Here is a 288,358-nt window from a genome sequence, read left to right as displayed (position 1 = left end):
CTCTCCTGATAAGAAAAACACATCAATATTTGATACTTAATTCACTGGATAGCCTTTGCATGAGTTTCTCCATTAGTTTTGGACAACTACTTTTCTGACAGCAGAACTGGAACGTCTCTAGCCAAAATTACTTACAAAGGATGAGAGAAGAGATGATGATGGAAAGAGACAAGCTTGCTATTAAAGTACATTACACTCAATAACTGCTACTTTAAGGATGAGGGTGTTAAGCTGCTGCTCTGATGTGTCAACTTTTTAAAGTATAGCAGGAATGGAAATAAAACAATCATAGGATATGCTGAGTTGGAAGGGACCCATCAGGATCACTGAGTCCAACTCCTGGCCCTGCATGGGACATCCCAGGAATCCCACAGTGTGCCTGAGAGAGTTGTCCAAACTCTTCCTGGACTCTTGTCAGGCTGGCGCTGTCACCACTTCCCTGGGGGGTCTGTTCCAGTGCCCAACCATGCTCTGGGTGAAGAACCTTTACCTGATATCCAGCCTAAATCTCCCCTGATTCAGCTTCAGGCCATTCCCTCAGGTCCTGTCACTGCTCATGATAGTGAAGAGAATGAGGTTTACCAGCACTCCATGCAGTCATGGGAATGGATAATTGGGATCGAGGCTCTTGTTGACCTCAGAACAGTAATAATGGCACAGAACAACATACCAGGCACTAGGGGGCTTTCTTCCATAACCCTCATACTTTTTCAAAGCTAGATCTAAAAAATGTAGAATCATAGAATCAGTGACTTGGAGTGGAAGGCACCATAAAAACCATCTAATGCTGTAGGCAGGGACACATTTCACTATTTCACATTTCACTATTTCATGTTTCACATGTTGGTCAAAACCCCCCTTCCAGAGATGGGGCAACAACAGTTTCTTTGGACAACCTGTTCAAGCCCCTCGTCACTCTCACAATAAAGAATTTTCTTCCAATGTTTAATCTAAACCTGCACTTTTTCAGTTAGGAGCTGTTCCCCTTGTTTTGTCACTACAGACTCCTACAAATGTCTCTCCCCATCTTTCTTGCAGGCTGCCTTCAGGTACTGGAAGGCTGCAGTTAGGTCACCTCTTTACCAGGCTGAACAATCCCAATTGTTTTAACTTTTCCTTATAGGAGACGTGCTCCATCTCTCCACTCATCTTGGTGTATCCCTCTGGCTTTGCTCCAACAGGTCAATGTTGTTCCTGTGCTGGGCATTCCAGAGCTGGATGCTGAAGAATGACACAGGCACCTTGAGCTACCTAAAAACCCATTTCTTGTTCATGGAGTCTAAGGATTCTCATATGTAGGCCATTCATACCCTAAACCATGCAAACTTCATATCTCAGTGCTTTTTCCCTATACAGAACACTTTGCAACTGTGCAAGACAGCTGAAAGGCTTATTTCTCAAAAAGGATTTAAATCACACAGGCAAACCTCATTCCATCACCCAGGACAGCTGTGTTAGCCCTGATAACAGGACCACCTCCTGTTGGCTTACTTTAACAGAGAACCTCTGTGTCCTGAGCCATTCACATGAGGTATCCAGGATGTGTTGGCACATCCTTACCAGCCACAGGGCTCCTGATAATGACAGTACTACTAGATAGCATAAAAATACAGGAGCAAGTGGACCAGGTACTGTTCTTCATTTTACTTCTCATTAAATCATTATTGACACCCTTCAGCTTGGCACATATTAGGGTTGTGGAACTTTTGGACTTTTCTCCTCAGAATTATTCCCTTTCCATCAGCTTTTTCAAATGTGTCTTTCACTTTCACGTTCAAAGCTAACTGGTTTGCTGGATAGGCAAAATTGCAGCCATGCTGTTTCCTGAGCTGGCATGGCAGACCCTTGTTCACAGGAGAAGGTCCTGAGCTTTGGACCAGCTAGAAGCAGAGGGTGACTGCTTGCAGCCTTCAGTCAAGGATCAGACTTCTCTGCACACAACCCTATGCTCCTGTTTCTATCAGGTAGTTGTAAATGACCCACCTGCCACACAATGGCTTTAAATGTACTTCTTTCTCCCCAGATTTTCTATTGAAAAACTGCTTTCTGCTGTACTAAGACATTTCTGATTTCCACTTCAGGGAACAGGGAACCACTCTGGCATTTAGCTTGCAGACAATGAAACCTTTCACAGGGCCTACCTCTTTCCCTATAAATCTTGTCAGTGAAGGAGAGGAACTCACTTGTCAGTATCTAAGCCATCTACAGCTACTTATGGGTAAATCCGGGCAGGTGTGGTGCAGTTTTGGGTTTCCTCCTGAAGGCCTGCAGCCATATTATTCTGTGCAGGAGACAGACAGAAAATTTACAGCTATGCAATTAGTGAATAAGCAGCAATGAATTGTGGGGAAGCCTGTATGTAAAGGAATCCCTGCAGAAAGAGATTATTTCATCTTGTTTTTATGCTAGTCTTCTGGATTGATAATCAAAGCAATTATATCTACAGAAACATCCCAGTTATTAATTTACTTGAGAGTGTTCATTTTCCTGCCTTCAGTGGCGAACATCAAAACTCTGTTAAATCTGTTGATTCTCATTCATCTGCTTGACAAAGTAAATTCAGTTTCTACAGAATATTTCCTATCAAACTCAATTAACCCCCTTGTAAATAACTGAAACAGCTACAATCAGTTGTGATAATTAACATATTTTACTCTCTTCTTTCTCCACCTGGGGCAGCAAAAGCTGTTTGGTTCAAAGGACCAGGGCTGTGACTTCATGAGGCAATAAATCTATTTATAGCACTTTAATACATGATCAAAAATTCTGCAATCATATGAAGTAAAGCACTGATATAGTCTGTGTTTTGGGTTCACTCACTGCACTGTTCACTAATTTAAGCTTGTTCCTAAAAGTGTGACTGGCTAATTTAATTCCAGGGATTCAGCTGTTAGCTCTGCTCCTGCTGCTGGCATCCAAATGGAATTAGCTGCTACATGATTTCGTGTGCCTACCTGGCCTTATCCGTAATATCCTTGTGCCACCTACCTGCACTGGACTGGAGGAGTCAGCCAGAGCCAGGACATCACTGTGGCAGCAGCTTTCTGCACAGAGGGGCAGTGAATCTGGTCAATGACTTTTAATGGACCATTTTGGCCTTTTCTTATAGATGCAGAACCCACAAAAAGAAAATGTTTGTTGGTTTGGGGTTTTTTCATGATTGTGTACTTCAGAAAATGTCTCTCAGAAATTTTTTTAAACATTCTGTAACTTGAAAAAAAAAAAAGGTCTTAGAATAAATAACTTCTGGACTACAATTTCAGCTAGTAAAACAGATGGCGAAAAATTAGCATTGTAATCACATTACATATTTCTGATATTTTCAGAACGTTTCCACTTTCACAATTTGCATTTGTTTACTGGTATTAAAAGTTTGAGATTTGCTCTTTTCATCCTCATCTGTGAAAGGGGCTCCTTGATTTGTTTGCTTATCTTTTTTCAAAAGTCTAAATCTTGCAGTTTGAGAAAAACAGCTTCTCCCTCAGCATAACACTCCCCATCGACTTTAAAAGCCTGTCAAACATCTTTCTGTAGATCTGATTTATTGAAGCCATGCCAAAGGTGGACAGCGCAACTCTGTGCTTACTTGATCAATTCAAAGGGGGTGTTTGTGGGCAGACACTGTGGCCTAGAGGACGTTATCTCTTTCCCACCCCCTGCCAGGATGGAATCTGACACTTCTCACTTCGTTGATGTTTTCTTCTCCCTTGCCCCTGGCTGTGGCTAAGTGATTGTTTATGGCAGATACTTTAAATCATTATCACCTCCCGGGCCTTTGAGCACAGCGACATAATCTGCTGTTGCATCAAGGAAACTCTTCTTTCAGTACAAAACAAGGCCAAATGTTTATCTGGTGAGATGATAGTCAAAGTGTCTCCTCTAATATTTAAAAACAAACAGCAGTGTCCCTGCTCTGTCGCAATGAGCATCTGCTGGCTGAAGCTGAGCAGGATTCCTGACACTGCAGTGTATGATACAGGACTGCAAAGGACTCCTTGGATGTTTGGTTTTAAAACATTAATAAACACGCAGGAAACTTGGGGGATGGTAGAATATATGAATAAGCTCCACAAAATCTGTTTTGTTTATGGCACTGCCTGAGCACTTAGAAGCCTGGTTTGCAGTGTGGTGGTGCTGTCACAGCAAGGACAGATGTGCTGTGTCCAGCAGGGCAGCAGCCGACAGCTGGGCAGGGCAGAAGGAGGCGCTGGGAGCACCAGGAAGGCCATGACCTCTCTGCCCGACTTGGGAAACCAAAGCTGCTTGTTGCTCCCCGGGGGAAGATAGGAGTGCGAGGGCTGTGATTAGTGATTATCATCAGCCAGCCATATCCTGGGCTGCACCAAACGATGTTGCTCTCCCCCTCTACTCTGTTCTTGTGAGATCTCACCTGGAACACTGTGTCCAGCCCTCGGGCCCCAAATACAAGATGGAACTGCTGGAGTGAATCCAAAGGAGGCCACAAAGATGCTCTGGGGGCTGGAGCACCTCTCCTGGGAAGACAGGCTGAGAGCTGAGGTTGTTCAACCTGGAGAAGGGAAAGAGCTTAGGGCATTTTGCAGGGGCTACAAGAGAGCTGGAGAAAGACTTTTTACAAGGGCATGTGGTGATAGGAAAAGGGGTAATGACTTTAATCTGAAAGAGGGTAGGTTTAGATATATATAATGCAGAAATTCATCACTGTAAGGGTGTTAAGACATTGGCACAGTTGCTCAAAGTGACTGCCTCATCCCTGGAAGTGCTCAAAGCCAGGCTGGATGGGGCTTTGAGCACCCTGGTCTAGTGGAAGGTGTTCCTGCCTGTGACAGAGGGGTCAGAACGACATGGTCTGTGGATCCCTTCCAACCCAAATGATTCTGTGAATGGTTTTATTAAAACAGCCTCTCCTTGAACCCCAGTGACTACAGTTGTGACCCTCCCAGCTCCCTGAGAAACAGTGTTTTTTTCACAAACATACCCTGCTTCTTGCCTCCTTGATTGTGCCTCTCATCCTCTTAGTTCTCCGCATCAAGGCAGCAACATTCGGCTTTTTAAGGGGTTTAGAGACCTTCAGCAGGCTCAGGCAACTGCCACAGCAAACTTACAGTTTGCTAAGGGTTTGCTGTAGTTTTCAAGTAGTTTGTTGGCAGAGGGGAGTTCAAAGGAAGCAATGGAACGATCCCTGTCAGTCGGCTGGTAATAATTACATAGCTCCTCTTACACATTGAGGCCAGGGGTTTTTTCTGGGAAGCTTCTATTTCAGAAGGACTTTGAAAACAAAAGTCTCACCTATTGAAAGGGCTCAAGTGAGTGTTGAATATTTTCTGAATGGAAATTGGCCCAAAGTTTCAAGTCTTAGGTATCTTAGATCACTTGCTACTAAGTGAATGAGAAAAACACTGTCAAATATTACTATATAAAACCCTAAAATGAGAGTTTACTTTAGAATTCACGTGGAATTTCATATTGGAATTGAAGTTCAATGATTTACTTGGTAAGGAGCTGGTGTTAGAGTAGGAGTTGATGTATAGGCTTAAATTCTGGTTGAAATGACGTTCCTCAGGGCTTTGGCATGGACCAGAGCTTTTTGGAACCTTTTTTAAAGGAAGTGGATGGAGAGAGAGGGGAGGAGTGGAAGGGAGAGGGGACAGGGGACAGTGATTAGGAAAGAAATAAGCAGGTTTCATGAATTTTCCCATTCTTCAAAGGAAAGCTTGCTGTCCAAAAACATTAACATCAACAGAAATGTAATGGGTTTACATTTTTGGTTAACCATACAACCCAGCTGTTACCTCACTTCACTGTTCAATATATTGCAGGTTTAGTGCATGAAATCACTCTGACATCCAAACTAATCCAAAACATGGTAGCAGGAATAAACAAAACTAAATAAAGAAGTCCTGGTTGTGGCTTTGAAAGATTCCTACTGTTGCACTGCATTGAAAATGTCCAGAATTGTCAGCACAGCCAAGGCTGACTCTCAGCATGGGTGCCTAGGAAATGTTTTAAACAGCCAAAGGAGCTGCAGTTACAGATCGAGCCAGAGACACAGTAGTTGTTTTGTCCTTTCTACTATATTACCCCTTTCACAGTAATTGCCTGACAAAGGCAGTAGTGGGCAACAGCACAGGAGCATTTTTGTTGACTTAGCCCCTGTGAGCACGAATTAAAGAAAAATCTCCCTGTGCATAGGAGTAACTAAGAGGTAGCACTGTTTTCTAGCTTGGGATATCAAGGACCAGACATGGACTATAATGACCTAATGAGATTTACATTTTCAACACTGAAAGAGAGCTTGAGTCTGGTCCTTTCCTTATTCTTTTGGCTTTGCATTTAATAACCATATTGAATGTGTTACCTTTGCACTCATGTCTTTCAGCAAAATATTCCTGCTGTTGTAGCTATATCTCCAAAAGCTTTTTTTTTTATATCACCCAGCAAGCTAAGCCTGAAAGGACATTTATTCACCCAGATCCAAAACTTTGTGAATTGGACCTAAGCAATCACATTTTTTCTCTTTCAGCTGACTGATTTATTCCTGGATAGATTTCATTCTCCTTGCTGTGCCTAAACTTCCTAAGCATTACTTTGCATATTATTTTTCATGCTTTATAAATAAACTATTCCTTGCCTTACTGGAGTCTCTGACACAGCCTCACATCAGCCTTCTTCTTCCCTATTTTGACCTGTATTTTTCCTTCTGTCTAATCTTAACATTATTGACCCAGTTTTGCCTTCTCCTTCCACTGCCTCAAAATCTTATATAGTCCATTCCTTTTTGTCTTGCTTTGCATACCTCTCTCTTTAAAATGACCTCAGGATATGAATGATTCCCTTAAAGTGGATCAATCATACTCTTTTACCTCAGCAATTCCAGATCAGATAGTCAGTGTGGAGTTATTTGTCTAATATCCCCTTTTTGAAGTTCTAATGCCCATTTGAACTATAATATGTCTAAGGATAGAAGTACTAATTCCTCCTGGTATCTCTTCTGCTTGCTTTTCTCCACAGCTGTTGGAAGCTTCCCCTCTCCATGTTCACATTCTTGAAGTAGTTTGAGTTTGTCTTCTCCTTGTCTCCCATGCTTTCAGTCTTCCAGCAATTTTTATCATCTCCTTGTCCAATACTGTCGAACTTCTCTCTCTTCAAACTGTTGTTGTTCTGCTGTTAATCTGTCACACACTTGTGATATTTCTTGCTTCAGTTAAGGTAGGCTTTAGCTTTTCAGGTTTTTTATGAAGGTGTAGATACTGTGTTTGTCCATACCTTGCTCACAATGCCTCCTGGGGATCAAACAATTTTTTAACTATTAGTGTGTCAGTCACTGTCATGTTCTTGTCCAATTTATTTTTTAATTCCAGTGTATGAAACAAAAGGTTTAAAGAATGGCCTGGTAGTAATTTTTTAAAGCTTTTCTTACCCCCATGCTTTTCCCTCTGGGTATTAAAACGATATGAAAAAGGCTGATTCCACACTGAGGAGAGGTGATGTTACAACGTGTTCTTTGATGTATAAGCCAGTGTTATGTGGGACTTGAAACATCCTGAGTCAAATATTAAATCCCTGAAACAGAGCAACAGATTTAGAGTATTATTTTTTACCACCAGCTCCAGTTTGAGAATTTTCTTCCATAAACTCTTCAGTCTATGATTCCTTAATGTTGATATTTCCTCTGAAACCTGGTCTGTTCTTCAAAATACTGCAGTGCTCAAATGGAAAGAAATTAGGATCTGGAAATCCAAACTATTAGATTACAGAGTTTCTTTTCCTTAGTTCAATACTCCTCAGTATGACAGAGAGAATTTTCTCAAGGTATTTCAGATTACCCTGACCATTGAATTATAGGGAGCCAAGTGCTCTAGGGATGTCAAAATTAATTAACAGAAAAGGATTATGATTGAAACAACTTTTTTTTTTTTCTAAATTTGGCCATATTTTTGAAGTGACCAGAACACATTGTATATAGTGATTGATTTTTGAAACTCACACAGCTAATTCTTTCTATTAAGACTGAGATGCAATGTGCCTTTGGTGGCACTTTTTTTGTAGCAACATACCTTGATATATGTGAATCTAAAAGAACCAGAGGAAGAATATTGAATGGCATTATTGTCATTTTTATCCTGCTGTTGGATATCTAGCAGAGATTTGTATGTTTGGTTTGGTTTACTTCCCTACATAAGTAACATTATTTAACTGTAATAAGAGGGAAAGGGGCGGGGGACAAATAAAGGAAAACAAAACCCCATATTTGTAGATTATGAACACAAAGATATTGTGAATATAAATTCTGTTTCCAGCATGACAAAAACAATGAAACCCTTTAATTAACAAGAAGGATTTACAAAAATGTGTCCTCATTGGAACTTGGCCAATAGATGAGAGCTTTAATTGCCTTAAGGAGAGAGTTCTGCTGTACTCAAACTCTTATTTGAAATATAAATTGTTGTGAGTAGAAGGAAAGGGTTATCCTTTCAATTCTACCTTCTAGCTTGATGAGTATTTCTTTTCCACTGACTGTAGTCACAGCTACTTGTTAAAATAATACACAGTGCAATGTAAAGGAACATCATCTCTGGGGGTGCATCTCTGGGGAACACCATTCATACTGTCTTAGATCATAACCCAAAATGAGCTGTTGATCTCACCAGTTCTCATTTGTTTGCAGTATAAAACCACCACATGGTTTGGCACAAAGAGAATTCCCTATCCAGGGAAGGCTGTGGCTTTTGAAGGGTGTAGCAGGTTTAGTATATAATTGAACACAAGGAATACACGAATGGCAATGTAGTTTAATCACTGAACTAATTTGCACATGGAAAAAATATGTTATTTGTGTTTTCTAACACCAGATACCTTCCAGGCTTGATTTTTTTTTTCCTTCTCTTTAAATTCTGTGATCCTTTCCTACCAGTATTGTGGAAACAATCTAGTCAGAGTATCTATGAGTTCATTGTCTAGATGCTTGCATCATTTAGTAATAAACACAGCTGACACTGTTTTAGCTGATCAAGTCAAATTAAACCTTCCTTTCTCAGCAAACAAACCTGACCTGAAAGACAATAACACCTTGGTCTATAGCGTGGCCTCTCATTATTTTCTGAAATTAATGTTAAATGAATAGGATGTTGAAAAAGGTTGTTTTGGTTTTTGTGCACATGAAACTTGATTCTGCCCTGAACTGTTGCATGCTCATTAACTCTTCACTATTGGAAGTCAACACACAATTACATCTTCTATGTCAGTGTTCAGATTTTGAGGAGGAAGTATTCAATTAGCATTGTCAAGTGAAAATGTAGACATTTGCTATAGAGAAGGAACCTTTTGTTGATTTAGAGTCAAGCTGTGTCAAAGGCACAGCAGGAAATTGCCATTAGCCAATCTGGACTTTCTCAACATGCAGCTCTACATCCCATAATCATCAGCTTCTGAAGGAGAGCAATTTAGGTAGCAAGTCAATCAAATCTGTAACTTTGGCCAACCCATCCATGGCATGCATCCACAGATGGGATGAAGATTGCTTACACATTCCAGCTCCTGGACCTACTGCTTGACTCTTTTCTTTATCAGATGTTCCAAACACCATTGGGAGACTGTTGTTATTTGGAGGCAAGAGATAACTGGCTTATCTTTAAAGTTAAACCAGCTGTTTCATTTTATACAGCCTGTACTGCAAATATTCAAGGTTGCATTTGGTAATTTACATTTATTGCCATGTTCAGGAGGTGAAATTGTTGAAAATTTGGATTAATACTCAAATGGAAGACTGAGTCATATGGAATGTTTTTAAGCAAATTTAGAAAGATGTGCTGAGTATGAGTCCACAATTCATTTCCAGAACCAGTCAGTACTGGAGCCATGCATGTTTATGGCATCATTCCACCTCACAACTGAGGCTCTATGATGGGGTTGCATGCAACGATTGTGAAGTCATAAGCTCTGACTGACATTGTGCAGCAGCTGTACCATGAGGGAGGAATGGACTTCCAAATGTCCTGCTCACTCAGCTGTGTGGAAATTTAGTTCACAGAACCTTTCTGAAAGAAAAATCTTACAGAATTTAATGGAATGAAAATTTTAGAAGATGGTTATGAGGATAGATTGTGCCTTTGTTTATTAGAAACTGCTGTTATTCTAGTTTTAACTAAAAAATTATTAGACTCAACATTGAAATGTGCAATAAAGATTTATTTGGTTTCTCTTGGAGATTCAGGTTAGCTGCAAATTCAAGGATAAGAATTAAACAAATTAATTGGTTAAACACAGACAGGATGATATAAAGTATCTTTCTATTCTTACTTTTCTTTCATTTTCCTTTGTAAGCATGTGAAATGATTCAGCTCAGATATAATTTCTATAACTTTTAATTTGAATTGAATGATTGGAGAAAATAGTACAAATAGTAAATACTTTATTTTAAAAGGTACCTTATCTGGACAGGGAACTTTGCTGAAAATGAGTAGATAAGTATGGGTAGCAATAAATATCATGAGATAAATGTTAACTTAAAACATCACCCACAGTGTATTTATTGCCTAAAGAAGGCACATCAAGAGATAAAGCTAAATATTCCTTTAGGCTGTAGATAAAGAGTACCATAAAAGATTGAGTATGCTCCTTGCAATCAAATGCCTTAGAGGGATTCAACAAGGCTGCCAAATAAATTCCCTGATCTTAGCCTGACTTGCTATTTTTTTCTCATGAATTTGCCTTTACATCAGTTTGAATAACTGCTGAATCCAAAGCCAGGCTAATTTTGGCAAGAAATTCCAGAAATGCTGACAGGACTAATATATAGAGTGATAGAATCATAACTCAGCTGACAGATGGAACCAATTCTGATACACTGGTCTGTGCTTGTCCATTACAAAATCATCCCTGGCTCAAAAAAGTAGTTCAAATCATGGAGTACTTTTCAATTGGCACATAACACAAGATCATGTGTTCTTACCTTGAATAGCCATGAAAATTGAGTTTAAATGTTTGGAAGTTGCTGTTGAGTTATAAGTTAGGTTCAGCCTACTCCTGGTGATGCAGTTGCAAATCCACGATGACAGAGTAACTGATGGTATGTCACACCACTGAGGAGATAATGTTATTACTGATCTACATTTTAATAACACAGCAAACACCATGATTACTCCTCTACTGGTGACCTAATCTCCCACTTCTGAAAGAGTAATAAATATCTTGCCTTAGAGGATAAAACACATAAACCATTTTAAAGGAAGTTGAAACCATAATCTCCAAGTTTTATGTTATGAAACCTTTTGTTATGGTAAGAACAGTCATCAATTTTCCTAATAAGTAGAAATAAAACTATGTTTGCAGTACAGCAGAAAACTGATTATTTGATTTTTATAACCTTAAAAGAAGATTTTACTAGATATTAGGTGATCAGAATCCTAATAGAGATGTATTAGTATACTTTAAAAGGCTCAAGATCAAAAAGTCTGTTCTGTGGGAAAATCCAGTGCTTCAGGAGAAATCTTATCCCAAATCTGAACAAAACCCAGAAAGTCTGAATTTTCTCCTGGAAAACAAAATTCCTAAAAATTTTACCAAAGATTCTGGCATCAGAGGTTAAGCTGCTCTCCTGACTCAGGAAGCCCCTGATAGTGCTGAAGGACTAAGCATTGGTAGCATGGGGATAAGAAGCTGGATAAGAAGCTCAGAAGACTTAGGACAGCCAGAAGGCTCCCCCACAATCACACATCTGTGACAGACCTGGAAAGTTTTCCATCTATCTGCACAGAAGGATAGGTGCAGAATATAAGGTCTTGTGAACCCCAGAAATGTCTGAGTAAGTAGTCTTAGGACCACAAAAATACTCTACTGGTAAATTATCAAGCAAGTGCGATACACTTGTGATCAGGTTTTAGGTCATATGTCTTTCTAATCCAAGTCCCCCATTGACCAAAGAAAAAACTATATAGAGATAGATACATAGATTCATAATTCATAAACAACAATTCATAGAAATCTATATGATCTCCTGAAAAGAAAAAGTCTCTGCAGGAATCCAAATGGAAAAGTTTTACTGCAAGTTCTTCTTTTTCAGACCTTTTCTCTTCTTTTGTTTCCTTGACTCCTCCTAGCTGAGAACAAACCTTTAGAACTGAAGTTATGAATTTTTAATTTTTCTCTCTGCTGATGAAAAATAAATATATTATGCTGACTTTAGTATCATATGGAAAGTATACAAAAGCAGACAGGACAAAAATAATTCAAAGGCTTCTTACTTGTACAGGTGCTATTTGGTAGGGCTTGAGAATTAGAATGTGGCAGTGCTTTTCATGCTGATTTTTACAATGTGTTTGTGTGTCGCAGACATTTCTCCACAGAAATCCTTTCTTTTGGATTTCTGTGTCTTCGGGAGGCCAGAGGCCTCCGAAGACAAGGTAAACAATTATTATCAGTTGCTGGGGAATGCAACAGGGGCACCTATTTTGATTGGTGATTGGTTCATGTTTTATGTTTATAATTAAGGGCCAATCACCAGTGCAAGCCGGGGGACTGAGTCCTTGGCCACAGCTTTGTTGTGGATTCTTTTCTATCTCTTCCGAGCTAGCCTAGCTGCTCTGCAAACCTCTCTCCTTATTCTATTAGTATAACTATAATGTATTATATAATATCTTAATAAATCAAGCCTTCTGATTCAAGAAACAAGATTCACCGTCTCTCTCTCACCAGCTGCGCCCACTCAGGCGCGGTAATATTTGTGTAAAGGATGAGAAATGTTTTTCTGGCTATTTGCAGTAATGAGCTGGAGATCTCTACATCTGATGAAGTTCACCCCTCCATCATGTGAATAAATGGTGCCATAAGGTTTTTTTTTTTCAATTTATTGAAAATATAATTTTATATTAATGTACATTTAATTCCTGAGGTTTATTTCATCAGGGACGAGTAAGTATCAAAGAGTACAATTATCACTGCAACTGACTGAATGCCTTATCTATATTGTTTGTGGATTAGGAAACTGAATTAACTTTTGGCTCTTTCTGATCCAGTCTGGATATTCTTCTCCTGGAGAAACTTTTTTTCCTGAAAACCCCTGTACAAGCAAAAATATTTTTCAGGTCACTTTAGACTTTGTCAAATTATTAAAATATGAAGAAATACTTATGAGAATATGAAGAAATTAAAATTATTAGAATATGAAGAAAAGGTAATACATACAGGATAAGGAGCCAAAGTTAGAAGAGCAGAGGAAAAGCTTTGGTAGAGATGGTAACAGATCTGTCATTCTTGGCTATGCTGAGTGATTTCATTACTGAGAAATTAACACCCTCCTGAAGTTTAGCCTGAAAATACATGCAAAAAAGAAAACCTAAATATACTGTGGTCTCACTGTGACTTTTGGCATTAGGAATTCTATTACTGAATTACTTTTTAAAAATAATTTATTTTATTTTTTATTAGGTCTTCAGAATTTCAGACCATGTGACATTCCACTCAAACCAATTGAAAATATGTCACCAGCTGGCTCTTTGTCTTTGTTATGCCTGAGTTAAAAATGCCTTTTTCTTCACTGACACAATGTCATGAGGCATGAAATGAGTTTCCTTCCCCAGATTCTTGGTGCAGTCCACAAGAATGTAATTAGATCTTGGTCATGTAAGCTCAAAGATGAAAAATTCTGTGTTCAGAGGTTCACTGTTTTTAAGAGAGATACAAGTAATGAAGTGTGTCCTTCAGCAGTTTAAAATTGTCTGGAAAATAGTTAAGAATACAAATCAAACCTCCTAGTTGTTCAAATGTCTCTATTTGTCCCACTATTACCCTGTTTGTATCATTCTGCTTATAGGCTTGTTAAAATTCATTTAGGTGAAAACTGCTTCCAAAAGCTGCCTGAATCTGATCACTCCAGAATTGCTTAAGAAGAATTATCAGTCAGGAATAAGACATGGAAATTTTTTGATGGCATTATGTAAGATGAGTGCAAGATATTTTTGGGGTTGGGTCAGGAAGGGTGGAGTGACAGGGTGGGAATAAATAAGAAAGAATTAACCTTTCATGGCGCTTCCCTGTAAGGTTAAAATACAGAATATTTGTTGTACTAGGCTATTAGCAAAGTTCATTGCATATTTTTACTGATCCCTTAGGAAGCACTTATTAACATCACTCTTTAATAGAGATCCCAGTGATGGATGAAAAAAGTAATGGATAAAAAAATAAAATTTCTCTGCTTTTATGTTTTTTTTGTAACACTGGTTGTTGGAAATTATGCTTTAGATGATACAGGTTATAGTTCTGATTCAGATTTTTGTAAGCAAGTAAACCTGACATTTGGTGCATCAAAACCACTTCAGCTCAGATTCACAAAGGGCTGGGTGTGACCTTATAATGAAGAATAATTTTAATAGGATTCAGTTTCATAACCTGTGTTACCCTCTTTTCCCTCCAAGGCTGTGTCCTTCCACCCTCTCATCAAGTCAATGGGTTTGCAGGTGCAGTAAAATTCTTAGGAGTCAGACCATATTTAGTTTTATTTCAAATTAGGGCCATATTTAGTTTTATTTCAAATTAGGGAGTGGTAATTGTGGACCTGAAAAATCTTTTATTACCAGTAAGATTCCATGACATTTCATATTTCCATAATAAACCTGAAGACAGCAGCAAGTTTTCCTGCTGCTTCTGCTCATCCTCTCTGGCAGCAGCTGTACAGAACACAACACAGTTTTAAATTCTAACTCAGTTTGTGCTTTGCTGATGAAGGAAGCAGGAAGAAAGAGAAAGGACTTGGCTTCACACTTGGAGCAAATGTGCATTTTCTTCTGGATTTCAGTGTTCAACCTGTAAGGGATTTTCTTCAGTAAATCCAAGGGACAGTTGCCTACAGAAACCCTGATCTGACTCAAGAGCTCTTCTGACATCACAGGCACGCACTGACAGTTCTCTGGCTGGGATTCATTTTACTCAAAGCTGCTTTCTCTGAACATGCATCTGACACCAAGCCTCGCTCCATTCAGCCTTTGCTAAATCTTTATTTAACAAGGATTAATTAAAATTCTTATTTTAATTAAAATTGTTAAATTCTGCTCACCGAGAGGCACTCTGGGAAGGGTGCAGGGCAGGGCAGGTGAGTGACCTTGAGAATCAGTTGAGCATCGGTTTAGTGCTGGTGGGAAGCCGGGCAGTGATTGGCTGGGGAGATGTGAGGGCCATATGAACAGAGAGCTGATTGGATGCAGTTGAATGGCAGTTGAGTGCCGGTTGGAAGCAAGGCAGTGATTGGCCAGGGAGATGTGAGTGCCATATGAACAGAGAGCTGATTGGATGCAGTTGAATGGCAGTTTAGCGGCAGTTGGCAGAGAAGCAGTGATTGGCCAGGGAGATATGAGTGCCATATGAACACAGAGCTGATTAGATGCAGTTGATGTCAGTTTAGCACCGGTTGGAAGCAAGGCAGTGATTGGTTGGGGAGATGAGAGGGCCATATGAACAGAGAGATGATTGGATGCAGTTAATACCAACTAGACTTGCTCAGTTACCTCATCAGTGCTGCCTCCTGTTTTCAAGGCCTGAAAGAGCAGCTCTGCAACAGAAAAAACATCCAAATCATTTGCCTATGCTTGCTATTACTGAACATTGCTTTCAGTTTCCATCCTAGTGTTACTGCATACTACCCACCACTAAAAATCACCACCTCAGTTACACAACAGTGTTTCAGTGGCAACAGTGAACAGCTGTATGTTCCAGCCTTCCCCTCTCTCAGCATGTCCCTCACACAGACAGCAACAAAACTCACAGCCAGACCAGCAGATTGACCACCTGCAATAATCCTGGCCCTGGATGGACTGTGCAGCAGGAAGCCAAGGGGCCCGTGCTTCTCCCTGACTCCAAGCAGTGTTCCAGAGCCCACACAAGCTGTGTGGTCAGGCTGAATGACACACAGGGATCGAGGCCTTTCCACTGAGAGCATGTGTCCCTGTGGAAGCGACTGATGAGCACAGGAGCTGGGGCAAGGGAGAGGGGAGGTCTCTGCACCTGGGGGCAGAGCAGAGGGGAACAAAGTGGGTATGTGTTTTTGGAGGATCAGAGTGGGGAGGGTTTTCTCCTCCTTCCACAAGCAGGACGAAAGGGGCTGTGGTGGGGGCAGTTCTTGCCCAGCAAAGGAGACAAAAGGCAGGGACCTCTGCAAGCACAGTTCTCTCTCTATCAGTGGAGCAGCAAATTCTGCTGTTGGCAGGGATGCACCTTCAGCAGGTTCCTGCTTGCTCTGTACAGGGAGCTGCTTGTTCCTGTCCCCACAGCAGGCTTCCCTCTCTGATATGGGCCACAGAATCTCTCTTTTCCATGCCTTGAAAGAGAGGGAACTTTTATAAGGAGAGAGGGAGGATTGATTAATTAGTATTTTAGCAGTGTTGACCATCATGACTTCTGGCTGAATTCAAGAGGCAAAATTAATAGCCATGCTTTGAAGTGCTACAGAAGTTGAATACCAAGAAGTGACTGCTGAACATGAGCACCATTTGAGACACTGTCATTTTTTTCAGGCAGCAGCACTGGAGGGACATTCTTTAAGAAATGGTGGGTTAAATAAAAAGGAGGACACAATTCAGGCAATTTGAGAAACTTCTCTCCTTTTATTGCTTCTTTTCACATATATATGTAGATATTACAGAAGGGCAGCTATACCAGGGTAGCTCAATTTATTTGGACTGAATTGTTCCCCAGGAGCGTATAAAAGTGACCGTGTAAAGAAAACTTTTCCAAAGACTCCTAAAAATTTCAGGAGTACTATGCTGTACAATTTCAGGCACTTCAGAGCACTTACAATCTCTTCAATGCACTTCTATGGGAATGCTCGAGAGACAGCATACTTAGTATGTCCAACATCTCTGTTTGCAAAACATCTTTATTTCAGATAGGGGTGGAGGAAGGACATCCTCTAAGATACAGAGGGTTAAATACAAAAAATGACACATTTCAGGCAATTTGAGAAACTTATCTCCTTTTATTAATTTTACAAACGTTGATATTCAAACATTATTTAAAAGCACACAAATCAGTACAGTGGGGTCGTCACTAAACTAAGGGTAACTTTGCAAAGCTGTCAACAGTAAAGGGTTTCTAGAAGGAATGCTTATAAACAAGTCTATTTAAAGCTACAATTGCAACTACAAGTAAAGCTATACCTACAACGGAACTAAAGCTACAATATAACTACAACTACAACTAAAGGTATAGCTATGATTACAAGTACAACTTACAACTACAACTGCAGCTATAACTACAACTAAACAACTACATAAAGCCCCAAAAGGCTAGGTTGCTGTCTTCAAGCTGATCCAAGCAACCTCTATCAGTGTCACTGTCATGTTTAAAGATATACAGGTGGAGCAGGTTTCTGCCTCACAGACTTGGTCAGCAGCACTGTTGGAACTGGAAGGTGAAGGGCAAGGCCATCCAGAGATGTGTCTGCACAGCGAATCCGTGTGCTGCATCTTCCTTCCTCAGGAGCAGGAAAGCAGCTTCGGGATGCCAGTAGCAAATGTATCAGCTATGCAGAGTTCAGGTGGCTGCCATCGGGTGTGACACCCCAGCACAGCTCTGTGCAGGGAACTCCTCTCAGTGGCTGGAGAGCAGCACCCCGAGGCGAAATCGCAGCCGACCATAAGCTTGCCTTGCCTCTCTGTGGGCGGCCGGATCTCGGGCCAGGTGCTCAAAGAGGTTGGGCGGCACAACCCCTCGCATTGCTGGCGGCAAGCTGATCTCGGCAGGAAGCCTCTCATTGCCCAGCACAAAGTGCCTCAGGTGTGTCAGCTGCAGGCAGCGGTCCAGGTACGCCATGATGTCCCACAGCCGCCGTGCAAATGCTCTCCTGTGCCACCGGGACAGAGGTACTGTGGTCAGCACGTGCATGACCACAGTCTTCCAGGTAGAGCTGGAAAAACCTGTGTCCCTCAGGATGCAGGTGAAGAGCTGCAGGCATTTCAGGTGCAAGCTCTCACACGGCAGCTGCCTGGCGATGTGCCGGAAGAATTTTGCCTCTGCCACAGCGTACGTCTCTGCCCACGCTGTGCTTGCAGTGATGGTGGCCTTGGTGGGCTGGCTGCTCACAAAGATGTCAGAGTCCCCTCGGCGCACCCCAAAGAGCATCTCCACTGTCAGGCTGTCCCTGCCTTTGCATAGCTGCAATCGGCAGGACTGGCGGCAGGGGTGAAACACCACGTGCCATGAGTGCCACTGAGGCACTTGCAGCCACGAGCTTCTCACCAACTGGCAGAACCAGCGGGAGGTTTTTTCCACGTCCAGGTAGGAGCCGGTGCAGAGCGTCTCTAGGAGGCTGCGCTTCTGCTTCCGCCGCAGCTCCTCCCGCGAGTGGTGCAAGAAGCACAACGGCTTCTCTTCCACCTGCTCCTTCTCGCACGTGCACACCAGCTCCACACAGACGTTGAAGGTCCTGTCTGCCACCTGCCCTGCACTGTTCGGCTCCAGGTGGAAGGTGTGCCCTGGTGGGGGATTCAGTGGGACCAACACACGGTACACCCCATCCCAGTCACGGGGACTCCAACCCTCAAAGGCACTGCCCACCCCGATGGCTTCTTGAGGCACTGGGTAGGGGGTATTGCTCACGCTGTCCACAAAGACACGCGTCAAGCTCTCCATCAGCTCAGCTGTCACTGAGCAGCCTCTCTCCAGGTCCTCCACAGGCCACTCTATGCGGTCCACTAAAAGGATTCCTTGCTCATTCCCAGCATATCGGGTCTTTTCTCTGTCTTCCATTCCACCACTGCCACTTTCTCCCTTGCCACCATCATGGTCTTCTTTTTCTCTGCTTCTCTGTTCACTGGCATCGCTGCTTTCCTGCACCTTCACCTCCATACATTCTTCCCGTCCATCTACGCTGTCTTCACCTTCGTGTACATCATTGTTGCTGGCCTCATCGCTCCTTCTCCTGCAAGTAAACCACAGGGCCAAAAGGAGCAGGACTCCAGCAAGGACCCAAAATGGCCACTGCTGCAGGGCACCAGAGAGCACGGCTCCCCAGCCCTTGTCCTGCTCCTCCAGCTCCTGTAGCAGCCGAGCCATCTCGTGGTCCAGCAGCTCCTGACGCTCCTTCATTCGCCGGTGCGTGGCCTCATCCAGCCCATCCCCAGCTGGCTGGGGGTACTGGATCAGGCTTTGCACCAGCACGAAGATCATTGGCAGTAAAGCCATGGTCTGCAGGAGGACACACAGAAGGGGTTCAGTGGGGCCGGAATGGAGACAGACATGGGGCGCAGGAGCCGCAGGGATGTGGCAGAAGCAAGGACAGGGCCCCGGCAGCTGGCGGGCGGCCAGTCCTGCACCGCTGCCCCAGCAAGCACCGCGCCCTCAGCGAGGCGCTGCCGCTGGGGCCGGGCCCTGTGTGCGGGGGCAGAATGCACGGCCCGGTACCGGAGCTTCTGCCCCAGCCCTTCTGCAGCCCCTGCCCTCCCGCAGCCCTGTCTCCTCACTGCTGTGCGCTCACCGCTTGCCCAGGCTCTACTGGGGCAGCGGCACCCGCTGGGGCCTTTTATACCTGCCCCCATTGTGACACGGCCCCTGTGCTGTCACAGAACCCAGAGCGCATCACAGGCCTGCCCCGCCCGCCCTCCCCAGCCCGCTCAGGGAACTCATCATGGCCCTGGGCATCCAAAGCCCCAACAGACACCAAGTGCAGACCCATCACTTGGGAACCTGGCAACCCCACAGCTTCCCTTGACAAAGCAGCCACAAGGGCCCTGCCACGCAACTCTTGTCAAATATAAATTTGGGTGACATGTCCCACGGATGTTCTCGGTATACAAGTGTAGGCTTTTAGTTATTATTGGTGGGGGTCATTTTTTGTTAGTTGTATTTATAGTTATTCCTTTTGGGCCAGGATGTCACGTAGAGATTGCATACTTCATATATCCAACATCCCTGTTCGCAAAATGTCTTTATTTCATATATGGATTTAGGAAGGCCATTCTCTATGATACCAAGAGTTAAATAAAAAGAATGACGCACATCAGGCAATTTGTGAAATTTATCACTTTTTATTAATTTTTCAAACATTGATATCCAAATATTATTGAAAAGCAGACATGGCACTGTAGAACTGCAGTTCAATTTTCTAAACTAAGGGTAACTTGGCAAAACTAACAACACTAAGGGGCCTTTAGAAGGAATGCTAATAAACAAGTCTAATTAAAGCTACAACTACAACTACAATGAAATCTCCAGCTACAGTAACATGCGCAACTAATGCCACAGTACAGCTATAGTTAGAACTAAAACTAAAGCTACAGCTACAGTTACATGCACAACTACAACTAATGCTACAGCTAAAACAAATAAACTACATTAAGACCATAGCAGTCTAGGTTGCTGTCTTCAAGGTGTTCCAAGCAACTTCTATCTGCTTCAATGTCTTCTTTGAGGATGTACAGGTGGAGCAGGTTTCTGCCTCACAGACTAGGTCAGCAGCACTGTTGGAACTGGAAGGTGAAGGGCAAGGCCATCCAGAGATGCGCCTGCACAGCGAATCCATGTGCTGCATCTTCCTTCCTCAGGAGCAGGAAAGCAGCTTCGGGATGCCAGTAGCAAATGTATCAGCTATGCAGAGTTCAGGTGGCTGCTATCGGGTGTGACACCCCAGCACAGCTCTGTGCAGGGAACTCCTCTCAGTGGCTGGAGAGCAGCACCCCGAGGCGAAATCGCAGCCGACCATAAGCTTGCCTTGCCTCTCTGTGGGCGGCCGGATCTCGGGCCAGGTGCTCAAAGAGGTTGGGCGGCACAACCCCTCGCATTGCTGGCGGCAAGCTGATCTCGGCAGGAAGCCTCTCATTGCCCAGCACAAAGTGCCTCAGGTGTGTCAGCTGCAGGCAGTGGTCCAGGTACGCCATGATGTCCCACAGCCGCCATGCAAATGCTCTCCTGTGCCACCGGGACAGCGGTACTGTGGTCAGCACATGCATGACCACAATCTTCCAGGTAGAGCTGGAAAAACCTGTGTCCCTCAGGATGCAGGTGAAGAGCTGCAGGCATTTCAGGTGCAAGCTCTCACATGGCAGCTGCCTGGCGATGTGCCGGAAGAATTTTGCCTCTGCCACAGCGTACGTCTCTGCCCACGCTGTGCTTGCAGTGATGGTGGCCTTGGTGGGCTGGCTGCTCACAAAGATGTCAGACTCACTTCAGCGCACCCCAAAGAGCATCTCCACCGTCAAGCTCTCCCTGCTTTTGCTTAGCTGCAATCGGCAGGACCGGCGGCAGGGCTGAAACACCGCGTACCATGAGTGCCGCTGAGGCACTTGCAGCCACGAGCTTCTCACCAACTGGCAGAACCAGCGGGAGGTTTTTTCCACGTCCAGGTAGGAGCTGGTGCAGAGCGTCTCTAGGAGGCTGCGCTTCTGCTTCCGCCGCAGCTCCTCCCGCGAGTGGTGCAAGAAGCACAACGGCTTCTCTTCCACCTGCTCCTTCTCGCACGTGCACACCAGCTCCACACAGACGTTGAAGGTCCTGTCTGCCACCTGCCCTGCACTGTTCGGCTCCAGGTGGAAGGTGTGCCCTGGTGGGGGATTCAGTGGGACCAGCACATGGTACACCCCATCCCAGTCACGGGGACTCCAACCCTCAAAGGCACTGCCCACCCTGATGGCTTCTTGAGGCACTGGGTAGGGGGTATTGCTCACGCTGTCCACAAAGACACGTGTCAAGCTCTCCATCATCCCAGGTATTACTGAGCAAGCTCTCACCAGGGCCTCCACAGGCCACTCTATGCGGTCCATTAAAAGGATTCCTTGCTCATTCCCTACATCTTCTGTCTTTTCTCTGTGTTCCACACTGCTGCTTTCTCCCTTGCCAGCATCACTGTCTTCTTTTTCAATGGCAGCCACGTTACCTTGTTTGCCTTCTTTTCTATCCTCCTTTGTGTTTGCCGCCACATTCATATCACCCTGTTCTTCAACATTCACATCCATGTATGCTTTCTGTCTATGTACTCTTTCTTCACCTTCATTTACATCATTGTTGCTGGCCTGACGGCTGCTTCTCCTGCAGCTAAACCACAGGGCCAAAAGGAGCAGGACTCCAGCAAGGACCCAAAATGGCCACTGCTGCAGGGCACCAGAGAGCACAGCTCCCCAGCCCTTGTCCTGCTCCTCCAGCTCCTGTAGCAGCCGAGCCATCTCGTGGTCCAGCAGCTCCTGACGCTCCTTCATTCGCCGGTGCGTGGCCTCATCCAGCCCATCCCCAGCTGGCTGGGGGTACTGGATCAGGCTTTGCACCAGCACGAAGATCATTGGCAGTAAAGCCATGGTCTGCAGGAGGACACACAGAAGGGGTTCAGTGCTGTCACAGAACCCAGAGCGCATCACAGGCCAGCCACGCCCACCCTCCCCAGCCCGCTCAGGGATCTCATCATGGCCCTGGGCCCCCAAAGCCCCAACAGACACCAAGTGCAGACCCATCACTCGGGAACCTGGCAACCCCAGAGCTTCCCTTGACAAAGCGGCCACAAGGAGCCTCACACACAACTCTTGTCAAATATAAATTTGGGTGACATGATCCATGGATTTTCTCAGAATACTAAGTGTAGTCTTTGATTTAATACTACTGGGGGACATGTTTTTATTATTAAAATTGTCTTGGTTTGACGCTGGTGGAATGCCAGTGCCTTCATGAAAATAAATTCTCTCTGGTGTCTACTGTGAGATGTGAGTAGGAATAGATCAAAGCAGGCTCTTATTTAGGAATAAAGAAGGAAAACTTTATTAACTTACAACTATATTTTAAAAGCAACTCACACAGAACTCAGAATGAAAACCTTCTAAAAACATTCCTCCTCCCCCTACTAAATTTCTAATACATTACAGTAGTACAAAACCTTGGATTCTCAATTCAGTTACCAACCCTCAGATCACCAACTCTCAGTCTATTACCACCTTTCAGATAATCAGTTCTCAATTCATTAAGAAGAGAGTAGTCGTTCTTGTACCATAGGCTTCCCCTGGAAACACAGTTGATACTTCTTGTGTTTCCATGTCACATGTAGGACTGCCCAGAGAACATTTGCCATCGTGACTTCTTCCTTCCATGCCCAGTGCTCTCACCACTGCGCATGGACCAGAGCTACTTCTAGGGTTCTCTTTTTAAGGATGCTTTGCTCAGTTCTAAAAAAAGCAGTCTCTCACTTTTGGGACACATGTCCCCCTAAATTCATCCCCTTGGGCCGAGGGGTCTTGAGAACAGAGGTCTTCTTCTTCCCTGAAGACGGAGGGCACTTCTACTTTCCTCACTCATCATCTCTATTCACACACTCCTTCATATCACTGCACTCTCTTGGCTCTAAGCCACTGCCTCCCCCTAAATGCAGTCTTTGTGTCACAGGAAAATGGTTCTGCCCATGGCTATACAAGAAAAGTCCAGCCAAAGGCCACTCCATCATCTCCTCCCACCTAGGATTCTTGTCAACTTCACTCAGACATCTTTCACTTGCACAAACTTACATCACACCTGCCCATTTCCTCTTATTTCATTTCTAAAAAAAATAATCAACATTTGTAAAGTTTCCATCATCTAAAAAAGAAGTTAAAATCTCAAGCTCTACCTGTCCAAAACTCCCACAGCTGCCCTGCCAATCACCTTCTCACCACACCCCCCCACTTCTCCTCCTCAACCAACCGTACTATCAAATTTCAAAGTAGCACAAACACAAACAGCAGCTTTCTCTCTCTCCTAAAAAAAGAAGAATGTAACTGTCACTGACATCTTTTCATGAAAATCCTTTCTTTAGGATTTTTCCCTCTTCTGGGAAGCTGAGGCCCCAGAAAAGGAATGTAAACAGCGGTTATCTGCTGCTGTGGAATGCAACAGGTGCACCTGTGATTGGCCCATGTTGCATGTGTACAATTAAGGGCCAATCAGAGACCGAGCTCTCTCTGGGACAGAATCACAGAGAGCTTCTTTATGATTCATTCCTTTTTTATTCTTAGCTTAGCAAGCTTCTGAGACTTTTTCTCTCTATTCCTATTAGCATAGTAATAATGTAATATATATCATAAAATAATAAATCAAGCCTTCTGAACATGAGGTCAAGATTCTCGCCTCTCTCTTCACCCTGCAACCCTTGCAAGCCCTGTAACATGTAACTGCCTAATACCTCTCAGTACTCCTCAACCCTTCTGTCCTGCAAAAGCCTTCACCTCCCTTCTCTGTCCAAAGCCCCAACCTACCTCACCCAGCTGCATTTCTTCCCTTCCCCCACCCAGCTTGCAGATAAACAAAAAAAGTCTGACCTCTTTCACAAACAAAACCCAAAAAAACTTCTCCCTAAAAGTTCTCTGCTTTTAATCTCCTATTGAGGACATATCCATGTCCTCAATAGCCACACGAAGTGCCAATATTCAAATCTAAACACCTATTAATTTAACCAAAACAACACAAAAAACTCACTTCCTTGTCAAACCAAAACAGTATTTATACTTATTACTTTTGTGGCAGGAAGTCATGTAGGCTAATGCTCTGTTTCCGATTCAGTGAGAAATTTTTCTGAAAGAAATCCAGGTTGCTTGGATGGTGCACAGGAAGATTTAATACCAGGATAAAAAGGGCAAATAATTTAATTACAAAATTTTGGTGCCTTCAATATCCTCTTAGCTCTCAAACTCTATAGTTCAACACCATATTAAATTTCAGGCCCTTCAGGGCATCTTCAATTGATGCTTCAAGCATTTCTATGGGAATGCTAGAGAAACAGAATACTTAATATATCCAACATCTCTGTTTGCAAAACGTCTTTATTTCAGATAGGGGTAGAGGGAGGACATCCTCTAAGATACAGAGGGTTAAATACAAAGAATGGCACATTTCAGGCAATTTGAGAAATTTATCTCCTTTTATTAATATTATAAACAATATTCAAACATTATTTGAAAGAAGACAAGCAACTAGAGCAGGGAAGTTAAATTCTCTGAACTAAGGGTAACTGGGTAAATTTGCAAAACTGTCCACAATAAAGGGCCATGACATGGAATGCTACTAAACAAGTCTAATTAAAGCTACAATTACAACTACAACTAAAGCTATACCTACAGCTGCAGCTACAGCTACAACTGCAACTAAAGCTACAGCTACAAGTACAATTACAGCTACAACTAAAGCTACAGCTACATTTACAAGTACAACTACAATTACAATTACAGCTACAACTACAACTAAACAACTACATTAAGCCCCAAACGACTAGGTTGGTCTCTTCAAGGTGTTCCAAGCAACCTCTCTGAACTTCGCTGTCATCTTTGAAGATGTGCAGGTGGAGCAGGTTTCTGCTCACAGACTTGGTCAGCAGCACTGTTGGAACTGGAAGGTGAAGGGTAAGGCCACTCAGAGATGTGCCTGCACAGCGAATCCATGTGCTGCATCTTCCTTCTGCAGGAACAGGAAAGCAGCTTCGGGATTGCAAGTGACAAATGTACCAGCTATGCAGAGTTCAGGTGGCTGCCATCAGGTGTGACACCCCAGCACAGCTCTGTGCAGGGAACTCCTCTCAGTGGCTGGAGAGCAGCACCCCAAGGCGAAATCGTAGCCGACCATAAGCTTGCCTTGCCTCTCTGTGGGCGGCCGGATCTCGGGCCAGGTGCTCAAAGAGGTTTGGTGGCACAACCCCTCGCATTGCTGGCGGCAAGCTGATCTCGGCAGGAAGCCTCTCATTGCCCAGCACAAAGTGCCTCAGGTGTGTCAGCTGCAGGCAGCGGTCCAGGTACGCCATGATGTCCCACAGCCGCCGTGCAAATGCTCTCCTGTGCCACCGGGACAGAGGTACTGTGGTCAGCACGTGCATGACCACAGTCTTCCAGGTAGAGCTGGAAAAACCTGTGTCCCTCAGGATGCAGGTGAAGAGCTGCAGGCATTTCAGGTGCAAGCTCTCACACGGCAGCTGCCTGGCGATGTGCCGGAAGAATTTCGCCTCTGCCACAGCGTACGTCTCTGCCCACGCTGTGCTTGCAGTGATGGTGGCCTTGGTGGGCTGGCTGCTCACAAAGATGTCAGAGTCCCCTCGGCGCACCCCAAAGAGCATCTCCACCATCAGGCTGTCCCTGCCTTTGCTTAGCTCCAATCGGCAGGACCGGCGGCAGGGCTGAAACACCACGTGCCATGAGTGCCACTGAGGCACTTGCAGCCACGAGCTTCTCACCAACTGGCAGAACCAGCGGGAGGTTTTTTCCACGTCCAGGTAGGAGCTGGTGCAGAGCGTCTCTAGGAGGCTGCGCTTCTGCTTCCGCCGCAGCTCCTCCCGCGAGTGGTGCAAGAAGCACAACGGCTTCTCTTCCACCTGCTCCTTCTCGCACGTGCACACCAGCTCCACACAGACGTTGAAGGTCCTGTCTGCCACCTGCCCTGCACTGTTCGGCTCCAGGTGGAAGGTGTGCCCTGGTGGGGGATTCAGTGGGACCAGCACATGGTACACCCCATCCCAGTCACGGGGACTCCAACCCTCAAAGGCACTGCCCACCCCGATGGCTTCTTGAGGCACTGGGTAGGGGGTATTGCTCACGCTGTCCACAAAGACACGCGTCAAGCTCTCCATCAGCTCAGCTGTTACTGAGCAGCCTCTCTCCAGGTCCTCCACAGGCCACTCAATGCGGTCCACTAAAAGGATTCCTTGCTCATTCCCAGCATATCGGGTCTTTTCTCTGTCTTCCATTCCACCACTGCCACTTTCTCCCTTGCCACCATCATGGTCTTCTTTTTCTCTGCTTCTCTGTTCACTGGCATCGCTGCTTTCCTGCACCTTCACCTCCATGCATTCTTCCTGTCCATCTACGCTGTCTTCGCCTTCATGTACATCATTGTTGCTGGCCTCACCGCTCCTTCTGCTGCAGGTAAACCACAGGCCCAAGAGAAGCAGGACTCCAGCAACGACCCAAAATGGCCACTGCTGAAGGGCACCAGAGAGCACAGCTCCCCAGCCCTTGTCCTGCTGCTCCAGCTCCTGCAGCAGCCGAGCCATCTCGTGGTCCAGCAGCTCCTGACGCTCCTTCATTCGCCGGTGCGTGGCCTCATCCAGCCCATCCCCAGCTGGCTGGGGGTACTGGATCAGGCTTTGCACCAGCACGAAGATCATTGGTAGTAAAGCCATGGTCTGCAGGAGGACACACAGAAGGGGTTCAGTGGGGCCGGAATGGAGACAGACATGGGGCGCAGGAGCCGCAGGGATGTGGCAGAAGGAAGGACAGGGCCCCGGCAGCTGGCGGGCGGCCAGGCCTGCACCGCTGTCCCAGCAAGCACCGCGCCCTCAGCGAGGCGCTGCCGCTGGGGCCGGGCCTTGGGTGCGGGGGCAGAATGCACGGCCCGGTACCGGAGCTTCTGCCCCAGCCCTTCTGCAGCCCCTGCCCTCCCGCAGCCCTGTCTCCTCACTGCTGTGCGCTCACCGCTTGCCCAGGCTCTACTGGGGCAGCGGCACCCGCTGGGGCCTTTTATACCTGCCCCCATTGTGACAGCCTGGGCAGCGGCACACGCTGGGGCCTTTTATACCTGCCCCCATTGTGACACGGCCCCTGTGCTGTCACAGAACCCAGAGCGCATCACAGGCCTGCCCCGCCCGCCCTCCCCAGCCCGCTCAGGGAACTCATCATGGCCCTGGGCACCCAAAGCCACAACAGACACCAAGTGCAGACCCATCACTTGGGAACCTGGCAACCCCAGAACTTCCCTTGACAAAGGAGGCAAAAGGGCCCTGCCACGCAACTCTTTTCAAATGTAAATTTGGGTGACATGACCCATGGATGTTTTCAGTATACAAGTGTATGCTTTTAGTTAATACCAGTGGGGGATATTTTTTAATATTCGTATTTTTACTTATTAGTTTTGGGGGAGGATGTCATGTAGGCTAATGCTGTGTTCCAGATTTCGTGAGAAATCTTCCTGAAAGAAATCTAGGTTGCCTGGATGATGCACAGGAAGATTTAATACCATCCTAAAACGCCAAAAAACTTAATTACAAAATTCTGGTGCCTTCAATAGCCTCTTAGCTCTCAAACACTATAGTTCAACACCATATTAAATTTCAGCCATTTCATGGCATTTTCACTTCAGGATTCAAGGATATTTATGGGAATGCTTGAGAGGCAGCACAATATATCTAATATCTCTGTTTGCAAAAAGTCTTTATTTCAGATAGGGATATAGGAAGGATGCCCTCTAAGATACAGACATTTACATATGAAGAGTGACATTCCAGGCAATTTGAGAAACTTATCTCCTTTTATTAATTTTATAAACGTCGATACACAAACATTATTTAAAAGCACACTGACAAATACAGTAGGATATCTAAATTCTCTAAACTCAGAGTAACTGGGTAAATTTGCAAAACAGTCTAAACCAAAGGGTGTCTAGAAGGAAAACTAATAAACAAGTCTAATTAAATCTACAATTACAACTACAACTAAAGCTATGCCTACAGTTACACGTACCGCTACAACTACAACTAAAGCTACCGCTACAACTACAACTAAAGCTACAGCTACAAATACAGCTACAACTACAACTAAACAACTACATTAATCCCCAACAGGCTAGGTTGCTCTCTTCAAGGTGTTCCAAGCAACCTCTCTCCACTTCACTGGCATCTTTGAGGATGTACAGGTGGAGCCAGTTTCTGCCTCACAGACTAGGTCAGCAGCACTGTTGGAACTGGAAGGTGAAGGGCAAGGCCATCCAGAGATGTGTCTGCACAGCGAATCCATGTGCTGCATCTTCCTTCCTCAGGAGCAGGAAAGCAGCTTCAGCATGGCCAGTGGCAAATGTATCAGCTATGCAGAGTTCAGGTGGCTGCCATCGGGTGTGACACCCCAGCACAGCTCTGTGCAGGGAACTCCTCTCAGTGGCTGGAGAGCAGCACCCCGAGGCGAAATCGCAGCCGACCATAAGCTTGCCTTGCCTCTCTGTGGGCGGCCGGATCTCGGGCCAGGTGCTCAAAGAGGTTGGGCGGCACAACCCCTCGCATTGCTGGCGGCAAGCTGATCTCGGCAGGAAGCCTCTCATTGCCCAGCACAAAGTGCCTCAGGTGTGTCAGCTGCAGGCAGCGGTCCAGGTATGCCATGATGTCCCACAGCCGCCGTGCAAATGCTCTCCTGTGCCACCGGGACAGAGGTACTGTGGTCAGCACGTGCATGACCACAGTCTTCCAGGTAGAGCTGGAAAAACCTGTGTCCCTCAGGATGCAGGTGAAGAGCTGCAGGCATTTCAGGTGCAAGCTCTCACACGGCAGCTGCCTGGCGATGTGCCGGAAGAATTTCGCCTCTGCCACAGCGTACGTCTCTGCCCACGCTGTGCTTGCAGTGATGGTGGCCTTGGTGGGCTGGCTGCTCACAAAGATGTCAGAGTCCCCTCGGCGCACCCCAAAGAGCATCTCCACCATCAGGCTGTCCCTGCCTTTGCTTAGCTCCAATCGGCAGGACCGGCGGCAGGGCTGAAACACCACGTGCCATGAGTGCCACTGAGGCACTTGCAGCCACGAGCTTCTCACCAGCTGGCAGAACCAGCGGGAGGTTTTTTCCACGTCCAGGTAGGAGCTGGTGCAGAGCGTCTCTAGGAGGCTGCGCTTCTGCTTCCGCCGCAGCTCCTCCCGCGAGTGGTGCAAGAAGCACAACGGCTTCTCTTCCACCTGCTCCTTCTCGCATGTGCACACCAGCTCCACACAGACGTTGAAGGTCCTGTCTGCCACCTGCCCTGCACTGTTTGGCTCCAGGTGGAAGGTGTGCCCTGGTGGGGGATTCAGTGGGACCAACACACGGTACACCCCATCCCAGTCACGGGGACTCCAACCCTCAAAGGCACTGCCCACCCCGATGGCTTCTTGAGGCACTGGGTAGGGGGTATTGCTCACGCTGTCCACAAAGACATGCGTCAAGCTCTCCATCAGCTCAGCTATTACTGAGCAGCCTCTCTCCAGGTCCTCCACAGGCCACTCTATGCGGTCCACTAAAAGGATTCCTTGTTCATTCCCAGCATATCGGGTCTTTTCTCTGTCTTCCATTCCACCACTGCCACTTTCTCCCTTGCCACCATCATGGTCTTCTTTTTCTCTGCTTCTCTGTTCACTGGCATCGCTGCTTTCCTGCACCTTCACCTCCATGCATTCTTCCCGTCCATCTATGCTGTCTTCACCTTCATGTACATCATTGTTGCTGGCCTCACCGCTCCTTCTGCTGCAGGTAAACCACAGGGCCAAGAGAAGCAGGACTCCAGCAATGACCCAAAATGGCCACTGCTGAAGGGCACCAGAGAGCACAGCTCCCCAGCCCTTGTCCTGCTCCTCCAGCTCCTGCAGCAGCCGAGCCATCTCGTTGTTCAGCAGCTCCTGACGCTCCTTCATTCGCCGGTGCGTGGCCTCATCCAGCCCATCCCCAGCTGGCTGGGGGTACTGGATCAGGCTTTGCACCAGCACGAAGATCATTGGTAGTAAAGCCATGGTCTGCAGGAGGACACACAGAAGGGGTTCAGTGGGGCCGGAATGGAGACAGACATGGGGTGCAGGAGCCGCAGGGATGTGGCAGAAGGAAGGACAGGGCCCCGGCAGCTGGCGGGCGGCCAGGCCTGCACCGCTGCCCCAGCAAGCACCGTGCCCTCAGCGAGGCGCTGCCGCCGGGGCCGGGCCCTGGGTGTGGGCGCAGAATGCACGGCCCGGTACCGGAGCTCCTGCCCCAGCCCTTCTGCAGCCCCTGCCCTCCCGCAGCCCTGTCTCCTCACTGCTGTGCGCTCACCGCTTGCCCAGGCTCTACTGGGGCAGCGGCACCCGCTGGGGCCTTTTATACCTGCCCCCATTGTGACACGGCCCCTGTGCTGTCACAGAACCCAGAGCGCATCACAGGCCTGCCCCGCCCGCCCTCCCCAGCCCGCTCAGGGAACTCATCATGGCCCTGGGCATCCAAAGCCCCAACAGACACCAAGTGCAGACCCATCACTCGGGAACCTGGCAACCCCAGAGCTTCCCTTGACAGAGCAGGCACAAGGGCCCTGCCACACAACTCTTTTCAAATATAAATTTGGGTGACATGACCCAAGGATGTTCTCGGTATACAAGTGTAGGCTTTTAGTTATTATTCAATATGGAACTTTTTGTTATTAATATTCATATTTATTACTGTGGTGGTGCATCTCCCCTCTCTTGCTCCTTTCCAGGCCTTGGCCTTGACACACCACCTGGGATCAGATCCTACTTTTTTTGTGCGATCTCAAGCACACCCATTTGTGACAATTACTTTGGGGGCAACATGTCATATCAGTTGATATTATTTACTAATTTAGTGAGAAATAAAGAAATCCACACTGCTTGAATGATGTAGAGGAAGTTGTAATGCCATCCTGTGTTAAGGCCTACACTTACTTTACACCAGCACTGTCCTGTGTCACAGACCATTTGTGAAAACAAAGATGTGTCGGGGTTTCCCTACTGAATTAGGAACGCTTCCACAGATCTGTTTATTGACTGACAAAAGATCACACACACCAACTTATGGTTTGCACAGCAGTGTAAAAATCCTCAGGCCCCTACAAACTACTTCTTACACCAGAGATGGCTGATCAATAGTCTGGCTGAAGATTGGGCAAACCCACTGTAATCATGAAATACAACTTTTAAAATGGAAAAAGAAAAGTTCTTGAAATACAGAACTTTTGAAGCTTAGCTCATTCCACTCTAATGTGCCCTCCCCCAAAAGCACACAAAGATGTGCTCATCCTGACACTTGCTGCAAATGGCTACCCTAGCATGACAGCCATTCTGAGGGAAAATCTTTCTTGTATGGTACGTAGACATGTCTGCATTTGGATGCCATCCTGGATACAAACCTCTTTCCTTGCTATTTTTCTGCTTGGAGATCCTTGCTACTGCCTATGATGGAGCTGTTTCTTGGGAAGAGTTTCTCTGATGCTGATCACAGCACAGCAGGAGGTTTTTGCTCCCTTGGGCTTCTCAAAGTCTTTTTGGATGATCTCTTTATCAGCTGAGGGTCGACAGAGCACAGAATGTCTGAATAATTGCCTTTCTTTTCTCCACCCATGACACAAGAGTTGGCTGCACTCAGAAAACAGTTTTCTGAACCATCCTATATAATAACAAACAATGCCTTCTAAATTCTGCCATCTAAATAAGGTCACTATTGAACAGCTTCTAGTCCCAAGTGTTACTTAGCAGGGAGGGAAGAAGAGGAAGACAGGATAAGAGCAGTGACTGATCAGTCATTCACAGGCATCAACAGGAGGAAACAGGAGAGAGCCATGAATTTCACAGGCTACTGTGTTTCAGCAATCCATATCACCCTGCTCCTTTTAAATCTCTTCTGATGACAAGCTTTCAGTCTCATCACAGTTCTCACCCGAGGCACGGGAGTAACTAAGATGAAGAATACGGGGGATAATTTCTTCTGACCTCCAGTTACTTGAGCATCAAGTAGACAAGAGAAAACCTTTGCCCTACTCTGATGGAGATGGTTTAGACTCACCTATAGCTAAAGCTGTTCTGAAAGCCCACATTATTAGACCCAGAGTGATAAAGAGCCTATGAATTTGCTGGCCCTGGGAAAAAGGCAGCTTTAAATGAACTCTACTCCTCCTCCTCTCCCTAGAACTTCAGGTTGAGATGCTTAGGACTAACTAAAGAAAAAAGTAATTTCATGTCTTGCTCAACCATTTTTTAGTCTCGTCCCTCCCAATGCACCAGCCAATCAAACACAGAAAAAAACAAGATACCCATGGTAAGCTTCCAGTGGAAATACTGGCAAAATCCTCTTGGACTGCATTATTTGAAGGACCTGAGGTCAACTCACTGACTGTGAATCACTGTGAATCACTTCTACTGCTCTGCTTAGCCTACCAGCTCAGCTCAGCTCAGCTCAGCTCAGCTCAGCTTAGCAACCTCCCAGCTACCTGCAGCTGCATAAGCCCATGGCTTGCAATCAGAAAGGCATGAGTCTTACGAAAGAAAGCAAACATGGGGAATGAAGGGTGGAGATTAGTCCACGCTCTGAGGAACAGGCAGCACTACAAACAGTTGGGCAATAGGTTGTGTCTAGAAGCTGCGTACCTTCAAAACCACCTCAGGGGTTTGGGACTTGTGCTGATTTGCACAAAGGACCCCCCTCCACCCTGCAGCATTGGGCTCCTTCTTTCCAGCCTGGATGGAGACATGCCCTGCATTTTGCAAGCATGTCCAGGTGTTGAGAATGGAACATGCTGATCATATTTAGCACCTTAAGGCATACAGCTTTTCCTTTCTCAAAGTATGCTTTGTGAAATTATAGGTAGTGCTAGCCCTACCTTTCCAAACAAATTACCCTCATTATATTGAACTTGCCTTCAAAATTCTGCCACTCCTGTGTTTCAGACTTTGCTTCCTTCAGAAAGATGCACAAATAGTTGGAGTAGTTGCAAGCACCTGCACCTGCAATTTTCAACTAACTGCATCTCAGAAAGGGTTCTGACAACAATACATTCTCTGACATGAACACGGCATGCTGAGGCAAGACAGATGAGTTTGCTACATCTTCTAGCCCAGAGATCTCTGAGGCCAGAGCCACAGTCCTTGAGATAAAATGAAAAAAAAATCAGGAAATGTATTTTTGCCAAATGAAAATGAATTAAATCTATTGTGGGTTCTCATTCTGTTTAAGAGCAGAGTTCAATGTACCTGAAAAACAGGTTTGTAAAGGAAAGGCTTCCAGACACGACTTTATAAGAATGATAACAGGCACCACTGTGTTGAAGGCACAGATAACAGCCCAGTTAAGGAGGATTTTCTTTCACACACACACACACACACACAATTTAAAACCAGGTCCTTACTTGCTTTCTTTTGTCATATTCATTGTGAATTTTCCCTTCTAGGAAAATGTAAATCATTGTTTTCTATTTATGTTTCTCATGAATTTGCAGTTACTTTGTAACCATTGTTACTCTCAAATTAGTTTCCTTAACCATTGAAAAGATGAAGAACAGCATGGTATTGGCTGAAGAGAGTGATGTCAAGAATAAAAAAAGCATGGACTGTTTTTACTATTCTCATCTATTACTATTTTAGCAAATAAATTTTATTGTGGTTTGACTTGATATTTGATTTGAGTTGATATTGATTTATTTGAATTGGTATTAACTATAGGTTTCATAGGTCAGCATATTAATTTTTTTTTCTTTGGTTCTGCCAAGAAACCCACTCATTCTAATTCTTAATGACAACACCTTTCATCTTTATTTATGTCTTGTAAGTTATAAGCAGAAAACAAATTGTCAGTGAAAAATGTTACTCACTCTTCTCTAGTTTCTCCCATTCTCTCTTACTCAGCACAACTGAAACAGTTTACTTAGTTCAGTAGTCCTGGAAACAAAGATAAAATTTGTCTTAACAATTCTGATAGCCATCAGTTTTTCAGCAGATATTACAAGACTGTCTTATCTCCTAATTAATCAGGAAAGCACAAATTGCACTTGTGAATTTCTATTTTAGTTGTACATACATCTTTTGCTTCTAGAGAAGCAAGATGATGGTAAAAAGATCTTCCATGGAAACCACTATGCAGCTTCCTGACCAAGAGGTTTTGAAGTTTCTGATGCTGAAATCTGACTTCATTAAGGGTGAACACAAACAGCTACAGAGCTGCAATGAAGACAGTGAAGTTCTCCTTGAGTCTGTGCATTTTAATAGACGATGGTAATGGGAGAGCTAAAATAAAATGCTTGTAAACCCACAATATAAAATCAGCATATGAAAAGGAAAGACCTGAAAGATTTAAGAGTCCATAGGAACAAAACCTGATGGCAACTTTATTTCATCACTCTCAAAACCTACAATAAAATTTTAAAAATTGTTCTCATGAGGTAGTATGAAGGTGAAGGTTTAAATGTGTGAAGAGAAAGGAGGAGGTGTTAGGAATGGTATGAGTTTGCTGGATTAAGTGATTTGGCTCCTAGGAAGCTGTGTTGAGTGATGAGGAAGGGACAAGGAAAAATGAGGAATTCCATTCTAGCCAATAAAACATTAAGGAGAAGCATTACATGAAGAGTTCATTCTCTTGCAGCTTGATTCCTCCCTGCTGAATGTAAGGGCAATAAATACCTCATGGTTTTCAGGGGAGAATGCACCGAAAATTTTTCTTCCAGGAACTGTTCCATTCTTTTATCAGTGATGATGTGTGCTGCATGTAAACAGTTGCCAGGAAGGGTAAAGTGATAAGAAAAGGTTAAACTTACCGATGAAAAAATTGCACGGTTAAGGCTTAAAGAACTTCAAGTCTGAGACATTGTTTTGAGCTAATGCCAGCATGTTTCCTTCTTCTTAGTCTGAGAAGAGCCACCTTGTTGCTGTGCTCACATATTTTCAGCTTTTGAGATAGAAACCTGCTCCTTTAGAAAGGATCTAAAAGAGCGTCTACTAAACCTGAATATGGTGGGCTTTTGCTCTGCTATTGCTGAACAGCCCGTTCTTATGAGGAAAAGTTTTCCTCTGAAAGGAGCTCTAGGGAACTTCTAGGCCATAATGCAGACGGGAATGAAACAAGACTGAAGTATAGTAGGGAAAAATTATTTGCTGTATTCTTTATGCTCAGATCTTTCTGAACAAATATTTGTGTGTGCAGAAGCAGCCAAATTAACCATTTTGTCTTGACTTATTCCTTCCTCCTTACTTGGATAAGATGCACAACAATGAACATGAGGGAGGCCAGGAAATGACAGATGTAACAGGGAGTTGCTGTCATGCTTCCTATCCCTTGCAAAAGTGTGGCATAATAGTATCTGAAGGCCTCTGATTGTTGAGTTGAGATCTTCAACATGACTGTCTTGCCCTTATGACACTCACAGTTATGAAGGATGGGTATCCACATTGTCACAATGGCCCTTTCTCAGTGATTCTTCCTGCAGGGGAGTGTGACTCAGCCAGCCTGAACATTTTTCTGTGCATTTGCACCCATGAAACACAATGGAGCAGATGCAGCCTTTATGAGATTTGACCTGTGATTCATAAGAGGTGATCCTCACTTTCCAGTCTGCCCCTCTTCCTGAAGCCTTCCTGCTCAGATTTGATTGATCACTGAATGCATTTTCCAGATATGCTCTTTTGCTTTTATTTCCCCTCTCCCTTCTCCTTCCTCACTTCTGAAATGAAGCAATGAGGGGGAAGAAATGAACTGTAAAAGAAGCACAAAAGCAGAGATTTGCTGAATTACTACAGCAAACTCAAGGAGCCTTCAGGTAAGAATGGAGTAATTGGACAACAAAATATCATATGATTTCAGGACATGATGTAACAAGCATTCATATGACCTTGAATTATACATGTTCAAATACTTCTCTGTCTTCAACCACCATTCTTCTGGGACCTCTTTCTGTATCATTTAGCTCAAAATGAAAGATGCTTTGTTCCTTTAGGCATACATAGGGTTTCTCAGATATCTTTCAGCCTGTATTTAGAAGGAGGAGAGGACACACATTTGCAGCCTGTCCTGGCAAGTGTGGCAGGTCTGTGACTGCCCTCATAGCTGTTCAGTTTCCTCTTCCTCTCCTGTGGTTTTTATAGCTCTGCATCCAGTCCAGCTTTCCTCAGCTCACCAGTCTTCCTGAACACATATCCCATTGGGTCCTTGACTTTCAGTGCGTTCCAGGAAATGGTTTTGGTTTTAGAGTTGCTCTAAGTGAGTTTTCATCTTCTTGCAAAAATTTAGTCTAGCACAGTACTTCTCTGAAAATATAGACAAGTGAGAGGATTGGGAATAAGGCCTAAAGAATACAAGACCAGTGCCTGAGAGTTTTCCTGTATGTTGTACATTTCTTAACCTGGAGACATAGAACCTCTTCCTCTTTCTGAGTCATCTGTTTAGATTGAAAGAAATCTCTCTGCAACACAGTGTGGCACACAGTGTGAGAGTCTCAAAACTCTGTGACTAATGAAGATGCAGGGAATGGGAATTCCTTTCTAATCACAATGTGAAATCCACAGCAGCTTTTAAAAAAGCATTCTTAGAGCTAGGCTGATTAGTACTGCTCGGTTGTTCAGAAATGTCTGAGAAGCAGACTGTATCTAGATTATTTTAAAATGTGTTACTCTTTCAAACTGTGGGGAGTATCCAAAATGTGTTTCATATATGTGTAATTACAAATAACACCAAATAAGAGATGCATCATTTGGGTATCTCCACACTGGGTTGGTCACATAGGACATTAATTTTCTTAATGTTTCTTTTCTGCTGAAGAAGATTTTATTTTGCATACTGTGATGGATGAGTAATGCGATGGTTGACTCACAATTAAAAGGCAAATATATATGTTAAGAGAAGTTTTATAGACTTATGTTTTACCCTGCTTGCCTTGTTGTCAGTGGGGGGGCTGGGTTCTGGAGGGTTGGCTTGTTGCTATGACAACAAACAACTGACCTCCAATCAAGATTTAAGGAAGTAAACTCCACCACTGGACAGCGAAGAAGGAGTCGATGGACAGAACTTTGGGAGGGGCTAAAGGGTTATAAGGTGGAACATCCATTGTGTGGATGAGCACGTGGTGGGAAAGATCTTCTGCTCCCGGAGCCATAATATTTTCTCTGTTCAGTCTTCTGTTGTATTTTTGATAAGGTTTTAATCAACTTTCTTAAATTTTTGGAAATGAGTATCATTTCGCACAATACCTTTACAGAGCATTAAAAGAATAAATATTATATCTAATGAATATTAGATATAATATTTATTCTTTTAAAAATTAAATTTACAGAAATCTCCTGACATGCATACATCATGTCACATAAATCAATTTTGAATACACATCTTAAGACAAGTTTTGTCCAGATGTAGCTAATGTGGTGTAATTAGGAAAATTCTTCTGTGTCTTCAGGAAGGAAATCCCCCACCATTTATTCAAAACTATGGAATTCTGTTCCTTTTTCTGAGCAGCATATGTCATTAGTAAACTTAAAATATGCATTGGAAGTGCCTGCCTCAGGGCTATGTTGCTGTGTCCCTCTCCTGTCCCTGAGCATTGAAAGCGAGCTGGAGTCCTTTTAAGGTTTATACAAAGTGCGGTTGTAAAAGACTTTAAATCAGTGAAATTTGCAGCCACTTGAGCAAGCTTCATCTCTTCTTTCAGTGGCAGAGAAAAGAAAGGTGAATGTTGTCTTGATTAGAAGAACATGAATAGGGAAGATCTGCAGAAAGTCAATAGTGACTGTTGCCTCCATTCCTGTGACTTAAGTACCTTTAAAAGAGATTTGTTTGTATTCAATAAAACACAGAGTGTTACAGTCCTGCAAAACAGAGAAACATCCAGGGAACAACACTCACTCCTGCATCAGTATTGTTTGAACCTTTGGCGCAGGGAGGCTCCTCTCCCATCCAGGGGAGGTGGAAAAAGCACAACCTAGAATTTTTTATGCACACAGAAAGCAAGAAGGTCTCTTCTTCCTTTGGGTATCTCTCCAAAAGTCTTCTTTTGCATCACCTTTTCCTGTTGCAGAATCCTCATAGTGGGGTTGAGTGCAGTATGGAAATTAGCCTGCCTCACGTGCCAGCCATTGTACTAGCCCTTTTTTTCCTTTTTACTTACTTGTTTCATACTCATCTTTCTGTGGCTTTGACTCTGACATAAATATTTATAGGCTTTTGGATTTCTTTTTGCTGTAAGCGATTGTTTTTAATCAGTATAAGCTCCTGGGAAGTCACTGGTCCAGAAACCAAAATGTACTTTTTCCTATGTATGATAGCAGAAGAGGAACATAGGAATCTGTTCCCACTTCTCAACTAGGAGTCATTTCCTTTGCTCTCTGTACTAATGCTTCTCAAACCGAGGCCAAGAAAGTTGTGTAGATTTTATATCTGCACTTTTGACCCCCCTAAGATAAGTGAATATGTACAAAGATGTTCTATGTTTTATTCTAGTGAACAAGGAATAGAGAGGAAACTGGTGACTATTTTCAGAGTAGCTGCACTTTAAAATCACAGAATTGTTGAATGGTTTGGGCTGAAAGAGACATTTCAGATCACCTAGTTTCAATGCTCCTACCACACAAGGACACTTCCCACTGAATTGGGTTTCTCAAAACCCCATCTAGCCTAGCCTTGAACACTTCAGGGATGGGGCATCCTCAGCTTCTCTGGGCAACCTGTGCCAGTGCCAAACCACACTTGCAGAAAATACTGCCTTCCTTATATTCTATCTAAATCTACCCTCTTTCAGTTTAAAGCCGTCCCTCCTCTTGTCCTATCTCTACATCCTTGGAAAAAGTCCCTCTCCAGCTTTCTTGTAGACCCCCTTGATGCCCTGGAAGGCCACTGTAAGACCACTTTGAAGCCTTCTTTTCCCCAGAGTGAACAATCCCCTCAGTAATATTTCCTCATAGGAGAGGTATTCCACAAATCATCTTTGTGGCCTCTGGACTCCAGCAGAGGTTTTGTCCTTCCTCTGCAGCACCCCATCACTTTCATGATGCTGGTTCACTGCTGAGCAGGAGAATGTAGCCTCTATACACCATCAATTATCTTTTAAACTAAACATTTCCAAGTCTCAGGTGCCAGCTCCGTGCTCCATACCCACACTGTGGTTTAACCCCAGGTGTGCCTGTCCCATCACTGATCTGCTGGAAGCAGCATTTTGTTATTACTCTGTTCACAGTACCAACCACAGACATTTACAGACAGGGGTGTAAATATTGGAGTCTCATTTTCACCCCAGAGCATCCTAGTGAAAGGTGGGAGGAAGGTATGTTGTGGACAGTTGTTGTTCTTGGGAAAGAGGTGATGGTGTCGGAATGGAAAACCAGGGGTCATACACGTGCTGCTTTGGCCTGTCACAGGGCCAGTACTCTGGGCTTTTCTGAAAGGGTCTTGTGGACAGTCCTAGCACAGCAAATTAAACCTGGGATCCTTTCCCTAAAACTTTTCATCCCTCAGATACATCCATTTCCAACACATTCTTCATTACCCTGTAATAGTCCAAGAGAGATAGGATTCATATTGATAACAGCTGTCTGTTTCTTCAAGCTTCCAGAAGCCACACGTTCATCTCCAAAACAACACATCTGCCATGACATTATCATGGGAGTTTTCAGGGTATTTATATTGATCTGACTGAGGATGATAAGCCCTTTGCAGTGTTGTCTTCCTTCATGAAGGCCCTAAGTGTCTAGTGATGTTCTTGCAGCTAGGGTACACAATATCCACTGTGATGGCAGATCTTGAAAATCTGAGATCTGATCTAAAAGGCAGATCTGAATTTTTTCAAATGTATGAGTATCCCCATGGCATCGATTGAACCATTTAGGCATTTGGAGAAATCTCCCTTTGACAAGAGTGCACATCCTGTGTTGTCTAAAGCGTTTCAGTGTACATGGGTAAGGAGCTGTTTGAAGTCATCCTTACTCATATCTCTTGCTGCAGTTACCTCCATAGGTCAATTAATCTGTTAATTTACAAAAGGAAAAGAATGCTTCACACACTGGATTGTGGTGCTTTCTCCTCATCTCTCTGAGAAGCGTGATGATTTTGCTGTGAGTAATGTGAATGGTACAGTACAGTAAGTGTTAATTTGTAAAACTGTGTAGCTCCACCTGACCTAGATCCCCAGAATCCCTCCCCATGCATGTGCAAGTGCTCCTCATGCTAATGAGGAAAGCATGCTCCTTGGAGAGGAAATACACACATCATGCTTCACATCTTAAAGTACTCAAATGGTTTTTTGACATGCCAGAGATAAGTAGCACGAGACACAAACACATCCAATACTTGATGAGGTACCATACTACTTGATGAGATCGCAAAATATACACAAATCCATTATCACTCAGCTGTCTTCCACTACACATGCTGGGACTATCAATAATCACACTTGGTTTGGATTTCTGGGTAATATCCTGAGTTGAATTAAAATACAAGTATAACCTGGCACTAAGACTTTTTTCCTGCATTACAGGAAAAGCAGAGCTAATTCAAAAATGTGTTGGATTCACTGAGAATTTTGAAGCATGTATCTGCATTGCTTGCTGCAACTGTTTTTTTTTTAAGTTTTACATCCTTTTTCTTCTCAAATTTTCCAGCTTTGACTTAGGAAAGTACAGAATAAGAAGGTAATAATTTACTTTTCTTATATTTATGATAAAATTGAAAAAAAACCCCCAGCATAAATTCAATATTACTTTTTTTTTAAGAGGTCTGGCCTTGGTTAACTGCCTTTGAAAAACAAACCAACAGAAGCTTGATTAGACTCAAAGGTCATGCTGGATCAAGGATAATAGTTAAATTATTAAAATAAATATAGCCAGCCAAAAATATTATAAGCATTTTAATGAAGTCATACAATTCAAAAGAAAATAAATTATTGACTGTCTGACTGTCTGACTATCAGACTGAGCGTTTGGAAACTTGCAGCTGGCAAAGAAAAGAAGCAAATGTGTTCTTTGCAGTATTTTAAATTCACGGATTACTCCAGTAGTTTAGAAATAGGACCTGTAATAGGACCTGTAATACTTAGCCAGTGCCTAGCTGGTTGTGTTTTCCACATTGCCAGTGAATCAGAAAGCAAACACCTCAGCAGCACTGCAAATTCCTGTGGGGTTTTTACTCATATTATTATTTTTGCAAGGTCTGACTCATGATCTACCTGTGTGTAGAAAACTCTTATTCATGTCGATTGACACAAATGTAAGAAGAATGATGTATTTTACCTAATTTCTGTATTGAGTAAAACAGAAAAAAATTTGGGTATAAGATGTATGAAATAATCACTATAAGAAAACATCTCCATCTGGATGTGTATACTGCATTCAAAGAACTACTTATAATTACTTGGAAATGGACATTATTTGCAAGACAAATGGATAATATTGCAAAACCCTGTCATGGGCTGAGAGCAAAAATAATAAAGCAACCTAAGTACTATACTGCTCTGGGTTGTAGGCATGGCCAGAGAGAATAAAAGTATGAAATAACACAGTCCATCCCAAGTCCTCCTTGACATGTCGACAGGACTCAGAGTCAGATCATTACACGCCCCCTTGCACAATTGTATTGCAATCCTGTTTTAGTGTGTGAGCCCCTCTTTCCTGCAGTACAGCTGCATCCAGCAGAGCACAAGATACATTAATACAGGATGGTATTCCATGAGTGAGATTGAGACTCTTTTCCATTTCTTACTCTTCAGTATAGCACTATGCCTCATTTACTCCACACTATCTGAAGTTTCCACAGAGGAATCTTGTTTGTTGTTGCCCATCTGATTCTTACTGTAACAGTATTTGTGCACATCTTCAACAAGGACAAACTCCTTCTTAGCTCACAGTTTGGGGCAAAAAAGGGAGAGAAAGAAGAGATTTAGCCACTTTATTTGTATGATATAAGGAGCAAAAGCCAAGGGCTCAAAAATACCTGCCTCTCTCAGATTGAACTCTAGCACCCTAATTCAGTTCATCTCTTCTGTTCTTGCTGGTTTAAACCCCTATTCCTTGTGGTCTCTGCAATGAATGTGAGAGTTCCAAGACTAGCAAACATCATTGCAGGACAGTGCTAAGTTTGGCACTCCCTGCTCAGCAGGGAGCTGTCTGTGAGCACTGTGGAACTCAGTGGGTTCATGTAGCAAAAACCCAACAGCAGGGCTAGGATCACTTTGGGATTTAATGGCACTTTCCCAGGGTCACTGGGACAGACTCAGAAATGTTATGTTGTATTGTGCAGTGGTAGAGGAAAGAAGAAATTCCACTTTGTAGCTGTATTTTCTGGGCAAATATTGAACAGTCTGGGGAAAGGACAGCAGTGAAATGATAGAACTGAGTCTATGATTCAACAGTGAGATGGTGTCAACATGGGTGGAAGTGTCTTGTGGTACCAGATACTGCCTTTCACAGCCAAAGACTCTGCTTCCACTAGCCAGTCCTTCATGAAGGATATTTGGAAAAGGGGGTTTTACCACTTCTGGTATGTGCTGATTCCTAGCACTGGGATAGAGCAGCTGTCCCAGCCTTTCCCCCTAATGTTGCTCCATCCTCACAGTGCTCTAATTGCTCCATTTCCAATACAACTCTCATTCACAGGGGAGAATGGGCAGGCCTTTCCTCTTGCAGGTAATGCAAATTTTCTACAGAGAAATACGTTAACTTTCCTGCAGCATTGTTATGAAGAATTTCTCTGCAATATCTGACATCCTCCAGTATTGCTATCATTTGGCTTGACAGGCTTGATGTGGGCTGATGTGAAATATGTGAAGTTTGTACTTGTTTGCCAGTAAGTCTCTGACCTGCCTATTACATTTCAAGTGTCTGCCATCCAAATCCTTCAGTCATGATGTGTTTGGGATTCAGTGGTTATTACCGCGCCTGAGTGGGCGCAGCTGGTGAGAGAGAGACGGTGAATCTTGTTTCTTGAATCAGAAGGCTTGATTTATTAAGATATTATATAATACATTATAGTTATACTAAAAGGAATAAGGAGAGAGGTTTGCAGAGCAGCTAGGCTAGCTAGGAAGAGATAGAAAAGAATTCACAACAAAGCTGTGGCTGAGGACTCAGTCCCCTGGCTTGCACTGGTGATTGGCCCTTAATTATAAACATAAAACATGAACCAATCACCAATCAAAATAGGTGCCCCTGTTGCATTCCCCAGCAACTGATAATAATTGTTTACCTTGTCTTCGGAGGCCTCTGGCCTCCCGAAGACACAGAAATCCGAAAGAAAGGATTTCTGTGGAGAAATGTCTGCGACAAGTGGTAGCCCTCCTAATAATACAAAATGCCATCCCTTATTTTTGAAGATTGGATTTCTTAGGGGAAAAATCATTTTGGACTACTACTTGGACAGAGAAGAAACAAGATATTCCACATGGAAAAATTAAAGCAGAGAGGTAAATGGAACTGAAAGAGGTCTCAGAGTAATCTTTGTGTAGCTTTAGGGATAGGGATTGCATTAAACTCTGAATATAACAAAAATGCATTTCATTGCAGCTTTAACTCCAGCTGGGAGCCAGCTTTGCATGTTGTAAAGTAACACAGGGCGAAAGGACAGTTGTATGGTAAAAACAAAGCATCAGGATGGACTAGGCACTGAAATGAGCTGTTTGCTTCTCTCTCCATTTGAATAACTACTTGTAAAATTACTTTAGTACTTGCACACTCCTTGGAGGTGATGGATTGATAAGCTGATTTCATTGAGGGCTATTTTAGGTGGAATACAAGGTGCTGAAACATTATTTGAGACACTGAAAAGAGTATTCCCTGTCTGCCTTTAGCATAATTTTTAACCATTTAACTAAAAATGTTTCAGATTATGACAAGTTTTAGCCAGTATAATTGGTGTAATCAAAAGTGTTTAAATGTACTGTTTTGACCATGGATAGGCTTTTGGGTTTGGTTTTTAAATGCTTATTAGTTTATTTGATTGGTTTTATAGATATCCAAATAAAACAAAAATCTAAATATAACTTACCAACAGTCTTCCTGGGTCATCTGCATAACCCAGACAAGACTGTCATCCTCCAAACAGTCATTCTGAATCTTGAAATTAAATTTTCCTTTGAAACTGGCTTACCAAAGAGTATTTGCTGACTGTTCAGTGACTACAGGATAATTAAATAGTGGATGCAACTCACCAGGTTTCAGTGCCTGATAGGTACATCTTCACCTGAACTACTCCTTTAGGCTCAGTGGGGAGAAATACTTCAGAGTATAAAATACACATCTCTCACAAATCACACATTTGTCCAGGCAGCCATAAACAGAATTTATAGAGTGGCTATTAAGTAAATATTTCCATTGAAGAAGTCTCAAATTATATTCCTGATGTTAAAATACCTCTTTATTCTCTGTCCTCTACCTGTCCTGCTTTGAAACAGATGTCCTGATTATTCTTAGCATTTAAATAATAATACCTCGATTTTCCACACACCTTGAAATAAAGATTATTATCCCCAAAACCTAAGTATATAATTTGGTGTGTCTCTTACTGTGAAGTGACAAAACTTTTGTTGAACCAACTTCTCAGGTTCAGGATTTAATTTTTAGGAAGGAATGCAAAACCCAAAAAGGCCAGCACTTGGGGAAAGCTGCCCAATTTAGAAGAGGAACATGAGGCTTGGCTCTTTTCATGCCAGATGCAAAGCTTATCCTCCACAATGTTGGCAGTTCTACTCTAGGCCTCTCTTTTTCCTCTATCTCCCACACTCCTTGTTCCCTTCCTCCACCTCTGAAAAAGTTTTGCCAGGTTTGATTTCCCTTCCTTCGTCATCAGAAAGGAAACACTTTCTTTTATGTTTACAATATAAAATCTGTGAAAAAACACAAGATATTTTTTTCAGGTCAGTCTGCTTATAAGTATCCTCAGCATCAGCAGAGCAATATAATAGTTTTGTTTAAGTGGCCAGAAGCCTCTCTTTAGGAAGGGAAAAATATGCACTGCAGCAAGCATTAAATGAAAAAACCCCAAACCCCAGAAATACTTATGAAATGGAAATTAAGCTAGTGTTTCAAAACAACTTTAACAAAAAAAAAGTTTATTTCATTTTCTGGCTTCATTCAGTTTTCTGTTTCTATGTGTTCCAATTGTTTTTTTTTAAAGAGATGTATTATTGAATTCTTTTTGCTGAAGATACTGCTTTGTGGTAAACAAAATTTGATCCCTCTTTTTCCAATCCTTTTGTCAGGCTAAAGAAAATGATTCTGATGCTTTCTGATTTTTGTTTAATAAGAAGTTCACTCACATCTTCCAATTTTCTTTCTTTCAAAACATCAAGTAATGAAAAATTTCTCCTCTGAATGTTGTTTTCACCTTCATTTTTACTCCTTTTAAATATTACTCTCTCTGCTCTCATTAAAACAGTAGCACTATCTTGCCTTATGAACTGGCAGACTGTCACAGGAAAAATGGCTCCTACACAGATGACTTTGCTGACATAGGGTTACAAAAGATTTTTTTGTGAGACTCTAGCTGATAACAGATAAAGGACTCCGGTCCTGTTGTGAATATCCTAAAGTAGAAAAGCCCATCTTCATTTATCATGAAGGTTTTCTCCTTGCACTTGGCCATTCTTCATCTTTAGTCTTGCTGCTCACTGCCTGTTCCATGACCTTCTTATCACCTTTTTTCCTTCAGATTTCTTGATCTCCAGAAGCAAGGTGCTTCCAGAGCCTGTGTTAGAGTTAGGTAAATCAGTTGCTTGCTCACTCCAGGCCACTGCTATCCTCACAGGCACCTGAACACCCATGCTAGTACAGAGAGCAAAACTGATGCACTTAGAATCATAATCCTAGAATTGTTAAGGTTGGAACATTGTTAAGGTTGGAAAAGATCTCTGTGATTGAGTACAGCTCTTAATCCAGCACCACGCTGCTCACCACCAAACAGTGTCCCCAAGTGCCACATCCACATGCTTTTTTTGAACATTTTCACGAATGGCACTTCTGCCACTGCCCTGGGAATCTTGTTCCAAACCTGACCACCCTCTCAGTGAAGACTGTTTTCCTGATACATACTCTAAAACCTTCCTGTGAGCCAGGCTCTCAAACCAGAGGAAAGCCCAGGCAATTTTCAGACAAATGACCTCTGCTCTGTTCCTTGCACTAGAGTGATAGATATGTTGTGTCATTGTCTGCACAACAGACAGCAGCTAGTTCAGGATGTTTCTGCTCTTTCTTATTCTCTTCTGGGTGTTGATTGTGTGCCCAGTTTTGTATAATGCTTAAGAACATATTGTTCTCTTGCAGAAGGTCATTGCATACATATTGGATATACAATGCAATTCTAGACCTCAAAAAAGCTCTTTCAAAGTGATTTTCTTTCACTTGCTAGTAAAAAAGGTCAAGAAACCACTGCATTTTTCACTCTGAAGCAAATCAAAAGCAGAGTTGGATGCTCAGGAATTTGTTCTGCCAGAGATGATGTTATGCTTAGAGCACACGGGTCATTAAATATACCAGTATGCTCTGACAAGAAAAAGGCAGAAAGGCTTCAGCATTAGTGTCAGATACTAAGAGTGAGGCATACTTGAATCAGAACCATGCCATGACTTTTTAGGTCCATCTAATAAATATCCAGGAACCTCAATTTCTCAGTTCCTAACTATTGTCAACTATGTTTTAGAAATTGATTAAATGCCTCCTTTGTGAAACACTTTTTGTGAAGAAGGGTAAGTGAGGATGGTGAAGGGCCTGGAGGGGAAGCCATACAAGGAGCAGCTGAGGTCATTTGGCTTGTTCAGCCTGGAGGAGACTGAGGGCAGACCTCATGATGGTCTGTAAATTCTCATGAGGGGGAGCAGAGGGGCAGGCACTCATCTCTTTTCTCTGGTGCCCATTGGCAGGAGTGAGGGAATGGATGGAAGCTGTGTCAGGGGTGGTTTAGGTGGGATATCAGGAAAAGGTTCTTCACCCAGAGGGTGGCTGGGCACTGGAACAGGCTCCCCAGGGCAGTGGTCACAGCACCAAGCCTGGCAGAGTGCAGGAAGTGTTTGGACAATGCTCTCAGGCACAGGATGTGATTGGTGTGCAGGACCAAGAGCTGGACTTGATGATCCTTTTGAGTCCCTTCCAATTTAGGATATTCTATGATTTTATGGTTCCTCAGGAATGTCTGTTTTCTCCATTACCTTTCAAGTGACTTTGAGGTGGCCTTCATATCCTGACACTAGCTTGATGAAGTCTTTTCTCTCTATACATCTGCATTTTTAAAATCAGTCTTCATTTTCCAATTGCAATTGTACTTCCATTTCAGCGTTTGAATCCAGCTTCAAGGCTTCCCTGACAAATAAATCCCAGAGTGGTTTAGCATCTGTACAAATGACATACTGCAGACACAGTACACTGAAATATGTTGTAAAAATTCAGATTTTATATGGTAGTCTAGGATATTTGAGTGAAAGCACAAACTGTGCTATCCGAGAGCAGATGTTAATTAATAAGTCTTGTATCATACGTGTTCTTTGCTCTTTATTGTGCTGTTTCAGAAGTGTATTTCCAGACTACCTCAGTTATCTCCAAGACAGTTTGGATCTTCTATCATCTCCTCAGTCTAAGAGGGCAATCAAATTCTTACCTTTTGGAGAAGATATTTTGTCTGAGCAGTTCCATGTGTGCTGAAGCATATCCATCTGGCATCTGTGAGGGAAACTCAATGTGATAAATATTACTACAAATTAGCATAGTTTGAAACCTTGGCTCCAAAAGGATTTAATTAACTTTATTTACTGAATGGTCTTAGGATGTATTTTAAGACTACTCCCTGCAGAGAGATGAAGGTAAACACAGACTTTGACACTGCATGCTTGTGTTTGTATGTGCGGATGTCTGTTCTGAAACTCTCTCATCCAAAATACAGGTTTTGTTTTCTTGTTCCAAATGGAATATCCAACAACTTAGTCATTGGCAGTAAAACTTTTGGGTGCCTGAACTCTTCAAAATAAAATGTCAATAGCTGTTTTTTTTTTTTTTAATATATGACTCAGGGTAAAAGCGCTATTGCCAAGGTTTATCAGTCATTAAACTTTCACTCAGTGCAGATACAATCTGTGTGCCTGGGAGTTGAAACAAGAAAAAACACGTATTCCAAGGCATAAACAAAGATCTCATATGATTATAGTGCTGACCTATTATTGGTTAAAATACCTTCCAGAACAGCTGTGGATCACTAGGCACTTACGTATGGACAGGTATATTTCATTGGCAGATTGATGGAGGTTCTGCTTTTGGCAGCAGCAAGAATTAGGTGTGGGATGAACAGCAGTGGAGAAGCAGCCAGCTTTGTGAAGAAGTGTGAAAGTAGCAGCAGAAAATTAGGAAGGGCAACTGGAACCACTTCTAGATGGCTAGACAGATGGAAATGCATTCAGACACTTCGGAAAGTAAATTAAATTACAACTCAAGTATGTGCAAAAATTAAGAGACTGATAACAAAAGACATTAGGAAAACTTTAAAAATAAATAAAACATGATTCAGTAACTGCTCTGCTTCGCTGTGTTAACTGAAATAAAACTCAAGATGAACCAACATCAAGATATGTAAATATGGTGAGGATAGTTTAGATTGATATCTTGTAACTGGCATTGTACAGTAATAGACTGATCCACCTACAAAATATCACACATTCATAGTAAGGATTTCTGGAAGACAGAAAGAATATTACTTCACAGAGTGAGACTGGGTCAAGTCCTCAGCTGATGCAAATTGCCATAGTTACTTTGATTTCAGTGGAGTTATGCCAGTTAATTCTGGACTAAATCTTCAGCTGAAGATTTTACTTGTAAAAGTTTCAAATGTTTCATTAATACCTTCTGTGCTGAAGAAATTCTCTCTTCCTCGTTTCCTCTGTACTTCTGGGGTTTTTTTATTAAAAAAAAATTATTCAGCCTCTTTTATTAGTGATTAAGGCCTTTTTCTGAATTAATTAAATTAGAACAAATATTTTCCAGGAAGACATACTAGGAACGCATCACTTGGATTCATTTGCAAGGCAAAGCAATCCTAGTTGAAAATGATGTTTCAGTTATTCATTTTTGGAATCTAGAGTTACATTGGTATTTGTCTTTTATTTGTTGGAATCTGGAATTGACTTTCAACCTAATTTTGGTTTTTTTTTTTTTTATAGGACTCTTAACTCAGTACATGTGAGATTTGGTGTCAATGTAATATTCTTACATGTATATATATAAGTCAGTTTTCTTTTAGGTTTGTGTACTCAAAAGAAGTTTTAGATAATTTTAATATATAAGATATAATACATCAGGAGATTAGGACTGATAAGGCAAACCCCAAAATATTTCCCAAGGTCATAAGAAACATGCAGTTCCTAATTCTGAGATTTTCTATGCTATTTTTGAAAATGGCTCACTCTCTTTGTGTCAGTTCCCCTTTACCTGTTGTGGTTTAACCCCAGCTGCATCTAAGTCCCACACAGCCACTCAATTCCTACCCCACCAGCAGGATCAGAGAGAGAATTGGAAGGGCATAAAAGCCAGAAAACTCATGTGTTGAGATACAGACACTTTATAAAGGACACAAAAGCTGCACATGCAAGAAAAAAACAAGGAATTAAGTCCCCTCTTTCCATGTTCAGCCTTCTCCAGGGAGGGCAGGGCCCCATCACACAAAATGGTGAGGTGAGCTGGGAAGACAAATCACTGCAAATGTGTCCCTCCATTCCTCATATTTCCCCTTGCCTTATGAGCTGCCCACAATGTCCTGTGGTCTGGAACATCCCTCTGGTCAGTTTGGGTCACCTGTCCCAGCTGTGTCCTCCCAGCCTCCCACACACCCCCAGCCCCCTCGCCAGTACAAAAAGCAGAAAAGGCCTTGGCTCTAAGTCCTGCTCAGCAATAACAGAAACATCTCTGTGTCATCAACCCTGTGTCCAAGGCAAATCTGAAACACAGCCCTGTACCAGCCACAGTGAAGAAAATTAACTCAACCCCAGCCAAAACCTGCACATACTTCTGTTTAATGAGACATATTCTCATTCCTTATCAATAGATAGCGAGGATAAAACTGCTGGTACCTCATGTGCTGCCTTGACATGGCCAGGTGGAATCAGATTCATCCCACCCAACTTTGTCTTCTGTTCTATAATCTTTACCTTCACTGATAAAGGAGCAAAACCTGCTTCCAGAAGATGCTTGTTCTCATCCATCTTATATTCCTCTCATATGCCAAGGTGAATCCATCCCTGAGATGGATTTTTTCTCTTTGGGTTGGAAGGAGCATAGATTTCTAATCTTGAAATTGGTGAAATTAGAGAACCTAATCACACATTACTAATTGATGATTATTTACATGTACAGCCAAATAAACTTGCTTGAGAAGACTGAATTTTATAAATTGTGTTATACCTAAGATACTCACAGAATCACTGATGTTCATTGCTGCCTGGGGATTTCCCAACAATTCATAGCAGAAGTATCTGAAAGAGGAATTTTAGGGGGGAACAGATGATTGCAATATATTCAGGTCAGTCTTCAGGGACTATTTGGAAAAGATAATCATCAACTATATCTTTATTATAACCTCCCGGATATTAGACAAGCCATGTGTCAGTGCTTCTGAATTTGAACGGGGGGAAAATATTCATGGCTGGAAGCAAATCTATGTATGTGTTGATGGGTATCAAGCAGATATAAAATTAAATTTAGCCTGGTTTATGCTGGTTACAGAACCATTAGAGATCTATGTTGAAGCTTAAATGAGGTGTCACCCTTAAGATCTATAAAATTGCCTGTTCCATGGGCAACCTATTAAAGTGATCTCTTATGCCTAGAGGAGCTCAGGATTTTTTTTTACTTTTTCGGTGCTTTGGTTTTTGGGCAGGCCATAAACTCAAGACCTGTGCCTGGAAGGCAGAAGTGCTCTGTTTGACCTGGGATTGCTCTGTTTATGCCAAAGCAGAGGAACAACATACAATTAAGTCAGTCTTCTGTTAGTAGGACACATTTGCATGACCACAACTTCCTTTACTATTTCTCAAGCTTATAATTTATATATAATTATTTTTATATAATTTTTCTATAAGCCAAGATTGCCTTTAGCAAACACCACAGCTGAACTGAATTTCCTGCTCCACACTGAAAATTAGACTCCTTTTTGAAGCTCTGTTTGTGTCACCCATGATTTGTCCTTCAGTTTTCCCCTGCCTTCAGAGATACATTTGGTCTCTGATGCAGTTCTTCATGCAAGGCAATGGTCACTGACTGTGTCCTAAAATTGGAGGGGAAGTTATGTTAAGAATTTTGAAAATTTGTGTATAAAATGCACTTTATGAATAGTATAATGAATAATTTAAATTTCTTTTCTTTGTACCATATGCCACTATCCTTAGTGAATTGTTAGGTTTTATTAACTTTCCATGGAATCTCTTAGGTGTTTTCACTTGACAAATTCAGAATAAGTATCTGAAAAAATGTGTTAAATTTAATATACTGCAATATTTTAGATCATAACCTCTCTCTACACACTCAGACTAAATTATCACAGCTGTGTAATGCCCTTTTGACTGAAACTGGCAGCAACTCTAGACAAGAAACCTGTGCATTAACTTTTCTCTTACACACAGCTTCCACTTGGTTCTCACTCATTGTTGACTAATCAGCTCTCTGGCAGGGTCTAGTGTATAAAAAACACCAAAGTAACTTAAAGCCACTTTTGTTCTCCCATCACTGGTGTGAGGAGGTACAAAATACACAATTCAACTCATTGTGCTTTATACCACTTCATAACCAGCCCTCATCTAGTTTTCCTCTCACTAATGGCAGTAAAAGGATTCTGACTAACTTGGGAAAAGTATAGCTTTAAATAATTATGGTTTCCTGAACACGGCTCAGATGGTAGATACACTCAGCCTTTGTATTTCCTGGGATATTGGCCTAACCAACAACAAAAAAAATGCACAAAAACTTCATTCACATCTCTTTTTTTGGTAGCAGAAAGGGATATTATGTAACTTTGGAAATTCGATAAAGACGCAGCTTCAGAGATGGGTGAATTAATGGAAGCATTCTGGTTTCTTCAAAAGAATGATGTCTCTTTGTAACAATCATGGCTGAAGAGTCCCCCAGGGCTTGAAGTCCTCTTCTGTACTGCTGAAAGGATAATATTTAGAACAGAGACAATCAGCCACTCATCCCCTGCCCTGATTTATGCTGTACATTTTGGATAACACTCAGACAGTAGTGGAAATTGTCAAAGCTTTGCCTATCTTTTAATCCCTGGGCAAGGATGGAAGGAGAATAAGAAGCTTGAATGAAACACAGAATATAATAACACTCTGCTGCTGTTGATAGTGGTTATAGACACATTAAAATGCTTCTCTGGAAATACTTTTGACCTCTAGGTGGAATAAGAGCTTTTTACCTACAGAATCTATTCTGGGAGGCACCACAGAGAATGGCTACTACAGCTGATTTACAGTGTGACATGAGGCTTAAGGAAATGCCCAGAAATACACACCTGGAAGAGGAGAGAATGTCAGAAGACAAGGAAGACTGGATGTATCACAGGTGAATAAGAAAATACTCTGCTTAAAAGAAAGCCATGAGGTTTGGACATGTGTTCACTAAGACACATAACTGGTAATGGTGACAGGGAGAGAATTTTTGTTTGATGGCATAGATCACACTGGGATAAGAATGATGACTGGTAGGGGAGGTAACTTATTCACATATTGTTTAATAGTTTTGGCATAACTTAGAGAAAATATAATCCTCTTCTCTAGGCTTTCAGTAATTTATTAAGCTCTGGGCCACCCAGTTTCACCACAAGACAAGTTCCCTGGAGGCAGCAGTGGGGGGTACTGGAGGGATTATTCTTTAGGCAGCAGTAGCACAAATTTTTTTCCAGATAGGTCAGTGATTCTCAAACTAATTTTCCTTTGCTTCTCAATGGGGGGGCCTTGGGATAGGACACAGTAATAAATATTTGGCTCTATGGCTCCCAGGAACTATAGCCCCTGTTTTCTGCTTCTGCGTGTGCGGTCCATCTGTGCCCCTAATCAAAATTACTTCTAGGACAGATAGAAACTTTGTGACTCTTAACTGCCACTGCTTCTTGTGAGAATCTGCCTGGCAATATGCCTGATCTTCTTTTCCATTCTCTTTGTCTCTAGTTTGAGAACTCTGATCCTAAGACAGGTTTTGCTTATTTATATATATTTATATGTATTTTTTAAATTTAAATTTAAATTAATTGGTTTCCTGAAGCTTTCAACTTCCTTGAGGAGTTTGGAGTTGATTTAGTGAATCATTTCAACCTTTTTGCTTTGCTGGTGTCTTCTTTATTTCTCCCCTCTCCTTTTGTATTTTAAATTCTCCTCCCTTATCTTCATGATATTACATTGACAGCTTGGGAGGGTGGGGGAGGAAAGGAACAATCCCTTTTTATTTTCTCACTTCCCTGCATTACCTCTACTTCTCTTGTTTTAACATTGGGAGAAACCATCGCAGTGTTGTCATGCTTTTTCATTGGCACAGATTCAATGTTCTGGAAAGCAACTTCATGCTCTGAATGGCATCTCTGTTTGCCAGGAAATCACTTATTTACTCATGAATGGCTACACCCCCTGCTGAAGCTGTCAGGTGTTCTAAACGCATATGGAACTTCTTTGGAATATGGAGGTTTTGGCTTAGCTGGCATCTTAACTAAGAGGCAGTACATGCAATCAAAGTGGAAAGGATCTTCTTGAATTAAGTAGACATCTTTACAAAAAAGTTTAAAACAAGAGCTTAAAGAAAAAGGAGGGAAACTTACCAAAGATAATTTCATCTTTATTCTGTCTTGAAAAACAATTCTCAGTAAGTTAAATCAGGCAGTTACAGGGAGCCCTGCCTGTGACTGTTTTGGACTCAGAAAAGTTATTTTCTTAATGAATCCTCCACTTATCCAGGTGTTACTTTCTCCACATAGTTAACACTGTGGTGTGTTAATGCCATCCTAGACAGACCCAGTACAGAGAGAAATTAAACAAGTCCATCACCAAATAATTACAAAATTTTAAGCATTTGTACTGAGTGATCAAGTATTGTCAAGAAGTAGAAGCAACTGAAAAATGCTGCAGGATAAATATAGCAAAAAGTTTAAGGAAATAAATATGATTCTGTATTTATGAGATGTGCAAGTGCTTCCAAGAACTTCCCTGACATCCTTCCTGACAAAAGTAATGCTCTTGTAGACATTGGCTTGCCTGCTGCAGTGCCTGGCCAGAAAGCCTTCACATACAGAGAAGGGTGATAAGCAGGAATTTTGTAGAAGAGAAAATTCTCTGGAATTAATTACCTGATTGGCTGCAATAATTGGTGTCGACCAAGCAAGATTGTTCAGAGTGAAGCTGGTTTTCTGTTGTCTCTTCCCAGGCAAAGATTAGAATTAATTGAAATAGAAGGTAATATTTGAATGCTTATTTCCATATTCTGAAATTAAGATAATATCACCTGGCTTCTTAAATGATTTCTTGGTTCCAGCTGATTTATTTTAAGGTAGAATGACCATCTTATGAAAAGGATATTCAATTAAAATTCCTATGCTGAACAGACACATTCCCTGAAATTTAAGTACTAGCAAGTGCAGTACAACTAAAGACCTTAGATAATTTGATATTAATGATAACAAAACAAAAATATTGGTATTTTTTATCTATTTAAACTCTTAAAATTGTGAAAAATAAACTAATATTTCATCAATTTAATGTGATAAGGCAAAGAAAAAATGCTCTGCTAGGCAAATTCATACCTTTATCACAAAATTTAATATCTTTAAATAACATAAAATTTATATGCTGATCTTTCAAGAAGAAACCACTGGAAGATATTGGAATGCTTCATTGTGAGTGCTGTAATACTGAGACACATTCATATGCTTTTTTATAAAAGTACTCTTTTTAGATGACAATTTTAACCAGCCATAAAAATTACTGAGCTCAACTCCACCTTCTGTGTCTAACACTGAACAATTGTACTGTCAGTCATTACACACAATAGTGAGATTTTGGTATTTTCAATGTGACTGAAAGTTCTTGTATGACTAAATTAAGGTCATTAAAATACTGCCAACTTGAAATCTTCATGGACAAAAGGAGGAAATGTCTAATACAGATGCACTTAACCCAGTTTAACCCTCATTTTGCTTGTGAGAATAAATCTTTGGGGTTTATCACTGTAAAGAATAAATTTCTGTGTGTGTCATTGCTTTGAATAGGTTGGGTAAAAAACCCATTCAAACCAATTGAGCTCTCCCAACACTGACCATGCTTTAATCACACTCACAAGCACAGGCAAGAAAGGCCCTTAAATTTTCAGAGCATGTCCCAGTGGAAACATTAAAGATCTTGCTAGTGGAAATGGGCTATTTAATACCACAATAAATATAAATCTGCCTGGAAAGATCATGATTATCCTGGAAGTCTAACAAATTGAGACACTTGGTTTTGGTTAGCAGAAAGCTTTCAGGTTCCTCAAGTGTTATCTGCCCAATATTCATTTCATCTCATGCAACACTTCTAGATTTATGTTAAACCGAGGTGTACAAGCCCTTCTATATTTTTTTTTTAAGTTAAACAAAATGTTTTAGAGCTCCTATGGCTGAGGGTTGATGAATTAAAATGCAAGCTTTGGTGGGATATGTAATTAGTAAGGATGTTTGATCAACAAGAAGGAAATAAAAATAATAGTTAAACTGTTAGAGTCCTCCAGTTTTATATTGCTGTTGTCAGGTCTAGAAAGATGACAATGAACTGTGCTTAATATGCTTTTAAATTTGGCCAGTGTCTAACATGATGTATTACTTTAAATAAATGTTTTGAGTGAATTATATCTACAAGAAGACATTTGTTAAAGTCTTATGTTCATATAAATATACATCTCAGACCTTATAATTTCACTTATGAGCAAACAAATAAATGATTGTTTGAGAATAAAATATGGGATTTTTTATCCAAACCATTCATTTTTTCCCACTAGAGTAGACAATAAAGTTCTGAAATAATTTTCCACATGTCAGAAGAAAATGGACTTGTAGAAAAGAAATGGTTTTGTTCTTTGATGAAATAAGACTGTGTTTATTAGATGTTATTTGGGGATTTAAAACAATGGATCTTCTGAGGACACCCAGGAAATACTGTTCTGGTTGTGAAACTACCAAATTTGTAATATTTGGCTGATTATTCTGAGACTTTTTGTTCAAAATCTGGATCTTACACTGGATTGATACCACCGGTTACATTCATCAGTATTATTAATACCAGTGTGTTCTTGGTAACTTCTAATGCTTTGATCTCTTCTGGATACAGCCTAAAGTCATGGTTTACTTTGTGTTGCCTTTATATGTGTTAAGGATTCAAATTATTCATGCAGAATGTAAATGTATGCTATAACTGACAAAATCTCAACATCAAAACCTTGTGGCTGGTCACCTGAGACTCTCTTTGTACACAGCAGAGCTAGTTAGCAGAGATATATTTCATCACATCTTAAAATAAATGTCAAAAATAGGTCAAGTGTATCACACCCTGGAAGTCCTTAATTCTGCCTATTGACATTTGCAAACTCAGCTCTTGATGTCTGCTGCAGAAATCCGAGCACAAGTGTTTATACTTTCATTGTCAGATATGATTAGGAACTTGAAAATAGCACTGAAGTGATTGGAAAAACATTCCTGAAGCCTCTACTCCAAATCTGTCCAGCTATTGAAGAGATGTATTTGTTCCACAATGAGAATTAAAAAAAAAAAACAAACCAGTTTGGAGTTTTGATGATTTTATTTTCTCGGAGTTTAGGATTCCAGTGGCACACACAGGGGCACAGGTTTATGTGTGTTGATTGCAAAGTTCATGAGAAGGCAATGCAGCCTGGCATGACAGGTAATGACCACCAAGTTCACATTTTGTCACTAGTACAGGCAGGACTCAGCAGTGAAATAAATCTTACATGATAACAAGTATTCTGCCTGGCATGAAAAGTCATGAAAGAAAGAAAGAAAGCGATAGAAGGGCTCAAAAAGGATGGAACTCGTTAAAGTACTGAAAAAACCTCCTGATATTTAGAGCAGTTAAGCTGAAGACAAAGAGTTTTGATCAGAGAGGGTAGAGAAACTAATTGTTGCAGCAAAAAAACACAATAGGATGAGAGAAGATAAAAATCCCATGCAAAAGAGGGCCAAGTGGTTCTTTCTGTGCCTTTTGGAGTTGCTGATAATTGACAGTTCTTGGATTCAAACCAAAAGTCTTGCTGCATTTGATATAAAGATAACCCCAATAGCTTGGAGGGAGTTTCATGAGTGTATCTTATCTCACTTCATGAAAACAGTATGTATTTTTAACTGATGACAAGTTCATTTCTGCAGAGTAGGAAAGAAAGGTGTGGAAAAAATGACTGATTTCCAAATACGATAAGAAAATAAGGTAGTGTTTAGTTTAGAAGGTGTGTCTGACAGCAAGCTTTAATTTATATGCCCAAAAGCCTTGGAAAATCTGGGGTGGGGGAATAAACCTCAACAAAAATAGAACAATCATCATTCTGAGGTGTAATTTACCTGCATTAAGGAGGCAATACATATCATGCCTTGTTTTGAGCAAAGTCTCTGGATGTATAGAGATTAGATCCAGCAGCAATTAAACCATTGCCTCTGGAAAACTGCACATTTTCAGGTGTGTAACACAGGGTAAGAGGAAAATTGTATTTATTCAACCACATGAGAAAGAAAGAAAGAGAGAAAGACAGAGAGAAAGAAAAGAAAGAAAAAAGAGAGAGAGAGAAAGAGAGAAAGAAAGAAAGAAAGAAAGAAAGGAAAGAAAGAAAGGAAAGAAAGAAAGAAAGAAAGAAAGAAAGAAAGAAAGAAAGAAAGAAAGAAAGAAAGAAAGAAAGAAAGAAAGAAAGAAAGAAAGAAAGAAAGAAAGAAAGAAAAGAAATAGAAGTACATGTATGTTGTTTATCCACTATTCAAAATCATAGTATCAGTATATGGAATACAAACTGAATTATCATTGTTTAATTCATTACTGTCTGTCACTGTTTTCTGGAAATAATGGATATTTTTAGCGCACCACCAGTTGTGAGGTTATAAATTATTTGTGAGGTTTTTAAACTGATTCGTGTTGCCTCACGTGTGAAACAGGATGAGCTCAAATATGTAAACATATGAGCTCAAATATGAATGTGCAATAACATTGCTAAATCCTAATTAGGTTGTGTACTCAAGTCACTGAGCCATTGGATCTGCACTCAGTCACTCAGGAGCATGCAGTGGAAAAAAATAACCTTGATTTCACCCAGAAACAAATCTGTAAACTGTCTAGGACAGCTTTCCTATTCCAAATCAACATGATTTTTGAAGATGACAGCAAAGGAAATCTGCATTCATTAAAGGCAGACAGGCCAGTTTCTGAGAAGTTCTATTTTACTGCAGGAATGGATTTAACCAGGTCAAAATCACAGACTTCCAAAGTATCACGTGGATCAGAAATTTACAGTGTTCATTTCTAGATTTTTTTGTTTGGTTTTGGGTTTTTTTTTCTCCTTATTTACAAAATCTGTTGTACAGGGAAACAGGTCTTGAGGTTTCATTAAAACTAATTCTGGTGCACCTCTCTTCAAGAAAGACTGTCCCTAAAGACAAGAAAACCATAAAAAATGATGAAAAAACTGATTAAATTCAGACTCTTCTGGAAAACTGAGGTTCAGGGTCACCGGACTCCTCACTGTGATCCTAAAGGTTTAGCCCAGCTGAAGCTCTGGGACTTCATTGAATCAGGAATTGCAGTCTACCAGATGAATCACTCTTCCCAGGGAGACCATGGAAGCTGTGGCTTAACTGGTTTATTTTACATGGAAGGAGAGCTTAGGGAAAAATCCACTTAACCCTTTCTTGGAGTTAAGAGAATGGTCATCGAACTGGAAATGCTTCAAAATAATCTGAGTTCAATAAATCACTCCTGAATTAATGCTGTTAATTAAATTTTCCAACAAGTTTTAAAGAAAAACATTAAATATTTCCGTTTCTGGGTCTTTCAAATCATAGTCACTGAAAGGAAAACACATTTATGAATTTCTTTCCAATGTAAATTAACCAGGTTTTGTGTACACACAAGGGTCCATTTAGAAAGAGAAATGAGAAGGAGTTTTGACTGCTCAACAGCCAACAGACTTATCTGCTCCCAGCAGAGTCTCCTTGGTGTTGAAACACTGCTCTTGTGTCTAAATGGAAAGCAAAAAAATTATCTGTTTAAAGAAAATTCTGGTGTTGGTGTTGGGATCTCATGAAAGATGGGACGTTTTAAGGAAACATGCTAACTTCCTATAGGCAATTACCAGCATGCTGTTTTTTCCTTTAAATCTACAGTTAAACATGAGCCTGCTTGGCTGCCTATAGAAGCAGCATTAAAAGATGCAATCTGTTCCAGTTACAGTAACCTGCAGCAAATATTTCATAATTGAGAGCTGTGGAGGCGTTGAATCCATACCTGAAACATTAATATCCTTAAAGCACATAAACAACTTCAGTGTCAAAAATCTTTTCCCATGAAGTTTCATTATGCTATTAAAATTCACACCTGAAGCTGCAGGGTAGGCTTGTTAACAGCTGACTTGGAATAAAATATACTCTAGATAGGGTTTATTTTATTAAACTGACTTGTCAGTAGTTTCACTTTGTATTCTTTCCATAGAGCTTGATGTATGAAATGAATGTCTTAAATTAAGACAGTAAATGAAACTCGATACTTTGTGTTTTAAACATAGGTCTGTGTACAAATAATTGATGGTATGGCTGTATTTTTCATGATGCAATGACATTTTCCATAGTTGTCAGCCACTAATGAGGTTTTAAGAAACTGCATTTTTAACAGTCAGGCTATGTGTGCTCATGGAGTATGTCTGGCAGCCTCAGAGAAAGCCTGTCACACTAAACAAGTTATTTTTCTGTGAGTTATCTGATAAGTGGCCTGTATCCGTGCAGAGCTCTAATGTAAATCTTTAAAAAATGTAAGAAAGCCTCAATATGATCACAATATGGTCCTGGGTGTTTTGTAAAGCCAACAACTCTTCCAGCCAACTTAATATTCCAGCCCTGGGAGGGACTCCTCCCTGTGTTTTGGGAGCTCTACAAGTTGTTTCTGAAATTCCAATATAATTACTAGCTTTATACCAGAAATCCCATGGAAGAGGCCTGATTGGAATGTATGCATTTTCAAAAACTGTATGATGTTTTAAAGGCTTCTTTTTGTAGCTCTGTTTAATGGAACTGACTCCAACCTCAGCCTTACAAGAACAGAAATACTTTCCTTTCCAGCATGTCAAAATATGGTCACTTGCTTAGTTTGAGAAAGATTATATTCATATTCCTTTCCCTGCTGCTTCTCCTGTCACATCCACAGGGCTATCCCTTTAACTTTCAAAGCATTCCTTAAAATTGTTCCCTGGGCTGCTTACAAATAAGCAAGCTAACATCAAGATAAGACCTTTTACCACTATTAGTGATCACCAGATAGACCAATGTTATTTAATTTCCTTAAAAGCCCTTGGCTGCCTCTGCATAACAGTTTTACCTCCACATTTATTTTTCAGCCTTTGGTAATATGGGTTCAAGGTCCAGCAGGCCTCCTCCCTTCATTCAGTGTAGATGCTGTGGCATTTTATGAAAAACAGACTTGGCATGGCATTTAGATCAAGATTAACCGGTTTACAAGACATTTTCATGTGCTGTATTTAATATCCTTTCTTATTTATTAACAATGTAGTCAACAGCATCAATAGGATTTGAGGCCGTACAATTCACTTTTAAAGAGACAAAATAAATCCAGCTCAGTATCTCAGATTTAGGCACCTAATGCCATTTAGGATGCTTGAGAGTCTCAAGTATAGAGACAGAACTGACAGATCTGACACTCTACCAATGATCTTCTGAAGCAACACTTCAGGTCATTCCAAATTACACTGAAGATGTATTTGCATCCTTCTCCTGCAATGTAATTGCATCCTTACTCTGAATTCCACATTTTGCATGTCGAAGGTAATCTAGATTATGTACATTTATTTTGTTGTTAAGGAGAGATGAAGTGTTTAAAAAGTTTGGGAAATTTGTATGAGTGCTGAGCTCTATTCAGATGTATATCCAAAATTCTTCTTTTCAGTAAAAACCTTCCTAGGGTTTTGCATTTGTTCATTTGGTCTTCCCTAGTCTGGCAAACTCTTTATTTCTAAACCCATGCAATTCCTGTGATTAATGCCTGATGCCAAGACCAAGGCAAAAATACTTCTCAGAACTATTTCCCTCTAAAGCATTCAGTCTATGGTGTAGATAAAAGGTACCAGCTGGACAAATTGCTTGTATTTTTCCTTCCAGAAGAGAACATTTTCTGAAAGTCTTGTAAAGAAGATTTATTCTGATCTAGCTGGTGGTTAAACTGGTTCTGATCTGGTAATTGCTCTTTTAAAATACACTTTCTACAGGACTGTAGCCCAAATTTAGCATAGTGAATGTTTTTGTTCAAAGGCCACGCTAGTCAACAATTTCCAGTGCTGGAAAATATTATAAAAATTACTGGGAACAGCAGGCTGTCTGTTTTTCCAAAAGCATTAGAAATTACCAGCTCTGAAATGAGACCCAGGCTCCCGGCTAGCCTGGAAATGGAATAAGAACCACCTATTTCTCCAGTACAGTTCTTGAATTAATTCTGGCTTCTGGTTGGAAACATAATTAATTTTCCTTTCATTTTTATGTTCTTGAAAGTTTTTTTGAGTGAAACTGGGAGGTGACATGACAGGAGAATGCCAACTTGGTGCTGCTTGATTCTTGAGAGCAAGAAAACCAGTTCCCTGATGGAGACCTCATGGAAAAGTTCTGTAAGTCAGAGAGGAGGAATGGGCTGAAGGGGAGAGGGAGATGGGAAAACAGAAGAGATAAATGGAGATTAGTAAAAGAGAAAGCTGAAAACAGAAAGCTGCAAAGTAGAAACTGAAAAATTTTTGGGTTGCTGCATCCAGGAATTTGTTCTGACAGGGAGGACTTGCTCCTTTTATGAAAGGAGTAAGTTTGGGAAAGCAAGTAGAGGCAGAAATGGTTCCTGGCCTAACCTTTCACAACAGCTTGGCTGAGCTGTAGACAATTTTACAGTGGAGATGAAACAAGTTTGGAGACAGGCTTGAGCATGGAAAAGAGGTGAACTCCAAAAGCCCCAGGTTTTTAAAGAAAAACAAGAGGTTGTGTAAGGCTTTAAAGAGCATCTCAATTAGAGACCTTGGCTATGCTATTATGATTTGTAGATATACAAAGGGCCTTTGCTGTGAGCTGATAATCAATGTTTTCCAAAAATGAAAGTGAAAATCTTTCAGTGAAAGATTATCAGATTCATCTCTGTACAAATAGCAACTGTTATCTATCTCAGAGGCTTTAAGTAAATGTTAATATTTGCATAATTGCAGACAAACATTTTTAGCGAATAGGAAACTTTGACATGTTCTGAAAAAGCTTCTTAAAAGAAAAACAGCCCAAAACTCAAAACAAACACCAGAAAAACCAACTAAAATCCTGCATGGGAAGCATTTCATTTTAGTTTATTCCATCCTCGATTAGTTTAAAGGAAAATATTTCATTATAGAAACATGGTTTAAGAATAAATCTCTGTTCAAGTCAGCACTGGAGTAGTTACTTACTTTCCATTGGCACCTGTGGGATCTAAGCACATGATTCATATTAGACAGATTCTTAAGTGCTTCCCTGAATAGGACTGTGACACAGTGACCCAGCCCCAAAAGTGTATTAATGTATTATATGCAGTCTCTATAATATTCCAGTAAACCAGAAATAAAATGGCTGCTTGTGCCAAAAACATCTCATGACATGTAGTTTACAGAATGGTACATTGTAGGTTTACTACTGTAATTCATTTTTATCACTGCAGCTGAGCTGATTTCCTGACAGAAAAGGTAAACAGGACAGAAGAATCAGCACTCCACTATTCCTCTGTACCTAAAGAGATTTATTCTCAAATAAGCTTAGGGACATTCCTCCTGCATTCTGATAGACAGCGAGCAGACTGAAGCAAGGCCATGCTGTTCCTGGGGCTCTCAAACAGCAGAGAAAATAAAAGGATTCCTAAGACATAGATTGTAACTTTGTCAGCACTAAGTAGAATATCCTCAAATGTAAGTGAAAAGCAGAAACACAGTGGAAGAATAAATTAATTCAACAATTCCCCAGTTCACTAATTTAGAAATACCCTCCCATATGACAGCTAGGATAAGACACATTTTAAGATTGTTTCCTTATTTTTATAAATTTGTTGTGTAGATACTTCCAGTTATGTAATTAAGTATCTTACTCTTTTGCTTAGCTGGAATACAATTTGTCTTCCTATTAAATCCAGAGTTCAAAGTGATTAGATAAATCTGGGGGAGTACATAACACATGTTCAAGCAAAACCCCCAAATAAATCAGTGTTGCAAGGAAGTTCATTGCAGGGTCTATAATTTGAGAGGAGTTGGGGGATTGAAAGCAGTGGTATGCTCTTGATAAATTCCAATGCTTGGATCAAGGTCTGAAGGAAAAAGGAATTGCTGCTAGATGGTAATAGGCAATTCATGACTTAAAATTACACTGTCCCAGGAAAATAAACCCTGAACTGCTCATTGCATTGAAAAGTGCTGCAGCTGGAAGACTAGGATGGAAAAAACCCAGACAACTGGAGCTGGAGAAGTGACAGCATGTAGGTGAAGATGTGCATGAGATGAATTCAACAAGGTGAAGTCCATCCTGTGATACAAGAGCTCTTGGTGACTGAGTCCCAACAATGGCAACACGGGCACTGAGGAACAAAAATGCCCCAACTGGGAATTTCAAAAGTTTAGTGTTGAAGAAGATTTAAACAGCAAAGTTTAAGTTACTGTGTTTAAATTGATTACCACAGTTTCTGAATTGAAGCTGAATTTTGATACAATAAGTGAATTGTATTCTAACTGATGAAAAATATACATGACTGTTTCCCATGCTGCTGCCAAATAGTCACTGCTCTCATTGCATTTATACTTGCTACTTTTTCTAAATGGACTACAACATGCATTTGGTCTGACCTGATTTTTTGTTTTATTTTTTTTAATGGAAAATTATTCTATTTTATATATTGCTAAGATGGGCCTGCAGGCAAACTTTCTAAATCCTCTTATCTTCATTGAAATTGCCCCAAAGAAATGAAGGAAGTGAGATTGATTCCCACCTTACTCAATCCAGCCCTAGAGACTTGGGTTTGGTGGTGATTACCTTTTCTCAGAGGAATTACACAGAAAATGCCTGCTTTGAATTCCTGGGTTGATACAGATCTGAAATCATCACCCACCTCTCTCTTTTTTATCTTCAAAAGAATAAACAGAATTGCACACAACCATTTAAATGAGCTTAAAGTGCAATCTGTTAAAATATTTCCCACTAAAGTCTTATTGAGGAAAACCTGTTCTGTCATTCAAACATGTCCAAATCCACAGTAATCATGCATCTTCTGTTTTCACAAAAAAGCCCTGGTAGGAAATATTAAAAGAGAATACAAGGATTCTCTAAAAAAACCCTTACAAAATCTCTAGTTTGATTGCAGTTGCTTTTGAGTGCCTAAAGCACTGTGATGCTTTGTGAATCAAAGGTTTTTTTATTTTTAGATACTCTTTCAGCCATTGATGGAATTTCTAATCAACAGGAACATTTTCATCCTTTGTTATTTTGTATAAATTGTTTTAAAAGCTCCTATTTACATTGAGGGCACACAGAGCAAAATTTCACATCTTGCAGGAAAAGTAGGTTGTGAATGCCCACGATGTCTAATTTAAAATGTAATTTAAGGGTTTCTAGTGTAATGTGGGATTGAAGATGCTTTGTATTAAGAAAAAGGCAAATCATACCCATTGTCTCAGTGAATTTACTTGCAAATGCACATCTGCCCAGAAAGGTGTCCAGACACAGTAATGTATCCTAGACACATTACCTGTGTCTGAAAGTAGGAGAAAATGAGAGAAGTTTGTTCCTTTCTTACTTCATTTGGTCTTGCTTTGTCTTTCTTCATAAGCCAAACTAAATATCAAGTGTATAAAAACCACTTGGAAGTGGAAAAAACAACAAAATACCACATTGCATTTCTTGACTAGGGTGCTTCTCCCAAAGCAGAACTCTTTTGGGATGTGGTGTTGGCACTCTGAGCCTGCATCGAGGCAGGGACTGTGAGCTGTGGGTGATAAGGCACTTCCTCCAACCCAGACTTTCTCTCTTCCAGTCTGTCAGATGTTATTTGTCCATTTCCCTGCATCATTGTGAGTCTTAATCACTTAGGACAATGCTCATATAATCATCAGGGGAGAAAGGTTAAGGGTCTTAATGTGCCCCAAGCACTATAAAAGCCTCAGGGAAGAAGTTCAGTGACTGCACAATATTATCATAAAGGATAAAAATGCTTTTTTTCTCTTTAATGTATGCAACTAGATGTGCTTTTACTGTAATGAGCAGAAGTGATTATAAAGGTCACTGATAATACTCTGTATTTATAGAACCATTTAGAAATATTCCTATATCTTCTCAACATTGTGGAGGAATTTTACAATCCTTTCCTTTCACCAGGTTGGCCAATGACACAATTTCTTCTACAAAGTTTTTGGAACATGGGTAGAACTTGAAACAATAGTCAGGAATTTAGATGTACATGTTTAGGTTGTTACTAATTCTTCAGAATCATTAAAAACCTTTATCTACTCACGGACTTTAGTGAAACTTTCACAGTTCCATATATATAAATTCACTGATTTAGGTAAAAGATCTCTGAGATTGAGCACCTTCAAGAACTTACTGCCCTCTTATTATCAAAGTAACCATCACCTACCTAGCTGATATTTCAGGTTGTAGGTTTAGCAGCACTGACATCTCACACTCTCCTTGTGTCCCTATTTTAAAGCAGTGAAAATCAGATGCCCTACCACTGTTTTAGCAGCCATTTTAATGGGTCATGGAACTTTTTTCTCTGAAATGCCAATTTTGATACAACAACGCACACCCTAAATTGAATAGTTCCAGTAAAAGGATCAGTGCAGCCAACTTGGCTTCAAATTGATGCAAGTTGGCCTAGCACACTGAGTAAATCCTCAGGAGGATGGTGTTAAGATACCAGAGATACTCTACCATTGACATCCAGAGTACTTCCAGAAAGCAGTCCTACATTTCTGTTTCACCATAGGCACATGTGAGTATGTGAGAGAAGGGCTCAAGTCTGAGTCATGTGGCTGTGGAGGCCTGAGAAGCTTTTGTATACATTGTGTATAAAAGGGATATTTCAGGCTCTGGGATGTCCATTTGGCACTTCTTCAAGAATGTAAAAAGCAGGCTTAAATGAAAATTTCTAAGTTCTGTAATAGCTGATTCTTCCACATATTAAGGACAAAAAAATTCTTTACTGAAAGCAAAAAAATGTTTGTCCAATAAAATAATTCTAAAATAAACAAAATCTCTTTTTTTTTCCCCCCACATGATGTGATCAAGTACATTTGTCATGGGTAATTTGTAAAGTGCATGCTTTTAACACTGTGTTGGTCACAAGATTTGTGCATTGCAAAGACCCAGTAAAAGCTCAGAAAAAGCTTGGAAAACAGATCCTTGCTCATTGTAACTAGAGCATGGAACAGACTGATATCTGAGCAGTGAGCTAACAAATGACCCATTGCAGAGGTTATTTAAATGTTTGGAATAAAAATGGCAATGCTTCTTTAGGTACTTCCAATGGCAACACAGGAGTTTGAATTCTCTGTTGTAACAACAAAATGCTACACAATTTAATGAGAAGAGCCTGAACTATTAAACCCTACAAAGGTCACAATAATTGAAATCTATGTGTAAGGCATTTAACTGGAACTTGTTTTTTTTTAATCTGGAAGTTGATTTTTCCTCTTTTGTGGTTAGGGTCTATCATTACCTAAATGTTTACACAATAACATTGATACATTTTCTCATTTTTGAGTGAATGTGTAACCTACTTTTTGCAGATTGTGATGGCTATCACATTTCTGTATTTTTGTTTACCTTTACCTCAGTATTTTTAAATATTAAGCACTGGTAACATAGTCACTAGCAGTAGAACATTGCCTCCATGCACAGTCATGAGGGTATGGATCTGCACCACAAATCCACCCACAGTAAAAGTTTGGGTTTTTTTGAAAGAGTGTTTTTAGGGCATTTCAAGTGTGAAGGGCTTTCTTTAGAGCTGAGAGACCCTGAATTCCAGGCTGGAGGTGAGAAGATTTACTTTGTTCCCCTCACATACATAATGGATTTTGCAGGTGCTGTAGTCCTGACTCCCTCTGTGCAGTGACAGGTCCAGAAGATCACTCAAGTCACCCATTACAATATCATCCACTGAGTACAGTCTGTTACACATAAAGGGAGTTGAATTATGCTGCAACTGTCTTTGAAACATAAAATAAAGCATTTTTAATGATGGTTCTCTGAGTGTGGAGGCTCTGGAAAGCTTCAATTAATTTACTTTGTTATGAAATATTTTCTGTTCACAGAGAAATGTGTAGGGTTAATGAATACTGACACCTGAAAGTCTTGGAGATCTAAGTATTGGAAACACATCCTCTTACTGTACATCCCTAGAGTCAACCAATGCCCCTTATCAGTCACTGCATAAGCAGCTCCACTGTCTAGGACTTGTTTTCCTTAAATAAAGATTGTTTCATATGGTCCTCAGAAATGTAGCACAGCAAGCCAAGCTAATAGCTTTGTGCTTCATTTGCCTGAAACAATTATTATGGTCTTTTCACTTGGAGAATGTTTTTTACTCAGCGGTGATGATTAGAGTTTGGCTGACTTTTTTTCTGTCTGGACACTCTAAAGTTTTGTTATCTGGTACATGGATAAAACTCCATACAAACCAATCTAAGGTAAACAAAACAAAACTTTAGAAAAATGGAAACAAACAAATGGGAATTGGAGAAGTGCTCTATGGGATGTATAGCATCTGCAGGCTTGCTTGCTATGCTCAACATTTCAGATAAAGAGCTGAGAACTTTAGCCAATTGCTTTTCCTCTCATCTATAATTTAGTGTTCATTTTTGTATCATGGACATAAACCCATCTGCTGCAAAAACACATAGAAATTTTTTTCTATAAAGCTGAAATTGTTGTGGTAAACAACACTTTTACTTCATGCAAGTAGAAAAACTCAGAGCAGTTTTACAGAACCATAACCAGAAAGAGTTCTTTAGCAGAACACTTTGCTTTGTAACTAGAATGTATAAGGGAATAAGTGATGGAGCTGCAGCAAAGCAAAGAATATTCATAGCAAACATATGGCTGTACAGTAGGTTTATAGATAATATAGAATAATTTAAACTTAAATCACATTCTCTCTTGTAATTAGATAAAGTGATTCCAGACCATTCTGGCTTGTAGCCATTAAGACTACTAAATCCTTAGCAAACGTTCATGTTTTTAGATCTCTCTTTCCACTGGTGATGACCCTTTCAGGGAAACTATTAAACCAATATTCTTCATCATTTCAGAGACAAGCAGCACAATATTCTCTTTCATTCCTTTCCAGATCTCATTCTTCTCTTCGGCTAAATTCATAGGCCTGTGTATGAGGTCCACCACCTATCAATGATCACAATGTTTGCCCTTTCTTACTTATGAGCAATCTGTCAGCTGTCATCTGCCACATTTTACCATCATTCATTTTTAATTAGAATGTTGAATTATTATCTTGATATTATCTTTTCACTTTAGCACTTTAAAAATCATTCTATTACTTATATCCAGATGAAAAACTGGAGAAGAAAATATAGACCAATATAGAAGAAATTATTTTTAATAATTACTTTGAAGTAAAAAATTGGGGGGGGAACAATGACTGTTAGCACCTAGGCAGTTAGCAATTTGTAGGTCTCAAGTCTAAATCTGGACCCCTAAATTTAGGAGACTATGAAGAAATATCTTCAGGTGGTTGGGAGACTGAATTCTCTCATAAATCATTGGAGACCTAGCACAGGATTTAGTCTGGTTTGATGTCTTACAGCATTTCAGGTTCCTTGTGGCAGCTGCTTGGCCTCTCCCTGCCAATTGAGAAGGATGTGGCTCCCCTATAAGATTTTTGTTGTATCTCCTAGTGATGTTAAAATCTCAGACTCCCTACAGCATTTCATCTGGTGTCAGACAACTACATTTAGATAAATTAATTGAACACAGTAAAAACTAGAGGTCACAGCTGGCCAAAAGCCAGGTTGCTTAATCTAATCTAATCTAATCTAATCTAATCTAATCTAATCCCATTTGAAATATTTTATAGAATCTCAGCCAGGCTCCAGTTGGCACTGTCATACATCTCCCCATTGTTCTGTATCATCTGATAAGCAGCACATCTTGTGTGCCAGGAGATGCATATACATCATGCAAATGAGTCATGCCATAGATTTCTGCTCTCAGAGGAGCTGAATGCCTTTTTCATGTACTGTTAATTGTATTCTATCAAAATCTCTGTTGATAATGATGAGATCTTAGACACCTACTGAACATATAAAAGTCTGCATATATGTTCCTGAATTTAGACCCATTTTATACAACCAAAATCTGCACTACATTAAATTTCATTTATGCCAGTCTTTTGATAGTTATAAACAGCCCTGCAGAGGGACAGGCTTTCCACCTACCCTTGTCCAAATACACAGATCCAGGAGAATAGCTGGAGGTGTATCCATGTGAGTCAGCAGAGGACAGTGGTAGCTGGTAGCACTCCACACTCACACCCTTGAGAACAGCTGACCCGTGGTTTGGCTTTGTGCTCCACAGTCAGAAAACATCCCTGAAGGTGCTCAGTGCAAAAGTGCTGTGTTTTGTGCCTAAAGACTTGTTAGGCAGCAGTTCCAAGTGGAATGCTGTCCATGATGGGAGTCTGGACTTAGTCTGATGGAAGTAATAGCAGGTGTGGAGAGATCCCTTTGGAAACAAAATGGGCCAGCACAATTTCTGTGTTAATGCAACATGTGTTCTTAGTTTCATTTGCATGAAACCTTTTCTGTCCATGTGCATTTATGCAACTGAAGAGAAAAGCTAACATTATATAAAAGAACACAATGCAGCTTTTGGAAAGCAAAGTGTGTATTTGGGACACAACTGTTCACATCAAGGCCCAGTTGGATTTTTTATAATATGAAGGCAACTCAGTGAAACCAATGAACAATCTTGTTGTTGTAACTGAACCAGATTTATCCCTCGCTGTTTCAATTTTACAGCTGCATGGGGTGCTTATAAGGGTCAGGATTCTGTCCTTTTTTTTTTCTTTACCCTATTCCCCAAAATCTCAGCATTCAATCAGCAAGGTCACAGAATCCTTTGGGGGAAAATACAGAAATTGGCCAAGAATTCATTCTTGCTCCTCTGTTTTTTTTATATTTAGGAGGTACAAGCTTTCTTTGAGCAGCATGAGCACAGTGTTTTTACTTTCTGACACTGAGAGGTTTTTGGAAATGCTTGATGTGATTTGAGTTTACTCTGAGCCTTTCTGTCTGCCTTGAAAGAGTGCTCGATATTTCCAATGAATGTACTTCTGGTGTTTGAAAACTGAATAGTGATAAACACAAACAAGCAAAAAAACCCCCAAATAACCTACAAGCCAACAGTAGAACACATTCACAGAGAAGGAAAACAAAGCATGGAGAAACTCTCTTGGAATATAATGGTGAAGATGGGAACTACATTAACACCTCTGAGGAGAAACCTTGAATCTTGTTCAATTTGGATTTTTCTCGGGAATGTTTGGGAACATTTCTGTTTGAGTTAGCTTGTTGTAACCTGGAAGAAATCACAGCTTTAATAATATTCATCTGTGAAAATCTGAACAAACTAATTATGTTTGGGCATGTCTGGGCTGAGGTGTTGCCCCAATTTAAGGCAACATTTTGTGGCTTAGCAGTGCAATAGTCACAAACCATAAGGAAACATAGAGGAGACTATTAAGTCTCCTCCCACCAGGAAGAACTGTGTGTGGTCCTTCATCCTACAAATACTCTCAGTTATATGTAGAAATCACTGGAAAATAAAGATGATTGGTGGAGCAAGAGGACTCAGCACAGTGAATGGCAGCTCACATTTCTGGGTCAGCTGGATCTTAGATGTGCCCTTACTAAATTTCATGACTTGTCAAAGCCTTGGAAATTGTAAATTGTGAATGGAGCATTAATATAGAGTGTCTGGGAAGCAGCCAGTTGCCCATGCAGTTGCTTCCCAAGAAATTAAAGAAGACTTAAAATGTTTTCGGAAGTACTTTGGGCAAAGAATAACTTCTGATTGTATATAATGCTGGTTTTTATTGCTGTGCATTTCTAAGTCCACATCCAAAAAATGGTGTATTTGTCTCCTTGGTTGCAGGAGCACCTAGACAGTTCACTATACTTTTACCAAGATACTCATTGGGAGATATAATTTGTTTTTATTAGTGGTCCTAGAAACCTAACCTGGCCCATAAAACTGTCTAGCTGAAGGATTACACATATATAACTTTATTTACTCTTTTCAACTCTACCTGGCAAACATTTCACAACTGCACACCGTGTTTCAGTGGAAAGTAATCATTGTGCTGCCAATGGCTTAGAAGAGGGTCTCCATGCTCAGCTGTAAATTTACCCATCTCCAGTGAGCAGTTCTGATTAATCCCAGATGAGTACGTGATTCTCCAAAGCCGTGGTCACAGCGTTGCAGATCTGGGACGGAAAACCAGGGGTCACATTTCTGTTTGGAGTGGCACATTCACATCTCTGGCTGCCTTGTGCTTTGCATACCTTAAAATCAACAAATTACTTACCTAACCTGGAAGGAATAAAGCAAAACAAAACAATACCCCACAAAACACTCTTGTGAAATGAGGAAGATTAGAAGCTTGCCCGTATGGCCTTTATATCGGTCATATCTTGCTGACTATTTTGCATTCCTATGCTATTGCAGCAATTTCTAAATATCAAACTTCCTTTTCAGTGGTGTGTGTGGTGGGAAGTTATAAATTAGACCTATAGACAAATACAAATCTGAGGCAGAACGTTAGTGTGGATTATTCACAGCAAAAGAAGGAGCTGTCTTTACCAGAGCTGTCAGTGACTCTGCTATCCCACCCAAAATACTAGATAATGATCTGTAGGAAAGAGATCTGTGCTGGCAACCAGCAGAAGTAGCATTAATAGGTCTTTTTTACTTCCATATTTAAAAAAAATCTTTCAACACAAGCATGGTTTAGTGGATATCTGGGGACTTAACTGAAATATGTCCATTTCACTCACATTGTGGTAAAACCATGTACATCTAAGCATGATCTTTTTCCACCTTGTAGAAGGAAAAGGGCTTAGGAAGCAAAATTCTGCTTTAAGGAGTTAAACCTCTGATCAAATACTTTGTTCCCACTCTGTGTGACACTTTAAGCTGCCTTTTCAGTTTTCCTCTCATTTGAAAATTCTCTTGCAAGTGGGGAGATGGTGCTCTGGTGATTAAACACAGATTTTAGTGGCTTGCTTTATTAACAATGTCTCTGTTTCTGCCAAATGTTGTTGTTGCTTCGGGATTCTCTGGTGTGTACCAAGAGCTGGCACATCTTCCTGCATTTGTTCTGGCACTTTTCAGTCCCCACAGTGCAGCAGTTTGCTGGGGGAATAATCCAGCAAAACGCCCCAGGGGCAGAAATGCCAACCAAGCAAAGCCTGACTTGAGTAATGCAGCCAGCATACTTGAACGGTCCTGGAAAATGGGAACTGGAGTAATGGAATTGAATTTTACAAAAGATACTATTAAAGAAAAAAAAAGGTCTGAATTGAGTTCAGTTTTAAAGCCAATGTGAACCTGAGCAGGGAGCAGTGCAGAGCTGCTCCCAGGGCAGGGCAGGAACCAAACTGGCCCACATTTTCCCTGAGAGCATGAACATGATTGATGGCATCTTTCTCACAGGCATTGATCGCTTTCTGCTTAGCTCTGGCTAGTGGGGATGAGAGCTGCCTGCCATCCATTCCCACCCACCTGGGGATGAGGGAGGCAGATTTTGACCTTCCCTCACCACAAAGCCTGAACATCTTTCAGAAATGCAATTGTCCCCATGAGGGACACTGACCTGTGGAGAGCAGGAGGGGTCTGTGCCCATCACGAGTGAGGCAGGAGCACACAGAAGCTCAGGGATACAGACTCAGGTGTAAAGCTGAAAATGGAACAGCTCCGTGACCAAGAACCCAAATTTGCCCCAAACACTCCAAAGCAGCAGTGTGGGAAGAGCCATGGAGCACCAGGCTGGGATTTGACGCTTTTGTAGTTTTCCATGTGGAACCTGAGGTCTGTGCTGTGATCTGCAGTGCAATGGGGACATCTCCAACCTGCAAGGTGCCTCAACCCAGAGATGTCCCTGTCAGAGAACACACACCTGGGTGCACTGAAAGCAGCTTTGTCAAGCTAGCTTGGCCTCATTCTCCTGGAGAGACCAAACATGTTCCAGTTCTGCTCCCACCCTAATGCTGGACTTGCAGAGAAGTTTCAATGAGGTCAATTTTCCCCACCTGCAGTATGGGAATTATGGTTCCTGTGCAAAGTGCTCTGTGATCTGCAGCCAACTGTGAACTATTGATTTCTTTGTTCCCTGCTCAAGAGAGCCCTTGCCTCCATTTAAGAATAAAACATTTTTTCTCAGAACAGTAATTTTTTTGCTCTATCTCCAACAAAATTATTTTTTAAATATTATTATATTAATTTTAATTTAACATGTGAATTTTAATTTAATTTTAACATTAATTTAATTTTAATTTAACATGTGAATTTTAATTCAAACGTGAATCATCTTATTAAATTTTTTACAACGCTTTTGCAAAAGCTTTTAAAAGAAATGTAATTTATCTGAAGAGTCACTTTTTAACACAGTATTTCTATAAAATGTAATTTATTTCTTTAGATAAGACAGTTAATATTTTCTTTCTGGTATCCCACTGACATTTTGACACTCTTCTGCTTCCCTCTGTTCTTGGATAACAGAAAACAACACTTAAGAAATTACAGGGGATTTATTTACAGTGAGACATTCATCAGTGAGGTGGCAACAGCCACTCTGGTACTCATTGCAATCACATGAGTTAAATAAATTCCCAAACAGCTGTGATGCCTCCTCTCTCCAGCTGTGCTGCCCATTACTATTGTAAAGATCATTAACAATACTCATGTAACAGCAGACTTGCAATCACCATGCAATGTAAAGTTCCCGGACTAAACTAGCAATTTTCCATCACAATTTAAAATTGTTATTAATGGCAGGGTTTTGCATATCTTAAAATATAATTTTATGCCTAATTTGTCTTCTAATGGCTCCAAACATGCAGTGCTTCAGTAATGACCCTTTGGACCGTGTTCTGCTCTCTTTCTGAATTAATCCTGACAGCTTTCTCACTGTAAGAAATCATTGATTTCATAGTAGTGCGGCACAGATTTCAATCACAGCCTTGAATCTGCATTTAGTTGTCATGACTGCAGCTGAACACTCTTCAAGTGTTTAAGCCCTTCGGCTACCTCAACACCTTGTTAGAAAAGGGCCCACCAGGAATGAGCCATCAAAGCAAAGGCAGTTGCCATGGTCTGGGGAATCACTGAAGCATCAATCAGGAAGCCTTTTTTTCTCCTTTATTTGCTTGTTACCTAGGAAGAAACCCCACTGTTTTTATGTTATTGATTCTTCCTTGATTGCTGTCTCGATAAGCAGATTAAACATTAGCACTCTGCAGGGTCAGGCCACTCCTGCTGCTCATAATTTCCAGTTCTGTTACAAAGATACTGTCAGTTTGCCTCCAACTCCCCGGCACATGTGTTTCACTTTAAAACTGAAATCATCTCACACAGATGCAGATCGCCTTGTTGCCTCCCCAGGGACTGTGTGAATTGGCATCCCCCATCACAACCTCTCCAGCCTGTGTGTTCCCTGAGAGCAGCCACTCAAATTCCACCTTACACCTGCAATACTGCTCCCTTTAGAAAGAACTGCTCTCACTCCACAGGGATATGTCAGAATATAGCTGGTGGAAGCCAAAGGAGTCTTTGAAAAAAGACTTATTATATTTGGAGTTGAATAATAAAGGCTTCTCTGCAAGACTGCAGATTACCAAAAGTCCACTTAAACCAAAATCTCTTTAGCATTCAAATAATCATTTAGACAGGAACTCAGCCACCTAAAGAAACTCCTTTCCACTTCATCATCATTCTGGGAATCAAGCCTTGAGACTTTTCCAACAGTCTACTGGTATAAGACTGGTGTAAGAGGAAAATCAGACACAGAATTTTCAATTTTTTCCAGCTATTAAGTGCCTTTCAGTAATTTCCTTTTTTTGCCATTAATACCGAAGAATGCCACTTCCTCAACCTTTTTAATTCCCCCCTTTTCCATTTGGGTAATGAAAATAGAAGGTAAGACTTATGGCAGCATTACAGCAATGAAATCATATTATCACTGCCTTCAGTTTCCCCTTCCTGAGCACCATGCTTCCTACTGAGTTTGTATATATCTATTTTTTCTGAGCATGGAACATTTTTCTTTTTTTTTTCCCTATTTTTAAACATTAAATATTAAAGGTCTTTACTTTCAAAGTTACTTGCTGGATAGATCTCTTATTCATTAAAGTTCTTTAGCAGTTTAACTGACTGCCAGTAAATTAAGGAAGAATGATTCAGGATTGGGTCAGATCTAAACTTACTACAGTTTAGTTGACTTATAGCATGTTCTTTTCAAGATTATTTTTAAATTGCATTTTTACATCATATCTTTGCTGTTGATGATACGCTGTGGGAGCAGCACAGGTTTTGACTTCTGCTTCATTGACACACAAGAAGCATTTTCCACCTCCTCAGGCCAATTATCTCATGCACTTTCCATTTCAAAACCTACCAACTGAATTCATTTGCAAGGAAATAATCCTACATTAAAGGATGTCCCATGGGTAAAGGCTACTTAGTCTGTGTAAAGCAATGAAAAAATCACAGTCCTTAAATTATAATGTTGGCATTTCAGCTCTTTAGTTTCAGACTCCCAAGAGCTGTTTCCACCTTTTTGAGGTGGAAATAGTAATTTCTATTAAGATGTGACAGCATCTTTCCATAGACAGTGTATCTCAGAGAATTTTTGAGAAATTTGTGCCAAACCTCTTATTTGGTTCAGTTGGTATTGGGAGACTCTCTGATGGTCAATTCTCATGGTTGCTTGGAATCCTCTGTGATAAAGAGTTATATATTTATTTCTTATTGCAAACCCATCCTGATGGGTTTTGCAGTGCACTCTACCCAGAATTCTTGTGCCAATTTAAAATTCCCTGCTGCCATGTGAACAGAATAAACTGTAGCAATGGCATGCAGACAAACGCGTCCCTTTGTTTATTGCAATCGCATAAATCTGTGCGTATTGATACCGGTGCAAAGGTCCCTGATGATCCTGAAAGAGAGAATTTGGGCAGGATATCAATCTCTTATGATCCTGAAATAATGCCATGAGATCTTTAACTTCCACTTGAACAAGCACTAAAGGCAGAGAGATGGAAACTTGGATTAACTTCTTAGCCAAGTGACACCTCTCGCAATGTTTTTGACCCTTACTTTAAAGCTGTCACCGGTTGCCTTGATTTATGGAAACCCTATCCTTTTAAATCCTCCTCCCTCTTATCTCTGCAGGCAGTTTCCTGATTTGCTTTTCTTTCTCTTAGATCATCCATATTATTCCTTGACAGAGGCTGTGTGGAGAGCCACACTTTCGATGGTACTCAGAAAGAAAAATGATTCTCTGTTTTCCAGCCGAACAGAAAATATTACAGATGGTTTTAGTAGTTTCACTCAAAAGACTCCAAGACTTTTTGTTTCAGGTTACAGAAAGAAAAATAATAATTTTTCAAAAAATGCAGGAAAATATCACTGCAAAGTCGTTTTCATCTTACTCTAATTTCACAAGCTAAGTTTCCCAGGAAAATCTGAAGTGCACTGTAGTAACAGGATACCTTTTCCATCATTCCAAAGAGCTTTCGTCAGTAATAAAGAACCTGTTGGGCTAACTCTGATTCACCAACAAAAATAAAAGCAGGCCCCAGCCCCAGAGATTGTCTATACACTAGCAGTGTACAGAACCATGATGAGGGAACAGGTTGGATCATGAACACCCCAATATCTCTGTTATTTAACAGCTGCCATGATCCCTGTTTTGCCTTGTGCCATTTAGTGTTATCCAGACAATACCTGGGCGCAGTTCAAGGGACTGCACATGCCTGTTTCCCATGGGCAGTTGGGGCGTTTTCACCCTGGTGTGTTTTTGGAGAGAAGCAAGAGCCAGTGTCTGAAGTCAGGCCATGCCATATCATCAGGGGTGAGTGGCACAGAATGGTCTTTGTCCATTTTTACAACTCAGACACAGGAGGGAGTGTGCAGATGGAACACAAGGAAAGTGACAGAACAAGAAGACAGTGGAGTATCAGCCCAGGGGAAGGAAATTTTGTGAGGCATCACCTGGAGAAACATCATCTGTACTGGCATAGCCTCAACTGTACTTAAAAGGAGCTGTTGGTCTAGGTATAGAAATAAATAATGAAGTCTGGTTTAAATGCTGAGAATAGATAATACAGTAGGATTGTTAGGTTTTGCTTTTTAGGCAGAAATGCATATTAACTTTTAAAATTATATGAAACTACCATTGGCCACACAGTTATTATCCCCTGCCCATACTGGTGGCTTTCACAATTTCCTTTGGAGAGAGGATCAAGCTAATTTTGCTCTCATCCAAAAAAAAGAGTGATGAGGTGGGACACAAATGAAGCAGAGCACATTTCTGCTACTCCAGTGGTGGCTGATCTGCCTTGTGGAAGCCTGACCTTTCCCAGAGACTCATTGAAACACACCCCATAAAATGTTCAATACTCTCTATTATGTTCATTTTTCTGCCATGGGTTAGGAAAATCTAAAAAAAATGCCTAAAAGGTAATTTTGCAAAGATGACTACTGTTAAGTTAGTTACCATATAACAGCCCTACAGTTGAGATTGGTATCCCCTTTGGTATGTGAGAAACTGTAGAAATAGACTTATAAGAGTTTGAAAATATGGACAAGCAAGTTGTACTTGATGTCCTTCTGAAAAGGCATCCACAAAGGGAATAAAGCCAGAAAAAAAGAGTACAAAATAGAAAGTCAAATATGTCACTTGAATGTAGACAAGTGAGCTCAACAGAGTAATAACTTGAATGACAAAACCATTAAAGGATCAGATCTCCTCAATTTGAAAATAAATGTGAAATAAATCCACCTCCAGCAAAGTCACTTTCCTTGTGATATTAGTATTGCAATGTTTGACAAAGAGATCAAAACTGTCCCACCTTAATTATTTTATATGCAAAACAAACTGGGGAGTTGTGACCAAAAATCTCAAAGTGAACTCATACAGTTTTTAATCTTTCTCTTTCTCTTTTTCTTTCCCTTTTTCTTTTTTTTTTTTTTTTAACATGGACCTAAATTATATTTTCTTTCCTTTTTTTATTTTTTTAAGTTACTCTGGTGAAGAAGGCAGCTGTAACATGAATGCCAGAACTGTCTGCAGCACCATCTCCTGCTGCTCCAAACGAGCAGTGTGGGTAAGATCACAAACAAACAGCACAATCCCAGTTGGCTCCAAATATCCTGAACTTCCACTCATTAAAGTTGGGCCTTAAAACAATACAATATGGCTTCCCCTAGAGATACTTTTTCTGAGAAAAAAAGAATAATACACTGAATCTTTAAATTTTTTTGCTGTGTCTTGAGACTTCTGTGATGAAGCAGGGAAAGTACAGCATGATTTCATTATGTCTTGACTATATACATTGTGAATATTGACTTTTTTGTCAATTAAAATGTAAACATAGCTTGAAGATTCCATACAGCTTAATATACATGATCAGCACAGTTACTCAGACTGTGGGTATTTTAAGAACATGCCTAGATTTCAGCTATTAGAAGCAGATAATTTTATTTGATGTAATTATTGTGGCTTTCTTATGTGACTTAAAATGTGCAACGTTGAAGTTCTCTTTTTCCCAAACTCAATGACCACAAAGCTATGGGAGAAAAGCATTTTTTTCCACATGAAACCCAAGTTCTTAAGCTCTGTTCACACAGCTGGGCATGCAGAATCAGCAAAGCTCTTAAAAATTCCCCAGGGAATTAATGTGACTTAGTGGCAGGGTAACAATGGGATAGGACTTGTCACAGTCTTCCCAGAGACTTCCAAATAAAATAAAATGTAAAAAATAAATAAAATAAAAAAATAACCATTCAGCCTTCTCTGACAGAGATAGTTGCAATGGTATTAACCAGCAAATTTGTTCAGACTGAAACTGTGACCCTCACTGTGTTTATTGCAATGAGACAACTGCCACAGTCACTGGAAGTGTAGTATGTGAGAATTTTTCATTGTTTCTGCACTAGTTTGTTCTGCTACAGTAGCTGAGGTAATTTAAAGGCCAACTCATGGGAATTACTGCAGCATACATGTTAAATGTGAGCATTATGTTAATATCACAAGCCAGTCTGATTTAGCAGCTCCTTAAGGCACAGTACAAGATGGTCCCTTGTCTCCTTTGAACTGAATATATGTCTTTTCTTACCATGGGGATGGTTTTTAACTGATCACTGAGAGACATTTTGAGCATTTTACATAATTTTACGGTCCTTATAATCTTGATTCTTTTTTGATAGAGAAAAATTGGCTGGCCTTCTCACGTGAATCATTCTGGTGTTTGGAAAGGGAAAACAGCCAGTAAATGTTACATAAAAACAGGAGGGGAATTGAGTTACAGGCATAACCCCAAAGCATCCAAACCAGTAAAACACATCACATATTACTCTTGAACAGTGCAGCCTCTTCAGAGGTACTGGATTGCTTCTCCAAAGTCCTGTTTAATACATGATGGACAAGAAAATGACAATTCCTGTCTCGAAGCTGGCTTGACTGGCATCGGTGGAGGGGTCTCCTTTCATCCCACCAAGCCCGAGCACTGAGAGGTCATCCCATGCTTGGTATCTCTTTCCTGCTGTCACAGCATCAGCTTTGGGTTCCTGCAGCCTGTCACTGCAATCCTGAGTGACACAGCCCAGGGTGTTCTCTGTGCCACCCTTGTGTGCTGATGGACACAGCTAGTCCTTGTCCTCTCCTTCTTCCAGACTTTTCTGCAGTTGGCTCAAGTGTGAGGCCCACAAAAGGCTGATAGCAATTACTAAGCTTAGCAATTGCTAAGATTGTAAGGAGGCTGTGAAAAGAGTAGACCTGTAAATTTATTTGTTTTAGTTCCACAGCTGAATAAAAGGGAGAGAGGGAGAAAAAGAAGGTAGTGTTTGACAATGTGCAAATCCATTCAGGTCAAAAGGTTAAAAATTGAAAACCTATTCCTTTGTCCAGCAACCCAACCTAAAAGACAGCCCTGAAAAAAGCTGCTCCTGGAAAACAGCCTCATGTCATTCTGCCTCAATATCCTGTCAGAATAAGCAATCAAACCCTGGGCTGGATTCAAGGTATTTAGGACTTTACAGGATTTTAGAGTGAGGTTCAGTGCATTTCTCTCCTGAGGACATTTGAACCTACTTCGTCCCACTTACAGGAATGCCACAAGTGCAGCATTACTGTTCAACTCTTTCCATAGATTAATATTCAAAAAATTGGACCATAACTATCACTTCCCAAGTGAACACCTAAAAAAGTGTGTGGGATAACCAGTGCTGATGTTTTTATATGGAATGATGTATATTTAAATCAAAGTTCTTAAAGGAGAGACTGGAGGAACCTCCAACATTTCTGATATAAGATTGTCATACTCACTCGAAATCATACTTTGTTTTATTGAACAGTGATTAAGAGTGATGAGGGGATTGCTGTGGGAGGAGAGGGATTTAAATTATTTTTTGTTGGTAGAAACAAAATTTGATCCCATTTCCCAAATTCTGCATAAATTCTATTATTGCTAAGTAAAATGAAGACATTGTTTCTGTTTCTTTTTAAGGCAGACTTAAGAATCTAGCTTTTTTCCTTCCAAACTCATAGAATTTCCTGGACACAGAACTCAAGAGTGCTACCATTTTGCAGAAAAAAAGAAGGAAAAAAATACTCAAAATTACCCAGCTTTCAGAGTAAATCTTATTCTTAGATTTAATCTAAACCTAACCTAATCCAAGCTTCTCAATTTTCTCAGGTTCACCACACACTTCAGGGTCTTTTTACTGTGTTCACACATCAGTATTTTGCCATTTATTTATCCTGAAAATTGTCTTCATCTTCTAATTCTGATTGTATCTATTGATATATGGGCTTTCTGATACAGTGAGACAATAATTCCTATGGAAGGCACATGAGGATTTTTTGGGAACGCAAGAAGGGAGAAATCTGAGGAAGCCAAACCGGAGAGTGACAAAATAAATATTGGGTAGAAGATACTGTTTTTACTGCCTGGTGACATCACAGTCAGACTGTGTTCTGCACTGCATCTGCTGTGATATACTTTATTTGAAGAAATACAACTCCCATGGTACAGTGTTTCCTAAAGCCAAAATTGAATATACATGTAGAATTCACTAAAGAGAGAAGCTGAACAAAACAAATGACCTACAATAAGTAAGTGTTCCTAGACTAAATACTCGAACTGCTCATTTTGGAAATCACTTCTCAAACTAACAGAGACGCAGGTCATGTTTTCCAAAGAGAACAGTCTTGACCTCTCTTGGCTGGGCCATAAAATTGTTGTGGGATGCTATTGTGGAGCTCGTTCCTTAGGTGAGTGTGTTTCAGTTTAGGTCATTGGACTCTGAGATAAAACCTCTCCTTTGGCAGTTTGCAAAGGTTTGGGCTCTTCACAAAGTCCATGCAAGCCCAAAAAAAGACAAAAAAACCCCAAACCACAACCACAACAACAACAAAAAACCAAACCAAACAACAACAACAAAACCCAAACAAACAAACAAACAAACAACCCACAAAACAAAACAAAAACCCAACAAAACAAGCAAACGAACAAAAAAAACCTCACCCCAACCTGGGGAAAGGCATTGGCCAAGGTTTAATAATTTCTTTTCCAACTCTTTTCCAATAATTTCTTTTATGAGGGGTAGAAAGGAAGGCTGGAGGCAGAGAGAGAGGGAAGCTTACTTGGGAGGAAGGGAGGCAACAGAGCTAAATGATGACTTATGAATAATAATTTCTTTTGTTGTCATGACATTTTATTGCATTTGGCACCAAATGGCTGTGTCGTTATAGGAATTTATGTTCATGCCTCATACAAATGGAAAAAAAAAGGAATTAACAATTTGTTTCTAAAATAAAAAGAACATGCAGGAGCATCTGCAAGGAAAATGACCTCTTTCATTTAGTCCAGCTTTAATAATGTGTAAAAGTAGAAATTTACTGTCCAGCTGGTTTGGTCAAATTCTGTTTGGTTCCCCTGGGCCTTATGGTTAGTCAAGCAGAGGAAGAATCTGCTAGCCATGTTCAAAACTGAAAAAATATGGTTAAGATTTGAAAAGGTTGTTGTGCTTCCAGAGACTATCATTCAGGTTTTTGGTTCTGGTTCTTTATTAATTACAACAATTATCCATCCCTACCAGAATTCATCTAAGGACTCCCTGAGAGCTGAACACTGGGCAGGCTGTGTTAGGTCAGATACACTGATTTGAAGAGCTCCTCAAGTGAAACCAGTGTCTGTGGAGCCTGGGGTGAGAAAACAAGACACCCCACCTCTGTCTAAACTGCATGTTGTGTTTGCCTCTTTCCTGCCTCATCTCAGAGCTGGGCCTATGCAGTGCCTCCACATATTTCCTCCGAAGCTCCTAGGCTGCTCTCAAAGCTGAGTGACAGCAACATTGGCATAAAGAGAGCTGGAGCTGGGGTTTGCTGAAGCAGAGTTCAGTGTCTGTGGGTGTTCTCCCAGCTGGACACTTGTGTGCCCATGGCAACTGGCTCCTTGTGGTGTCCACTTTGTGGTGTTGCTCTTGGATGGCTGGAATAGAGAATGCTTTAACAGCTATTTGCTTCACTTGACTGAGGGTGGAACGGTTCCAGTTGTGTAAATAGCTCCTGGTGCTCTTCCAGTTTTTCTCCTCACTGCCCCATGGAGATGCTTTTGCTTAAGCAGGGCAGAGTAGGAGAAGAAGCTCTGCTGGATTTGTCCTCACAAACCTTCCAGCACATCTCAGGCCTGACCCACAGCATCCCTGTCAGAACAGCCTGTGCCCCCTCCTTGAGCAAAAAGAACCAATTTTACCACATTAGGTCATGGTTTTGTCTAACAGCAAATTAAGAGGGATAACTTAACCCATGTGACTCCTGGTAGGACTTGGGCCTCCAGAGACAATCGGTGAATATCCCAATCGACTGCACATTTGTCTACCCTTATATGAATCCCATGAGATAACAGTTGCACAAAAAAGGAATATTATCTAATTAACACATGCAGTTGGAATTTGATCTTCCGTTTTCCTTTGGAATATCCCAGCTGAAACTGCACTCACATCACTACAGGATTTATGAGGATTACACAAAGAGCTTTTTCCCATGCACATGGTGAGTATGAGTTTCATCCATCAATGCAAGCTTCCATAAGCCCTGTGAATGACTTTGAAATCCTATCTCAAGTGGATAGTGGAAAAAAATGGAAAGTGCACAGAATATAACATACAATGTGTGGATACGATTTTTTTTTCTCATGTATAGTTGTAATATGTAGTTTATGAGTGTTAAATTCAGGCTGGAAGGTATAACAACTTGTATAACAGTTTTCCTTTGTTTGCTTGATAACTAAACAGCATGGGAATTAAAAATAATCTTTTGATATTCTATGTTGTAGGAATAACATCTGAAAGTTACTGTTTTTAATCAAGTTAAAGGCTTGCTTGCCTCCAAATACCCACAGTTGCAGAGGAGAAGAGTGAAAATTAGTGTTTATAATCCCCTGGCTCCTAGTTTTATAGCCACATGCCTAGATGCTTCTGGGAAAAATGATGGAGAATGGAGGATGCCTGAATTCTGCTCTGATATAAATTCCTGAAGTTACATTTGTTCCTAGAGTTGTGTTAAAATATATTTACAAAAACATTGAAAGCAGTCACTGCTGACTCACAGCAATTGCTCTCCTTCTCCACAGGTCCTGGAGTTGGTACAGAGTGTTGGACAATGCAACCAGACAAAAAGTCCATCAGCCATTCCTGCCCAGGGACTATTGTCTGAAACACTTGGAAAAAACCTAAAAAATCACACAGAGAAACAGCACAAAAACAAAGTGGCTTTTGTCCTTTCATGGCCTTTTAGCTTTGCCAGGGTCTCATTCAGGCCTTTGAAAGAAGTGGAAAATACTCAAAGCTTTAGAGTAGAGACCATCTTTCCTTTTTCTTTCTTTCTCAGCATTAACTTTCCTCTCAAGCCCTTCAGTATCCTTAAACTTCCTTCCTCCAGGAAGTAGCATTGGGAACAGAGAAAGTGGAGGCAGAAAAAAGGAATATATTCCAGGGGCCACAGAGACAGGATAGGCAGTAGAAGAATAACAAATAGAAGACTATTCATGAAGAGCTGGTCTTTGGCATCCTCTGGCACATCCACAGAGGTGGAAATCACTCCAGTTCTTGGGTTCTGCTCACAACACTGCAAAAGAAAGGCCAGCAGCATCCTCACTATCTTTAGAGGAGCTATCCTAGGGCAGAGAAAGCTGCTAAAACCAAGATCACAAGAGAAGGAGGTTTTCAGTCCAGCTTGTGTCATTTTAATGGAGACATAATTTTAAGGAGTGGTGAGCACTGACCTGGAAAATCAGTTTCTAACTGAGATATCTGAGAGGTAGAACCAAAAATGTCCAGTTAGTTTTAGCAGCTGAGCCTACAAAATGCAAATTCAATTGCTCAGAGAATTCCTAATGGTTATAAAATATCTTGTCTTGTAGGCTAGATACTGATCAGGATGCTTTACTTGAGTAATTTCTGAAAAATAAGACCCTATAAAACATAATATATTTGCTGGTAAAGAGATATTAATTGCATTTGTACCTCATTCTGTCCAGCTGGATTAAGTTCTTGCTGAGCACATAAGACATCTTTTATTTGCTTCTTGTCATGGTAAGAAAGAAGGCATTTAATGCTAGAAAATAGCTTTAAAATTATATAAATCTTTGCAGCCGCAAAAGGACCCACTCAGACTGAAAATCCTTGCTTTTTAAAACAAACTCACTCTGTTAACATATTTCCAGTCCAAATATTCCAAGCAATATTTAACCCTTGTTGTCTTTTCTCCTCTCTTACATGATACCCTTGTTCACTTATTACAGTATCCTTGATTTAGATCACAGCTCTTCACTTTTGGCTCAATGCAATCTACATGTAAGCATGGTAAAGGCTCATTAAAGCAAATAAATGTAAACTTCAGGTCACTGTCTCAGTAACTTTGTATGGCAAGAGAACTGATGCATGTCTTTCATTACAGTGTGATGCATAATAATAAAAATCCCAGGAAAGTTAAATGGGCAAGCCTGGATCAGATATACCCTCAAAAATGTCATCATTCTGTAAACCTGAGAAGCTCAACAGGACACTCTGGATGCCAAAAAATTAATCATTTAAAAGTGGGAGCACAGCCTAGATTTAGCCAAGTCCAGGCTTTAGAATTTAGCAAAATATTCCAGGGCTTATGACAAGGTACCTGAAATATGGATTTTTATCTGTTCAGATTTGCCATATATAGATGTAGAGTCTATATTATATTTTCATAATTAAGTTTTTGCAATAAAAATGTTTCTGGATCATATGAGTCACCTAGTTCAAATATCCTCTTAAAGAAACGTAACACCTCAATTTAGAAAATATGGAATATTTTCGTGTCTAAAAAGCTCATTAGTGCTAGAAATTTTTTTAGACTATTCACAAATTGAATTACAGACTATATTTTGAAGAAAAAAAAATAATGAAATGCGATGGAAAAGGATTGGTTTAGCAATTCACTCATACATACCAAATGAAAAAAGACAGGAGAGTGCTGCACCTGGAAACCACGTGTGTTAGAAAAGGATGCTCATTCCAACTCTGGCCTCCGGCTTAGCCCTCTCTGCTTAGTTCTGCTCATCCTTGAGGTGTAACAGCTATAAGCTCCATTGTTAACTCTAAATTCAGACATTACCAGCACTTGTATGATGTGTGGGCAAATTCTATTACCAAATGAGTTGTTTGCTCCACTCCTAGAAAGGATTTGATTATCTGAGTCCTTGCATGCAGTGATTTCCCATTCTCTGTTAGCAGAGGTCCATGACTGCAGATTTTAAGTTGATTTTCAGCCATCAACCAGTTTTGCTCCTTGAAGTCACAAGTTAGTTTTTCTGATATTAATCTGGGTGATATTAATTAAACTTAAACCTTTTAAGTAGGAGCCAAGATAACACGACTACATTCATCTTTGAATGTGAATTTAAGGAACTGTTTGAAAGTACCTCACTAAAACAAAAAAGGAAACATATCATAGGCACCTATACGCAGACTGAAAATTAACTGCCCTGCCAGCTTCTTGTTGGATTGGCCTAAATATTCTTGTATCACCAATTGCTTTTAATATAAACAATTGGATTGCATTTGAGTGGTGTTGCAATGTCACCTGCATAAATCTTTTTTCAGACACTCTTCATGTAATGTGTGCTTTGCTCAGTCAAGGCCTAGAAACAAAGAAGGATTTTTTAAAAACAAACAGGAACAAATTCCAAGGTTGAGGAGATATCCCTCAGGAGTTTCAAAGGAACATATATTGAGTAATATTATCAGGAATTCTGTAGGCAACATTAATTGTTACCATTCCCAAACACGAGAAAAAACAGTCATTGGCTTACAAGAGACTCAAAATCTATAATATTATTCAAGCATGGTTTTCAGCTATCTCCTATTTTCTTTTTATTGCTGAAGTTGCTATGGTTTGAATTTCCAAGCTTTTCTCTGCCACATCCTGTAGGCTGATGTTTTATCCATGTTCAATGGAAACTGATCTTATATGAGCATACAGCTTGGAGCTGAATTTTCAGAAATCTGTCAGCTATTTCAAGCCCTAAAATAATATGATGAGTCTTGGAGTTACAGGGGCAGGTAAGAAACCACCTTATGGCATTTTGTTTCTGTGAGTTGGAGATCCCTTCAGAGGTTCCCTTCCCAAAAGGCCCAAATGTGTTACTGCAAAACCTAAGACCTATTTCATAAAAATCTTGCTCCAAAGAGAGACCCATCCCAGTTTGTCAGGGCCCAAGAATTCATCCCTTGGGATCTTTTCATCACACCTGGGCAATTCCTCACTGTGTGGTGCAGTGAATCTGATAGACAGCTCCCCTTGCTGTCTCTCTGTCAGAGAAGAAATAAACCCCAAATGTGTGAAATAAACCCCAGAGCACAGCACTGCAAGACTGATGTTTGAAAAGCTCATTATCCATTAAATGCATTGCATGTCTTTCACTGGATTGTAAGAATTGGGAATCTAGAGTAATTTCATGGTGTCTTCCTTATAACAGTTTCCAAGGAATTGGTGTTAGACTTTCCTATGAGCTGGGAGACAGGACACAGAGATAGATTACCTTGGACAAGCCTTCAAAAGAGCTGAACCTGGGCCATCACCAGACCACACACTTGTTCCTAACCCAAACAGGTGGAATTCACTCTTTGCTTCCCTTCCACAAAAACAGATCTCCTTATGGTTACACTTGGAGTTCAGCTGCACTGTTACCTCCTCCCAAGGAAGACAGAAGGGTTGTAGCAGATTAATCTGCCTTTTATTTCCATCAGACAAGTAGCTTGACTTTTCAACTGACCTGCTGTGATTTCTGAGTCTAGGAAAAACACAAAAGGTTTTTATTAAAAGCAAAATACTTAGCTTTTTTGAAACACCCTGCTTGGTATTTGCTTTCTACACACTAAACCTGTTTTTCTTTTATCCCTCCATAATGTTTTGATGAAACGGATCCTCAAGCCGTACTATTCAGAAATTGGGCCTTTAAAAACAAATTTTTGATAATATGAGTTTTTAGAACACATTTATATATTTATTTCTCGCATTAGTGTATTTAAGGGGGTGCTTTTTCTAAACCACATGGGGTTCTTTTGGCACCAGTGATGAAGCTGTTCTATGCCAGATAACTGAGGCTTATGAACAAAGCTACTCGATTTAAAAGTTCATGCACAGGTTACGGAAACACCGGTGGTGTGAGCAGGTTTTCTTCGCTTTTCTTTTAAACCTTTAAACACCTCTTTTCCCAGCTAGCTCCAGCTAAGGGGCTTACACATGCCTGGAGAAAGCAAAATGTCTGTGCTTCGGCTCCTCCAGCAGACCTGGCCACAGGTCCTGTGGCAAGCCCTCCTTTGCTACTTAATTCTTTTTACAGGCAGCAGGAATTGAAGGAAAGGAGCTCCTTGCAGCAGCTGTTCTGGGAAGCGCTGGCAGGGCTGTAATCCCCTGCTGAAAGGCTCCCAGGTATTCACTGACTCTGCTCAGCTGAGCAGCCTCCAGCCTCTGCAGCCACACTGAGTCTGCGCTCCTGGTGTTGGTAGCCAAATGCAAAAACAAATCAAAATATATGTCCAGGATCTGAGTGTTAGGCTAAGTAGGAAAAGCCCAGATCAAAAAACTCTACAGTGGGGCACCCAGGAAGGTTCTGTTCAGCTCTTGAGTCCTTTTCAAAACATGCTTGTTTTCTTTAAATTTAATTGCTCTTTTGAAATGTAGAATATAATTTCAAACTAGAATTAGAAACATATTTGCTTATGACTCAGATAGATAAATCAATGGGGTTTTTCCCCTCCAGTTTTTTGTTTAAGTTGAAATTACTTTTCAGCTTCTCTTTCCTAATTTGGTAGCTCTGAAGTTTGGGATTTTTAAAATTTTATTTATTTTTAAGCAATGTTAGAAATAAAGTATTTACTGAAAACCATCACCCAGCACTGGAAAATCACTTTGGAAGGAATTATAATGAAAAATGTTCTCAAAGAAAACACTGAAAAGGAACCAACAAACATCCTACTGCAAGATGAGCAGGAATATGAAAAAAAAATTACAGACTTCATTAGACAGATCAGTTCCTCATAATAGCCTAATCTAATAATCAGGCTGACTAAGGGCTTTGTGTCCTTTAGTGAAAAGAAGGTTGTAAGAAATGCTGAAGTCCTGGCTCACTGTATTCTCTCAGACACTTAAGTTCTATTTTACAGCCTCTGCTGTATTTTAGTATTGTTATTATTATCAATATTACTATTATTATTGTTATTTTTCATCCTAGGCTTCTTTAACTTCCTTATCCAGGGATGAGAGTTTTATGGATTGAGCAGACAGTGTACCAGCAGCTGAAGTTAAAATTATTCACTTCTTCTATTATAGAAAAAGCAGGTCATTTGGAATGGAAAGCTTTTACAGTCTCTGCAACTGAGATGGGCAAGGTGGCTCTCAACATTTTCCATCCACAGGATAACTAAGATGCTTGGATTTGTCTGTTTGGCTTGGGAATGAACTAGAAGCAGTTCTAATAGGGGCACAAAGATGGCTGAGCTTTCAGGCAATTCTGGAATGCACTGCTACCACATTAATTTACTCAATTTTATGGAGTCAGATCATAACAGAGCATGATGCTGTATATAGAAAACACACAGACACAATGAGGTTGTGAAGTAGCTTGTACAGAAAATATCCAGTCAAAGCTATTCAAACACTACCACTATTTTTTCAGCCTCCCCTGCTTGTTTTTCAGCACAATGTGAGATTTTGAAGAAATGTTCATGGTCAGGCTTTCTGTGCTATTGGAAGTGCTCTCACCTGGCCATGGCTCTGCAGAGGCAGCAAGGCTAAACCACAGGACAGCTCTGCCACAGTCAGTCACAACTGAGAACAAACCACAACTGTGTCCTTGTCAGGGGGGCTGGAGCTAGATGATCTTTAAGAAAAACCTTCCATCCCAAAGCTTTCTAAGATTCTATTATTCTATAATTAGTACCTATAAGTATTCAAATTACTTCCACATTATGGTGCTGCCTGGCATTTTCCCCAATTTAATCCCTCTTTCCAGTGTCTGAGTGTCAGAATGTGGGCACAGCACCAGATGAAGTCTGGCCATGACTTGCACCCAGGCACTTTCCCCCATTCCCTGTGGAGCCCCTGTGCCCTCACACAGCTCTGCAGCACCAGCAGCTCTCAGTCCTGCTGTGGGTCTGCTCTGCAGTCTGCTTCTCTTCCTTGCTGCTTTCAAACCCTCAGCATCCAACCCCTCCAGCAGAAAGTTTTATTGCTGCCTAAACCAGTCCTCTCACATTTCGTGGCATGGAATTTTCTCCCATTCCTATCTCTCCAACAAAAGGCTTTCCAATTCTTCCTTTATGGCATCCCCATCTTTCCCCACAGTGACAATGACTTCAAATGCTGTGTTGTCGTGTTTCATTAGCTCACTTCTGGGTTTCTGTGCCAGAGTCATAATGAAAACATTACATTAAGTTAGCCCAGGTTTGATCCTTGAGAAATCCCACTGCAATGTCCATGAGATCCAAGGCTTCTTGTTTAGGTACAGCTTGTCATCTTCCATCTAAACAATGCTTTAGCCAAGTTCCAGTTCTTGTATTAGTTGTCTCCAGCCCAAGAAATTTCCTGTGACCCAGTCCCAAATACTTTACTGAAGTCCAGATATTTACTGCATTTTTCCTCATGGGAAGTTGAAGTGTTTTATCAAAGGAGATTGAGTATTTTTAATAGAAACATGTGGGACAATCTGTGGTTTTATCATATTTTCATTTGACTTTTTTCATTATTTTTTTTAATTTATTACTCCTTTTCTACAAAATTTTCTTCAAGCCTTAAGAAATGCCATTACGATTATAATGGCCTTTTCTTCTCTTTCCTTTTTTCTTTTTTTTACAGTAGAGAATGACAGTATTCCCAGACAACTAGTTTGTTTTAAAAAGGAATCAATACAACAAAATCTTTATGTGAAACCTTGGTTTGTTGGAAAACAAACTCTTTTTGTGACTTAGATTCCATTAGCCTTGGTATATCTTTGTTAAAGGGCATTCCTGAATTTCCAATCCACATCTGGTATAAGTAAGACTAAAATGATATTATAAATTGACAAAAAGCAAAAGACTACAATTAGTGAATTGGAAGATGAAGGATTCCTGTCATAAGAAACTGGAAGTTGTGTAGTCAGCTACATCACAAAAGAGATCATTAGATCAGTGTCAGAAGTGATGCAAAAGATGGCATAAATTAGATGTGGGCATTGGTGAAAATGCAAGATAAGCAAGTTATATTCAGAAGAAGACCACAGATATTCTGTTTTTACAATACCCAGTATAAAGCCCACTTGTGATATTTTTACTTTTGTTTACACTGACAGACCTCTGATGATTTAGCTATGGAATTAATTTTGACCATCACCTCTGATGGATGCTCTAACCATGACAGGCTGCACTCTTCTCATCAGATACTTCACCCTCCTTACAAATACATTGCTGAAAATTATACATGTTCACAAGCATTTGGTATCAATATAGAGCCATTTTTTCCCCCTCAAAACATCCTAAATTATTTTCTTAGAAAATTTCTGATACAGTTCTTTGAGCCCACTCAAAACCTTGAGGAAGATACAGATAAAACAGACCAGGGAGGCACTTTCCAAGCCATCACAATAGGAACTTTGATTTATTCAGTTTGTTTTTCTCCTGATGAGGGCTCATCTCCTGATCTGCACATCTTCTTGCACTGGGGAATCAAGAACTGCCACATACTCCTGGCCATTTTAACTCCTGTTAAGTTGTTTGGATCCCAGAGCCAGATTGGATGGATATCATCTTTCATTTCTCATTCTAAACATTACTGTTCATATGGAATAAGATTTGTTATAGGAGTCCATTTTAGTGGAAGACAGGCAGGAATTAAGGACATCCCCCACCTTCCCTGCCCTTGAAATGTGTGTGATGCCCGGTATGAGGTCACCTGGGTGGAACACAGAGATCCTTGGTTTCATAGGAGCCACATACAAGAATTAAAATGTGAACAAAGCCAGTGCTGCAGTGAAAATGAAATAATTACATTAATCTGCTTCAGGGCAACTGGTGTTGGATTAGAGCTAATCAATTGGCCACGCAGAACACATAATAGCCACTATAATAGGACATCATACAGAGGCAGCAGATGGGTTTCTGAAGAGTAACAAAGAGACTTAGACACCAGATAGATTGACTTTCTTTATCTCTTCACACTTTTTATAAGCACAGAGCAACTCCCTTGGCTGGCATACACTCACTCGGATCAGCTGAGCTGAGTGGAACTAAAGAGATTTACAAGAGCTTACAGTCAATTCCTTACACCTCTTTTCCCCCTCATTCTGCTTGCACAACTTAGCTTTACTTGCAATTTCAGTCTTTTTGGGCAGCTTCCACAACTTATAAGAGGAAATCCTATGCAGAAGTAATTTATTAAAAATAAATCCTTCCACTGTAAAGGTTTTCTTGGTTGAACATCTCCTACCTCCCTTGCACCTACACTTGGTGATCTATAAATTTCTTCACATGTGAATATGTTGGGGAGGGGGCATTATTACTTCTCTATTTTCTTTTCACATCAAAATATGCCATTTTTTAACATTTTCTCTGGATGCTTGCACATATGAATAGTTCTGCTCACTCTGTTATTATGTGGAAGCAAGAAATGTTGGAGAGAACCAGTCCTATGTGAATAGTCAAAAATGCTTCAAAGTACATTACAGCCCCTAGACATTAGACTCAAATTTCTGAATGAGCCAGCTTGAAATCTAATGTGAACTCCCATAATTCTGCATCTAACTTTGATATTTTTAGCTGATGTTTCTACAGTGACAGTTTGCATATTCAAATACTTTCATTGCCCATGAAATTGTTTTGGGTTTTTTTCATGCTTTTTTAGGAAATCAGGCAGAGACAAAGAAAAAGGATTTTAAATTTGTGATTTTTTTAATCTTTCCCAGAAGTCCTTTGCTACTTCTTTGTATTTCAATCCATCACTAGGAATAGTGAGAAAAGGTTAAAACAATTGAATGTGATTAAAGTCTTCATGGTAATGTAGAAATCACTTTTTATAAAGCTGTCAAAAAAGTACTGACATGCAAAATTTCAGTATTAATATTACAGCCTAAATAATTTTATTTTTTATTTTAACTCAAGCACATTCTGGATATACATATCTACCAAAAGAAAGGGCATCTCTAATATGCATTATGAGCAACAATATAGAGTTGTATACATTTTTGTAAGTTGAAGGCATCTCATCCTCCAGTGTTTAAGGCAAGTAAGAAAACTATTGGACAGTGAAGGGTTAATTCTGAGGAGGACTGAATTCTTTGGACATTAAAGCTGCCACTGGCTTGTACAAAGTGGTTTGTTTTAATTGTTCTTAGCAAGTATGTCCTGGATTGCTAAACATGATTTTAATTTATAATGGTATTAACACAGCAGTTTGTTGCATTGTCACTTTTGGGAAGCATGAAATGAGACATGAGAGTTACCGGATTTGTCTGTGGGCACATGGGAAAGTTTCATCACAAAAATCATTCTCTTGGGACTGAGCAGTTCATACTTGGATTTTTTTTTAAGTAAAACAGGACAGACACTAAATATATCAGTAAAATTCTGGTTTTTATTGGAGCTTCTGTTGGAAGAAGAGCCTAGGGAGGGTGAATTTGAATTTAAGTTCTACGTTTGTTGTTTGTGTTGCTACAGAAAATCCCAAGTGTGCATTGGGATCCCAGTGACAAACCCATGTCCTCACAGCAATCATTCTGTCTGCAAAGCACTTCTCCTTATTTCTCCACCTGTGGGAACAGACTGAAGAATAAATCAGGGAATTGCTCTAACTGCATCAGGAGTGTTGTGTGGAAGTACAAATCCATGAGCAGCATTTCCTGCAGCACAGGGATGCACACCTTGGGTGGGTCTGACCCTGGGTTCTCGTTGCACCCTGGGCATGGTGACAGTGTCCCCACACCTGCACTGCTGCTGTGGGGTGCAGAACTGCTCCAGGTTCCCCTGGACAGCCTTTCCAACACCTCTGGGTGCATCTCATGTCACCAGGGGCTGTGGGAAGGGAGCAAAGCTTCAGGAAAGGCTGAGGGAACTGGGCTTGTCCAGGCTGGAGACACAACCTCATCAGTGTCTGTATCTGAAGGGATGAAGAGGATGGAGTCAGGCTCTCCTCAGTGGTTCCAAACAATGGGACAAGAGGCAACAGGCAGAAACTGGAACACAGAAAGTTCCACCTGAACATGACAAACTTGATTTGTCATGTTCAGGTGGAACCTTCTGTGTTCTTTACTATGACATCACTTACTATGATATCACTACTACTTCTTTACTTTCAAACTTCTTTACTATGATATCACTTTTCTGTGATAGAGACTTCCTAATAGAAACATGATTTTTATGATTTTTTTCCCATTTGTTTAATTCCTGTATATTTCATTTTGACATCCACCACAGCATGCCACAGTCTACACCACAGTTAAACTCATCATTGTGTGAGCAGATGCTTTCCTGTGACCTAACATTGGGTAATTTTTTTGACACTTCACTGTTTCTTGCATCACAGGAAAAAACAAACAGCTGTTTCCAATATGATGTGATCAGGAGTAGCAGAGATAAACTGCATGAAGTACAGATGTGATAAAGAACCTTAAGGACTACTACTATCACAAAAGTAGCTAACAAAGAACACAGGCTACCCCAACACTTTGTATCAGCAACCTCTCCCAGAAATACTCTTTGTTTAAACTAGTCAGGATCTTTTATTCATAACCTCCACTTCCAATTGCTCTGTGAGTGCTTTTACTTGTCAGGAAAAGTCTGTTCTTTAGCATCAGCACTCTGAAATCGCATCACAGGGGCCAAAAGAGCTGGAATATTGGATCTTCTGCGCACTGAGAAGGAAAAGTTCTGTAAAACACATGGAGTGATTTTGAGGTGTGTGGCAGAGAAAAGGCAGGTGGGTGTTTTGGCATCCCACCTGGATGGTGTCAGGGATAGGGCTTGGGTATCCCACTCCAGAAACCCATGCCAGCTGGGTCAGCATGGCAGGCAGAGCACTCGTTCCTGTGGATGTGCTCTCAGAATTGTTTCCAGATTGTCCAGCCTGGCAAAGTGATGCTGAGTAGCATTCAGGCACAGCAAACATCTCCCTGCAATTTTCATTCTGAGAGTTTTGTGTGCCTGACAACAGCCCTGCTGTTCTTCAGGTGGATGTGTCTCACAGGTTTCCTGTGACAAATCTGCACATATGTGAACAGTAGCATTGGCTTTCCCTGGAAATGTTCAATATGTATCTGTTAATAGGATCAGATTTTCTTCACACATTTTACAATCTGTTTATTATACACTGATCAGGCTACTTTGGCAACAGTGGTGTTCTTGCTAGCAAAACACCCTGCCATTGTGAAACGTGTAGAGATGCCAGTTTGCCATCAGAACGGTTACAAAATATTTTAATTAGGCATTATAGCCAAGAGCTAACCTATTATCTAAGCTGTTTCCCATTCCATGCTCTTGTTGAGTGCTGAGGAATCCACTGTTTTTTTCACTACAACTGAAAGTCTCCCCTTCTGTAGCAGAAAATTCAGTGGCAATTCTCTGTGATAAATAAAGAACATGACCACTTATGTGGTCTTATGTGCTGTCTGAACTGTTGTGATGCTTATTCAATATCCTTACTTCCTGTCCTATACTTAAGGGTTTAGGATAATTGGGTAATTATGTTTACAAGCTGGAAAACTTTGGATAAAATCGAGGCAAAGCTAATTGTTTTGTCTTTCAGAATGAGATTCAGCTCATGGACTAAACCTGAATTTGGACATCTCTGTGTATAACAATGTGCTGAGGTTGCCAGTGTAGTGGCAGCATATGCAGGTATGTATTAGAGCACCTCAAATAACACTTAAATTCCTACATTTGAGTTACTGCTTTGAGTCCAGAAAACTAAAAAAAAGAGAAATCCTAGAAAAGAGGCCTATATTTAATTGTACAAAACTAATACCATGAAACTTGTCAGTTCAAATGAGAAAGATTAGTAAGGTTAGCAGGAAGCATGAAAGCTCCCCAATTATAGCTTGTTTACAGCACAGTTTAAAAGAACATTCTAGGAAATAAGCATTGTTTCTCATTATTTTGATATTTCCTTTAGCATATCAAAATGCAAGTATGCCAGCACAGTGGTCCATTGGGACATAGCAACTCTTGGAGCATTTTAAGAATATTAAATCAAAAAAACACTAGGTTGAATAAGTAAAAACATGCCCTCCAATCTGTTTCAATGGTTTATTTTAAAGCACTGACAGACAGTACTAATTATAGACTTGAAACTTCTTGTGGAAAAAGTTAACAAAGGTATGTTCCTTTCATAAAAGGGCCCAGTTCCCTTTGCACATCAGTGTGCTCTCTGTCTGTGTGTGACACAGTGGGTTTGGACACACATAATCCTCTCCATGAAGATTTCAGGCTGTAGCAGTCATCCTCACTGAATTAGATAACCCTGCCATGCTGCAGCATGGCCCCTGCATTTCACAGCTTTATCTGCATTCTCCCTTTATCTGATGGAAGCAGGCATTTTTGCATAACAAAGCTGTTAATTAGTTCTTGAAGAGATTGATAGGGACTTATTTTGTAATAATTAGAGTTAATGCCATTACTCCTGAGGCTAAGGCTGTGCTGGAACAGAGATTGACAAGCTTTGTAGTTAAACAGAGATTCAAAGGCACTCCATAAACAAACCTGTTTTATGAAGGCTTAATAGACATCTGCATGCAAAAGCTGTGTATACCAAGTGTGTTTTGCAAGAACACATCATGTGAAGGAAAAACAAATTTTCAGATGATGTAATGGAATATAATACAGTAATGTAGTTGTATTTCTTACAGGCATGTGAATTTCTCAACTGCATTCTCTCTCTCTCTAATTTTGCATATCTAGTGCTAGAAATAAAACAATTTAGCTTTTCTGTGGAACTCCTAAAATAAACACATTTCTAAGGCTAAAACTCTGCCTTCAAACCCCTAGGTAAAACTGTCATTTGCTTCACTGGGTTATTTGGATGATGAGCACATAACAGGAGGCATCAATAGGTAAGTCAGAAAGAAGAATAATTATCCATACCCTTTAAAACACAAAAATAGTTGTTTAGAACTTCCAATTACTTTTTTCAAGAATAAATGCAAGGCAGGCTTTTATTTAGCACATTTTGAACCACTGCCTATTCACTGGAGAAAACAGGGACCTCAGAATCATGGAATAGTTTGGGTTGGAACTGACCTTAAAGATAATCTCATTCCAGCCCCCTGCCAGGGGCAGGGACACCTTTCACTAGACCAGGGTGCTCAAACCCTCATCCAACCTGGCCTCAGACACTTCCAGGATGATGCATCCACAACTTCTCCGGGCAACCTGTCACCACCCTCTCAGGAGATAATTTACTCTTAATATCTAGTCTATCATCTTAAAGCCATCTCCCCTTAACCTGTCAACACAGACCTGCACTAAGGTGTTCTCCTCCAGCTTTCTTCTCAGGAGAGGTGCTCCCTCCCTCTGACCATTCCATGGCTCTCCTCTGGACCATGTCTTGGTTGTACTGAGAGCCCCAGAGCTGGATGCAGCACTCCAGGTGGGGCCTCACAAGAGCACCCTAAGAGAACTGTGAATTAAATACAGAGAAATCATGGCCTCAGTACACACTGGATAGATTAAATTTGTATGACTTAAAAATAGATGTGGAGAGTAATAACCACTGTATCAGTTTAAATCTGATAAAAAATGTGCTCCTAAAATTTTATACTAGAAGAATAGATAATTAGGAATCTGGCCCAAACTTCTCTGACTTAAGAGAAATAAGCATCACTGAAAGTTTTACTGATATGACACTTTAATGTATTTCTTTACTATGTATGATTTGTTTTTTTAATATTTAAAAGTATCTCTGTCTTAAATCCATCTGCAAAGTGCACATTCTGCACATTTTAGATCCATTTGTAAACCTACCTTATCTGAAAAAAAATATTTTTAAGTGTTTTTTTAAGTTCCTTTTCCATGATCTCTGCTTACTTGCTCATAGTCTCTGATATATCATCTACTTGAAAATGGCTGAAACAATGCTTCATGTCTGTAAGGTGTAAATACCATAAAACCAAATTTTTTGGTGCTACACACCTGCTACTCATACAGTTAAAAACTGCAGAAAACCCCCAGAATAGAAGTAGTATGAGAAAAGGAGAACAGGGAGTGACTGCTGGCAAGTAATCACGATACATGAGCTTTGTGGGACATGGGCATCAAATACTGTGCAGGATAAGTGTTCCAGCAATCAAAGGGAGGTATCTATTAACATAAAATTAAACAATAGAACTCATGAAATGTTGTGGACAATCAGATCAAAAGGCACAACTGACCAATTCATGAAAGGAAGGGACTATGGGAGATTTTCTCACATGAAGACACCACCTCAAACTTGAGTAAGCCATTTTAGCTTCAAAGGAAGTCTTTGGCAAGGTTTGTTCAAGTGTGTTCCTGCATAAAAATACCACTTGCCTGCACTTATTTTGCTGTGATCACCACTGCTGGAGACCAGGCACTGATGCAGAAGGGCCCTTGGGCTGTTCCAGGACTGTTTGTGCTGAGGTCCTGTGTCACAGGCATCTTTTATGAAAAATCCTTTCCTTAGGATTTTTCCTCCTGAGAAGCTGAGAGGCCTCAGAAACAAAATGTAAACATTGATTATCTGCTGCTGTGGAATGCAACAGATGGATCTGTAATTGGTCTCATAGAGTTGTTTCTAATTAGTGGCCAATCACAGCCCAGCTGGCTTGGACTCTCTGTCTGAGACAGAAGCTTTTGTTATCATTCTTTCTTATTCTATTCTTAGCTAGCCTTCTGATGAAATCCTTTCTTCTATTCTTTTAGTATAGTTTTAATGTACTATATATAATAAAATAATTAATCAAGCCTTCTGAAACATGGAGTCAAATCCTCATCTCTTCCCTAAACCTGGGACCCCTGTGAACACCATCACAGTCCTGTAAAGTTGTTTTTTAAATTTGGATGTGGTTTTCAATGTCTCAAACCAGAAGGTGCCTTCCTGTTCAGATGAGGTATGAAGGATGAAACTTAAGCAGGAAAAATTCAAAAGCAGACTCCAAATGCTGACTCCCTGGTAGTTTGCATGGTGGTTTAAGCCAGCCTGTGAATTCACAGAGCTGTGGCTGTGGGTGCTTTGGGCAGGCTGCACAGATGGCCACTGAGCACTGGTGCCAGTGCAGGAAGCTGCTCATTTAGAAAAGTTTCCTCCTCTCCTTCCCAAACTGGCTAGCATGTGTCACAGGGAGCAGCCTTCTGAAGTCCCATTTTTGCATCCCTGGAACAACTGGCTTGCCCCGACCACTGAGCTATAATAGCTTATGGATCCAGTGCTCCAGCATGAGCCACCTCAAATCTGGTGTTTGAATCTTGGTGCTGGAACAGTGCTTTCAGCTTTGAAGGCAAGAACAAAAGAAAGAGTCTTGAGAGTGTGGAGCTATGAAGTACCCACATGTAACATTTCTGAAGTTAAGCACATTTGTAAAGCTGATCTGTTGCTCAAAGCAGATTGCATTCTTGTACAAGCAGCATTCCCTTCTCCTTTAACTTGAGTACAGCTGCCCCAGGTTTGACCTAATCCAGCTCTCTGGGAAGTTTTCTGTGTGATAAATATGACTTAATTTCAGATGTTAATAATTTCTTCTCTATTTTTTTCCAAGTCTTATTTCTAAGCAAATAATGAACCATTTAAGCTTCAAAATTTTATACCAAAATTCTAGGACCAGGTCATTTTATCATTAAATGAATATAAGGAAGCACATACTCAGATTGAAAAGCTGTGCCAGGAAAGTTCCTATGCCACTTGAAACAGGAAGAGTTTGCCTTAAATTAGTATTCACAGCTACAAAGAGATGGCAGGGATCTGCATTAGGGAACCCAAGCCATCTTTTAGGTGCCACTGACATTCATCAAAATGCCACCAAACCCTGTAGGTGATTTAAATGCCTAGATTAACAGATTAAGGTGTCAGTGACAAAATTACAGCATCATGCTGATTCTTCTGTTATTCATGGACAGAAAATAACTCCAGGCTGAGTCCAAGTGGCTGCATCAGGCTTTCGCTCTGCAATGCCCTTCAGGGCAGATCCTTTTTTTCAGCAGGGAATAAAAAGATGGACATTAGTCTCCCACATGTTATCCTTTGTGATTACTCCACATAACTCCCCATGTGACATCTGAACTGAGAAACTCCAGAGAAGAAGGTTCCTGAACTGAATGTAAATCTTGGCCTGTCCTAGCTCCACGTGAGTGAGAGTGGGATTTCAGCGCCCCCCAGACATCTCCCAAATCTTGTTTACTGGGGAGAGATAACTGGGGCCAGGCTGACTGTCATCCATGGTGAGCTGCTCAGGGGTCTTTGTTTGAAACACTGCAGCGTCCTCTGTGCTGCAGAGCCACAGGTCAGCCCAGGAGCAGCCCGAGAATCTGCATTCTGTGTCAGGAGATGTCTGCTTTGAGGATGTCCAGGAGCAAGGTGCTGAACTCAGGCTTCACCCTCCAGCATGACTTCATCCTCTGCCTTTGGCTGCCTCACCTGCATGGTCTGACCCCGCAGATTTGCTTTCAGCTTCTCTAACTCCATAACACATCCATAAGTGCAATACTGCTGCCTGCCCACACACTCCATATTTCCCAGGTGCAAATTCCCTTCTTCTGTGATTAAAACTGATTTTGTATGAAATACAGCACTATTCATTTGAGGAGCAAGTGGAATGTAATTTTCTGTACAACCTGTTCTTGTTTTTGTTATAATTATCTATAAGGTTAATTAAATCATGGGGAGATGAATGCTAGAGGCTTTTCTTAAAGAAAATCTGTTATCTTTCTAAATCAAATGGAAAGATTTCTTTTCAAAACTTCCTGCCAATTGGGAACATGGAGAAAGTTTTACTAAAATTATTTGCAACAAAACCTAGCGTCTTTTTAATTATTTTCTTCCCAAAACAGAGAAAGTCTCCTGAAATCCTGAAACTACAATAAGAAATTAGAAGGAGCAAAACTAGCAGCCAACTCTCTCCCTTCCTTCACACTTTCTGGATGCCAGAGCTATTCCCACTACCCTCAAACCTCTCCCAAACACTTTCTCACAGAAATACTCCAATCTTAACCTGTTACTCCATCCAGAGACAACTCAGCTCCTGCTGTTACCAAGTGCAAACCTGGTGAGAAAAGAACTGAGCAACACCACAAACACTGCTCGTTCTGAAAACGAAAACATTTTATTTACCTATTCAGCAAACAGAACAAGCAAAATCAATCCAAGAAATCACTTTGCAAAACATTGCACAGGGCAATTCATTCTCCTCCTTGACAGAAGAAAATGATGGAGATGATTTGAATATGAGAGCTGTTCATCATGTGTAGAAATGGTTATAAAAAATGTTGTCAGCACCCTTTCATCTGAAAAAGGCTGTTTAGCAACAGTGATATATTTAAATACCATGTTGTGTTGCTTCCAGCAGGAGATTCTTTGATCTAAAGAAATTAACATTTCATTTATCAATGCATTAAAAAATGTCCTCTGTAAGCCGCTATGATTTTTCATCTTGCATGTTAGTTTTGGCACAGCATTTCAGAGAATTTTGTAACTAGCACATATGTAATCACATAAAAAGTAATAATAAAAATGCAAGGAATCTGGAGACTGAATTCAGGGCTGCTCAAAGTTCTGTTCAGGTCCGACAACACCTTTAGCACATTTAGGGCATGGTTACCTCATAACTGTACCTATATGCAGGTAGATATACAGCTATCCTTACAATGATAGCCAAGCCTTCTACCATGGATTTTTCACCTTTCATTTATTGCTTGAACCTTAAAAACTTCAATTGAATTCATTTATATCAGGTTTCAGTCTTAAAAACAAACTTCCTGAAGAAGTTTATTCCATAGGACATCAACTCCTGTAATTATAGTGATTTAAACTCTATCTTTTATAGTTTTGTATATACAAAACTTCCTGCCTGATTTGCTCAGTTTCCCAAAGGCTGAAGAGCTTGCTTTGTCTTTTATCCCATCATTTTCCTATGGTTTATTTTAATGTAGTTGATATACTCAACAACTCATGCCCTAGAGTAAAATCCCTTCACAGATTCCTTTTCATATGGAGGAATTACATGTTTTTTATGTACATACATTTAAGATATTCAAAAATCATCTTTCTTACAGGCTTACATTGAGAAATAGTAGTCTTTTCTTTTTCCCTTTCAAGGTAAAAAATAAACTTATCTTTTATTAGCAGCGAGCCAAGAACTTGTCCTGTTCTCATTGTGCTCACACATAATGAATATTTTCAATAATAATCTTAATGAACAAGTCAGGGAATTAGTTGGCTGCATAAGTGATTACGATCAGGTCACTTAAAGGGTAAGACAATCTTAAAATTAGTGAGGCACTGGGGAGGGCTATTTAGAACATTTCAAAATGTATATGTTGAGATATTCAAGAAACCTTTTTAACTCCATTTTTTGCTATAAAGAAAAGATCTCCCACTGGCTGAAAAATGACAAACCATCCATATGTAATTTAATTTGTTTTGTATAATTTTACCCATTATTTTATTTGGAATGAAAGACACGAGTTTCCAAGGGTTCTCAGCAAGTTTCTACTTGAATTTCTGCGTTTTGCTAGTGCACAGCAGGATAAATATATGCAGTGTTTCTTTCTCCCTTTAAGTAATGGAGGCAAACAGTGGAATGGAAACATATCCATCTATGAAAAGGGCTTGGTGCAATTCCTTTAGTCAGGCAGGTCAGCAGTTGATAATCCCATTGTGGTTGTGATGACCACAATGTGCAATTTGTGTTGTGTGTGTCCTTCCCTCCCACAGCTGCTTGTCCAATCAGGATTATCAATCAGGACTGTGGTTTAAGTGCCATAAAATATTTTAGAAAATTTTTATATGTTACACAGAATTTTATTCTCATTAATTATCTCTTTCTATGTGACAACGTACAGCAGAAATTCTGAGCCTTACATGTGAGTGTTTGATAGTAGAAAAATAACGTGACAAAAGGCAAAACTGAGATGATGGTGTGGGTTTGTCTGACAAACCCAGAGGATCAAACTGGTATGGAACAAAAAAACATGATGCCTGTGAACACTTCAGAAATGCTTTTATAGGGAGAAGTAATATGTTGTAAATACTGCTGATATTTCACAATTGACTTTCTCTGCTCATAGCTCCGTGAGGGTCTGTGTAGAATTCCAATTCAATAATGAGGATGAAAAGCCAAAGGCAAAAAAATCATCCTGGGGAAATTAATGTTTGTCAAGGTAAAAATGCTTTTGAAGTTCGTGTTTTAATTTATTCTGAAGGCAGACCCCAAATGAACTCCAGCCAAAACCTCTCTCATTGCAAAATGTTGACACTTTTAAAGGATTTTTCTGCTTTCACTTGATATGTCAAGTGGGGTCTGCCCACACCTAGCACAAATTAACCAATCTGTATTGAAACCAAGTTTCTGAAGTTATGGCTGCTATACATGGAAGACCAACACGTATAATATACTTCAGCTCTAACCCACTCCTCCAATGGGAAATGAGTAATTTATAATTTTATTTTAATAAATTATTTCACCACTTGTCCCTTTTTGAGAAAACAGGCTGTATTACTTGGCCTAAGTGGGAGGATATTGTGCAATTCACAACAGAGTTCATATTTTCAGTCCATATTTGCAATGTTTCAGCACAGCTTCACCGAGGTCCGTGCTGCTGCATCAGCCAAGGATCTGCTATTGAGCTGAGCTGCAAATTTAGTGTGTAACACACAGAGACACGGAAAAAAAGCCCAATTCATAAAGAAAAAGCGGGAATAAAGGCTTGAGTCCTTAGTCAAAAAAACATCTCATAACCAAAAAATTTTACAGTTATTGTTAATTTCAATGGCTCACAATTCACTCTTCACTAAGCCACACCAGTGTTTGTTTTGGAGTATTTTGCTATACCAGATATAGAAAATAACACAGCTTAAGAGTCATGGGCAGGGCAAAGTGACACAATGAAACACAGACATAGAGAAATCAGCAGAACTACCTGGCATACCAAAAATACAACAAAAAACTATTGTGTATGTCAGCAGAAAGATTTGAGATGAAAAAAGAGGGACAAATTGCAAATATTTGCCTTTTTAAATTAAAAAGTATATTTGCTTTAATCAAATATGAGAATCTAAAGCACCCACTTAAAATCCCTCTTTCTGATTCCAGAAATGAAAAAAGAGCACAACCATTTAAAGCAAAATGAAATATTTTCCTTTTCTCCTCCTTGCTCCTGCAAATGCCACTTTTTTTCAAGTATTGAAGGAAGGTGCAAAGATTCCTCTAAAAGATACATGCAAAATAATCTGCTAGAAGAAGGGAAGACCTGCTTTGAGAAATATATGCCATTTTTGAATGGTGCTCTCCTTGAAAAATGGTAGAACTGAACCTTAAGTCTACTTTCACCCATTATCTTTCAATATATTTATATTATATATATATATATATATGCACCTCTCATATACATCATATTATGAAAAATGTACGTGCCATTGTGGGGTATCAGTTAAGAAAAATAGGGGAGGTTTTTGTATCACAGTTTCCTTCACAAATTGGTGAGTTTATGTCTGCCAGAAGATTATCTGTTCTTTGGAGAACATATGTAATATGACAGTAGTAAATTCTATCACATTTTTCTTCTTGAGTGTTCATGGACAGGATGCTGCACTTTAAAGGAATTCTGTGGGACTAAAAATTTGAGGTCAGTGGGTCTGGATGTCTGTAACTGAGTAGATATTCTGTATTTAATTAAGTGGCTGATCCTGAGAAAAGAATCTGCTGTTCCTCCTAACCTGAAGATGTGAATACTCAAAACTTTGGGAGTCATTCCCCAAAGCTGAGATTAACAGCTGAAGAACCCATCCTGTGACTCATGGGATCTGAGATTCACAAGTCAAACCTCCCTTGTTTTGCAGGGGAGTAGTGGAATTTGGCTGGCCCTGGGGATTCTCCCTGGTGGTTTCTATCTTGCCTTAATTGCTTTGCAGATTTCTAACCTGCCCACGTCCCCCTTTGGGCTGCACAGGAATGACAGTGACACTCTGGGGCTTAAAAAAATATAAAATCTTGAGGCTTTTTGGTGAGTGAGTGCCATGTAGAGGGGCTGACACAGACAGATTTCTGCAGCAGCCCTGAGAGGTGCTCATGGTGGTGATTGCAGGCAGGAATTCCCACCTTCATCTCTGTCCAGCTGCTCCTTGCCACAGCTGGGCTCTTCAGCTACTCCTGAATGTGGCTGAGGTGTTTGTGCATCCCCAGCTTACCTCCTGTCCACTCAGTTTGTTCTCCCACACGTCCTCCTTCCTCACCTTCACTGCTATTTGTCACTTTTCCAGTTGCAGCCCCTGCTGCAGCATAAATCTTTCAGAAATTGAGTTAAGGAAAAAAAAAAACCTATGTCCTAGATTGAAAAAACTACAGATTGCTGAAGATTGCATCTCTGTAATTGTTCTGGCTTTCTGGTGGTTTTTCCTGTGGATTAGAATGAAAATCTGGATCTCCTGATTGTCTCCAGATGAAAGTAAAACATAAAATTCTGTTTCCAGAGTGATCTTCCTTTGATATTTTTGTGCATGTTTGCTTTTGCATTGAAATATCATTATAATAACTTCTGCTGCTATTTTTTTTTTTGTGTGTGTAGGGTTTGCAAAACCTCTCATTGTTCTATCCCAGAAATAAGTCTGACGTGCATGAGCTGCTTCTCTTGATGCACAGGACTTGATTCTGATGGCCACACATGAAAGGAGCAGAACTAATGGGCATTGTCCATTACAAAAATACCATTTTGATTCATGGTTTGCATTTTGCCTCGTCACTGGTGTGGTATCACAAAACAAGGCTTAGATATTTTTCAGTGAATTACAAGCCAACAGTTTTGGAATATGAAGAATGTGTGCTTGCATAAGCATCCAAAGATCTGCATAAAGCCATGAGCACAGAACCCATTCCTGCCACAAGCACCACAAAAACCGGGACTGAGTTGCTCCAAATCACTCCAAAAACCACCCAGATCCTTGCCAAGTCTGTTTGCCTTCATAGTTTAATTCTAGGGTCAATAAACACAAAGGAAAGGCCATCAAATGAACAGCATGCATGTAATTTACAATTAGAGCATGCAACTGGTATATCATCAAAATATGGATACAGTTATATCTCTGGGCTGGATGGAAAGAACCACAAGTTTTGACAACTTGCACCTGCAATATAAATTTGCTGGGTTTTTAGAAAAGTAAAATACTGCATTACATGTACACAAAGTACATATTCCTTAGCTATGGTCCTCTTTTGAAACTGAGATCCTGAACAATGTTGCCAAAAGAAACAGCTTTTGTGCTTTCAGACAGCCAACATCTTATAAAACCAGGCAGATGAATGATGTTATGTGTAAGGGATGAATAAAAATATCAAAGACTGAAGTTCCAAACAGGCTTTGCAGGCCAAGAAAATGGTATTAAAATTCATTCCATAGAAAATAAAAGCAAATAACATCGGGACCAACCTGGGCATTTAGTTCTGCTCCAGAAGTAAAGGCCTGTGAATATTCCTGAGGCAGATTCATCCCTCTTTTTGAGGTGAAACTTCCTAAAGTTTTAGACACAAAACTGCTCTGGGTTTGTTCATTGATAATAAAGGTGTGAGCCTATGGTTTATGAAAGTTTTTTGGTGAGTGGGTATCCTTATTGCTCTTTGATGTTGGTAGTATTCAGAGTCATGCTGTTGTATTCTGGCTTTTGAATTTGGGATGAATCTTTTGCCATCAATGTCAGAAGACTGGATTTCATTCTGACTAAAACCAGAAGAAAGATTTTGATAAGTTAGACTGACAGCCTTCACAATTTAAATGATAGAATTGCATTAACCCCCCTCAACTTATGCTTGAGTTACCACCTAATAATGAAACAGCATGAATGTAATTCCTTAGTGATCTCCAAAGTTATATATTAGTGTACCATTTAAATAAAAAAAATTCCTGATTTATGTTAATGAAAGAATTGAACACAATATTCATCAACAAAGGCAGACACTGCTTTTTAACTTTCTCATGCCAGTAAAATATGCAGGTGAAAATTTCCTCTCTGTTCAGTTATCTATACAAAAAATGAATATTGGTAAAACATTAATATGGTACCATAACTAAAGACTTCAGAAAGAGCTAGATCTATTTATCAGATACTATACAAAAGCACAGAAAAACCCATTCTTTTCCTAGGCTACACCAGATTTTAATCAGAAACTATCAACTGACCACCAAAGGTGCTAAGAGGAATGGCACTACACAGACAGACATCCCCTGTGGGTCAGTTATGGGTGAGAGTCACCTCACCTGGCTTGACACATCTGCAGATTAAAGTTCAGACAATGAGCTGGCACACCATGCTCTGCCTCTGGGGGCTTCCCCAGAGGAGAAGCCATCTGACCTTCCCAGAGCAGGATCACGTATCCTTTGGAGGTGCCTGCTTCCCTTCTTGGACTAATTGGGAGCCTCAGGTGACTGGATCATAATTAATGTCTTACTTTTGGCTTGTACTTGCATGGCTGATCTTTCTGCATGACCAAGGCATATCCCAAAGAGAGGAACAGAAGGGGTCACAAGCTGAAAAATAGGAAGCAAGGAAACAAAAGTGTACTTTTACCAGTATTTTTTTAAATGCCTCATTTAATGAAAATATTCCTCCTTTATCTTATTTTTGGTCTTCTCTAGAAGAGGGCTGCTGTAATACAGAGGGATTCTGGCAGCAATCCTCAGTGTTACAAGATACATCTTGGAAGAATGTAGGAAGCTGGATCAGCCTCTGTCCCTTGGTCACATAAGTTACAGCTCAGTTGTATATTTGAGCTTTTTATGGCCTTGCAGATGCTTCTATTGTGACCAGTCACTTCATTTGTCTCCCTCATTCTATTTTATTGGTGTTTTATTATTTTCTATTGAAATAAATGTTTAATCATGGGGTTTTTTTTTAATTTCTCAACCAAGAGCTTCACAAACACAACAGTGTGATTCTTTGATCCCTTATGACATCCAAATATAGAATAGATGTAAGTACTCCCATGTAATTAGTCCCAGGTAAACTCCAAAGTTATCAGGTATTTTTAGCCTGTTTAGACATAACCCAGAAATCCCTAACATACATCTGGATCTGTTCTGCTTTTCAGTTTTGCCAACAATACATTTATGTCTGGTAAATGGTCTATTGGGTCTTATGTACTTCAAGTACCAAAATAATTTGCTGTTGAACCTTTGCCTTCCAAAAATCAGGATGATGAAACATACTGCTACAAAGGGATTTGCTCTAACACTACCTAAAAATCAGTTATCTTGATAATGATCATGGTTTTTAGCTATGGGAATGGTTTCTCCTGAGATTTATCTTCTTTCTAGTTACTTGGCTATTTCTCTTCCTCCCAGTTACTCAGCTCAGGACTGGCACTTTTTCTTATGTATCTGTTCTAGCTCAGCCTGAGGTTGAAGGTTGAACTTGGGGATCATTCACTGAAATTCCTGAGTCAAGTCAGAGATAAGTGATCAAATCACTGTTTTGGCCTTAAAGTACTTCTCTACATAAATGAAGCCTTCTCATCAAACCGACATTATTGTGTAGCTGCCAAGTATCTGAGACTGAAATAATTAATAAATAAATGAATTTCCTTTTTTTTTCTACTTCCAACATAATTATTTAGCTAGGAAAAAAATAAGCTGATAATATATTTCTGTGCTGAACAAAACTGTTGAAAAGTACCCAATTTGTAGAAATTGCAGTCTTCCTTTTTAATATAAAGCTCTGGTTTATTTAAGTTTGTCAGTAACCTGAAAGCACCTGGAGCTTTGTACTGACTTGGTACATGCAGCATCTTTCTCATGTAAACACCCTTGCTGTAAATGAATGTTTCCAAAAGTGTTTTGGGAGTGCAACAATTGCAGTGCAGCTTCTTTTCTATGGCCTCAGGTTCTGTTTCCATTGCAATCAATGTCCCAAGTCTTCATTTACTAAAAGAAGAAAATTTGAAAGAGATAGTGCTAAAATCCAGCAAACCAAACCAATTCCACATTGCAGTTCTTGTCTGTAGCTTGCTAAGACAGAAGTTATCTCTCCAAACCAAAGTATCAAATGCTGGCTCTTGAATGCATTGGGATCCTTCCCATTTTGGGTCATGTTACAGTCTTCTCAGCTGATAGAGCCACAGAATATATCAGCATTTTATATAGATGCACATGGTTTCAATGATGCTAAACTTTTAAGATATTTTTTGGTTGTTGTTGTTATTTTATTTTTTTAAACCCTAGCCCTGAAGACTGAATGGCAGCCAGGCACAGCCACATCTAGAAATGCTGCTGATGTAAACTGAATAAAATCTAGTATAAAGCTGTATCAATGGTTCATCCTGAAAGTAGAAATATACAAAATCAATTAACAATCTGTGAGTTCAGTTTGAATAAAATAACTTTCCATCAGACTCTGACGGCAATTTCGTTCAACGAGGAGCACCAACATGTGGCAGGTCTGTTTCCAGGTTGTAATGCTCAGATGAATAGCACCTTTCATAACAGAGTCCTCAATAACCTCTGGACTTGATCCTAAAAACACTTTGTATGTAATTATGTTGGCTTCAGCTGCACTACTTCAGGGTGGGTTTCACTCATTTAACATCAGACATTTAGAAGCAGACATGGAGGCTCCCTCTGCAGTCAAGGGAGAGATATGGAAAACACTGAGGAACAGGTTGTGCTCCTTGCCTGAAGTATTTTTAATTATTTTTTTAAATGATTGGGTAGCTCATCACAGAGGGAGATTGGCACCAACTTCTGTTGACTACATAAAGAACAGCTACAATTCAAAATCTCATTTTTATTTAATAAGCTTATCTGAAAATTTCAGTGCATTTGTTTTTGGTGAGGAAGTCTGGGGTCCTTATAGCAATCAGCTGAGCTACACATGAAGACACCCAATCAGTGCAACATTTATCACTGCATTTAGTGCAAACCTTGTTGGTGATGACTGATGTCTCCTGTGGCAGGAAAGTGCCACTCTGCAGGCTGTAGATGCTGCAGGACAATCAGACCTGGATGAGGTTGTAACGCAAATGGGAGTAGCGTGCAAGAAGAATAACCAGCTCATCAAATGGACCAGAAGCACAGCTGATGGGGTGATGGGCTCATGTGCTATAAATCCACATCTGGACATGTGGGAAGAATGGGAGCTGCTCATGTAAAAAGTTCTATTGAATTGTAAATAAATTAAAAATAAAAGCAAAAAAAAAAAATTAGTAGTGGTGTTTTTCCCAACAGCTCCCCACAAAATACTTTTCTAATTCAAAATGTAGCTTGCTGTGGATGGTTGAGATACTCAAAATACGATGATGCAGGGATTTTGCTAAGCTTTTGGGATTTGGCTTCCATTCACTGGGATTCAGATGTTTCACTAACCTCCTTTGGCTAGGCTAGGTTTCTTACACAGAGAAACACAAACTTAAACCTTTGAAATTCTCTTCTAGATCTCTCAAAATCCACAACTTCTATAAATATAGGCCTGCCTACATTAGAAGTGGTGATCTTCAAGTTAAGAGTCCTTTCCTTCAAACTTGTTGAAGATATTGAATAAAAGGATTTAAACAAAATACCAACATAGAACAGAGGAAGCATAGAAACAAACCTGCTATACCAACTTACTGTTTTCACCCTTCTGAAAGTGCTGAAAATTCCCATCTTCCAGACAAATTTCATATTGACTTGGCCAGTAGCATACTGTCTTCAGCTACTGACAGCAATCTGTTCTCACTGAGGAGGCTGTAACAAATTCAATGTTTAAGAGTTTAAGGGAGGTGATCTTATAATACAATCAAAATAGTTATTTATTGAGGACAGTGAACATGAGCCCACATAATGTATGCTGCAAATCACTAAGGCATGTGGTTCCATTTAACACTATTTTGCTTGAAAAGTGATCACTCAGAGGTAAGGTTTGCCCTAAGTTGGGTAGGAAACAAAAATATTCAAGAATAAGTAATAAATAGGGTGTGTTTTGGACAAAGCTATCTTTTAGAGCCATTCAGAGGAAAGAACATTTCTATCTATAGAACCATTGCTTGGATGTTTGTCTTCTGTTAACCACAAGTACATATTTTCACTGGAAAAATGCGACTTTCAGGCATTCACAAAGATTTGTTCATGCTAAGGATAAACAGAACTAGATATCCTGTGTTCTGAGATAAGAAAATGCATGGTACTATTTCATGTCATAGCACTCATGTTTTATTAAAATGAGGGTTTTATAATTCCTATTTCTACAGCCACCACTGAGGGGAAGTGGAGTTCTCTGGACACGGCTCAGAGCTGATTTTATTCTTACCCTCCCCTGCTTGGTGCTGAAGCCCGTAAATCAGTACAGCAGTCATTGCCATTTAGGGAGACCAGGATAATGCCTTAAACCAATTAGTTCAACAGCTGATTTCATTGGAAGTAGAAATACAGAAGTTTAATTTATACAAAGCAGAAAAATGAGCTTCAGTTAATTTTTTTTTCATAGAACTGTGGGCTCTCAGAAGCTGATTTTCTTTCTTATCCTAGACATAAGTGAAAATGCAACAAACTTTATTCTTGACATACTATTTGTGATCTATACTAGAAATTTTTATTCTTCTCACCATATTTGGGACAGATCCCACATGCACCTCATGCTTGTCAAGGTCCTGGCTAAGACAGGGTTAATTTTTGCAGCAGTCAGGAAGGACATGGCCAGGACCCTGGGACTATTGATACCACCTCTTTAATGAAGTTGATTAAAGTCACATACTTTTCTTGTGCCATAGGCCTTTCATTATAAAATGGGCTACTATTCCCTTACTTGACATCTCTGCATCTCTCAAGACAGATATCCATTCCTGACTGAAAAGAGGAAGCCCTGCGAGCATCCACTTGTATAATGAGGCAGGTTATTTTTCAAGGTACAAATTTATCAAAAAGCTGCAACAGTGGGAATTCCATTCTCTTCTCTGGGGCAATTTTAGAAGCTGTTTCTTATATTAAAATTAGAGTCCAAAAATAACTAATGCTTCATTATGGATGATTAGGGATAGGGTAGGGTGTTTTCCAGGTTGTTTTTTTTTTTTTTTTCCCAGAGACACAAAATCAGCATTACTGTGCAGGTGTTACATTATGATTACCAACACTGCAGTAAAGCAGATTCTCCTCTTCCCAAAGTGGTGGAACAGGAAGAGAGTAAAGCCCTTTGTCTTTCTTTGGAGACCCTCAAGTGTCAGCCTAGCTGCATCAGCAAAGGGCAATGGACAAACTCTGGCTATTCCTGTGGAGAAAGAGTGCAGAAAAAGAGCCTTTATCCCTGATAGACTGCAAGGTGGAAATTCAATACCTTACTATTCTTTTTCTTACTTACCCTCTTTAAAACACCTGCCTTCTAGTAACTCTCTGGTATGCGTGTGTGTGTATATATATATATATATATATATGTGTGTGTGTATATATATAGTCTTCTCTATACAGTCCATTAATCAATGTAGGTGCCATTATTGGAAGTGGAAATACGACTTATTGTCTTCAGAGAATATTGATCCAGGTTCTTGGACAGCATTTGATTTGAATTTGACTTTATTGCAAGTATGCAACTCCGTCTGCCAATGTGCTTGCACAGTAACCATAGGAATCTAGTGACCCAAGCCTCCCCAGGGAAGCAGATTTGGTGGCTGAGTCACAAACAGACACTTGAGGCTGACTGGATGAGGTGATTTCTGTATTTCTGTGCCCAGCTGATTGCTCCCTCTTCATCCTTGCAAAGGCTGCTCCACCTCTGGATCCTTCCCCGCTCATCTGGCTTTCCAGCAGATGAAGGTAAATCAGTTCTGGTCTTTAGTGGCTTTATCTGCCACGTTTAACATTTTCTTGTTTTGCTGGAAGCAAATGCAGGGATGGATGGATGGCTGGGAACAAGCAGTGTAAATTGACATTTTATTCCTTGGGCTTGTAAAGAGTGGGAGGTTCCTTGGAAAATTTTCATAGTTGGACACGAATGATGGGACCTTCTCATGAAGGACCTCAGAGTCACCAAATGCAGAGTAGTTCCACTTGAAGTGATTCAGTAGGCACAATTTAGCCCAACATTTTGGAAAACAACCCCTCTCCTTCAGAGATTTAGGCAACACCATTGTATCATGCTGCAGGCATTTCTGTCACTGCTTACAGAAGGAATAATAGTACTCAGCATAAGGATAAACACTTAGAGTGTGGCAGCAGGCTGCTGTCTCGTGTTTCTCACAGTCTTTACTAAAGGACTGTCTACTTTACCATGACAATTAATTTCACATGAAAATGGTTTTGCCTGACATAAGCCAGTTTGGCATTGCAATGTCTGGACATTGTTCAGATTAATGACTGAGCACAAAATTAAGCAAATGGGAAGTAACAAAAATAGCTGACCTCTCTTCCTCATTTTAGTTATTTATGAAATATCTGCTTGGCCATTTATTTAATTCATGCTTGTATTATTGCCTGATGAGAAAACAAAAATGCAGGTATCTGATGTTCAGCTTCTGGTCTTTCATGCACCAGGTAATTTGAACAGTTGCTCTGGGCACTGGGTGTGGAATTTGACCTAAGGGAAGCCCCAAATTAGCTACTAAAGAAAAAAAAAAATAAAGAGAGAGAAAACCCCCTCACTTTTTAAATTCATGTTTAAAATGAGCTGTATAATGCTTCTTCCATCCAATAGTCAGTGTCCTTTCTGCACAAAAAATAATGGCATCATCCTCACCGTCATTATAATCATCACATCTTCAAAGCATGAGAAGGAACCTTTCTCTTCCTATGGAAACTTTAGACCATTTCTGTAAATTTGGCAGAAATTCCTATTTCAGGAGGCATTTCTAACACCCTGTTAAGAGCAAATGCAGTCCTGACCAAAAAGATCACTCAGAGGGGTGGCAATAACACAGATGCTGAGAAAGGTAAAATTCCCTCTGAGTCTCCCAGTAAAGCTGCGCTTATCTGCTCTGGGAATTTCTGAGCAGTGGTTTAAAATACAATGCCAAGGAATGCATGGAGTGATCATTTATAATGATGTTGTGCAGATGGGGAATGCCTGCTCAGCCTGTGTCCATGGCATGACCTCGTGTAACCTTGTCTCAGAGCTCACAAAAGCGCTCCTTCCCCGCTGTCTGCAGAGAAAAGTTATTTTATCGGCTTTCCTTTAGCCAGCGGCCACAAGAGGGCGGATTTTTTCCTGCTTTCATCCACTTCAGGAAGAGCTTCTATTTAACAAATTCGGTTTTATAACTCTTGAAAGATAAATATTCTCCTATTTATTACACCCCCCCAACTGCTAAAATAAAACCATTTCCAAAACATTTCTTTTTCTCCCCTACATTCACAGAGTCTGTAGACCTGTTCCACAAATGAGAAAAGGAAACATTCATGCTGATTGATTTCTTTTTCACAGGAGTCTGAAACATCTCCAGAACACGAAAAAAAACAAAATTTTGCAGCATATTTTCTTTTTATCAGGATTCATGTTCTTAGAGGACCTCCAACCCCTATTCTGTAGTTCTAATGTTTGAAAAACACCAAAAAGCCCACAAAGATTTTTCTTCCACCAACCTGCTCCTCATTTTCTATTTGTTGAGCTTCTACACTTGCAGAAGGGGGTTATCAGCAGAGTGCCTGTGATCTTCAGTGAATGGGAACAAGGTAAAGCGCAAGAATTATTCTGCAGAAATTCAAAACACAAACTGGGCTCAAATCTGCATCATACTCATCCCAATTATGTTTGTACTAAGCAGTGCCATGTGGAGATTCAAGCAATGGAAACTTTTACCAGTGATAATGATGCAAATGTGGAAATTCAGTATAAAATCTCCTTTCACTTTTTCTTAAGGCCTTAAACAGCAGAAGCCAACAGTAAACCTATCTCCAAATTCCTCCCTTTGTCTTTTTGGAACATAAAACTCATGTAGGTAAGTACAGTCTGTATTTGCAGGGGTAGAATTTATAAAAAACAACGTCAGTTTGGTACTGTAGTAACAAACTGTTTAAAAAACGTAGGTAAAAAAGGTGTGAAGTGGACTTTTGGTGAACCTGAAAACCTCTTATTTAGCTCCTGTCCCTGTACACCCAGACCACCCATCTGACTTGTGTGTGAATGGTGGGTGAGGATGAAGTTCTGCTGAGGTGAGTTACGCGATGGAAACTCCAATATGTTTCTCTGGGCTCCCTCGGTTATTTCACGGGAGCAACAGTCGGGGTCTGTTCCACAGCTGAGCTGCCAGCTGAAGCCTTTCAATCTGAGCCCTTCACCGAGGGAAACGCAGCTCTTGAAAGGAGCCCAGTGTGTGTTGTCTGGAAGGGTCTGACACTGCCTGTGCCATGTGTGCAGCGGCGCTCGGCCTGCGGGCAGCACGGCTCTTCCTCGGGCAGCCACAGGAGGAAATGCGCTGGAGAGAATGGTTTGGTGTGGGAGTGGGCTGGTCCAGCAGAGAAATCCTCTCTTAGGAAGTGGTCTGCAGCCTGCGAAAGCTGGAGAACCACCAGTGTAGCACATTCCGGGGGCAAAGCAAATAAATGCGAATGCAGATGTGCCCCTGGCAGCCACAGTTTTGCACACGGGCAAACTCTTAAACGCGCACCAGCCCTGAGCTCCGGGCCACTTATCGTGAGTGTGGCGAGCTGGCTTTGTTTACTCAAAGCCAGTCCCGTCCTGGAGGGAATGTGTCATGGGAACACCGTGAGCGGACCTGGGGCTGCTCCATCCACGTGGGTGAGGAGCAGCAGCCGCGCACGGCGATCCCAGAGACAGCTCGGGATGCTCCTGTGCAGGTGTGTGATCCGGAGCGGGCTGTGGCCCAGGGAAAGCACACGGGCTGGGGGTCCCCGGGTGGGCACAAGGCTGCCAGGATCGGTGTCGGGGCGCTCACCTCGGCGCTGCTCGGGAGCCCCGTCCGGCGGGCCGGGAGCGGGACCTGCGGCGATCGGGGGGTGTGCCTGCGGCGGCTGACAGACACCCGGACACACAGGCGCACTCCCAGGCGGCAGCCCATTTGCTGGAGGGGTGTGCATGTGCGTGCGAGGGAGTGGAAAGGGGTGGCGGGATGGAGGGAGGGCGGCCGAGGGAAAGTCTGACACTCGGCGCAGAAGGAGCGAGACCCTCCGCTGCCGCCGCCGCCGCCGCCGGGGAGGAGCTGCCGCGCTCGCAACGCCTCCGACACCCGGCCCCGGCCCCGGCCCCGCCGCTGTCCGGCCCCGGCAGGTACCGGCCGACCCGCGGCTCCGCGGCCGCTGGGGCACTTTCCGCGCCGCGGGGAACGGGAGGAGGGCGGTGTGGGAAGGTGCCTGCGCTCCCCCTGCCTGTCCCGGACGCTCCGCTCGGCTCTGTCCCGGGGCTGCCCCGGCAGGAGCGGAGCGGTGCCGGCACCTGGCGGTCCCCGGGCCACCTGCCCCGCTGTCAGCGGGAGATGGGGCTGGCTTAGGAAAGGGCTAGGCTCTGCCGGGGTGGGCTTGGGGGTGAAGGGAGAGAAGGAGTTAGTTTTGGGAAGCGGGTGAGGCTGCGAGATGGGAGAGGAGTTGGTGCGCTCAGCCCGGCACCCCTGCTCCTGCTCCGCAGCGGTGGCTCCGGGCTCTGGGAAGGCAGCAGGGCATGCTCAGCCCATGCTCCTCAGCAGAACTGTTGCTTGCTGGAGCGGTGGCAGAATTCTTTCCTTTCTGCACTGTCCTCCAGCATCGCCGTGAGCGCGGCTGCTGAGCGCGCCCATGCCCGGAGCGCAGAGCACCTGGCTGGCCGGTACAGCCCAAAGGAGAACATTCCCCTGCTCACAGGGACCACCTCCGCTTCACTTTGGGAGTGAGGGAACTCCCAGGGTGGGGAAGCTCCTTGTTTTGCAGCAAATATTGCAAAATGAAAGCTGTTGCTTGTAGAAGGGAAACATTCCTGAGCGCGTTAGGTAATCGGTGACTGTGCTGGTGGAGCGCAGAGCAGCCACCTATGTTTCCTCAAAGAGAGCTTCACTTTGATTTGAACTGGCGCAGCTTGTCCAAGAATAATAGAGATAAATGGGACCAGAAGCTGAGAGAGCAGCAGTTCACACTGTGTCTGTCTTTGACAGACCCAGGAAGATGCAGGCAAGCACTTGAAGAATTGTAGCATGTCACTTTCTCTCTTTTACTTGCAAATCTGGGGCACAAGTAAAGAGACTTGATTTTGCTGTTCACCATTTGGAGGTGTTTAATGCTAATGACACGCCGCCTCTCTACCGTTTTTCAAGTCCTCATTAGTTTAATTGATGTGACTTTTCATCTTTGCCTTTTAATTAGTTTATTTAGGTTATTATGGGCTTGATCCAGAAAAGCACATCATCTCCTGCAAAGTGTAAGGGCCAAAGTCTTCTGTCAAAGTTGGGTGTCTAAATAGTCTTTTAAAGAGAAACTGGGGTATTTTAGTCCATAATTGTAAACCTGCTGCCAAACAGAGATACCCAAATTCTGCAGGTGCCACACCTCTTTTTCTTAAAATTTCCAAGACAAGTCCTGCTCTGAGATATCTCATAAATTGAAGCATTTTCGCCTTGATCAGGCTGAGCAGCTTGGCTTCACTTTTAGTTGAACTTTATTTTGGCTTAGACATCCAGACTAGCCTGAGATCCAGGAACTGAATTTGCTTTCCCTCTCCTTAGGACTGGATTGATCCAGCAGGGATTCTCAGGGTGTGGGCAGCAGAACAGGCTCCCATTAGGTGCAGTGCTGAAGCACTGAGAGTTGTGCTCTAGACCAGTGCTGTGATTCCAAGTCTCCTACAGTCAGTGTGTGGGCTCTGCCCGTTGAGTGCTTTAACCAGAAATGGAAATAGCAGCTTCACCAGTCTCTGGTGCGTCTGAAGATACAAGAATGGCTTCTATTACAAAGGCTGGTAGGTGCTTTCAGGACAATAATGCCAAGAAGCGAGAAGTGCCACTCAGTAGTACTGAGTAAGGTGACTGATATGAGAAAGATATAATTTCAAGTTATATTCCTGCCCTCATCTTTGTCTTGGTGAGTGGCTACAGTCAGATCCCCAGAATACTGATTCATCTTTTTGACCCCACTCCCAAGTACTGGCCTCTGCCTGCTTCTTTCCCAGCTGCAGGTTATGCCATCAACCAACCTTCCAAAACACTGTAATTGCTCTGATTTTACTCTGCTTTCCAAGGTTTTGGGTTTTTTTCTTGTTTTCTGAGAGGTGATGTTTTTACTGCAGATACCGCTGTGTTCATTACGCAGATTGTGCTGCTGCCTGGACATTCTGCTCATTCTGCTGGGATTTTGCAATTGAATTAAATGAAACAAGGCCCTGGGGGGGACAAAGTTTTAATTAAGCTTGAGTGTTAAATGGAAATAGATGCTGTTCATTGGGAAAGAGTCCTTTAAATTGTTTGAGGATGTTGCATCTTTATTACTCAGAGATTAAGCTGTGATAATTAAGCAGCTAACCATGTAAACAGCAAGATATTGAAAAGCAAAGGCAAAGGATGAAATGCTCCCAGCAGCACCTGTCCTTATTTTGATCCTAGCAGAAGGGATGTATATGCTCAGCCTTTTTTCCATGTCACAAAACAAGCAGAGGAGTGAATGTCCCACACAGTCAGGATCTTTACAGTTTGACTGGCAGAAAGCCATAAACATTGGAGTCACCCTGCGAGCCTGCTGTTAGCTCAGGGTGGCCAAAATAATGATGTCTTTCTGAATTCTTTTTTAATCCCTGCTCTGCTTTCCCTCTCATTCTTTTTTGCTGTTAAAAGTCCAGCAGCTGTAATCTCAGATGTCGCATCGCTGTGTGCCGCTGACACACCGGTCACCTGTGGATGCAGAGAGCCTGATTCATCAGCTGGGAATCAGCTGAATTCCCAGCACATGCCAGGATTTCTTTGGCTGAAACCCCTGGAGCTGGGATTGGCCAGTGAGCCACCTCTGTGCTCTTTGAGGTTTCCTCCACGAGGGAATCCTTTGGGGCTAGTTAAGCAGGCTTTCCCACCGCGCTCTCTTGGCAGGGCAGCCTGCGGGACTGCCGGAGCTGTGCTTGGCCCTTTGTCTTTTTAACCCCTGCAAAGAGCCAAAGGTGTGTGCTGAATGCCGCTGAATGAGATGGATGCAGGGAACGTGCCCTGTGTTTGTTTTCCTTGCTTTCTGGATTCCCTCCAGCTGCAAACAAGCAACAGAGAGGCTCACAGTACAGCCATGTGCATGAGACGTGAAGTGTAGTGGCTGTACTTAGGTGTGAAGGAAATTTTGCTCTGTGGGTGTGCTATTTTTAACTTTTTTATAGTCCTGCACCTCTGTCACACTTCTCAACAGCTTCCCCCTGCCCCAACATTTCTGTCTGGGTTTTATGTATTTTATAAACTTAGCAATGGCAGTGAGTCATTATTTAAATAATCCCTATGTATAAATCTTTAGTCCTTTTATCTTATTCTTTATATCCTTATGTATTCAGAAAGGCCCCTCTCTGGTATTGTTGGTCTTTTTCCACGTTCTGGAGACACACTGCGAGAACATGCACATGTTATCTGACAGTGGGTGATAGAAAAAAAGAAAAAATCAAAAAGAAAAAAAAAAAGCACAGCCCTTCTATTCTGCTCTCAGTTTAGATGGATCCAACGTCACATGGAGGGGATCCAGGATGAGTCAGGAAACAGCACTGTGGTCCAAAATTCCACTTTGCATTGCAGCTGGGAGGCAGCGTTTAGCATCATGTGGATTTATTTTCTTTTGACGGGAACTGCAAAATAACTCATGGAAGTCACATAACCTAATGGGCAGAAGAGATAACAGTAAGCCAAGAAGAACCTGGATTCCCATCTGGGTTGAATCATTGACTCAATTGACTATCAGTGTGATGGGTGTGGTAGTTTAAGCTGGGACATTTTACTGGCCTTAACTAAGTCATTGCACTTCCCCACAACGTAACTGGAAAATGTGATTAATGTTCAGAGCTCTGTTGGTACCTGAGTTTCCCTAACAGTTTCCCTGGTCACACTCAGCACAGGACACCGTAGACATTTATTTTCAAACCTAATTTTTCAGGACAAATCCTAAATAGCTCAGAACATATGTGACTAAAGACAATTCATGCTTTAGAGCTTATATGTGCATGGAGACCTGTAATTCTGCACTGCATGAATTTCACACTGTGTTTGTTACTCAGCTTTCAGTAACACTTATCCTTTTTTGTACATCTTTGCATATTTTTCTTCCTGTGCTACTATAAACAGAAGAGTTGCGTGAGCTTTGTCTTATAATGTGGTCAGTTTAAAAGCAAAATAAATAACCATAATTAAACTGTTTCCAATTTAGATGGTCAGAGAATCAGGAGACTTGCAGGAAGCAGATGTTATGCAGCAGAAGAGAGGCTGAAACCTCTGTAACATCTAAACATACTCCAGTGACGTGCTGAGGTGTTGTTGCTTTCTTATTTTTTTTTTCTCCAAGGGGGTGGACAGAAGAGAAGTTACCAATTTTCCTGGAACATCCTCTTCCAAAAATTCCTGAAGACACTGCAGCACCAAGTCTGATCTCATCTTGTGTCAGCATAACTCATGCCTAAATGCACTGGGAACAGAAAGCCCAGGATTAACTAAAATTATACAAATGTGAGGCTGTCACAAAATGAAAGACTTGGGCCTGTTCTCAGTCTGTCTGTACTTAGGGACTTCAAGAGACTTAAGCACATGTTTAAAGATAGGCTGCTGTGTAAAATGCTCTCTTGAAAGAGTTACTTGCTTAAAGCCTAAGCCTAGAGTGAGATCAAGCCTTTTAAAAATTAAGTGCAGTCTTGAGGGCTGGTGTGGTCAAATAGTCCAGCTTAATCTTGGCTAGAATTTTAAGATTTTGAACAGCTAGATCTAATGGTATGTGGCTACCTAGCCTGTTGTATTCCCCTGGAATTTATCAATGACACACTCCATATAATTGTGGTTACTTTTTGTCTGTCTAAAATCCTTTTTTGGTTTTGCAAGGGGCAGACTGCAAAGAGGGAGTATGTAAAAAATTCTTTCTTAAACAAAAGCAAAAAGTAGATTTTTTTCCCCTTCCACAATGAAGAATTAAAACAATGTCTGTTGCTCTCATGCTTAATGTCAGAATCTCTGCTAAAAAATAGAAAGAAGAAATATGATGAATTTTTCATATGGAACTTATTCCCTGTAATTTTATAATGCATATATGTGAGGTTTTATGAAGGCTTATACTAAAAGGGTTTAGAACAGTGCAATAAAGGAAAAATGCTCATAACGTTCTTGGGTACCTAGAGAGCTCCACTTTGAGAGAGGGAAATAAAGGGCAATGACAAGTAGTAATAGGCTGCTGCAAGTGCAGTTCCTTTTCTCCAAGATTTACAGTAAGAACAGCTCTAACTGTAAAATTCTCTGTACTGTCATAATCTGTAGCTTTGCAGAATGTAGCATTCTCATATCCATTCTCTCACCTTGTGAAAGAAAGGTTCCACCTGCATATAAATCACCCTTAAATAAATCCTTTACTTAATTTCAGGCGTTATTTCCTTTTTTTTAAGCGGGTGCTTGAAAACCTTTATTAAGAACATAAATAAATCTTCAAAGCTGGTACTATATTGTGTCCTAGTAATAGAGTGATCATTTGTTATATCTCTCTGAAGGTCCATTTTTGTTCAATGGAAATCATAGAAGACACAGGAACAAATTGGGTGCTTGTGTTCATTAGTTACAAGCAGTGGGCCTTTACTCATTCAGAGGAGCTTTTATTAATTTATTAGCTATGTTTTAATAGCATTGGGAGGGGCCTGTGAGACATAATAGTATCATAAAGTGGTTTGGGTTGTAAGGAACCTTGAAGATCATCAATTTCCAAGCCCCTTTCCATGGGACTCCTTTGGGATCCTCAGCAATGAGCTCTCACAGCAGACTGGTATGAGTAAGGGCCAGTCTTTTACTTCTGCCAATATTTAAAATAAGAACTAAACTGTAAAAGGGTATTCCAGTGGCTCAGGTGCTGAGGTGGCCTGGCAGGGGAGTTTCCAGGTGTGGATCAGAGCAGTGGTGCTGCTGGTGTTCTGGAGCTGGGCTTTCTCAGCCACCTCAGTTCCATTTTTGCGGCGCTCCCTTGCCAGGCCCAGCTGAAGGAGTCTGGCTTTGCGCAGCTGCTGCACCATCTTCAGGGATGAGACTTCTTTTTCTGGATCTGCCCCAGTTATTGTTTTGCTATCAGTGTTGGTGTTTCTTGCCTGGTACTGAGCTACACCATGGAATGAATCAGGAGGAGACCAATCCTGCCTGTTCGCAGAGGAGCGTGCCAACCCCGGAGCTGCTGGCTGAAGGGTGTGGGAGAGGTGGATCTGCTCCTTTCAGTATGTGGGGAGAGCTGGGCACACCTGGAGCCCACCCCAGCTCTGCAGGTGTTTCTGAGCCTGTTTTTGAGCTCCTTTGCCTGTTTTTGAGCACCACAGGCACCGAGCACACACAACTCTCTTGTGTGTGCACCTTGTGGCCCAGGTGGTGTGGGCAGGGGTGGCTGCATGTAAAAGCTGAAAACAACAAAAGACAGTTCTATCCTGATCTGTAAGGGTGAACTTGGCTGGCTGAATAGTCAGGTAATATAATAAATCTCTGTTATTAATCTGATTTTTCCCTAAAACTATTTTAATAGGCAAGGATGCTTTACATAACTACAGTCTGAATCACTGTGGTCAGTTGATGTGATGTTTTGTACAAGCTGTAATCTTGTCAGAAGTGAGGTCTTCTCAGACCTCGTGAAATCCAAGGTGTTTATTTTAATTTTGCAAATTGAACTCAAAGCTTTGAAGGCTTTAAGGACAAGCTGACTTGATGTAATTTTTGGAATGTCACCCCCACCTAACTGAGGGGAAAAAAGTAAGAGAATGGGTGCATCTAAGGAAGTTATACTAACATTATTCAGACCCAAGGATCTCTTAGGTGCTCTTTCTAGGAAAAAAAAAAAAAGGTGCATTTAGCTGTGCTCCTCTGTGCTGTCTATCTTTCTAAGATGAATGTCCTGGGTAATACTGTTTGCAGTGTACAGGTTTGTTTTGGAGTTACGATTCGGTGTTTAGAGTCCTCTAGTGACATCTACAAAAAGCAGATTTATTTCATCTCATAAAGCTACCTCAGCTTGAAAAAAAAGTAAAAATTGGATTTATGGCAAAGAAATACCTTCCCCAGTATAACATCCAAACAACCTGTGCAGCTTCCAGTGAAGTTAAGGGAGTTTTCACATGGAAAGATTTTCCATCCTTAGATAAAATAATTATAAACTGCCTAGGCTGAAGATTGAATAAACTTACATAATAAAATTTAAATTTATGTGAAGAGGGAGATGGGCTGATTTTCTTAAGGTGTCTGTCTACAAATTCATGTCTGTTATTTGGATTTTAGGTGGGTGAGGGTTTTTTTTTTTTAATCCTATTATTTCCCTAAAGAGTTTTACATGTCTAGGTACAGATAATTTGCTGTGCTGTCCTCAGGAGACTGAAGCTGCTGTGTCCTTTGCTTCCTGTGACTTTGCTACAGCTCATTACTTTCCTAAATGGCAACACGAGCACCATTATGGAGCTCGTAACACAGACAGTTATCTCCTCAATGGTACTTAAAATCAAATCCTTCCTACTTGGTGAGAGATGAGTTACTGTGCTTTGGCTCCTTAACTGATGCAATGATGGAAGGATTGGTTTTTTTCTCTATTTGTTGCTGTTGTACATTGATGTGTAAGGATGAAGAATGAGTACTAAGGCACAATACTGAAAGCTCCAGTGCCAATTTCTCTGGTTTTTCACAGCCTGACAGAAAAGCAGAAGGTGTGTGCAGCAAACAGTGCAGGGAGTTCATCTCAATTCAAACATCTGCTTTCAAAGCAAGAGGAAAAAAAAAAAAAAAGCAGAATGCAATTGTTGTCTTTCATTTAAAAGCCAAGGTGAGATTCTGTGGGGTTTATCCTATTTTCCATTTAAAAGCCAAGGTGAGATTCTGTAGGGTTTATCCTTTTTTTTTTTCCCTACTGTTCTGTATCTGTGGTACTGCCAGCATGTCCTGTGGCCCAAGGGCCTGGTCTTTCCTAAGAGGAATTGTCCATCCTTACCTTTTAGAGGCAGCAGTTCTCCAGGTGGTTTCAAGTCACAGGACAATCTGCTCCTGCTTCCAAACTCCCCTCTGAAATTTAATCTCAGTTAAACTTTCTCTTGTGCTTTTGGAAAAGCTTCAGGCATGGTTTTCCTGTATCGTGTCAATTCCCAGAAATGGCCCTGACACGATGAAAATCTCTCACTCCCCAGGGGTACTCTGCTCTAGCAATCTGACATGTGGGGTGTTAAACTGTTAAAGGGAGAGAATTCAGACAGATTTCGGGTCTTGTGCCAGGTTTTCAAGACAATGGTAGAAATTCCTTTGTGATAACACTGATATCACAGTCACAGCTGTTCTGCAGTTGGTCAGTGATGAAATATAGATAGCCATTTTCTTAGTGAAGACAGGCTTTACTTCTATTTTTATCTTAGGTTACCACCGTTATTTATGGCTAATAAAATCTGTTCTAGTAAATGGTGTTAAAAAAAAAAAAAGTACTTTCCATCCTTTCTGTGCTTCCTTCCTTTCCCTACAAACAAGGTAAATGCCACTGAAGTGGTGTGAGAAAAGCATTTTGGAATGTGTGTGGATTTGTTGTGTTTTATTTTCCATCCAGGAATTCAACATGACACAATGGAAAGTGGGATTTGACATCTCCAAGATAAACTATTAGACAGTCTATAAAGTGCTGCACTCATCTTTATAAGATAAATAGTGTGTAAGGCCAGAATAACTGGGACACAGTGGCTTTGATAACAGGCAGCATTGTTATCTTCAGTGCAAGCATCAGCAGAGATTACAGTGGTCTGTTGTGGTGGCCCTGGGGGAATCTCACAAGGCCTTGCAGTAGGCAGTGTACAATTTGTTTTCATTCATTTCTCAGCAAAATACTGGTTTGATGCTTGGAAAGCATGACCCTGTTTAAATTGTGCTGACTCTCCTCATTCTGGTTTGAGCCACATGGGAGGGGAGGTGTGAGCACAGGCAGTTAGAAAAGGTGAAAAGGTGCTGATGGAGGATGGATAAATTAGCGATTGACAGTGAGCAGACAGTTTGTTCTGAAGAGCCCAGACTCTCTGAGCCTTGTGCTCAGGATTCAGGATCCTCAGTCCGTGTTTCCAGTTTTCTCTCCTAGATCAGTAGCTTTTGTCCAGCTTGTTTTACTAAATCTCACTGATGGGATCTGGTCTGAGCTGCCCTGACATTATATTATGGAAATAGCACATTATATTATGGCTTAGCCTGTGTGTGCCACTGCTCAGCAGGAAAACCCAGGTATGCTGTAGAGGCTGCAGCAATTGCTCAGAGCTCTTTTTGGACATCTCGTGTTGAAGATGTGACCTCAGTCCCATGGGTGTCTTTTCTTGTCTAGCAGTCATTTCCACCTCCTGCTTTTCTGTTAGCCTGGGAGAAGGTTCCAAAATAGGCATGTGAGATTTTGGCAGTGTTTGCTGCCTAAGCTCTTACCCTTCATTCCCCTACAGATATGGTGCTGTGTGGGATTCTCTGGTGTGTGTAAAACTCTGAAGTAATTTGTTCTTCTGGTGGTTTGCAAGACAGGTTGGAAACCCTGACACAGAACAAACATGTTTCCTTGTTCTGAAGCTGGCTGATTGGGCAGAACTTTCTCATATTGGTGTAGGAGATTTAAATTTTTCTGTTTCAGAAGATGGACAAGGCAGTCCCATGCAAAGGATGTTGCAGAATCTTGTTTTCTTGATATCCCCAGAAACTGAATCTTTTTAGATAATAAGAGCTAGTCCACAAACAAGCTACTCGATTCAATCTAGGGGTAACTGTGTAAGGCTTTGGGGGTCTGGTTAATACCGGAGATGATCAAATATCCCTCTAATAATCAGAAGTCTGAAAAACCTTTTATAATTATTTCAATATCTTTGAATTAATACCTTATTATCTTTCTTGAAAGATGGATGATACTTTACCTGTGTTTCCCACAAGCTGCCCATACTCTGTGCTCATGGTTTCTGAAAACAGAACATGGTTAGACTTTGATAATTCAGGGTTGATACAGGATTGTTTTGATTAGTTAGGGATCAAGGCAGCTATCCTAGAAGGGGGGAACTGCACTTGTATAGTACCAGAAACTGTTTTTATCTTGTCATTTGCTTGAATAATACAGGGCTGACATCTCTTTCTCTACAGAAACTGGCTTTTCTGTTTCACTTTAATGAGATAATTGCCAAAAAAGTCTTTCCAGATGAAAGGAACAGAGTCTGTTTTATAAATTGACCCATATTACAGGCCCGGTGCAAGTTCTGGGCAAGTCAGAGGACATGCTCAGCATCCAGCAGTTCTCCCCAAGATTATTCTGAGAAGCACGTATCACCCAGGGCTGGAGCCTGCTCTGGGCTGATAAAGGTTGTCTGCATGTGGGAGTCAGCTACTGCTCCACTGGAATAACAGTGTGCACAGTGGTATCTGCCCCACACTGACTCTGCATGGCCTGTCTGCCCTAAGGCTGTTGTTCAAATTGAGTAAGTTGCTTCCAAATTAAGTAAGTTGCTTCCTTCTAATACACACTTCTGTGTGATGTGATTGCAGAGCAGCCAGTGTGCTGCTAATTCACATCTTACTGTGTCTGGACTCTCATGTTGACATGCTCCAAATATTTAAATTTTAAGATCTTGGTCATTTGCTTCTCTAAGTGCAAGAGACGTGGTGTCAGTGCTCTGTGCTGTGATGCAGAGTGCTCAGAAGCTGCATACCAGACCAGAACTGTGAAATGAATGTTGCATTTTTACTGATTTTAGTGCAAGATCCGACTCTGTGCTGGTGTTCCTGTGTTTAGTTCACAGTAACACCTGAGAAATCCTGGAATTTTGGTCTCACTGTGCTCTTACTGCTAAGTTAAGATCTATGGATAGCTTAGGGAAGATCAGTTAAGGTGAGAAGGGAGTCTTGGAGTCAGGTTTGATTTATGAGGAAGAATGAAAGGCTTTGAGTGTGCATAACTTGTTAGAGTTTGACAAAGAAGAAGACATGACTGTAAATACTTCAAAAGTTTTATTCAAAAAACAGCAGAGGATTTGCTTGATGTTAAGGACATTCCAGAGGTTAGGACAGCAGCTCAGGAGACCTGGGGTTAATTCCATGACATATGTCCTTAAGGCAAGTCAATTCTGCTTACATCCCAGCAAATTCCTGAGGGCACCCAACTGCCTCTGCTTTGTCTACATCACTGAGTATTTGTCAGCTGATTGAAAAACACCTAATTTAGACAATTAACTTGGTAAATACCTTTGCAGGGTTAGAACTTGGCCTCTACCTGCCTCAGCTGTATGTGTAAATGAGTCAGAGTTACCATTTATCATAGAAAAAGTGTGAGAATTACAGGTTTGGAAAATATGGATGTTCAGATATTGTGACAATGCAAGTACAGTGAGTGGAAAAGCTAATTAAGATGGGATTTATTTCAGTTGTCTGAAGTGTGAGGTGGTCACCTAATCTTCTTCTGTTTTCTGTATGGGATGAGGTGCTCCCAGGGGCAAAGCAGTGTCTGAGCCAGGGGATGAATTAACTTGGCAGTGCCTGTCTCTACCCTCCCTGGAGGGAGCCAAGACAATGCCTGAATTTTAGATGGTTGGAATTAGGCAAGATGAATGTTATCTTAAGAATATAAAGATCAAATAAAATCAACTCAGCTTGATTTTAAGTGTGTTTGCTGAAATGTTCTTTTAAAACAATTATATAAACCACCTCAAAGAACTTGTGATTTCTTCCTTTTATTTCTTGTGAAACATTCAGGAAATGCTTTTATTAATATCTAATTACACGATAGAGCTCCCATTTCTCCTGTTTCCTTGAAGCAGTCCTTACACACACTAGCAACATCTCAAGAAGTGCTAGTGTGCTATGCATTGCTAAAAATGTTGTATTAATTACAGCCTATGTGTCCCATGTTACCTAACACTACACCTGGAAATCCAGGCATTAATAACTAAATGAGAGCTGAGCTCTTTTGGCAACCCACTTCTGATGGCTCTTGCAGCCTAAGTGGTTGGAGATACTGTGTTAGCTCTGGGTGGTTGCTGTCTCCTTGAAAAGGACTGATCCTCAGAAGAAATGCAGTTATGGACATTGTGAATTTAAAAAAAAAAAAGTTGGAAAATTGAAGTTGCTCAGAGAAGAGTTACAATAATTTTGAGAGCTCCTATGGGCACCACTGGAGGCCCCTGTGTAAAGCAGCTGTAGGATGCCAGGCATCTGAGGGAAAGTTAGGAAAGTCAGATTCATGAGAAAGACCAGCATGACCTATCTGAGGTCTCTGCTGACCCATGCAGTGGCACAAGTTCTCATTTCAAAGAAAGAGGACCTTAATTAGTTTATCTTGTTTGTGTGACTCGATGTCAGAATCCTTCCCCCCTCTTCGATCACATTCATTATTACCCTGCAGTGACTTTGTGAGTAGTTTACTCTTTTTGATTTGCACTCCTGAAAGAAGAGGGCTGCTGTCAGGCTTTGTCCCTCTTGCTGTGGGATCTCCCACGTCCAGCCTCTCCGGAGCTCACCTTCACAGAGCTGGATTCTGACTTCCCTCACAGCTGCTGGTCACTGGGATGTGTGAGCAATCAGTCACTTCAGGGACAGGGACCTGGTGTCAGAGAGCCCGTGGATTTCCAGTATGGTCCTGGACCAGACTTACACATGGGAATGTCTAAATGTGCTCAATTCGGAAGTGTTTGCAGGAATTTGTATTTATTGTTTTTGCTTGACCTTGCAGACCCAACACTATTGCTTTGGAAATCAGAGCTGAGCAGTCCTAAGAACATAGAGGGACATTCAGGGTTTGCACAGAGGACCTAAACACAGTGGGGATTTTATCTGTGTATAAAGCAGTTGTGACTCTGATCAGGAGGTGAAATAAGTACTCCCTAATGTAAGAAATGCATTTGGGTCTCAAGACTATGAGCTTAAAAGCCCATGTTCAACTGAAGTGAGACTTAGTGAGTTAGGTGGGAGGTGCACCCATTGGTGGCTCCCCAGACAGCCTGGGCTTGAATTAAGACTTGTGTTCCTGGACACCATAAGGACTCAGGCAATGTGTAAGGGAATAAACACACAGATTATGTGAATTGCACTGAGATCAGCTGCCTTCTGGGCTCCCTTGACAGCTCAAAGCCATAATCCTCCTGTGGGTCACTCCAAACCTGTGATTTCACATCACCCACTCTGTGCCCTTATTCAGCGGGCAGTGAAAGATGTTTTCAAGTGCCCAGAGCTTCAGAGATGCAGGGGACGAGTCTGTATGTGAGTGTTTTTCCACAGGTCACTGCAGGTTGTAAAACATGGTACCAAGCACAGAAAGAAACAACAGTGACAGGAGCTGTACATTGCCTGTATATTGCCAAGTAGCTGTTGAGCTCTGCCTGCCACTCTTACTAAGAACTGCCTCACTTTTTCCTCCCTCTGACTGTTTTCTCCATCTGGTCTCATTCAGGATGTATTTAGACTCCAGGCTGCAAGGAGGAGAGGCCCTTGCATCCTACTTGATAGTATGTGCAGCATTATGGGGTCCTGGCCTGGCTGGGGCCTCCAGGCACTGTCCCAGTGTAAATAATGCATAAAAATAGATCAGCAGTGAAACATCGATCAAGGAAACCGTACAGAGACTTAACAGTGATTTAGTATTGAATTGCTCTACTGTCTGCCATAGCATTCCTTCACTAACTTGCTGTAGTTTTCTGAATTAAATGACAGACAATACAAAGCCTTGTATCTGTGGGCAGTGTGCAGGGAGCTGGGGGAACCTGTAATTGCTAAAATCAGGAAGTGGGCCAAAGATGATCTACAGGTATGTGGAAGAACACATCTTTTGTGATGTTCAGGGTTTTATCATTTTTGTTTTGGAGGCTTTCCAAGATTTAATAGCAAAAAAGCAACCAAAAATTTGGAAGTGAAGCAATCAGAACAACTTTCAGCTGCAGCAATAACTGCGGTAGCCTGAGCCTTTGCAGAAATTTCTTCTCTTGGGAACAGCACCAACTGCTCATGTTGCACCAAGTGAGATTACATTAAGCAAAACAACTAAGTGATGCAGGCAGCTTTTGAGGTGATCAAGTGTAATACACAACAAAAGTAACTATTATTATCACCTGCTAAAGTTAATCTACACTCAGAGCTAGACTATTTGCTATGTATAAAGAACATGAGTTGAAACTGATGAATGAAATTAGGAAGTATGTTAGAGACCAAAGGTATACGTCAGAAATGAGGTAGAACTGTTTCCATTCATTCATGAAGGTGCAGTGATTTGCTCTTGCACAGTTAGAGGTAAATAACAGTTCCTTGCAATCAGTTTGATGGGATTGCAGAGAGGGGTTTGGAAGGAGGGAAGTGACAAGTCCATGGCTACTGAGGATATGTTTCTTGTGAGAGCAAAGCACTGGACCTGTAGCAAGAATTCTCAGATGCTTTTTAAGAGGAATGGAAAGCATTTTCAAACTGTTGATCCACTTAAATTTGATAGATCATTTTGTGTAAGTCCTTTTCTATTTAAAGCATCCTGGAGGTGCAAGCGCCAAGAACTGTGCGAGATTCCCGATTCTTTCTGTATCAGACAAACTGGTGGCTCCTGATTTCAGTTTCTGCATACTAAATAAAGTCCTTCTGTTCTGCAGAAGTCTTTATAAATACATGTAGGGAGGCTGAGTCTTTGGTTTCCACATAAACCCATGGAAAAGTTTCTGCCATTGCTTTTAGGAAGAGTTAGGCAAACAGCAAGTAGCAGTAGAAGTTGTGTATTTTCTATTCCTATCATTCACACTCACACATTGGGAAAAGAATTCCCAGCTCATAAGTGGACTGAAAATTAGAAGAGAAACATCCCCAAGGTATCTGGAGTAGAAAAAAGAAAAGAAGCTGTAGAAGCTCCACTCTAAAAATTTGTTAAAAAAACCCCAACAGCTGGTTGGCAGAAGGGCTTTTCTTTGACATAAAATGCTTCCTGAAATTCTTTCTTCCAAGATCTATACTGATTCTTTTTTTGTTTTAGTTTTTCGTTCACATGAATTAATAAAAAAAAAATTAGCCATCTCATCTGAATGTGACAGGAGATGCTGGCAGTAATTTTGCTAGTTTCTCAACTGATCAATTATTAATCCCTTCTTCTGTGCATGTGGTGGAAGAGAACAGGAGACTCATGATGCACCTTTCTTTGTCTGTAAGCTGCCATCTTAAAAGGTTATTTCCCATTTCCACTCTCATTTCATCATAAGCCTTCTGTCCTCAGTCCTGCAGATCCATTTCCAGCAGGCACAGCAGCACTGAATGCCAGGTGTTTATAATATATAAGCCAGTGCTGACTGGCTTATATATATTATAAAGCTGAGACAGTGTCCATGAATGGGTTCTCTGGCAAAGGAAGAGGTGGTGACGTGTGGCATGAGGGCTGTGACAAAAGCACTGGAGATCAGCAGTGTCCCCCTGTCACAGTCCTGTCTGCAGGGCTTTTATCCCCTCTCTTTGAGGCTGGTATCTCGTGGGAGGTGAGCTAAGCACAGCTGTGAGGAAGTCAGTGAAGTTCTGCTCTAAAGCCAGCAGCACCTTGTGGGATGACACTTGTGTGCACTGTAGTGGGTATCAGCTCTCTGCTGGTTCTTTCCAGTTTTGTCAAAGATTTTCTGAAAATGCCTTCAGTGATCATTAAAAACCAGCTGATATTTTAGCCTAGCACTGCCTTTAAAAAAAAAAAAGTTACATTTTCAAAGAGTTCACCTGTAATTTATCTGTCCACACACTAATAAAACCTAGAACCTTCTTCCTTTTTTTATTCCTACCTGATGGCTGTGTTAACCTCATTCTGATGTGTATTCACACTGTTGGAGTATTTTGCAAGGTTTTGCCACGTCTTGTATTTTCCACAGGAATTGCACAATGAAAGGCAGTATTTTCTAGGTGCCAAAACTCGATGGGATGTTTTTCTGGCTGTGTCACTGGCTGATGGCTTTAGTGGCACATTTCCCTTGTGAGTACAGGGACTCTGAAGGCGATCACAGGGGAGGCAGATGAGTTACATCTGTATTTGCAAGTTAAACAAGGTCAGGAGACTGTGCTGGCCTGCTCTGGCCTGTGGTGTCTGTCAGTGTGCTCACTGGACTGGTTTTTGCTCTTGTCAGCTTGCACATTTCCAAACTGCCTGGCTGTGAGCTGGGGGATGCAGGGCTCCCAGGAGACAATAAGGATAAGCCCACTTGGTTTTGAAGGGATGAGTGCTTAGCTGTATAGACAGAGGCTGTGCCAGGCTGCTTTGTCTCAGAGTCTGCAAATAGTGTCTGGCCCATTTTATTTATTGCTTCAAACTTAGACTTGGGGTCTGGAAGCTCAAGTCCGAGCAGCTCTAGGGGTGATTGTACCATATTCCTGTAATTGGACAGACTTTTCCTCTACTCCTCTTCTGTTTGTTTTATCTTCCTAGATGTAAGCTCATCAGGGAAGGTATTGATACTTGCTCTTTATTTGTAGAGTATTTAGTGCCATGTGGTCCTGACCTGCACAGATTTCAGTTCAAATAAAGGCAGTTGAATCTGCTCTTGCCTGTTTGCTTTCAGCTTGGAAAGTTTTCCCTGGCTATAATGTACTGTTAAGGAAGGAACAAAGGATAGCCTCTTAAGAACTGTAAAACCTGCCTCACTTTAGTCCTGGCTATTTAATTTTGTAGGCTTATGTCAGACCCTTAAGGTTAAAAATGTTTCTTTTCTTGTCTTGGCTTGAAAAGCAAATGGAATGTTTCAAAGGAAAAAAAAAAAAAAGAGTCCATATGAGGCAGGCCAGAGTGATGCAGCCTTGCCTGTTTTTCTTGATCTGAAATACTGTATTAGCTGGAGCACAAAATGGTCTGGCTACCTCAGTTTCCATCCCATTTTTGGATGGAAAGTTGCTCACCAAACAAGAGCAGAAGCAGTCATTTACTTCTGAAAGGGAAGGTTTTTGCTCATTTTCTTTGCAGGATAAAGTTTTCTTGGTTAGACTTTTCTTCGTCTCTTCCTTCGCCATGAACGCCCCCGAAGCAGCAGAGTAAATAATTTTGGCTTACAATGAACAAGTCCCTGAGATGATAATGAGAAGTGGTGGATAAACTTTCCCTGTCTTGCACGGGGCAGACTTGAACTCTGCTGAGGGGGCCGCATGCAGCAAGGTCAGGACTGTGATGAAGTATAAGTTTGGAAGGGGAATCTGCTGGAAAGATAGAATAACCCACTGAGTGATAAGTGCTGACAGACTGGCACCCTGGTGTTTGAAGTGCTTTTCCTTGCGGAGAAGTATGTCTCTGATCCTGTTGTGTTATGGCCAGGCTCAGTCTGTTTTGAAAGCCTATCCTTTCTTCACACGGAGACTCAGAAAGATTCAGGCTGAATGTGTTTAACAGAACTCTGAATTTTGGGCCATGGTTAAAGCCTGGTTTTATAAATTTGATATGGCTTTCCCAAAAGGTATTTATAACAATAATCATAAGCACATGTCAGTACATTTACATTATTATTATATGTTTACAATAATGTTTTTCTAATACTTCACCATTAAGTAACTGTGTTTAGTGTACTAGTTCACAGAGAATAAAAGTATTAAGTTATGATTTCAAAGGAATGATAAAACAATAACACTGGGGAAGTTCAGTCATCTTAACAAATTGGGAGCATTATTCAATCTGTCCAGGCAGGCTCTTGCATGGTTCCTGTTCTTCTCTGTTTCTTTCCTGTGGGTTTAGCTTGAGAATTCTCGCAGTATGGCCACACAGGGAGATAAACTGAAATATGTGAGTGAGACCCAGGGTGGGAGGCAGAAGATTAAGTGAAATGTCCTGGGACCTTCCAGGAGAAAGCTGCTCTGCTCTTTACCCAAACCACAGTGACAGAAGCAGTATCACAAGCTAGTCGGATGGTTTGACTAATATGAGCTTTAAAAAAAACAGTAGTGATGTGTTTTCAGTTCCTTGAATCAGTTCATGTCAGTTACATTTGCAAATGTATGTATATAAAAAGAACAGAATTACAAATTTTGTAAATTAAAAAGGTTGGGAGAAAGAAAAAGTGAGATTTTTCTTTTTTTTACCTTCTTTTTTTAATTTAGGAGTGGGGCATGATCCCCATCCCATTTCCTGTATATCCAGGACAGCAATATTCTGCCACTTTTCAGAAGACTTCTGGTACCTAACACGTTCTGTTCTCTAGTCTGATTCTTTGACAAGCACTGCTTAGAACACTTGGATGCTTTGGAAGACAAGAGCAGGCAGGGGTGGAACCCTCAATAATATACAGGACTAATCAAGCCTCTTTTAACTACTTGAGCACAGAGGGTATATCTATATAGATAATGGAATAAAACTGTTAATATTTTCAACAGTAATAATAATAAATCACTAGACTTGTAGATCTATCATGTTTCAGTGATTTGCAGCCATTCTCCCCTCCATTGGAAACAATCAGATATAATTTATAATTTACAAGTGCTTTTATTATTAGCATCCCAGAAGATCAGTGTCTGCACTTCCATCCCTTCACACTCTCTGGTGTATATGCACTGGGCTGTACTTTTGGATCATGCAATCATGCAAATCAGAAAGCTTGTGTTCCTCAGGACTCCTGAGTTATTCCTGCAGAGGGTGGGCACTGATGAAGAAAGACACCAAGGAAGGAGAAATATTGTCTTGTTATTTTTAGATGAGCTGAGCTAAACATTGTCTTTATTTTTTCTCTGCTTCACAGTTTTACTGTAAGAGGCAGGATCACTTTGTTTTCCATCACATTCATTCCAGCTGTAATTTTTGCAGCTTCTCAGTTCTTCGCCATGTGATCTTCTCAATTCATTTGTGATAGAATCCCTGTTGTGCAAACTGACTTTTTTGTTCATTTCCTCTCTAGTGAGAATACAGGAAGGACATGAACACTAACATCACTGACATAATTTTCTGACAGAGTAGCAGGAGGATAAGAACCTATTACACAACTATTGGAGGGATTCTTTACCTCCTGCAGCAGAGGACCATGCTCAGATATGTCAGAAGTGTTTGTGATTGTTCAGCAAATGGCATTATGTAGTAACGAAGTGACTACATGTAGATTTGGAACTGGAGAAACAAAAGAAATTGTTCTAGTAATGTTTTTATTGACTTAGGAAGCATTTATTTGGTCTGGATATTAAAATATATAACAAGTGTCAGCATAGACCTACATTTTTTTTTGCTGTATAGAATCTGAACCTTAATAGATTAATGAGAAGGTTCTGCCCAGCTCAGGTTGGTAGTTTCACTTCCAGTGGTTACTGTTCCTCTCTGTTGGTTATGTGTGTAGCTTCAAGTTACCAGGCTGCCACCTTCTATTTTTCAGGTACCTGAATTGAATGGAGGTGAGTCTGAGCCTTTGTGATATTATCAAATATTTTTACACTAAAGTAACTAAAGACAAACTCTACTTTGATTCAAATTATCTGAATGAATGTGCTCGCTAATTGTTCTGTCAAAAGAATTTACAACTGGAACTAAGATAAGAAGTGGACCATTTGTGTACTAGTGACCACAAATGTCACCGGTATTAAAGGGTCATCATGGTCATGATCCTTTTCTATCTAATTTAGTGCAGCTTCAGTGAAATCAGTGGACACACACGAACACACACCTTATTGATTCCTTTCTGCATTGCTCTGATAGGGCTCCATAGTGGAGACCTTGTTATGAATATTTATTGTAAATCACTTCTGCTTTCATTAAAAGTATGAAGGTATTCACAAAGTTAATTCCTGGGAAAAGAAGAAGGAAAATGAGAATGAGTAATTGGATAATTGCTGTTTGTAACTGTAAGCTTTGTAAAGTATTGAACATCATTACTGATGCAAAATTATTGCATTTTCATTTTATCATGTTTAGAAATTGCATGATCTTAAGAGGCTTGAAAACCTTCAAAGATACTGAACATGGTCAATATTATTACCATGGGTAATAGTACTCATACCATTCATACCATTTATATATATATGATCTAAGTAGGCATCTCACTTGGAGAAGATAAATTAGTCTTCATTTTTAATGTCATGTGTGGGTCTTCAGAATTTATTTATCTAAATTAGATTCAGTACAAAGCTTTCATGTTTACTTCTGCAACTCATTTGCTCATGAGAATCAGTTTACCTGATGGACACCTCTGGTGTGATGCCACAGCTCTGTGCCTTTGTGGAGATCCAGTTCATCTTTGTAAAAACAGTGAGGCTGTCAGCGTGTAGTTGTTTAAAATAAGCTCCACACTTCACCGATGTGGTGGGTAAGATCATAGTTTACAGATCCACACTGGATTTTAGACGGAATTCATAGGGATTCCTATGGGGCCTGACCTTGGTGACAGTGTTATTGACATAACTCATTTTCTTCTCTGTTGCATAACGGAAATATAAATTACAGCCCTACTAAATAGTCTTTAATGAGGCTAAACAGTCATTGTTAAGTTGTCAACTGTAACTACTACTTTCAAACTTTTTTTAAAATTTACATGCCATTTATTAACAAAATTCCTATTAGGGTAATTTTCCGTGCAAAGAAATGAAACAACTACCATCATGTGCAATTAAGAAATATTTCTAACAGGAGATTATGGAATAAATTTCCAACTTTTGCTTGATGAGGAGTGTGAAAAGGGGAAAAGTAATGTGGGGGAAATTCTGTTTTTTATTCAGACACTTCTGCTTTCACAATTGATATAAAAATTATAAAAAGCTCTATAGAAACTGGAAACTACAATGTGGTTTTGCATTGTGACTCATGTTTTCTCAGTATTACACAGCACAAATTTAGGCATCATTTAAACAACAAATAGATTGCTAGTTAGTGACACTGCTTTTGTTTTTCTATTCTTGTAATTCTGAAGAATCACTAACTATTATGGACATTATTTTGCAACAAACTTTGCAGGTTTCTAATTGATCACTATTTTGCTGACTTCTTCCTTTTACACCAAAAAAAAGAGCCATGAACTTTCATTAAAAAAAAAAAAGGAAAGAAAAAATACATAGCATGTTCTATTGGCTGATTGTATTGAATGTGTTCCCAGAGATATGTCCAAGAATTCATGTTATTGTACAGTGATAGTTTATAATTAAACTTCTCGTTCCCTGGAGGGCCCTAGTTTTGGCTTCTGCAGAGGAAAAATGCAACGTGATAGATGTGTCGCTTTTTTTCACTTCAGATGAGTGAACAAATGTCCAGATTTGCCTAAATTACTGCCCACATGTAGTCTTTAAAAATCAAAAAACTCAAAACAAACAAAAAACCTGGCAGCTTGTTTATTTGAAGGAATTCTGCCAGTATTTGAAAGCAACATAAATGCAAGAACAAATGGTTCTTTAATTATTTTAAAGCACTAATGTTGTATTTATTGGCCTATTGTTTGTGCTAAATTCAGCTGTTTTCATGATGTTTAGTCTTCTTAATACAAAACATAAATACACAGTTAATATCCTGAGGATTTTTAAAATAGATGTTGCCTTGTCAGATGTCTTTCAGAACTGACTTTGTTTTGACAGTTGTGTCACACTGTCTTTTGTTTGGGTATTGTTCCTTAGTTCACACAGGGCAATCACCTCAGCTCTTTCCAACTCTAATAACCTATTTTACCCAGCCCAAAGTGTTCCTCCCTTCCCCTCCTTCTGCAGGTGCTTCTTGCAGGGATGCTCTGCAAAGCCCAGCCCATTAGGGCAGAACGGAGCTGCCAGATGGGTAAATCAAGATCCACAGCTTGGCTGATGGGGTCACTTCTTGGTTTTTGGAGACACGTTAGCTTAGTACCTCAGTCACACATGAGCTCCCAGCCTGGGCTGTGGCTGACAGCACATCTCTGTCAGAAAGGCAGTGCTGCCTTTTGGTCCCCCTCAGAAAGCTCTGCTTTTATTTTGAATGCTCTAATTTGTGGGATTAGTGCAAAAGCATTTTATAGGCAACATCCTGCTTGGAACCACATGTTGGACAAGGCTGAGCTCAGAGATACACTCTGGGTCGGGGTTAGTCTGACACACAGGAAAGAAGAGAAGGGTTGTTGCAGTTTTGAAATTTTCTGTCCTCCAGCTTGGAAATGAGGCCAAGCCAGCTCCCAGTGAATGTACCCGTCAGTTCATTACTTGCTCCTAGAATAGGCTCTTTGAGAGTTCAGGTGACTTTTTTTTGGTTGTTCTTTTGCTTTTTGGGGTTTTTTTCCCCCCCCTCTGTCTTTGGGTACACCAGGGAGTCATAACTAGCTACCTCACTTTCTAAATTCAATCACTTTAGAATTAGGTGCTTAACATGAGCACAGAGGTTTTGGCTCTCCTGTGACAGAGTCTGGTAGTGTCCTTGGTTAAGGCAGTGTGCCAGCTGCAGGTATGCCTAGTCCCATTCAGCTCTGGCTTTCTAAATTCAACATCACTTTAGAATTAGGTGCTTAACATGAGCACAGAGGTTTTGGCTCTCCTGTGACAGAGTTTGGTGATGTCCATGGGTAAGGCAGGCTGCCAGCTGCAGGTATGCCTATTCCCATTCAACTCTGGCTGTTTAGATAATGAATAATTGCAGTGTAATCGAAGTGTTCCTCCAGTTTTGAGGAAGACCCATCCCAATCTCTGTGGTATCCCCATCTTAGTCTTGCACCAGCCCATCTGGCCACAGCTGAACACAGACACAGTGATGGTTTGGGGCAGCTCTTGCAGGAGCAGGTGCTGGCCTCGTTTGCTCAGGAGCCATCATCCTTCCTTGGTGTCACCTGCCCTTCCTGTCCCTATTCTCAGCCCCAGCCGTCCCCCAGACCAGGGCTCAGCCTTGCAGTGGCTCGCTGCAGCTTCCGGGCAGCCCCTGTCCTTGCTGCCTGCCTCTCGCTGTCGGGGGTGCTCGTGACAGATGACAGCATTGTTTCCTAGCCTGTTTTCTGGGATTCCTGGCCCTGATCCTGCCCCAGAGTTTGGCAGTTGCCCTTGCTCAGCGTGCTGAACTCTCCATGACCAGCGCGAGGTTTCTGGGCTGCGGCGTTCCCGTGGCACGGCACAGGGATCTGCCTCCAATTAGCACAGCTCCAGACACATGTGCTGGGTTCAGCAAATGCTGTCTGTTTGCTGGGTGATGATGTTTTTCTAGGCTTATGCTTTATTCATAGCATGAGTGACATTTCTGCAAGAGGTGGTGATGTGTCTCTGGGTCTTAGTTGTGTTCTGGTTTTGGCGATACACTTCAAACAGCTATAGCAGTGCACATAAGATAACCTACATATGAGTAAAATTAGAGTGATAACCAGGGACTTTTGTATTAAATTAAATAAATATAGACACTAGGTTTTAAAAACAACAGGGGTTTACTGTGATGAAAGGAATAATTTCCATTCAAAGATGGAATTGATCTTGTTTTTAATTATAATTATATGTTACAGTTTTGCAATTACCATTGTTGGATTACTCATGGGATTAAAATGCACACCTTTTAAAATGAAAGGTAGAAATACAGCTTTTTAAACATTTCATTTCAAGATCATTAGGTATATTATTGCCTCAGCTACAAGACAATTTCATATTTGCTCTGATCCTCTTTGATCTCTAACAGATAGGAAACAGCCTTTAGTAGTCTCTCTTCATAATGTTTCTTTTTCAATATTCCCATATCTTGGACTAAATTGCTTCTGTGGAAGATCTGCAATGGCCCAAATGACCATATTTGAGCTCTGAATTTGTTGTATCTCTCTTCCTGTTTTTTCTTTTGGCCTGTTTTCAGATTAATAATGTGGGACTAGATAAGCTTCATGGAAAAAAAAAAAGAAAGTTTATTTCAACATGTTAACCCAATAATACTATCAGGCAGCATCAAACAAAAAAACTGTGTGTTTCTCCAGAGCCTTGAGACATTCGTCCTTTTTTGAAACCTGGAGATTTATATTCCTGTGGGAATGTAAGTGATATGAAGGTCAGCAGATTTTGAGTGCAGCTGTAGTTATCATTAACAGGGGTAAGTATTTGAAGGAATTTTGATATTTCAGCCATGATTTATTACCAAGGGTCTCTTGTGTGAAATATGCCAACCAGAACACAGATGATCATTGATTACTACTTTTGGCAAAAGAGAAGAGAAGAGAAGAGAAGAGAAGAGAAGAGAAAAAAGAAAAGAAAAGAAAAGAAAAGAAAAGAAAAGAAAAGAAAAGAAAAGAAAAGAAAAGAAAAGAAAAGAAAAGAAAAGAAAAGAAAAGAAAAGAAAAGAGAAAAGGAAAAGAAAAAAAGAAAAGAAAAGAAAAGAAAAGAAAAGAAAAGAAAAGAAAAGAAAAGAAAAGAAAAGAAAAGAGAAAAGAAGAGAAAAGAAAAGAAAAGAAAAGAAAAGAGAAGAGAAAAGAAGAGGAAAAGAAAAAAGAAAAGAAAAAAAGAAAAGAAAAGAAAAGAAAAGAAAAGAAAAGAAAAGAAAAGAAAAGAGAAAAGAAAAGAGAAAAGAAAAGAAAAGAAAAGAAAAGAAAAAAGAAAAGAAAAGAAAAGAAAAGAAAAGGAAGAAGAATTCTTAAATGCATTATGTTTTTAATATATAGGAAATAAGTTCATAGAAACCTAGAAACTCATACTCAGGTGCTGTGAATCGTAAGAGTTTCTTGTGGAACAAAGCACAGCTATCTATACTGTGTATGTATCTGAGTGTGCATGGGTTGCTTTTCTATGAATCATGCATATTTTATATCTTTAGATTGTTATGAATAGAAGAACATTAAAACCATTTTAAAATTCCTTTACATTGACAACTAGAGGATCAAATACATAGAAAGAAATATAGAAGTGTGGGCACTTTGAGATTCTAGAGTTCTCCATATTACCAAGCACTAGAGTTTATAATCTCTGTGTTTTAACTTTCCTTGTCCAGTAATACGGACTAGAAAAATAAAATTTTTATGTAGTGTCTAAAAGTGTAGAAAATTAACAGTTTGAAGTACTGCCTTCAGCTTTCACAAATTTCATGGAGAAGTGAAGATTAAGGACATTGAAGGACAGGTGTTCAATAGCTGTGTGTGATTGACCAAAGCAGTTCCATTAGATTTTCTTTTTCCTCTCTCTTTTTTTTTTTTTTTTAATAATTTAAGCTGTGCTTTTGCCAAATACCAGTCTCAGAACTTTGCACCCTACACTCTGACAAGAGGCAGCAGTAAAAAAGTGGTGGGAAGAGAGCCTTTAGTAATATATTTTCTTCTTTTGCTGTTCTCCCAAGGCAAAACTTGGAGTCTCTCTGAAACCATTTGCCAGCATTTACTATTCATCTCCAGCCTACATATACATATTAAAATTCTTTTTGAATTGTATTCAATGGGTCATGTAAATAAGTCTGCTGTCCAGCCATTATTCATGCAAGACTCAATGCAACCAAATTGTATTGTGGTTTTCCTATTGCAAAATCTCTTCCTTTTTTTTTTTTTTTTTTAATTTACTAATATTGTATTTTTCTGAAGGCAGAGTGGATGCAGACAATGTACCTGCCAAAGTCAGAGAGGCTGCAGACAGAGGTTCCAGTTTTAAGTTTTCAGGGCTTTGTGTATTCAGATTCAGGCATTCCAACTTTGAATATGCAGATATATTACAGCCTTTAATCTTGCAAAGACAAAGGTTGTATTGGCATGGAAGAAAATACAGAAATGCACTCTGTAAGGCCATGAAAGAATGTCACTGCATTACAGCAGCCTAACAATTTATCATACATCAGCTGAAGCATTGTAATTGTCTGTCTATGCATTTGAGCTTGCCCAGAGTGAGGTAAACATCCATATGCTCCAGGGATTACTCATTAAATGAAGCATTATGGTTTAGTAATGAGAAATCTCTGCTATCCTTCCATTATTTTCTACTTAAATTACAAATTTCTTCTTCATAAAAATCTTAATTATGTGATTTGTTGTGTGTGTATGTTGGATGTTTTTCAATTGCTCATGCAGACTGTGGACAAACACATACATGTGTGCACACACAACATTTTCCCTGCTATAATTTGGTATTTCTGGCGCTTTTCAACAGTAGGGTCAAAGCCAAACTGTAGCTACCTCTGGAAAATCTTAAAATAGCTGTAATTGAAAAAGGCAGTGTAACTTTTTTGTATTAAAACCTAGTGAAGACTTTTTTTCAGAAAGTGTAATACTTTTCATCATTGCTTCAACATTAGTTTTTGATAAAGTCATGCAACTTTAGAATGTGTGTATTTTTAGAAACAATTCTGAAACTCATTAGGCAGTAACAGAAATGCCTTTGCATTATTGTGATCCACTGCAGACACTAACTTAACTTGAAATTTGACTTTTGACAGATGTAGTAAAAAGAATGAAATTATTCTGAATTCTAAGTAAGTAAATATAACTAATTTGATCCTCCAGAATAATTACAGTTTAAAATACTGACTTGAAAAGTTTGTTGTTGTAAAATGAAAGGAAGTTTTTCTGATAGCGCTTACTGTTCTAGTTCTGTGAGATGTAACCCTTTTGCACATTTCCTACCCCTCATGATTCACTCTGTTGCTAATGAAGTTATGTTCTGACAGGCCTTTAAATTAATGCCTATGCCTGTATGAAGCACAAGTATGGAGTACGTAAAATACAGTTTTAAGTTTTTATAGTATTAAGTTTTTTAAAATTTGTTTTAAGTATTTATATTTGTCTACTGTTGCACTAGAATCTAACAAACTCAAAGGATGAATCCCTTTTGTGAGCTGTAAATTTCAAAAGTTCTGACCTATTCACTTCATGAGAGTAAAAATTCTCCAGTGGGAGTAAGATGTTCATCATGGCTTACCATAAAGTCCAGGAGTCAGGGAAGTGCCTGGCTGGAATAAACAAGCAGCTCATCCCGTCTGGCATTCTGGCACCAAGGGTGGGTAAGACCAGATGTTTCAGCAGAAGGCATAAATCTTCACAATTTTACCGGTCTGTATTGCAAGGTGGTGTCTCTTACATCACTCACACCCTAAAACATGAAGATTAATGGAGCTTATAGCTCTATTTCCTCATAGTCAGTTTATAGCATAAATCTTAAAGCACATTTCTTAAATTATTCAGTAATTTTGAAAGCAGAAGGTTTTAAAGATACATCATCAACTGGTGCAAAAGCAAAACCCTTCACGCCCATGCCGCCTTTATCAAAGTAAAAGATGTGAATATGAGAAAACCTGGCTGTTTCAGTAAAGTAGAAGTGAATTTTACTGCAGTGTGAGAGAGGCAGAGTGCTTTGTCAAGGAGAGGTGTGACAGATCTCCCCAGCTGCTGGGTGCTGGGGTGCCTTTTCCATCCTACCTGCTGCAGGTATTCACCAGTTCCTGTGTGGGATCCCTGCTGCTGCCCGTGTGGAGCCACTGGTGGCTGTGGAACTGAAGGGTTTGTCTTTCACTGATCTCAGCTCTGGTTTTGCCCCCCCCCACATATTTGCCAACCTTGGCAAATGCCTACTCTGTTGAATTGAACTTTGTTCAAAGCTGATCCTGGATTCTCACCAAAGGTTTCGTTGTGAAATGTTATATCTCATCTTGTGCAGTGTCCATAGCAAGATATTTTTCTTTGGCAGCGAACACTTGTTAGAGCTGATGACTGCTATCACCTTCTTAACTTTCTCTTGACCAATTTTCACTTAATTTCCCACTCAATTTGTGAAACAATTATACAAAATAAAGAGGTAGCATGTGTAATGCAACTATATTGAAACTGTTGGATGATCATCACAACTAAATCAGACCTTTCTTTTATTTTTATTACCCAGTGAGATCTACTTTCTTGCTAATATGAAGGTGGTGGTGTATGAGGTGAAATTAATACATTATCACATTGCACTGTTGGTATTGGAAGTAGTTCTTCACACTTTGGGCAGCAGACATATAAATTTGCTTGCCAGATGGTGTTGCAGATGCAAGAATTTTACAAGGGCTCAGAGGGATACTGGACAAGTACTTGAAAGTGATATCTACTTGGGGGTTGCAAAATAGACAGGCCACAATAGGCTCAGGAAATCTCCTGGGCTGAAAATAGATGGAGAGGAGGGGGAGCACTAAGGGTGGGGAAATATCGTGTATAAATGTTCTGTAATTATTCCTCTTGCTGTTGGAAAGAGACTACTAGACTGGATGAGCCTTCAGTCTTGCCATTACAAACATTTTTATATTCTTATTTAAGTAACAAGTTGTTGTGTGAGAGGATTTTTCTGGAACAGGAAATGGATGTTGAAGGTGGAGAAAACCCAGAACCGCTTAAATGTAGAAAATTAGTGATATGTTTCATGATCCATATTGCTAAGGAAAGAAAATTGAGAGACGACTTTAATGCTGAAAGAAGATCAAATGTGATTACTTTCTCAGTTACTGACTGCATAGGTTTTGCCTTTTTAGCTTTTATGTTTCACCTTACATTACCACGAGGAATAGATCTTCATTGTTTTGTAGTGATTTTTACTGGTAGTTCTCCAGGTACATCAAGAAGGCATTTTCTGGTCTAGCTGCATATCTCCTACATCCTACCTGCTTCTTTCTGTAGCAGAACTTCAGTTCCAAAACTTGCACTACAGTACACATATACTATTAATAAAGGAAAAAAAGGCTGTAGCTCTATGTCTGCTGAAGATACTCTTCTTTTTCAGAGAGTGAATCCTTATGTGGAACAATTAAAAGAGGCATGGTCAAGTTATAGTTCCTGGGTCAGTTTAGTGACTCATAATATTGAAATTTATTATGCATGTAAGGCATTTATTTTAATCTTGTTTTTTGTCTCATCCTTCGCTGGGGTTGGCCTTGCCTGCTGGATTCTTATCTTTTTATTGTTTTGTGGTTTTTAATGTTTACTCAAGCACTTCTGAAAAACAAGAGTGTGGCTGAGGTGCCTCTAAAGAAACAGAGATGCCAGGGCTTGAGTGGGCTTTTTGAATTCACTCACTCTGCATGTCCTGACTACCAGAACTGAGTTATAACTTGTAAAACTCACCAGAAACAGCTGAATTCCTTATCATCCATAAAATTTAAATTTGCATCTGGCAGATTTTTTGTTGCCAAAAAAGTTTAGGAAAAAAAGTTACGGTTATCATTGTTAGTATTGCTGTTCTTAATATTAATAGGATTAATTAAGAAGATGAAAACTCTGCTGCAGTGGTTTCTTTTGCATATTTTAATGTTTTCATAGATAATATCAGCTCCAGAATTTTATCAGCTGTCTGAAGTTACTGCTTGCTGATCATTAGCATGACTACAACTCATGAGCTTGGAGATACTCTAAAACTACTTAAGAATAAGTTCTGTGAGAAGGCATTTTTCCAGAAAGTCTATCAGTAAAAAAACCTGCTTTTTACATCCTCCCAGCATATTAGTGGTGTGAGACAATAGCAATTTAACAATCATTTTCTTGGTACAAGTTATTAGTCATCTTTGTTCTTTTGAGGAGTTTTTTTCAGGGTTTTTTTTAATTTTTTTTTGGCATTAATGGCACTTCTGTCACCATCTGGCTTAGTCAATTACAGATCTCCAGAATAACACAACTCACAGTTTGCATGTATGTCTCTGTGTTTTTCTAGGGGTGCAGAGAAATGTGACTTCTGTTTCCTAGAAAGGGAGCTGTGAGCCCTCAGCCTGCATTGCACACTACACAGGGAGAATCTGTAATGAGGTTTTTCTGTGCCTCAGGAGGAGCACAAAGCAGCTGGAGTGGGACTAAGGGTCCAGACAGCTGAGCTCAGTGGCGATGGAGGATGGTCAGCACTACATAGAAAATGTTCGATAGCTTGTCAATTCATGACCCTGAGGTCTGAGAGGCTTCCATTGCCTCAGACAAATGCTGATCCCCATTAATATGAATGGTTGAACTTCATTTGACATCAGTCAGTCCAGGGTCTGAGTGCAAGTACATTATTCCCCGTGCCATTAATGCAAGTCACATACCCCAGCAAGGCAGACAAGGGAAATAGAATTTTCAGTGGTCATTGTTGTTTTGCTTTGCAGTACTGTGTGGAGGTGGTCAATTCCTCATGCTTGATTATCTTCAAGATATTTGTTGCATTTTATAAAGTTCATCTGCAAACTTGTGCTTGTTTCTTAAAAGTGGTGTGCTGTATCATGTAGCCTGTTTGACTGGGTAGAAAGAAGCATGTCATGTTTAAGATAGTGACAGCGATAATCAGCTGTTAGTATCTAATTCCACTTCTTTTTTCATTTCAGTTCATCCCAGAATATCTAGTGAGTACATTTAGCATCAGCTTCCCCAGCAGAAATAGTAGGGACACATTTCCTTTGCAATGACTCAATGTATGTACTAGTTACTGTATATTCTAAGTTGAATGTATGAAAGGTATTATATAAGTTCTGAAAACTACCTTAGTAGTGTTTTATTCTTCTCTAGACACAGGAATTTTGATTTTGTATTGTGATTTAAATAGACAATAACTAAAAATCAAGGCTCTAGTTGCTTAATTGGTTGTCACATATCTCATTTTAGGGGTGGTCACCATTTAGTTTGCTAAAGGACCCAAAGACTCAGATTCCTTTTGAACAGCCAATATCTAGTTTTTCTGATGATTTATTCATAGCAGTTTGGTTTTTGCAATTCCTTGTGAGGAAATTACCCTTCATAAGATCTGTCTATGTAAGGTTGTTGTATAATGCGTGCTCATTTGCTTAGTTATATTTGTAAGCTCCAGCTGTGCCCATCACTTGCTAAATCTGTCATTGAAGGATTTTGTTTTAAAGTCTGCCTGGCTTTGTTTTCAGATGTCTCTGAATTCCTTCCTGTGTTGAGTCACAGCTGTGAAAAGAGAAATCTCCCTCTTTAATTCAAGGGGTCAGTGGTTTAAAAGCACTAAAGCCTGGTAGGGAATGGCTTAAGGAACGTACTCAATCATTATGATCCTGAGGCTTCATAAACTTACACAAGGCTCATCTGACAGGAAGAGTCCTGGATCTCTTCAAGCCCTGGTTTCTTTGAGGAGTAGCTATTTTACCAGGGAGTGGAATCCTCTGTGGAACAAGCACCTGTGGTGGGACTTTGCCACCTGCTCAGCCATGGCTATAGAAACACAACTTAATCTTCTCCACCACATTTCTTTTTCTAGCTAAGCCAGCGTGGAGCCCAATTCCTTTCTAGTCATTTTTTCCCCCCCCTCAACTTAGAGAAATATTTAATGTGGTGTAACTACAATGGCTTCCATTTCTTGGTGCCACTGGGAGATAATAGACTGGCAGGAAGGAGTTCTGGTGTGGATAGAAAAGAGAGGTCAGCCTGGAACGTGCAGATGCTCTTGTGTGCTGGCTGAGCCAAAGTCATTGGCATGGTTTGGGTGTCAGTAGTTCATCCAGTGGCATTTTTCACACATCTTGTTCAGACTCCAGTGGGGGAGTCCTGGAATAAATCCCCTTCTTGTCTCACCAGTGCAGCCAAAAGCCTTATTTCACATACTGTGTTAATAATTTTGACACTCAGTTCCGTGCTTAGTTTTCAAACCAGGACCTTGTGGGTGAACTGTACCTGGAAGCTGTGAGATACTGAATTAAGTGGTACAGCTAATGCAATACCTGAGCTTTGCTGTGTGTACTCCACTTGCCCTATGCACACATTGCTATTCTTGATACAGGGCTTTTATCAGTTCTTTTATCAGGGCTGTGAATCAGTTCTTGAATTGCTTCAGCTTTTGGACAGTTTCATAAAAGAAAAGTCATATCGTTTTCAATCAGATTTTAATAGTGTGGTAGTTACTTCATAAGCAGTTCAGGTAGATATTGCCCTTACCAGAAGAGTCTTTGGGAAGATAAGATCATTAGAGAATAGAAAAAGTCAGTTGATGGCTTTCAGAAATCCAAGTATAGGCAGAAGGGTGTTGGATGTTGAGCAAGACCTTCAGTGTGTGATTCAAAGTTCGATTTTTTATTTGTCCATTAACTGCTAAAGGAAGTAGTAGAAAAATTAGGGTTGAAGGAGACATGAGGAAGTGATATGGTTTAGTTTGTATTTCAAAGGATGGATAACTCCAGCTTTGGATTAGATTGCTTAATAGCTATGTCCAGCCAAGCTTCAAATATCTGCAAAGATGGAGAATCCATGACTTCTCTGAGTTCCTGTTCCAGTGCTGACAATCCTTTTAGGGAATAAAACCTCAGAACTCCCTCGAGATTGAGACTGCCTCATAATCTTAGGGGACAAATGACTGCTGGGGAAAAGGAAATGAGAAGTGGTGTTTTACATCCTGCCATTTTAATATTGGTCTTCTGGTTATGGAAACTAATTGGTTAACCATCTAAAAATCATTCCTTTTTTCAGTTAAATACTGATTCAGCCTTGCACACTGTGTCCTCACTTTGTCTTCACAAGACAAAGGAAAATTATTGTGATTTTAAACTAAAGTGGAAGTATTTCTGTGTTGAATGGGTTAGGTGATGCCTGAATTCTTGGTTTCTTTTTTAATATGGCTGTTTCAGATTCCAGGAACTGTCATGATAACACCCTTCACAAAGCTGCTTAAAAATAGACCAGCAAAACAACTATTGCACCAAATATAAATTGATTTCTGCTGTGACACAAACAGAAAGTTTTTTGAGGGTCTGAATAGATAGCAGCATGTTGTAACCCTTGAAAATGGTAAAACTGATGATCAGAGAACACAGGACTGTTAAAGCTTTGATAACCTGCTGTCTGAACCCACACTGGCAGTGTGTTTTTCCTTACACAGCTCTGTGAAGTTCTTTATAGAAAATGAAACTGTGATTGCTTGTAATTTTCTGCAGTTTGCACAGGCACTTAAATTTAACAAATAAAGCGCTGGAAGAAGTGATGTGTGAGCCATGGATCTCACTGGGGAGCTACAGGTCTGGTGTCCCTGTGGAGAAGGTTGGCTGTGTCACTAGGGGCATGTGGGTACTGGTCCTGCTAGTGTGACCTTATCCAAGGGATGTCATCTCCTTTGGCAGCATTAAAGGAAATCCAGCTAACTCCTAATGACAAGGATAGAAGGTAGAGGATAGAGACATTAAAGCTTTCAAAATGTTTGGATGCTGTGATGGTGAGTACCTGAGAAAAACCCATCAAGAGGAACAGGTCCCCATTGAGTCAGTGACTTGTGTAAGCTCACAAGTGGGATTTTTTATAGAGATTCTGCTGATTCTATCACATATACTCCAAATTTAAATGAAATCAAATCTTAAAAAAAAAAAACAGGAAGAAAGCAAATGTGTTCAGTCTAACAATAAAATAACTGGGTTATTGGGCCAACAGAGATCACTGCTCTGCAGTGTACACATTCATAATTGTATCACTTTACACTTTGGCTGTACAAAATGTTGATCCAAAATCAGTTGGACAATGGAGTAAAAAAACCCTTCTCCAATAGACTGCAGGCATGTAGTCATGAATTATTAAATCAATTTGTTGGAAGTGGAAATTAAAATCCTTCCGGCATGTCTTTCCCTGTAGTGCAGTTTATACATTAAATTCTGCAGACTGTGCTGTACAGAGTTCACTGACAGTGCATCAAGTAATGAGGCCATACATTGATGAAAGGAATTTTAGGGAAATATGCCATTGGATATACAGCAAACAGATTTGATCAAAGCCCAGCTGCCATATGAAGTACACATTTTTTAACCATTGCTAAACTGTATTAGCCTGAATTCTTTTGAAAATTATGATTTGACTTTTACACAGCTGACAATAAACTAAATAATACTGGCAGTTAAGGAAACATCCTATCAGGATTTGTAAAATAGAAATAATAAAAAAAATGTTTCATTATATTAAGATGGGAACTACAACATGCAGTTGCCTCTGCTTAACATTTGTAACATTCTGTTTTTATCTGAGTGTCTCACAGACTTTAGATACAGCTGTGAGTGCCTGCAAGCATTTACACAAAATTACAAACTATTTGGCAATACATTAATGCTTACAACAGATAATCTAACTAGAAATTTTAGTACAATAAAGCATTGGCTGTGAAATGAAATTTACATTTTAAATATTTATGTAAACGTAAATCTTTGTTCCTTTATTTCTTTCTGCTTTGGGGAGGGTTTGTTTTGGTTGAGTTTTTGATTTAGTAGTGTCTGCTGGGCTGTGATTGTGTGCATGATCTGCAGGCTGTGTTCCTGCACACAGAGTTGGCTGCCTGGGGATGCCTCAGATGTATGTATGGCTGAAATATGTAACATATTGCTGTACAGTGTGCAATAATGGAGCCATACAGCACTGGGAGCTGGCTGAGGTCTGGACTGCTTGGATCAAGGACATGGGAGCCTCACCTACTCCCATCTGTAGATGAATCCATGCAGACGCTCGCTGGCTGTTCCTTTCGGAGTGTGCGCTGTTATCCACCTTGCTGCTGTGTCCTGCAGAGCTGAAAGTCTGGATTTGATTTATCACAGATTTCACCAGAGTGCTGCACTGCCTTCCCGTCAAGCTGGGTTTTTCACAAATCTACAAAAGTCATGGCAGGTCAAGTTCTAGTAACTAACCTGTAGAATACCCCATTGCCACTAGTTACTGGTAATGCCCCAAAAAATCAGCCAGTTCAGACTTCTGGTCCCTGCTAGAGGACTGGTGCTTCACTCCTGCATATGTTGGAAGGTCTCCTATGAAAGGAAATAACAGAGAACGGTTTTTCCATAGCAAAACACTGGCAAGAATTCCTGGAGGTGAAAATGAGACTGTAATCCTTCCTTTGTGTTGGCCAATGTAGGTTTATGTTTCTTCCAGCAGCAGAATGGTGGTTGCAGGGTCAGTGGTTTAGGTGGCTTGACAATGCTGCCTGGGGTTAGTTGAGGCTGCAGCAGCACAAATGCAATCTGCTAGAGTTCAAATGCTCAGGTCTCCCCAAAATGAGCATTTATTTTCTCTGATGGCCATCGTGACATTTTTCTGGCTTTCCAGTGTTTTCTCAAGAGCAGGCCAAGGCTGTTCCACAGGCAGAGCTTCCTGCAAGTGTTGTCTCCCTGTCTCCTTCACTCAAAGCTGAGCCAAACCACCCCAAGTGCTGCAGGTGGTGACAGACATTTCAGAGGAAAATTCTCTGTCTCTCTTTGAAACCCTTCAGACGTCACAGTACTTGGCAGAAAGTGGTTTTCCATCTAGTCTACCTTTTCATTAATGTCTCTAGGAATTTTCATGCTACTGCCTTTTTCTTTTCTTGGATACCAGAGTTACAAAACTCATCATAGAATCACTTTTCATAGCGTTAGTGGTTTTTTTGGTCTGCTGGGGAAACATGCTGTACTTAAAATAATGTAACACTGAGGTTTGGCTTAGGGCTCCTTTTGATTCTTATGTGTTGCTAAATCGTGCCTTACACTGCTTTCTTCTTTGGCTTGTGTTTGGGTTTTGTTGTTTGGGGTTTTTTTTGGGTTTGTTTTTTTATTTTTTGGATGATCAGACTTGTAGGACATTCTCATGTCCTTCTTAATAAAGAGCCTATGGAAAGCTGTTATTATGGACTTAATACCTGAAGTCATAGTTCCTACCCCAAAGAAAACAAGAGGAAACAAGAGGAAAAAGAACCCATAAGAGACACATATATACACCTAACTTTAGAATTAAAGGAATGTTGATATTTCTGTGCGAATATCCCAGCTTCACATCTGACTGGTGGGGCATTTTATTTATGTGCCTACCTCCTTTTGGAAATATCATTTTCAGATGACAAATTGCTTTCCATCCCATCCTTTTTCTTGAACAATAGATAGTGTTTTTGAGAAAAAGACTACAGAATGTAAAAAGCTATGAGTCTGGGGTTTTTAGGGGGGGGTGTTTGGGTGGTTTTGTTTTTTTTTTGGTTTTTTTTTTTGTTTTGTTTTGTTTTGTTTTGTTTGTTTTTTTGGGTTTTTTTGTTTTTGTTTTTGTTTTGTTTTTTTTGGAGGAGACACAATCTACAAATAATTAGTGTTAGAGAATAGCATTTGATTTATCATCAGTCTTGGATTTATGTGTTACATGTCTGAAAAATACAATGCCACAGATAAAATTTCTCAGAATCAGTGTTTGTAATGATAGATAACATGTCTGTGTGCGTGGCTGTCTATTTGCCACCTTCTGACAAGATTACTTCTGTGTCTGTGTGAAATCTTTGGGTGTAATCCTGACCTCACTGATATTGACCTGAAAAATATCCTGATATCTTTTGAGGATGAAGTGCTCATTTCCCATGAGTATAATATTAGGTGCCCAACAGTAAATTTAATGGTCAGATAAGTTCTTCAGAGCAATGTGGCACAGACCATTCTGTAAAGATTCTACCATTTCTACCAGTGTTTATCTCCAAACAGACCACATGCCTGTTAGGAATGATTTCACCAGTACATTCCCTTCAGAAAGATGCTGAAAAGTATGAAAAAGCTGACAAAATAAGGGAATACCTTCCTTCTTCTCTCTTTTCACTTCGTTAGTCACCATTTTTACTTGAGCTTGAGTTCATCTCAACAAAACATCCAGTGTAATCCTCAAATGTATTTTTTCTCTCTATTGGAGAGCTTTATTTATTATCAGATGGTTCTCTACAATAAGATTTTTTGCTGACTCTGTTCCCTCAATTACATCCTCATTGTCTCTCAGACCCTTCATTTTTCTTTGCTCTATTTGGTTCTTCTCGAGTGGGAATCACAGTAGTGATTTTTCTTGCTAAGTTATTGGTGTTGAATGGATGGTGTGTAAATCCTATGAGGAGCTCAGTAAAAGTTAAAGCCTTTATAGTTTTGCAAACCTCATTGTAAGCTGGGTTATGCTTCTTAGGAGTCTTTGCTAATTGCTTGGGTAATTAACAATCGCGAAGACTCCTCTATGGCAAAACCTCATCTAAACCAGGTACTCTAAGCCCAGTGATTTATGCAACACAAAATGAAAAAAAAAATCACTTACTGCAGGCTCACATAATGTTTTTTGATTGTACCGTTTTCTTTTTGTCCATTAATTTCTCCTGGTGTTGGGAAGTGAGGTAATGCTGATCTGGGGTTTGTGTAAAAAGCAGTATTTTTCTGAATCCTGAAAGAGAACATTTTCTGGACTATAAACAGCACAAAACCTACTTAATAAGTAGGAGAATAGTGATGAATAATACTGTTTACCAGTTCTTGGATGGAGTTATCTTTAACTGAGATTTCACAATGAAGAGAAAAGCATCTTCTGCCAAATAACAAACAGACCATCTAAAGGGTACAAGAACATAGTTTCATTGTGCTCTGGATAAATGTCATCTTTGTTATTGCAGAACTAAGTTAAGAATGTTAACTAAGTCTAAAGATGTAATTTTATTTTTAGTCTATTTGTTTTTCTAAGTTACTAATCTGAGCCATGTATGTTACAGTTTTCCCTCTTATTAACAAAGACAATTCAGTGTCCAGTTTATGATTATATTACAGTTTTGAACCACACAGTAGACAACTGCAGTAATTTTTCTTTTGGAATCTTTTGGAATTTGTATGATCATTTCAAGGTGAAATATATACATAATGCATTGGACACACATATCTGTATACTTGTGGTTAAAATAATGTGCTTTAAATTTCTGTGCATATAGATTTTCCACTTATAATAGTGGAAAATAATCTATTGAAATAAATAGATATTTATCTCTTAAAAAAGAGATGATAAAGCCATAATGTACCTTTCAATAAATATGAATCATAGGTGGGGTGATTTTTGTTTATTCTTGTAGCTGATTAGTTTAAATCTTTTAAAGCAATATATTTTTCTGAAAGGCCATTCATGCTATTTTGTTGATGTCTGGAAGGGACATAATGAACATCTTTATCTCTCTTCTGACTCCATAGACCAAAATAAAATAAAACCTCAAGATGTCAAACAAGAGTAGATGAGGACAAGAAAGAAAAACTCTTTCATCAGTGATAGAAAATTACACATTGAAGCTACATGGCCTAGGCAAATTACTCATTAGGTTTATAATGAATTTATAAGCTGATAGTGACTAGGTTGTTCTAGATTTTCAGTTGTCACAATCTGCAACATTGCTATTAGATTCACTAACACCGAGCCATAACTCTTTATTGGAATATAAAATTCTGAATTTTAAAATGGCTGTGGAAAGCTAGTGCTGGAAACAGGTTTTAAATTATCCTCCAATTCCATAAAGCCTTTTTTAATAGAATTAATTGAGATTTTCATGAATACAGTTTAAAAAGTGTGTGTTTGCAGATGGGTCACAGTCATTTCAGCTCTGGACTTCGTGACGCCAGGAGAAGTGGGAAACTACACAGTATTTGTGCATGCAAGATTTTGCATTTAGATAGGTTTGAGCTGAACGATCTGAAAAAGCTCCCATAAGCACAGAGCTCCTCACTGTCTGTGTGTTTGAGAAGGCTGAAGAGCTCTGTTTATTGCCACAAAGGGCCTGGAATAAATTATGTTTAGCAAATTGGCTCCAGGTTTTCTTGTTTCAGACAGTAGCTTTGGAGCAATCTGCTTTATGGGCTCCACTAGATGTGACCGATTGCGGGGAGGTGACACCTCGTTTTTGGGACGTTTTTGGGACGTGACATGGCACGTGTGCCAGGCAGGTCTGGCCCTTCTCTCCGTCAGGATGGCAGCACACTTGCAGCTCCACTTTGTGTCTTCTGGCACTTTAACCCACTGCCCAGTCCCAATTTATGGGCCCCGCTGGGAGGTCCGAGCAGGATGGAGCCAGGCTGCTCAGCCCCTCCCAGCCTTGTGCCTCCCGCCCCTACATGGGGCAAATAAAAGCTCCTTTATTCCGCTGGAAGTGCCCCCGTTTCAGCGAGGTGTGTGCATGGCTTCCTTCCCTGCCAGGTCTTGCAGGTGATAATTAACACAGTGCAGTGCCATTTCCTAGCTGAAGCCAAGGTGGGGAAGCAGCTTTAGCCTCAGTATTTTTCTTTTCAGAGTCTTTTTCCTCATTTATTTTGGATCCGTTCATGGTGAGGAAGTTTTAGAAGGTGTTGGTCCTTAGCTGAAGTATCAAAGAATTAAACAAACCAGTAATTTTTTCCTTCTCTGACCAAATTTGTCTTACTTTTGAGGGGAGGAAGGAATAGGGGAGTCAAATTTGCTTTTAGGTTTTATGTTTTATTTCTGCTCATGGGACTGTTTGCTTCTGCTCTGTGTGACTGTGGGTCTTTTCAGCACAGGACCCTGATTGACATTGCATGTGTTACAGAGAGGAAGGATATTTCGTCAAGATTAATGGCAAGTGAGTTGGCCTCAAGTTCATTAACCTGAGCTAGATTGTTGGAAGGACTCTGTGTGGAAGCTGGAATTGTATTAGAGGATCATCATAAACTAAAAATATATGTGACAATCTGGCCAGATTGCAATGAATCTAAAGACAGGACAGGGTTGGCTCGAGCTCACAGACCAGCTGCCTCCAGTGTAAACTAACTGCCTTGTGAAAGCAAATGGTTTTTCACAGACATTATTCAAATAAAAGGGAAAAGGGAAAAAAGAAAAAAACCCAACCAAAAAACCCCAAAGGTTCGCATTAGCAAAAAATGCCTAATTGAAAAAGTGAGGTTGTGAGCTGGGGCCAAAGGCCCGAGTTTGGTGCTGATTCTCAATCAGTTCAGCAAATGACAGTGCATTGACACAACTGGTTTTTTAGTCAAATTTAGTCTTGATTCTTCACAATAATTTGCCTCAAGTAAATGAGCCCCAAATCCTTTGGTGAATTCCCTGTTGGCTGAGGCCCAGACCTTCAGGCCATGACTTCTCAACATACTTGCAGTGAGACTGGCTCCCACTTAATTGCTTCTTTTTGAAGTATGGTTTGTCACTATCATCCTGCTGAAGATGAACAGGACTGGTGTCTCATCTTCATATATTCTTTCCCCTCCTCCCCTCCCCTTCTTTTCCCCTTCTTCCCCCTAAATAGATTTCTTAAAGGCAGTTTAACCCTACGATAGTCTAATCCACATCAGTTCCTTCGTGGTCCACGCTCAAATAGATGTGTTGGCACAGAAGTAAAGGCCTTCTCTTTGGATCTCATACTGTAATAAAGGGAAGGGAAAGATGAAACAGGCATTTCATATTTGTCTGTTTTCTCTCCATGTCATCTCATGAACATGCACTCCCCTTGGCCAAGACCAGTGCATTCAGACACAATGTGAGTGTTGAAGAGGGGACTGGGAAGAAAGAAGCTCAGTGTTCTGCAATAGGAGCTATGCTTTGGGCATTTTACAAATTATTTCCCTTTTTCACCATCATGCTCTTGCACACTTCCTTGTCTTTTACTATTGACAGGTCTGGAGGCTCAGAAAGCCCAAGTTTCATCTGAGACAGATTTCCTCTGTCAGAGCTGTTTCCATCCTTTCATGCCAGGAAGGATGAGCTGCGTGCATCAGGAGGTGTTGAATTGGTTCTGGGTGCTGCTGTGGCTCAGAGTTGCCTGACCCAGAGCTGCAGGAGCTTGAATGCCAGACCAGGGGCCCAAAGCTGTGCTGCATCTCTCATGGGCTTGTAAGGAACCTCTCCTTTGATGTCCGTGCAAGTGCTGGCTGATGTGGGCACTAGGATTGCTCTTTTAATCAGGCAGTTCCAGTACCTTTCAGAAAAGAATTTTCATGGCAAGTCATGAGCCATTAATCTCTTGACTAACCATAACATTTCTTTACTCCTTGGTTTTACAGCATTACTCAAACACTGATATTTGTCATTTCACCAGCTGTCCCCCTTGACCTCTAGCATCATGCACTTGCAGGAGGAAGTATCTGGTCTTACAAGTATTTTCATACTCTGACGTCTGTGATTTATTAACCATCAAGTTTTGCCTTCAGAACTCAAGATGCTGTTTAAAATAATTTCATGTGCAAAAGTGGAGTTATTGGGCAAAAGGGATCCTTGATAGCTGGGTACAAAGGACACCAGGATTGCTGTTGCTGTTTTCTTTTCAACTACTGTGCTATATGGCCTTGAGGAAATAGGTTCACTGCAGTTTTATGGTTCTGTTTTTGCATAGGGAAAATAAGGACAGTGATAATTGCTTTCATTTGTAAAACACTTCAAGATTTATGGAATAAGAATGACACTTACTAAGTGAAAAGTGCTGCAAAGCTGGCTTAGTTGCACAGTGTGCTAACAAAATCTCATATCAGCCTATTGACCCAGCCTGAAACACTCATTAAAGTTTATAGGACATTTTGGTGGATGAGTTGCAGTTATTCTGCTGGAAATATCATACTGAAAGCACTTTTAAATACATCATCTGCATTGACTGTTTTTTTCTATTAAAACTAAACACAGCTGCCTGTTCCATCCAGTTTTCTTAGTTTATTTATGAAAATTTTGATGGGTATGTACTCACTGTTAACTCTGCTTGTACCCCCATGGCATCTGAGACATTACAGTTCATTCTAGTCACAGCATAAACATAAAATAGCTGTTGTACTGAGATAAAAAGAGTTATAGAACATTAAGATATCCAGTGGACTGGTATGAACTAAGTTGTGTGGTCACTTTAGAATGGCAAATGTTCTTTTTGTGGATACTGTGTTGATTTAATTTGTGCTTGAACTTCAGCTGTGCTAGACGCTGGTGTTTTAAAAGTTTGCATATTTTTCCAATGTCAAAATGTGTAAATTTAGTATTAAAGAAACAAAACATTTTTACTTGTACTGGAGAAAAAAATACTTTTGTAGCAAAGAAATTAAATTAACTGCTCTTTAAAGATAGATCTGGCTTGCTTACAGAATTATTATTTATGCAGTAATGCAGGTCTACAGATGTTTTCCTTTTTTTCTTTCAGATAAAACTTGGGTTGTTTGAAAATTGGAGAGATATTTCACCGTGGTGAAAAAGAAGATACAGAAGAGGAGAGCAGAATGAGAGCTTTGCAAGTGCCACATGCCTGCAGCTTGCTGTCTTTAGTGATGCTGTTCCTTCCAGTCACTGGAACGTCAAAACAAAATATCCCAAGACTGAAGCTTTCCTATAAAGGTAAACTTTTCAGCATTTTTTTCTGATTCTGCTGCTTTTGTTTTGATGTGATATTGCCAGCAGTTCATTTGTATTACTTACCAGGAAAGCAAAACACAGTCCCAGAAATACATAATAGAAGCCTTAAGGATGGATGAATTCTGCCTAGTGATGGTATTAAATTCTGGGGGGGTTTTTCATGTTGAGGCCCATGTTTCTGAAATATAATTTTCTTTTTAAACTATTATTTCTGTTTGGTCCAAGAGGATATTAACAGACTAAATAAACTAGAGGGGAGTGGTACTTGAAACACTCTGTGGTCCATTGGAGACATTTCCATGTGGCTGATGGGAGATTTGTGAGACATGGAGGACATTCACACCTTCCTAGAGTATTAGAGAAAGTCGAGAGCTGCCTCAAGTGTTTCAAGGGGGCTGACATTTATTTTTGTAATTCTTTTTCTATCACTACATTGGTATGTTAAACTCGGCATATGTGGTTTTCTTTGTCCTTGCCTCTTTGGATCACAAAAGCATGTTTTCTCTGTGGAATTTCTTAGTCTTGTGTGTAGTTCTTGTTGAGAATGGTACCATCTGGGGAGTTTCAACACAGACATATTTATGTATTAATGGACAATTTTTAAAAGAAGGTGGATTTCTCATTCCTTTGAATGCAGAGTACACCTCCATAGGCACAGAGATGTGTCAGTGATGCTGTCTTCTTTAGCTAAAGCAAATGCTCTCCAGTTAGTTATGTTTCAACTATGTCAGCACCCTGCCCTTATGGGAGCTATTTCTGCTCTGTTTTTCAAACTTATGTCTTCCTATGCCTTGCAGAATTGCACTCAGGATGGTGTGATGGGGCAGGCTGTAAAGCCTTCATCAGGGCTTATGATACATTTACCATGAGTTTAACACCCAGAGGAATTTACTGAGTAAGCAGAATGACATGCTATTTATTTACAAGCTTCTCTTTTGCTAGATTTGCATGCCACTGTGCATGCTATTCCACTGTGTATAGATGTTTTTGGATGTGTTCGTGTGTGAGAGACGGAGGAAGTGAGATCAAGGGATCTTGACAACATTTTTATAAATTCAGGAAACAGTTGCACTCTCTGAAGCCAATGAATACAGAAACTGAAAGACATGACATGAGTTATGAAAGTTAGCAGTAAAACCCTCCTAACATACAGCCAGCCTTCTCACAGCTAGGCCTGTTGAGATAATTCCCAAAAGCAGCATATACCATATGGCAGTGGCATTTATTGTGGATTTGACACTCACGATTAGTGAATTCCTCTCAACTTCAAAAGCAGATAGCCTTTGGCAAAATCCTGATGGATGCATTTGGCAGGTAAAGAGGGGGAGAAAGAAAAATTATTGAGGTCAACACAGGGAAAAAAAGAAATGGCTGAAATCTTAGTTTGAAATAGTGGCAGAGACCTGCTGGGAGCGGTTGGGAAAATGCCTGAGCTCGTTTAAAAAGACAATGAGCAGATGATTGATATTTAGGCCCTGACCCAAACTTTTATTAGCAACTTTATAAACCTTTCAGTTTGGCTTGAGGGATACCGTTTCCTGTCTGAACTTATCCACCTATATCCCTGTAGGGGGGGAAAATGAACAACAGATACAGATGCAAAATAGCACATAAATCTTAATTTGGACAGGTGTGATGGAACTGAAAAGCCAGAATTTATGAGAATTTATTGTGCCTTGTCTTACTTTTCTGGGAGGGTGGAAGATGTGTATTTTTCCACATGGAGCAAGAAAATATTCACTGCTGTTTTTTCACACTGGTGTATTGTAAATGATACCAGTAAGGCTTATCATAATTAAACCATATTTTTGTTGTTGATAACAGGATGTCAGATGTACTGAATATTTAATAAAGTTGTCAGAATTAAGTCTACCTTCCTTCCCCCAAGTGTTTCAGATAAAGTAATTCCACAGTTTCTGTGAGTAAGATATAGGAGAAATGAACTGTCTTGCCAGTTCTGATAAAATTGTTAGTCATGTCACTGACAAGTCCTGGCATCTCTGTTCTTTGGAATTAAGACTTGAAATATCATTAGGAGGAGAATACAGGATTCTTTCCTTTCTTTGTGGAAAACAGATGAAAAATGGCCACACCAGGCAGCTCCAAAAACCTGCTCACATGCATGTCTGAAGGGAAGGTTTAATTCCATTCAAGGTGCAGTGTGTTTATGGCATATGTCCATCTTCCAGAAGAGCTGAGCATTTGCTGGGGCAGGAAAGCTGAAAGTAAGCAAGATTTTCCTCTGTAGTTACTGAATGTCCCAGCTGCATCAGTCAGTGGTGGATGAGGAAGAGGGGAGAGGGTGGGGTAGTTACAGATATGTCAGGATAACTGCAGGAGTGCTTCAAGAAACCACAGCATGTCACAGCTCCTTTGTGTTCAGACAGCAATTAAAATTTTAGACCTTCTCTTAATGGCAGTTACGGATTTTCATCTTCTCTGGGTTTTCATCTTAAGAACTGGCAATCTGTGCTGGAAATGTTAAGATATTCCAGTGAGTGATGTGGGGATCAATGCAATATCATGTGATGGATTTTCTTTGTTGTGTGCCCCAGTCTAAAAATATGTTCTAAAAAATCATGAATGTATAAAACTAAAACTACACACAATTCAATTGAAATATGTTGTAATACAGAATCAAAGTCATATATTCTCCACCTGTGTTAATGTAATATACTATAATCTTTAAATGACATATCTCATCCTTTATTTTCCCTGATCCGTTAGTTGAAAAATTCTCTTCTTCACTTAGACTTAACTTCTAGATATTGGTTCATGTCATTACTATCCTAGAAGTTGTCTCTGCTCTTGTGATGTTTTTTAGAGTGCTCTCACTGCATAGACCTTACTTAATCTATGTTTCTTAGATACTTCTACAAGTTTGAGGTGCTTTTATTGTTATGTTATAGATTTAATATATGGAGGAGCTAAGAAACTGTCTTCTAATAGAAGAGTCCCATGTTTAGAAAACCAGGGGATGATTTTTGAATAATAGTCCTTATTTTAATACTCTTTGTCTAGCACTGCCTTCGGTCTAAGAGAAACTGTGTATTTATCACTAATGTTCATGCAGCTGGAGATAACCTGTGACCTTCATCCAAACTGTAGAACTCCTCAAACACAGAAGTGATGTTCAGCTTCCCTAAGCAGCACATGCTTCTTTTCTGCTGCCTCATTTAATATCCTCATTCCAACCTCTAGAGCAGATGCAGAAGGTTTTCATATACCAGTCTCATTCATTAATGTCACTTTTAGGACAGCATCACTTACTAAAGAATGGAAGGCTCTGTGTCCTAATTCATATATGTTTAATTCATACAGTGTAGACAGTCTTGTTTCTGTCTACCTTCTGAATAATAATATTTTTTTAATTAATTGAAAGGTACTTGCATACATATTTTCTGAGTGTTTCTCTAGGTTCTGCTTTATAAGGAAGAGTAGAGCACAGCCAAACCAGGAGGTTGATTGCCTTCTAAGGAAAAGAAAACAAAAATTAAACATTTTTCAATTTGTGGCTATCCTAAAATTTCCTTGCAGAATTGCAGATTCCTAATTGCAAATTTAACCCTATTGATTTCATTTACTTTGCTGCTTTTCATGGACATCTTAGTTAGTGTAGTCTTTGCTATCAGTGAATGCATTTATTTTACAAAAGTGTGCACCCTGGTTTATTAGCTGAAGGGGATGCCCCAGCCCAGATTTGGATGTTGGCACCAGTGGCATCCACAAACATATATCATTCCTGTGTGGGAATGTGGCCATGCCCCAGAGCAAGCCTTGCTTGCTGTGAACGGTGGTGACGTGGTCAGATGACCAGGAATCCTGCATTGTGACACAATACATAGGGAAAAGCATGCCTGAAGGTAACCTTTGGCTTTTAAAACAGGATTTACTTAGCACTGTTAAAAACTACTATGGTAGTGATTTAAATCTAATAAACAAGAACATTATTCTCAGCTGATTTGTTTTTCTCCACATTGAATGAATTAAGTCTCAGTCTCACTCCCACTGAAGTCATGGCAAGTGTTTGGCCACTGAAGTAAATTGAAGCAAGATCAAATTCACACTCCTCACTTTTTTCATCTTACATAAGTAAACTAAAGACAGGCAGTTCTTTCTCCTCTGCTGAAGGATGACAGTGCTAAATCATCAGCTCCACATGGAAATTAGCCATGTTTAAGGATTGTTTAGTTTCATGCAGTGTTTTGCACACAGGATTTTCTTCCCCCTAAGAGTGATCCATTCTTTAAACATGGTGAAAAAGCAAACAGAGAACATTATGGTGCCAGGAATTCTTTTGAAAATTTGACTGGATGAGTACACTTGCTTAATGTTCAAAAATGGTCATTGAACATGCTACTTTACAATGTCAGGCATTCCATTCTCTATATTGTTTTTGTTTTAAACCTGTTTCATTTTATAACTGATGAGATGCTTGACTGTTGCATCAGAGCAGTTAGTTTGCTAAGTTTCAGTACAGCTGGCTTATTTCCATGTCATGCATTATTTAATTATCCATATAAAACATAGTTAAAGCTGTACAGCTCCTTGAGCCTCACTTAAACTGTCTGTGACACTGCAGTAATCCCAGTACTGTGATGGGGTGTTGCACAACTATGACTGGTTGGAATGTGGTAAACTGGTGATATGCAAGAGAGCCTAGAAATGAGTTTGCATTTTGCAGCTGTGCTTGCTCTGCTGGAAGAGGAAGTAAAAACAGAAAAATCCCTGCTCCTGTGGTAGTACCAGTAGGTGTAAATCTGAATGCTTATGAAAATCAAGGAAAATGTGCTGAGTGAAGAAGTGATGTTTTCCTCTTCTTTGTTATTTAATTGATTTTTGATGGCTTGTTATGTCTCAGAAAAATCTCTCAGATTCCTTTGCGGAAAAACGTGAAGTGTTTATGTGAGAGTGAAGACCCTACTACTGGAACATTGTATAGTTGCGCAAAAGACTTTGCCTGTTTTGTCTCAAAAATGCTCTCTGGAGGCAGTGATCATTGAGACTTAAAATATACCCTAGCTTGACAGTGGATGGGCACTGCTGTCCATGCAAAGAAAGTCTCTTGTATATGCAGTAAACTAAATATAAATGTGAAGGCATTTAGTAATAGGAAAACCAGAAAATTTCTTACAGACATTTTTTTCTTTTTTTAAGCTAGTGAACTTGAAGGTCAGATCCAACTATATGTTGCATTTTCTGCCATATAATTATCATATATATATAATGTCATGGAGAGCAGCTTCCAGTCACTGACATCAACAGTTTACACAGCAGTTGAACTAAGAATAACCTTGAAGAACTGACCCATATCAACCTTTTAAGTGTAAACTGTAGCTCACTACAGTTTTTATGATTTCATAGTCACAGAAGGGCCTCAATTGGATAAAAGAAGAATTGTGTTCAGAAAATATAGAACTATTCTGCTGAGTGTTCACTTGATTAAATCTTGGAAAATGAGAGGAAACAAAACTGAAAGAGTAATGCTTGGCAAATAATTTTTGCTCCATTGTAAAAAGAAGGAAGGGACAGCATCAAAAACAGTTTCCCTAGAAGAACAGGGGAAGATACATGATAAGTGGCATCAGCTGGAAGGAGGGCTGAAAACTCTTTCTTTGACTGCTTTTACTAATGACATCTGTTAAGCAAACCCAATTCAAAGCAATTTGAGCAATCCCAGCATTGTTCTCATTCTACCCATTATGGGATGGCGTGATCCGCCTGACATCAGTCAGTGTAGCAGTGGACGTCTGTGGTCACTGTTCAGGTTTTCAAGTCACATCCTGTTTCCCTTTCCTCCCTCCCCATTTCTGCAGTTCCATTTATAGATGAATCCCCCAAAGACAGGCTGAGAAATATAATCTCTCCTGTATTCACAGTCCTTTGGAGATAAATACAAAAAGAGACAGCAGAAAGAGACAGAAGTTCCCGTATCAGTCAGAAAGATTGACTAACTCTGAGTGAGACAATTTTGAGGATGGTGGGAGTTACAGAGGTACATCTTTGCACAAATTTGAAAAAACAGACATCCTACTTTCTGAAAATCCTGTCAATAGCAGAATTTCCCACGGTATTGAACCAAAGATTTTGAGAGCTAAGAGGATATTGAAGGGACCCAAATATTGAAATTTAGTTAGTTGGCATTTTTAGGATGGTATTAAATATTCATGTTCATCAAACAAGCAACCTGGATTTCTTTGAGAAAGATTTCTCACTAAATCTGAAACAGAGCATTAGCCTACAATACATCCTGCCCCAAAAGGAATAAGTATAAATACAAAATGATAAAAAATGTCCCCCACCAATATTAACTAAGAGCCTGCACTTATATACCGAGTACATCCATAGGTCGTGTCAACCAAATTTATATTTGCCAAGAGTTGCGTGGCGGGGCCTTTTTGCCTGCTTTGTCAAGGGAAGCTCTGGGGTTGCCAGGTTCCCAAGTGATGGGTCTGCACTTGGTGTCTGTTGGGGCTTTGGGTGCCCAGGGCCATGATGAGTTCCCTGAGCGGGCTGGGGAGGGCGGGCGGGGCAGGCCTGTGATGCGCTCTGGGTTCTGTGACAGCACAGGGGCCGTGTCACAATGGGGGGCAGGTATAAAAGGCCCCAGCGGGTGCCGCTGCCCCAGTAGAGCCTGGGCAAGCGGTGAGCGCACAGCAGTGAGGAGACAGGGCTGGGGGAGGGCAGGGGCTGCAGAAGGCCTGGGGCAGGAGCTCCGGTACCGGGCCGTGCATTCTGCCCCCGCACCCAGGGCCCGGCCCCGGCGGCAGCGCCTCGCTGAGGGCGCGGTGCTTGCTGGGGCAGCGGTGCAGGCCTGGCCGCCCGCCAGCTGCCGGGGCCCTCTCCTTCCTTCTGCCACATCCCTGCGGCTCCTGCGCCCCATGTCTGTCTCCATTCCGGCCCCACTGAACCCCTTCTGTGTGTCCTCCTGCAGACCATGGCTTTACTGCCAATGATCTTCGTGCTGGTGCAAAGCCTGATCCAGTACCCCCAGCCAGCTGGGGATGGGCTGGATGAGGCCACGCACCGGCGAATGAAGGAGCGTCAGGAGCTGCTGGACCACGAGATGGCTCGGCTGCTACAGGAGCTGGAGGAGCAGGACAAGGGCTGGGGAGCTGTGCTCTCTGGTGCCCTTCAGCAGTGGCCATTTTGGGTCGTTGCTGGAGTCCTGCTCCTTTTGGCCCTGTGGTTTACTTGCAGGAGAAGGAGCTGTGAGGCCAGCAACAATGATGTAAATGAAGGTGAAGACAGCGTAGATGGACGGGAAGAATGTATGGAGGTGAAGGTGCAGGAAAGCAGCGATGCCAGTGAACACAGAAGCAGAGAAAAAGACCATGATGGTGGCAAGGGAGAAAGTGGCAGTGATGGAATGGAAGACAGAGAAAAGACCCGATATGCTGGGCATGAGCAAGGAATCCTTTTAGTGGACCGCATAGAGTGGCCTGTGGAGGACCTGGAGAGAGGCTGCTCAGTAATAGCTGAGCTGATGGAGAGCTTGACGCGTGTCTTTGTGGACAGCGTGAGCAATACCCCCTACCCAGTGCCTCAAGAAGCCATCGGGGTGGGCAGTGCCTTTGAGGGTTGGAGTCCCCGTGACTGGGATGGGGTGTACCGTGTGCTGGTCCCACTGAATCCCCCACCAGGGCACACCTTCCACCTGGAGCCGAAAAGTGCAGGGCAGGTGGCAGCAAGGACCTTCAACGTCTGTGTGGAGCTGGTGTGCACGTGCGAGAAGGAGCAGGTGGAAGAGAAGCCGTTGTGCTTCTTGCACCACTCGCGGGAGGAGCTGCGGCGGAAGCAGAAGCGCAGCCTCCTAGAGACGCTCTGCACCAGCTCCTACCTGGACGTGGAAAAAACCTCCCGCTGGTTCTGCCAGTTGGTGAGAAGCTCGTGGCTGCAAGTGCCTCAGTGGCACTCATGGCACGTGGTGTTTCAGCCCTGCCGCCGGTCCTGCCGATTGGAGCTAAGCAAAGGCAGGGAGAGCCTGACAGTGGAGATGCTCTTTGGGGTGCGCCGAGGGGACTCTGACATCTTTGTGAGCAGCCAGCCCACCAAGGCCACCATCACTGCAAGCACAGCGTGGGCAGAGACGTACGCTGTGGCAGAGGCAAAATTCTTCCGGCACATCGCCAGGCAGCTGCCGTGTGAGAGCTTGCACCTGAAATGCCTGCAGCTCTTCACCTGCATCCTGAGGGACACAGGTTTTTCCAGCTCTACCTGGAAGACTGTGGTCATGCACGTGCTGACCACAGTACCTCTGTCCCGGTGGCACAGGAGAGCATTTGCATGGCGGCTGTGGGACATCATGGCATACCTGGACCGCTGCCTGCAGCTGAAACACCTGAGGCACTTTGTGCTGGGCAATGAGAGGCTTCCTGCCGAGATCAGCTTGCCGCCAGCAATGCGAGGGGTTGTGCCGCCCAACCTCTTTGAGCACCTGGCCCGAGATCCGGCCGCCCACAGAGAGGCAAGGCAAGCTTATGATCGGCTGCGATTTCGCCTCGGGGTGCTGCTCTCCAGCCACTGAGAGGAGTTCCCTGCACAGAGCTGTGCTGGGGTGTCACACCCGATGGCAGCCACCTGAACTCTGCATAGCTGATACATTTGTCACTGGCCATGCTGAAGCTGCTTTCCTGCTCCTGAGGAAGGAAGATGCAGCACATGGATTCGCTGTGCAGACACATCTCTGGATGGCCTTGCCCTTCACCTTCCAGTTCCAACAGTGCTGCTGACCTAGTCTGTGAGGCAGAAACCTGCTCCACCTGCACATCCTAACAGAAGACAGTGAAGGTGATAGAGGTTGCTTGGAAGACCTTGAAGACAGCAACCTAGACAGCTGTGGTTTTAATGTAGTTAATTTGTTTTAGCTGTAGCATTAGTTGCAGTTGTAGTTGTGCATGTAACTGTAGCTGTAGCTTTAGTTTTAGTTCTAACTATAGCTGTAGCTGTAGCATTACTTGTGCATGTAACTGTACCTGTATCTTTAGTTTTAGTTCTAACTCTTGCTGTAGCTGTAGCATTAGTTGTGCATGTAACTGTAGCTGTAGCTTTCCTTGTAGTTGTAGCTGTAGCTTTAATTAGACTTGTTTATTAGCATTTCTTCTAAAGGACCTTTAGTGTTGTTAGTTTTGCCGCGTTACCCTTAGTTTAGAGAACTGAACTGCAGTTGAATAGTGCCATGTCTCCTTTTCAATAATATTTGGATATCTATGTTTGAAAAATTAATAAAATTGATAAATTTCGCAAATGGCCTGAAATGCGTCATTCTTTGTATTTAACTCTCTGCATCTTAGAGAATGTCCTTCCTATATCCTTAAATGAAATAAAGACTTTTTGCAAACAGGGATGTTGTATATATTAAGTATGCGGTCTCTACATGACATCCTGCCCGAAAAGGAATAAGTAGAAATACAAATGATAAAAAATGTCCCCCACCAATACTAACTAAGAGCCTGCACTTATATACCGAGTACATCCATGGGTCGTGTCACCCAAATTTATATTTGCCAAGAGTTGCGTGGCAGGGCCCTTGTGCCTGCTCTGTCAAGGGAACTTCTGGGGTTGCCAGGTTCCCAAGTGATGGGTCTGCACTTGGTGTCTGTTGGGGCTTTGGGTGGCCAGGGCCATGATGAGTTCCCTGAGCGGGCTGGGGAGGGCGGGCGGGGCAGGCCTGTGATGCGCTCTGGGTTCTGTGACAGCACAGGGGCCGTGTCACAATGGGGGCAGGTATAAAAGGCCCCAGCGGGTGCCGCTGCCCCAGTAGAGCCTGGGCAAGCGGTGAGCGCACAGCAGTGAGGAGACAGGGCTGCGGGAGGGCAGGGGCTGCGGAAGGCCTGGGGCAGGAGCTCCGGTACCGGGCCGTGCATTCTGCCCCCGCACCCAGGGCCCGGCCCCGGCGGCAGCGCCTCGCTGAGGGCGCGGTGCTTGCTGGGACAGCGGTGCAGGCCTGGCCGCCCGCCAGCTGCCGGGGCCCTCTCCTTCCTTCTGCCACATCCCTGCGGCTCCTGCGCCCCATGTCTGTCTCCATTCCGGCCCCACTGAACCCCTTCTGTGTGTCCTCCTGCAGACCATGGCTTTACTGCCAATGATCTTCGTGCTGGTGCAAAGCCTGATCCAGTACCCCCAGCCAGCTGGGGATGGGCTGGATGAGGCCACGCACCGGCGAATGAAGGAGCGTCAGGAGCTGCTGGACCACGAGATGGCTCGGCTGCTACAGGAGCTGGAGGAGCAGGACAAGGGCTGGGGAGCTGTGCTCTCTGGTGCCCTTCAGCAGTGGCCATTTTGGGTCATTGCTGGAGTCCTGCTCCTTTTGGCCCTGTGGTTTACTTGCAGGAGAAGGAGCGGTGAGGCCAGCAACAATGATGTAAATGAAGGTGAAGACAGCGTAGATGGACGGGAAGAATGTATGGAGGTGAAGGTGCAGGAAAGCAGCGATGCCAGTGAACAGAGAAGCAGAGAAAAAGAAGACCATGATGGTGGCAAGGGAGAAAGTGGCAGTGATGGAATGGAAGACAGAGAAAAGACCCGATATGCTGGGCATGAGCAAGGAATCCTTTTAGTGGACCGCATAGAGTGGCCTGTGGAGGACCTGGAGAGAGGCTGCTCAGTAATAGCTGAGCTGATGGAGAGCTTGACGCGTGTCTTTGTGGACAGCGTGAGCAATACCCCCTACCCAGTGCCTCAAGAAGCCATCGGGGTGGGCAGTGCCTTTGAGGGTTGGAGTCCCCGTGACTGGGATGGGGTGTACCGTGTGCTGGTCCCACTGAATCCCCCACCAGGGCACACCTTCCACCTGGAGCCGAAAAGTGCAGGGCAGGTGGCAGCAAGGACCTTCAACGTCTGTGTGGAGCTGGTGTGCACGTGCGAGAAGGAGCAGGTGGAAGAGAAGCCGTTGTGCTTCTTGCACCACTCGCGGGAGGAGCTGCGGCGGAAGCAGAAGCGCAGCCTCCTAGAGACGCTCTGCACCAGCTCCTACCTGGACGTGGAAAAAACCTCCCGCTGGTTCTGCCAGTTGGTGAGAAGCTCGTGGCTGCAAGTGCCTCAGTGGCACTCATGGCACGTGGTGTTTCAGCCCTGCCGCCGGTCCTGCCGATTGGAGCTAAGCAAAGGCAGGGAGAGCCTGACAGTGGAGATGCTCTTTGGGGTGCGCCGAGGGGACTCTGACATCTTTGTGAGCAGCCAGCCCACCAAGGCCACCATCACTGCAAGCACAGCGTGGGCAGAGACGTACGCTGTGGCAGAGGCAAAATTCTTCCGGCACATCGCCAGGCAGCTGCCGTGTGAGAGCTTGCACCTGAAATGCCTGCAGCTCTTCACCTGCATCCTGAGGGACACAGGTTTTTCCAGCTCTACCTGGAAGACTGTGGTCATGCACGTGCTGACCACAGTACCTCTGTCCCGGTGGCACAGGAGAGCATTTGCATGGCGGCTGTGGGACATCATGGCATACCTGGACCGCTGCCTGCAGCTGAAACACCTGAGACACTTTGTGCTGGGCAATGAGAGGCTTCCTGCCGAGATCAGCTTGCCGCCAGCAATGCGAGGGGTTGTGCCGCCCAACCTCTTTGAGCACCTGGCCCGAGATCCGGCCGCCCACAGAGAGGCAAGGCAAGCTTATGGTCGGCTGCGATTTCGCCTCGGGGTGCTGCTCTCCAGCCACTGAGAGGAGTTCCCTGCACAGAGCTGTGCTGGGGTGTCACACCCGATGGCAGCCACCTGAACTCTGCATAGCTGATACATTTGTCACTGGCCATGCTGAAGCTGCTTTCCTGCTCCTGAGGAAGGAAGATGCAGCACATGGATTCGCTGTGCAGACACATCTCTGGATGGCCTTGCCCTTCACCTTCCAGTTCCAACAGTGCTGCTGACCTAGTCTGTGAGGCAGAAACCTGCTCCACCTGCACATCCTAACAGAAGACAGTGAAGGTGATAGAGGTTGCTTGGAAGACCTTGAAGACAGCAACCTAGACAGCTGTGGTTTTAATGTAGTTAATTTGTTTTAGCTGTAGCATTAGTTGCAGTTGTAGTTGTGCATGTAACTGTAGCTGTAGCTTTAGTTTTAGTTCTAACTATAGCTGTAGCTGTAGCATTACTTGTGCATGTAACTGTACCTGTATCTTTAGTTTTAGTTCTAACTCTTGCTGTAGCTGTAGCATTAGTTGTGCATGTAACTGTAGCTGTAGCTTTCCTTGTAGTTGTAGCTGTAGCTTTAATTAGACTTGTTTATTAGCATTTCTTCTAAAGGACCTTTAGTGTTGTTAGTTTTGCCGCGTTACCCTTAGTTTAGAGAACTGAACTGCAGTTGAATAGTGCCATGTCTCCTTTTCAATAATATTTGGATATCTATGTTTGAAAAATTAATAAAATTGATAAATTTCGCAAATGGCCTGAAATGCGTCATTCTTTGTATTTAACTCTCTGCATCTTAGAGAATGTCCTTCCTATATCCTTAAATGAAATAAAGACTTTTTGCAAACAGGGATGTTGTATATATTAAGTATGCGGTCTCTACATGACATCCTGCCCGAAAAGGAATAAGTAGAAATACAAATGATAAAAAATGTCCCCCACCAATACTAACTAAGAGCCTGCACTTATATACCGAGTACATCCATGGGTCGTGTCACCCAAATTTATATTTGCCAAGAGTTGCGTGGCAGGGCCCTTGTGCCTGCTCTGTCAAGGGAACTTCTGGGGTTGCCAGGTTCCCAAGTGATGGGTCTGCACTTGGTGTCTGTTGGGGCTTTGGGTGGCCAGGGCCATGATGAGTTCCCTGAGCGGGCTGGGGAGGGCGGGCGGGGCAGGCCTGTGATGCGCTCTGGGTTCTGTGACAGCACAGGGGCCGTGTCACAATGGGGGCAGGTATAAAAGGCCCCAGCGGGTGCCGCTGCCCCAGTAGAGCCTGGGCAAGCGGTGAGCGCACAGCAGTGAGGAGACAGGGCTGCGGGAGGGCAGGGGCTGCGGAAGGCCTGGGGCAGGAGCTCCGGTACCGGGCCGTGCATTCTGCCCCCGCACGCAGGGCCCGGCCCCGGCGGCAGCGCCTCGCTGAGGGCGCGGTGCTTGCTGGGGCAGCGGTGCAGGCCTGGCCGCCCGCCAGCTGCCGGGGCCCTCTCCTTCCTTCTGCCACATCCCTGCGGCTCCTGCGCCCCATGTCTGTCTCCATTCCGGCCCCACTGAACCCCTTCTGTGTGTCCTCCTGCAGACCATGGCTTTACTGCCAATGATCTTCGTGCTGGTGCAAAGCCTGATCCAGTACCCCCAGCCAGCTGGGGATGGGCTGGATGAGGCCACGCACCGGCGAATGAAGGAGCGTCAGGAGCTGCTGGACCACGAGATGGCTCGGCTGCTACAGGAGCTGGAGGAGCAGGACAAGGGCTGGGGAGCTGTGCTCTCTGGTGCCCTTCAGCAGTGGCCATTTTGGGTCATTGCTGGAGTCCTGCTCCTTTTGGCCCTGTGGTTTACTTGCAGGAGAAGGAGCGGTGAGGCCAGCAACAATGATGTAAATGAAGGTGAAGACAGCGTAGATGGACGGGAAGAATGTATGGAGGTGAAGGTGCAGGAAAGCAGCGATGCCAGTGAACAGAGAAGCAGAGAAAAAGAAGACCATGATGGTGGCAAGGGAGAAAGTGGCAGTGATGGAATGGAAGACAGAGAAAAGACCCGATATGCTGGGCATGAGCAAGGAATCCTTTTAGTGGACCGCATAGAGTGGCCTGTGGAGGACCTGGAGAGAGGCTGCTCAGTAATAGCTGAGCTGATGGAGAGCTTGACGCGTGTCTTTGTGGACAGCGTGAGCAATACCCCCTACCCAGTGCCTCAAGAAGCCATCGGGGTGGGCAGTGCCTTTGAGGGTTGGAGTCCCCGTGACTGGGATGGGGTGTACCGTGTGCTGGTCCCACTGAATCCCCCACCAGGGCACACCTTCCACCTGGAGCCGAAAAGTGCAGGGCAGGTGGCAGCAAGGACCTTCAACGTCTGTGTGGAGCTGGTGTGCACGTGCGAGAAGGAGCAGGTGGAAGAGAAGCCGTTGTGCTTCTTGCACCACTCGCGGGAGGAGCTGCGGCGGAAGCAGAAGCGCAGCCTCCTAGAGACGCTCTGCACCAGCTCCTACCTGGACGTGGAAAAAACCTCCCGCTGGTTCTGCCAGTTGGTGAGAAGCTCGTGGCTGCAAGTGCCTCAGTGGCACTCATGGCACGTGGTGTTTCAGCCCTGCCGCCGGTCCTGCCGATTGGAGCTAAGCAAAGGCAGGGAGAGCCTGACAGTGGAGATGCTCTTTGGGGTGCGCCGAGGGGACTCTGACATCTTTGTGAGCAGCCAGCCCACCAAGGCCACCATCACTGCAAGCACAGCGTGGGCAGAGACGTACGCTGTGGCAGAGGCAAAATTCTTCCGGCACATCGCCAGGCAGCTGCCGTGTGAGAGCTTGCACCTGAAATGCCTGCAGCTCTTCACCTGCATCCTGAGGGACACAGGTTTTTCCAGCTCTACCTGGAAGACTGTGGTCATGCACGTGCTGACCACAGTACCTCTGTCCCGGTGGCACAGGAGAGCATTTGCATGGCGGCTGTGGGACATCATGGCATACCTGGACCGCTGCCTGCAGCTGAAACACCTGAGGCACTTTGTGCTGGGCAATGAGAGGCTTCCTGCCGAGATCAGCTTGCCGCCAGCAATGCGAGGGGTTGTGCCGCCCAACCTCTTTGAGCACCTGGCCCGAGATCCGGCCGCCCACAGAGAGGCAAGGCAAGCTTATGATCGGCTGCGATTTCGCCTCGGGGTGCTGCTCTCCAGCCACTGAGAGGAGTTCCCTGCACAGAGCTGTGCTGGGGTGTCACACCCGATGGCAGCCACCTGAACTCTGCATAGCTGATACATTTGTCACTGGCCATGCTGAAGCTGCTTTCCTGCTCCTGAGGAAGGAAGATGCAGCACATGGATTCGCTGTGCAGACACATCTCTGGATGGCCTTGCCCTTCACCTTCCAGTTCCAACAGTGCTGCTGACCTAGTCTGTGAGGCAGAAACCTGCTCCACCTGCACATCCTAACAGAAGACAGTGAAGGTGATAGAGGTTGCTTGGAAGACCTTGAAGACAGCAACCTAGACAGCTGTGGTTTTAATGTAGTTAATTTGTTTTAGCTGTAGCATTAGTTGCAGTTGTAGTTGTGCATGTAACTGTAGCTGTAGCTTTAGTTTTAGTTCTAACTATAGCTGTAGCTGTAGCATTACTTGTGCATGTAACTGTACCTGTATCTTTAGTTTTAGTTCTAACTCTTGCTGTAGCTGTAGCATTAGTTGTGCATGTAACTGTAGCTGTAGCTTTCCTTGTAGTTGTAGCTGTAGCTTTAATTAGACTTGTTTATTAGCATTTCTTCTAAAGGACCTTTAGTGTTGTTAGTTTTGCCGCGTTACCCTTAGTTTAGAGAACTGAACTGCAGTTGAATAGTGCCATGTCTCCTTTTCAATAATATTTGGATATCTATGTTTGAAAAATTAATAAAATTGATAAATTTCGCAAATGGCCTGAAATGCGTCATTCTTTGTATTTAACTCTCTGCATCTTAGAGAATGTCCTTCCTATATCCTTAAATGAAATAAAGACTTTTTGCAAACAGGGATGTTGTATATATTAAGTATGCGGTCTCTACATGACATCCTGCCCGAAAAGGAATAAGTAGAAATACAAATGATAAAAAATGTCTCCCACCAATACTAACTAAGAGCCTGCACTTATATACCGAGTACATCCATGGGTCGTGTCACCCAAATTTATATTTGCCAAGAGTTGCGTGGCAGGGCCCTTGTGCCTGCTCTGTCAAGGGAACTTCTGGGGTTGCCAGGTTCCCAAGTGATGGGTCTGCACTTGGTGTCTGTTGGGGCTTTGGGTGGCCAGGGCCATGATGAGTTCCCTGAGCGGGCTGGGGAGGGCGGGCGGGGCAGGCCTGTGATGCGCTCTGGGTTCTGTGACAGCACAGGGGCCGTGTCACAATGGGGGCAGGTATAAAAGGCCCCAGCGGGTGCCGCTGCCCCAGTAGAGCCTGGGCAAGCGGTGAGCGCACAGCAGTGAGGAGACAGGGCTGCGGGAGGGCAGGGGCTGCGGAAGGCCTGGGGCAGGAGCTCCGGTACCGGGCCGTGCATTCTGCCCCCGCACCCAGGGCCCGGCCCCGGCGGCAGCGCCTCGCTGAGGGCGCGGTGCTTGCTGGGGCAGCGGTGCAGGCCTGGCCGCCCGCCAGCTGCCGGGGCCCTCTCCTTCCTTCTGCCACATCCCTGCGGCTCCTGCGCCCCATGTCTGTCTCCATTCCGGCCCCACTGAACCCCTTCTGTGTGTCCTCCTGCAGACCATGGCTTTACTGCCAATGATCTTCGTGCTGGTGCAAAGCCTGATCCAGTACCCCCAGCCAGCTGGGGATGGGCTGGATGAGGCCACGCACCGGCGAATGAAGGAGCGTCAGGAGCTGCTGGACCACGAGATGGCTCGGCTGCTACAGGAGCTGGAGGAGCAGGACAAGGGCTGGGGAGCTGTGCTCTCTGGTGCCCTTCAGCAGTGGCCATTTTGGGTCATTGCTGGAGTCCTGCTCCTTTTGGCCCTGTGGTTTACTTGCAGGAGAAGGAGCGGTGAGGCCAGCAACAATGATGTAAATGAAGGTGAAGACAGCGTAGATGGACAGGAAGAATGTATGGAGGTGAAGGTGCAGGAAAGCAGCGATGCCAGTGAACAGAGAAGCAGAGAAAAAGAAGACCATGATGGTGGCAAGGGAGAAAGTGGCAGTGATGGAATGGAAGACAGAGAAAAGACCCGATATGCTGGGAATGAACAAGGAATCCTTTTAGTGGACCGCATAGAGTGGCCTGTGGAGGACCTGGAGAGAGGCTGCTCAGTAATAGCTGAGCTGATGGAGAGCTTGACGCGTGTCTTTGTGGACAGCGTGAGCAATACCCCCTACCCAGTGCCTCAAGAAGCCATCGGGGTGGGCAGTGCCTTTGAGGGTTGGAGTCCCCGTGACTGGGATGGGGTGTACCGTGTGCTGGTCCCACTGAATCCCCCACCAGGGCACACCTTCCACCTGGAGCCGAAAAGTGCAGGGCAGGTGGCAGCAAGGACCTTCAACGTCTGTGTGGAGCTGGTGTGCACGTGCGAGAAGGAGCAGGTGGAAGAGAAGCCGTTGTGCTTCTTGCACCACTCGCGGGAGGAGCTGCGGCGGAAGCAGAAGCGCAGCCTCCTAGAGACGCTCTGCACCAGCTCCTACCTGGACGTGGAAAAAACCTCCCGCTGGTTCTGCCAGTTGGTGAGAAGCTCGTGGCTGCAAGTGCCTCAGTGGCACTCATGGCACGTGGTGTTTCAGCCCTGCAGCCGGTCCTGCCGATTGGAGCTAAGCAAAGGCAGGGAGAGCCTGACAGTGGAGATGCTCTTTGGGGTGCGCCGAGGGGACTCTGACATCTTTGTGAGCAGCCAGCCCACCAAGGCCACCATCACTGCAAGCACAGCGTGGGCAGAGACGTACGCTGTGGCAGAGGCAAAATTCTTCCGGCACATCGCCAGGCAGCTGCCGTGTGAGAGCTTGCACCTGAAATGCCTGCAGCTCTTCACCTGCATCCTGAGGGACACAGGTTTTTCCAGCTCTACCTGGAAGACTGTGGTCATGCACGTGCTGACCACAGTACCTCTGTCCCGGTGGCACAGGAGAGCATTTGCACGGCGGCTGTGGGACATCATGGCATACCTGGACCGCTGCCTGCAGCTGAAACACCTGAGGCACTTTGTGCTGGGCAATGAGAGGCTTCCTGCCGAGATCAGCTTGCCGCCAGCAATGCGAGGGGTTGTGCCGCCCAACCTCTTTGAGCACCTGGCCCGAGATCCGGCCGCCCACAGAGAGGCAAGGCAAGCTTATGGTCGGCTGCGATTTCGCCTCGGGGTGCTGCTCTCCAGCCACTGAGAGGAGTTCCCTGCACAGAGCTGTGCTGGGGTGTCACACCCGATGGCAGCCACCTGAACTCTGCATAGCTGATACATTTGTCACTGGCCATGCTGAAGCTGCTTTCCTGCTCCTGAGGAAGGAAGATGCAGCACGTGGATTCGCTGTGCAGACACATCTCTGGATGGCCTTGCCCTTCACCTTCCAGTTCCAACAGTGCTGCTGACCTAGTCTGTGAGGCAGAAACCTGCTCCACCTGCACATCCTAACAGAAGACAGTGAAGGTGATAGAGGTTGCTTGGAAGACCTTGAAGACAGCAACCTAGACAGCTGTGGTTTTAATGTAGTTAATTTGTTTTAGCTGTAGCATTAGTTGCAGTTGTAGTTGTGCATGTAACTGTAGCTGTAGCTTTAGTTTTAGTTCTAACTATAGCTGTAGCTGTAGCATTACTTGTGCATGTAACTGTACCTGTATCTTTAGTTTTAGTTCTAACTCTTGCTGTAGCTGTAGCATTAGTTGTGCATGTAACTGTAGCTGTAGCTTTCCTTGTAGTTGTAGCTGTAGCTTTAATTAGACTTGTTTATTAGCATTTCTTCTAAAGGACCTTTAGTGTTGTTAGTTTTGCCGCGTTACCCTTAGTTTAGAGAACTGAACTGCAGTTGAATAGTGCCATGTCTCCTTTTCAATAATATTTGGATATCTATGTTTGAAAAATTAATAAAATTGATAAATTTCGCAAATGGCCTGAAATGCGTCATTCTTTGTATTTAACTCTCTGCATCTTAGAGAATGTCCTTCCTATATCCTTAAATGAAATAAAGACTTTTTGCAAACAGGGATGTTGTATATATTAAGTATGCGGTCTCTACATGACATCCTGCCCGAAAAGGAATAAGTAGAAATACAAATGATAAAAAATGTCCCCCACCAATACTAACTAAGAGCCTGCACTTATATACCGAGTACATCCATGGGTCGTGTCACCCAAATTTATATTTGCCAAGAGTTGCGTGGCAGGGCCCTTGTGCCTGCTCTGTCAAGGGAACTTCTGGGGTTGCCAGGTTCCCAAGTGATGGGTCTGCACTTGGTGTCTGTTGGGGCTTTGGGTGGCCAGGGCCATGATGAGTTCCCTGAGCGGGCTGGGGAGGGCGGGCGGGGCAGGCCTGTGATGCGCTCTGGGTTCTGTGACAGCACAGGGGCCGTGTCACAATGGGGGCAGGTATAAAAGGCCCCAGCGGGTGCCGCTGCCCCAGTAGAGCCTGGGCAAGCGGTGAGCGCACAGCAGTGAGGAGACAGGGCTGCGGGAGGGCAGGGGCTGCGGAAGGCCTGGGGCAGGAGCTCCGGTACCGGGCCGTGCATTCTGCCCCCGCACCCAGGGCCCGGCCCCGGCGGCAGCGCCTCGCTGAGGGCGCGGTGCTTGCTGGGACAGCGGTGCAGGCCTGGCCGCCCGCCAGCTGCCGGGGCCCTCTCCTTCCTTCTGCCACATCCCTGCGGCTCCTGCGCCCCATGTCTGTCTCCATTCCGGCCCCACTGAACCCCTTCTGTGTGTCCTCCTGCAGACCATGGCTTTACTGCCAATGATCTTCGTGCTGGTGCAAAGCCTGATCCAGTACCCCCAGCCAGCTGGGGATGGGCTGGATGAGGCCACGCACCGGCGAATGAAGGAGCGTCAGGAGCTGCTGGACCACGAGATGGCTCGGCTGCTACAGGAGCTGGAGGAGCAGGACAAGGGCTGGGGAGCTGTGCTCTCTGGTGCCCTTCAGCAGTGGCCATTTTGGGTCATTGCTGGAGTCCTGCTCCTTTTGGCCCTGTGGTTTACTTGCAGGAGAAGGAGCGGTGAGGCCAGCAACAATGATGTAAATGAAGGTGAAGACAGCGTAGATGGACGGGAAGAATGTATGGAGGTGAAGGTGCAGGAAAGCAGCGATGCCAGTGAACAGAGAAGCAGAGAAAAAGAAGACCATGATGGTGGCAAGGGAGAAAGTGGCAGTGATGGAATGGAAGACAGAGAAAAGACCCGATATGCTGGGAATGAACAAGGAATCCTTTTAGTGGACCGCATAGAGTGGCCTGTGGAGGACCTGGAGAGAGGCTGCTCAGTAATAGCTGAGCTGATGGAGAGCTTGACGCGTGTCTTTGTGGACAGCGTGAGCAATACCCCCTACCCAGTGCCTCAAGAAGCCATCGGGGTGGGCAGTGCCTTTGAGGGTTGGAGTCCCCGTGACTGGGATGGGGTGTACCGTGTGCTGGTCCCACTGAATCCCCCACCAGGGCACACCTTCCACCTGGAGCCGAAAAGTGCAGGGCAGGTGGCAGCAAGGACCTTCAACGTCTGTGTGGAGCTGGTGTGCACGTGCGAGAAGGAGCAGGTGGAAGAGAAGCCGTTGTGCTTCTTGCACCACTCGCGGGAGGAGCTGCGGCGGAAGCAGAAGCGCAGCCTCCTAGAGACGCTCTGCACCAGCTCCTACCTGGATGTGGAAAAAACCTCCCGCTGGTTCTGCCAGTTGGTGAGAAGCTCGTGGCTGCAAGTGCCTCAGTGGCACTCATGGCACGTGGTGTTTCAGCCCTGCAGCCGGTCCTGCCGATTGGAGCTAAGCAAAGGCAGGGAGAGCCTGACAGTGGAGATGCTCTTTGGGGTGCGCCGAGGGGACTCTGACATCTTTGTGAGCAGCCAGCCCACCAAGGCCACCATCACTGCAAGCACAGCGTGGGCAGAGACGTACGCTGTGGCAGAGGCGAAATTCTTCCGGCTCATCGCCAGGCAGCTGCCGTGTGAGAGCTTGCACCTGAAATGCCTGCAGCTCTTCACCTGCATCCTGAGGGACACAGGTTTTTCCAGCTCTACCTGGAAGACTGTGGTCATGCACGTGCTGACCACAGTACCGCTGTCCCGGTGGCACAGGAGAGCATTTGCACGGCGGCTGTGGGACATCATGGCGTACCTGGACCGCTGCCTGCAGCTGAAACACCTGAGACACTTTGTGCTGGGCAATGAGAGGCTTCCTGCCGAGATCAGCTTGCCGCCAGCAATGCGAGGGGTTGTGCCGCCCAACCTCTTTGAGCACCTGGCCCGAGATCCGGCCGCCCACAGAGAGGCAAGGCAAGCTTATGGTCGGCTGCGATTTCGCCTCGGGGTGCTGCTCTCCAGCCACTGAGAGGAGTTCCCTGCACAGAGCTGTGCTGGGGTGTCACACCCGATGGCAGCCACCTGAACTCTGCATAGCTGATACATTTGTCACTGGCCATGCTGAAGCTGCTTTCCTGCTCCTGAGGAAGGAAGATGCAGCACATGGATTCGCTGTGCAGACACATCTCTGGATGGCCTTGCCCTTCACCTTCCAGTTCCAACAGTGCTGCTGACCTAGTCTGTGAGGCAGAAACCTGCTCCACCTGCACATCCTAACAGAAGACAGTGAAGGTGATAGAGGTTGCTTGGAAGACCTTGAAGACAGCAACCTAGACAGCTGTGGTTTTAATGTAGTTAATTTGTTTTAGCTGTAGCATTAGTTGCAGTTGTAGTTGTGCATGTAACTGTAGCTGTAGCTTTAGTTTTAGTTCTAACTATAGCTGTAGCTGTAGCATTACTTGTGCATGTAACTGTACCTGTATCTTTAGTTTTAGTTCTAACTCTTGCTGTAGCTGTAGCATTAGTTGTGCATGTAACTGTAGCTGTAGCTTTCCTTGTAGTTGTAGCTGTAGCTTTAATTAGACTTGTTTATTAGCATTTCTTCTAAAGGACCTTTAGTGTTGTTAGTTTTGCCGCGTTACCCTTAGTTTAGAGAACTGAACTGCAGTTGAATAGTGCCATGTCTCCTTTTCAATAATATTTGGATATCTATGTTTGAAAAATTAATAAAATTGATAAATTTCGCAAATGGCCTGAAATGCGTCATTCTTTGTATTTAACTCTCTGCATCTTAGAGAATGTCCTTCCTATATCCTTAAATGAAATAAAGACTTTTTGCAAACAGGGATGTTGTATATATTAAGTATGCGGTCTCTACATGACATCCTGCCCGAAAAGGAATAAGTAGAAATACAAATGATAAAAAATGTCCCCCACCAATACTAACTAAGAGCCTGCACTTATATACCGAGTACATCCATGGGTCGTGTCACCCAAATTTATATTTGCCAAGAGTTGCGTGGCAGGGCCCTTGTGCCTGCTCTGTCAAGGGAACTTCTGGGGTTGCCAGGTTCCCAAGTGATGGGTCTGCACTTGGTGTCTGTTGGGGCTTTGGGTGGCCAGGGCCATGATGAGTTCCCTGAGCGGGCTGGGGAGGGCGGGCGGGGCAGGCCTGTGATGCGCTCTGGGTTCTGTGACAGCACAGGGGCCGTGTCACAATGGGGGCAGGTATAAAAGGCCCCAGCGGGTGCCGCTGCCCCAGTAGAGCCTGGGCAAGCGGTGAGCGCACAGCAGTGAGGAGACAGGGCTGCGGGAGGGCAGGGGCTGCGGAAGGCCTGGGGCAGGAGCTCCGGTACCGGGCCGTGCATTCTGCCCCCGCACCCAGGGCCCGGCCCCGGCGGCAGCGCCTCGCTGAGGGCGCGGTGCTTGCTGGGACAGCGGTGCAGGCCTGGCCGCCCGCCAGCTGCTGGGGCCCTCTCCTTCCTTCTGCCACATCCCTGCGGCTCCTGCGCCCCATGTCTGTCTCCATTCCGGCCCCACTGAACCCCTTCTGTGTGTCCTCCTGCAGACCATGGCTTTACTGCCAATGATCTTCGTGCTGGTGCAAAGCCTGATCCAGTACCCCCAGCCAGCTGGGGATGGGCTGGATGAGGCCACGCACCGGCGAATGAAGGAGCGTCAGGAGCTGCTGGACCACGAGATGGCTCGGCTGCTACAGGAGCTGGAGGAGCAGGACAAGGGCTGGGGAGCTGTGCTCTCTGGTGCCCTTCAGCAGTGGCCATTTTGGGTCATTGCTGGAGTCCTGCTCCTTTTGGCCCTGTGGTTTACTTGCAGGAGAAGGAGCGGTGAGGCCAGCAACAATGATGTAAATGAAGGTGAAGACAGCGTAGATGGACGGGAAGAATGTATGGAGGTGAAGGTGCAGGAAAGCAGCGATGCCAGTGAACAGAGAAGCAGAGAAAAAGAAGACCATGATGGTGGCAAGGGAGAAAGTGGCAGTGATGGAATGGAAGACAGAGAAAAGACCCGATATGCTGGGAATGAACAAGGAATCCTTTTAGTGGACCGCATAGAGTGGCCTGTGGAGGACCTGGAGAGAGGCTGCTCAGTAATAGCTGAGCTGATGGAGAGCTTGACGCGTGTCTTTGTGGACAGCGTGAGCAATACCCCCTACCCAGTGCCTCAAGAAGCCATCGGGGTGGGCAGTGCCTTTGAGGGTTGGAGTCCCCGTGACTGGGATGGGGTGTACCGTGTGCTGGTCCCACTGAATCCCCCACCAGGGCACACCTTCCACCTGGAGCCGAAAAGTGCAGGGCAGGTGGCAGCAAGGACCTTCAACGTCTGTGTGGAGCTGGTGTGCACGTGCGAGAAGGAGCAGGTGGAAGAGAAGCCGTTGTGCTTCTTGCACCACTCGCGGGAGGAGCTGCGGCGGAAGCAGAAGCGCAGCCTCCTAGAGACGCTCTGCACCAGCTCCTACCTGGACGTGGAAAAAACCTCCCGCTGGTTCTGCCAGTTGGTGAGAAGCTCGTGGCTGCAAGTGCCTCAGTGGCACTCATGGCACGTGGTGTTTCAGCCCTGCAGCCGGTCCTGCCGATTGGAGCTAAGCAAAGGCAGGGAGAGCCTGACAGTGGAGATGCTCTTTGGGGTGCGCCGAGGGGACTCTGACATCTTTGTGAGCAGCCAGCCCACCAAGGCCACCATCACTGCAAGCACAGCGTGGGCAGAGACGTACGCTGTGGCAGAGGCGAAATTCTTCCGGCTCATCGCCAGGCAGCTGCCGTGTGAGAGCTTGCACCTGAAATGCCTGCAGCTCTTCACCTGCATCCTGAGGGACACAGGTTTTTCCAGCTCTACCTGGAAGACTGTGGTCATGCACGTGCTGACCACAGTACCGCTGTCCCGGTGGCACAGGAGAGCATTTGCACGGCGGCTGTGGGACATCATGGCGTACCTGGACCGCTGCCTGCAGCTGAAACACCTGAGACACTTTGTGCTGGGCAATGAGAGGCTTCCTGCCGAGATCAGCTTGCCGCCAGCAATGCGAGGGGTTGTGCCGCCCAACCTCTTTGAGCACCTGGCCCGAGATCCGGCCGCCCACAGAGAGGCAAGGCAAGCTTATGGTCGGCTGCGATTTCGCCTCGGGGTGCTGCTCTCCAGCCACTGAGAGGAGTTCCCTGCACAGAGCTGTGCTGGGGTGTCACACCCGATGGCAGCCACCTGAACTCTGCATAGCTGATACATTTGTCACTGGCCATGCTGAAGCTGCTTTCCTGCTCCTGAGGAAGGAAGATGCAGCACATGGATTCGCTGTGCAGACACATCTCTGGATGGCCTTGCCCTTCACCTTCCAGTTCCAACAGTGCTGCTGACCTAGTCTGTGAGGCAGAAACCTGCTCCACCTGCACATCCTAACAGAAGACAGTGAAGGTGATAGAGGTTGCTTGGAAGACCTTGAAGACAGCAACCTAGACAGCTGTGGTTTTAATGTAGTTAATTTGTTTTAGCTGTAGCATTAGTTGCAGTTGTAGTTGTGCATGTAACTGTAGCTGTAGCTTTAGTTTTAGTTCTAACTATAGCTGTAGCTGTAGCATTACTTGTGCATGTAACTGTACCTGTATCTTTAGTTTTAGTTCTAACTCTTGCTGTAGCTGTAGCATTAGTTGTGCATGTAACTGTAGCTGTAGCTTTCCTTGTAGTTGTAGCTGTAGCTTTAATTAGACTTGTTTATTAGCATTTCTTCTAAAGGACCTTTAGTGTTGTTAGTTTTGCCGCGTTACCCTTAGTTTAGAGAACTGAACTGCAGTTGAATAGTGCCATGTCTCCTTTTCAATAATATTTGGATATCTATGTTTGAAAAATTAATAAAATTGATAAATTTCGCAAATGGCCTGAAATGCGTCATTCTTTGTATTTAACTCTCTGCATCTTAGAGAATGTCCTTCCTATATCCTTAAATGAAATAAAGACTTTTTGCAAACAGGGATGTTGTATATATTAAGTATGCCGTCTTTCGAGCATTCCCATAGAAATGTTGGAATATTGAAGTGAAAATGCCCTGAAACATCTGAAATTTTTCAGCAGAAATTTTTAGGAATCTTTGGAAAAATTTTCTTTACACCATTACTTTTATACCCTCTTGGGGAGCATATCAGTCCTAAGGCATGAAGATAGCCAAGTCTGTAACTGCAAATCATGTAGTTTAATACATCTTTTTTTGTCTTCTTATGACTAGTGTTCTGGCACAAAATTTTGACAGCAAAAATCATGCTTTCTATATACCCGGTTATCTGTGGTTTTGAAGTGCTCTGCTTGTCTACGAATATAAGCTTTTCCACCAGGCTTGTATAATACTGTGTAGCAGTGAGAGGCACTTCACTTGCACAGCTTTATCCTTTATTAGATGCAGCTGAACAGAAGATAATTTACTTCTTGCAGGACATAGTAGAAATTTGTAGTAGTTTAAAAGTATTTATTCTCTTTGCCTGTGTACCAATACATCTGGGGTCAACTGGTCAATTTTTAACTTAGAGTTCCTTGGGAGTTGGATAAATTGCTGCAGTCATGCTATAAATACTTTATCTCAGAAGTTTGGTTGGGGATTTCTACAATTTCCATGTATATTTTCACGTGTACTCTCCAGCATGAGAAAGGACTTGTTCCTACATAAAGGAAAGTAAGGTGACCTCTGTTTTGTGGTACATATGAAAATTATACAGCCTTTAATTTCAGAGGCCTTCAAAGGTGTCATTAGGTGTGACTGTTTTGAAAGACTGTTTTGAGATGTTCCCTTTCTGCTAATTTTGGTGTGGTTTGTCATTAAAAAATTGTGTAACTGGTCACAAAGGGAATTCTGAGTCTCAACCAAGTTGGCTGCACATTGCTGCATACTTACACCGTGCTGGAAATGAGGAGTGGTAGCTTCGTCACCACAGATGTGACTTGATGCTAAGAAGCCTAAATATGTTTTATAAATGCAAATACATATTATCACAACAGAATGACATTTTTACTTTTGAAGCCTTTTTGCTGTGGCTCTGCTGCTGGAGAATTTTTGAGTTTTATTAAGTAAGCAATGATCATGCTGCTGTAAGCCAACTCCACTGAGATACTGTGCTAAATGAGTAAAACCCAGTCACTATTCCAGATTCTACCACTCAGCAGTAAAATATTAGCAGAAGGGAGTTAGCTGGATGCTTTCTAAATCACCAAGCTGGAAAAAAACTATTTAATTTTGAGGAAAACAGCAAATAGAGACTATAAAACTGAGGGTTGAACATGTACTCATGAAAGACCATCCCTGTAACTAACTTTGTTACTGTGCCTTGTGAGAATGCTATTTCTATGTTAGCCAGGCTACAGAGATGCAGTGATTCAAATTGACAGCTTGCTCTAAGCTTCAAAATCATTGGGAAATGTGCTTTTCACAGTAAATTTTTCCAGTGTAATGTCCTTGGTGATAGTGAATGTGTCTCACTGTGAAGGGAAATTTCAACGCATAAGATTGGATTGTGTTGTTTTATGGAGTGAGAACAGTGATTAATTCAGCTGCAATTTATTCAATCCTCTGGTAATGTTTACTTGTGAAGTTTTATTAGGTCATGTTACAGTTATAATCTTATCAATGGTCATGCTCAGAGTCTTACTTCCAAGCTGTTTTCAGTTGTAAATGACTGGCCAAACCTGATTCTTCATTACTTTGCAGCTTGTGTTGTCATCTGCGTCAGTAAGAAAGGAGTGTGCAGTGTTGTCATTTCAATCTGGAATATTCTACGGATGTTTTCCTTATGATGTAATGAAATAAATGATAGTACAAGGCATCAGACAGGGCTCGCTCCCACTTGGGCATTTCAGTCGTGAGGCAGCATTTTCCCGTCAATGTTGTAGCTCTTCTAGGTAGGGGTTTTTTTACTGAGAAATTCTAAAACTACTGAAATTCTAGAACAGATGAGAAATATCCATTTGGAATGGTTTCTTCAGAGATAATTCCTTTCTAATAAGAAGGAAATGGGAAGAAGAGAGGACTCTCAGTCATCATCCTTCGTGTATGTGGAGAATCAAATCCACATATTTTTGCAATTGACACTTTTGCAAAGGCCCATGCTTTAATTTGCACATATAAGCATATAATTGATAATTCCTTAGATCAAATTCCTGTGGCTGCAGATGGGAAGGAATTTTCCCTGATATTCTGTATGTTAGTTACTTATGTCCTGCAGGTGGGGACTGAGGTTTTTATAGTTCCATGTTAACCATGAGCTGTTCCTAAGTGATCTTGGTGGCAGTTAGTAAACAGATCTTTTAAAGTGTAACTAGTTTAGAAAAACCCTGACATCTTTGTCTTCACAGAAAATATGAGAGAAAGGACAGTGCTGATGTATAGCAGTGTAATGCCCAGCATTGGCTATAATTTTTCAATGTGAAGCAGGATTTTTTTTCCAAAGAGCTGCCAAATAAATCTCACCTAGTGGAATAGGAGTGGCAATACACTGCAATTTGTTTTCAGATTGTACCTTAACAACACCCTGCACTGAACCAGACAAACACACATAAATAGAAGTGACTGAGCCAAAAAATAATTGTCTTAATTATATTCCAGTTAGTCAGATTAGTAATGATAAAATATTTTTTCTCCCAGAGTGCTGTTTATGAGCTGGCTCCAGAACTTAATATTTTTTTGCCTGTCATATGGTTTGTGAGAGACCTTGGAGAAAAATATTTGGGTAGGTTTTTTTTCCTTTTATTTCATTCAGGACTTTTTCTCCAAAACACTGGCCCTAATTTTCTTCAGGATCAGGATGTGCAAATGACTTTTGCAGTAATTCTGGCTTTTCTAGCAGGAATGCTACATTGTCCATCCAGTGCCTGGAAGGTGGAAATAACCCTAATTTTGTACTCAGTTAAATACAGGATTTGCCTTTCTGTGTGATGATTTCCAAATAGTTTAGTTTGGAGAGTTTGCTTGTGGAAGAACTGATTCACATGTTTATTTTCTTTCCCCCAAAGTAATGACTACCAAACAAGACTTAACTATCCTTGTGCTCTTTTCTATATGTTGTTTGTGTCCTCATCCAGAATTACATCTACAGAGTATTCATTAGGCAGAATGTTGCAGGATTTTTATTTTAGCTTTTTTGCAGCTTTATAGATTCTTTCATTAGTTTTACAGAGCATTTTGTTCCTAATTACGTTTTTAAAGAGATTCAAAGCTACTGTTAATTCACAGTAAAACTTTATTGGCAAATTTTTGATTTTAATAGGATCTTAGAGGTGTTGCTACTGGATATTCCCCTTACTATACCATTCTCACTGAATTGGAATAAATTATCTTTGAAGATCCCTTGACTGGCTAGAGAAGGAGGCCTGTGTAAACCACGTGAAGTTCAACAAGGCCAAGTACAAGATCCTACACTTGGGTCAGGGCAGTACTTGATATCAACACAGACTGGGTGGTGGATAGATAGACTGTGTGATGAATAGGTTGAGTGCAGCCCTGCAAAGAAAGACTTGGGGATACTGGTAAATAAAAAAAAAAAAAAAAAGGATTTGAGCCAGCAGTGTGTGCTCACAGCCTGCAAAGCCACCCTGGGCTGTTCCACAAGAAGTGCGTACAGCAGGTAGAGGGAGGGGATTCTGCCTCTGCAGTCTGCTCTGGTAAGACCTCACCTGCAGTCCTACATTCAATTCTGGGGCACTCAGGTCAAGAAAATCATGAACCTTGGAATGAATCTTGAGAAGAGCCATGGTCATGGTCAGAGGGCTGTAACACCTTCCATTTAAGGACAGGCTGAGAGGTTTGGGGTTGTTCCACCAGGAGTCAGGATGGCTCTGAGGAGACCTTATTGTAGCTTTTCAGTATATGAAGGGGGCTTGTAAAAAAGACGAGCAAGGACTTTTACCAAAGCCTTTAGTCACAGGACAAGGGGCAGTAGTTTTAAACTGGAAGAGAGTAGATAGAAACTGGATATAAGAAAGACATTTTCTATTATGGGAGTGGTGAGAAACTGGCACAGGTTGCCCAGAGAAGTTCCAGGGATGCCCCATCCCTGGAAGTGTTCATGACCATGTTAGATGGGGCTTTGACCAAGCTGATCTAGTGAAAGATTTTTCTCCTCATACTGAGGGAGGTGAACTGGATGGTCTTCAAATGTTCCTGCCCACTATTTCTTGCTCCTAATTATTCTTGGCTGGCATTCACCTTATTTGCTGCTTTATATTTGGAGCACCAAATATGGTGAGGTATTGATCCTTGAGCATGTGTATGCATGAGTATGGTAGTATAAACATAATTAGTTTTCTTAGAATGAAGGAAAGATACAGCACACATTTTGCAAAGATCTGTCTTCTGTGGTTTCTAATTTATGTTTAATTTCTGATTCTTCTATGCCATACAGATAATTTGTTCAGAAAGTTTTACATAGAAAAATATTTTGTGAAAGTAACTATTACCCAATTTGGAAGTATAAACCCCTCCAGAGAACCCCAAAGTTAACAGGAACTGTATTATGGCTTTGGAAAGACATGCTCCAAGACTGCACTTATCTCACTGGTATACTCCATGCTGGTTGCATATATTTACGAAAGACGCTGATGAGTCATATATAAACATTTTGATTATAAAGATTTTCTTCATTTTCCCACAGACTTGCTGCTTTCAAACAGCTGCATCCCATTCCTGGGCTCAGCAGAGGGGCTTGATTTTCGAACCCTGCTGCTAGATGAGGAGAGGGGCCGGCTGCTAGTCGGGACAAAGGACCACATCTTCCTGCTCAACTTGATTGATGTAAACAAAAATGTAAAAAAGGTCAGTGTGCTTTCCATGGAGTTTACCTCCTAAGTTAAATTTTGTTAAATTCGTTTTTTGTTTGTTTGGGTTTGTGTTTTTATTTATTTATTTCTTCACTGGGTAACTGCAGATTTGTTGTGCAATGCAATTTACCAAGATTTGATAATCTCACCTCCCACAGTTATACATATTATCTTTAATCAATTGAATTTCTCATGCTATGTGATCTCCTGTGTGACTGATGACCTGCAAGAGATTAGTTATGTGGAAGAGCTCTGCAGTGCGTGAAAATAGCATCAAAATATCAGCAAACTGGAAAAATGTAGCTCAGAGTGTTCACCTCTCAACTCCTCTGGTCATGGTTACCCTCTTCATTTAAAAGCATTTGGAAGGAAATAACTGAAGACAGCTCTTTCATTGCTTCCTGGCATCACTGGGATTGCTTTACTGTAATACTGAACAGAGCAGAAGCAATTTGAATGGTTTAAATTATAGTAAAATGTAAGTGGCAATTTTAGCATTTTTGTGAATATCTGGAATTACTAGTGATAGGAAAAGCTTCCACTGGGATCTGCTGTAGTCCCTTGCCTATGCCCAGTGACAATGTGTTAAATTGAGATAATGAGATGACAATTTAGCCTTCAATATTTCTATCAGACATGGTGAACTGGAGCTTTTGTAAGCACAGTTGACTGCTATGAGTGAAAACCAGATGCTTGCACAGGAACACATGAAAACTGGTTTCCTTCTTCCAGATATGAAGAAAATTTGAATTCTCAGCTGTGTTTGGTATTTTCTTTAGGCACCAGAGGGGAGTTTTAAATTACTGGGTTCTGCTGCCAGCTCTGAAGCGGTAACTGACCCTGAATTAATGGCATTGCAGGCAGGGACTGAACAGGTGGAACAAGATACTATTTTGCTCACATGTTTGAGAGCAACACTTGCTGCCATTGTATAGAAGAGATACAGTACCAGGCAGAATATCTTGTTCCCTATCTTGACTTCGCCAGTTTTTGTAAAACTCAGATTCTGAGTATTTCAGAAAATTTCTTCTTGGGATGCTTTATCAAGCACTTAACTTGCTTCTGTCATCTCAGTAACTGACTCAAAATCCACTACTCCCTCAGGATATTGCATTAATAACAGCACTGCTAATTATAATTGCAAATTTTCAGAGTACAAATTGATTTTTGGTGTAGGCTTTCTGTAGAAAACAAGTTTTGTTTGTGTGAAAAGCAGACTTTTGTTTCTGTGGGATGCTGCTTGCCTCCTGAGAGATGCTGAGTGCTGTCACTTCCCATTATGTTCAGCGGGGCTTTATGAGCCCAGACCTTGCTGGAGGTGGCAGCCCCCTGCGTGAGCCACCCCTCAGTCCAAGCTGGTGACATTTTGCCTTTGGCCAAGCCCCCACTGATCATTATGGACCTCGTGCCTTCCAGGAAGAGCAGAACACAGAGCCAGGAGAGCTAACCTGCAGTCGGACAGTGGTATAGATGTTACAGAGAAAAGACTCTGTATTTGGAAGGAAAATTTGCATTTCCTAAGATGAATAGAGAATGTATGCTTACATATCTGTGGTAACCTGAAAGGAGGGAATAAAATTCCTAACCACTTGCATATCTAGACTAAATATGTGTGCAGGTTCAAATACTTATACTCCTTTTAGTAGTAGACTAATAACAGTTTAACTATTCAGATAATATTTAACTTCTCAGAAAAAAATTTATCTAAGTGGGAAGAACTGACTTGAGAAGCCTTGCAGAGCATCCTGGTGTTATGATTTCCAAGGCCTCCATCGGCATTCAGCAACTTTATAAATGTATCTTCTTGCCTAAACACCCAGGAAACACAAGGCAATATCACACAAGTTTTTCTCTTTAATTCCCCTGCTCTTGGCTAGTTGAATCTTCTCAGTGGAGGGAAGGGATGAGGTGAAGGAAGTAGCGTGAGGAGCTGTGTGTAAATCTCAGTGCTGAGGAGGATGCTGGAGGATTCTCTACAGTAGCAGGGAAGTGTCAGAAAGTAGCATTTGCCGGTGCTGTGTTTAGACTGACCCTAGTTTGGGTTGGCTCCGGGCCAGGCAGCTCCCTTCCAGGCTTTCCCAGCGTGAGGAAACCACACATGTTGGGACTACAAGGGTCTGAAGTGTGTCCTTTGTACTCCTCTGGAGCATGAGTCGTCTGGAAAAAATAATCTGCTTATATACAGCCACTAAAATGAGTAGAAATTGATTAGAATAATACGTTTCTGCCTGTAAATGATGTGTTTATTAATGACTTTGAGGAAGGAGTGTTAAAAGCAAGCTGAGGGGGCAAAAGAGGTATAACAACTTTGAGACTAGAATGCAAGATTGTTCATAGTTTAGGGTTTCCTTTATTTAAAACAACGTTGAACGTTAACTTTAGAATGCTCTGTGCTGGGTAGTTTCATCTTATTTTAATAAAGCTCCCAGTTTCAGATATTTGTTTTGTTAGGAGCTACTGATACCTCCAAAAGCCAAGTCAGAATCCCCAACAATTTATTCTCATATGTGGATATAATTACTTGGCAAGATTATATTTTAGAGTCTGAAGCTCTGTATTAAGACATTTCTGGAATAGTATTCAAAGAAGCATTCAAAGCCTTGCATCCTGCTCCCTTCTCTAATGTATACTTATATATAATTTAATAACTTCCTTTTTAAAACCTATTTATTTACCTAAATTAGTTAATTTGACTTACATGTATTAAGTTATGGCTTTATTTCCTGGTGTATTTTTCCTTATGAAATAAACCAATAGTTCTGCTGGAGTCCCAATACCTTAAATCATTGTAGTTGTTATTCAATTTATTGTGTAATAGGTTGAAAACTTCCTTAGCTGGCAGCTTAAAAAAATGTCTGTCCGGTTTCCAGTGCTTGCAAACCTCATTATAAAACAGCAGTAAGTACCACAGTGTAATAAGCAAGTCTTCCAGAATGACAGGCAAATGCAGAAAGCTAAAGTGATTATAGTCAATAAATATATAAAGTTTAGCAACAGGTAATCATCTTTCTGTAACAGGGATATATTTTCTCTGAAGTTTTCCTGTACAGAAGCCTTTAGCTTCTGTTGCCGCAGTGGCATTATCAAGTGCCATAGTCTTTTTTTGAAAGATCCTCACATGCCTGACAAATTCTGCAAGCTGTTTGCAAACTGAAAGAATTGTGATTTCTTCTACGAGTAAAATAAAGATGATCAGTGAAAGAAAGCAGTTCTGCTGAAGGCCTCTGTGGCATTACCATCAGAAGTGCTGTGTAAAACAAAAGGATGTTTAACAACATGAGAGGCTGGAAAGCTAGAGAAGAAATTTGGAACACCAGGCTCTGGGATCCTGCTGGAAACATTACTTTAGTGCATCGAATTTCTTGTGAGTTTGCTTAAGCCTTTTCTATTTTACTCCCAAAGCTAAATAAATAGGAAATACAGCATGTTGTCAGCTGGGTAAACAGTGGGTAAATAGCTGCAGAGCAGGGGTGCCCCTCTCTGTGGCTGTGCTAACAGTGCACACGGGGTTACACGTCAGCGCGATTATCACGCTGCGATCCGCAGCGCGGCCCGCCCAGCTCCGCGGGAATAGGAATGCTATCAAGGCCTGACAAGCTTTTGAAAAGCTGCCAGCCTGCAGGAGCTGTCAGTGCTAGAAGACACAGCCCCATGTGGGCCAAATAGATAAACATGTCAGATCCCCAATAGCAGCTTTGGAGCAAGCTGTTTTCATCTGTCCCAGTGTGCACTGGCTCTGGGTCACAAATTATCTTCGCTTGGAGCATCCTTGGTTTGTAGTTGCTACTGTTTTTCTGGCATGTGCAGCCGTCTTGTGACATCCTTGAATGCCCTCTTGTATTGACTATTTTCTGTATTTCACAGGAAAAAATATACATATCCAAAAATATATATATTTCTCTGCTGGGTAAATGCTTATGAAATAGCTGCACATAATTTTTTTCTGTAACTCCAGTGCTTGTCAACAGTTCAAGTGGGCTTGTATTTCAGCGCTGTTTGCAGTGTGACCCACCCATCTCTGCAGGAAGGGGAACATGTATGCAAATACATATGCATATTTATGTAAAACAGCACCCTTGAGATGCAGGAGCAGAATTTTACATTCATTGCTCTGAGAAACTTTCTGTCAGTCTATATAAGCGTGGTCTCAATTAGGAATGAGCCCAGTGGGAATTTAGCCAGTACTGAAAGGAGGCTTTGGTTCTTGCCATCAGGCCTGAGCCTCAGGAATACATACAGTCTCAGGTGTTTATTGCAGCCTTGAAACACAGTAATACCAAGTTGGTCCTTCTTAAAAAATATGTGCTGCTTATTCTAAAGCTCAAAGGAAGTTAGCTTCCTGCCTGTCAGCAAAACTTCAGACAGTCTGAGTGAAGTTTTCTTGACCTGTCAGAAGAAAAAGTTAGCCAGGAAATATTATTGAAGGCCAGAGAGTCATGTGGAAGCCACTGGAGATATCTAAACTTAGGAGAGTGGGGCAGCAGGATGATCTAGGATAAACCCAGTGAAACTTCAGGTTAGGGACTTCCAGAGGCAGAGGTGATACCTTTGTGCTTGTGAACCCTTGGAGGGGTGGTGGACTCCCCAGGAACCATAAACAAACTGCAGCAGAGGGGTCTTATAAAGAGGAGTTAATAAACCTCAGAGCTGTTTATTCTATGAAGTTGTTTGACAGACTTAAATTTAGGCACCTGTGTAGACAAAGTGAAAGCGTTTGAAAAGTGTTTACAGACACAAAAGCACAGATGGAGCAAAACGTGAAGAAAGCAGTATGAATCCAGAATGACAGCAGTCCTAGGTGGAAGAGAGTGTCTCTGTTATTTCCTTTTGCATTGTTGCCATAAATTATGTTTCCATAAACATCCGCTGTCATTTTTGTGTTTTACCCCTGTGTTTAGCTGTAAAGAATGGCCAGTATCCTGCTCTCTGAAAACATTTGGTTATGTTGATCATTGACTTTTTCAAAGGTAGGATTTGTTTTTAGTCTGAAGTGATAAACATGTCAGGAGCAATGCCATTTACCCTAAAAATCCTGGTGTTTGGTTTTCTTTTAGGAGAAACAGACAGTAGTCAGAAGTCTGCTGTGGTCACACTGTGGAAAATTAAGTGTAGAAGCACTGAAACATTTTAAGATTTCGTACCGTGTAAATGAAATCAGCATCTGGTCTATTTTCTTTAAGCTTTCACATGTGCTCATAACATACACATGAAAATGCACTTTTCAGAAAATCGCTGAGGATGGAAGTATTGGCTGCTACTTAAGTTGTGTTGGAGATCACATTTTAAGAGGAGAACTAGGGCATGTGGAGATGTTGCTTTGTCATAGACAGATGCAATATTAAAGCCCATTTGGTTCTAATATGAGGTTTCACTCTTAACAGCCACCTGCCAAAATAAAGTTGCCAAAATCTTGTGAATGTGTCTTCCAAATATACAACTTTTATTTTCCTCTGACTTCCAGTGCATTTTACTCAGTTTGACAGCACCATGAAAATAAAGAATGCTGTGCACTGACACTGGCATTCCTGCTGTGTTGTAAATCACTTTGAAACAAGCCTCATGTTCTCTCTTTCCCCCTTCCTGCTGCATCAGATTATATCTATCAGAGATCAAATTTTCTCTTACTATGAAATAATTGGAGATGGAAATTCTGGTCAGTTTATTTCCTGGATGTGTGTTGCAGGTATGGGAAATAGTACCACAGGTGAAGATCTGTGGCAGATGTAAAAAATATTAAGGATACATTCTTGGCTTTTGAGTATCTCTTTAAATATTTCTGGGAGTTAGCTAAACCTTGATGAAAATACTATAAAGAAAACTGGATGAAAAACCTTTAAGGAGAGCCTGGCTAGTTTTCAAATACAGGGAGAAGTTCAGATGAGGAACTTAGATGTTTCAGCTTCTCTTGTTTGCTGATCACTTTAAAATATTGAATTCCAGAGTACAGCAGTTACAGTGGGAGTCAGTACCAAGACCTGCTTGGGGCAACCTTCCTGTTAGGATTTGTGTGTGGGAACAATCTGTCCAGTTCCCCAGGCTGTGGACTTCCATGCTGCCCACATTAATGCAGCAGATGTGAGATATTTAGAGCACAACTGGTGTACGAATATGGTGTGCTAAAATCCGATAATTTTCTCATTAATTAGTTCAGTTGGTTAGAGCATGGTGCTAATAATGTCAAGGTCACAGGGTCAGTCCCTGTACAGGCCATTCATTTAAGAGCTGAACCCAATGATGCCTGTAGGTCCCTTCCAACTCAGAATATTCTGTGATTCTGTCATAATTGTAACACTCTGTTTTCCACAAAATAATACAGAGAATGCATTAAATTCTTTCCAGTGTTTGCTGGGAAATTCAGTAAATTTTTAGTGCTTGGAGTAATTTTCAGTGAAGTGACCTGGGGTCAGTATACAGCAGTGACAAATGTCCTAGTTCTCAGGATGCAATCCATGAACACCCACTCTTATTGCATTGGGGCATGACATTTGTGATATTGTCTTGTGCAGCAGGGTGACATTCTTACTGGATCACTCTCGTATGTTTTCTCAGTGCTCCTTGATCTTTTTGTTTTTCTTTGCTTATGATTTTTGAGCTATGAATTACAAAGTTCTTCAGAAAATCAAGAAAATAAATTTAAAAAAAGAAAGTCACATTATTGTCATTTTACTGGTGGGAAAATTGAGACCTGACTGTCACATATAGTAAGGCAATAACAAAACTAGGATTAGACTGTCTCCTGGTTTACTTCAGTCTGTTTGGCTCATGTTGCCTTCTTTACTGTACTCATTTTATGGTCCCATTGAGCTAAGTCATGAATCCTTTTTTTTCGCACAGAGGGGTAGTTTTTCATGGAGAAGAGTTTCTCAGGGGGAGTGTATTGCATATGCCAACGTGACAAAGGGTTTACAACTCAATCTGGCTTTGTTCTTCGGAAACTGCAGTTGGGACTGTCATATGGAGAATTTATCCATACCAATGAGCCCTAGCTTCTGAGTTATAGTGTACATGCTTCACAAAGCCTTAATAAGACATTTTGATGCCCAGAAAGCTGCAATTTTATTGCATACCTTCCTTGAAACATCAGTATGGTGAATATCTAGTACATAGAATGAAACAACGGAAGAAAGCTGGCCTGCTTTTGCTGCATCAAGCAGCTGTTTAAAATCTGTATTTTCATCTAAATGCTTTTATCACTTTTAATTCCTTTAAAATAGGAAGGGAGCAATCTCTCTCTTCCCAAGCCCCAGATTTGGTGTGTGTTTTGAGACATGCCAATCAGCTGATGTCCCTCACTCCTGGTGGGGACACGCCCTGCTGGAGCTCCATGCCCCACTAGCAGAGCCCTTTGGGGTGTGTGATACCCGGGGCTGCACTGATAGAGAAGCGCCTCAGCACGTGCTCACCATCAGGCACAGGAGAGGCTCCAGTGAGAGCCCCGGGGCTGCTGGAAGCCAAGAGCCTCAACGGGACACTCAAGTGCTGGCTGCTGGCATGAGCGTGGCTGTCCTGGGGACCTGCAACTGGAGGGAGTCACGTTGGTCAGTGGGTCTCGCTCGCTGCTATCAGCACCACCTACCTCATGGAGCAGCTATTCCTTTCATAACCCAGCTGCTCTAAGTGGCCCTTTGGGATACTTCATGCAACTTCTTTAGGAATGTTGTTGCCGTGGAATGGATCCTTGTTACTCCAGTGTTTCAGATTTAATTTTTGTTAAAATCCACAATCTGATATACATTTATTTATGAGCAGTTTATACCTGTTTTCCTCTGGCTGTTTATAATTCTGGTCTTAAGAGCCCTTTGATTCTTTCTGTGTAATTTAACTCCATGTGTATTAATAGTGCCTCTCAACTTTCTTTCAGAAAAGTTGTGGCAGAGTTCTGGGTTTTTACCAAGGCTATTGAAGAGTACATGAAAGAGGATGAGCTCTGTTCCTTGAGGGACTTCATGAGTAACTTTATACCTCAAGTTCTTTACTTATCAGATCTTTTTTTTTTTTCTTGTACTAGTGCCTTGTACTAGTTTTTTGCAGCTGAGCTAATCAGTTTCCATGAGACAATTTAGTAAATAAATACTTAAGTGGAGCCATGGGGAAGAGCAGCTCTAGCACCTTAAACTCAGCACTCAGTACTTCAGCTGAGTTACTAAAGTGCAATATTATAGTGAACCAATTCCTGTTTACCAAGTTATATTGTCTTCTCTACCACACTCCATTTTCGTTGGAAACTTGTGTTATTTCTTCCCTAGCTAAAAACTTGTTCTGAAACCTTACAAGCACATGAAGTAAGACCAATGGGTTTTTTAATTGTTTAGGTAGCTTGTGATCTTCTTTTGTATTGTGACATCATATAGCATTTTCCACTCATTTTATGAAGTCCTGAACCATGCCAGATTTAGAAGATTAATTAGAAGTGATTCTTGAAAAAGCTGAAATTTCACACAATGGTTTTTTTTGTAATCAGACTTTACTGTTTTATTTTTCAGAATCCCTTCTCCTAAGGATTTATAGTCTGAAATGTTAGCTTAGGAACAAAATCTGATAGAGAAAGATAGATACTGAAAAATGAGTAAAATACCAATATTATAAATTCATGACAGATAGGATAGCAGCTGAAATTAAGCTCTTTTGGAATGAGAATGGTGGATCCATATATTTTTTATACATACATATATATATATATATATATATATATATATATATTTATCATCCACATACATACATACATACATACATACATACATATATATATATATATCTATATCTATCTATATATATATATAAAAAATACACATTTCAAAAAAATTTTTGCTTTCCTTTTCATTCCTTTTTTATTCTAAAAATGTGTATTCAGTGGACAGGAAAATGTTACTTTTAGAAACCTGCTGCTCCTGATTTGGAAAAGACCTTTGTGGTTTTAAATGTTTTGTTTTAATCAGAAATCAATTTCCAGGTACCCTTTAAAGTGATACCTTATCTGTCCTATGCTTATGTGCTGCTTAATTTTGTACTCCTGGGAGGTATTCTTTCTCTCTGATAGAAGAGAGCTTATTAAATTTCATTTATTAGGAGAATTTAATTTCTTTCCTGTTGCTAAATTTAAGAAAATATTTGAAGAATGATTTAAAAGTAATGGTAAGATTGTTTTTTGTTTTAATTGGGCAATAGAAGATACAAGCTGGAAATCATGACAGTAGCCAACCTTTGGAATTTTGATACGGTTATTTTAAAAGGAAAATAAACTGAAGATTAAGAAAAGGATCCTATTTAAGTATATAGTTCACATATTCCAAGTGGTTGCATTCTTGTCTTCAATTCAGTAACTCCACTAAGTTATTCTAAGATTTCTCCATACATTTCAAATACAGATGCAACTATAAAATATATTAAATATATAATTTGTACTGCTGGTAACACAAAAGGATTATAACATAAGTCAAGATTGTTGTCACCTTTAATATATAGTGCCTGGTTATCTGGTTTTCGTTCCCATTCCTTGAAGTTTTTGCTTATTGAGGAATTTGGAAAAAAAAAAAGAATTTGTTAATAAGCTGTTAGTTTTGTGAATAAAGCATGTAAATAGGGGGAAAAAAAAGCTAATTTAAAAGCTTCAAACCATTTAAAAGCTCAGTTATTTTAAATCTAACAGAAACTACAGGAGCATGTGTTCTTACTTTTTCGGGAAATTGTAAAACTAAGTAGCTCATCAGAATAAAATATAATAGTAAAACTTAATTTCACCCCCTACAGAAAAGTCAATGCAGATGTGTAACATTATTTGTGTCAGTGTTTGAGGGACCCAGACCTGTGGTACTGTTACACAGCATGTCCTGTAATAAAAAATGAGGCTTATGCTTTCTTGCTCAGCACATCGACTCATTATTTATTATGTCATTTTCATGATCTATTACAATTTAGAACTGACAGTTTCTGGGAACCTCTCATTTCTCATATATAAAGCAAATAAATATCACTTTTACTACCCCATATATAATTGCAAATTGATTTTCAAGTTGGATCACTTAGCTTCACTTTTCATTGTCTAATGTGGTCTTATATAATGCTAAATACTGAGGTTGTTGAGTAACTAGAGAGTAAAACAATTGATTTTTTAATATAATTATCTGTGGTCAATTACCGTAGAAGTGGGAGTGTGTGTATTTCAGCCTTGTAGGACAAGCACTAATTCCCATGAAGGAATTTGTAGAAGAATTGGGGTAAGTCAAGTCCATTAACTCTTCTGATGCCTTGAAGCAGATGTCTCTGTTTTCAACTCCTCCAGTTCTTCTGTGTATTTGACAAGGAGAGCTGGGCATGTTCAAAAGTCTACAAAGGGATGTCTTGTCTGCCTAATTGGATAATTAAACCTTGGCCAAACATCTCCCAAGCCCCTTGGCCTCCAGGCTTCCCTGTAAATGATTCAGGGATCTTGGGCAGAATTGGGCATAAAGTTTATGTACAAGAGAGCTGACAGCTCAGACAAATCTCCTTGGCCAGATGTGTTTGGAGATCCATGATCTTACATTCCTCTCTCTGTTCCTTCTCATCAGCTTTTCTTCACTGGTAGCTTCTCATCAGCTTTTCTTCTTAAACTTGACCTGTGTTGCTATTGAGGCTCATCCCACTCTGCCCAGGCAGAGACCAGACTGGACCTACCTTCAGCCCTTCCTGATATTCCCAGTATTTTCTGTGCTTCGTGGCACTGTGCCCTGTGCCACCCACACACCCTGGCACAGCTGATTTCAGATTGCATTTTCATACCTGGATGCTATGACCACATCATTCTGAGAAAATGCTCTGGGAAAGCAGAGTTATGCTGTAATGCTGTTACACTGTCTTATCTCTGACTCCATGTAAATATTGTTGTAGAGGGTTAAGTTTTAAGTAACTTAAACTACTTTATCTATACTAAGAGGTTTTTATCAGAAAGGTAACTAAATTCACGTGAGAAGAAATTAATTGCCTTGCAGAAATCCAGTACATCCATTTTCACTGGGAATGAAAGAGGGAGAAGTAGAATCAAAAGTGTTTCCAGACTGAGAGAAACAGTGACTGTGGGTTCTTGGGAAGTGATAAAGGTACTTGACACAGGACACTGGCTGTTTTCTTTCCTTACCCTTGTGGGACTGAGCCTGTTTATGTCAAACCCCTTCCTACAAGGTGCCAACAGCTGGGTGAAAGGGAATATGACAGCAGTCAACTCTTCTTGTATGCCAGTGGCTTGTGCACCCTTCCTTGATGATGTTTTTATTTCTGATGCATTTTACAATAATTCTTCATTCTTATATATTTGCTATTTAAGATTTTGTATAGAGTGATTGGAGACTACTCTAAAGCATTTGTGACTAATAATGACCTGCTGACTGGTGCCTGAGACTTGAGGCAATGTATAATCAATATTTGCTTAAAAATTAGTGTGATTTGTGGTGTTTTTACTGTTAGTTATGAGAAATAACAATAGTTTCATCTTGTCATAATTAGAAGTACAAAATAACCATTTTTATCTGATTGGTTGTAGAAGAATTTGTATTTAGCTTCTATTTTAAATTTAATAGAATCAAACCCTAAATCATATCCATTCTTGACTGCTTAATTGAAGTCAATGAAACAGAACCTGAACTGTTGTTCATTGATATTTCTTCACTAACATAATTTGGATTACAGTAACTGATAGTATTTTGCCATCTGGATTCATCTACATCAAAACCTATTTTATAGAATTCTTCAGGGCAGATTAAAAAAGAAAGAGAAACTGTGTCAATATTTAATGCTACTTATCCAAGGTCCATGATTCTACTCTAAACTTCTGTTTCATTTTCTCAGTAAACTCAGTTAATTTTGATGGGTGACATTTTTAAACCATGCACTGTTGATTTCTGTCAAATGTACTTTTTGTTCTACAATTTCCCTGTAACTATCCTTAGTTTTTTGAACTTAATTATTTTCATCTGAAAATTGGCAAAAAGAGCTAAGTATTATTTATAACAGTTATGCCAAGTCCACTGGTCTAAATTCTTCACAAATGTAATTTGCCTGGCTTTGCAATCAGCTTAGTTTCCAGATGATTTGGCTCATCATAACTTTTAGGGAAACATAATGGTGACAAGATGCCCTGGCCAGATCAACTGAATGCTTTTTAAAAGTACATGTAGCCAATGAAGAAATAAATATAGATGAGGGGGTTGATTTAAAACCTCTTAACTTTTTGCAATGGAATCTTGTATTTGAAGTCATGTTCATTTCAACTTACAGGCAAGGTCTTTCAACATGCATAAATCTGTTTTAACTGTTTATTCGTGTAATAATTATTCTGTCAGTCATAGGACAGGTTATAATCTTCATAATCTTTGTTTTATTTTTACTGTGTTACAGATTTACTGGCCTGCAGCAAAAGAGAAGGTAGAATTATGCAAATTAGCTGGGAAAGATGCCCAGGTAAGTATGATATATATTTTTTATTACTGCTGTGGTTTATGAATATCTGTGTGTTTGTTACTAAATGCACAAAATGCATTAGTAAGCTCTTGTTACACTTCTTCTGAATTAATGGTGTTTTTTCTTAATTAAAAAAATTACATTTCTGTTGTTTTTCAAATATTAATACTTTAAAAAATTTCAATATTGCAGGCAGCAATCATGCTAGATTTTTCTTTGATGTAATAAATGCAGCTGAGAGATGAATGGACTTACCTCAGAAATGTATACCAGGCAATACTCCCATAAAATCCTCTTTTTTCACATTAAAATGCCTCTTTTCATTTTGGGAGTGTCCTGAGTGTAACTTCACTATAATTCTTTAAAGAAACAGACAAGTAGAGCAGTGTATGAATCAACTTAACTTGCAGACAGCTTCAGTTGGGGTTAAAAGAAAATCTCAGACTCAATAGCTTTTCCCTGGAACCACAAATTTTCTTTAGGAAGTATATTTAAGGTACATACGTGTACACAATACAACTTTTATATGTTTTGCTTAGCACAGATTACATCATGTGTCTAGAGCCTAGCCCCATAAATGTAAACATTTCCTGGCTGTAAAATAAAATTTCCTCATTTTGTCTCCAAAAAATCTCCTAATTTCTGTCCAGCACATTGATTATCGAGGTAGATTCCAGCTCAAAACACTCTCAGCTTGAAGAATTTCAATTTCTTATTCCAACTTGTTGCTAGCATTATATTTACAGCAGTCAATACCTAAACAACACCTTTGCTGAGCACTGGGAATATTCTTATACTGGTATAAGAATATTCTTATACTAGTGTATATGGAGGATTTGTGCTGTTCTATTTCTATCCTAAGAGAAGAAGGAAAGGGTTCTGGGAGGGAAATATTTGTTTTGGACTTTTACTTAGGTGTAGGATGATGTCTAGAAAGTATGAACTGATCTTGTGTTTCTCTGGAGTACCTCTGGAGTACTTGTTTTGTGTTTCTGTATTAATTTCATTTTGGGGAAAGATAGAGCAAGCCTTTTCCTCCAGCCCATGTACCATCCTTGGAGCATGTAGCATCTGCCTGTGCTTCCCAGCAAGGAGCAAGCCCAGATAGAGCCAGGACAGCCCACTGGACTCAGAAATGACCAAGTAAAACTCACCAGTAAGATGTGCTTGGTGCAGAGACAAAGCATATCCTTGGAAGTGTGCTGAAGCCTTTCAGCCAACCACAGTTACTTTAATCATGCAATCTTTGGTGTTAAAACACCCTGAGCTGGGAAGCAAAGGCAGGAGGACTGGTAGCCACACAAACCCAGTGGCTCTGCGACCTCTGCCCAGTTGTTGGCAGGTGTTGTTTGCTGCAGCACAGGCTGAACAGATGCCCTCCAAACCATGCTGTGAGCACACAGCTTCTTGTGGCTGTAAGCCTTACAGTAGAATTAGGTTTGCAAGTCGGATTGATGAACTGCCTCGTAGATAGCCACTGTCAAATTGTAGTTGTTGCAGCTTTGAACTGCTTCATAAACAGTCTCTGCTACAGTAGTTTTAAACATAACAGTGCTATGGCTGAAACTTAGTAGAATGTATAATGTGGAAAAGAAGAATACAAAAAGTAACCTTTATCTTTCTTTTCCCAACAGACAGAATGTGCCAATTTTATCCGCGTTCTTCAGCCGTACAACCGGACCCATGTTTATGTCTGTGGCACAGGAGCGTTTCACCCTCTCTGTGGATACATTGAACTTGGAACTCACAAAGAGGTAATTTAACTTTCTCACTAGTGTGACATGTCAAGGAATAGCCCTCATCTTGTTTAGCATTCATCATAGATTGGAAAATACTATGTGAGTGTGTAAAAAATGACCTGACAGCAGCTTGCATAAATAACAGGATAAATGGTGGATTCTGCAGGTCAGACAGGAACTCTCGTTCTCACATTCGGTATGTGCATATCACTTCTGAACAAAGCACTTTCCTCAGGCTTAATACACAAAGTTCCTTGGAATGACACTTCCATGTGATTAACTAAGTGAAGAGAACATCTAACCCAGATGTCTTCCTTTCTAGTAAGTCATTTCTGCACATACTTTCCTTACGCACATACATTCAGAGTTCAAGATGAAACTTGTAGTTCTGTCTTTTAATGTACATATTCCCTTGGTCCACAGAGGGATTCCTGTGCCCTGTGCGTGAGAGTAATGAGCACTTTGAAAAGGGTCTCTGAGCCTGAATGCAGGGACAGCGTCTCAGGACTTTGCAATGTGTTGCAGTCTGGTCACTGAGGAGGTGTTGGTTGTCATCCATCACTTGTGGCATATTCCTGAGCTGGAGTTTAGCAGCTGATTGGTCTTCATTGGCTGGTGACAAAGAAATCTCTATCCTAAGTGGTAAATGTTTGCGGCCTAACCCCCAAAACATAAGAATTCTGGTGTTGTGTCAAGCAGCCACTTAGTACACAAGTCTCTTTTTAACTCCTATATGCATCACACCTTGGCTATATTTATCCCACTGGCGCTGTTCTCAGACAGTGTTGAGATGTGACCTGTCTGGCTGATTGCCTGTGGTGCAGGCTTCCTATGCTGCTTTAGAAATAGCTTTCTCTTTTCTTCAAGGCTGGGTAAAATTCTGGAGTATAAGAAATGACATCTAAAGTTACTAAATGGATTAACCTGAAACAGAATAAGAATCACATAACAGTTTGGGTAGAAAGGGCTCTAAAAGACCACCCAATTCCAACACCCCTGCCACGGGCAGGGACACTTTCCACTAGAGTAGGTTGCTGAAAGCCCAATCCAGCCTGTCCTTGAACAATTCTGGGGATGGAGCATCCACATCTGGGATGGAGCTTCTTTGGGTAACCTGTGCTGGTGCCTCACCACCCTCACAGAGAATATTTTCTTTCCAATATCTAATGTAAACCTACCCTCTTTCATTTAAAGTTGTTCTACCTTGTTCTATCACTGATACGTGGAATCAAGGGAAGATCCTCATGGAAGAAAAAAGGAATTAATGCTTGCCCAGACTGAGATCTCTCATTGTGTACCCCACAATCTGTGGGTTGGATGACCAACCCAGAGGAGCTGCTTATGCAAAAGAAAACTGAAACTCAGAGAAAACTACACAGCAGTGTTCTTTGCCTAATAAACCATTCATGCTCCTGGTATTGTCTGGTATATGGTGTATAATTCGGCTTACAATGAAATAATTCTGTAGACTTCTTTGCTTTGCTACCTTAAATATTCTGGTTGAAGCAACTGAAATTTTAGATCCCTTGTATCATGCTGATTTCTTAGCTGAATGATCAAATACACAGCTGAATAGACCAGAACAGCTCTCAGCAAGAGTATAAATAAGGCTCTGATTTACCTCTGGGTCATTAGCAAGATTCTTTATTCACTCTATCATTGCCCTACTTCATTTCATCTACTTCATTTGTGAAGGTTGTTTTCACCAGACCTTATGAAGTTATGGATTTGGTCTGACTGTTCAGTCCAGCCAGTCTAGACAAGGGGTCTGTCTCAGCTAGACATGACCAATTACCTTGTGAGAGGAAATGGAAGAAGAATCCTGGTATTGTATTTCCTAATCCCCTCCCTGTCCCCCAGTCCTGCCTCTCCCACATTCCTCCTGGTTGCTCAGCTGCAGGGGTAGGTTGGACAGTGTTCAGCACTTCTCCTGCCTCCTCTGGCAGAGCAGCTCTTCTACAGCCTCCTACTCACTTAGCAGCCTTGAATGGCATCAAGCATATTTTCCCTTTCCTTCTTGGAGGCCCAAACACTCTTCAGCCACCATCCTTCCACCACCTCTCCAGATAAATGTGACAAGGCAGGAGGGTGCTGGGGATAGGCACAGTGATACGAATTTGACAGGCAGTTGAAAATGTCTCCTTGTAGGAACTGAAGCCAGGAAATCCGTTCTCTCAGATTTTTTTTTCTTCTTTCCGTCCCTCACCATTTTAAAATTAAAAAAAAATAAATTAAATCTCTGGGTTTTAATAACAGATAATGAGTGTCTGGTAATTAGCAGCCTCTCCAGGAAGATGTGGGATGCTCGGGAGAGCCAGGCCCTGAGACAGCCTCATGGAGGCTGGGAAGCCAGGCAGTGCTCTGCTGACCTTTGAAAGCTGCTGGTGGATCTGCACAGTGCTCTCCTGGCCAGTGCCAGTGCTGTGAAAACAGAGAGGAAAACACTGTGGATCAGGTGACTCAAAACCACAGCAGCCACTGCTTTTGAAGCAGTACAAATCCCCAACGGGATCACACAATTAAAGGGGATTAAAGTCCTCGTCTTGTTATTGCTCGAGTCGCTGCCAAAACTTCTCTTGGCTGGTGGAGAAGAGGCTTGGCCTGGTTGATGCTGTTAGCCACAGCTCTCCAAGGGATGCTCTTTTCTTTGAAAGCTTTGCCTGAAGTGAAAGCAGGAGGTAAATTCTGTGTGAATGCCTGGTAGTGTCCATTAGTTTGTCTGGGGGAAGTCTGAAATATTTGATGTTGATCTGTAACTCCCTTGGTCCCCTGAGTACTGCTGGGCTTGCAGACAGCCTCTTCCCATGTGATAAGGCAAGGGTTCTCTGAGCTGCTCAGGCTTCCACATCCTAGAACAAAGAACAATGGGACACCAGCATTGTCAGGAAAAAAAATGCCTAATTTTTAGTTTAGTTTTATCCTTGCTGTGCTCGCTTCAGCAGCCTGAGAATTTGGTTTGCCTGATTTTCCACAGGTTTGGTAAGGTAACAAGTATTTTGATGATCAAATTCCGCTCCCTATGAGCTAGGATTGCTGGAGGAAATTGAATTTATGTTCCCAGATTGGAATTGATTTTTCTTTTCTCTTAAGGAGCTTAATTATTCAATATCCTGTGCTTTTGTCTTCTGAGCCTAGAGAGTTTAGGAGGCACCTCAATAACATAGAAAGGTTTGGTCATTTATAATCTGATGTGCATTAAGGATGAATTGAATTAATGTGTTGTGAAGTCTTATTCTATGTGGCCATCTTTGGACATACTTGCTTGTCATTTGTACTCTTCTGGCCTCTTGCAAGGTAGAGATATGGAATAATTAAAGTAATTAAAATCACTTAATCCATTTTTAATTGTTGAAGTCATGGAGATGTTTTGATTCCTTTTTAAACTAGCTTCTTAATTTTTTGTTTCTATAATACATTGATTAGATTTCTGAGCACTTCTGGGATTTTAAATATCACTGTAGATAGGAAAACATGTTAAAGGAAAACATGTTAAAGGAAAACATGTTAAAAGCACTTCTGTAGGAAGTGCTCTCCTCTTATAAAGCTCCCCTCTCATAAAGTCAGCACAATTCTGAAGAGTCCCTATACCTGCAGAAAATTCACTTTACTCCTCTGAGCTATCAATTTGCCTTCAGCAGGACTCACTATGGATTTCAGGTTAACTGTACTTTCAGGAAACCATTGAAAGGGGCAAGTAAAAGAATCCCTGCTGGCAATTCAAAACTATAATAAAGCTTCAAATGGATGCCTACAGGAATAGAGTTGTTGATTGCCCACTGAAAACATTGGCAATAATTTTTAAATAACTTATTTTCTTTATATTCCTCTCTGCTCTTGTTCTGTCACCCAGGAATTAATCATACTGTATTTGGAAACTACAAGGAAGAAACTATTCTGATATCTCTTGTATCTTTAGCCTTGTTAAAAATAATAAGAGAGAGCATATGCTGCTTTCATTTTAAAAGGGTCTGAACTGTGTCTGTTGTGAACATTATTCAGCAGTCCCTGGAGAAATTTCAGAGTCAGCCAGAATCCCTTCAGGGTCTCCTGTTGCAATACAGTCTATCAGCACTTTCCCAAATAGAAGCCAGTGCCTTTTAAGTACAATCCAGCTTTTAATTGGAGTAGAAATGAACAATGCATCTCTTCTTTTCTGAAAAGAATTGAATTTTTTTTTTAAGATTTGTGTTTCACTACAGAGTGACCAGGATACAGTAAAACACTGAGTGAAAAAATCCAGATATAAAACAGACACAGACTGTAAACATCAATGCTGAGATGGCAGCTGCATGGTCTAACACACCTTCACTTTGTGCACTAGCAGAACAGGCTGTCTAAGTAAGTTTTTCCCTGTAGCCACGCCAGGATAATGAATTTGTGTTTATTCTCAGGAGATGGTGTTCCGTTTGGATACCCAGAACCTGGAGTCTGGCAGGTTGAAGTGCCCCTTCGATCCCCAGCAGCCATTTGCTTCAGTGATGGCAGGTAAGGAGCCACCAGAGCCAGGTGCTGCCCTCGGACCTGCGATGGCTCTGGGTGAGCCCAGGGGCTCAGCAGATGCCACTGCTGGAGCTCCTCTGGCACTGGTCATGTTCCCATTGTGCTCTCAGAGCTGGGGCAGCCTTCAGGCTGAGACACCGGAGAGCTGGAAGGCAGCAGTGCAAATAGAGGCATTAGAATGGCAGTGAAGCCTCTGTCAGCTGGGTGGGAAGGCAGTTTCACCCTCACCCAGTCATTGCTCCTTTAAGAGGACAACAAAAAAACCCACATGGACAGAGAGTGTTTGAAGCCCTTGTGGGCCTCTTTCTGCAATTATCAATATGTTCTGCCCTTTGAAGTCTGCTGACATGCACTATTTCCATAAATACGTTTCTGAGGTTTCTATTTACTCGAGCAGCCACTTCTGAAGCCGGGAGCCGGGGAGCAGATAGTGCACTCTGCCTGCTGCGTGCATCGCAGCACTGTGTGGTCTGACATTTGGAATGTCAGCTTGACCTCTGCGTTTCAAATCACTATAAGAGCTACTTTTGTCATGGTTTGGTTCATAGCTTTGGACAATTTTCATTTAACTTGTCCGTCGAGCATATGAATACAAGATAAGAGTGAAGCACCATGACGTTTTCATTTGCAGCCAAAGAGCAGTGGTGACAGTGCTTTGAAGTATCGGTCACTCTGTGTTATAAAAAGAATATGACTAATGTTCAGTCTTTATTCTCAGATAATAAGATAGATGATTTGTGATTCTGACCCTACAGATGGGGCAGGACTTCCTTTATTAAAAACAATAGATTAAAGCCTGTGCTTATTCTTCTCAGAGACCCCTAGTCCTCTTTAATGACCGTGAAGTCTATTTTTAAAATGGGGTTCCAGAAACTTTAACTTTTTTTTAAACTTTTTTTTTAATGCAAGCAGTAGAACTCTGTGATTTATTACAGCATTGCCTAATTTCAGTAGCATGTCATGCTCTGACTGTTCTATTAAATCTTGTGAAATGAAGAGGCTGCTGTCTTTTAGCTAGCTAAGACATGAACTTTGCTGCATAACAATTTTTGAGCTAGATAAAATTAATGATCAGGGTATTCTAGTACTCTTTTTTGACTGTTACCGGTGTCAAGTGCTTCACAATAATGCACAAGAAGCATTGTAAGGAGTTACAGGCCTGACCAGAGAATGTGTTTTGGTCTGTCTTTGGATGCTTACCTTATTCCCAAGTGAACTAGGAGAGCAGTATAGCTCATGGGTAAGATGCTGCTCTTGAGCTCAGGTGAGATCATTTCCCATCTCTGCCATTAATGAGCAGAGTAACCTTGGCATGTGACTTCTCTCCATCTACTTTTATTAATCTGCCAAATGGCAGTAAAGATTACTTACTTCAGAGAACACTTTTTATTCAGTTACACATTTACGAGCTGTCATATCTAACTATATTTTCACTCATATATGTAAGTTAATGCAACTGAGTAATTTTCATTCTTCGTAGAAATAGGTAGTCTAGTACTAGATGGCATATCACTTCAAGTAGACTTATAGATAAATTTGAAAAAGTAGTTTTTTGACTGAAAAATCACCTGTTCATCATCCATCCTCACAAATTACCACTCACCAAAACTGTTCAGGTTGCTACAGAAACTTGGAATGAGAGATACCAAATGCTGAGAGAAGTGCTGAAAATGACTTGTCAGCAGAGCCTGAGCAAGGAGGGAGAATTTCTGTTGGCCCTTCAGATGTATTGATCACAGAGTGCCTGTCACTTAGCAAACACCAATTACCCTGCCCATCCCTCATTATGACAAATACCTTTCAGAATGCACGATTGTTTCTTTACAAAGGGAACATGCTGTCTGAAAGATGTGCTTTCCACAACTGTCATGGAAATAATACAGAAGTAACAATAATAATGAGGTAAAAAGAAAGATGATAGATCTTTTTTGGACAAATAAAGTGCTTGTGGATCATGGGTTGTGGGTTGGTTTGTTGATTTTTTTTCCCTCCCTTGATCTTATTTTTTTAAGTGCATTTACATCTTTCTCAAATGAAAGCACAAACATCAGAGTTGAATGGTATTTATTCTGCATTCACACTCAACAAAGGCTTCTCTCTGAAAGACCTTGTGAAATGTTTCAACCCAGGAGTATCAGAAAACCTGGATGAAGAACTTATGGAAGGGGATTTTTATGTATCATATAGCTTTTTGTAAAATTATAATTTATGAACATGAACTTTTTTGTTTTTATGAATAAGAGATTTATTTCTGCAGGTCATCAAACAAAACAAAAAACCCTCTCCCACAAATAAAGCTTGTTATTTTACAGAAGAAAGAGTATTTAAAAATGCACTATGTGGTAAAAAAGCAAAAAAAAGGTTTACAGTGATACTGTTTCTTTGCTTCTTTTTGAAAAGTACTGAGATATGAAGGGAAACAGAAAATACTGTGCATTCCTTAGTATTTTCATTGCCCACAAAAGGGGCAGAAGACCAAATAGTGACTGCAGTTGCAGCAAGCTCAGGGCACTGTGTTACAGATGTAGTGTCCTTGTGAGGCAAATTCTGGCTGCCTTATTTATGCAAAATGTGTCCTTTATTTCAGGGAGAGCACTCTGTGTTAAAATGATGATTTGTGTCTGTAGCCATATTCCTGCCATTATCACAAATTCCCTGGATTGTGCCTGAATTAGTCTTTGTGAATTAAGTGTTGGATGGAGATCCTTGCTCCAGGAATGGGCCAGGCTGCAGCATTCCAGTGGGGAAGCATCCATCCCATTTTTCTGTCTCAGGAGCAGCAAAGCCACTGGGGCCATGGCAGTCCTGGGGCACAGGAGTAGCTGGGATGGACAGGTGGCCATGCCCTCACCCTGGCTCCCAGGTGCATGGGACAGGGTGTTCTGATTAAATAGACCTTTATACCCTTAAGAGCCCAATTCCCATTAAAGCCTGGGAAATTTACTTTCCTGAGTGCCTAAAAGATCTGAAAATTAGGCGTTGACTGCATTATTTCTCAGACATATAGTTACAAATATCACTCTCATTTAAAAGTATATAAATTCACAGAACTGAAAAACCCATTAAAATATGACCCAATAATATTTTAAAGCATTAAATTAGTTTATAGACCAATTAAACACAGGTGTTGTTCACCCAACAAAATGTAAATAGTCTTTTTTTTTTTTATGCCACAGCTGTAGGAACCCTATTTCTTTTTCATTTGCAGATGAGTATCTTTATGCTGGAACAGCTTCTGATTTCCTTGGCAAAGACACTGCTCTGACACGTTCTCTGGGCCCTTCTCACGACCACCATTACATCAGAACTGACATTTCTGAACATTACTGGCTTACTGGTAAGATCCCAAACATATGCTGTTGTCATTTGCATTGTGCCTGCCTCTGAAGTTAATAGCTCCTTCCTTATATAAATATATGTCCAGTAACTATAAATATAGATATTGTACCATGGAGGCTTTGGATTACATAGGCTTTTTTAAAAAAGCTTAGTGGAACAGAAATGCACTTGAGAAGAGTCACAGAGGTGAAAATGCTAATTAAGGGAAGAGTGGGAGCATAAGACTTAATCATAGTTTCCGTCTTTGATGTGTATATCTGTGTATAATCCTACCACTGAAGTAATATCATGACTGAAATGCTTCTATATCCAGTCTTGTCAGAATCATGTTTTAAACTGTATTTTCCAGTCACTTGTTAGAAGCTGTTCTGTATAGCATGTTGAAACAACAGACTAGAAATCCCACATTTTTTGCTAGGAGGTTTTTTTCTTTTTTTTTTTTCCCTTTTTTAGGGGGAAAAATACCCTTTGTTGCTGTGAGGATCATTTTAAAACCACTAAGGGCACACTAAAATAGCTTCCCAAGCAAAACACTGCTTTTTCTTGCCTGTTAAAAAACATTGGGAGCTAGTAAACCCTCTGAAAAACTGGCTGCATTTGCACCCAGCCAGTCTCAAACCACACACAGAGTAACATGGAAAACTTCACTCACAAGCTAACCCTGCTCAATTAAAGCATCCCCCTTTTAGCTGTCAACTGTCCTTAAAGATGTGGCAACATTGGTCCTGGCTCAGGATGCCTGTGTGACTGTTATGGGTGCAGTGTAAGGCCAGGGCCTGCTGACCACAGGGTTAAGTTGTCTTCCCAGCAGACACTTCTAAAAAGGATAATTGTGCCTCTTAACTCCTTGAGACTTCAACAAGAGGACATGTTCTTTTTTTTCGTAATAATTTTTCCCTATCCCTTCTCTTCATTCTGTATTGTTGCCTTAAATTTCTATCTAGATGCAACTCCATAACTCCAGGATTTCTACTGCGAGATTAGGAGAGAAAGCCACTTGAAAGTCATGTTTACCTTTCCAAATAGGAGATTGAAGAATCTCACTCCACTGACCTATCCCACTTTCATTTCTTGTGCTGAAAGTCTTTCTTGTCCCACCTCTCCCATCTCATCTCTGATTTCCACACACCTCTTGTGCAGTGCAGAGCAGAAATGGACTGATATGAACCGCAATGGGTCCATCCAGGAGTCAGTTCTCTAATTCTAATTAACCATGCAACTGCATATCCAGTTTTATCACTGATGGCCTGCAGATGCTCAGCATGGAAAGGTGGCTGGGCAGCTGCTTTCCTAAGGGATGCAGTAATAAGGTAAAAACAAAGGTTTACTGTGGTTTGGCCCTGAGGAGCATCTGGTGCAATCATTAGTATAGATCCACATTGATGAGCATTACAGGGTTCAGCTGCCAGTCCAAAAGAACTTGTAGCTTAAAAATACATTTTCAAACATTTCTTTCTCTTATTATTGTTTCTTCATGAGCAGTTTGAGGCAAGGGAACAGTACAAGAAAACAGAATAAACTATAGGTTTGAGAAATGTTTAAATGTTTTAGGGGGGGGGGAGTTGTCTGGCTTTCCGCTCTCATTTAGATTGATTCACAGTTTATTCTGTTTTCACTTAAAGCATCTGTATTTGTGAAACTTTTCTAAGGAGAACAGTATATTAATATGTCTGGGTCTGAAAAACAGCTTTAGTGTGCTAGACTGTGAGGTGAAAATTGCCCCACACTATATAAACACTGAAGACCCTATATATTCTTCAGGTTTACCTTGTTTCCAGCCATATAAAACCCTACAGCCACAATTCTGTCTAAGACTTCACAAACACAATCCATTCAGTGTTATACTAAGAGGCATAGACATAAACTAGGTGCTTTTAATATTTTGAAACAGTCCTTTTAAGGTTGGAGAAAATTTGAAGTGCAACTTGAAATGATGGCATCATTTTTGCAATAAGCCGTAGGGTGGCCAATGTATTTCTAGTTTATTGTGTAATGTTACCAATTACATACTTCTGTGCTTTCACCCAATATTGGTATAAAGAAAATATTTACTTGATTTCAGATTTAAAACTCCCATCTCATGTAAATCCCCTCTTCTACTGCCCATTTACCAAGCATGTGTTAGACCTCCAGTAAAAGTTGTACATACTTGGATAATTGTACAATTGGAAATAAATTATTACCATGCATGACTCATGTTTTACTTAGGATAAGCATAAAATGTACAGCTTGTTTTTTTCCAGAGGGCCAAGGAAGTTTTGCTATAATGCACCTTAATATTTTTAAAGTTTAGTCTTATTCTGATTCTGGAAACAAAATTATCCTTCCCTGAGGGAAGGGAGGTAAAGACAAAGCACGAGGGAAAAATGCGTGGGATACCTTCCAGTTCCTTGAAGGGCATCTCTATCTTGGCTAATTAAGACATGTCCTAATCTCAGTGAGTGAATAGCAGCTCTGCAGAGGGGGAAGGAGGAAGGCAGCTAATCTTTCCCATGACTCAGGCCCACACGTGCTCGTCCTCCCGCAAGGGTGGCACTGGAGCAGAGGGGAGCAGGGCTGGGCCATCTGGGGTTCCCACAGCTGCTCACTGGAGCTGTCTCACCCGGGGATGAGGCACGTGGGGCTGGTGGCCCCTCTCCGGATGGCAGAGCCACCCACTGGAACCGAGTCTGCCCCGTGCCAGCCCCGTGGGCAGAGAGCACCCACAGCCCCACACACAGGCACCCAGTGAGCAGCTGCACATTCCTCCCTCCTCCATAGGAAGGGAAGGCCATAGCTGGAACCAGGGCTTCCTTGAATTGCATTCATCTCTTTTTTTTTCCTTTTCATTTTTTTCATAGCAATTTAGTCGTCTTTTCCAGGGCAAAGTCTTGGAGGCAGAGTTCTTTATATCCTGCGAACTTTGGATGGGATTCAACTCCCTTAGCTCTAAAAGGCAAATGTAGCATCCTGTCTGAGCTCAGTCCTTTTGCTTGCCTCTGTAATTTACTGAGTGAGGTGACACTTCCAGAGGGTGACTCACCCCACCTATTGTAGGAATCTGTCTTAAAATAGGATTATTCATTGTCACTTTGTCCCTCCCTGAGAGAGGACCTGGCTGAGAATGGGTTAGGAGCTTGATTTCTAGGTGGTTATAGTAAATGAGGTAAGCACTGTCCTTTGTATTCTGTCATGCCATGTATTTCTGGCAGCCCAACTACACAGAGGTGCTGCTTCCCACTGTTTTGGGCTGCTTTTTCATTTCTTTGTGCTCTGGGACAGCCACTGCTTTGTGCTTCTCTTTTTCTGAGCCTAAGTTCTCCATAGGTTGCACTGCTAAAAATCACTGCTGGTTTCAGAAGAGATGATGGCCAGCAGGTAACCAACAGCCACCCCAGCAGTGAAGAACCAGCTGTATCAGCTTTTCCCATCAGACCACATGAAAAAAGCACAAGCAGGACATGTACCATCTATTGCCAGAGCTCATGAAGCCATTAATCCCTGGGCTGGTTACATGCAATCTAGCCATGGACTTCATATGTGGGAAGATCTGCTGCTGAAGACAATAGTAGGGGGGATAGATCTGTCTGTGGGAAAACAGCCATTTAAAATCATCATAATTAGTTTTTTCTCCCATGAAAAGAATCCAAAAGCCTAATTCACAGTTAGTTTAAATGCACTTTTATATTTTGGATAGATGGGTTAGAAAAGATGAGACAAAAATCTCAATTACAGAACATTACGTGCTTTTGAGGTCATAATCTCTTCCATTTAATTATTTTTACTTCATCTTCATATCTTTTACAATGTATTTCTGCTCGAATTTAACTTTCAATTTCAATGTTTTCAGTTGTGATTTAAAATCGTTAAATATTGGTGTTCCTTTAATTAGTTAGTGATTCTTCTAAATGTGTTCCAGGAATTGGTATTGAGACATTTATTTTTGCATTTGGCTTGCCAAGGAAAGCAATGAAGTTTAATCTTCAACCCCCCATACATTCAGTGTTTTGTTCTGTGAATGTGGATTAAGGAAAAAAAAGGATGTGACTTTCAAAAACATGGAACAGAAGAATTTCACAGGTTTCCTCTTTAATGGCTATTTTGCTAACCACACATTTAAGAAACCATACTAGAAGCATATTTATGAATTTATTCATGCCTAGAGATATAATCTTCAAAGTAGCCTTACAGGCCCTGAGGGGTAAGGAATATTTTCCTCAAGCTCGTTTTGAAATCCTGACTTAAATTTATAGATCTTGGTGCCTGCATCATTTCATGTTTTCTGCTGACACCATTCTCTAGTGACAGAAAGGTTTAAAATGGAAGCAGCACTGTGACTATTTTCACCCATAAATTTACTCTTCTGTCACAAAGGTGCACACTGAGCACTTAAACACATCCCATTTTGTCTCAGGCCCTTTGTCTCAGACTGAAAACTTTTGAATCAAGGGCTCCCTTTTTCTTCTATGTGTACTGTGGAGTTCATGGTGAAAATTCCTCAAGGCTAATATAAAGCAACAATCATTATGAAAAGGACAAAGGCATGAAGATATATTGAAAGCTGATAATAGTATTCCCCCATATAAACAGTGTGCTCTGTTTGCTCTGCATTCTTACACCACCCTCCTTATTGCTTTCTACTGCAGCCTACCTGATACTGGGGGACAAAGACTGTGTATTTTATTGCTGAAAGAATGTATTTTAGAGTCAAGGGTCTCTTTGCACTGTATTTGTATAGCCACTTCTGTTTAAAGAAAAGCACCATTGATCCAAGTGCCCTCAGAAGAGCTCATCTATTGCAGCACACTGGGGAATGTCTTAAGAACCCCTGCCCCAAGCAGCTGATTCATTTGCGCAAGGCAGGGTTGTTGGCTGGACCCTGGAATTGCTCCAGTTTCTGATTTTAGTGCAAAAGTAAAAGGAAAACAAACAAACAAGAAACCCCAACACTGAAAACAAAAGCCCTCAACTAGTGGGCAGGTTGAGCAGGATGGGAGGCCATGGATGAGGGATCTTGGGAGCAGTGAGGAGCATCTTGGCCCTGTAAGCATGCCTGCAAGATGCAGGCAGACACCCACGCTTGCCTTGGAGGGAACCTGGAATAATGCAATGGCCCAGCATGCCACAACAAGGCTTTTTTTGCAAAAAGCAGATTTAAATAACCCAAACAAATCATTACATTGATACAGCCAGTCTGTTTCCAAGAACATCCAAGAGCTGGGTCCTTAAGAGAGACCAACCAGTTTTGGAGTTTGCTGTGCCAACTGGGGAATCCCGGCATGGCACTGTGTTGGAGCCCTGGTTACTGAGAATTTTAGACTTTCTGTGCTGACAAACATTGACCCCCAAGAGAACACTACCTTTGACCTCAGGCCATAGAGAAAATTTCCAAAATGGAATGATAAAACTAAGATTATTAGTGTATAGTTTGAATAGAAGTGTGTAATATCACATAGTGAAAAACTTAGAATTTAAAGCTTTAGAAATAGTAATATATATAAAACAAGATAGAAGTTTTAAAGCAGAAGCTAGTCCTTCTTCACCTTCTTCCTGGATTTGGGTGATATTGTATAATTAAATAAAAAGTCCACATTACAAACTACAAGTAGTTAGTTATTGAGCTAAAAAGTAAAAATAATTTAAGTATCATTTCTCAATTAAATAGTTTATCCTTAAAAGGCCTCATAGAGGGAGAGATATGGCTCCACTTTTTAGGTTGTTAAAATGAAGTACTACAGAACTCACAGTTTGTGAGACTATAATATAAAAAAGAACTAATAAACATCTAAATCAAAACAAAAAGTACCATCTCACACATTTAATCCCAACCCTGACAAAAAAAAAAGTTAAAAACTCCACAGATTTGGTAGATACAGTCAGTAAGATTGCTGTATCACAGATATGTGGGAAACATTCCTTTGCAAGCTATCTCTAGTAAACAGTAGTATAGTTCTGTACTGATAACTGCTGCCATGAGTTAATTAAATATATTCAAATTCTACCAGGTGATTTCAAAAAATCTACTTAGCTTCATTTTGGAGGAAAAAGCAGTGAGGTAGATCTGTGTAGGCAGTACTTTGTACTGGGACTTACTCTATTTCCAAACAAAGAATGATAACCAGTGCTGCATACTTTTGCAAGTGGTAGTAAGATCTACACACAAAAACACTAGCCTGAGAGCAAATACTTCAGACTTCATTATGATTTTCACTTTGAGTTAGTAAGAAAGTTGCTGCTACATATTTATATAATATTTTTATTTCACCTAAAGAGGTAATGTAAATGCAGAGTTTAGCAGCAAGTACTAAGGCTTTTCTTCAAATTTTTAACCCCCTTTTTCTTTTAATTTCCAGGAGCAAAATTCATTGGGACTTTTCCTATCCCAGATACCTATAACCCAGATGATGATAAAATCTACTTCTTTTTTCGAGAAATATCTCAAGATAGTGGCACATCTGACAAGACAATCCTTTCCAGAGTTGGGAGAGTTTGTAAGGTGAGGAATCTGCCTTTTTGATAAAAATTAAGCAAGTGTTGTTTATTCTGTGAGAAATGTATTTTCCCCTTTGTTACCCAATGAGCCGCTGTAGTAATTTTTGTGAGCATTGATTATTAACGCCATCAGAAATTTACTTGGCATAAAATAGACTTGATATTGACTGTGCACCTCTTTTAAAAAGCTAATAGGTTTATAAATTATAATCCTGTGTCCAAACAGTAAAGTATTGACCTTCAGTGCAACAATGCTATGTTTTATTTCATGAGCTTCCAGTGAGGGTTGATGAGTCAAAGTGAGCACAGTGCCAAGGTATTTGGGATTTTGTGGAAAGCGTCCATTGATGCATGGATGTACAAACCCATTCCTTAGCTTGGCTCTGTACACCATTCCTGGGCATTGCTGAGAGCTGGGGTCAGTCATTTGTTTCTGCACATTCCTGATAACCCACTAGGGTGAGGGGAGGCTAAGGAAATACGCAGTTTCTGAGATACACCCACATGTGCCTGGAGGTTTCCTCCTTTTGGAAGAAGAGCAATCCTTGACCCATTCACCAGGAGGAACGAGACCCTGAGTCTCCTGCAATGTAAAAAGTTCATTTGGCTGATGCCTGACCTCCTTTGAATGATTACTCCTTCACTTTCCCCTTCATTCTGCTTGGGTTTGGCCTTTATGAAAGATTTGTGCCTCAGTGGTATATACAGACTCAGGCTTTCGTGAACTTCAGTCTTTTTAGAGAAGCATCTCTGTCAAGGGCAGAATCCTCCTCAAAAGATGAGAAGAAAACCACAATTCCTGCCCATGAAGACAGTATTCAGTGTAGTTTGCTGTTTAGCAGCCTGATGGTTTCACTGAGATCTCTGCCCACAGTAGCAGAAGGGTTTGTAGGCTTCTGTGTCAGATGCACACTCTATCCAGTCCATTGTCCCCTAGAACATTCTGTCCCTCTATTCTGTAGTAACAGAAGCAGTTAGTAGAAGTGCTCCCATCCTGTCTTTGGGCCCTCAGGAATCACTGGTGAAAATCAGGAAAATGGAACTTGAAAGCTGCCTTCATATCAGTAACATAGTAAACATAAGCTTTGAGCAAATGTTTATCTCGTGATAAATTAGATATCAGCAGCATCACAGAAGTCACACAAGTAGGCACATTTCTATGATTTTGTTCAGAATCATTAACAGACTTGCAATTTCTGAGCAGTGTGAGTCTGCTGGCAGTTTTTTGAGAAACTTGAAAATTAGTACATGAACAAAAGTGTTTGTGATTTGCAATAAGATGTGTGTGGGAGAAGAGCACTCATTCAGCTATGGACACACACTGGAACAAAACAAAGAGTGGACAAGTGTATGGATGTGTAGATCTGCAGCTGCTCTGCAGTCCAGCAAACTCCCAGCTCCACCTGAGATTTCAGTGGCCACAGCCATTTCACACTTCTGTCCTTCACCTAAAGTGTTAAGATAACAAAACCCTCATTCATAAATCAGTTCTGTAGTAGGTTTTTAGCCAGACGAAAGAATGGATAATCTTTAGCTGGGTATTTCACAGCAGAGTGATTAATGACAGAATGGAAATGCAAACATTTATGATTTGCTGCTAGACATGGCATTTGCTGATTATGAGAGAGCACTTAATGCATTAGGAGAAATTGATAGACAACATTTGCAAGCCAAGGCACATGAGAGTGTGTAGTAAACTAAGATATATTGGCTAGAGAAAACCAGCATCCTTTACCTAGAGAAAAAGGGAGATAAGCTATCAGAATAAAAGCAAATGTATTGTAAGGAAATCCTAATGACTGTGTATAATCATACCTCAAATGAGAATGAATTTGTAGACTAATCATGTTAACGGGAAAAATGTCATGAATTTTATTTTTAGTAGTCAAACCAAAACAATGAAAACTGATAAGCAAGGTGATTATTATTAATAGTTCTACACTGTCTTCTTTATTTACTGAGCACTGGTTGCAGAATTCTTTTGATAATCCAGACTCCTGCTTTTTTATATTTGTCTTAATTACCAACAAATTAAAAAAATATATTTCTAATTATTATAATAAAAATAGAATTATTATGGACATTTGATATAAATTAAATATGCAAATAGACTTTGTTCATGGATTGAGATATTTTTGATCTGTGCTGTGGTATGAAACATCTGCTGTGCTTAATTGTCTCTGACATAGGAACAATGCCTTTGATTGCAACAATTGATAACAATTTCTAATTGCACTGTCTCATTAATGTGATCTGTACTGCACAGAGTTAAGCCTTTCCTCCTTTCCCTCTTAAGCAGAGAATAACAGCATTTGGGAGGAGCTCAGCAACTTCTGAAGTAGTTTGCTTGGTGTAAACACAGTTTTTTTCTACTAGAACTTGATTGCTCTCTACCTCGCCTTGCCTTAGGGCTCCAGTCCATTAATGCCAGGAACACATGCTGAAATTAGAACAGGCTTTGTTTTTAGTAAGGAGCTCAGTCAATGCAGCCTATTCTTTGGCTAATTTCCAAGGGTTCAACAATACAATCTCTCAGTGATCCCCTCCCTTAGGGGAAATCTCAGGAAAGAATTCCCCTTTCCCAGCTACTTTCAGAGCCAGAAGACTGCAGTGCTCTTGCTGGCAGCTCCTTGCCCAGAGTCCAGCAGCTGTCCCTTGTCCTGCGCAGCAGAGCACCTGCCCCCAGTGCCCTGCAGCCTGTGCTGCAGCTCTGCTCAGCCCCACTCAGCTCTGCATCATCTCTGCTGTGTCACTGGCACTGGGGAGGAGCTGCTTTCAGCAGCCACTTTCAGAGCCAGTTGTGTCGTTTGTCATGGCAAATGGCATTTCCTGTTTTTGGTTTGAGCAAGGCAGTGAAAGTATCATTGCCTTATCTGCAATACCTGATCCAATTTCTGGTGCGTTCATACTTACATAAATTGCAATATTTGGGGTTATTGGTTTTCTTTTCATATGAGGCCACAACCAAAAAGAAAAATAACTATTTTAGCCAGCAAAATTTATTTATTTTTTAAAATGCATGCAGTTAGACATATGTATATTAATTGATCACACAAACCTTAACTTCTTAAGAGCATGGATCCACTTATTCCTATTTCTATAAACACAGGCATAAGATTTTACAGCTACATTGTCTTCAAGCCCACAATCCTGAACCACTTTGCCTCAGATGAAAACAGTACAGAGTCATTACACATTGAGGAAGATTTTGAAAAAAAATACAATTTCAGCATCCATACACTGTGTCGTATGCAGTCCAGTAGCAAGTCAGCTTCATTTTTGTGCATATTCACTGCTAAATGATGGTAGAATTCTAATTCTATTTATTGACAGCCTTGTATATGTACAAGTATAGCCCTAGAAAAGAACAGTTTTCCCTCCTATTTTCCCCACTCAAATAAAGGGAGAAATAGAAATCTAACATAGAGGAGTCACAGAAAAAGTTTTGAAGAGGGAGGAAAGTTGTTGGACCTTTGTTTGTTTGTTATCTATATAGAAACACATCTTTTCATAGTTACAACCTCATCCTATTGGAATGAAGTGGAAATTAGCCAAAAGCAGTAGTCTCTCTGCTGCAGTATGAAAATCCTGTTTATTATTACAGCGGTTTGCGTTTGCTGTGTTACAAGCTTCTCTTTAATGGTTTTGGTGATGTATTGCAAAAGTTAAAGCTTGCAGTCTTAGAGGCTGGTTTCCGAGACCTCAACTGCCAAGAAATCAGACTTCAGCCCCTGATGTTTTCCCATATTTCCCCAAGTGTTTGGTATCCAGAAGCAGCCTTTGTTCTAGCAGGAACAAGTGAGCTCTTTGTCTTTTTTTTTTCTTTTTTTCTTTTTTTCCCCTTTTTTCTTTTTTTAAATACCGTTCCACCCCTATATATACCAAGCTGTACCTGGGGAAAAGCATACTGCAATTAGGCACAGCCCTCTTGGTTAAACTGTACTTTCTAAGCACACTGGAATGTAATCATTTTAAGAGCTCTTGAGTCAAGGGCCCTGGACACACCCTGCATTCCACCTTTGGGTAATGTAATTTATTTCCAAAGCCATGAACATCAGCAAAGTTCAAGGCTGTGACCTTGCCTCCTGTCTGGTGCTTAGAGCAATTTGTATTCCCAGAATGGCAGGAGGGAGCTATTCCTCTGTGGCTCCGAGTCCAGACTCTCCACGGGCTTTGCCACAGGGCTGCTGGTGTGTGGAAGTTAAATTTTTCTTGTCCTGGATGTAGTCTAGCCATGCCTTTACTGTGACTGGGGATAACTGGCTCATGGTCATTGTTGGTATTTCTGTGTTGTGTGGGTAATTGATCTCTCCCCAAAGCCCTTGGAGCTGGCCTGGCAGCGTCCTGCTTTCCCGTTCAGCTGCACCAGCCAGGTCCCGGAAGCCAAACAGCCATGTTCACATGTTCTCAGCAGGGCTCATGGATCTGGGCTCACAGCCATGCTCGTGCAGCCATCCTGCTTCCAGTTCTGGAGGCAACTCATTCCAGACGAGGTTTAACTTCCTGTGTGTTACATGCTTACATACCTCCTTTGTCACCGTAATACTGCCTACCCACAACTCCAGCCATGGGAAATATTTTTTTTCTTGATTTCTCAATAATAATGATTAAGAACTCTCTGAAAAAGCCGTCCCTTGGACAACCTCGGCCCTTATTTGCCTACTGAGTGTCCTTGCAGCTGTGAGTCCTTTGGCAACCAACTCCTCTTGGACTTCCAAATATGGTATTTGCACATTATATGCCATTTGAAAGTTTTCAAATTATGTAGAAAAGCAGATGCTCATCATGATGATTTCATTTTTACAGGCTGATGTGTTGGAGATTGTCCAGTTCCATAGAGTATCTGCTTCTAACTGTGATGGATTAAGAGATATAACATCAGGCTTTGTCAGGTCTTTTGGTCCAACTTTCCTTATTGGCAAGGGTTATATAAGTATAGGAAGTTGAATAAATTTCTGTCCCTCATGGGTGTGTTTCAATAATTGGTGTTTTGAAAGGGGAAATCATGATTTACAGATGAGGCAAAAATATGTTAGATATGCTTATATGTAAAGAGGTGTAACTAAATTTTACTAAGCCTCAGGGAAAGTGAGAAATAAGTTGAAGTGTCAAGATAGATCTTTAAAAACTGGATTATGGAAATGCAGCTGCACAACCTCCAAAGCAAATTTTGGAAGCCATCCTAGTTGCCAGAGAGACATTGCATAAGATACTGCCAGTACACCTTGGCTCAGAAGTGGAAACCTCTAGAGTTAATTGAAGTTCCTATGGCTAATCCCAAATCCCTGACTTGTGAGTGCTTTGGCTCAGATGTTCAAATATCTGTAAGAGTACAAATAATGACTTTCTGATTTTTAAGTTTTCCTCACATGATTGCATTATCTTCCTATCTTTTTTTTTTTCCCTGTCAGTACATTTACTATAAAAATGTACCATGGTTTACAGCTTTGCTGTTGTTGATTGAGTACAGTGCTGTAAATGCAGATGTTTCAGGATTCCAGACTCTAAAGGACTCTTTAAGACGATGACCAACCTTTGTGCTTTGGTCTCATGCCCTTCCCAGCTCTCAGCCTGTGGTTATCCATGCTGAGTCACAATATCAAATGCAAGTGACTTCAGGTACTTGTATACGTCCAAGTGAAGAAACTAATTATCAGGAATTCCTGTTTTTATTCTTTTATTTGTCCCAAGCCATCCTTGTCTTTACCTGAGCCTGTTAGTTTCTGGATTTGGGGGATTTTTTCATGGTATGTTTAGTAACAGTCCAGAATTTTATTTTTTTTTTGCTGTCTTGTTAGGTTTTCCAGTCTGGATCCCATCTAAAGATAATTTGGTAGAAACTTCTGGGTGTGATGTTTAAATATTTTCAAAAATAAAAATTAACATTTTCCATGGTGAACCAAACAGTTGTGCATTGTCAGTGTACTTTCTCAATAAAAACAAGACTGGTTGATGAGCAGAAACTAGAGAGTCCCCAACTCATTGTCAGATGGGAACTGCAGACACAGAGAAGTTACTTCCCCAAGTTTTCTTGATGTATCCATAGGAGAGCAAAGTTGTGAAGTCTCATGTGCCTTCTTTCTCTTGCTTATAATTCAAGTACTATTATAAATTATTATAACTTATAATAGTTATGTAATTATTGTAATTACAATAACTTATATAATCTAATTATTATAACTTATAATTCAAGTGTGCTTTTATTCTTTCTCAAGTCACACTCCATGTGTAGCTTGATGTTTTCACCTGCAGCCTGATGAAATCACGGGAGGAATCTTCATCTACATTCATATGGTTTTGACAAGAAATTTTGCACCTGAATTCCAGAAGGAGCAATTTAACTTTCCTGTGTTAGGTTGGTACCTAACAGAGTTGAGTGGGGACAGAATATGTAAAGTAAAACAAAATAATTATAGAAAGATCTGTGAACCTGAAGACAGAAGTTGAAAGGATGCTGTTGGCTGTTCCTCCATTTATAGAGTCAGCCACAAGGTTGGAGGTTTTTTCCTCCATAATATAAGGCTTTGCTTCAGGGGATGCCATTTGTTTCTGGTAGCTTTGTCACATAGCTCAGCTTCAATAAGAGAAAGGCTCCAGGGCCTTTTGCAGTTTCAGCACTTTTCCTCTCTGTTCCCAACATTTCCTTTTATTCAGGCCAGGAATTCTCTTTGGGTAGTCCTTTTGCACATCTTGCCACTGGCTGTAATTAATAACCTGCTTCTAGAAATTCCACTCATTGTCTTTTTTCTTTTTTCTTCCCCCTTTTTTTTTTTCTTCCTTTTAGAGGCTGTTCAGGATAATTACTGTCTTTAAAGTTTTATGAATCACAGTGTTTGACATCTTTGATGTAGACTGATTTTTCAGATAACTGCACTTTTTGTTCTAATGTTCAATTTGTCACTGTTACTTACAAGCAAATAAGAGATTTAAATCCCCAAAGATGCAGATGTTCTTTAGTTTTGTTGCCATCTGTTTTCCTGCCTACTGGATTCCAAGACTAACATTTGTTCATTTTAATGAAGCTATATTTATATAGTATACAAGATACAACAGAATAGGAAATAGATACAACAGAAAGTCTTTAATATAAGTTGATTTTTAAATAATTTGATCATAGAGCAGTTTCTTTTCTGATGGCTTTTATTCTCATGTGAACTTCTCTTTAGCTAGATGGTTTGAAAAAACTTAATCTGCAATTAAATTGTTTTGCTTAATTGCACATAAATTGCAGATCAGAAAACTGTAATTTCCTTGGAAGATTCCCAAGAGAGGTGCATGACATGACCTTAAATTACTTCACAAAATTTACACTGTGCCATTTAAGCAGCAGTCTTCCTGAATGTCAGAAAGCCATACAATTACCTATGCTCATGGAAGCAGGAGATCTGATACTTGAATTCTCAATGTAATTTGGTAGAAACCTGATTTCTCACTCCAACAAATTGTTTTTTGCAACCAGCTCAATGAAAAGGGATGAAATTTTAGGATTTCTGTAAATAAGAGTCTGCCTGATTTATTAAAGTCCTATTGTATTACTTCCCCATTTATCTAAGTAATTTGTAGTTACAATTTTTTGTGATATTTTGGGATAGTATTTCCCCAACAGGTGACAGGTTGAACAACCCTCCTTCTACTTGGCAATTATCTACAATTCTAACTCAGGCGAGCACAAGTAACCAAGATTTTGCAGGCACTTCTTTCTGTTAAAAAGAAGGTATTTCAGGCAGAAGTGTTGGTATTCGTTACAGCTTGTGAGATTACAAAGCAGTAAGTGCTAATTAAAGCTTTATTTATATTCAAAATGAAATATGCAGTCCCTAAGTGCCTTCATCTGTCCAGTAACAAAGTTTATAGTAAACACAGCTAATCCGGTGTGCTTAGAAGTGATATTTTGGGAGATAAGATTTCAGATACTCAAGGCTGGTTGGCTGTTAAAGGATTAGCCATATTTTTGGAATGAAAGGTTTGTTCTGCTGCCTTCCCCTTCTCTCAGCACTTAAATTTATCTTGTCTTCTTGTCCAATCTCCCTGAAATATTTGGAGTTCTTTGTATTCAGACCACATCTCTTGTCAAAAATAATTTCAGTTAATTACTCAAACAGGCTTGAGGCAAATCTTTGCTTGGTATAAATCAGCTGAATGGGCTTCTTAGGAGCCTATGACGTTGTGTTTAATCCTAACTTCTGTCCACCTGAGCACTAACTGGACGTTGCTTTGGTGATTTTCCCTCTTCCATGCATTTCTTCTAATCCACTGAGTACCCAGCCTGTGCATCCTGCTGTGTTTATGTCCTGCCCTAGAGCCAGCTCACAGCATTTGAGCACATCAGTGATTCATTCGGGACTGCTACTACTAAATAATCTCTTTGGCAAAAGAGGCTGTCTTCTTTCTGTAGCAGCCCAGTCCCAAAAATAACTTGGGCCAGCATTTCCTTTGTGCAGCCTCTCAGAGGCCAATAATCAGGAATGATGAGGGTCCAAGGAATCTCCACCAGAGTGGGCAGATACAATGCAAAGTGAGTGAGTACACATCAATATATAGGTCTGAAGGAAGGGAGAAAACTGCATGTTCTCCAGCACCTGAAGCCTCAAGATGGGTCAAAGGCTGACCTAATATGCACCAAAAAAATAGTATGAGGAAGGAAGGGATGCCTTTACTTAAAAAAATAGACATTTGCAGAGCTTAGTAAGATAAATTCTACTTGAGACTTGAGGAGCAAAGACATACCTAGACTATTTATAGCTTCTGAACCTCCTTAGTCTGAGCTGAACTAATTCTGTATGTAGATAAAATCATCATAGCCTTTGTCAGTTCCTGCACTTTCTCAGTCAATCTCCATGAATCCTGGGCATGTTGTAGGAAAGGAAAGGCACCATATTAAACAGAGATGACATATAGAATTGAGCAGTACTATATGTCTACTGATCCAAAAAATCCCCCAAAACCACAAGCAAAAATATCTTCATAGTAAAATGTGCTTTTTATTTCACTCAGCCATGTCAGTAGGAAGAGGCATGTTGAAGGATATGGCAGCATGTTATATGTGCAACTGTCTCAATCAGTGAAAGGTCTTTTCAGTCTCTCTGCAGCATAAATTTGTCATTCTCTGGCTTCAGAAGGACTTGGTAGCTGTTGGAATGCTGACTGGTCACTGAATCCCCTTTGCTCCATTGTAAAGTGCACAGTGTTACTTTGGCAGCTTTTGGATATGTAAAGCACACCAAGTGAATGTCTGTTCTAATGCCTCTTAAATTCAAATAACATGGTTAACATCATGTCCTGGCTTGAAAGCAAGCAAATATAAATGGTTCTTAAATCCATATATTTTATACTTTAATGCACATAGCACTTGCTAAGATTGCTTCCTTTGAGCACAGTGTTTGGTTCACACTGCTCTCTAGCAACTCGTTGGAGCTAATGATACATTTAAAATAAGCATTTGTGAAAATGCTGTGGTGGGTCACAAGTTAAGGTTGGTAAAACACAAATACATATCTTCCCATCTCTTGCAGAAGCTGAATGCTGCAGTGACAGGAGTAGGAACTAGGCAAGGATCCTTCTTCTCTTCCAGCCCCATCACTTGCTCCATGCTTTCTTCCTGTTCTCAGATTTTAGTCAGGTAGTTAGAGACATCTCTTCTCCTGTGATGCTGCTCTGCATTCACCAGAAATCAAAGTGGAAGCCCTGCAATGTGAGATTTGCTTAGCTAATCTGAATTGCCAGAGGAAGGAAAACCTTAACACTCCTTGCTTTTTAACATTCTTTGTTGCATCTTTGTAGTCGTTTGGTTTCAGCTGCAGCACAAAGTCTGTTTGCTCTGCCTTTGAACAGAACACACACATGCAGAGGTTTTTTTTGCTTCAGGCTGCTAATTTTGACACCTTTGTAATAAATCTGTTGGGTAGATGCAAAGCTTCAGGCTTGGCAGAACCTCAGGAAATCAAGAGAGGAGTCAGCAATTCTTGTAAGAGGAGGAGTTCCAAAGGCCATACATTAACAGGAATCATTTCCAACTGAGCTAACCTATTTGAAAGTAGCAGGTACATGAAAAGGAAAAGCAGTTAGAGTGCATTACCAGAGAAGTGTTACTCCTTGTGAAGTGATATCAGCACTTAAAACCATCTTTCTGAATGCCTGTAGTATGATACAGCCCTGAAGGGCCAAATACAAATGTGGTGATGACATGTAATTCCCACCCCTCGGTATTTCCTACTCTGGCTGGTTCTGTGCCTTCAGATTGCAAAGTGAATTAACAAAAAAGTGATTTCTCCTTATGAATCTGAAGGGGCTGAATATTTATTGCTAAATTCGTGGTCCTTAAACTTACAGCACAGACCCCTTAAGCTTCAGAGTTTATAACTGAGGGGAGGAGGCACCTTCCTGGAATCATTGAGAACCTACAGCTGGGAGGCTACAGCTGGTGATGACATTTCTTTTAAGTGTTTCAATTCTTGGTTCCTGCTGGTATATCATTACCCTTACCATTTTTAGGGTAAAGAGTTCTGAGGGCCAAATAGCTTTGCAGAACCTAAATAGTTCTGCTGCTTGGAACCAGCAGGGTCCTTCATGTACTCCATGGAAGAAGTACATGAGCAAACTCCCAATTTGGCTTCTTAAAATTTAAATCTTCTAAAATCTACTATCCATACACCTCTGCTGATCCAAGTCAGTAGAAGGTCACTTACCCCTCAGAGATGTAATTCCAATTTCAAGAGATCATTTATAGATTATTTCTTTCTCCAGTGGCTAATAGAAATTTGGGCAAGCATGCTTATGTTTTGGAAACCCATAGTAAAATAAATGAAAAAAATCCCTGTTGAAGGACGACAGACTGATATTCCTGTAACAATGATTATCAGAATAATATGACTTTGGTTTTGTCTGGAATGCATTTTTCTCTGTACTGTGTACACAAAAAAAAAACCCCAGTCCTGTATTTGCATTGTAAGCTGTTGATGAATATAGTTTTCATTTTTCTTTTGCAAAATCTATCAAAAATATTCTGTTCTGTTATTTGGTTTGTAAAGAATTTTGAAGAACAACTAATTATAAAGATTAGCCTCACAGAGATCAGGAAGTCATGTGATATGAGTATTCCAGTTAAAAACCCGGGGAAGGAACTTCGCAATCAGTTTTGGGTATAATGAGAAAATTTGAGTTGCCCTCTCTCTGAAGGGCAGTATCTTCTGCAGTTACTGATAAGTAACTGCAGAAGATACTTAGACAAAGCTCTCCTACACTTCTAGGAAAAAGAAAATGAAAAAAAAAATATTTTTATGTTGTTTTTGGAGTCAACTGTGGAATCAGAGGATGCCAGTCAATACTGTGCTGTCATGTGTTAAAGCCCTTTTTTAATATTCCAGAATTTCATTTTATTTTTTTTAGAATGATATGGGAGGCCAAAGAAGCCTAATAAACAAGTGGACAACTTTTCTGAAAGCCAGGCTTGTGTGTTCCATACCTGGTCCTGAAGGGACAGACACACATTTCGATGAGCTGCGTAAGTTGATTTCTCTTTAATGTTTATTTTGACATTACTAATACCTGCTTTTGTTGGAATTTTTCCCCCTCTGGTTTATAGAAGCAATATGTCTTGTTTTGATTTGAATCTTCTTCCAAACAGGGCTAGTAATACCTCTGACTTTGATCAGAAGTTCCTCGTTATAACTAATACTTATCTGATCAGAATTACAGTCTTTTTCCCTTTCCCTCAAAAGCTGGAAAGTAAAAATCTGATTTGATATAAAACCCACACTATCTGCAAATGAACACATTTCAGAATATTGCTACAAATTCACACGGCAGAAACTAAAATTCCAACAAAAATATAACTTGGTTATATTTTTACGAATTTCCTAGTTACAGATGGTTAATGTAGAAATAGTCAGTGGATGTTTAACTAAAAAATTTAAATCCCCAAATATATTTTTCTCATTGCAGAAGATATATTCTTACTTTCTACAAGAGATGAGAGGAACCCTCTTGTTTATGGAGTCTTCACTACAACAAGGTATGTGTTGGGATTGTATTTGCCTCTGAAAACAAATGATGAAGATCTTGCTCAGAACTTTTATACTTTTGTATATTCTCAGGTCTTCTAGACTAGATCCTCATTCCTGAGAGTAGGAACTGCTGGAATTTGGTGTCCAGTGTCAGGGTTGTAGTCATTGAGGACAATATTTTTCAGTACTGGAAATAATAAATTATGTCTAACTTAATTTGTTTGTGTGCCTATCTTTTGAGAGTGATTATAAAAAGTAATGTAATTGTAACAATGAAAAGCAAACTAGATTATTTCAGCTTCATCCAGTGAATTTGTAAATTTCTATAATATTTATTGAGCAACCAATAGTTACAATTTTAGGCAAATGATTGTTGTGAAGCGTCATTTCTGTAAGCAACACTGACATTGCTATTTCTTAGTATCAAAATTATTCTTTAAACTGATAGTTGAATGATTTTATAGTTCAGAGTTAATGAAAGGATAACCCAGCTTTATCTTAGGAGGTTGCACTAATTAATTAATGATCTTTCAGATCAATAGTGAGGTGCTCTCTATAAAAAGTCAGAAAGAAAATTAAAAATTCTTTATTTTGTCTCCAGAATCTTTGAATTTAGTGTAAATAATGACTAGCCAAATGCTGAAGAGTACGAGTACAATGAGGAATTGCCAAGACACTCCTTAATTCAGAAGCAGTAACCACAGTAGCTGTCTAGAATATATACCACAAAAAATACTTTAAAACTGAAGTAAATATTGCACAATAAGTGAAATGGTCTGTCAAGCAACTAAAGTACATGCTACTCAGCAACTTGGCATGGTGTTCTTTGGAAAACTGAACTGTTTTAGATTTTTTTAGACAAATACATTTTTAAAAGGGAAAATGCATGAAAATTCAATAAGTGTTTATTTTTATATCTTGTTTTTTTGGTCTTTCCAATGCAACTTTTAATTCTCAGGGACCTCACCTATATCACTAATATATGGGCTTCTAGATGTGAACACAATGTAAATGAATATCCTTCATTGGATAAAATTCTAATTAAAATAGCTAGTAAAAATAAAGCTAGTGAATGATAGCTGGAGACTGTCAGCCACTAGAAGAAAAAACACTCTATCAAGTAGTCCCAAAGGCCAAACTAGGTTTCAACCGAGCAAAGCTTAAAACTGTAACAATGATGCCTTAAGTTCTAGCTTTCATATTTTCCAGATTCTCTACTGCTTTAATGTATAACTCTGAACTTCATATAAAGTGTTAGCAACTTCTCTTCACAGTTCAGTTATACAAAAAGAATAATTTTCCAGCCTGAGAACCAGGGACAGCATTGCAGCTTCAGGCCCAAAAAGGATAAACAGCAGGGAATTGAGGAGAGCAATCTGTGAGGATGGGACTGCATAAGCTAAAGCTGTAATGGGACAATTAATCCCAGTATGTAAATGGACCAAAATTTATAAAAGTGAGAAGACTTGTGACTGGTCCATCTTGGGTAGAGCCCCAGCTAGGCTCTTGCACTGCCCAAGATGTATCCTTTGAAGGCCTTTTAATAAATACCTACTTTATTCCTTTAACACTGTCTAGCCTCTGTTCCAGGTCAGCCTCTCTAGGCATCAACAACAGTGGCATTAAATGTCTGTAGTTAGCAGACCTGTGGTCATTGATGTTCAGCAGCACATCAGCTGCCAGGTGTGGGGTTGATCCCAGCCCCATTGGGGACTCCCTGGCTGAGATACCGGGGGTGTTTGCAGCCTGCCCACGTTAAATGAGTGCCCTTACAACCCCTCAGGTTTTCCTGTAATCATGGAATCTTAGAATCACAGAATCCACTGAGCTGGAAGAGACCCATTTGGATCATGGAGTTCAACTCCTGGGCCTGCGCAAGACACCGAGGAGTCGTGGGATGTACATGGGAACATTGTCCAGAGCCTGTTCCAGTGCCCCACCACCCTCTGGGTGAATAACCTTTTCCTGATACCCAACCTAAACCTCTCCTGACTCAGTTTCATCCTTCTTCACGTTGTAGCTCGGTGTTCAAGGGCTCTGCAGTGTGTGTGTACAGCATGGCCGAGATCAGGGCCGTGTTCAATGGCCCCTACGCGCACAAGGAGAGCGCCGATCACCGCTGGGTGCAGTACGAGGGCCGCATCCCCTACCCCAGGCCTGGCACAGTGAGTCTCTCCTTAATTACACACTCTGGTTGTACTCAGAAAGCAATCATGTTTCACACCAGTCCCTCCCCAGGCTGGTAATTTGTATTTTCCGCTCAGGATGTTTCAAATTATCCTCTCAACTCTTCCCCCTCTGTTGATAGCTCAGACTTCTACCTACACTGTAAGTGTATAAATATACATTTTTCCATGTCTCTGAGATAACACTGTGTCCAGACTCTTTCCTGATTGTTTCTCATATTGTGGTCTCCCACTGTACAGCTATATTTCTGTCTGTTGGGATCACCTCTAAGGCATCAATGCTTCATAAAAAGCCAAAAGTATTTCTTTATATAGTTATCACAGGTTTTTTATCTGTATTTCTGTTACCTTCATGTCTGTTAAAATCATTGTGATAGTGTCACTAATTCTGTTGTGTCTATCTGTGCATATGCTGTGTTTTAAAGTAAAATAAGGAGCTAACTGCTGGACATGTTATGTGATAAAAAGTGACAGGAAGAAGAGAGAAATTTGGTATCTGGAAATACTTTTAACCCCAGTCTCTCAGTTGTAGCAGTTAAAAGCAAGGAAGAAAACTGAAAAACTCATTAAAGTTTTCTTTTCCCACTTCTGTCACAGTATTAAATTTCGAAAGCACAGGCCGACATTACAGATGAGGAAGAAATGGTATTTTCAAAAAATACTTCAACTTTAAAAACATCATCACAACTTTAGGCAACTCTTTGTACATAAAACAGTAAAAGAGCAACAATTTTATCTGGAATAGCTCTTCGTCCTCTTGGTCGGTATTCAGTGAACAAATATTAGGCAGCCAGCCGTGAGCTGTCAGTGTTGGATGTGGCCTAGAAGCCATGTGGCCATTTCTGTGCTATTTCTCTGACCTCAGCAGTGGAGTAAGCCACATTATCTAGTTAATTTAGTTCATATTTTCACACATTTCACTGTGTCTCTGTGTTTCCTGCTTCATCCTTCCACTGGGCTGAACTGCATGGTCGTCCCAGCGCTCGGCAGGTCCGGCCCCAGGTGCTGATTCCTTCTTTCAGCTGAGGATGAGCCTCAGAGCAGCTCTCTCTCCAAAGACCAGGACAGCTCATAATTTGGCCTGCCCATGATCTGCCCTGATAGAGCAAATCTCAACTTATTTGGACAATTTTGGCATTGCCAGCTTACGCATCTCTCTGTCATGTGAAATACACAGTGCCCGCATAAAGAAGATTAAATTTAATTTTTTTTTGTGTGTGTGCAACTTCCACGGCTGGTTAAGAAGATCCGATTAATTTAATTTTAGCTACAAAAATGGTGCCAAGGAGAACAATAGCTGGTCCCATGGCATCTAAAGAGATTAAAATAACTCTCTTGAAAAACTCAGAGTGCTCCATAAGGATGAACACTTTGCACAGATAGACGGGTCATAAGCTCATTGCATTTTTGAGTGTATTAGCCATCACATGGTTGAGCTGGGATTCTCAAGGAAGGAAACGTGCCATGCTGAAGCATGTCAGTGCTGATCATTATCGCTGATTTGAATATCCATGGTTGCAAGTTTTGTAGAAGCTGGAAAGTTTAAAGATAAATATTTTCTGTAAGCCAGCCCTTAGCTCTCCAACTGCTTCGTTTAAGCACCTGATAACAGCTGTGAGGAAACAGTATCTTAAAGTCCTCCAAACCTTCATAGTCTGTAGGAGTTTGTCTGACCAAGGACTGAGAAAGGAAGTGGATTTACTGAGGAAAGCTGTCAGGAGAAAGATACCTATCTATTTACTATGTAGATGAGGTAAATTATTTCTGCATAACTTTTTATCTGTTCCCTTAGTGAGCTGGATTGCAAAATACTTGAGGCTCAGTAGTTTGATGTAGGGAATCCAAATAAGTAGATTCATGCCATGCTCTTGGCTCATGATGGGCTCTGCCAAACTTGGATATGAACGGATTTAGGGTGGGATCTGGACAAGCAGTACTGTGCTAAAAGGCAAGGAAAAGAAGCAGCTTGAACCTTGAAGACCATTGCAGTGTGAATGCTGAAATGCTTTCCTTAAAGATTAATTTTGTCATATTTGTCAGCTGTGAGGTGGTTCAGGAATGCTCAGAACAAAGCCAGAGGGATATTCTACCCTTTTTTGAGTTGCTAGAACATTTTTGAAATTTAAGCTCCTTGTAAGTGTTGCCTACAGTTGGCATAGCTTACACTGCTCTGATTCTATATTTCCTATACTTTAAGTTACTGCCAAAGTCTAAAAATGGAAATGCATTTCTTTTGGTGGTTGGCTTTGAGAAATGCATTGACTTCCTTTCAGCATTTATACAGAAGCAGGAGACTGCATACCCTAATTTAACTTTCTGCTCCGCTGCCTTTATCTCCTAAGTAAATAAAGCTGCTCACTATAGAGACTGTGACTACTTTGATTTTAAAATTTTGACAAAATGCTTCCTGTGGCAATTTGTGTGTGAGATAAACTCCCAGCATGACCATGATATCATGCCTTTGCAATGCTGAGTGGGTTCAGGCAGCAGCACTCTGCCCATGTCCCTGGGCTGTGGCAGGCTCTGTCTGCCCTCTGCTGTCATCAAAACACCCCTGGACATGGTGGCAGGGCCTTCTGGCACACTCCACACCACTCACACTGCAGAGCATACAGCTCTTTAACTTCTCTCAGCGGTATTAAAGTGCAAGTGGAAATAATGGGAATTAAACAGTGGCAAGGCTTCAAATCTGTTTCCATTTGGAAGGTGAAAATAAAAAGAGACAGAAAGAAGAGCATGAAGCAGACAGCCCCGACACAAAGAGTGAGTTGAAAACCAAGGGAGCTTTTGCTCTATCTGCTTTGGCTGTTTAAAAAATTGGACTTGTATATCTGCAGCTGTCCCCAGATAACAAATCCAGTTTTATTCCAGTCTTTTAGGGTTTCTCTCAGGAAACTGTCCATTAATAAAGAAACCATGGAGAATTTCCGTTAAAATGTGTTCTGTATTCTGAAGCAGAGTTTTCATAATGCCGTCCTAGAAATCACAGACTGCATTTGAACAAGATTTTCAGTGAATTAGGAGCAAGAAAACTTTTCTCGTTTATTTATTGAGCTGTAGGAATTGCAGTATCACAGCAACTCATAGTGCCCATTTGGAAATTCTGATGGGGTACACAGGAGTCATACTCATTTCATTGATGATGAGTAAATATTGTTAAGATCAGACTTTTAGAGAAATGTCAGTATTTAAAGATGCAGATTAACACTCATTGGGATCTACTGCAGAATGCAGGACTGTTAAATGCTAGCCAGGACAACAGCAAGTGTTTTGGTGGGTCTGATCTGATTTGTCAAAAGATCAAAACAAACATCTGAATGAGCAAAATAAGAACCTGGCAGTCTGTGTCATTTAGGTGCAAGAAGAAGCAGCAGCCCAACACATTGCTCTTGTCCATTTACAGAGTTTTATGTCTCACCTCTTTCTACTCCAGATCTGAATATGGTCCTGGTCTCTTGAAGTCTTTGTGTTTTCTTTTTATTAAATGAGTTCCCTTACAACCCCTCAGATTTTCCTGTAATCATGGAATCTTAGAATCATAGAATCCACTGAGCTGGAAGACACCCATTTGGATCATGGAGTTCAACTTCTGGGCTTGTGCAGGGCACCCAGGAGTCACAGGATGTCCATGAGAACATTGTCCAAATGCTTCCAGAGCTCCGTCAGGCTGTGACCACTTCTCTGGGGAGCCTGTTCCAGTGCCCAGCCACCCTGTGGGTGAATAAACTTTTCCATCAGGTTTCCATCACCCAGACCTAAACCTCCCCTGACTCAGCTTCATCCTTCTTCATCTTCTTTTCTCTCAGTTGCTTTCTCTTCCTTTCTTCAGTGGAACCCCTTCCTTTATTTCTTCTGGTAGTCCAGCGTGCAGGCTGATCAAGATGTGGTGTGCACTGGGACTTGGCTGTGCCACAGAGAAATACTGCCTGCCAAAAGCCTCCCTTGTCCTCCCTTCTGGTTAGTTTTGCTGCTTTAATAAGCTTGTTCATAAAACATTTAAGGTTGCCCTTGTTATTTTTAGGCTTATCTTCCCCTTTCACCTATCTTTTATGGGACAGACAGCATTCTTTGCTTCTCCAATTCCTCTCTCCTTTGATCTCCCTACTGTAAAATAGGGCAGCTTAATTAAGTGAAATGTTTCACTTCATGGTTTTATTTTCCTCAGAAAGCCTCCTACACCTCCTGTTACTTACCAACCTGTTTTCCACAACATGAATCACCTTCCAGCTTGTAACAGCCTTTTGCAACGTTGCAAACCTTGTCACCTTTCCTCATGTTGGAGGTCAGCAGAGAATTGAAAAGTGCCACTTGCAAAGTCAAGTTCACTCATCCTGCTGGTCTCAGCTCAGCTAGTCTCAGATTAATGCTCAATTTTCTCAGCTTTTTCTATCAAGGGCACAGGTGTTTTAAATGGAAAAGCAATACAAAGTGCTCAAGAAAAAACCCAGAAACAAATCTTGCACAAACAATGGGATACAACCATTTAAAAAATAATAGGGGACTTAAAATTTTTGTTTGTTTTGTTTGTGCTTTTTGTTGCAAGGGAAGAGTGACTTTGATTCCATTTAAAATTGGCACTGTTTTTTTTCTCCTACAAACCTAATTTGTTCCCCTCACCCCAGCCTTCCTCCAGGCTCACTGAGGAGCTTCAAGGTTACTGTGAAAGTCTCCCCATGGAGTGTTCAGTCCTCCTGGCACTCATCTTGTAGAGAGCATTTAGGGATTTTGTAGACATTACAGACTAATGCAGAATGGAGTGAGAAGCTCTGATCAGTCTACAGAAAAGAAGCCACATGGTGTTTAGGCCTCTCAGGAGCCCAAGTTCCATCTTCAGTGCATTGGCTGTGTTGGAGGTCCCCATTTATCACAGAAGTGAGAGGATGAAGGTAATTCCTCTATTTTATCTGCTGTTTGCTTGATGAATCAGTGATAAGACAACTTATACAGAGCCTGGAAGACTTAAGTTACTAGTTTTGTTAGTTACTAGTTTTGGCTAAGATAAGAGATAATTAACCTATGAAAAGTAAAACACCTTCAATTAATGAAGGAGCAAGGAGTTCCCAGGACAAGGGACGCCTGCTCAAGGAGGGAAGCCCAGACTAAGACATCTAATTCCCTGCTATGGGGGAGATTTAAGAAATACTTCACTCTTTCATATTTCATACTGGGTACTTCCAGTACTCACAAGAGTGATTTGCTGGCATGGTTCTCAGTTGTCCTTGTGAAATCCATAAATATTCCCAGCCTGGACATCATAAAAGCAAGCAGATGCCTGCTTCACTCAGTATAATCAATCTACCCTACCCTGAAGCTGCTTGAGTCACAGTGTTAAGTGGGTCTCAGGATACATGTGACAAGACATATTTAAACTGGGATTTTCAACACACTTGTAATAGAAACCCTTTTGAGGTTCCCAGGGAACAACATTCTCTTTTTAGTTTGTCAGGAGACACCAGCACTGCTGAACTTCAGATGCATCATTAATGAAAAGGATATGTGTTGACATACCTTGTAGCTAGATTCCCAAATAATTGCCACCATTTTAATAGATGTTAGATCCAGCAGCTCTTACTGAGTTCACTAGATGGTGTGAAGCACTATCCAGTTTGGCAAATTGGAGGTTTATTTAGGAGCCCAGCTTCTGGCACCAGCTTTTGAGAAACTTGGCCACGTTTCCCACATAATGTTAACACAGTCACACTGTATGTCTCAGCATTGTGTGAGATCCACACATCCAGCACTCTGCTAAGCTGCAAATTTAATAAGACAAGTGAAAAAAGGAGAAAAGCTTACAAATGTGTGGTGGTGTTAATTTAGTGTGTATTTGCTTTTATTTAAGAAAGATTAGTCTTAACTTGCCACTGTGTGACCACATTCATACAAATAACAGGTGAGGGAAGAGAAGGCATCTTTGTAGATCACGTGGGATCAGGACGTAGTCCAGAGTGATTACTGTCAAACTGAGCTCACACAGAAGGCATTTCAATAAATTTAAGTAACTATTGATTTTTCAAAAGGTTTATGCCCATAGAGTTTATACAACAGTTGAATAGAGATGCCTTTAGCACTTCCAACTCTGTTTCTGTTGGGTTTGGGGGTGTTTGTTTGTTTGTTTGTTTGTTTGTTTGTTTTGGGTGGTTGTCTAGTTTTGTTTTATCCTTCTGACACATACATTTTATTTATTTTTTGTATTTATATATTATATTTTATATATTGATTATATTTCTGTCACATATATTTTTATCAATTTATTATTTATGGCAGCAAAGGCCTAAGCAACCTCTGAAGAATAGATTATATGGTGAACAAGCTTCTTGCAAAACTCTTGTCTAGTGGTAGGAACTTGACTGATATCATATGATTAATTTTGTTTGATATCAGCTATCTAGATGAAGAGCATCAAATCTGAGCTGCTTGTTTAGAATTCTCTAGAAAGAGAAAGATAGGCTTCTATGAGAAGAGAAGCTGCTCTTTTGCACAGTTCACATGCAGCCAAGATTAAAATCTAGATCAGGTGAGATGAATCCCACCCTACAGCAAAAGCTGAAGGTGCTGAGAGAGCACAGTGATAGTGTTATGAGAACTTTTATGAAGCCAGATTCTCTTGTAGTCCACATGAAACAACTCTGCCAACCTACTCCTGTGACATTTGATATAAAAACCAGTATCTTATTGTTCCCAGTGGGAGATGTCACATATCTGAGACAGCATCTGGTGCTGATGATGTGAATAAATGAACTATGAACTGGGCAGAGAACCCAGTACTGCTGTCATGAGACCTGCAACAGGATGTGAACTCACATTTTCAGACATGAAAGGTTGTTTCACTCACCCACTTGACCATCCTACATCCTACTGATTGCTAGGAAAGGAAGCACAGGCCTACAGGAATTGTTCTGCAGTGATGGGTGGACACAGCTTTAAAAAACTGCCTGAGAACTTTGCCAAAGGGTGGCCAAAACGACTCTCTGATTCCCCTGTTCCATCCATCATGCCACAGTGAGTGATGCCTCTGGAAATAACTCCCCTGGCCAAGGATAACAGTCACACCTGCCCAGCTGTTCTTGGTGGTCATGCTGTCTTAGGATAGGGTCCAAAGCCCACTGAAATCATTGGAAAAGACCCTGTTGACTGAAGCAGATCTCTGGATCAAACCCTTAGTCCTTATTTTTACTAAATTAACTATGCAAGCTGGCAGAAGATTTCCCTGTATCGTGCATGGCAGGGTTTGGGCCTTTGGGATTACTGTAGCAGCTCTGTAGTTCCATATTGTCAGAAATTTCATCCCAGTGGTTTTTGGTGAGTGATGTCACTGCTCTCATCTTCTTCCGATGATGGATTTTTGGCAAAAATCTAGGAGATCTTTAAGACTGAAGGGGCTACTCCCATTTCTATTTTTCACATAGAAATGGGCTTCTGGAATTGAGTTGTTAATAGGTGAGCAGTCAGCACATTTCCAGTAGTTGTAGATGGTCACTCTGAGTAATGAGTGAGAGCATAACCACAGAAAAGGAACATATGGGGAAAATCAACCTGTAGTCCACTGTGAGGGGAAGAGAGTTACTGCATGGTTGGGAAGCTGAAGAGGTGAATTTGTTTCTCATCCTTTACAAGAATAAATTCATGCAAAACTCTGATTCAAAGACAATTAAAGTTATCAAATTTCTCTGTATTTATCCAAAAAACCATTTTTTCCACACCTCTAAAGATAAACATAATTTTTGAATCCCAAAGTCTAATTTTTGTCCCAAAGTAATATTTCTTTGTGAAATTATTTTAACAAGAACTGATCTTGTTCTCTTCAAAAGCCAAGCTGAATACAGCCCAATGCAAGGATGTAGCCTTGCAAAGACTGTGTAAAAGCACAGCAGAAAACAGAATGTGGGAGATGATACCCAGCAAGCCAGAGGGTGAAGTTCTTATAGGAGTGCTGGCACAAAGCCCCTAGGGATTGCTGCCTGCAATATGTGTTTCCAGTGGAACTGTTTTTTTCAACAGGACTTTCCTTTTCTTCTTTCTTACTTGTATTGGACTGTATCTTCAAGGAATGTTTTTTGGGTGGTTATTACATGACAATGCAACCCTTTTTTTTCTTTTTCTTGTCTGTTCTTTCACAGCTATAAATGGAATTGTACAATGAAACAGAAATGACTGTGTGATGGAATTTATCTTAATTCAAATTGGCACAGGTTTGCTGTCCACGGGGAAATTGCCAAAAGCTATTAGGTGATCCAGGGGCTTAAGATGCTTTTCAATCAGTTATTTCAGATCCATTATGAAGATGGGCATGCAGAGACTTAACTCCCACAGTCTGAAACAGCACTAAGTAAATGGACACTTGCACAAAGTCTGTTAGCTCTCTAGATAGCCATAACATTCAGTTCAAGCAAGGAATGGAAATAAGCTACAGACTCTTAAATCACTGGGGCTACAGCTCTGTTAACTAAAAGCAGAGGTCAGGTTCAAGTGCAGACCCCTGGTTAGTCTTTTGTTTAATGTTGAGTTGGGCTTTGCTGTAGTTTAGGCATGCTCCAAGTGTCACCTTCCCCGTGGCAGTGCTGTGGCAGTGTTTGGGGTCTAAGATAGACCAGGAACTGACCCCAACAGACATTTCAGATGTGGCCATAGATGTGGATGTATAACATCAGCTGGTCTGTGCTTTGCTGGCCTGTTTTGTTTCTGAATATTCACATAGTCTCAGATACTTCTGTGAAGCTTTTCCCTCAGTCAGAAATTAGTGTTTAGTTGTTACTCTACCTTACATAGTGGAAGAAATTCTAACCACAAGCCCTTAACTGGCACCATAGGTTCAATACATGTCAAACTGGGTTGTTGGGAATGTGAACTAAAGTCTTCTCTCAAACATTGCTATGAAGGAGAACTGTGGAGCAACTTCACCACACAACTTACTCTTGATAGAGTACAGAGGTATTAGCACATCCCATTTCTTTCTTCACAGGCTGTGTTAGAGCTCCACCTGGCAGTAAATACAGGCATTGCTTCACCAAGAACTATTAAAAAGCAGCAATGAATAGTTCCTATGTGAAAAGTTGTCACCAACTGGAATAATGTGTCCAGTTCATCTCACCCAGAATTTTAATTCCCTAGTGACATATCTAGATGCATCCAGATTCAAAACAGAAGTTTTCTCAGGCTTGGATTTGAGACTGATTGTAAAAGAAGGGACAGAAAAGAGATGCAAACAGTTGTGGAAAGAAAACAAAGACAGGTGATGAGAGATTGTGGGTCACCAAAATAAGCCACCTTGCACATATGTACTTGGGCTTACCCCAAAAAAAGGCTCAGAAGGGAAAAATCTGAAGGAGGTGAAGAGGTAGGTTTGTGAGTGGTCTTCAGGCAAGATGTGTTGGAACCAACTTTGTGTAAGCAAAAGAAACAGGTGGAGTGACCAGTTTGTCAGTAGGGGTCTATTAGGGATGGGAGTGAACCCCAGCATGAAGAAGTGTCTAAAGGAGCAGAAGAGGATGAGACTGTGCTGTTAAAATCTAGAGAAAAGGATGCTGCAGCAGCTAAGCCATGGGCCTGAGTGTCAGCTCAGTGAATGAGTAAGGAAGTAAATTTTGAGAAATAATGAGCCACAGGGATTTTCTGGTGTCTGGACAATACACCTTTTTTGGAAAAAAATAAATGTGATGTGTAGGAAGTACAGTTCACTGAAAAGGAATTTATTTCAGGCCATATACAGGGAAAAGCTGTGGCCTCTGATTTCAGGCCAAAAGCAGAAACTCAGGCAGCTTTGGAAAAAGGAACAGAAACACTAAAAGCAGAAAAACCTTTAGATGCTGCACTTCAAGTACATGTGCTCCTCCTGCAGCAGCCACGGGAGGGCAGCCCAGGCTTGCTGTTGGCTCTGCTCTGGTACCAGCACAAATTTAACAGTGCTGCTAGTACGGTTAAAGTGAATCCTACAGAGCATGACAGGTCTCCTTTCCTCTCCTTGTCTCTGTAAAACACCAAACGTGGTGTTATGGCTCTGAGTGTGGCAGGGGACAAGGGGGTGAAATTCTCTGCACCCATATTCAGCCCATCATGGGAATTTCTCTGGTTTTAAAGCAGTTCTTTCAAAAAATGAGGTATTGGTGACCAAGTGCTGCTTTGGGATGAGAAGAACCACTCAAAAATACGATCATTACCAGCTTTGCAAATGTTATTGTGGAAACCTTGATCTCTAATTGCACTTCTTCCCTAAAATTCCTCTCATCTCCTTTTCTGTGTCCCTCAGTGTCCCAGTAAAACCTACGACCCGCTCATAAAGTCCACCAGGGACTTCCCTGATGAGGTGATCAGCTTCATCCGGCGGCACCCGCTGATGCACAAGGCCGTGTACCCGGTGACGGGCGCGCCCGTGTTCACGCGCATCAACGTGGACTATCGCCTCACGCAGATCGTGGTGGACCACGTCATGGCAGAGGATGGCCAGTACGATGTCATTTTCCTAGGAACAGGTATGAGAGAGAGCTTCCAGTGTCATTCTGCACAGACCCTGTCCTTTTAGAGCAGCTTTAGTCCAGTAGGTCCTGAATAAACTCTAGATTAACATCTTTTTCCTATGCATACAGCTTCAGGAAGCATGTAGGTGCTCCTGGTTCTGATCCAGCTCTCCTTGCAAATGCTTAAATTAAATTAATTTGTCAGTTCAGGATATTACTGCTGTTGGGATTTAAATGCCTCCTGCTGCCTGGGTGATTAACCATTTAGGGGTCAGAGTACCTGAACTTCCTTGCCCTCCAAGTGCTACCTGTCTTTACATTACATGGTAGTCTCACATCCTGCTGAAAGCACATCAATAAAACTATTAAAAGTAAAAGAAATTACCTTGATAGCTTCAAGGAGCATTTCCTATTATCAATAGTGACATGATGCTTCAGCATTTTATCTCATGTGATGCTGAGCAGTTAAGGATTTCAAATTGAGCCTAAGGCAACAGTTCTACTCAACTAATTTTAAAGATACAAATTAGCAACATGATAGCTCCAAATGTGACAACCAGGATTGAACAGAGAGAGGTTAAACTGTTCTGTCAGGGAAAAAAACTGCTTTGCTGTTTTTCTATGGATAATTATTTGTCTATTTACATTTTTATAATAGACAAATGCCTTAAGGAAAAGGCTTAGTTTTCCCATAGTAATTAAATTTAGAATCACTGGATGAATCACCCTACAGCAAGGTGTACTAAGGAATATGAATATACCTATTCATAACATTTCTGAAGTAATAATCTACCACATTACTCCACTGGGATTTTTTGTTCTAATTTCATAATCCAACATTGTCTCACTCTCATTCTGTATAGGTATTACAAGGCACTTTCCACTGGTAGATCTGAGTGCTTTAGTAAGGAGGTCATTGCCATTATGCCCCACTCAGAGAAGGTGAAACTGAGGTACATAGAGGTGGCAAGGTTTATCCAAGTGCATTGGATGAACTACTGCCATGAGCTGCAGGGAAATTAGGATTTCAGTTTGAATCCCACCCCAGTGCTATTGGATTGCCCAGCATTTTATCTGGCTTGTTAGCAAATTCTATCATATAGCACAATTTGATGTGTGGGTATTCTGAAGTAACTTGAGGAAAGGAGTGAATTGTCAGAGGGCATCATCTCTTGTAACGTGGGTTGGCTCAGCCTTGAAGTTTTCTACCTGTGCTACCCTGCACAGGAGTCTGGAGATAGCCTCTCTTTCAAAACTTTTATGTCTTTCTGCAAAATTGGTTTCACAACCCTTGTCTTCCAAAACCAGAGAATGTCACAGACCCTCTGTGGTCCCAAGTTAGTACAGTGGTGTCAGAGAAAAAAGCACAGTTTCATTCAAAAAGACCATTAAAGTGGCTGAAAGGGCTGGGGATGAGCTTTAGGCATGATGAAGATGGAAAATCCTTGTTGCTTTCTGAGAGCAGTATTAATATAGTCAACAAAGTAAAAGGAACTCCTTCCCAAACGGTGTGATGCCTGGGATTTGGGAATGCTCACTGCAACTTATTTTCCTTGTGATAAGAGTGAGAAGAAATAATTTGAAATTTAGCTGTCTGAGAAGATGAGTTCACTTGTAAAAATGTACAAAATATTCTTTAAGTGGCCGTAGAGGCTGCTTTCACGTGTTTGGTGTCCTCCATTTTAAAGTTTTTTGTAGAAATAAAATTATATTGAGAGACCTGCAATTGAATACTCCGAGGCTAACTGTTCCTACCTGGCACTAAGAGAAACACTTGAAGTGTAAGTAGTCTGGTTTAGAGGTGTCAAGGACAGCAAGTACCATGCAGTCACTAGATGGCACTCCACAATATGCAGACATTTATTTTTCTGCAATGCCTTCTTTAAAAGTGAGTTTTCTTTTCTGTAGGTGCGTGGTTTTCTTCTGTTTTATCCTCTAAACTCATTGTAAGGAAAGAAATTAACTCAAAGATAAAATTTCAGTTATATAGAGAGACTGAATAGGGATATAACAAATAACCCTGGAGATGTTGAGCAGCAGAAGATCAGTAGCTTATTATATGTTTGAATGTACACAGCCAACTTGTACATGTGCACTTTGGCAATTATGTCAAACAAACTCTGGAAAGAACCTCTAATTCATAAGGCAAACTGTAATAATTTTACTTTGATTGGTAATATGAACTTCAGTAGTTTGGGAAAAGAAGAATGAAAATCTCATTCTTTCCTTTATAATGTATTATTTTTCATTATTTCACTGCTATGTGTAGAGCTTAGGGCTCAGCTGCACTGCATCATTCCCACATCCCAGCACCCAACCCACTTCCCCTGAGCAATTTCTGAGCTCTTTTTCAGGCCATTCAAGGTTCACTAATGTGTAATGCTCTGACATGAAATGAGCAGCTATTTTTTTCACCAAGCAAGAATCCAGGTTAAAATTGATGAATAGATTTAACTTTAAAAAAATCTCTAGATGACTCCTAAGAAGTAATGAATGAATTAAAATTTTGATGCTGAATGAAGTTGGGTTCTTAAAAAAAAATCCTTAAATGAAAAAATAAATTTCAAAAGTACATTGCTTAACTCATTGCATTAAAATGAAGTTTACTTCCGATTAAGGAGCTATACTGGAAACAAATGAATTCTACAAAAAAGAGGAAATAATTTTCTGCCAGTTTAGTCCCCTGAGCCAGTTCTCTTTGGGGTCAGGTGGGCCCCAGTTCTGGCTCAGGGAAATGTGCAGAAGCTTGTAGCTGGCAGCATGGACATGCTGGTCTGTGTCTGTGCGTTTGTGCAGCAGGAGAGCTGGACCATCCCTGCCAGGAGCCGGCTGTGACTGTGTGGGCTCAGCCATGCAGTGAAACCATAACTGCCCTGTATGGAGAGAGCTCTGCAGGCAGCAGGGGATGCAGTGGTTGGAAAGCAGCATCCTTCATGGATTAGCTTTATCTCCAGGGCAGGAAATGGAGTGGCCTACACCTATTGAAACATACCTGAGGGTTTTACATGAGGTTTCACATTTGTTTCAGATGTAGGCACAGTCCTGAAGGTTGTGAGTATCACAAAGGAGAAGTGGACCAAGGAGGAGGTGGTCCTGGAAGAGCTGCAGATATTCAAGGTAAGCATGAATAGCCACAACATCAATTAAATATTGTTCAGGGGACTTGGTGGCCCAAACTGGCTTTGTCTGTCTGCTTGCTTGTTTACTGGAACTCATTCAAGTTTCCAGAGGGACACTACGTAAATTTTTAAATGCCTTGGTATTCTTTGGGCAAGTCAATTGAAAAATGTCCAAAACCAAACAGACCGTGATTTTTCAAATAGAAAGTGTCATTTAGCCTGCTTTGTTCTAGTTTGAAATCTTATTATGAGTCCACATTTTTTATTATTTATACATATTAAAATAGTAGTATTCTATTTTTAATGTAAAATTTTCTATGACCCAATTGGCATTGACAGTATTCTAGGTACAATCATAATTTTTAAAAGACAAGCACACAAAATTCCATGGTGCAGAGAAATCCTTTCAAATAGCAACATTGGGAATTGAAAGCATAAGGAAAATAAAAATAAGTTAGTTTTGATTATCAGTGTGCCTTTATTTATTGGTGAAGACTGACTCAGTATTTTTGACTATTTTGATTTGGTTATTCTGTAACTGGAACCCTGCTAACACCAATGAACTTCTTCATAAATACAGCTTGTGAAAAGCCCAAGATTCTTTTGTTGCACAGGCACAATTTCTGACTAACTTTAGTGCTGGTAAAGGAGCTGACATAACATACTTTTAGATCAGAAAATTGGAAACCTTTGTCTTCCCTACTGATTTTCTTTTTCCATTTATTAGTTTCTTCTTAGTTCTTTGCATTCTCACTTTGCTTTCTTCTCATGCTGCGCAGCTCTTCTTCAGTTTTCACTTTGCTTTTCCATCAAAGTTTGTCTGCATCCACAGCATTTTGATTAATTTCCACACATCCTCTCTGCTATGTGCTGTCCAGCCCAAATTGTTGTCCATTTACTGAATAAATGAATTTGAAACTTTTCCAAGTGTAAGCACAGGATCATTAACAATTATTTCAAAGAGTTCATTTCATCATATGCCTTTTGATATGTCATGTGTATGATGAAACTTTGATTTAAAGGATCTCTATGTCTTCTTCCCACTGTCTTGGACACCAATTATAAATATCACTCAGAAAATACCAAGGTTACTCAGTGGCCTGCCAAATAATGAGCAGTTCCAGTATGTGCACCAATTTGCTGCATTCTTAAAACATAACGTCAAGGGAAAATGTGCCATATCATATTTAAAGCAAAAAAGAGGTCATTTTTTTCTACTCAGTAGACATTCCTTCACATTTTTATTGGTAATGTTTGTAACTGCTATCTCCACATTTTTGAATCCAGAAAATTGAAGGGGGTAATGGCTGAAAAAATGTGCTTTATTTCCTCAAACTGCATTAATATTAAACAATGGGCTTAGATCAATCTTCTGTTGGGTGATGGCTAATACCCTGAGCTTTGTGCTGTTCTTACATCAGTTACAGGCAAAAATTTCTCATAGCCATGAAATATATCCTGGTGCAGAGGTCTGCCTATGTATCCCTTAAATGGCAACTAAGCCTTTTAAATAGTGCTTAATATGAACTAAAGTTGATGTAAAGGCTCATTGCCCAGGATGGAGTAGATAGCAAACTCTGAGAAGCTAATTGCCTCCTTCCAGCGGGGGAAATTGATGGGAGTTCTTTTGGGCAGCATTAATTTCTTGATTTTCTATTGTTTGGGGTTTTTTTTTTTTCATATTTGTTTAAACCTTGCAAACGAACCTGTAATTTTATTTGCTTATAGTTGTGCTTATTATTAAGTTTTGCTCTCTTTTTCACTAAGAGCAAGGAATTTGTAAACTAATACACTTTGCTGTTTTATTTTTCAGCATCCTTCAGTTATCTCGACCATGGAGATTTCTCAGAAACAGGTAATCATAATCTTGTTTACCTACTGGAGGATATGGGGTGCACTGAACACCTATTTTCAGGTGACACCTGTTGCTTAGTGGCCTAGCTTTCCATGGATGGCTCTTAAAATGTAACTGGAAGGAAGGAGATATGTTTGAAATTGTTTCCCTGCCTAATTCCTACTTGCTTACAAACAGTAATTTGTGTACCCAGGCTGGTAATTATTCAGGGAAACAAATCTTTAGTCATATGGTAGTGGGATTTGTAAGCGAAGCCAATGCACATTCTTTTTCCAGCCTCCAGAAATACTTGTCTCTTTACAATCTAGCAATAAATTATTATTACTATTTTTGTTTTTATTTTTATTAGTAGCACAGGGCCTCACTGTGCTAAAATTTGTATGCACACAACCAGTCCCCCTCCTCTAAAGTTGCAGCCTGAATGTGGGTGGTCCAACCCTGGCAGCGCAGGGGCTGGTCCCAGCACGGGGTCTCCTGATGGGAAAGGATTTTATGGCAGCTCCAAGCTCTGGGATGGCTCCTTGCATGTTCAGGAGGCAGTGTGACACCATATCCACCCCTCCCTGACCCACAGAAGTGGCCAGAGCAGCTCTGGCACAACACGGCTCACTCACACGGGAGGAGGCATTTTGGCGTTCAGGCACGCACAGCACAGCTGGGTCCCATCTCCCATGAAAAAAGGTGGCAGGCCAGAGGGAAGTGCTGCATGAGCCAGCTCCAGCTTGGACCACCCTTGGCTCCACAGGCGACCCACTCACACACTGGGAGAGGGCAGTAACATTATCCCCGTCCCACCTCAGGATCAGAAGCAGAACATGAAATTCATTCACACAAGGTCACCCCTAGTTCCCAGATTGTTAACATCATGACTATCCAGCCCTTGTTATAAATGTGTTATTAAGCCATTCTTTCCGTGGTTTGGTTCTGATCTTTTACTGCAGCACACATCTAAAGGTGTGAGGGTGTTGAGTGCTGGTGTCTTTCCAGGACTGCAGTCCCCTTTCCTCTCTGCTGGGATGGATGGGCACTGGCCAATTCACACTGAGCCCTGAGAAACATTTCACACTAAAGGAGGAATTTTTTTCCCTTGCTTTACAAAATCTGGGATAAGGTTAAAAGTCTGTAACTGTGGCACTGAAAAGGGAACTTCTTACACTGGCTACTTGGAGAACACTTCTAATTAATTCGCTTTGCCTGATTTGCAGCAACAATTGTACATTGGTTCCAGGGATGGATTGGTTCAGCTCTCTCTGCACAGATGTCACACGTATGGGAAGGCTTGTGCAGACTGCTGCCTTGCCAGAGACCCATACTGTGCCTGGGATGGAAACTCTTGTTCCAGATATGCCCCCACTTCTAAAAGGTAAGAAAAAACTGCGATGTGCTGAAAAAGATCTTGCTGCTTGCAAGAATTTTAGATGTTCCAATTCATAACTTGTTGCCTTTTTACTTAGCATATCATTTGCCTTAAAATGTGATCATACTCTGGCCATGTTTCACATTTCTGCTCGAAGAGCTGTGAAGACAACATAGCTTTGTTTAAGTGTGTGTGACAGTAACTTGGCTATGGCAGCTAAGATCATAAATCCATCACTTTCCTTTTTTATGCTGAATGCTTTAAGTCACAAGATGCTCAGATGGAGGTCCAGGTTGTGGCTAACACAGCCCAAGAGGCAAGAGCCTCTCTTAAGCTTCTGACTTTTTCAGAGTAGTTAGAAAGCAGAGTTTAACATAGCATCCCAGAGTGGTCAATAATAAAATATATTTAATTCCCTGACCTAACCCAACAATTGTATTTGTGGTCTAGCCATGAGAGGGAGACAGAGAGACAGAGATTTAAGTACCATGATTTAACCACATTGGCAGCAGTTTTTCCACAGTGAAAGAAGCTTCATCTGAGTTTTCTGTACCCATCAGCTAGGACAACACCTTGGATCTGGACGGAGGGAGAGCACACTGCAGGCTCTAGCAGTGCAGTGCCTAAGCTGCTGGATGTGTCTCCTGAAGTTTTTGGCTGAGTTAGCTGGAACCAGAGTTCTTCACAGCCTCTTTATTCTGCTTTGGACAAAGTCCTCCTGACAGTAATTCTTGCAGTGGGGCTGCAGTTAGAGCCCAGGCTCTGGAATGACACTTTCTACCTTAGGGGTCACAGGGCTGGGTCCTGAGCCATTGAAGTTAATGACTCATAAGTTATCATGTCATGGTGTCAAGAAACTTTATGTGTTCTCCCTCATAGCCAAAGCAAACTAAATTCAGAGAAGCATAAAAGCAAGGAGAAAAGCAAGTGTTCAGGCTCACTGCAAAGTTAGTGACACATGAGGCCTGCTGAAGTCTGGGGTGGGCTGGGACACGGAGATGGATGGTCCGTGCTTTTTAACAGATGTGCAGCTTGGAGGGAAGGCCAAAAGTCTGTGTCTCCAAAACAAAGGATGGGTGACTGGCCCTGGGAATCCTGCAGCAGATCAGTTACTTGAATGTTTTCCTTCTGTGCTGAAGGCTGTGCTTCCAGCATGTTTGCAGCTTTTGCTCAGTGAACACATCAGCCTTAGCAACCTGCTCTCCTTCCGGGGCCAAGCTCTGCACATGGGAGGTCCCACTGCTGCTGCTTGTGAAGAAAGAACCAGTTCTTTCCTGGGTCTCCAATTCTTTGACTGAAAAATTGAAAAAGTTTCCACTTTTTTCCATAGTTCTTGTGAAATAAATGCAATAATACACAGAGGAAGATTTTACTCTTTTTTTTAGTGCTATTACACTGAAATGGCAGTAAATCATGGTGAGTTCATGTAACACACACAGAGATTGGTGGGCAAGTTAGTAGATCATCTCAGACCATTGCCTTATGTTTTTTCTGTCCATTAAGATGAAAGATAACAAGATTTGTCAATTGTTTTTTAACAAACTAAAATACATGCTCTTCTCTCTGCATTTTAATAATTGGTTTATTAGTCAGCATTACCTTGGGCTAATACTGAGCTTAATTTTGAATATCACCTGTTGAACTTCAGACCTTTTTCATGATCTACAACATGAAATTTTTTTAGATATTTGCAACACAGTCCACCACACCATTAGACCTGTGCTCCTAAAGCAAGTTTAGACACTTTCTGTCACTGCTTTACACACTCTTTATTTTAGGCAGATATTTTTCTCTTGCTTTTTCCCTTTTCCCTCCCAGTGGTTTTCCCAAATCACAGGCTCTTCTCTTGATGTCAGTTATACAAATCTCTCTAGGCCACATGCTGCTTTGAGGGTGAGACTGGTTTTAGTTAAGACTGTAATTGTCAGCAGTAGGATGGGAGCAATGCAAGTCCACATCTGCTGAGCTCCTCTGTATTTTGTTGTTGCATTCCAGCAATTATGTCTGAAGTGTTACAAGTTTGCATGCTCTTCCCATAGGCGAGCCAGAAGGCAGGATGTCAAGTATGGAGACCCAGTTGCACAGTGCTGGGATGTGGAAGACAGTGAGTATTTTTCACCTTTCTTGCTCTTTTGTTGCTTAGGCAGCAGATTTTGCTGTGACTGTCTCTGTCTCCAAAAACTTGCTAAGCTCAACAGAACAGTTGTCTTTGCCACACTCCATATCCATTAGCCCTCACACATTTAAATTTTCAGAGCTGGAGCTGGTAAGGAACAGGCAGCATGGGATGTCACCCTTGCATCCCTTATGGGGAACCCTTCACACCAGGCAGGGAGAAATACCCCTGACACCAAAACATCACACATGTCCCTGAAGGTAGCTAGTGGGGTGTGCATGATGTTCCATCCAGAAACTGGGCAGTAAGTCCCACAGAGAAGCTTGCAGGATTGGGTGGGGAGCATGCCATCTCCCCTCTGCCACTTGACACAGGCCCAAAGGCGGAGCTGCAGCTGCCAAACCAGCCCCTTCCCCTTCCCACAGCTACTTAAATACCCCTGTTATTAACAAGAACCCCCTTCCCCCTGCCTGCTTCCCCCTCCCTTTCCCACACCCTCTTTTCAGATGCCAAAGGGTCTGGCTGCTCCTCTGGCATCTGCAGCCCTTCTCTCTCAGCGAGCACTGTCAGTGTGAAACCCTGCGGTTACACAGCAATCCCTGTGGCAGCACAAAATAAATGAATAGCATTCAAACCCAAGCTTGGCTTTGTCTGGGGCTCTTCTAGCTGCTTATTAAAGTGAACAATCCAGACAAAACAGTATTGATTGTATCACCACGTTGAACACTGGCTTTGGGACAAGCCACCCCTTCCCATTGATCTCTGGTTATTCCGTACTGCTGTGGTGCTGGGTTCCTGCTGCAGACCTCAGTGGGAGGCAGTGCAGAAATCAGAGCTGCTTGCCATGGGATCAAAGCCTCAAGTCTGTTGCACAGTCTAGAGGGCTCTGACTGTACATGTGTGCTTGCAGACATAGTTAAAAAGTCAAGGTAGGATCTCATTTCCATCAAAGTCAGCGACAAACCTCCTGTTCATCCCAAGGGCCAGAATTTCCCTGCTTGCTGCTTGCCACGACTCTCCAAACACTGATATCTGAGACTGTGCAAAGCTCAAGGTTATAGAAACCCTAGCAGAAAGGCTGACACTGTCACATTTTCCTGGAAGGATAAAGAGATACTGGAAGAGTTACCTTTATTAGACAAATCTACAGTCTTGTAGCACAGAAATTGGTATTAATTCTTTGCCCTGACATGGTGCCACCAAATAGCAATTTCATCCACCTGGGAGTGACTTCTATGTGCCCCAAACCCATGAAGCTGACCTTTGTCCCTCCAGGCTCTTGGCCTATTTAGGCCATTTGTGATAATCAGTAATATTATGGCCCCCAAACTTACTTAAATCCACTGCTCCACTGTGTGAGATTCTCTCCCAGAGACTTTGTTGGCTGAATGAAGTTTTTTGGCTCTACGGAAATCTTAGTGGTACGGGGAAATGATGCAGAGAGCTTGAATTTCTATAGATCTCATACAGGTAGTTGTTATATTGAAAGCATGATCCAAAATCCACCTTCCTTTCTGTTACTCACAGGGCATAAGAAACAGCTTCAGTCTCTTGCTAAGCTAGATAAGACAGAGATAAGACAGACTAGAAGAAAAAATGAAGATGCAGCGATTAGAAATTATTTGCTCAGATTTACAGAAGACCAAGAAAGGACTTCAGATCTCCTCATGGCTCCTTCAGTGTCTGTTCTGAAACTACAGAGCATTTCAAAATACAGTGAAGGGAAGCAAACTTCAGTTTACTTTAGCCCTGTGACTCCTTTGGGTGACCAAATCAGACCATACAATCTAACTTAACAGATTTAGCTCAGGTTTAGTGGATGCATTACTTAAAGGAAAAATACAGGTCAGCTTTTAAATTCCTCATAGGCGAAAGCCCCAAGTTTAAAATGGAGCAAGCTCATGATACAGATTTTATTGACCTCCTTAAAAACCAGTTGCACTGAAGGAAGGTTAGCAGCCGCCTCTAAATCCTCATAGTTATAGTTTAAGCTAAAAGTTAAGTTTCCTTTTGCGTTTTTATAATTCACTCACTCTTATAGCATCTGTTCTGAATCAGGCTGTTTTCCCATTGCTTTAAAAAGCAGGTCAGGGTTAATCTCCTGTACCATGTTTACTTTCCAGGCATTAGTCATGAAACTGCTGATGAAAAGGTGATTTTTGGCATTGAATTTAATTCCACTTTTCTGGAATGTACTCCTAAGTCCCAGCAAGCCTCTATTAGGTGGTATGTTCAACGCTCTGGAGAAGAACATCGAGAAGAGGTAAGTTATAATCATCAAGGCAGGTTTCCTCCATAGAGAATTCAGCTGAGCACTGAGAGGCAGGAGTTACTGGGGCCAGTCAGTGTTTTACTTTTCCCTGCCTCACCTTAGGTATCACATAGCATTCTGCTATCACCATTTGGGGCATGCAAAGGGGAAGAGAGAAGCCATTTGCACCGTATCATAAGCAGATTTTGATATTTATTTTGACTTAACCTGCCCATCCTATTAAAAAATGAAAAGAGAGATAATATAGATAAATATAGAGAGATAATAATCTCTATAAATATTTAGAGATAATATAGATAAATGATTAAAAAGTCAAAGCTGTTTTGTCCAATAATTAACTCATCTGCTTCTGTAGGTAAAAGTATGTTCAAAACATTATGTTTCAGTAAAGTCTCAGCTCTATTTAGTGTCTGATTGCTTTCCCTTACCATGTTGAGCAGTGTAGCTAAGAATTGCATGTATGGTTTGCTGCTTCTCTCCATCTCTCCCCGGAGGAGGAATGGTCTGTGGTTAAAAGGCTTTTTATTTGCTTTTTTTCTTGTTAGTGGAGTCTGAGATTTTTGCTTAAATGGCATTTAGAGAATTCAGGTTAAGGATTGTGCCTTGCATCTGGTGTAGAAAGCAGTGAGATTTGTGTTGGCCCTTAATTCCTTTGGGATGGAGCTTTGAGGTCCTCACTGATGGAGAAGCTCTGGAGAAGCCGCCAGGTTGCTGCAAACCCCCTGCACAATTTCCTGATGATTCCTCCTTGAGCTAGTGACAAAGGGGCTCTCCAACATGACTAAAAGGTCACTGTGCTGGGACTGGTTTGGACAGGGTTTGTGAGTGAGTTTCAAACCTCAGGAGTTTTCATAGCCTTTCTCTTACATGAGTGATTTTGTGTCTGAGGCCAAGTCCTGCTGTGATGGCAGCCATGGCAACAGGGAGGGAGAAGGGAAATGAACTGCCCTTTCAAAGGACCTGGTCCCAGGTGCTAGATATGCTTTTCTGTTAGATGTTCATCCAAGACAAAAATCAGTTTAAATGACAGGAACTATCAAACATACAACTGGTGTTCCACTCTCGGTGATAATTCGTCCTATGAGACTTCCTGAGTGCAGAGGACGTGCTGGTCCTTTCCAAAGGCTGGGGAATTGCAGGCCAGGGCAGGTGTCTGGGAGGGAATCACCTCTGGGTAAGATGTGACTCATGGTACTCACCCCAAGGTTGCAACCCCAGTTATGTCATGGCCCAGAAAGCCAGAGGTAGGGGATACTTCTGATTTTCTACCAGATGAAACAAAAGCATACAATAATGTATATTGACTGTAACACTCCAATACTTTTAATTTATTCCCCTTCTCTTACACATGTTTTGGATTGACAAAACTTTTTTCCTCTGCTAGGGGAAAAAAAAGTGAAATTAACTTTTAGACAGGTGCATTAACACCAAAAAAAAAGAGATTGCCACTTTTAAATACTACCTGCAACCCTCATTATAGCCTGTATGTGGAAAAAAATAAAGGAAAGCCTTCTGATCAGATGGTCAAGCACTCTCTCAGCCACAGGAGGTTGAAGTACACACCAGCTAGAAGTGTATTGGCATTTAAAGACCTACAGTCATTGATTTTACTGAAATGGAATTACCTTTACTCTCCTGTACAGGAGACTCTGCTCACCTTCCCTAAGGCAGCAGTTTGTAAATGCATTCACATATTTGATCAGGGAAACAAGGAAAGCACTTTCTTAATTCTTACTGTGTATTTAAGACTGATTTTAAAGTAAATTTAAGCAGATAGTTAACAGGTTTCTGACTTGGGGGCAGGGGGAGAGGGGGTGTTTCTTCTTGTTGTTTTTCTTTCCTTTTGTGTGGTTTTCTTTCTTTTTTTTATGAGAATGAGAAGTCAGTTTTGAGAAGACTCAGTCTTTTTAAAAATAATGTATAGCAGCTACACCATGAGCTATAAACTTTGCATAAAGGAGCCAGTTCCCTGTGAAGAATGTAATATTTCTATATCATAAGAGATTACACTTTCAAGACTTAAAAGCCTCTTTTGAAGGGCTGCTTTTGAGTCTTTATCTGTGTCAATTTAAGGAAAAAGATATTATCAGTTATTTGCTCATAAATCACAGGTTCAGCTAGGCCTCTGAAGGTCATGGAACCAAGCTCAAGCTGTCTTTCTTGTTTGATCATAGAACAAACTGCAGGTGAAACCAACTTTTGAGTGAATTTACAGCAGGCTGACATTTATGGCATAGCCTAAATTAAGGCTATACTCTTCTTGATACACATTGTATTTCCAAGAGGTTTGCTGTGGCACTGGCCTGGCCCCTCCTGTTTTTCTGATCCAAATGCCCATTACCCAGGCCTGATCATGTCCAAATACAGCAGGACTGCCCAGCATGCCAAGGATGTGCACCTTGGGAGGGATTTAGGGAATTGTGTGCACATGTGTGGTGGCATTAGAAGCCCCAGCAAGCACACAGAATTCATCTTTGCACATTAACAGCAATGTTTACTGGGGTGGCTCTCTGTAAACAGTCTGACATCTGTTTGCATGAGAAAAGTAAATCTTTCCTAAAAGGCTGGATTAACCTCTGAGGCAAATTTAGTAGAAAATTTGAAGGAGAAATGTGCACAGATTTTCTACAATATGAATGTTAAAAGAAGGCAAAGAGCTTTTTGTCACATGTTGTGCCTTAATCCACAGCAGTGCCTCTGTGATCTAGTTTTGGTAAAAATCAGCTCTTGGGGTGGTTTTGGGGGTTTTTTTTGTTGGGGTTTTGGTGGGTTTTTTGGTTGTTTGGTTTTTTCAGTCTGAAGATAATAGCCTATAGGAATGCACATGCACACATTGATGGTTAGAGGATAAGGTCTTCCCTTAAAGACAGTGTATAGATATTAGTTCTGCTTGAAGCTTGCCAGAAAATTCTAATAATAACAATTTATAGTATTTTGACCCAGCTTAGTTTCAGGATCCTAAGAAATTGAATTCCTGAAAAAACTCTGTTTGCTTATATTATATTGATAGGCATCGTTTCTAGAAGAAACAAAAAAAAAGAAACTTTTTGTTGACTTTTTTAGATAACTATATTAATATAGAAATTACATGTTTTCAAATGCAGAAACTTAAATTCCTAAGTAATTTATGGATCCCTAAATGATTGACCAGATCTATAGAGATGCTGAACAATCATTCCTTCTATTTGATGGAATAAGGGTGAAATGGTTAAAATGTTAATCCCTTAATAATTTGCAGATCCAGAAATTGAGGTTTCCAGGTTTTCTAACTTGACTTACCAGTGAAAATGAGTTCCTCAGTATAAAAACCTGATTGCACACCTTCCTAGAAAATCTGAAGAGCAGAGTAATTGACTTTCTTTTCAAAGTACTTCAGTTTGACAAAAATACCATATGTGACAGAAACACTGAGGTCATATTTAATATATAGCTTGATCTTTGCTCAACCAATGCATTACCATAACTTTTCCCATTACAATTATATTTTCTGCTCTCTCTGTCTCCCTTCCTGCAGCAGATTTCTCAAATAACACTGTGCATTCTTTTGGTGCATGTCTCAGCAGTGTAAGTTATTGTGATGACGATACCATGCTTTGCAAATGACTCCACGCACCTGGAACTTAGGTTACGGACTTTTAGTTCCAGGGCTGGAGCTGTAATGTCTTAGCAAGTCTTTAAACTTGGCTTTACAAAGAGATGGCTTTGCACTGTCCCAGAAAGGCACTGCAGCTTCCTGAGGGAAGGGAAAGGGCAAAATCCAGACTAGATGGGAAGCATTTGGCCCAGCAGGATGTCCCCGACATTTCACCCTTGAGGTCATGGTTCAGAATGTGACTTCCAGGCAGAGCAACCTGCAGGGAGGGACAGGATCTCCTGTGGCACAGTAGCTGTCACCAGGTCATTTTGCTGCCAGTGGGAGTACATTTCCCTGTAGTTTAGGGCTGTTTTAAGGTCAGGAGTCAAATATCTAGTGCTTTTGTGGTTAGCGTTGCTCACGCAATTGATCATGTTTGTTCCTGTGCGTGCAGCGTTACTCACTGGGATGACGGGGAGTGTTTCAGTGCCTGGAGTTCATAAAAAACTCTGGGGACGTCATCTGTTCGTAGTGTCTTGAACTGCTGGAGTTCTCTGAAGCTTTAAACAGATACTAGTTGTTTCTCAGAAAAACTCCTGTGTTATTTTATGTATATAATAGGCATCAGGACTGCAAAAAGCAAATGTGTGGCTCCCTACAAAGGCATTAGTTTTGGTGCCTCGTTGCTCTGAAAAGCTTCAGCCCCTGTGCTTTAGGCTGCACTTCACCCTCAGTCCCCTGTGGCTCCCTGTCTGCCAAGCTGCCACCTCAGCAGCAGGGGACAGAACAAACCATATGGTCTAAAGTGACAAAATAGGTGCAGATCACTTTAACTTTCTTCTTTCTGCTCTGCTTAGACCTGGTGGTGAAAATAAATCCACCAAAATGCCTGGGGACGTTCCAGGCTCTCCTTCAGCAATTCTCATCCTTTCCACATTCCTGCCCCACAGCTCACACTGTGTTTTCCCGGTGGACCAAACTTAAGGACTGTCTGATACTTTGGTAGATACAAGAGCTGGATCCATTTTTGTGCAGGACATTGCAAGGCTCAACATTGTGACCTAGCTCCCCCATCAGAGCAGGGAGATGTTGTTTCATTCCACATTTTAGGCATTTTTTTCAATTTATCCAAGAGATAAGTTCCAGTATCTTTTTGCATCTGGAGGTTTTTTCCATCATGATGACAACTTTGTTGCAAACATCTGGTCTAGCAGAATTGTAAGGAAAAAAGCCACAGATTCAGTGCCAGCCCTGAAATCCAAAAGTTGGATAATGGCTGAGTCAGGCACAGGACACACAGCAAGGACTGAATTTCCAGTAGTACCTTCTGTCAGGGGAGTGTAATTCAGTGTTTGAATCTTTAGGTGAATGAAAAGAAGGTCAAGAGAGTTGGGAAAAAGAAAAATAAAAATATATATATTCTGCAGCCTAAGGACTACTTATCATTCTCAAGCTTTCGTACTTTTATTTTACTATATAACTCATTGCCTTTTTTTTCGTCTAATACCTTGAGTGTCTTAAGTAAGACTAATATTTTTGACAGTTTCATTGGGAAAGAGGAGAAGTAGTAACTCTGTACTGAGTGACATTTCTGATTTGATTTGGATATATTGGAGAAGTAATAGGAATGGAGGATTTTAAAGTTTAGTCTCAGAGTAAGAAGTAAACTTCACCTTGAAACTAATAGGAATCATGCGTGTCCATAATGCCATTTTACCAGCAACACATTCTTCATTTTTCCTGAGGCTGTTGGATTAATTAAAAAAAAGATGTTTTAAAAAAAAACTAACTTTACAGCTGTGTTGTAGCTAAATTATTATTTTCCCATACACGAGAAACAGTCGTGTATAACAATAATGTCAGAAAAACCCTAGAGTGATCTTTATTTCCAGTCAAACGATGAGGATGAAGAAAACAATAGAAAAACAAAGATGAATGTGAATTCTCTGCAAATGTTCCTCATTTTCTTTTCTCCCTCTCTCAATTTGTTCAGGGGCTGCAGCTAACCCATGATTAGTCCAGCTTTAGCTCTAACATTTTTTCACATGTTGATTAATGAGGAAAGGCAGGCTTTGAAGCCACTTTCTTCTCCCAGACAGGTGCAGTGTTTTAACTGTGAAAGAGCTGACATGTGAATTATTTGTAAAGAGGGAGCTATCTAAACATATCATTAGCAAAGGACAAAAAGCATTGACCTAACCTGGTGCCACAGCACTTTCAAATCCTTGGTTGTTTTCCAGTTTACTGATTGTTTAAAGATTTGCCATCATTATTGACAATTTTCTTTTTCTTCATTGCTAAATTCAGATTGTGAAAATCAAGTGTTAGATTTGCATGGAGTTCTTTTCCCTTTATCAGGCATTGCTAGAATCTATGGCATGTGCCGTAATTCAGTTAATGTAAATTTTGGAAAACTTATATGATAATCATGAAAGATTAAAGTACAATTTGTTGATACAATCTCATAAAAATTCTGCTTCCACTTCACTAAGAAAGCAATTGGTAATCAATTGCTTCATTTTTAATGATTTTAAGTTGTTTCCTATGGAACAAAGCTGTCTTTCATGTTAAAGTTTTATTGTATGCTCAAATTTAAGGACATGTCAGCAAGCTTTTATGAATTTAAGTCTGTGTACTTCTGAATTGCTAAATCTTATTTAGAAATATTTTGGAAGAGTTACTGATTTTGACATGGTGGGGGGTAAAACAGTGAATCCACAGTTGAACACAGCAAAATTTCTTTTATCTAAGTAATCTTTTCACTTTCCTCAGAATTTAATAAAATATATTTTACATCTATAGATCAGAAACCAAAGACCGCATTAAACATTCAAGTGAAAGGTTAAAGATCTACTACCAAGTAATGAAATGCCAGGTGTTTATGAAACTCCAGAGCCCTGTGGGGAGGAAAGCAGAGAGGAAGGACAGGAGGAGTTCTGAACCTATGGGTAAAACAACATAAACAGGATACCAAAAAGAGAAGTGAGAGGGGAAAGCAGTAATGAAGTGTTGCTCAATATGTGTGAAATCAGAGCCATAATTTTATCCTGCCAGAGGATAAGAAAGGAATGAACAATGAAGGCACAGAGGAGGAGGTGACAGTCACCCTAAATCAATGTCCAAGGTTAACACAGGACGCTGTGTAGGAGCACTGCTGCATTAAAAATAGGAGTCATGATGGGCTGGATTAAAGGACGTAACCAATTTAGACTTTTACCTTTCTCTGCAGTATCTTAAGGCAGAGTGGGGGACAGCTCCATCAGTTAACACATTTATGACTAAAAAATGATGGCTGTTACACAAATGGCAAATAGTTATGAGTAGCAGGGTGCTGGGCTTGGGGGTCCAGTGATCTTTTCAAGTCTAGATCAGCCCTTATTCTGCCTTTCTTTCACTGAAAAGAGGCAAAGCCCTGGAGAGGGCACTTTGGAGTGGCACCCAGCCAGCCCAAACAGCCAGCTGGAGCCCTTCCAAGGGTGGGAGGTGCACAGCTGTCAAGAGCTCTAGACTACAATACTGGCAGAGCCACCGGCAGGCAGATGCTACTGCTGAGATTGCATCAAGCCCCGAGCTCAAAGACATCAGTCCTGTTTTCACTCAGGCAATGTGGGAACTGGGTCTTTGCACATGCCTTATGAAACCCAAATGTCTGGAAGTTAGCTGCTTCTTTCCAGGCTTCTCCCTCAGTTTCACAAACTTGGATCTTCATGTTGACATGAAGCCTGGGCAGAAAAAAGGGATTTCCTTGTTGTCTTGGAAAAGCCAGGCCTCCAAGCACTTCCACCTGGCCCCTGCGCCTGCTGCTCTCTGTGGAGCACAGCACCTCAAGGAAACACCTGTCCTAGACATATTTCTGCCTACAGCTCCTTATTTGTGGATTCCTTTGTAAATTTTATGCTCCTGTTTTTACTGTAAAAAAAGAGGATTTACTTGGAGTGAAGTGTCACTAGATGATCCAGTTGAGGACTAGTGCCCTGTGCCATGGGTTCTGCAAAAGAAAAGCAGCCTTTTCTAGTTTGTCTCCCTGTTATCTTCTGTGCATGTGGCTTGACCGTAATTTATCTGGTTTAAACTCAGTGTGGTAAATCAGAAGTAGCTTGTGCTCATGTAGCACCTGTTGTCAGGGCAATCGATTTTCCAGGAATTTCCTGAAATTTGTACCATTTCACCCTCTGGGTACTGAGTAGACATGCTTATATACAGTTTACAAACAGTGAAAATAAAGCTCCCAACACCAACAACTGGGGGCAGGAGCCAAAAAATACTTGGCCAGAGAAGCAGGCAACTAAAATCTTCACTGCATTTGTAGCAGCTTATTTCTTGTGTCTGCTGTTCTCCTGTCTGTGGCAGTACACAGGGCCTGTATCCATCCATCCATATGATTTTCCTACATACCTGTCTAATGCATATGTTACTGAAGACTGTTACAGCTGAAGTAGTAGGAAACAAAAATCTCTGTCTCTGGTTGTATTATATTTATGTGTATTGCTTTTTCTGGTGATCTCAACATGGTCTCTCAAACTTTTTTTAATGGTTTCAAAGTAATTGTCATAGAAACTTAGAAAAGGGTAAAGCTAAAAGCCCTGTAAGGTCATCTCATCCATCTCTTTGCTCCAAGAGACTTTATTATGATAAAGTACTAGTGAGTTAGAATCATAACAGATGGAGGATCATATGTATGTATAAATTTTTTCCCATGGAGTAGCAGAGGGAGTCGTGTGCAGATTTTTTACATAAAGAAACAGTGTGTAGCTTACCCACTGTGAATAAATCTAATTTAGTCATCTTTATGCCTCCCTGATCTTCACCCTCTGAAGTTTGCTGGAGGGTCAGATGTGCACTCTGGGAAAATTTGCAGATTCTGTGTTGGTTCTTTCCACCCCCAGCCCCCCTTTTTCAAACTCACTGCCCAACTTGAGCAGAATTTTCCCCGTTGGCAGTGATGCCAGCAGCAGAGCTGAGGCTGCCTCCAGCAGCAGTCCAGGTCTGTGGGTGCCAGCTGTGCTGCAGCCTCTGTGTGGCAGCAGAACACAGCACGCCTGGGAGGGAACAGCCTGGGACAAACCAGCATCATTTTCAAAGGAAATGCTGGTGCTGGATGTCGGGAGTTAGGGCTCTGCTTTCTACTTCCACCTCTGCTACTAATCTTTATATGGTCTTTGGCAAACCACTTACCTTCTGTGTTTCCCAGATGCAAAAATACTTAGTTGCCCAGTGCCCCATCCTGGTTTTTGGTTTAGTTTTGGCCCGGGCTTTTTTTGTTCTTTTTTGGCTTTTTTTGAGGGGGGAGCTATTTTTTGATTTAGGTTGGTTTAGAAATAATCTTCAAATTACCAGATACATAACTTACCTGACAGTTTTACTAGTCTAAGGTACACCTTACTTTTAACATGTGAGACCTTGTATTTTTAAATATTTCTATTCGTAAATGACATTACACCTCTGTGCTGTTAGACATTAGGTCCCACTTGCAATCTTATTCTTTTGTTTGGCATCTTGGTTGCTTTAAATTCTTATTTTTCTCGAAGTTATTCTCCACAGATCTTAGCAATAAAAGTACTTTGTTGTATCCATCCAGCCTTATTGCCTGCTTTTAATCACATCTCAGTGATTCAAAGCCAGGATCAATTTCCTTTTGTAAAACTTGGTTGAAGAAGATCAGAAACACAACATTTCACTGTAAAGATCAGTAGTAGCATTCATATTCATTGTAACAGGGCCTCGGCACTGCAAGCACTCTGGTATTTTGGGTGTATTACAGTTACCTCAGAAAGAACAGTTAAATGGTGGGATTTGTGGCAGTCAGTAGCTCCCCTTCCTTGGAGAATGCAGCCTCACTGACTGCACTGTGCTGTGATGAGTGTTGCTGTCTGTCCTGTCAGCTGTACAGCATGTGTCTTTTGCTACTGCATGCTGAGTGTCCGTGATCCAGATGTTGCAGTTAGGAACAGCACTCAGGCCTTGAGGGAGCTGCTGGTTTCTGTCCCAGCTGCACCATGGGGATGGGACACTCCATGTGCCAGCCAGGCCGTGCCTCCACGTCATTGTATAGCATTGACACACATCTCAATTTGACAGTGAGACTCACCTCCTGTGCTCTTTTCTTGTCCACCCCCACAGCTGAAGGCTGATGAAAGGATCATTAAAACGGAGCATGGGCTGCTGATCCGCAGCTTGCAGAGGAGGGACGCGGGAGCCTATTTCTGCAAAGCCCAGGAGCACACCTTCGTGCACACCATCGTGAAGCTGAACTTGAACGTCATCGAGAATGGACAGATGGAGAGCACCCAGAAGACTGAGGACGAGGAGGGCCGCGTGAGGGATTTGCTGACGGAGTCCCGGCTGAGGTACAAGGACTACATCCAGCTGGTCAGCAGCCCCAGCTTTAGCCTGGATGAGTACTGTGAACAGATGTGGCACCGCGAGAAGCGGCGGCAGCGGAACAAAGGTGGTGCCAAGTGGAAGCATGTGCAGGAGATGAAAAAAAAGCGAAACCGAAGGCACCACGAGCCAGCCAGGCCACCCTCGACGTAGTTTGTAAATGCTATTTAAAGAAAGGACATTTTCCATAAGAAAAAAGAAATACTGTGTGTTCTGGTTTTGTGCATCTTGCCTATGAGTTAGTACTGCTTCTTCTTGAAATCGGAAAATTTACCATCACTGTTAATCTGTGTGAGAATGTACAGTGGGATTCAATGCCAAATGAGATGTTCCTTAGTGGAGTGCTGCAAACCAGGCAATCATTTCAAATGCATTCATTAAAAAAGAAAGTGTGTACACTTTTAGCTAATTTCTGGGTAGCCTTAGACTGCGTGAGCTGTGTTCTTTACTTCCTTTGTAATTTTCACATAGGGTTTAGTGTTTGTGTTCCCATATTAACATTTGCTGCCACATTCCACCCCAGAGGTGGCTACATTTCAGGGGAAGGCAGATATACTTCCAGTTCTTTGGCATCTTTCTGAATAAGAAGCATGATAGAAATGTGTGACAGATCTGCAAAAATACCCCTGATTTACCCACTGGGCCTGTATACAGGCACACGGGTGGGGTTTGCTAGCACAGAGAGGCCCAGCAAAAAATCAAATTAAGTTTTGGCTTAGGGACAGCATTCATTCTGCCCATAAAAAAGAGAAAGCATAATCAGAGTTTAAGAGAGGGGAATTATCAAGTGTTACTCGTTAGTGTTTGAGTAGCCACCAGTTTGCAGTCCATCTGCTGAAATGAAATGCTGACTCTAATTGAAATTGCCACCGAGATGCTTGGGAGCAAATTTCCTAAGTGGTCCATGGGAGGTATGTGCACAAATCCTATTAACAAATAATGGGACTCCTGCCTGCACCTCTTCTATGACTCTAAAGGTTTGACTTCGACTGTTTCTCTGGCCCTTTGCTGGCTTTGTTTTATGCAGAGGAAAAGAAAATTAAAAGACAACAACAAGGCTAAAATGAAAGACGATGAGGGAAATATGTAGTGGCTGAGACCAGTGCTCTTGACACAGAGCTGACATTCCTCAGATGTGTGTATTCTTTGGGATTTTTTCTCAAAGGTCTTATGTATTTTTAAGTTGAAAATTTGCATTGTTGGAATTAATACTTTTATTATAATTAAATAAGAGATGTCCACGTGTAAATAAAACTTGTAAGTTAGAAATTTACTGTATACCATAATTTCATTTGTAAAGTGTTCCTTGTTCTTCGGTTTATATTTTGGGTTTAATAATGTAAATTTTTACACATAAGCAAGAAATACTGGCCTCATCCTTGTCTGTTTTACATCAGTATCATTCAGTTGATTTTATTCCTGATATGCAGCAACAAACACAAGCTCAAAATCAGGCCTACTGTCTCCTCTGATGGCTGAGTCACAGCCCCCCTCTCCTCTGTTCCATCTAACCTCCCTCCGTTTTGCCTTTCACGCCTTTTTGAGTGTGAAATGAAAAATTAGCCACTTCCTCACATGGAAGACAGCTTTGATGGATACCAAAATGACAGACTTTACTTGTTTCTCATGCATTCTACAGATCTTGAGAGCAAAGTCTGTGGGAAAGGCGTGCAATTGATGTGCACCTCATTAAGGGACCAAAACTGTTGGCTCTGGAGCCCTCGCCCGTGCTGGTGTTTGTGTGCGCATTCAGTCACAGATCTAAAATTGTGAAGGTCCAATTTGCATCGTTGTTTATTTCTTCTCTGTTGAAAGTCGGATATGGCAAAGTGTTTGTCAGATTTCAGAAAGGAATCTCAGCTTACCCACGTTTCTTGTAAAACCCAAAAGCTGCATTTGCATGTGTTGTACAAAAGCCAGCGATACCATATGTCATTAATTTTAGATGCTTTTTTAATAGGAGATGTATGAGTTAATTAGGAGATATTAGATAGCATGCCTACAATGCTTTGATAGTGTAAAGCACTGAGTGCTAAATATTATAAAATACATCTGTGGGGAGGAGGGAATTTCTCAGCGCAGGACCTTTAATCAGCAGAAAGACTGATGCTAAAGATGCTAACCAGTCGTACAGTACTTTGAGAACATGCAGAGAACTTTTTGGCATTTTTGCTGCAAAATAATGTAGACCAGGCATTTCACAAGAGGCTCATCAATTTGGGTACCTTGATTTTAAGGCCAATTAAGACTACTTAGGGAAGGTATGGGGGTATTAAACTACTACATATAAAGCACAGGGATACTTAATATTCTTGGCTGGAAGATTATGCTGTCACCACACAGAACCTGCCTAGTTATTATTCCTTATTAGATTTTTATCAGTCCACAAAGTCCCAGTTCTCTGGCTTGGGCATTAAGTAAATGAGTGGAACCACAGCAAGGCTATGGAATGGCAGGTGGGCTGCATTTGCAGGCACTGGCAGAGGATCCACTCTTCTCATCAGTGGTGACATGGTACTTTGATTGACAACTCTCATCACACGTTTGCCTACTTCATAAAGAAGCAAAGCAGGCTCCTTTTTCATACTTTTTCTCCTCCATGAAAACTAAATCATCTGATTTATGTTTGGGTATGATTGGAGGTTTGTATTCTACAAATGAAACCCCCCCAACTGACTTTAGTAGAAATATGGGGTAAGGGTCTCAGTACTGGGAACATTAGATTTAAATGGTTGAATTAAAATGTTATTGCTCTTAAAAACTACTTCCATTTCTTTTATTTCAAATGTTCTTGCAATGTGATTCTTCTTAAAGAAATGACCTCATCAGTCTGGGGTACAGTGGTAGCATAAAACCCCAAGTGAGAGATATAAGACCTCTTCCATCATGGGAAATAAATTCAATATCCTCCAAACCAGTGTGTTGCATTGGGTTCATGCCACCCAAGGGAACATATGTAATAATCCCACATAGATAAAAGTCTGTGGTTTGATACACTGGGTAAGATGAATGCTGTAGCTGGCAGGGGTAGCACACCTCATACATTGCAGGTAATATGCATGCAAGGAATCCACAGGACCTTGGAGACCAAGGAATGAGAGGGATACATTGAGAATCACTGCTGGAAGTAAGGCAGGGCTTTGTTAGGTGGGACTCAGCGGTGCAAGCCCTGGAACAGGAACAGGAGGAGCCGTGGGTCTTTTCTACACCCTACAGTCCCAGAGGGAGGTTCAGAAGATGAGCTAGACCAGAAATTGTAACAGAGGAGTAGCCCCTACTTTTCAAAGGGGTTTAATCTTTAGTGTAATTTAGAGGCTCAACTTGAAGCTTGAATTTCAGTTTGATGATTTGGGGGTCAGCTGGGCTGCTGTGAGCTGTACTATGAGCCACAACAGGCCTGTAGTTAAAATGAAACTGAGCCCTGCCTCTTTCAAGAGTGCCATAAAAATTTAAATTGAATTTTTGGTACAGAGTGGAAAAAAAAAAGTTGCTTCCGCATTAATAACTGTAGCTTTTAAACAGATCCCTTAGTGCATTGTTTCAAATGTCATGAGGTTCAACAAGGCCAAGTGCCAGGCCTTGGCCACAAAAAAACCCTGCAGTGCTACAGGCCGAGGTAGAGGAGTTGGATAGTGCCCAATGGAAAAGGACCTGGGAGTGCTGGTTCATTGTGGCTGAACATGAGCCAGCATGTCCCCAGGTGGCCAAGGAGGCCAATGGCACATGGCCTGCGTCAGGAATAGTGTAGTCAGCAAGACAGGGAGGAGATTCTCCCCCATTCTCAGCACTGGTGAGGCTGCACCTCGAGTACTGCATCCACTTCTGTCCCCCCCCAGTTTGAAAAGGACAAGGAGATGCTCGTGTGCGTCCAGCAAAGGGCAGAAATGACCCAGAACCTCTTCTGGGGAATGACTGAGGGAGCTGGGAGTGTTTGGTCTTGAGGAGACTCGTGTGGGACCTCATCACTCTCCGCAGCTCCTGAAAGGAGGGAGTGGTGAGGTGTGGGCCAGCCTTTTATGCTGTGCCTGCCATGAGGGGATGAGAGGAAATGGCCTTGAGCTGAGGCAGGAACGATTCAAATTAGATATTAGAAAAAATGCTTTGGCTGCCTGGGTGGTCAGGCATTGGAATGGGCTTCCCAGAGAGGTGGTGGAGTCGCCATCCCTGGAGGTGCTTAAGAGGCACCTGGATCTGGCACTGGGGGAGGTGGTTTAGTGGTTCAAGGGTTACAAGGGCAGTGCTGGGCTGACAGCTGGACTAAATGGTCTAAAAGGGCTCTTCCAATTTTATGGTTCTGTGATTCTAATCTTTGCTTCTATGTGATATATTTATTTCAATATGCATTCAATAGGGATTACAGTTATTAATACATTATCTTTTTCTTCAACAAAACCTTTCTATTGACCGTACTTCAGCAACAGGTCAGTGCTTGACTGAACCAAAGGGGTTTCAAGCAGACTCTTAGAATAACCAATACAATGTGAGCTGTAGTTATAAAAATGCTGAAAACTGATATAAGCCTTAAAGCCCAGCAGGGCTCTAAACTTTGCAGCAATCTTACAGTCAGTTAAAATAAAACAGAAAATGGGATTAGCAGAAAAAGGACTAAAGTATTAACACTTACTCTGATAAACTGGTTCTGTTACTGGAAACCATTCCAACAACAGGTGTGAATGTGTGTTCATGCCATAAGCAAATGCTTTCCCCTCTAAGCAGTTAAGCTGCTTGAGGTATAAAAGAACCTGAGGACTTTCCAGTTCATATGTAGATTTTGTCCCCAGTTCTTATGTCACTCATAATTAAGTAATTAGGCTAAATGCAACAGATATCCACTTGTTCATGTGTTTTTGAGATCAGAAGATTCCTTCAGTTCAAATGGTATGAACCTCTTATTCGAACCACTATGGGTATTGATCTTCATTTAACATTTCAGATAATGAATAATTATTTGTTATCATTACTCATTGATACTGTAATCAGCCTGCGTCCCATAATAATGTTTCAATATTTAATGCCAGCTAATGGAAATTGAGTTGTCTGACAGTTTTTCGTCAAGCTGATGTGCACAGGAGTGCGTGTACAAATGTCTTATTTTCTATTTATTTTGTAACAGAGGTTAATTTGCAAAAAGCAAACATGATTTCAAGTGTCAGGGTTCATCTCAGCCTCCACTGACAGCAGAGATTAAAATCTTTCTGGAACTGAACTGAAGCCTAAGTACTCTATAATCTATTTATAGTCTGGTAGTCAAATCCCAGATCTGTGTGTTGCTCCATGGAGTATATTGGCCTGGTTCTTTTTGCACACAGTTATAGAGGAGACATGGAGGTCTAAGGAATTACATCTACATGAATGGAGAATTAAGCCCACATGTCTCTCTAATATATTCTGTTACATTTTATAAACTTTAAATGGTCTCTCTTGTAATATTTCACCGTAGTGTTGCTAATGTTACCCTGAACTAGGCTGCTGTCACTAGCTGAAGTGTGACATTCTTTGTAGCTGTAATCCAGATTTCAAGGTTGGTGAAGTGAGTTCATTACAGCAGAAAAAATGAAGTCATGTGAAAAAAAAGTTTAATTATTAATTCTACAAAACAGATTTATAATATTTTATTTCCACATAACAAAATAGTGGTTATACTAGAATGTGTGAGGAACACCAGTATTTGTTTTCTGTGCAGGTAAGGATACATAACAAATTGTAATCTTGAGGGTCTCACTTGCCAATGCGTGTCTGAAACAGCTGGGGTGACAGCTGTGGCAAGACTCATTTTTTACTTGCTTGATCTTTTCCCAGTAAGCCCATTGCCTTTCAGACTCTGCTCTAGCAGATAACCCCACTTTTACATGGAAAGGACTTTGGAATCAGGTATTTTGTGACATACACAAATCCCTACACAATCATGGTATCACAGTCTGCCTTCAGGTGAGGACTTCCCTTAGCATTAACTCCAGCATTCAGTTGCAGATGCAAACCAGACACTGTGAGGTGAATTGGAGGCCAGATGGAGTTTTTGTTCATAAAGAAAAATTTTGGGACTGGTGCTGAAAGGTCTCCTTTCTCTTTTTTCTCATGTGGTTGCTGTGCAAAATTTAAAATTAAAGTGGTTTGTGCTTAAAAGCATAAGATTTTCCACATGATGTAAAAAAATGAACAACCAAACATTTCCGTGTGATTGTTTTTTTATTTTAATATGGACTGCTGGTCCAATGTCAATGCGTTAGTCCAGATAGTACAAGACATGAAAATAATGTGTCCAAACAGTTTTCTGTGACATCTGTAAGAACCCCAGACACATCTCAGTTTCAGTGGTATTTCACATTCTTGTCTCTTCCCTCTATGGTATAGAAGTGGTTTTGGCTGGATTTTTGGAATTTTTTTTTTTTGGTGGTGGAGTGGTTTTTGTCAGTTTAATTTTTTTAGGAGGGCATCTTTTGGTGGTCTGGGTTTTTCAGACTTTTTTGGGTTTTTTGGATGGTTGGGCTTTGTTTGCTTTGTTTTGTGTGCATGTGTGTGTTTAGTTTGCTTTTTGTGTTCTACTCTTCTGTTCTTTCATGTTATTTCTCCTACTAAAAGGGGCCATGCCCAATCCCGGATGCTTTCTGGTGGTGTAATGTATGAGAAAGCAATAAGAGGAACAGAAGGCTTGGCAGGTATTTTGGTATGGAGACAGCACAAACTGCAAGACACAAAATCTTAAAGCTTAAATGACCATGCTGAAAGTTCAGAGACCATAGTGGACTTCTCTGGCCTAAGTTGAAAATTCAGTTAAATTTATAGAAGGTATATTTTTTACTTTATGAAAATTTTTTCTTAAAATATGTTTCAAATCTTCACTCTCAAACCTCTTTTTGAAAAAAAAAAAAAAAAAAAAAAAAAAGTAAAAAGAAACCCAAGCCAAACAGACTAAAAAATCCCCAGAAGTCCAAAGAAATATCACCATCAGAGGTTTTTCATATCCTCCTTCAGAGACTTCATGTAACTTACTCCCAGGATGCTTTTTGTTGAAATTAATTGTAATAATCACATATTAAGCCTGCCTGTGAACATGTCTTGGCTGTAAAAACTGGATGCAGAGCATACATGTCTATGAAAATACAAATGAAAAAAATGAGAAAAACCCTGTGTCTAAATATTTATATTATTTTTTGGTTTTGATGATGATGCATCTCCATCCCTCTTCCCCAGTGACTGTCTCAGAATGTCACTTGCCTGGGAAGAAAGGAGGCGATTACAAAATCATATTATCTCCAAATTATAAATTCCAAAATGAAAGGTCACATTAAATGGACTGGCTGCAAGGATTGTGATTAATACCTCACTTTTGACCAAGAAAGACTATTTTTTCTCTTAAAGTGAAATTTATCACTCTGTCCAGTACAGGAACTGTATGCCATTTGGCTTCTTTTTTAATTTGTAAGGCATGAGTGGTTCTCAGGTTGATTTTGAGAGTTGGGGTGATTTTCCCTCTATAATACAACTATTTATACAGCAGTAAGACTGAAGTATCTTTTTGTACATGTTGCAACTCATTGAGTTGCTATTATTACAGAAGTAGAGCCTAAATTATCTAGATTTTTGCCTGGCTTTCTGAGTTATTACATATTTAAATTTTATATGCAAAGGTAACTGAAACAAATGAATATTTCATCAGTACTATAATAAACAGAAAAATCTGAGGTTTTGCCTCTTTTTTAAACCCATGTAAATCTACAGCATAAAACATAAGATTTCAGAGAAACAGAGTCCACAGCACAGCACAGAAATAGCAAGGGTGTTAAGGCAAGGTTTAGTAATCTGAAGTGTCTTTTTTAGAAGTCTTTCCTAAGTGAGGGTTGACTGAGATTCACCACTCCAGTGAGAATGTGCTTAGGGCCAACAGAGTGAGTTTACAGAGAGCTTAGAGAAGCTGTGGGCTGCACAGTGGTTGATGCAGAGCAATACACAGTAGGTAGCTCTATGCTTATTAATTTAAATTCAATAATAGCTTTTTAATGCCTGCATTTCTAGATGATTAGCAACAACCATTTTCCTGAAAGTCTATGCTGACATTGTGCTTTAAAGTTACCCTCAAACCAAATTGCCCACCCATCCATCTTGGGCTGTCTCTGGAGTACCTTTGGCTCTAGAGCGTGATTGTCTCTCTCAAAGTGTTTTCAGGACAGGGGTAACTGGGGAGAAGGAAGATTTGTTAATTATTTTAGTCAGGCATTGCTGCATCTGTCCACAGTTACAGGGTGAAAGTAATTTTTTGAGAAAAAAATATCTCTAGTCAGGAAAATAAATGGGCTGACTGGTCCACCTCCTGTTCTAGCCTTCAGCACAGCACCCTGGGTTTCTGAGGATTTATGGAAGGTTAAAGAGGCTAATTTGTTAACAGACGGTCAGCGTGTTCCTTCCAAGGACAGCCGCATCGCTGCTCTCAGGGATGCCTGTTTCCCACTCCCATGCTGTGTCCATTAGACCACTGTGCTCCTGACCCTTTGCTGGGAAAGGTCTCGGGGCACTGCTGGCCTGAAAGCTGATGCCAAGTCCCAACTGCGGCAGTGGCGTTCTGCTCACCTAAATTCCACCTGCAGCTGCAATTGGATACGGCGTTCCTCATTTCCGAGCCTGAACTCTCGTTTCTGCCTCACCCTGAGCCGCTAAACAGCTGCTGTGCTCCCCCTCTCCCTCCCCGCAGGTGGCTGCCGTTGATAATGTCTCATGTAGGATCAATCTTGGTCCCATTGAAGTGAGTGGGAATTCTGCCAGCGTGTCCCAGATCTGGCTCTGCATCCAGCTGGTAAAGCACTTGCAGCTCCTGCAGGAGAAGAGGTGCTCGGCTGATTAGCCACGTTCATTAGCAGAGGCGGGTGTCAGAGGGAGAGAAGGAACCAGAGAAACTCTTCAGCTTCCTTCTGACACCACAGGCTAGGGAAGAGCTTAAATGCAGCACTGCTTTGTGTGTACTCAAGGAAACAAAAGCTAATTAAGCTGAAATCTGTCATTTTCTCTGAAAGAGTTTAGCAGGGTCAGACTTCAAGACAATTAGTGATGAGTCTCAGGAACATGCACACAAGCTCTTCTGTAGCTGCTCAGAAACATTTTTAGCACTGATTGGCTTCCTGAGCTCCCCCTGCTCCACATTTTTTTCCCACCTGTGATGCCTCTTTTCAGGCCCTTGGAATCCAGGAGGGCTGTTAGCTGAGGAAATCTGTGCTTAAAGTAAGAGCCGTGAGGTAAAATCCGGCCCTTCATGACCCAAATGGCGGGAAGTGTTCTGGGACGTGCTCACACACAAAGTCCATGTGCACTGTGAAAGCAGGCTAGCAGGCTGTTCATAATCATTTCTATTTCTGCAGTGTAAAACACAGTCCAGGGGATACTTAGGGGTTCATATATTTTGCACCACTGAGTCCATGTAGTTAGTGTGCAGAGTAACAAGGGATGGAGTTGCAGAGTGAGAGAATCTGCAGTTCCCAAGCACATTTCTGCAGGAATGCTCATCAAATACTGAACAAAAGTGCACACCAGCTTAGACAGGACAATTTATGAATTGCTAATACACATTACCTCCCTCTCTGGTTTTGCTTTAAATTCTTTATAACAATTTGTAACTGAATATATAAACGGAAAAAGTTAGCAAGCAGTTTTAAGAGTTGCTAGATGAAACTGAAGTGTTGTTAGGACAGGAAATGACAAATCTTGACTCTTTGGCCAAAGTTTGATTCTTTCCCTTGCAATAAAAGTGTTAATGGCTATCCTCCTTAACATCTTCCAGTGTTGCAATTAGATGTCATTACAATTACATCTTCCAGTGTTTGGTGCATTTCCACATGAAGGAAGGAGCAAGCTGCTTCTTCTCTGCTTCTCTCATGGGTAGGTGGGGTTCTTAATTTTCTCCCAAGAAAATTGGCTGTTGTTTTTTTCCTTCATGAAGAAAACAACCATAAACACTCAGTGTTTATGGACTGTATCTACTAACACGTACTAGACTTGATTGTCTCTGTTGATGGATCAATGTCAGGGATTTCAAGTTGAGCACAGGTGTTGCCATGTGCAGCCCTGAAGCTGTTGTTTTAGCTTTGGAAGTTGACAGCTTGGCCATACAGGAATGTTTAAAAAGACTCACAGGAGAGTCATTGTCATTAAGGTTTATTAGTTAAAGAAACACAGTGTTTTTTTATTAAATCTAAGTAAAATAGATTTTGGGTGATGCTTCCATGCAGGGAAGATGGGTAGCAGAATGAAATTGTTGCTGTCCTTTAAGGAAAAGCCCTCAGATGTCAACAGCTAAGGTAAGCTGCTCCATTTCCCAAAGCACAGCTGTGGACTGAAGATTTTTGAAGAAAAGTTTTCCAGATTAGAAATAGGAAAGTTGAGGGAAACATGAAAAATTCTCCTTTGATGAAGAGAAGACTAGAAATTCCCTGTTTCTTAATGTGATACAAGTCAGATATTTGCTGCCAGGTCAGGAAATCATAATCATACTCTAAAGGAATGTACTTTTAGTGAAGTATGTTGCATGAAACCAGGCTGTGCTGGTTTCATCTGGGGCATATTGCATCTTTCACTTCATATTATTTTTGTTGTAAAAAGACATAGTAGGAGGACAGGAACAGGCAACAATCAACCTGCATCTGCATATTGTTTTCTTTGTATCTTTCCCTTCCACCTGGTAAGTATTTTTACTTCTTGTTGTATTTTTATCTTACTTGTTCCTGAGAAGATGTCATATTCTCTCATGGGTATATTTCAATGTGCATTCCTGATTGTAGGACTTAAAATGTCCTGAAGAAGGTAACAATGTTTTCACTTAATACTGTCTAAACTCCATTTTGTAGAGGTGCCTTTATCTCAGGAACTCATAATTCACTTGTTGCATACTTTACCTTCCCTCCTTTTCCATGTCACTAAAATGGCCTGTGAAGGTCCTCTTTGACAAATGAAAATGCTCTGGAATACAAGCAGTAGGAAGCACATGCTATTTCATGCACCAATGCAACTCCATTCTGTTCCTATTAAAAGAATTTTTTCATCATAAGTGTTCTTGTCCTTTTTCTCCACACACAACACTAAAACTTCTGGGTCTTATTTTCTAGCTTTTGTTGTTTGTGATATATGTTCTGCTTTTGTTTAGACTGGAAGGAGACCTTTTTTATTTATAATGGAATGTAGGATTACATAATTGCATAGAAGTTTTTTGAAAGATGAAAATAAAACTAAGAAACTGCCAAAATTTCAGACATAAGCTTGTTTTATGCAATGTGCAACCAGTTGGTTAAATGAAGAGAGAGGAGCTCAAAGACCAGGAAAGCATGTGAGGAAGGCAGCTCATGTCTCACTATTTTGCACTGTGTCATCCACCATGGTTTCTCAAGGATGAATATTTTCATTGGCATAATACATTGAATCACAAATCTGAACTTGGCCGAGGCACACATATAAATAATTACAATTAGGAAAGTTGAGAAGATTTAAGATTTAGTGTTCTGACAGTGATTTGATATATGACACTTGCAGGAGAGAGAAATCCAAAATGTGGACCCTTGATCATAGCTTTTGGGGAACAATGAGAGATAATGTGTGATGCACTTTTAATGACAGATCCTAAAATATATTAGGACAAGTTAAGTCCTAAATTAGCTGAGTGGCTAGGACTGTGTTGTAAGGAGTGTCAGAAGCATTAGCGTTTCAAGGATGGCAGAATGGATAATAATTTTACACTGAAATTAAAATGATAGATTATTTTCCTTTCTCTTGATAAAGAACTAATGGAAATGATAATGTGTTTTCTGGTTTGTATTATTTGAGGGAAAATACATCTGTGAATGTGCCAAGTGTCTGCTCAAAATAAGAAATAAGATATACAGATGTTGAGTATTTGGCCTATGTCTTTGTAGATATTGTTTCAGAAGCACATTATTTAAAAGAAAAAAATAAAAATCTTTCAAAGCCTTTTCTGAAATGCTGTTTTATAGACCATACACAAGGATCTTATTTTATTACAAAATATATTCTATCAAAGGCTATTGACAAAAGCCATCATTATTTGGCTGTGTCATTTGTAGCTTTACTTCCTATTGAAATATGGGATCCATCTGCTCACTGATCACAGGATAACAGCCGTCATTCCCACTTGCTTATCATAAATGATAGATCTGAAAGTACCAGAAATGTGATGGAGTACAATCCCAACCCCTGGTCAGTTTCTTAAATCATTCATAGTTATCTTAATTTAGGCCAGGCTGATATGCCTCCAGCAGATTGACTGAATTCCAGCTTCACTAAATTCAGTTTGATCCATTTGAAATTTCCAAGGCATGCCTAAAATTCCCATCCTGCTTTATTTTTTTTTTTTTTAATAGCCTATTTGCATTGATGCTCCATTCTGGTGCTGTGTTGGTACATGTGAATCTGGCTCATGTTTTAGCTTACTGCTGTGCTGTAAAGACTGCTTTGTTTTATCTTAAAATGAGTGTGTCACAGAGTTTGAAGAGTCATAGCTATGAAATCTGGCACACTAAGCACCAAATCCATCCCTAAAAAGCTACATGGGAGTTGGTGGCAGACTAGAAGAATCTGAATGTCACTAAAAAGTGTAAGTTATTTGTCTGTTGCTATGTTGATCTGTTCTCAAATTCCAAGATGCCTTTATATAGCATTTTCTAAATAAGAAAATTTTATTTAGAGTTTGGCTTGGGAATGTGGAGTCAGCACCAAAAATTTGGTCTTTTGCACTCTGATTGGTGTGAGTGATACAGTACAAAGCCAGAATTCAAACTGCAGGAAGGAAAGTTTCCCAATCCCTGGTGTGATTCATTGGTTATCTGAAACTTTATCCTATAAATGGATCTCATTCAACAGCCATTAACTCTCTGTCCCTCTCCACAACCACTTGTCCAACCTTTTAATTATCCTAACCTCCCAGAATTTAAAATGCTGTTTTGGAGCTTTGTAGAATTTTTTTCATATACCTGTCACCAGCTTTGCTTCTGATAACTGCTATCAATATTGATTTATTTGCTCTGCTTAGCCAGAATTGTTATTCAAAGTTTTTTCACTCAAAAACCTTCTGATGAGGCCACCCCTGAGGTGCCAGTGAACATTATTAATACATGAATGATGCAGAAATCTGCTGAGAATGGCCAAGTTGTGCTGCCTGTGGTTCCCTGTTAACTGCACACGACCAGTGATCTCTCAAACCCCACACCAAAATTGCCTAAATCACGTGTTGAGGACAAATGACCAAAGAAATGTCCCTTTTTTATTCAAAATTCCTTCCAAATTAATTGTTTGAAGTGATTTAAGAGAGCTTGCAAGATATAATACACCTGGAGCCCTTATCAGCTAAGAGAACATTGTCCTTCCACTTTTAAGCAGTATGTGTCAGCAAAGGACAGAATTATTTGTGCTACTGAGAGATTGCTGCTTGTTGCATTCATTTAACACATAACCCAGCGCATGGGCATGGCCATAAATTCATTTTTCTTGAAAATGGAAGAAAAAAGCCCCAGAGCTGCACATCTATTCCATGTGACTTGACCAAAGACACACTTGGACTGCATAACTTTAGAATCCCATTTTGCTGTCTGACCTGTGCTAATAGGACTCTATTAAGTCAGTTGTCTTCTTGAAATCTTTTGACCTCTCAATGATTAGTTATGAGATGATGTAAGTGGTGCTGAAGAAACGGGTTATAAGTCACAATCTGACATTATTCCTCACTAAGAAGCTTCTGCATCAGAAAATAGTTCTAATGAGGCAGTTTCTCTTCTATAGCAGCATCTGAAAAGGCTTGGGTAAATTTCAGCTGAACTTAAACCTAGAGTTAGCATGGTTACTTCACAGACTGTGGATACATCCAATTTTAGTTTAAAAGCTTCAAATTGAACCATGTAGCCAGAAAATTTTTCAAAAATTATTTCCTGCCAATTAATTAAAAATATATTATAACAATTTACATTTGAGGCTCCTCCTATGGAATTTTTAAATGTGGTATGTTTCATTATTTCATTGTTTTAAATGTCAAGAAGTCTAAAAATCAAACAGCTTCTGTGTTTGCTGAGATGAGTTGGGGAAGAAAATAACAAAGCTAAGCTCTCATTTGCTGATCAAAATGTAGCCTGCTCTGAAGCACTTTTTCAAGTGTTTGTTTATTTTTAACTGAAAGCAGTGATTTAGTATTGAACACAGAATATTTCTATTTGCTTTGGAGTGCAAGACTAAGAATCCAGTAGAATGATTTGTTGATTTACATTAAGACATTGCCACAAACTGTGAATTCAGTGCTTCCAGGGAGTCTGACTTCAAAGAAAAGATTTTCAGAACCATGGCATTAAAAAATTGCTAGCATGATCATGGGGATTTGAGAGAAATACTTTCCTTTTTCTTACTTCCAGCTAGGAAAACATGGCTAAGCATCATTCCAACTCTTTGTGGAAACAGATGGTTTGCGATAGCGAAAGACTATTTCAGACTGAAATATGCTCACTTTTCCCCCTTATCATTCTTATCATTTTTGCCAACTGTCCTTCATTATAGTAATTTGTGTGCATATTTTCTATGGAGTCTTCTTTCAAAAACATAACCCAGACCTTTAACATTTTCTGTGCTTCTGTGCTGAATCAAATCAAGCCTGGGTCAGCAAAGGAAAGATGCTTGTATTTTCTGTGTGTGCATTTTGCCACCCTGTTCATATCATTTCAAAAATCTAGTTAAATCCACACAGGCTGGTTTCATTTGTGCATTTAACCTCTGAAAAGGTAAGACCAATAAAGATTATATCCAACTGTCACTGTGTTAGATCAAAATCTCAGGCTAAACATATGGTACAGAAAGGTTTGGGGATATAACCCTTGAATCTGGATTTGTGGCGTAGAATTTCTGCTCTTACTTGGTAAAAGATGTGACTGTCAACAGTGCAATTTTCTCAGCTTATGTAGCTGTGAGTCTGGCATGGTGATATATCAGTACAGATTATAAATAGAAAAAGACCAGGCTTTAGTGTGCACTCTTTCCAAATGTCCACCAGTAACAGTGAATAATTTAGTAATTAGACATGTCTTTATCCAATACAGAACAATTTCACTAATTCCAACTATCCTTGCAGGATAAATGGCGGCTGACAGAAGAAGCCTTTTTGTTGTTTGTTTTCTATAGGAAAATATGGAATTATAAAGTGCATTTCTAATGAGTTCCTTTCATTAAACCCCTCAGCTTCTCCAGATGAAGAACAATGTCAGGATGAGGGGCTAATCAATTTAGTATAGCAATTTCTGTGAGAATAAAAATCTCCCTTGAGTTAGTTATAAAAGTAATTTAAAAAACAAATCTTAAAAGGACACTTTTAAAGTTATTTTTCTTTCTTCTGCCTTCTTTACCAAAATCCAGCTCTGTGGCTATAATGACAATGAAAAAGAAAAAACTAAGGAACAGATCAGGTAAAAGCATGGAAGCAGAAGAAGGACAAAAATATTTTTTAAAAAGGTTGTTTGTTTTTTTTCTCTGCGCTGGATTTTACCCTTGATTTCTTCTCTCTAGTAAGTTTCTTGAGCGGGGAGGAATTGAGGGGCAGAGAAAGTGCTAGAACTAAGTAAGGTACTCAGAAATTCAGCATTTCAGAGAAAAAAAAGGAAAATTCTGATTTCCAAAAGGAATAAAATTTAACATTCATTATATTTGTGTCATAATAAATGTTAAATCTTTCCATTACTGATATATGTATGGCTTTCAAGGCTGATTTTTATAACAAGGGAAAGCTTCTTAGTTGAGGATAGTTAATCTCACTCAAAGATTTTTTTATAGATCACAGGCAGGGTTTTTTTTCATAATTCATGTTATTAATGCAGATTCCATCTTCCACTGTGAACTTATACTAAGCTGGATAACTATTTAGATAACCCTCAAAGGCAACATTTTCCTGCAGACATTTGACTATTGTGGAATGAATCATTAAAGCAATTTACTTTAGCAAAAAAGAAAAAAATAAAGACTATTTCTGAAAGAGACGTTTTCATTCCCATGCTGTTTCAGAATTTATTTGCCTATTATGATTCCATAATAACTTAACTGGTCCCATTCCATTCCTGATTCATCCAATAACTTCTTTGAAAGTTGGAAAGCTAATTGCAAAAGTGATTATTTATAATATCTGAGTGCTTTATTCAGGGGGCCCATTAAGAGCATAAACACTGGGGACAGAGAAAGGTTACAACTGTTTTAATAAAAAGAAACATATGAAAGTTTTATACAAATATCACTCCTAGACTTTCCCAGATTTTAAATAAAAACTTCTAATGAAAGTCATGTTTTCCTTCAGAGTATCCAGTATGTTCTATTCTAACCAAACCTGATTATTTTACTCCCAATACAGTTATTGCACTTTACTTGACAGTGTTGTTGTCAAGATTTTCTTGTGGTATTCCCAAAATCAAATGTTTTCTTAAAGTCATGATGTTTAATGAAGTACTGAGAATTTCAGCTTGTACTTTTGAAAAAAAAGAAGGGCCTCAAAACACACTACTTCATCTTCAAGTGATTGTTGTTTGGTTTGTGGTTTGGCCTTCTGTTTTTAAAGAATCATACCACTAGCAAATCAATGTGGTGACTGTCTGAGATCAGAATATTTTACATTTGCACTGTTACCAATCTGCTTTTAGATGAATATGGCACCTCTGAGGGCCAGCAGGACAAGTGACATTCTACACCATCTGCTGTTCCCTTGGACAGACTGGATCATCCAGAAGTATTTTATTTATCACAGCCACAATTCATCTGTGAAATTATGAACTGTTTAAAAATGATGGGTTTTACTTTCATATGTTTCACTTTTTTTCATGGTGTTTAAAAAACCAAACCAAAACAACCCTTGGGTTCTCATGCCAATTGTTCACAAAGACATAGGCAACACTTTTGGTTAGCTTTTTGTTGTTAAAATATCATATTTTGTTAAGACAGAAAAGCCTTGCTATTCAGTTTCAAACTATTTCAGTTTTAGTTTCACAAAAGATGATTTTGGATGGAAAAAGAAAAGAAAGCAGAAGTTTGTAAAACCTTCCTTTCTTTCAGCATGTTGGTCTTATGTGTTAATGCCCAATGACACAGAGGAGGGATGAGACCTCAGTTTAATCCATCATCAACTGGCAGATTTTGCATGTGTGCAGAGCCAAAAAGATGATTTGGAAATCTGAATATTTCATATCCTGTGCCCTGTGTGCATATTCAACTCAGACTAACATTTGAAATCATCCTCCGGGACAAGGTCATAAAGATTTAATTTCCAAAGTGTTGTTGTCATACAACTTGGAGTTTTGCAGCTTCTGTGAGCATTGTTTTTCTTTTGAATATAGAATAAACTGTTGTGAGCAATATCATGAGAGGAAATTCCAATCTCCCATATAGGCCCAACCCTGAATATTTCCTACCTCCACTGGAATCAATTTTATTTTGGAGTATTCAGTGACTTTAAGGTATTATTATAGTGAATTAATATTTTCCTAATAGATGCAAACATGCTAGTATAGTTTATTACATCTTTTCTTCAATTTAACTAGCACGCTAATTTTTATATCATTTGCTGTTCTAACGCATGGCATTTCTCTCTTCTTTCTTTTGCTTCCCAGCCTTTGGACAAAACCTGAGGCATTGTACGAGCCAGTCATTATTTTATTTTGTAGTGCCAGGTCTCTGCTGTGTCAATAGACAGAAGTGTGGGGCATGTGAAGGCAGTGAGGGAATAGAAACTTCTGTGGATGAACTTGGAAGGACAAGGATGTTGCCTGAGGACAAAGACAAGGACATCCTTGAAATTGTGAGGCAACCCCTCCTTTCAGTATATCTGTTTACTGCTACATCCCTCAGGCTACAACTGAGAAATAGTCAAGACTATGCCAGTATGATGTGAACAGGATCCACATCTGGAATGTAGATGGCCTCCTGCAGAGTTAGGTAGCCCAGACATCTGTATCAGGATACATCCTGGAGCAAAAACAGAGCCTTACATAGGGAACAGTGCAATGTCTTGACCTTGGAAACATTCATTATGGCTGGAGAGGGATTTTTTTAGACAGCGTGTTCTTACCAACTCTAATTTTTGAGTTGATGGGTAGGCCAGGGGATAGATTGTGTTTGATGTGGGGAAGAGGAAGCCATGGCAAAACTCTCCAGTGAGCTCCTCCTGGGAGACCAGAAATGAATTGCATGTGAGCCATGTTAGTTACTCGATGAATAATTGGAAGGGCTTCAGATACAACAGCGATGAGAGCACTGTAAGAACCCATGGAGAGTGTAATCATGAAGGTAACAAAAGATGGGGGGTGTTCAGCTTCAGAGCAACATGCCAGGAACATGATATAAGATGTTAAACTGGCTAAAATATCAACAGATCAAACTGAGCGAGGCTGAGACATAATGTCATCCTTCAAACTGCAGATTTGGGACTGAATTTACACTGAACAGTTTGAGACTCTTCCCACTGAAGTCTGTGGCAAGCTGCCAGCTGACCTCAGTGGGAACAGACTTAGGCCAGAAGCTACTGTGCAAGCAGAATTCACAAATGAATCGATGCATTACAAATAAAACTCACGGTTTGCGTGCCAGAGAAAAGGGAGAAGGGCAGGGAGAAACCCACGGAGATTTAAACCAAAGGAAAAAGGACAGCATACAATCCAGGATGGAGAGTCAGTGGCCCCAGGTAGTTGCAGAAGATAAGGTAATAAAAGAAGGACTAGAGAGTGAAACCAGCATCAACATCCACTTGTAAGAGAGGGTTCAGGTTCTGCAGCCAGTCAAGGGGCACAGCAAAGGTGTCCTGGCTCCTGACAGTGGCAATGTGGTGCTGTGTGGGAATCCATAAAATCAGAGGTTTGGGAAAGCTGCAAAAGGCAGGCCTCAGAGACAGCAGAACTGTGATTAGAGATAAGCACTAGCCATAAAATAAGTCAGCAAAAAAAAATATGTAAGAAGTAGAAAAGTAAGGACAAATAGAACAATGGTCTGTGTATTAATGCTTGTCTAGAATAACTCCCTAAGATACAGAACAGTTTATCTAGTGAGATATTAGGAAGTTTTAAGCTTAATAATGGAGCTCTCTGCATTGTGTTTTAAGGCTTACAAGCAGGTATTGTATTTGAAATAAGCAAGCATTGTTTTAACCAAAGGTACGTGTGCTTATAGTGATTGGATAGAACTACTGTCAATGTGCTTTTTCTTTGTGTGATTGGTCAAAAAACTTACAAAGTGAGTTATAACGTTAGGTTTTTGGTCTGCTGCCTGGGATGTGAGCTGGTGGCATCTTCCCATTGTCATAACCATGTAATGAGACTGATTCTGGAAAATAAAACAGCTAAAGGCATATTCCACAGCAGTCCTGTCCATTTGGCCAGTGATAGTGCTGGATCAGCCCTACAGAGGAGAGATTCAATGGAATACTGAAACCAATTCTATTTTTTTCTGTTAGTGTGTGCATGATTGGGAATTAAAAATGTGCTGATTTGGTAGGGAGCTCTTTACTCTTGTGAACACTGGGTAACCACATTAATCAGATGCAAATTCTGAATAAAAGACCTCCTTACCTGAAAGGAAGGATAGAGCAATGCAGGTTTGAAAGCAACTATAATACTGAAGGAAACACTGGTATAAAAGCAAAGGAATAAATCCATTTTTTTTCAAAAAGAAGTGCTAATGTAAAATAGAGCTGCTGCACCAATGTCAGCTAATGCTGTGACCTGCACTTGGGGGAAATCAGCAATGATAGAAACAACCTCAGTGCTCTGACCAAACAGCAAATGACATGTAATGTGATTTGATTGAACAGATTAAATTGAAATGTCACATTACCAACAACCTATGCTTCTCTGAGTGAATGCATTAGGAAATTGTCACAATGGATCTGCCTTGGAACACGGCACAACAAATGGAAATCACCACAAATGGAAATCACCAAGGACACTGCCATTGTTGTCACTAATTCCAGGCATTAGCTTCTTGACTTTGATGTGTGTTTGAGCTCTTCAGCCCATTAGCTTCCATTTCCTACAAGTGCCCAAGCATTCCTAACAGCAGCTTTTCATGGAAATCTCCCTGGTATGTGCAGTCACTGGAGCATGGATCCCCCATCACTGGAGCATGTAATGGGGCTGCTGGAGCTGGTGGTGATCCACACTGTCCCTGCTGGGACACCAGGGTGGCACAAGGTCACCAGCTCTGGCAGCAGGACTGTGACAGCTCTATTTACTCCACTGTGGGGGCCAGAGTCTTTGCTCTGGGTCTCCTCTTTCATCAGAAGTGGGCTAGCACAGAATTTTGCCTACATAGAAACCACATGTTCCTAGTGAGCTGTATTTTTATTAGCAACCAAAATTGCTAGTTGTTTGTGTTGTTACTTTTGAACTTTGCTTTAGAAGCAAGTTTGTCAGCATTTTTGGTTCAGAGGATTGAAAAATACAGTGACTTCAAAATAAAAGCAAATCATTCATAAAGAATGCTTAATTTCTAAGGTATGTGCTTACCTAAGGTGAGCACAAGCACATTACCCTAAGGTAGGACATATACATTGACCTCACTTTGGTTAACATATACATCTGAAATCAAATGTGTCAGTGAAACTTGACAAATGAAAATTAAAAATAAATAAATGACAAATGAACTTGACTTGAAAAATAGAAGCTTTTCTTTGAAACCAATGTTTTCAATGCTTAAATGCTAGACTTTTTTTCATTACTTAGGACAGCACAAATCCGTAATATGCTTTAATTAGAAGATATTTTCAATTTTTTTTTCTATCTGAATCTAAGTGTGACAAGCAATAGCAGAATTCTCATTAACAGAGTTTGTTCTATGGAGGTGAACTGAACTCTACAGGCTTCAAATTTGTGACTATTTGACTTCCATGGACTGTATGGTCTTTTTGCCTTTTATCAGTTTTTCTGGGCAAATAGGGGGGAAAAAACAACAAAAAAAGCATTATTAGCTCTTCTACATTGTGGATGAGCTAATATCAGTTGAAACTGAGGCACATTTCTATAGTTATTGGAATAGTAAATCTGTCTTTATAAATCTGAATACAGAAGCATGATGGACATCTATAAGAACAGCAGATAACAAGATGAAGGATCAGAGGCTTAACCAATTGCTCCCTGATGTCAAACTGAGAACCAGCAGAAATAATCATTTTGGCATCAGACAGGAAAAGTGAAAGGTCAGGATTTAATGTCATCACAGAAGGATTCTTCAAATAGGCCAAGCAGGTGCTTACTAAAGCATGATTATTTGTTGTGTTTAGGGATTCAGAGAAAAGCATGTTGTGAATGGGAATGCAAGGTCTGTGTAAAAACAGGGAAACCTGTCTTATCTGGGAAATCTTTCCCACAATAAGTTTTTACTTGAACAATTCCACAGAAAGTAGGTGAGTAGGCTTCTCATCTTTCCTTCTTTTCTTCTCAGCAAATAAGATCTGCATTTCAAGGATTTTACTTTTTACAATGAAATAAAACCAGTGTCCTACTTCTCTGAAAGCTGGATGTGCTATTGAACAGGAAGTGCAAAACTGCTCAAGTTCCAGCTTATCAGATCAGAAACAAAGTCTTAGTTTTGTTCCAGCACAGAACACCAACTGTGACTCCAATTGCCAAGGATGTTCTGACATGGAACACCAGCAAACCCTTGGCTGCACTGATATCCCCCAACTCAAGAAGGTGCCTGTTTGTGCAGTCCTGCTTCTTATCAGTCAACACATCAGTGCCAAGCTGAATGGAATCTTGGATGAAGTTCTTGGATGTACAGATCTGTGCTTTGGATGCTGGTTTCCACAGAACCTCAGAATCTCAGTTGTTAACTCACGGACAAATAGTCACCTTTATAAAGTCCTCTAAGTATCCAAATTCTATTGATAGTTGAAATGTGAGCTTGCTACATCTGCTTAATTCAAAAAACTCCTATCACACATTCCTCAGCAGCTCCTAATGTATTTATCTGTCAGAACTACTGAGAGAAATGGAACAGAAGGGGGGAAATGAACAGTTCAAGTAGTACAATTTACCTGTGTCTGATATCAGTCCTCCTTCTGGCTTTTGAATAAAAATAAAGCAGTCCTAGAGACATTCCATTGCTTGGGGGTTAGGGGTAATGAGAAAGCAGATCTAGCTCAGGTTAAAAATGGTTGGAGTATTAAACATCAAATCTGATACTGAAACAATGTTGTTCAGTGATGAAACTTTGAATTTGAATTACTTTTGCCGTTATCCCTCATTCCACAGGGTGATTTAGGAAGGAGGGGTGGGATTGGAGCAACCTCAGACTGCTTCTGCTGGACATGATAAACTTTTGAGGTCAGACTAAAAAGCTTTGCTCAAGCTGTTGATTGTGTCTTCAGAGTTCACTTGATTCCCCTCCCCAGCCTTACAACACAAATTAATGTGTATATGTATATGCAAAATGCATAATCAGCTGGAGGTTTCAGAGGTTGAATGTTTCGCCGAGTCTTGGGGAATGCCTCAAGTTCATTGTTATTCAAACTCTAATGCCATCAGAAGCAATAAAACAAATTCCCTGTGCATATAATAGGAGCAAAATACATGCTCAGGATGGCTCAACATGGAGTGCATTGGCAGCCAAGAGAATAAGGCAGAAAATGAGACTATAGACACAGCAACTGGAAAGATAAAGAGTGAGACTGCTACAGGTGGCATTGACCATGCCATCAACCTTGTTCTCAAATTTTGTATGAATTGCCATTAGGGATATAAACTTTTAGATCCTTGAGAAGATCTTATTTCTGATTTCTTAGATGCCCATATGATGTCCATGTGGACCCCATCTTTGAGTATATACAAGTTCTCCATTTCTATCTTTTTTAAAAATGTGTTCTCTTATTTTTTCTTCATCTTTCTCCCCCCACCCCCTTAGAGGATATTTAGCACACACTGCAAACCAAGGGATGAATCTCCAGAAGGACTTGGACACCTGCTGCTTCTGTTGACACTGGCTGGAGGCTTTAAATGTTCTGCTAATTAAATTCCTAATGGTTTCTAAAATTATCAAATAAAGTAGCAGTTTCCCATTTGAAGTAAGCAAGGAAGTTTCCTGACCCTTTTCCATGGCTCACTGCGCTGTCTATTTAAGACACCCTAGTTGCTGGATTCCATTGCATGAAATGAGTCATTGGGGTGAGGAATATAATAGCAGAGGAACTGTTTTAGCAGAATAGATCAAAAACCCATCTTATCCAGCATCTTGTCTCAATTCAGAATACTTCAGAAGGTGTTAAACCCACTTAGTGCATGTGATATTATGTGATATTATTCAATAGGGTATATTTCCTCCTTACCCCATCTGGTGATCAATTTATACCCTGAGGCTTGTGGATTGAATTCAGATTGGAACCATTAAATTCTTTAATTTTCAAGATCCAGAAAGAGGACTTGTAGAGCATTTCTAAATGCTGCTACATCTGACTGCTAGACACAGCAAGTCTGTAGTTTCAAGCAAAGAGCCTGTAGCATTTTGTTAAAACAAAAAACAAAAACAAAACCCAAAACCTAATCAAAATAAAAATACAAGCAGGCAAATAAAAAGAAAACATACCACCAAAAAATCCAGCCTCAAAGCAGAAATAAGATCATGGAGGAAAATAATCTAATAATCTTTTAATCAAAAATTTTACTAGTTTCTTCAATTATATTATAAAAAACCCAAAAAACTTGAAACTACTCTGAAATATGCTTTTTTTTGAGTAATTCCAGGATTAACTTCTTATCATTTCAAGCTGAAGTTCTGAATCATGTTCTTTTAACTAATGTTGTGACACTGTGAAATTATGCATGTTTCCACTACTTGAAAGAAGAATAAAGGTTAAATGTCAATGAAGTTGTTCTACTTACTGGGTGGAATCAGTACATTAAAAGTTTTTGGTTTTTTCTCCTCATGATTCTAGGGCCAAAACTTCAGCAAACTGTTGTAGTTGAGGGTGCAACCTACTCTAAGCTCTTCCTTCCTTTGTCCTTTGTTGCTAAGAGTTTCAAAGGAGTGGATGATTGAGATTGTGGTTACATTCAATTCTGTACGTGGTTCCCAGGTCCCAGCACCACTTTGGTGCTCATTAGTTTATCCAGAAGGATGTGTTCCCAAACTGCACTTTACTCTTCATTTTTACAAGTTACTGCTTGTCCAAAGAGTGGTCTCTAAAATAGCATCCCAACCCACAGGAAATTCTGACATTTTGAGATTTGTTTTCCTTCTGAATTGTTACACCAATATATCAAACAGTTTGAAACTTTATGTCAAACAAACTGCTGAAATATTTCTGTCCTGACATTATTAAAATGTTTTAAGGTAGATTGTGTTTTAAAGGTTATTTAACCAGATAAAGCAAGCATTCTGATGTGATCCTCAAAAAAAAAAAAAAAAAGTTTATAAAAATGTCATGTTCTTATGAAATTTTCAAGCTCATTTAATCAATGTTGTTGCTGGAAAACTGTTCCTTCAGGAAAATAAAAATGTCTACCTCTTCTGTAGCTGATCACTCTAGAATTGGACTATCAAACTATGGTGAAAAAGAGTAAGTTTATATTCCTAATATCATGGATATTCTTATTAAGATACAGATCACTTGAAATTATAAATTAATTGTAAATATGAACAGCCATTTTAAGTAATATAGGCAGGACTTGATTGTTCTTGCTTAACTCTTTTATAAAGTAGCAATGTTGCTGATATCCAGTGTGGTTTGCAACGAAAAAGCATTCTGCATTTATCTGAATTGTTGAAATGTTAGTCCAAATTCCACTGAAAAAGAAACTATGCCAAAACATAAAGCCTTTCAGCTAGTCGCAGAAGGGGTTTTTCATTATTTTTCTTCAAGTGACATGTGAAAATTTACTTATTTTTAAGACTTCTGTTCTGTATGGTGTAATGCATTTGCCTCATCCCATTACAACCTCCATGGCGTCACCAGAAATCAGGAAAGTGTGAAAAGATTAGATTTGTTCTCAAGCCCTACAGTTAGGCTTTAATCAACATGTAAAAAGTATATGTGGTGCCACTGCAATGAAAAGAACGACACAAATGGGAGCACTTTACCCTCCAGAACTAAATACCATGAAGGTGGGTGTTAAAGGAGGCAGAATATTCAGGAGCAGTCAGCACAGGGCTAACACAACTTCTGCTGAAAGCAAAACAAGCAGGTTTGACCATAATCTCTTGTGTCCTGTCCGAATAGCAAAGTGTCAAAACTGAAAAACACGATCGTCAGGTCTCCGTATTTCCCCGAGTAAAGTTTATCTTTGCATTCTAGCAGTAATTTAGAGCAAGCCTTCTAAAATTGCAGTGCAATTTCTTGAAGGGGAATGAGTTACAGATGATGTGTTACATGCTGGAGCATTCCCACATGGGGTTAAATGATACCCTCCATGGCACCCACTTATGCCACGAGCAGTTGGTGTTATTTCAAAAACGCAGCCTGCTTGCCAGCAGGCATTCCTGGCCATTCAAGTCTGGGCAAAATTGAACACCACAGAGAGGGCACATGCTTTGATTTATGTCTGAGACACTCTAATACTCCATTACTCACACACTGTAATAGCAAAACGCTGCATGAGCACATGTGCTGGAGGACGGAACTCATTCACTGCACAGTCCAAAGGGGAAGCATCAGGTTTTCCGGGCTGATATTTACTGATATTACTGAACAATGTAAAATCTTGTGCCAAAGCCAAGGAGCTGGAATGATTGTCAACTGGTGTCATTTTGCTCTGGCTTTCAGGCCCTTTCAGTAATTAGATATTTTTTGTGCAGGATACACTTGATGCTGCAGACATGTCACCTCTGTTAAGTTAAATCCAGGAGATAAGGCAAAAAGCCTAGGAGTTTTGGCCAGCCCTGAAATCAAATGTTTAGCTAAAAGTCTTCCTTTTTTTTTTTTTAAATTTGTAAAGGTTGAAAGTCAAACAGCTGACACATTCCTGGGGACTGCTGAGTCAGTCGGAATGTTACTGAATTATGTTCTTGAGTCCAGTGAATTAGAAAATGTGGATTAATGGCACCCTAAGATCTTCAAAGACTGATTTACAGCTAACAGTTTATAGCTGTATCTGCTGATTCAGCTTAAAGAAAGTTTCCTGGTTTGAGTCAGAGTAAGATATTTAAATATGCATTTTAAATTAATTCAATTTAGAGTCTGTTGCTTCCCTGTGACTATAAACTTGCAATTTAG

At 41.1% G+C, this 288,358-nt stretch overlaps 6 protein-coding genes across 6 annotated transcripts; 2 read left to right on the top strand and 4 right to left on the bottom strand.

Annotated features, from left to right (window-relative positions):
• Positions 1-17,556: 17,556 nt before the first annotated feature.
• LOC131558317 (inositol 1,4,5-trisphosphate receptor-interacting protein-like 1) lies at positions 17,557-19,149 on the bottom strand. The gene has a single exon (XM_058805967.1). It carries the CDS (start codon positions 19,147-19,149, stop codon positions 17,557-17,559), a length of 1,593 nt encoding a protein of 530 aa, XP_058661950.1.
• A 1,469-nt stretch (positions 19,150-20,618) lies between these two features.
• Positions 20,619-22,403, bottom strand: LOC131558316 (inositol 1,4,5-trisphosphate receptor-interacting protein-like 1). The gene is given in 1 exon segment (XM_058805966.1): positions 20,619-22,403. A coding segment is annotated over 1 exon segment (1,785 nt).
• A 3,077-nt stretch (positions 22,404-25,480) lies between these two features.
• Positions 25,481-27,073, bottom strand: LOC131558315 (inositol 1,4,5-trisphosphate receptor-interacting protein-like 1). Its single transcript, XM_058805965.1, has 2 exons — positions 26,916-27,073; positions 25,481-26,810 (listed from the first exon to the last, which is right to left on the bottom strand). Exons 1-2 carry the CDS (start codon positions 27,071-27,073, stop codon positions 25,481-25,483), a joined length of 1,488 nt encoding a protein of 495 aa, XP_058661948.1.
• Positions 27,074-28,816: 1,743 nt separating this feature from the next.
• Positions 28,817-30,394, bottom strand: LOC131558314 (inositol 1,4,5-trisphosphate receptor-interacting protein-like 1). Its single transcript, XM_058805964.1, has 2 exons — positions 30,252-30,394; positions 28,817-30,146 (listed from the first exon to the last, which is right to left on the bottom strand). Exons 1-2 carry the CDS (start codon positions 30,392-30,394, stop codon positions 28,817-28,819), a joined length of 1,473 nt encoding a protein of 490 aa, XP_058661947.1.
• An 86,257-nt stretch (positions 30,395-116,651) lies between these two features.
• SEMA3D (semaphorin 3D) lies at positions 116,652-264,962 on the top strand. The gene is made up of 18 exons (XM_058805919.1): positions 116,652-116,820; positions 158,318-158,508; positions 188,205-188,365; positions 200,740-200,802; positions 202,437-202,556; positions 206,933-207,026; positions 210,250-210,378; positions 216,713-216,855; positions 228,237-228,351; positions 228,792-228,861; positions 230,874-231,018; positions 241,283-241,505; positions 244,519-244,607; positions 246,423-246,464; positions 247,670-247,827; positions 249,861-249,925; positions 252,061-252,200; positions 261,904-264,962. Exons 2-18 carry the CDS (start codon positions 158,394-158,396, stop codon positions 262,315-262,317), a joined length of 2,286 nt encoding a protein of 761 aa, XP_058661902.1. The 5' UTR covers positions 116,652-116,820; positions 158,318-158,393; the 3' UTR covers positions 262,318-264,962.
• On the top strand, positions 169,017-170,188 carry LOC131558274 (inositol 1,4,5-trisphosphate receptor-interacting protein-like 1). The gene has a single exon (XM_058805920.1). The coding sequence runs from the start codon at positions 169,031-169,033 to the stop codon at positions 170,186-170,188; it is 1,158 nt and encodes a 385-aa protein (XP_058661903.1). The 5' UTR covers positions 169,017-169,030.
• Positions 264,963-288,358: the final 23,396 nt, after the last annotated feature.

This window comes from Ammospiza caudacuta, chromosome 5 (genome assembly GCF_027887145.1).
Source record: "Ammospiza caudacuta isolate bAmmCau1 chromosome 5, bAmmCau1.pri, whole genome shotgun sequence".
NCBI lineage: Eukaryota > Metazoa > Chordata > Aves > Passeriformes > Passerellidae > Ammospiza > Ammospiza caudacuta.
This window is presented reverse-complemented; position numbering and strand designations above follow the sequence as displayed.

Coding starts and splice junctions, on each gene's coding strand:
- LOC131558317 (XM_058805967.1), bottom strand. CDS start 19,149: ATGGCTTTACTGCCAATGATCTTCGTGCTGGTGCAAAGCCTGATCCAG.
- LOC131558315 (XM_058805965.1), bottom strand. CDS start 27,073: ATGGCTTTACTACCAATGATCTTCGTGCTGGTGCAAAGCCTGATCCAG. Junction 26,811..26,915: donor CTGCTGCAGGAGCTGGAGCA/GCAGGACAAGGG, acceptor GTTTACCTGCAG/CAGAAGGAGCGGTGAGGCCA.
- LOC131558314 (XM_058805964.1), bottom strand. CDS start 30,394: ATGATCTTCGTGCTGGTGCAAAGCCTGATCCAGTACCCCCAGCCAGCT. Junction 30,147..30,251: donor CTGCTGCAGGAGCTGGAGGA/GCAGGACAAGGG, acceptor GTTTACCTGCAG/CAGAAGGAGCGGTGAGGCCA.
- SEMA3D (XM_058805919.1), top strand. CDS start 158,394: ATGAGAGCTTTGCAAGTGCCACATGCCTGCAGCTTGCTGTCTTTAGTG. Junction 216,856..228,236: donor GAGTTGGGAGAGTTTGTAAG/GTGAGGAATCTG, acceptor TATTTTTTTTAG/AATGATATGGGAGGCCAAAG. Junction 228,862..230,873: donor GGAGTCTTCACTACAACAAG/GTATGTGTTGGG, acceptor TTCACGTTGTAG/CTCGGTGTTCAAGGGCTCTG.
- LOC131558274 (XM_058805920.1), top strand. CDS start 169,031: ATGGAAGACAGAGAAAAGACCCGATATGCTGGGCATGAGCAAGGAATC.